This window comes from Moschus berezovskii, chromosome 23 (genome assembly GCF_049115385.1).
Source record: "Moschus berezovskii isolate FMDL1 chromosome 23, NW_MosBer_1.0, whole genome shotgun sequence".
Taxonomy (NCBI): domain Eukaryota; kingdom Metazoa; phylum Chordata; class Mammalia; order Artiodactyla; family Moschidae; genus Moschus; species Moschus berezovskii.
The window spans coordinates 16,041,651-16,330,008 of NC_142482.1; the positions used below are offsets into that span (position 1 = coordinate 16,041,651).

Here is a 288,358-nt window from a genome sequence, read left to right on the forward strand (position 1 = left end):
TAGTAGATATAATGGTCATCTGAGTTAAAGTCACCCATTCCAGTCCATTTTAGTTCACTGATTCCTAGAATGTCGAAGTTCACTCTTGTCATCTCCTGTTTGACCACTTCCAATTTGCCTTGATTCATGGACCTAACATTCCAGGTTCCGACCTGAATTCAGTAGGACTCACTTACTGAATGAGAGCATTTCATCCTGGGGAGAAATTAATTTGTACATTCATTCAGCCAAGATTCACTGAGCACTTATTGTATTTCAGATAGTGTTCTAGCTGCGGAGGATGAAGCTGGGAGCAAGAGGACAGGAGCCCTCCCTGTGTCTTAGGGCTCACCTTGAGATGAATGCAAGACACCTGAGCGTCTAACACGTGAAACTTCAGATCTACTGAAAATAAAGTAGGGTCAGGGGTCCTGGGTGGTTCTGTTTGGAGGGGTATGCACGAAGGACTCTCTGGAAGGGACCTTTGAGACCTGAATGAAGGCACCTGTGACAACATTCGGAACAGAGCTTTGGAGTTAAAAGAAGACTCGAGTGAGACTGGAGCACACCGGCGTGGATTTGTTTGGTGTTCAGACGCTCAGTCGTGTCTGATGCTTTGCGACCCCATGGACGGCAGCACACCAGGCTTCCTGTCCTTCACCATCTATCTCCCCGGGAGTTTGCTCAAATTCATGTCCATCGATCGAGCCTATGATTTCACCCAACCACCTCGTCCTCTGTCGTCCCTTCTCCCGTTCTTCTCCAATCTTTCCCAGTATCCCGCTCTTTGCTAACGAGTTGGCTCTTCGCATCAGGTGGTGCGGATAAGGAAGGGCACAAAGGTCTTGGGCGGAGGGGGCAGGATGAGAAGCCAGAAGAGTGACGGGTGAGAGTCAGCCAGGGCCAGAGCAGGTCTGAGCGTGCAGGTCTGAGAGCCCGTGATGCTTAAAGAACTTTCTGGCTGCCCCGCGAGGGACGGACTAAAGAGGGCAGAGCGCAGACCGTCCGTTTACCAGGCACCTTATTCCGGACTTTCCTTGCCACCCCTAAGTCCTCCAAGGTAGCTGCCTATTTATGTGAACGCGAACGTCCCTCAGGTGTTCCGGCAGCTTAGGTCAAAGGCAGGTCCACCACCAGGTGACTGATCCCGGCGCCCGGAAGCGGGCCTGGGGCTCCCCGACTCCGCGCCAGCGATGCGCTCGGGTCGCGCCTCGCTTCGCCCCGGCGCCTTCCACCTCCGAGCGGCCTTGCCCCGACCTGCTTCCCGGGAACGCCGGGCCCGCCTCTCCCAGTCCCAGCGGGACGTGAGCTGCTCCGGCTTCTAGCGGGGTCCCCCGGCAGCTCGCACTGGGGATTCGGATCCAAAACCCACCCTCTGGCCTCGGCTCGCGGAAAGGGGGCGGGTGGGGGCGCGAACCTTATCTCGGGCTCCGCCTCCGGGGCCGGGAGCGTCCCGCGCGCTCCGCACCGGCCGCGCGGGGCAGACGGGCTCCGGGTTCCGGGAGGGGAGGCGGCCGACCCGCTCCGGCCCAGGTGGTGGCAGGGCCGCGGCCGGTCACTTCCAGGACCCGCGGGCCGCCGCGGGGCGCGCTGCTGCCGCGACAGCACCCCTGAGCAGGGACGCGCGCCAGGTAAGGCGGCCCCTTCTCCTCCCCTGTCCGTGCCGTGACGGCAAACCGGGGCCCTCCGGCGGGAGCCCCCGCGTCTGCAGGGTGCAGCGGGCCGCCTGCAGGGTGCAGTTTCTTCCCGCGCGTGCGAAGGCAGCGGGTGAACCGGGAGGCAGAGTCGGCACCCAGGATGGAGGCTGGGACCCGGGATCTGTCCCGCAAACTTCCTGGGTGGTCGCATGATCTCCGGAGCCTCTCTGGACTCGGATTTCTGCTCGGGGCGTTCTGGCCTCTGAAATTGGATAGTGCGCGGTGATTTACTCCCCTAAGCTCATCTCTCTGGGCCGCGGTCTTTCTAGAAGGGGCTCTGGTGTCCGCACGTGCGGCGCCGGGAGCGGGGTGGCGGGCTGTGCGCGGTGCCCGGGAGATTCTCTGAGACTGCGGCTCCGGAAGCTGTCTCAGGGGAGCGTGAAAAATCCGGGGCCCGGACAGCACCCAGTCAGTTGTATCGGAATCTGTGGGAGTGGGCTACACACTTTCCAGGTGACTGCCAGGTGTGCTTTGGCAACCAGTGGGTGAGAGCCCTGCTTCTCCAACGAAGGGGAGTCTCTGGGCAGCAGCAGCAGCCTCCCCTGGGAACTTTCAGAAATGCAGACTCGCGGGCCCAGCTCGGGAGGCGCAGACCATCCGAACCTGAAACTGCGGGGTAGGGACCAACCCTCGGTGTGTTCCTGGACCCTGCAGGTCATGCTGGCGCTGGCTCACTGTAGAGGGCTCTGGGTCGGGTTTCAGCGGAGGGAAGGGCAGACGCCTTTGGATTTCCTTCCAGAGAAGGGAGCAAACAGACCCCTTTTCTGTAAATCTTACATATTTATCAGTAGGGTTCTATCCATATTAAAAAAAATGCCGTGGACTTTGGAGGATTCTGAAAAGGGCAGAGACTTAGCCATCACCTGGAGCGAGTTTTCCTGTAGTAAACATTTTCTATTTTTAAGAGTTGAAAGGAAGCCAAAGAAGACATGTACCTAAGAATCTCCTGGCTGCAATAACACCAACGTTTGGCCCCTCATGGGGCTGCTCCCTATCATCCCTGTCATCAGTACACGTTACAGGACTCATATGAGGTATGAGCAACTGGAGGTTTCAGGGATTCATGCCAGTTCTCCAGAGTGCAAGGAAATTCAGCCTTGCAGATCTCTGAATTCTCTCAGTGGCTCTTTTTTTTTTTTTTTAAATAGAGATCTGAGATTTCAAAATTTTGGCGAAAAAAAAAATTCCAGCTGTTCCTAAGTCATTAGTACAGAAATAGAATGACTTTGCAAATAGGCTTAAGTGGATCTGAAAATCTAATGTTGGGGGAAAAGCTAGAAGAGGCATGACTGTGGCCCTAGCACATGTGTGCTGGGGTGAACACTGCTCAGTGTATGTGAGACTTTCTGTGTGGAGAACAGTTGCTTTCCAAGCTGCTATTTTCAGAGCCAATTTGTTATGAAGTATAGAGACCTTTAAGGGACAGGTTCTAAGCTTGTGTTCAGAGAACTGGGGGAAATACGGGTTGATCTGAGGCCCAAGCTGTAGGTTCAAGATCTGTTCTTCTGATTCTCTGAGCTCTGGGGCAGGGGTATAACTCTGTGAGCCTCACCTTCCTCATCTGCAAAATGGGCACTGCCACGGTTCTCATGTTGTCAGAGTTAAAAGAAATAATGCTTCTAGCATAGTCAATGAAATATTTGCTAGTCCCACTCCAACTAAAAAGAAAATAAAGACCTAATCCCCAAACACTTCAAATGAAAACTATGTTGAGAACATGGTCAGATTTTTTATTTACATGCATTTATGTGTCAGCCTCACCCTTAGAATTTACAGTTTTTCCTTCTTATTAGAATCTGAATATATCCACGTCCTCTAATTATCTTACTGATTTTGCTGTGTTTTATATAATTTCTAGAAAAAAACTTTCTAGTAGATTATCTTCATGTCAGCAGCCTAGTTTTTTATCTACTCACTGTCTATGGTAAAGGATTTTACTATCTGGTGGAATTTATAATCTAGTCACATTCAAATTTAAATCGCCTTAAATCTGGCTCTCCAGAATATCATTCCTTATAAAAGAAAATTCAATTGGTAGGCCTGGCATGTTGTGGCTTCCAAGAACATCAGTTTAGAAGTCCTCCCTGGTGTTTCTTAGGTTCTTGAGAGAGAAAAATGAAACCTTATCCAATTACATCAAGGTTTGTTCAAGACAGTGTAAGAGAAAGCAAGTTAAGGACCCCGCAAGGACAAGCCTAAACTGGCAGAAAGGGTAGGTGAGGCCATTGAACTGTCCTTTTCTTTCTTAGCTGCAATAATTTCACAGTGCTTCAGAACCACATACAGAAGAAGCAACTCCTTTTACAATATTTGATTGGAACTGATCTGGGTGATCCTCTTAGAACCAAAGAGTTCTAGTAAAAAAAAAAAATATGGGGATTAATTCCCCAAAATATGCCACTTGATTCTGTACTTTGAAATGCTTCTCGATTCACCTTTAATTTCAGTGATAAATTGACTATTAGATTTCCAATTTAGGATGAAATTTTAGGACTCATCTTCCATCTTTAAATGTAAGAGATTGTACTCTTTCTGTTACAAGTCTTTTGTGACTTTTAGAGGACTAAACATAATACAAGTTTCAGCACATAAACATCTTGGTTACTCCATTCAGGAAATCGGGTCTTCATTAGGATACTTTGGAAGTTACAATGTAATGTTATTAAATTGAATATGGTTAGAATTTAATGTTATTAAATGTAATTGCAACTTAATGTAAGTAGGGTTTTCTTTTTGGCTTACTATATATGAGATGAGGAGTGGCTCTGGGCATGAAAAGTGATCAGAGGCACTTCTCTTGATGGGGAAAATGAAGGTGTGTGGAAGCAAATTAAAAGGCTCAATAATCAAATTATGTTTCCTGGATAATTTAAGTCAAGAGCTGAGTGTCTGTGATGTTGCAAGTCAGCGAGGAGATGAGGCAGCCCAGTGAGTGACCAGTTCAGAAAGATGCTAATGCCCCACGGTGATTTCATGATTCTCCGCTTGCAGGCACAAGGGCTGGAGCAGAGATAATCATAAAGAAATGAGCTTAATTGCCTTTATTTTTCATAACTTGGCTCACTTAGAAAGGTTCTGATTGTCTTCATTTCAGTTCATTTATTTTGATGGCCCACTTTGTTCCAAAGTTGACGATTTTACCATTAAGGCCAACCTGGAAAGTTGTGTGAGCAAAACACATCACAGGAAAGGGATATACGTTTTTATTTTGTATTTATTATTTTTGGATTGTATTTCTCAGTATGCAGTAGTAATTCTTTAGTTTGTTTCATTAGCATTCTTGTGGGAAACAAGTTGAAATATTTATTCCTGGCAAGCGATCCAGTCTCATGAAAAGAGAATTGGCTCTGGAGGCTGAGCCTTCTCCATCTCACAGTTATGGACACACAACGCCAAGCCTTGAGTCCTGACTGTCACTTACTGTTGTTTGAAGTTGGACCAGTTGTGTAACCTTTTTTTATTTCTGTTTCGTCCTTAGTAAAATTGGGGTGAATGCATACTAAGTTGCTTTAGCCGTGTCTGACTGTTTGTGACCTCATGGACTGTAACCTGCCAGGCTCCTCTGTTCATGGGATTTCCCAGGCAAGAATACCGGAGTGGGTTGCCATGCCCTCTCCAGGGGACCTTCCAGACCCAGGGATCAAACCTGTGTCTCTTAAGTCTCCTGCATTGGCAGGTGGGTTTTTTACCACTGGCACCACCTGGGAAGGCCTAAAATTGGGGAATAGTACCCACATCAGGGGGATTATCATGAGGAGAAAATGAGTCAACGAATGTAAACTTCTACTAACAGTAAATGGTTCATAATATTTCCTATCATTTCACCTTGGATGTTAATGGTTTAAGCTGATGCTCTCTTTTTCTCTTTTCACCTCTGAAAATTAAATCCTAAAAGTGAAGTGAAATGAAATGACTCAGTCGTGTCCGACTCTTTGCAACCCCATGGACTGTAGCCTACCAGGCTCCTCCATCCGTGGGATTCTCTAGGCAAGAGTACTGGAGTGGGTTGCCGTTTCCTTCTCCAGGACATCTTCCCAACCCAGGGTCGAACCCGAAATCCTAAAAAGGCAGTGCTAATTCAGATTATGTCATTTGATGCTTTTTCTGTTTTAGCTAGTAAGAGAATTTGTTTTTGAATAAATGAAGTCCTTCAACTTTCTTGGAAAATAATACAAACTTTTGAACAACGTTCTAACAGTTCCCAGATGCTGCTACTGTGGGCCTGAGACCACACTCGGAGAATGACTGCTGCACCCACCAGTTCCCAAACTGGACTAAACATTGGAATCACCTGAGATCAGAGCTGTAGCATGTTGATGCCCAAACTGAGTAAAAAGTTAATCAGTTGCATTAATTTATTGTGAAATGTCGTTTTCATGTGCTTTGAAAAAGAGAGGCTGTGTAACATTACACCTTACCTGTCTATATGGAATTCCCATGCACTCATAGCATTTTTAGGGATATTATAATTTGTCCAATCTAAATGGGGAAACAGTCTTGGGGACCTCATTCCTGGCTAAAAGCTCAGGAACAGTCAGTGGTGGCACCAGATATCAACAGGCTTCCTGTGTTCTACTCAGTACATTTTTCATTATTTTCTGCCTTGTCTTCTGAAAAATCAGATAATGTGGTAGAAGCACATAATCCCAGATAAAGTGCCCTAGGAATCCTATGGACCTGCCTGTCTCCCTTGACCCAGTTTGATTTTTGATTTCAGGGTTATTTATTGAAAAGCTTTTCTAAATGAAAATTCACTGACATGACCATAGCTAAGTGTACGAAAATAAACCTATAGCTATCCATTGTGAAAAGGATGAGTTTTTTCTAGCTAGGTTAAGGATCCAGTTGAGTTTTTCCTCTTTGCTGTTACTTTAGCAGTTTGGCTTTTACTAATGAAAAACTCAGAGGTATCTTTGAAAATTTCAGGAAACATGGACAGTTTTCTCAAGTCTAAGTTTGGTGACCTTCTGGGAATCCTGCCAGGTTCTTGTGTTTGATTCACTGTTTAATTTTTGTTTTGACTTGTCTTGTTTTCATATAGGTCAGTGTAGCCATGATTGCAGTGTTATGTTACCCATTAACTGTTTGTTTTTGCAGTTATTGGTGTCGAGAAGAAAAGATTAAGAACTGACACAATTTTCTTTTTAAATTAGAAGTAAAAACTTCTAGTGAAGTTTGAGCTTTATAGGACGTTCTTCTAAATATATTCTTTGGAAATCTAGCCTTTTACATTTTTATTATGTAACAGGGTAAATAAAAACATCCACTCAGAATATATGTTTTATATTTTTATGGTAACTTTCAAATCTATAAGTGATTCAGTGAGACAAAGTATTGAATGTTTTACAAATGCTAAACCTTGCTGTATTTCTCTACTGAATTAGGAAGAGAGAGTTTGATTCCACCTCAAGGGGTTGTCTAGGCACTCACCAGTACCCAGAATTAGATACAGTATTAAAGATAAGGAAAGAAGGAACATTCTTCTTAAGTGTTCAGCCAATAATCACACAAGGTGGTGAAGTGCCTGTCCAGCTTGACTGTCCCCTGGGATTCAGAGAAGTTACTTTGTTCAGTTTAGTAAGTCTATGAAGAGCCAATTGGCAGTTTTCTTTTTTCAAATGGAAAGCTTCTTTTAATTTATTATATAAAAATAGCACTTTGTACCTATTTTTAAGTGAAAAAAATGTATAAGGCAAAAATAGTTTTGATTTGAATTTATGAAAATCAACAAGTGTGGCATGATATGTTACTGTGTTTCTTTTCAAACCATTTTGATTCTTATTTAACATGATGTCTTGAATTAATCTTTAGAAAGGGCTGAATATGATTTTTTTAAAAAAATTATTGAAATATAGTTGATTTCCAATATTGTGTTAATTCCAGGTGTACAGCACAATATTCAGTTATGCATATGTGTAAAATATATATATGTGTATATATAGGTATATATGTTCTTTTATAGATCTTTTCCATTATAGGTTATTACAAGATATTGATTATAGTTCTGTGCTATACAGTAAGCCCTTATTTATCTGTTTTATATGTAGTACTGTATATCTGTTAATACCAAGCTCCTGATTTATCCCTCCCCCTTTTCCCCTTGGTTAATGGTTAGTATGGTTTTTTGTTTCTGTGGGCCTATTTCTGTTTTGTAAATAGGTTCAATTGTATGATGTTTTTTAGAGGTCACATATAAGCGATATCATATGGTATTTGTCTTTTTGACTTACTTCACTTAGTATGTGATCTCTAGGTCTATCCGTGTTGCTGCGTATGGCATTATTTGATTCTTTTTTATGGCTGAGTAATATTCCATTGTATATGTAGACTGTATCTTTATTCACTGACAGTTCATAACAGCACTATATACAATAGCCAAGACATGGAAGCAACCTGTGTCCATTAGGAGATGAATTTGACTTGAATTTATATTATGGCAAGAAGTGGAGAAGTTACCCCAGTGGGAGGCACTGTGGAGAAGAGAAGAACCCAAGGTCCTGAGAATGCAGATGACTCCTCCAATTCTCTGTAGAAGCTTCCCTTTTCCCTCTGGCAGTGCCTGTCCATCCTTTCATAGCTCCTTTTCTTTTCTTTCCCTGTTCAAATCACTTGTTAGCCAGCACTTCTGGACTAAGGTTTGAAATGAGAGAGAGTAAAAGATGCTTCGTGAGCAGAAGAGATGCCAAGGTACAGTCTTAGGTACAGTGGTCCATACATTTCCTACTTAGGTCCCTTCGGAATGAGGAGGGAGCAGGGATGAAAAGAAACGTGGGATTCAGAACTCTTGATGAGATCTAGAGGCACATGGAACCTTATTCAAACTCCTGTATAACTTAGTGGCGGCAAGTATGTCAATGTGGAATGTGAGCAGGTAGGTACCTACAATCTAAGTTATATGTTGTTTTCATTCTGCCATTTAAATAATAGTAACAGTATTTGTACACAAAGTACTAAATAAATAGACACACATTCTTATTTCCAAGAAGGCTATGGACCAGGAAATGGGAAACCTGGTTTCTTATCCCAGTCCACCACTAACTTACTAAATCGGTCGCTTATCAGAAAAGCCTGCAGTAAAACAGACTTGGTAGGTGTGATTATAAAGTCTTTTCCTTTTCTTTTTCTTGTTGAAAAGCACCATTTGAGACCATTATGGATCACGTGAAGAGTTGCAGCTTAGACCATCTGTGTTCAGAGATGAAGTCAGTTCAAGTAAACCCCTTTAGGAAGTTAGTCTCTGGAGAAATGTAACATTCACTCCAAAACTTCCTATAACAATATTCTTGAATGTTCACTGAAGATGGATGTTACTGTGCATGGGAAATAATGAGATAGCAGATCTTTTTATTTCAAGAAAATTGTATTTCCTTTTCATGATGCCTAAACAAAATTTTTGGCCTCCATGTGGGAATTATATAAAACATATGGTCTTTTCAACACTTGGAAAACAAATTCTTATTCTTAAGTATGGGTTTATAAGCAAAATCATGTTTATATGAGTAATCATATTATATTTTTGAGCTCAAAATTGTATGTTTCCCAAAATGTTAACAGCTGCATTTTGGAGGTAGTATGATAGATATTTTCTTTCCTGCTTTTCTTTGTTTCCTCTATTTTTTAATACACATGTATTACCTTTATAATGCAAAAATAAATACATAACTACATGCTTTTTAGAGGAAGCATATGAATTGGTAGTTTTGAATACTAATACAAATGAGAGATAATGATGTCACAATGTGATTTGTTTACGTTCCCGTAATTCACAAAGCACTTATTGTGTGAGATGTACTTTCAAATACCAGACACACTAATAAGAGATAGTAAAATCTGGCGAAAATGACAGGCGTGATTTTTATTAAAAGCAGAACATCACTTTCTTGCTCCTTGTGAGTGGCAAAAGAATATTATGTATTCTAATCCTATAAAGCCATTGAGGATTATAGCTGAGATTGGGGTTGGGGGTGGGTACGTAGTCGTGGCCCTGCCACTTAGCACCTGTGTGACCTTGTTCATGGTTCTTAACCTTTTAAAGCTTAATTTGCCCATCTGTCAAGAGAGGATCAAAGGACCTACTTCATGCTGTGGTCAAGAGTGTTCAGTGGAATAATGCACATAAACTCTTAAACACAGTGCCTGGCAGGGAAAAGTACTCAAATTAGTTATTACCACAAGTGTAATATTCTTCCTACTTCTGATCTTGTTCACATGTCTGATATCTACCTTGTGCAAAGCTCGCTGCTTCTTTAGATGAGGATATCCTCCAGGCAGCCTGGGTCGTGGTGGAGAGGTGAACCTAGACTTTCATCCTTCTCTGCGTTGTGCTGGGGATGCAAGGGAGCATGTCTCCCGAAGCTAGCAGTGCTCTAGGGGTGCCAACAGAGCCTTTGCAGAGCAACTCCTGTGACTCTAAGTACTCATTATGGAGTCTGGGAGGCCAGCATCCTTTGCCATATGGCGCAATCCCCAGTGGTTGTCGGGTGGAGTTGGAAGTGCCCTTAGGTCCGACTTGCAGCTGCAGGTGGTTTGTCATGAGCCCCTAGATTTTAGCAGTTGTAGAGGTCTCGTTGGTCAGGGTCCTGGATAGTCCATCTTATGCATGCGTGTGTGAAGTCACTAGAGTTGTGTCTGACTCTTTGCAGCCCTATGAACTACAACCTGCCAGGGTCCTTTGTCCATGGGATTCTGCAGACAAGAATACTGGAGTTGGGTTGCTATGCACTGCTCCAGGGGATCTTCCCAACCCAGGGATCAAACTTGCATCTCTTATGTCTCCTGCGTTGGTAGGTGGGATTTTTTTACAACTAGCACCACCTGGAAAGCTTGGCTCCCTCTTTTGGCTCTGTGAAAATTAGAAGATTGGGCAGACGTGGGAGACGCCCGGCTCCAGCGCAACCGACCACGTGCAGAATCGTGGCTGAGATGAGCTACCCCGCGCCCAGGGTTAGGGCGGTGGCCGAGAGGAGCTGTACCACGTTCATGAGGAGGTGGCTGCTTGGGCACCGGAGGGCCGAGAGGAGCTGATCTACATTCAGAGCAGGAGGTGCGGCCTTGAGGAGATACCCCTCCTCCAAGGTAAGGTACAGCGGCTGCGCCTTGCTGGAGCAGCTGGGAAGAGATACTCCACGACTAAGTGGAATATAAGAATCCAGTGTTCTGGGGAGGAAGGAACAAGATGGTGGAGGGATAAGATGGCAAGACCACTTTCTCCCCCACAAATTCATCAAAAGAACATTTGAACGCGGAGTAAAGTCCACAAAACAACTTCTGAATACTGGCAGAGGACATCAGGCTCCCAGAAAAGCAGCCCATTGTCTTCTAAAGGAGAGAGAAGAAATCCAGCTCCACCCACCAGAACACCGACACATGCTTCCCTAACCAGGGAACCCGGACAAGTCACCCGTCCAACCCCACACACAGCGAAGAAACTACGTAATAAAGAGAACTCCACAAACTGCAAGAAGAGGGAAAGGCCACCCCAAGCAAAGCAATATAAGCAAGATGAAGAGGCAGAGAAATACCCAGCAAGTAAAGGAACAAGATAATTGCCCACCAACACAAACAAAAGAAGAAGATATAGAATTTACCTGATAAAGAATTTCAAATTTTGATGGTGAAAATGATTCAAAATCTTGAAAGCAAAATGGAGTTACAGATAAATAACCTGGAGAAAAGGATTGAGAAGATGGAAGAAAGATTTAATAAGGACTTAGAAGAAATAAAAAAGAGTCAATATACAATGAATAATGCAATAGATGAGATCAGAAACACTCTGGAGGGAACAAACAGTAGAATAACAGAGGCAGAAGACAGGATAAGCGAACTAGAAGATAGAATTGTAGAAATAAATGAAACAGAGAGGAAAAAAGAAAAACGAATTAAAAGAAATGAGGACAATATTAGAGACCTCTGGGACAATGTTAAACGCTCCAACATTCGAATCATAGGAGTCCCAGAAGAAGAAGACAAAAAGAAAGACCATGAGAGAATACTTGAGGAGATAATAGTTGAAAACTTCCCTAAAATGGGGAAAGAAATAATCACCCAAGTCCAAGAAACCCAGAGAGTCCCCAACAGGATAAACCCAAGGCAAAATACTCCAAGACACATATTAATCAAATTAACAAAGATCAAACACAAAGAACAAATATTAAAAGCAGCAAGGGAAAAGCAGCAAATAACACATAAGGGGATTCCCATAAGGATAACAGCTGATCTTTCAACAGAAACTCTTCAGGCCAGAAGGGAGTGGCAAGACATACTTAAAGTGATGAAAGAAAATACCCTACAGCCCAGATTACTATACCCAGCAAGGATCTCATTCAAATATGAAGGAAAAATCAAAAGCTTACAGACAAGCAAAAGCTGAGGGAATTCAGCATCACCAAACCAGCTCTCCAACAAATGCTAAAGGATCTTCTCTAGACAGGAAACACAGAAAGAGTGTATAAACTTGAACCCAAAGCAATAAAGAAAATGGCTACGGGATCATACTTATCAATAATTACCTTAAACGTAAATGGGTTGAAATTTTCAAAAAGGCTAGGAAACAATTCTCATAGCCATCAATAGTTCAGTGTTGAGTTCATGAATAGTTTTTAAAGTTTGGGACAAACTGTAGTATTTGCTATTTGAAGTACTATTTGTAATTGGCATATTACGATGTAACATTGGTCTTCATTTCCAACTTAAAATGCCTAAAAATGCCTAACAGGTTTTTTAGATTTGTGAATTTTAGTTGAAATGTATTTTATGATGTTACTAAACCTGCAGAAATATTGAAATATTTCAGAGAACTTATTCACTGTACATTTAATTTATTTTATTTATAAAAGTTATGAACTGTAGAAAGTTTTACTTGTTGGGTCAAATGCTTGTTGCTTCAAATGCTTGTTGCATTTGAAGTGCTAGTTACAAGAAAATCAAATACCTTTAATGTATAAATGCTGTTAAGTTTTTAAAGGACTCTGGAGTATAAGTTTGTTTAAAGAAATTTAGTCTGTTCAACTTGAAAAAAAAAATAAATAAAATTGGAAAAAAAAAAAAAAAGAAAATTAGAAGATTGCTTTGTTTCCAGGCAGATGCAGCTCTGGGTTTCAGTATCCATTTGCCTCCTCAACTAGAGACCTTTGTGTGGCCATAGCCCAGAATTTTATGTATCTGTATATGATATGCGTTAATTCATCCACTAGGCAAATATTTTCCCAGCTCTTTCCATAGATTAATTCCAGATCCTAGAGATGCAGCAAAAATGAGACACGATCCCTGTCCTCAAGGACTCACAGTCTCTTTGCAAATTTCACTGTGTCTGCTTTGTCTATCAGGGTTGGTATCATATCACGGGATTCTTAACCCTAGTACATTGCTGCTCTCAGTAGAGTGCTTCAGAGAGGGTGTCATGGTTGATTTCATACATTAATTGCTCCCATACCTGCTAATCTGAAGGTTTATTATTGGGGGTCCTTGGTTGGGTCTATGCTCTTCTCAAAACTGTGATGAACTCTATATGTGTAATGTACATCAGCAAGTTTCTACAAAGTGTTTAGACTAGGCACATAGTTTACCAATCCTAAAACTAAACAAAAACCCATGATGAACTGAACTGAAGTGATCATGGCTTAAAATAGAAGGAAGTTATAGAGACGCTGGGAAAATCAGAATCAATTATTTTTAGACTACACATGTCAGAGCCCAGAAAAAAAATGTAAATATTTTTGAGCTCTGATTCATTCTCAATTAGTTAATTAAGTGAATGTCTGGCCAGTTACCAATATAGGATAGTGAGAGTCATTTGTACATCTGTATTTCCTTATCTATGCCTTGAGATATTTTTAATTTTTAGCTGGATAGTGTAATTTCACATTGGACATTTTTTGGCCAGACCTATTACATCATTAAATGCTAAGCTTGAGTAGTATAATGAGTTTGTGTGTTTTAAATGTTTCTATATCATCTTGGGTAAGGCTGCCAAGTTGAATTTCATATCTCCTATCTAGAAACCTGCCATATTTGAGCCTAAAACAGTTTAAGTGAGACTAGTGAAGCAATTGTAATTTCATATTTTCAAACTTGGTTTGAATACTAATGACTTTAAGAATAAATGTGTGCATGTTTCCCACTTCATTCCATCTTCAGCTTTTCCGCAAAACCAAGCATGTGTCATAAAGGTAGCTGCAAGAAGAGCCTCTTTCCCCTTCCTCTCTATAGCTGTTTTCATGTTGCTAATCCTTAAGCAAGGCCAATCTATTTCTCAAGACAATGTCCTCAAGGAATCTGCTATTACAGGGTTGCCATCTTCCCAAATGCAGGGAAGAAGAATCCTAGCCCTGCTTCTCCAGAGGGTAAGACTCTGCTACTTTTACTGTTCAGTTCAGTCACTCAGTTGTGTCCAACTCTTTGTGACCTCATGGACTGCAGCACACCAGGCTTCCCTGTCCAACACCAACTCCTGAAGCTTACTCAAATTCATTTCCATCAAGTCAGTGATGCCATCCAATCATCTCCTCCTCTGTCATCCCCTTTTCCTCCTGCCTTCAATCTTTCCCAGCATTAGGGTCTTTTCCAATGAGTCAGTTCTTTGTATCAGGTGGCCGAAGTGTTGGAGTTTCAGTTTCAGCATCAGTCCTTCCGATGAATATTTAGGACTGATTTCCTTTAGGATTGACTTGTTGGATTTCCTTGCAGTCCAAGGGACTCTCAAGGGTCTTCTCCAACACAGTTCAAAAGAGACAATTCTTCAGCGCTCAGCTTTCGTTATAGTCCAGCTCACATCCATACATCAGTTCAGTTCAGTCGCTCAGTTGTGTCCAACCCTTTGCAACCCCATGGACTGTAGCACACCAGGCCTCCCTGTCCATCACCAACTCCCGGAGTTTACTCAAACTCATGTTCATTGAGTCGGTGATGTCATCCAGCCATCTCATCCTCTGTCATCCCTTTCTCCTCCCACCTTCAGTCTTTCCCAGCACCAATGAGTCAGTTCTTCACATCAGGTGGCCAAAGTATTGGAGTTTCAGCTTCAGCATCAGTCCTTCCAATGAATATTCAGCACTGATTTCCTTTAGGATGGATTGGTTGGATCTCATTGCAGTCCAAGGGACTTGCAAAGGTCTTTTCCAACACCACAGTTCAAAGTATCAATTCTTTGGCACTCAGTTTTCTTTATAGTCCAACTTTCACATACATACATGACTACTGGAAAAATCATAGCTTTGACTAGATGGAACTTTGTTGGCAGAGTATTGCCTCTGCTTTTTAATATGCTGTCTAGGTTGGTCATAGCTTTTCTCCCAAGAAGCAAGTGTGTCTTAATTTCATGGCTGCAGTCACCATCTGCAGTGATTTTGGAGCCCTAAAAAAAAAGTCCGTCACTGTTTCCGTTGTTTCCCCATCTGTTTGCCATGAATTGATGGGAACAGATGCCATGATCTTAGTTTTCTGAATGTTGAGTTTTAAGCCAGCTTTTTCACTCTCCTCTTTCCCTTTCACCAATAGGTTCTTTAGTTCCTCTTCACTTTCTGCCATAAGGGTGGTGTCATTGACATATCTGAGGTTATTGATATTTCTCCCAGCAATCTTGATTACAGCTTGTGCTTCATCCAGCCTTGTATTTCTCATGATGTACTCTGCATATAAGTTAAATAAACAGGGTGACAATATACAGCCTTGACGAACTCCTTTTCCTATTTGGAACCAATCTGTGCTTCCATGTCCAGTTCTAACTGCTACTTCTTGACCTGCATGCAGATTTCTCAGGAGGCAGGTCAGGTGGTCTGGTATTCCCATCTCTTGAAGAATTTTCCAAAGTTTGTTGTGATCCACACAGTCAAAGGCTTTGGTGTAATCAAATCGTCTACTTTTACTGTAGACAATTTCAAATTTTGACTTTTTATTTTTAAAATTTTAATTGAAAAAAAATTTAATTGGAGGCTAATTACTTTACAATACTGTATTGGTTTTGCCATACATTGACATGAATCTGCCCTGGGTGTACATGTGTTCCCCATCTTGAACCCCCCTCCCACCTCCCTCCCCATCCCATCCCTCTGGGTCATCCCAGTGCACCAGCCCCGAGCACCCTGTATCATGCATCGAACCTGGACTGGCGATTTTCCTTTAAAATCTTTCTCCTGGGATTTGTTTTCTCAGAGCCATTTCTTCATGTGTGCTAACAGGGAAAGAAAGAAGGCATATTTTATTACCTGCAAAAGCTGCAGAGTGAGTTTCCGTTTCTGTGATCATTGTCCTCATTGGGGAGTTGCCTGTGTGCTCAGTTGCTCAGCCATTTTGTCTGACTCTTTGTGAGCCCACGGACTGTAGCCCACCAGACTCCTCTGTGCAAGGAATTTTCCAGGCAAGAATACTGGAGTGGGTTACCATTTCCCACTCCAGGGGATCTTCCTTATCCAGGGATCGAACCCTGTGTCTCTGGCATTGGCAAGCAGAATGATAACACTGTGCCATCTGGGAAGCCCCCATTAAGGAGCTGGGAAGTTTTAAATGCAAAACAAGGAATTTGAAAGGGCAGAGAGGAGACAAGTGTTCCCAAGAAAGCTGTTATTGTCTTTCTTCCCATTCACAAAAAGGAGCTACTGACAATTGTAAAAATGTTGATTTTGTGCTGTGGGTGGCGGGTGGGGGTGTGTGATGAGTCAGCAAGCTCCCTGGCTCCCTGGGTACCTAGTAGACTGAGGTTGCTTATGGTATGATTGGGAGATGAACTACTTCAAATATAAGTTTGGAAGCAAGGTGAGACTCCAAATGGTTTAATGCTGGAGGTCGGTGCCAGGGAAGATTTGGTCTGTGTCATACTTTGCTTCATGGAGGCGGTGTGGCATGAGCCTGCTTCTTGAAGCATAGTTCAGTTTAGACACATGCAATAGTCAACATAAATCATAGGGATGGAAATTACCTTACAAGTAGTTGTCATTTGTGATAGAAATGTTGTTTATATGAATGGTGCTTGATGCCTTAATCTCTCCCAATAGCATAACTAATGAGCACATGATCTGATGCCAGATACCGTTAAGGATGGGAAACTTTCAGCTTTAAACACCCTTATTTATTAAAAATGATTTTCTTAGGTTAAACTGAAAAATTCCTCCTGGGGTATCCATACACTGGTCCTAATTCTGTGCCCTAAGAGTAACAGGAACAAAAAAATCTCTTTCACTTCAAATCCAGTCTTGCCAGGATTAGAAGACAAGTGGAACATGGTATTCTAAAACTGCTTCTTTCTTTCTTTCTTTGTCTTTTGCATGGTTTACAGTTACATCTCCAGCCTGGTCAACCTTCCCTGGACGTGCTGAGTATTGATTCTTTCTGACCATTGGTTGCTAAATAGAAAGGGTGTAGCACTGCTCTTTTCTTACTGTGGCCCAAGAGCAAACTAATTTTTGGCAGCTAGCTCACACAAATGACTTCAGTTTGCCATTAGCTAAGGCCTTTTTGTCTGCTCAACTGTCCTGCTGTTAGGCCAACGGATTCCTTTTAAGCATTCCACAATCCAAATTTTGGATCCCAGGATTTTTGTGTATTTCTTTTGAATTTTGTCTTATTGTGATTGGCTCACTATTTATCCAGGTGAGATCTTATCCACAGGCTTCCATTCAATCAGTTAGAAATCTTTTTTAGCTTTTCTTTATCTAGAAACTTGATTTGCATGTCATCATTTTCCTCTCTCAAATTATGGATAACCAATGAACTTGGCAGGACACATGAGAGAATTCTAAAATATCTCACCAGGAACCTCTTGCCAGGTTGGCAACCGCTGTTACTCACCATGGGGGAGCCATTTGATTAGTTTTATATCCAGACTACATTTATCTACTCTCATTTTGAAGTATCATAAGTATAGCCTTCTCATGATATCAGCCTTGTGCGTGTGCATGCTAAGTCGGTTCATTCGTGTCTGACTCTTTGTGACCCTTTGCACCATAGTCCATAGGCTGTTCTGTCCATGGGATTCTCCAGACAAGAGTACTGGAATGGGTTGCCAAACCCTCCTGCAGGGGATCTTTCTGACCAGTGATTGAACCTGCGTCTCTTATGTCTCCTGGATTGGTAGGAGGATTCTTTACCACTAGTGCCACAGAGGAAGCCCAATCCTATCAAAAAAGTGCAGGTTGAACTGTACAGTACAGGGAACTCTACTCAATATTCTGTAATAAACTGTATGGGAAAAGCATCTGTTAAAGAAGGAATATGTGTATATGTATGATTGAATCACTATGCTGTACACCCAAAACTAACAACATTGTAAATCAACTATACATTAATACCACTTTTTAAAAAAGTGAAAAAATGCAGATCAGTTTAATGTGATTTATTCTTGGTACTTAAAAACATCGTGTAATGTTTAGGACATATTCCTTTTGTAAGTTTTGTAAGTGCATGCAAAAAGGGGTGACGTTTAGAATGATTAACAACCAGAAAAGCCAGGGCACCAGCCTTGCAGCTTGGGCACAGGGCAGTCAGAAGAGACGTCAGGGCAGCCAGCTGACAGCTGATTTAATCCCTCAGCCTTGCAGGTTTCCCAGAAGCCCAAATACTCTTGATCTTCAGTGCTATTTCTTTTCTCCTTTCTGTAGGTTTCTGCTGTTTATTATTACTTGGACTTTGAGCACTGGTCGATATTTCACAAATGAAGATATATTGTGAAACAGACTTAAAACTGGGAATGGGTGTGATTTGTTTAAGGGCTTGATGGGAAGGGAGGGTTTATTGAAGGGAGAGCTGGAAATATTTCCAAATACGGGACCTGGAGCCCTTCTGTAGAAATGGTCTCTGAAGGAGAGAGGGTGGTGGCGTTTCCGGCTGAGCACAAATCTATCAATCACAAGCTAACCAGAAAAAGTCTAGAAGATGAAGACCAATCAAGACAGATGCTATCTTTGGAGAAATAGTGAATAAATGTTGCCAAGGGCACTGTAAAAGGATTGATTATCTCAAGGAAGGACAGCTCTCATGGACGGTATGATCTTAAGCAGAGGAGATAAAGGAGCAGGGTATGGGCATGGGTGAGAGGAGGCATTTCTTTGGAACTTGAGGAGGGCATTGATACTGAGGTGAGCATTTCCATAATGGTGAGTATGTACATACAACTTCATTGAATTTTAGAGAAAATGAATGATGAACATTTGAAGCTGGCAGATGAATATAATAATTACTTGGGATGTATGGTCAATAGAGAACAGTAGGGAAAAACCTAGAGTGGGCAGATTTAAGCAGAGAAACGTAAACTTTTTGCCTTCCTGGTTAATATTGTTGTATTGTTCAGTGGCTAAGTTGTGTCCTTCTCTTCATGGCACCAGGGGTTTGCAGCACACCAGCTTTCCCCGTCCTTCACTATCTCCCAGAGCTTGCTCAAACTCCTGTCCATTGATGCCATCCAACCATCTCATCCCCTGTCACACTTTTCTTCTCCTGACCTCAATCTTTCCCAGCATCAGGATCTTTTCCACTAAGTCAGCTCTTTGTACCAGGTGGCCAAAGTATTAGTGCTTCAGATTTAGCATCAATCCCTCCAATGAATGTTCAGGGTTGATTTTCTTTAGGATTGACTGGTTTGATCTCCTTACTATTCAAGGGATGCTCAAGGGTTTTCTCCAGCACCACAGTTCAAAAGCATCAATTCTTTAGCCCTCAGCTTTCTTTACGGTCCAACTCTCACATCCGAATGTGACTACTGGATGGACTGTTGTTGACAAAGTGATGTCTCTGCTTTTTAATATGTTGTCTAGGTTTGTCATAGCTTTTCTTCTAAGGAGCAAGTGTCTTTTAATTTCATGGCAGCAGTCACCATCCTCAGTGATACTGGAGCCCAAGAAAAGAAAATCTGTCACTGTTTCCATTTTTCCCCATCTATTTGCCATGAATTGATGAGATTGCTTGCCATGATCTTGTTTTTTTGATTTTGAGTTTCACTCTTCTTTTCACCCTCATCAAGAAGCTCTGTTGTTCCTCTTTGCTTTCTGCCATTAGACTGGTATCATTGGCATATCTGAGGTTGCTGATATTTCTCCTGGCAATTTTGATTCCAGCTCATGAGTTATCCAGCCCTGCATTTTGCATGATGCACTCTGCATAGAGGAGAGGGAAATACCAATCCACTCTAGTATTCTTGCCTGGAAAAGCCCATGGACAGAGTAACCTGCAGGGGTGCATGGGGTGCAAACAATCGGACATGATTGAGCGCATGTGCACACACGCACACACACATGTACACAGTGTATAGAAGTTAAATAAGCAGGGTGACAATATACAGCCTTGACATACTCCTTTCCTAATTTTGAACCAGTCCGTTGTTCCATGTCTGGTTCTAACTGTTGCTTCTTAACCTGCATACAGGGTTCTCAGGAGACAGGTAAGGTGGTCTGGTATTCCTATGTCTTTAAGAATTTCCCCTTTTTTTGTGATCCACACAGTCAAAGGCTTTAGTGTAGTCTGTGAAGCAGAAATAATTTTTTTTTTCCTAGAATTCCTTTGCTTTTTCTCTGATCCAATATATGTCGGCAATTTTACCTCTGGTTTCTCTACCTTTTCTAAATCTAGCTTGTACATCTGGAATTTCTCAGTTCACATACTGCTGAAGCCTAACTTGAAGGATTTTGAGCATCACCTTGCTAGCATGTGAAATGAGCGTAATTATATATTAGTTTGAACATTCTTTGGAATTGCTCTTCTTTGGGATTGGAATGAAAACCGACCTTTTCCAGTCCTGTGGCCACTGCTGAGTTTTCCAGATTTGCTGACATTCAGTGTAGCTCTCGTTAATATTGCAGTTTCATTATTAAGAAATATTCCTTCATTACAGAGAATAATTAGTATATCAGTGTGAATGCACATTTCCGCCTTAACTCTTGTGCCATACCTTGCTTGGAAGACTCTTACAGCTCTGTTATTCCAGTGGTGATTTTTTTTGCGGACTATCCTGTAAGCAAAAGTATAAAGATTTGTGTCCCTCCGATTTTAGAAATATTCAGTACTGCTGGCCATTTCTGAATCTGTGAAGGGAAGGAATATTGATTAGAAGGAAGAGGGAGGGTAGGTGTGAGGATGCACTGCGGAAAGTTTTCTGTGGACCATTGTGAATTCCAAATATGACCTTCCAGAAGGTTGTAGGATATCATTTTACCTCACTTTAATTCTTAAATTGCAAAAGGGAAAGGGGGTGGGGAGAGAGATAACTTAGGAGGTTGGTTATAGATATAATATATAGAATATTATATCTATTCTATATATAATAGAATAGATAACCAACAAGAAGCTTTGTGTAGCACAGGGAACTATACTCAACATTTTGTAATACCTATAAAGGAAGAGAATCTAAAGTTATATATATAATACTGAGTGTCTGTGCTGTACACCTGAAACTAACATATCAACTATACTTTAATTAAAAATATGAAAAAAATACCTGAGTTAGGGAGCTCTTCTTCCCTAATGTTTACCTTGTGTTTATTTTACAGAGTTAGCATTCTTACTAAAAGAAATACTGAGAGGGAAGACAAAGGTTTGCAACACATTAATCAGGTTATTTTTGACTCATTCATAGAGATGCTTTAATAGGGGAGAGTCTGGTGTTAGCTGTGGATCGGTTGGTGTGCATGCTGTAGTTCTAAGATCCTTAGAAGTGTCTGTGTTGAGAGGGACAATATCAGCCAGTTCCCCTGTTACCAGTATCCACTTCCCTTTCTGTCTGATGGTCTGAAGGTCTGAGAGTCTGAGGTTCAGTTGGTTGGTGGATCTATCAGTTGGGTTATCAATTCATTGCCTCTTCTTCTTTCTTTCATTTTAGAAAAAGTGTCCCTAGAATGGTTTATTATTCTGTTATTTGTATAAGTAAGACATAGAAAATATCCTAAATGTTCAATATTAGAGACAAGATTGATATTTACATTGATTATGCAATGGCATTAAAAATGGTATTTAACAGTAAATGTGTCTTTAGATATAAGTAGAAAATAGTAAACAAATTTATATATATAAATGTTCATGTCAAAATATTCAAAGAAAAAAGGATACAGTTTTAGAACTTATTGCTTAGGAAATGAATATTTTATAAATATGGTATTCCATATTTATATGAAATTCCCTATAGTATTCCTTTCTTGTCCCTGTTTAATCATTTTTGCCTTCTATTTTGTGTGGTATGCCTATTTTGTTTTATTAGCATTTTCCTAGTGAATTATTTCTCTGACTGCTTATTTTCAACACTTGTTGTCACTGAATTTTAGGTGGATTTCTTATAAGAAGCATATAGGTGGACTTTAAAATATTTCTGAATTCTAAATAGTCAAATTTAACTTGTTAAATTTTATTATGATTGCTGATATGTTTGAATTCTTTCTTTGTGTCTTATTTTATCTTTCTCTGTCTGTCTTGTTTTCTTATTCTTTATTATAGTTGTTACTCTTGGTTTTTCCATCTTTGTTTGGAATTAATTAAGTTTGCTTCATTTTCTCCCCCTACCAATTATCTCTGGAAGTTATATTCTTCTTTGTGTAATAGTGATTACTATTACATTTCTATGTATCAGTTAAAACTTGCATTTTCTTACCATGGGATAGCCAGTTGAGATCTATCCCTCTCCCCAAATAACTTACTTATCCTATTTACATGACTTTTATCACCGTCACTGCCCTCCACCCCCCATTCCACAGCCAGTCCCCAGTTTGTGGGTTTGCGTTTTATTTCCAGAATGTTATTAATGCTTTTTCAGTAGCAACTTTATATTGAAGTTTTTTGTTTTGAAGGAATAGTTACTGGAGGGTGGCGTGTTCATGGATTTTTAAGAAAATTTCTATTAAACGACTAGCTCTTAGTTTTATCTTCTAGTGAGTTTTTTTGCAGAGATAGTAGACTTTTGAGTTCTTTAATCATCAAATGTTCAAAATATTAAAAAATGAAAGTAACTTTGGTCAAATCCAAAACTATTTTCATGCATAACTTTGAAGATTTGGATCCATTATCTTTTGGCTTCACTTTTGTGCTAAGAAGTCTGCAGAAATGTGAATTTTATTTCTTTTTATATATTTTTTCTATGCCCACCCCCCCCCACTCACCCTACCTTAGGATTTTTTGCTTTATCCTTTGAATTCTGATTTTTCACTAATGCTGGTCTAAAAGATCTTTTTCCGCCCTGTTCAAGCAATTTGGTACTTGTGAGACCCTCTAAATCTGAAGAGTCAAATCTTTATTTAGCTGTCAAAGCTTTTACTTTACCTTTTCTTACATTATTTCTACACATATATCATTGTATTTTTTCCTTCTGAAAACTTTTAAAATGTTTTGTAAGATCTGTGTGCTTTTGCCTTGTGGTCTGGTAGAATTCTTCAGCTTGATTTTCCAACGAGCTACTTTCCTCTTCAATTAGTTTCACATACATTTCTGAGTATGTTAATATCTGTATTCAAACATTCTTACACACATCTCTAAATATGAATGACATCTAAGCTAGTCTTTTTCAGACTGTTATTAACTCTGTTTCTATGGGTGTTAGTTACTACATCTGCTGAGTTTGTGGGCTTCCTCTATGGTGCTGTCTTTTTTATCATTCACATCTTTGTTTTTGCAGATTTATATTTACTACTGTATGGGTGTTTTTTCCATGTATTGCAGCTTACCCTCAGTGATTGTGGTTTGCACTGCATACTGGTGTCATGTCATCTGGACATGCCTATCCCCTGTTCCTCTTGGGTTTGTTCATGGTGAACCTGAGTCAAGCTCTGCCCATCCAGTCCAAGAACCCATAGCTTCGCAGGGATCCAAAGAAAGAGCTGCATAATGTCCAAGAGGCCATGGTTCTTCCTCATTCTGTCCACCTCTCTCAGAGTGGTTTTCCTCTTCCTGCTCTGAGAACCTTCCATCTTTGAGCAACCCTGCCTCCTCAGAAATATAGGCCATGAAATTCTGAAAAGGCCACATCCAGTGTTACTCTGACAGTGTTACTCTAAAGTACCTGTAATTGTGGAACAGAACAAAAGTCATTTTAGCACCTGCTTTATTACTTCTGCTCTGAAGTGAGCCTTCTGGAGCAAGCGAATATCTGGACAGCCATAATTGCCCCCTTGGGCTCTTGTGTGATATGGCTTTAAGGATATTGTTTGCAATTTCTTGTGAATAGCATTTGGATGTTATAGAAAAATTAGAACATCTCCTTTTGGATAATGTCTGACATATTGTAATTCTGAGTCTGCTCTTGGCACTTGCTAGAGAAACGTCGGTTTCCCAACATGAACAAAGTCCAGTGCAGCTGTTTCTGCTTTCACCATGGAATTTGAAAGTCTGTGTAAGAGATTGGATGTAACCAACCAGTTTGGGAGTGAACAATGGGAGGCATGAGAGTTTCCCACATCATGAATTTCTTGCATTGTAGATGTAAACTTGATAGTAATAATGCTGTCTTGAATTTGGGCATTATGATACCTTTGAGGGCTCATTTCTGTAATATTTTTAATGAATATTTAATAATTATAATTTTAATTATAAATGTAATAATTTATAATTTTATAAATATATAATAACTCAATCTCTTTATCACACTTATCTCACATAACAGGGATTTAAAGCTATCTTTTTAAACACTGTCCACTGATCTCATTTGCTAAGGTGTGGACCAAAATATTTACAAAGTGAATGATTTCTAGTTCTTGTGGACTGGTTTTTCCTCAGAAATATTCACTATTTACTCATTTTGAAGAATAGTGTTGTCACTTTTCAGAATATCAGGGATAGTTTTATTCAACTGTAAGAATGCAGCACATTTCAAAGCTCAAATGCACATCCCCACTGCCCTCTACCATTTAAGAATTCACTTTTCACTTTCACACATTGGAGAAGGAAATGGCAACCCACTCCATTGTTCTTGCCTGGAGAATCCCAGGGACGAGGGAGCCTAGTGGGCTTCCATCTATGGGGTCACACAGAGTCGGACACGACTGAAGTGACTTAGCAGCAGCAGCAGTTGGCAGAAGATCAAAATTCGACCGTGATATTTGTTGGTAATATTTGTGTGTATTTGTGATGAGGAGAACAATGTAAAATAGTTTAAGAAATCCCACATTTAAGGATCCAAAACCCTACTGCAAGCATTCAATTGGGTCTGTGTGTTTCTTATCATTTGTTTAGAAGGAGGACCATTTTCAAGGGTTTATGTTTTGGTCTCATAGTTTAGCAATAACAAAGAAATACTTTCATGAAAAGAGATCACAGTGATATTGTGCATATCTTTGAAGCTCTTTGAATGTAATAGAAATAGGTATGTTACTTTAGATTACAAAATATTTATAGAAAATTCAGAGTCTATTAGATCTAGTAGATCCAATTTGAAACAATGGAAAAAAACTGACCTTTTGGAGGAATTTGTTTTAAGAAACTACTTATTAGCCTTGTATTTAATGGAATAAATCATTCAATAAGTCATTTGAGAGAACAGAACCGTAGCCGATTTGAAATGGAAGTGCTCTCCAACTCACTCATCTCTTTCCCCTCCTTTGATAGAGTATAGGCTGAAGTCCAGCCAGCCTTGTTTCCTTGCCCAGATTCCAACAGTATCTTTGTGACCTTGCTGGGTCTGGGACACAGATGATCCAGCTGCCAGTGCAGTCTTTTTTTCCCCGCACCTGGCTGAATATGGCCAGGAAGGAACTGAATACTGTTGACTCATCACTTTAAAACAAGTTGCTGTTATTGAACTCAATATACTTCTTTAATTAACAAATGCAGGATGTTCATCATTTTCCATGTCAGAGTTTCCTTTTATATGGTAAAAAATTGCACACTAGTGTATTTTGGAAGATGGGCTTTTCATTTTCCATTCTTTTAACACAGTTAGTCACATTTTATTTGGTTCTCTTGAATGTCAGGATGGTAGATTGTTCACGTTGGCTCTTTCTTTCCTTAGGAAACATCTCTGGCATACCTAATGAGACAGTGGAGCCATCTGGGAGGTTAATGAAGATGTACTGCATGAAACATTTATCTTGTTATTCTTGGCTGTTTAGCAAGCATTTCCCCCATAGAAACAAAAGGCTGGCTTTTGGACTGACAGAGCTATGAAGGGTATATAGGAAAAAGGATGACAGTATATTTGGGGGAGGGGCAGGAAACACTGACATTGATTGAAACTCTTGCATTTAAATAAGCATTATATATATTACAACTGTTTCACATGGAAGCTAGAAAGTAAGAGTTAAGATGAATTCATTTTGGAAACAAATTTGAAGCTAAATTGATAAATACTGCATTTTCCCCATAAACAAACACATAGAATGTGCTTGTTTCCCATTTGTATATACTTAGTTGAAGATAAAAATAGACTATTGGAAATTGGGAATATTAAGTCTGTGACAAGGAGTGAGATGCAATAGGTATTTTGTAGTTTTGAAATATACATTCTGCCTTAAACATTGCAACATATGTGAACCTGATAAAAATCACTCATGACAATGTTTTATAAGTTAATAACAATACAAAGTAAAAATTTTTTTATTGCTGTCTATCTTGGTCAAGAGTGCCACTTAAATTTATATGAGAATTGTAAATATTCCTTACCAATAAAATGGCTTTGTAGAATTAAGGAAAATCTTTTGAAGCTTTGAATTTTTTATTTTAGGAGAAACAAAAAGTCATGGAATCCTTAAACCTTGGAAGGTGCTAAAAATATGTCACTTCATGGTATTTCTTTTTAAAAAAATGAAAATTGAAGTATAGTTGATTTACAACTTTGTGTTAATTTCAGCTGTATGGCCAAGTGAATCAGTTATACATATACAATATTCTTCTTCATATTCTTTTTCATTATGCTTTAATTGCAAGATACTGAATATAGTTTTCTGTTGTATATGGTAGGACTTTGTTGTTTATCCATTCTAGTTTGCATATGCTAATCCCAAACTCCTAATCCATCCGTTCCTTACTCCCCCTCCTCCTTGGCAACCACTCTATATCTGTGAGTCTGTTTCATTTTACTTAAAAGTTACAAGATAATTACAGTCATTTCTTTATGAAAATTAAGAACCTGAGAAGTAAATTCGTCTATTTAAAAGGCGAGGCCTAATTACAGATTCCAAGGCAACTTACAAGTGTTTCCTGTATTAATAAAATATGTCATATTCAGTGGTATACATATTCTTCATATGTGTGAGTTATGAAAATATGGCCAGTCTGATTTTTAAGATACAGAGTTTGAGTGCTAATTATAAAATATGTTAAATTCCATTATGGTTTATCATAGGATATTGAATATAGTTCTCTATAAGTAGGACCTTGTTGTTTATCCATTCTATATATGATACTTTATATCTGCTAAACACAAACTCCCAGTCCTTCCCTCCCACATTGTTCATGATATTTCTTAATTGATTTATTCTTGAGAGAGCTTTATATTAAAGAAAGAGTAAAACTTGGACTCAGTTCTTTGAGTTGATGCTATGAAGGAATACCATGTTTCCTTTAGTCTTCTGTGGTAGTCACAGAACTTTGGATTAGAAAAGCCCAGTTATTATGTTTTTGTTATGTTTCTATATACTGGCTTACTTGGAGCTTCCATAGAACAATGGCTTTAAAAGGTTTTTTTTACAGGACCCACAGGAAGATATTTTATATTGTGGCACTGCTGCTGCTGCTGCTGAGTCACTTCAGTCGTGTCCGACTCTGTGTGACCCCATAGACAGAAGCCCACCAGGCTCCCCTGTCCCTAAGATTCTCCAGGCAAGAACACTGGAGTGGGTTGCCATTTCCTTCTCCAATGTGTGAAAGTGAAAAGTGAAAGTGAAGTCGCTCAGTCGTGTCCGACCCTTAGCGATCCCACGGACTGTAGCCTACCAGGCTCCTCCATCCATGGGATTTTCTAGGCAAGAGTACTGGAGTGGCTTGCCATTGCCTTCTCCGATACTGTGGCACATCTGTCCTTATTTGATAGATGTATATTAAATATTGTCTCATGACAAATACCCACCTTTTCTATATGCATGATGTTCTGACATTTCCTCTTCTGTTCATTCTGTTAAAAAAAAAAAAAAAACAAACCACTGGTTATGACCCACCAAGTTGCAGTTTGAAGAACTGCTGTAAAGCCTCCTCCATATTTTTTGTGTGATCATCATTAACTTTGTTTGCCAAGTATATTTCAGGTCCATGATAAGTTGACATCTCCTGACCCCGCATTAGTTCTGGTCAAGGAGTTCAGTGGAAATTGACATATGTTTCTGGACTGCAATATTTGAGACCCTCGACAGAGGAGCCTGGTGGGCTGCAGTCCATGGGGTTGCTACTAGTCCGACATGACTGAGCTACTTCACTTTCACTTTTATGCATTGGAGAAGGAAATGGCAACCCACTCCAGTGTTCTTGCCTGGAGAATCCCAGGGACGGTGTATCCTGGTCGGCTGTCATCTATGGGGTTGCACAGAGTTGGACACGACTGAAGCGACTTAGCAGCAGCAGCAGCAGAGCTCTTTACTTCTATCATTGAAAATGGTCATGTTCCTAGAATGGGCCTGAAAATGAGTCACGTGTAGCAGAACCAGTAGCCAGCCCACAGTGTACATAGAATACGAGCAAAAAATAAAAATTGTTGTTAAAAGGCACTTCGGTTCTTGGATATATCTGCTCCTCAGTATAGCTTAACCTTTCCTGATGGGTAGAGGATAATTCAATTATGTATTCTGCTGGTAGGAACAAGCCTTCATTTGAAATATTAACTTTGCCTAAGAACACTACCCAGTTCCATATGTACGTACCTCATATGATGCTTATACCTACTTTCCGAAAAACTAAGAAGCACTTTATTTCTACTCGCCTATCACCCAGCAAACAATTTGGTTTTCCTTCTGAGCTCTTTCTCTTGGAAAGGACCAGAGGTGGGTCCTGCACCCAGAGATGGACTATCATTCTTGGCCTGTCTCAGCTCTCAAGTCTCTTTCCACTCCAGTGAAAGAGTGGAAAGAGACATTCTGCCTCAAGTCCTCCTGCTTCCTGGGGGCCTTCCTGTTTCCTTACGCCTGCACAGTGAACTTTATAAAATGTGACCCAGAGTATGTCTATTGGAAAATCCCTCTGAAGAATCCCAGGATGAGCTTTAATGACAAAATCCGTTGCTCTTCGCTTGATTTAAAGACCCTTCGTGGATTGTTTGCATCACTGTCATTTGTCACCCTCAGGGCCTGCTGTGGACTGTCCTGTGTCTCCTCCAAATTCATGTGTTTAAGCCCTCAACTGTATTTGGAGGTAGGGCCTCTCAGGAGAGAGGATTTAAGTTAAGTAGGGACATAAGGCAATGGCAAGCCACTCCAGTACTCTTGCCTAGAAAATCCCATGGATGGAGGAGCCTGGTAGGTTGCAGTCCATGGGGTCACTAAGGGTAGGACACGACTGAGCGACTTCACTTTCACTTTTCACTTTCACACATTGGAGAAGGAAATGGCAACCCACTCGGTGTTCTTGCCTGGAGAATCCCAGGGACAGGGGAGCCTGGTGGGCTTCTGTCTATGGGGTCACACAGAGTCGGACACGACTGAAGTGACGCAGCAGCAGGGACATAAGGGTGAGATTACAGGATTAGTGTTCTTATAGGAAGAGACACCACCCAATGCGCACAGCCAGCAAGATGGTGGCCCACCAACAGGGGACCTCACCAGAGCCTGCCAAGCCAGCACCTCACCTTGGACCGCCAGCTTCCACAGCTGTGAGAAAGTAAATGTCTGTGGTCAAACCCCCTGCTCTCTGGAATTTTATAATAGCAGTCAGAGCTCCTCAGCCCCCACAACTTTCTCTCCGGGAATCTCACTTCAGGAAAGCTATTTCACTGAACACATTCTGCCCTTTAATTGTGCTCTGGGTATGATTCGTTATTATCTTTCTCTCCTTTTAAGATTACCTGCAAATCCCTGGTTCTCCTTCAAGTCACAGGTCAGACTTTACGTCCTCCTGGAAAACTTTCTTGTCTCCTTTCCCAGGTGGAGTTAGATCTTCATTTCTCTGGGCTCCCCCGACACCCTGCCCACACCCCCATGAACATCTCTCCTCTTCTGTGGTAACTGTACATTTCATGTCTTTCCACTGAACTCTACACTTTAAATTTTTTTATTGAAGTATAGTAGATTAACAATGTTGCATTAATTTCTACTGTACAACAAAGTGACTCAGTTACACACAAACACACATATATATATAATTCTTTTGATATACTTTTCCATTATAGTTTATCATAGGATATCGAATATAGGTCCCTGTGCTGTACAGTAGACGGAGAAGGCAATGGCAAGCCACTCCAGTACTCTTGCCTAGAAAATCCCATGGATGGAGGAGCCTGGTAGGCTGCAGTCTGTGGGGTTGCTAAGGGTTGGACACAACTGAGCGACTTCACTTTCACACATTGGAGAAGGAAATGGCAACCCACTCCAGTGTTCTTGCCTGGAGAATCCCAGGGATGGGGGAGCCTGGTGGGCTTCCGTCTATGGGGTCACACAGAGTCGGACACGACTGAAGTGACTTAGCAGCAGCAGCAGCTGTACAGTAGGACCTTGTTGTTTACCCATCCTATATATAATAGTTTGTATCTGCTAATCCCAAAGTTCCAGTTGATCCCACCTCCATACCCCTTTCTCTTGACAACCACAGGTCTATCTGTCCTCTATGTCTGTTTCTGTTTTGTAGATATGTTCATTTGTGTTCTGTTTTAAATCTCACATATAGTGATATTGTATGATATTTCTCTTTTTCTTTCTGACTTAATTCACTTAGTATGTGAAGTAAGTGAAAATGGCATTTCCCATCCTTTATTATGGCCAAGTAATATTCCATTGTATATATGTACTCATGCTCAGTTACTTCGGTCGTGTCCGACTCTCTCAACCCCATGGACCATGGCCCACCAGGCTCCTCTGTCCAAGGGATTCTCCAGGCAAGAATACTGGGGTGGGTTGCCATTTCCTTCTCCAGTGATAAAGTATGAAGTGAGTGAAATGAGTGAAGTGAAGTTGCTCAGTCGTGTCCAACTCTTTGCGACCCCATGGACTATAGACTATCAGGCTCCTCCATCCATGGGATTTTCCAGGCAAGGGTACTGGAGTGGGTTGCCATCTCCTTCTCCATATATGTACTACATCTTCTTTGTCCATTCATCTGTGGATGGACATTTAGATTGTTTCCATGTCTTGGCTATTGTAAACAGTGCAGCTATTGGCATAGGGGTACATGTATCTTTTTCAATTATAGTTTTGTTGGATATATGCCCAAGAGTGGGATTGCTGGATCATATGAAAACTCTGTTTTTAGTTTTTTGAGGAACCTCCATACTGTTTTCCATAGTGGCTGCACCAATTTACATTCCCTCCAAAAGTGTAGGAAGTGAAACCTACTTTTTAAAAGGCCATTAACTATACTTTTCCATTTCTGTATCCCTAATGCCTAGGATGAATGCCCAGTTGTCTGAAATGGGGTGGTCATGAATTTTATTGATTGAATAGATGAATAATAGTCATAAAGGAGTTATTCATTTATTAACTTTTATCTCCTGAAGATTTTTTCTTCCTTCCTACAATCCAAACAACAAACCTTCATGTGTTTTCCTTATCAAAACCAGCTGTCAAGACAGGATTTAAAATCATTTACACTGAAGTATAAATAACTGATTAACAGTAATATCTCCCAAGAGAATTTCCACTTTAACAAGGATAGAATTCTTGATCTACAAAAACAAATCTTTCTTGGTAGAATTTCAGGCCTAACAAGCATATGGGGTTGGTTATAATTGGGGGTGAGAATGGAGCTTAAGAAATTTTCTCTGCTCCAAATGCATACCTTAAATGTGAGATCAGACCTGTCACCTGCTGGCTCATGGAGGAACGGGCATGTCAGATTATACTGCAAATTCACGTTTGTTTCTACTGCTCAGCATAGATCAGATGAACTGCACATCTGGTAAATGTTTGCACATGAAGTGTGCATCTGCCAAGCATTGTGGTTTCCTGGTACATCCCATCCCAGTGGCTCTGAGTCAAGGTCACAAAACCAGCATTGCAGAGATTTGGTGATCTGGAACTGCATTCTGCTTTTAGTTGTTGAGAAAGTTGCTCTCTTAATTCCTTTGAAGACCCTCCATGTCACCATTAAAAGCTTGGAAAAGGACTTGAGTGATTCAGAGTCCATTCAGTTGTTTGAAGCCATCCCGTAGGGATGAGAATCTTGACTATTAAGAAAAAAATCTCCCCAGAAAGTTCTTCCCAATTTTTCTCATTGACCCATTTTCATGTCTGGTTGTCTCATCGAAGGTTTCATTTGCTAAAAAAAGGTGGGTATATGTATAGGTATCACTGGTTCACTTTGTTGTGCATCTGAAACTAATGCAAATTGTAGATCAACTATACTTTAATAAAAATCATTTTTTAAAGTTTCATTCTAAATACTAACTTAAATCTTGCCTAACTTAGCTTTGACACCTTGCTCTTCATGGATGTGAAGAGCATCTGATTTTCATATAAACTGTAATACTAGAGATACCAAGCAGTACTTTGTTTCATAAAAGCAAAGCAAACCAAAGAATACAAAAGTCATCCCAAAATAATTCAAACTAAATTAAGTTAGGAAAATAGGATTTTCTGAATGCAATGTGACTCAAAGCAGACCTGCTAGTTAGCAAGTCTGCTGGTTAGACCGGAAGGCTGACATTTTGATGTTGTTTATATTCTCAACATCCCCAGGGAATTCTGTCCTAAAAAGCCAGGTAACATCAATATAATTGAGAAACTGGTTTATTTTCTATTGTTTTAATTCAGAAAGTCATTGAAGAATTTCATAGTACTTATCCTTTTCCCTCTAGGATTATGAAGGAGAAGGACAAATACTTATCTCTTGAAAATGGAATTTTTTGGTAGATAGATCCATATAAATTCAAAGATAAGGGAAATTTTCTACAAAGTTACCTGTGTCTAGTTTCTAGAAAGAAATAATATAATATTCCTATTATTCCAGGTGAGGGAATCAAAGTGACTGATCTTAGTATAAACTTCACTGAAGCTATGCAGATGGTATTCTGCTGTGCTTGATCATTTCGGTATTTTTCTACGGTGGATGAATTAACATTGGTAATGTTTTTGATGTTGAGCTTGAAAAGTAGTCAAGACATATGGATTTTTTAAATAATTCTGTTTAGTATTTGTATTATACAAACAATTCTGTTTAGTTTTTTTACTCTGTTGATTTTTGGGAAGAGTATTTAAAATATGGTGGAGAAAAGCACAAACTATTGAATAGCAGGCACAATACTGATACTAACTTCTATAAATAGATACATCTTTAAAGGTGTATCTATTTTTAAAACAATAAGATATTCTATTAAATTATTAATACATTTGACCATTACAAGCCATGAATATATTTAAAATTTTAGAAAACCCTAAAGACACCACCAGAAAATTACTGAGCTAATCAATGAATATAATAAAGTTGCAGGACATAAAATTAATACACACAAATCCCTTGCATTCCTATACACTAACAATGAAAAAACAGAGAGATTAAGGAAACAATACCATTCACCATTGTGATGAAAAGAATAAAATACTTAGGAATAAATCTACTGAAAGAAACAAAGATCTATATATATAGAAAACTATAAAACACTGATGAAAGAAATCAAAGATGACACAAACAGATGGAAAAATATACCATGTTCATGGATCAGAAGAATCAGAATAGTGAAAATGAGTACATTCCCCACAGCAATCTATAGATTTAATATAATCTCTATCAAGTAACCAATGGTATTTTTCACAGAACTAGAACAAATAATTTCACAATTTGTATGGAAATACAAAAAACCTTGAATAGTCAAGGCAATCTTGAGAAAGAAGAATGGAACTGGAGGAATCAATCTTGCTGACTTCTGACTATACTACAAAGCTACAGTCATCAAGACAGCATGCTACTGGCACAAAGACAGAAATATAAATCGATGGAACAAAATAGAAAGCCCAGAGATAAATCCATACACCTATGGACACTTTATCTTTGACAAAGGAGGCAAGAATATACAATGGAGGAAAGACAATCTCTTTAACAAGTGGTGCTGGGAAAACTGGTCAACCACCTGTAAAAGAATGAAACTAGAACACTTTCTAATACCATATACAAAATAAACTCAAAATGGATTAAAGATCTAAATGTAAGACCAGAAATTATAAAACTCCTAGAGGAAAACATAGGCAAAACACTCTCTGACATATATCACAGCAGGATCCTCTATGACCCAATTCCCAGAGTAATGGGAATAAAAGCAAAAATGAACAAATGAGACCTAATTAAACTTAAAAGTTTTGCACAATGAAGGAAACTATTAAGCAAGGTGAAAAGACAGCCTTCAGAATGGGGGAAAATAATAGCAAATGAAGCAACTGACAAAGAATTAACCTCAAAAATATACAAACAGCTCATGCAGCTCAATACCAGAAAAATAAATGACCCAATCAAAAAATGGGCCAAAGAACTAAACAGACATTTCTCCAAAGAAGACATAAAGATGGCTAACAAACACATGAAAAGATGCTCAACATCACTCATTATCAGAGAAATGCAAATCAAAACCACAATTAGGTACCATTTCACATTGGTCAGAATGGCTGCTATCCAAAAATCTACAAACAATAAATGCTGGAGAGGGTGTGGAGAAAAAGGAACCCTCTTACACTGGTGGTGGGATTGCAAACTAGTACTGACACTATGGAGAACAGTGTGGAGATTCCTTAAAAAACTGGAAATAGAACTGCCATATGACCCAGCAATCCCACTGCTGGGCATACACACAAAGTAGACCAGAATTGAAAGAGACACGTGTACCCCAATGTTCATCGCAGCACTGTTTATAATAGCGAGGACATGGAAGCAACCTGGATGTCCATCGGCAAACGAATGGATGAGAAAGCTGTGGTACAGACACACAATAGAATATTACTCAGCTATTAAAAAAGAATATATTTGAATCAGTTCTAATGAGGTGAATGAAACTGGAGCCTATTATACAGAATGAAGTAAGTCAGAAAGAAAAACACCAATACAGTATATTAACACATATATATGGAATTTAGAAAGATGGTAACAATGACCCTATATGCGAGACAGCAAAAGAGACACAGATGTAAAAAACAGACTTTTGAGCTCTGTGGGAGAAGGCAAGGGTGGGATGATTTGAGAGAATAGCATTGAAACATGTATATTGCCATATGTGAAATAGGTCACCAGTCCAAGTTTGATGCATGAAACAGGGCACTCAAGGTCGGTGCAATGGGATGACCCAGAGGGATGGGATGGGGAGGGAGATGGGAGGGGGAACACATGTACACCTGTGGCTGATTCATGTCAATGTATGGCAAAAGCCACCACAATATTATAAAGTAAATAGACTCCAATTAAAATTAATTAAATTAAAATTTTTTTTTCAAAATTTTGCCAGTGACCCATATTAGTGACACATTCTTACCATCTGAAGTCCTTTTGTTAAAAAATGACAATATTGTGCTAATTCTTGACCAAATTCTTTCATAATGTAGTTTATATTCTTTTCATTGAGTATCTGAAAACAGACTTCCTTTGGCCAGAGACAAGCAAAAAATTCAGCCAAGTGGAACCTAAAGGCAGCCACGTGCCAGGATGCTGTGGTCAGAGTAGGTTTTGGTCGCTCATTCACCAGTTACTGTCTATTCTCTGCACTTGAGCAGAGACTTCACTACTTAAAAGCTTTCCGGGTTCCTTACTTGACAAACCAGTAGCAACCACTACTGATAAAAGTAAAGCTCTGTAGAGGGTTTCAGAAACCTGGGGTCAGCGCCTCACTCAGCAGCAGGTGCTCTGAACCAACGATGCGCAGTTGATCTAGTGGTGACACAGTTTCTCATCAGGCCAGGGTTTCAAATGGATTTAAAGAAATGGCCGTTTGGTACAGAGGAAGTTGTTTGCTTGAATAGCAGCATTATCATAACTTGTATAATGCTAAAGGAAAATGGAACATTTTAAGGGTTTTGTGGGGGGGGAAATTTAAGTTGTGGCTTTGAAGGAGTCAGTGGTGTTTAAATGAAGTTAGTGGTTAGAATGATCATTTTTAGGATTTTGAGAAAAGAGAAATCTTTCTGATTTTTTTTTCCTGGAGGGTCAGAATTTTGTCTTTATGTCCCTGCTTATTGACTAGCAGTACTTTTGCTAAATGCATTTAGATAATGGAGTTACATAGAATGGGAGACTGTCCAACTATAACATTTCAGCATAGTTGTCAGAATGAAATCTAATATGTCATTATTTTTATCAAATGGCTCATCGTGATGTGTTTTTTTCCAGCTAAGGACTTATAAAATAGAGCAATGTCAGGGTAACAATTGCTTGTACATAGTGTCACTGTTTTTATCTTTTGGTTGGGTCAAATCTGTTGATTTTTAAAAATACAATCCAGCTTTCAAGTATTAAATATGATTTTATTGTTCATGCCTACCATGTTCCAAAGAGATTGAGGCTTGTTAAGTATCAGTTACTTATTGAAATAAGGTATGTAGATATTAGAAGTATTAAAATAATTAGATTTTTGTTTTAATTTGTCTAAAAGTATGGACTGTAATGTCTTTGCTAAAGAAAATTGTAAATCCACATAATAAATGATGGAGTTCAGTTAGAGACAGTGATTTGGCCTCTTTATTTAAGAAAAAATACTGTTTGTCTACTGTTTTTACATCAAATATTATGAAGAGTCTGAGATTTCAACCTACTTGCAGTCTAAGAAGTTACTCTGCCATTGTTTCAGATTGGCATACCGGAGACTCTTGGATCAGAGGCAGAGGACTTTATTACAGCACAGTGGACAGTATGAGCTTCATATTTGCTGTGGTTCATCTTGTTCCCCAAATCCCAGGAGAGTGATGTGGAGGGACCCAGGTAGATTCTGCTTACACAATGGTTTATGCCACAGCTGAGGATCTCTGAACTTAGGAAATCCCTTTTATAAAAAGGGTACTATAACACTTGTCCAACATTTGCACTGGAAGAAGTAGTCATCTTTACTAAGCCAGCCAGGAAACAAATCCCTCATCCCAGGAGGGAGATACTATTTATCACCACAGCTATTTGGGATATTCCCAGCATCCTTGGAAATAGTCTGGACAAAAGCTGATTCAAAGGCACAGAAACACCATGTAGAACTGTCTTCCAGTGCTTTACAGTTAAATTAAAATGGGAAATTTTAACATACATTACAGATCAATTAATTTAGTTCTTATAAGGTGGAAATGTTTTTGGTGATTATCCGGAGGAACCCTGGTGCATTTTGTTACTCTGGTAATTGCAAATGATAAAATATTCTTGAGTATCTTTGATTTAAAGGCAGTTTGCCATAAAAACATTATGCAAGCATAGTTTTACACTGATTAGCAATGCTATATAGTTTTTGAAATTAGAATTATTCCTTCAACTGTGAAAACCAAATCTGCTGAAATCATTTACTGGTGGCCTCCAAAAAACTTTAATGTACTTTGTTTGCCAACATATACAGAAAATGACATTTCAGTTCAGTTCAGTTCAGTTCAATCGCTCAGTCGTGTCCAACTCTTTGCGACCCCATGAACCACAGAACGCCAGGCCTCCCTGTCCATCACCAACTCTCAGAGTTCACTCAAACTCATGTCCATCGAGTCGGTAATGCCATTCAGCCATCTCATTCTCTGTCGTCCCCTTCTCCTCCTACCCCCAATCCCTCCCAGCATCAGACTCTTTTCCAGTGAGTCAACTCGTTGCATGAGGTGGCCAAAGTATTGGAGTTTCAGCTTTATCATCAGTCCTTCCAATGAACACCCAGGATTGATCTCCTTTAGAATGGACTGGTTGGATCTCCTTGCAGTCCAAGGGACTCTCAAGAGTCTTCTCCAGCACCACAGTTCAAAAGCAGCAATTCTTCGGTGATCAGCTTTCTTCACAGTCCAACTCTCACATCCATACATGACCACAGGAAAAACCATAGTCTTGACTAGACAGACCTTGGTTGGCAAAGTAATGTCTCTGCTTTTTAATATGCTATCTAGGCTGGTCATAACTTTCCTTCCAAGGAGTAAGCGTCTTTTAATTTCATGGCTGCAATCAGCATCTGCAGTGATTTTGGAGCCCAAAAAAATAAAGTGTGACACTGTTTCCACTGTTTCCCCATCTATTTCCCATGAAGTGATGGGACCAGATGCCATTTCTGAATACTGAGCTTCAAGCCAACCTTTTCACTCTCCTCTTTCACTTTCATCAAGAGGCCTTTGAGTTCCTCTTCACTTTCTGCCATAAGGGTGGTGTCATCTGCATATCTGAGGTTATTGATATTTCTCCCAGCAATCTTGATTCCAGCTTGTGCTTCTTCCAGCCCAGCGTTCCTCATGATGTACTCTGCATATAAGTTAAATAAGCAGGGTGACAATATACAACCTTGACGTACTCCTTTTCCTATTTGGAACCAGTCTGTTGTTCCATGTCCAGTTCTGACTGTTGCTTCCTGACCTGCATACAGGTTTCTCAAGAGGCAGGTCAGGTGGTCTGGGATTCCCATCTCTTTCAGAATGTTCCACAGTTTATTGTGATCCACACAGTCAAAGGCTTTGGCATAGTCAATGAAGCAGAAATAGATATTTTTCTGGAACTCTCTTGCTTTCTCCATGATCCAACGGATGTTGGCAATTTGATCTCTGGTTCCTCTGCCTTTTCTAACATTTAACTTGATATAATTTTATATTAAAATTTAGTGATTTAATTATTTGGAAAAGCAAATAACTGGTGCTTTGCACAAAGCATGTTGTAAATTGAAGAATATAGCCTATGGCATCCAAATAAGAACAAACAAAAATATAAAATAAGAAATTACAGGCCTTTTCCTTCATATTGTCTCCATAAAGGACACTTTTACTCTTCAGTGGAAAGAGAAAGATAAAATCAAGATGATAAAGAAGCAAAGAATATAGAAAAAGATGTGTTTTATCCTCCCTTCCACTGGTGTTATTGTCACTATCAACCTTTATTAAAATGAACACAACTAATAAGTGGATTGATTATCATGGAAATTATTATTGGTAGGACTACTGTTTATCCCAGAAGCGACTGGCCCCATCATGGCTCATCTAGGAGTTGCATTTTTTTTTTAAATTCTGAATAGACCAAGGATATGTCTTCCCTCAGTATGTACCTTCTCAGCATTTAATAAAAAATAAAAATATGAGCCACTCAAGTGAGATTTCTTTAGAATGAGAAGAAAAATGTAAAGAATGGAAAAAGGAAAGTACATGGAACTAGTTTAATTTGCCTACCATTGCCAAAGTCATCAACTAAACTTAGTTTTTTGAAATCTGGGAGTTCTAATCTGTGATCTACTTTGAAATTCCTCCAATACCTCCCCGGGAGTCCCTTTTTTTTCAAAAAAATTTGGGCTTAAACTGAATGAAAATTTATCCAATTGACAATCACACTGAAAGCCCTCTAGGCTCAAAGCCAGAGTATCTTTTTGTACATTATTTTTTTCTTAGCCTTAAATATAGCCAGATGAACTTAGTGCTATCCTGTCAACTGATTTAATGAATTATATGTCTTCTAATGGGAAATCTGCATTTCATCACAGAGATGGGTTACATACCTAAAACTTTACTCCCCAGAGAAGTAGAACCTGTTTCATATTATATTCTTTAAATGTACTAAAGACTCAGATTATATAACAGTTTCATTCTAGGCATGATATCTTAGAACTTTACAGATGTATAGATTGAAAAACATGAAAAATATAACCTTCACTATCATCCAAGTGAGTGAAATAGAATAAAAATTTTTGTAAGCAATATTATTATAATGTTTTACAATTAGTTGTTTGTGAAATCATAATAGATTAGAAGGAAAATACTTTCAATTAAAAAAATTTTTTTCTATTTTTTTATTGGAGACTACTTTACAATAATATATTGGTTGGTTTTGCCATACATTGACATGAATCCACCCCGGGGGTACATGTGTTCCCCTTCTTGAACCCCCCTCCCACCTCCCTCCTCTCCATATCCTCCCTCCAGTTCATCCCCATGCACCAGCCCCGAGCATCCTGTATCATACGTCGAACCTGGACTGGTGATTTGTTTCATATATGAGGGCTTCCCTGGTGGCTCAGAGGTTAAAGTGTCTGCCTCCAACGCGGGAGACCCGGGTTCGATCCCTGGGTCGGGAAGATCCCCTGGAGAAGGAAATGGTAACCCACTCCAGTATTCTTGCCTGGAGAATCCCATGGACGGAGAAGCCTGGTAGGCTACAGTCCACGGGGTCGCAAAGAGTCGGACACGACTGAGTGACTGAACAGAACAGATGATAATATACATGCTTCAATGCCATTCTCCCAAATCATGCCACCTTCACCCTCTCCCACAGAGTCCCAAAGACTGTTCTATACACCTATGTCTCTTTTGCTGTCTCATATACAGGATTAAGGTTACCATCTTTCTAAATTCCATATATATGCTTTAGTATATTGTATTGATGTTTTTCTTTCTGGCTTACTTCACTCTGTATTCCAATTTCATCCACCTCATTAGAATTGATTCAAATGCATTCTTTTGATGGCTGAATAATACTCCATTGTGTATATGTACCAAAGCTTTCTTATCCATTCGTCTGCAGATGGACATCTAGGTTGCTTCCATGTCCTGGCTATTATAAACAGTGCTGCAATGAACATTGGAGTACATGTGTTTCTTTCAATTTTGGTTTCCTCGGTGTGTATGCCCAGAAGTGCAATTGGTGGATCATATGGCAGTTCTATTTCCAGTTTTTTGAGGAATCTCCACACTGTTCTCCATAGTGGCTCTACTAGTTTGCATTCCCACCAACAGTGTAAGATACTTTCAATTTTAAAAGGACTTTCCTGTTCATGGCCCAAAATGAAAAGCAAACGCAAGCAATGAAATTGTGTGTGGTAGGTTTGTTTATTTCCTTTTAAGTTATTATTTTTTGAAATATCTAATCTACTCTTTTTAGAATGTTTTATTCTGAAATGAAAGCACAACCCAGAAACGCTGATAGTAAAAGTATAGCGCTTATGTTAAATCTGAAACAGAAGGCTAACCAACAATTTTTTGTTTTTACTTTATTGCTTTACTCTTTGGGCAAAGGATTATGAACATGGTGGTTGACTTCTAGGATAAAACCTAAGACTTAGAAAGTTCAAATGAAGTTTTATTCATCAAGGTCTTCTAAGTGCCAATCCTTGAGGCAAGGCTCTATTGAGTTGGTGGTTTTTTAATGTGGTTGATTTTGTCCCTCAGGGGTACGACTGGCATCCAATGGGTAATAGGCCAGAGATGCTACAAACATTTTAAATGCGTAGCACAGACCCCATGATAAATTCTCATCTGGTCTCAGATGTCAATAGTTGAGAAACCCTGTACTTAATAAACAGTAGTACATTTACTGCATAAAGAGGAACCACAGCATATTAATTAATAAGAGGCAGACTTTTGCCTTAAATGCAGCATTGATGAGTGTGGTGGAAAACCAGGGCCACATGACCTCAGACGGACTTGACTCAAACTTTTAGTTCTGTCATTGCGTGATCAGCTTTCAAAAATCTCTCTGAGCCACACTGTGCTGTTGTAAATAGAACCAATAGTTTAGTTTCTATGTCCAGGGCTTGTAGAATTAAGCGAAGTAACATATATAATTGTTTAGTCCATTGCCTGGTTCATAGGATCTCAATGAAGTCAGCTATTGTTCAAGAACTATTCAGGAATAATCTTGTAGCAATTAGAATTGTCTAAATATGGATGTTTAGGGTGCAGCAAGTTTCCTGTTCTTGAATAAGTTCAGGCTGAGGATGGACAACATCTTGTGTTTCTCCCATTTTTCTTAGTTATACAAGCTGCTGCTTCTGCTGCTGCTAAGTCACCTCAGTCGTGTCCAACTCTGTGTGACCCCATAGACGGAAGCCCACCAGGCTCCCCCTTCCCTGGGATTCTCCAGGCAAGAACACTGGAGTGGGTTGCCATTTCCTTCTCCAATGTGTGAAAGTGAAGTCGCTCAGTCGTGTCCAACCCTTAGTAACCCCACGGACTGCAGCCTACCAGTCTCCTCCATCCATGGGATTTTCTAGGCAAGAGTACTGGAGTGGCTTGCCATTGCCTTCTCCGAGTTATACAAGACTATTCCTAAATAAAACGTAAAATGATTGATGGCTTCCCTTGAGTCTTTAAGAAATTTTAGGCAAGGTTGACATAGAGTAAGCATAGAATTGATATCGTTACCAAATGCAAGTTCACATGCCTGATGCACAGTGAACCCTAACAATACTGCAATGTCAGAGTTTGAGGCAGAGAAAGGTTTACTGCAGGGCCAAGCAAGAAGGTAGATGGCTCATGCCCTGCAAAATCCCAAAGTCCCTGAAGGGCTTCAGCAAAGCACTTTTTTTTTTTTTTTTCCAGCACAGCACTTTTAAAGACCAGGTAAGAGAGGAGCATGGTTGATTGCTGCAAACTTCTTGGTGTCGGAATCCTTTGTTCTTGCAGCTGTCTACATAGGTCAGGTCACAATGTTCCTGCAAACCTCCACAAAAGATAAATGATATATAACACTCTTTCACAAAAGTTGCAGAGCCAACATGACTAAGCACAGGCAACAGAAGGGTTAAAGTAAAGGGAACAGATCTAATGTAGAATCAGATTTGTTCTTATTACAGTGTTACTCAGAGATATTGAACTTGCTTTGTATTTTGATTTTGAAGCAATGACTCTCATTCCTTGCACACGTTTCCTGAGTTCCCCCTGCTAACCAGTATTAGTTACTTGCTTGGATTTCCATAAGCTATTTTCTATGTTTCTATATCATCACAATTTTTTGTACATCTTTCGTATGCTCCTTATAGTGAAAAACAGGGAATTTTGGTGTGCTGCAGTCCATGAGGTTGCAAAGAATCAGACGCGACTTACAGCTGAACAATAACAATGCCTAGCACAGGTCATGGTTGGCTATCTGACTCACTGTTGAACATGACATTTATTGAACTCCCCTGCATCTAAGGTACCGTGTAATGCACTGTACATGGGCTATAGCATTTGGTCAGTGACAAATGTTTGTTGACTGAATGAATTAAATATATTAACAGTAAATATAATATTGTTTTTATTATATATTATAAAATATTATTAAAAATAAACAATACAAGATACATCTTCAGCCCATACCTTAAAAACTCTTAATGTTACAGGATAAACAGGGTGTATAAATAATAACTTCTTCTTTAGTGAAGAGCTTTGATGAAAACGGTGCTCATGTGATAGGAACTACAGAGTACTATCTATTGGGTGTTTTCTCCGTGATTGAAATGGATGAGGAATACAGTTTTTTCCCCATCTAAGAGGGAGATGTTGTCTTGTAGATCTATAGCAATGACAACCCATATGGTGATTTTTACTACACAGTTAAATTAAGGAAAAGCTTTTGAATTTGAGTTGTTGAGAAAGGTACTAAGAAGAAAATAATGATATGATGAACAACGTTCATGAATTTATTCTGATTTGTAGTTTTTTTTTAACAAAGAAACTATACCTTTTTAAACTTTTATACATGGAATTAATATTAGAGAGCAGTTAGGGGTATAAAGCTACTGATTATCAAATATCTCTATGAGACTTCCCTGGTCATTCAGAATTAGAGATTCCACCTGCCAATGCAGGAGACGTACGCTTGATCCCCGGGTTGGGAAGATCCCCGGGTTGGGAAGATCCCCTGGAGAAGGAAATGACAACTCATTCGAGTATTTTTGCCGAGGAAATCCCACAGACAGAGGAGGCTGGTGGGCTATAGTCCATGAAGTCTCAAAGAGTCGGACACGACTTAGTGACTGAACAACAACTTTATACTCTACACTTTAAAGGCATGGTACTGTAGAAAAATTTGGGTACCTTTCTAAGATTTTGTACCAAGATGATGTTCTATAAATACTTTTAATGCATTCTTCTTTAAAGAAAGGGCACTAAATTGTATTCAGATATAGTATAGATCAATGACTGGTATCTACTCATTTGGGGATGCAGAATTTTTAATACTTGAATAGCATATCACCATATGAGAAGTTATCATCTTTAGTCCTCATGTACTAGGGTTGGCCTCCCATCTCAGAATGCACACATTTGAAGAATATGATACCACTGGAGATGATATGTTTGATTAATACAGGAAATACTTGTGAGTTGTTTTGGAATATGTAATTAGGGCTCTCCTTCTAAATATACACATTTATTTTGTCATGTTCTTAATTTGCAGAAAGAAACGACTGTAATTAGCTTGTAATTTTTAAAGTAATATGAAACAGAAACAGACTCACAGATGTAGAGAATGAACTTGTGATTGCCAAGGGTGAGGGGAGGTGGAGGGAGGAAAGGACTGTGAGTTTGGGATGAGCAGATGCAAACTATCACATGTAGGATGGATAAACAGCAAGGTCCTACTGCATAGCACAGGGAACTATATTCAGTATACTGTGATAACCCATAATGGAAAAGTATATGAAAAGGAATATATATATATAACTGAATCACTTTGTTATGAAGCAGAAATTAACACAACATGGGAAATCAACAATTCTTCAATAAAAATTTAAAATATACAAATATGAACAATGTTGAGGCAAATGATCTCATAATTAAAACAATTTTTTGTTTACAAATGCAAACAGATGTGGAAAATGTATCTTAGCTCTCATGTGTTTTGACCTGGATAAAAAGACAATGTCAAGAAAATATAGCTCCAATTCTGCAGGTGGTTAGGGATGAGACTTGAACTGGAATCTTCCTTAGTCAGAAGCAGTAAATAATGCTGACCTAGCCCTAGCTACATCCAACTGTCCACCCTCACATCTGTGTGAGGTTGACCATAGTCAAGAGGCTCTGTGATTATTCCAGTGAGAGTTATTGGAATAACAGAGCCCAGAGTAGGAGGAGAGAGAATGGGATTCTCTGCATCTCTTTGAGTCATCCTAGTGTGAATTGGGTTTTAAAAGTCATCTTGGGCCAAAAAGGAAGTTTATGTGTATGTGAATAAGGAATGGATATCTTTTTGCTGTTTTTATATTTTGTTGTACTACCTTTTGATTCTACTTGGTTTACAGTTTCAAAGCTAAGATATAATTTTTCTAAAAATAGCCTCTTCTCCAAAAATAATGTTTGTTTTCTCTGTGGGATTGAATGGTATCTGGGGTGGCTTGGTTGATCGGTTGGAACATGACCACTGGTGTGGGAAAATGTCCCATGTGCCAGTTGACTTTGTAGTCCTCCACAATGACATTTTGTATACTTTGTCCTAGCCAATCATTACATAGATGTGTGAACTTAAAACAAGTCATCTTAGAAGGTGAAGATGGATTAGTATAAATCTATCACCACTGTGAAAACAAATAAAACTCAATATCAGTGGTGTATGAGCCATCAAAATATTTAACTGATGGCCTCTAACATGTAAAGCATAGTGTGGCTTAGGGAATTAGTGGTTTTAAACCTTGCCATCTGGGAATTTACATTACTGAATGCAAGTTCACGTGCCCGATGCATGGTGAGCCAAACAAACCAAAACATGAGAGTTTGGAGCTAAGAAAGGTTTACTCTATGGTCGTGCAAGGAGATGGGTGGATTGTGCCCCTAAACCCCAAACTCCTCAAAGAGTTTCAGCAAAGCACTTTTAAAGGCAAGGTGAGGGAGGGGTGTGATTGGTTGTTGCAAAGTTCTTGATATAGGAATCCTTTGTTCTTGCAACTGTCCATGTGGGTCAGGTCATGATACCCCTGTAAACTTCCAAATGTTATTTTCTGTTCTGAAAATTTTTATCTCTACATGAATGGACCCTTAAAGGTCAGAGCCCTGAGAATGGGTGATCCTGTATTTTTCAGGTTGTAGGCAACCTTCTTTCACAAGTGGTGCAGAGTAGCATGACTAAGCACAGGCAACAGAGCACAAGGGTTAGTGGAAAAGAAACAGATCTGACATGGAGTCACATGTGTTCTTCCTTATTACACTCAGAGTTATTCAGGCAACTGGACAACACACATATACACGAATGTATATTACTTACAGAAAAGTGATAGACATCTTAAAATTTACAGATAATGATTTATGAATATTCAGGGAAGGGGGATTATTTTCAAGTATAGCCATCATTGCTTTTTTTTCATTTTTCACTCATAGTTTTGCAAATCCTGGTGTTAAAAAATTTAAGGAAAGAAGGGAAGAAAAATACTATTTATTGAGTTATGACAATGAGCAAGAGATTTTACTAGATGTTTTTATGCCATCTTATTTAGCATTCCCAACAAGCCTTCAAGGTAGGAAGGGTACATTTATTTCTGATTTTAGAGAGAAGAAAAGTAAGCTTCAGAGAGATGAACAACCTTGTTTTAAGCCACCAGTAAGGGTAGATTAAGGACTTAAATCTAACAAAAAGCCTGTATTCTTACACCTATGCTATGGTTTCTAGCAATGCATGTAGGGAGATAAAGAAGTGCTTATATTTGGGAAAATCTCCTAAAATGCTTCCATTTTGATCTATAGGTAATTGTACTTCGGCATATAGATGGTGTGAATCAGGAGTGGACACCCAAAGACAGTACAGGTACAATAGAAGTAGTAGCATCAGTCTTGGAAATCTGGGATAAATGAGCTTGTGAGAAGACAGCCAGAGGTCACCCAAACTCTCAGAGTCCCCTAGGGCTGGACAAGTGTGTATGTCCAATACTTTCCTGGCAAAGAACATCTCTCCAATAACTGAGAGCTGGTAGGAAACAAGGCTGACTTTTAGCAATAAAAGTCTGTATGTATCTCCACCCAATACCCACTTTTTGAATTTCTAGTATGTGAAAGCACTATGAAACACACTGGGAAGTAGAGAGATTCAGATATATCTCTGTCCATAAGAAACTCATGAGCAAACTAGGGATCACAGTGGGGAGTAGGAAGATGGACAGGCATTTAGGTCTCCCATCCATCTGTACTTGCCTTTGGTATAGAGTTTAATAGTGGTACAATTTTATTCAACTTACTCTTCCCCATATGCTTACCTATTACAGCACATTTATCCAACAGTCCACCTCTTCACAACTTGTTTATAAACCTATTTCTCTGTTACAACAAGTTCCCAAACATAGATGGGTTTGTTTTTTGAATCTTTCGTCTGACCTGTTATTCTAGTCAAAACTTTTATTGATACTGAATCTTTATAATTACTGTAGTTTTAAATGAAACAATATCTGTTGTTGTTCATTCGCTAAGTCATGTCCGACTCTTTGTGACCCCATGGACTGCAGCACATCAGGCTTCCCTGTCCTTCACTATCTCCCATACTTTGCTCAAATTCATGTCCATTGAGTCAATGATGCTATGTAACCATTTCATTCTCTGCTGTTCCCTTCTCCTTTTACCTTCAATCTGTTAGTACAAATCTATTATCTATTTTTCTTCCTTAAAATTTTCTTGGCTGATTTTGGCCTGTTTTGCTTTCATTGAAATTTTTGATTAGACTTATCAAGTTCCACACCCACATTCAAACACAAAATATCTTGGTTTTGATGAGAATTTCATTGAATGTATAGATTCATTTGATGGAAAATTTGTCACCTTTATGATATCAAGTCTTGTCATATGAATGCATTAATTTTTTCATAAATTTAGAACATTTTGCCTTTCAATTATAATCTTGTTCTATGCACCCTAGACATACCATTATTTTTATTGCCACTGTAAATAATATCTTCAAAAACACATGCATACAATAAGAATTTGATTTTAAACAGCTTAGCTTTGTATGCAACAACTTTGCCAAAATCTGTTATTTTTAATTATTTTTATGAAATTTTTATTTGTGTAGTTTTTCTAATGATATTGATAATTTCATTTCTTTCTCAATTCTTATACCTTATTTTTATCTTATTTTCTGAGATGGAATGTCTATTAAGTGCTAAACAGAGATGATTGCAGGCATCTTTATATTCTTTCTGACTTCATTCAAAGAGAATTCTTCTAATATTTTACCATTAATTGTTATGTTTCCTATTGATTTTTTATTTTATCATATTAAAACACTTGTATTTTTATTTTAAAATAAGTAATGGCTGTTGTATATTTCAAAATAGTAAGTGTTGAAACTACCAAATGTTTCTTCTGCATCTATTTTGGTAATATGGATGGATATGAAAAGAAAAAGCCCCAAGCCTATGCCAGCAGGCTTGTGAATAGGAGACAGTAGTCAGTGAATGTAGAGAAGGTCGAGTTTCGGGGTTTTGTTGTTCATTGTGAGAGGATGAACAGAAAATAGCTGTTGGAAGACACTCATGGTTCTGATTTAGGATAGCTAGGTAAATGGTAGAGTCATTACTTGAATGCAGAGTAGAAAGACAATTGCCAGTTTTTAGAAATAGTTCTTGAACTCCAAGATTTGATGAAAATGAGATGCATGTCGGCTGTATAAACGTTGATATTCTCTAGACTTTTGGATATAATTATTTAAAAATGGACTCTTGAATGAAGGAGTGAAGGGTACTCTGGAGATAAACATTTGGGATTCAGTGTTATCAAAGTAGAAGTTAAAGTTGTAGGCGAGGATCAAGTTCTCCAGTGAGAGTCTGCGGATAAGAAAAGTAGAGACAGTGTGAAGGAAGTCAGAAAAAGAAAAACTAATATTGAATATTAGCCCGAAACTGGAATCCAGGAAAATGATGTGGATGAACTTATTGGCAAAGCGGAAATGGACACACAGATGTAGAGAGCAAAGGTGTGAGCCAAGGCAGGAGCGGGAGGGCGAGAGGCGCTGGGAGACCGGGGTTGCCATGGGTACACCGTAACGTGTGCGACGCATAACTAGGAAGAACTGACTGTATAGCCAGGGGCTTCCCTGGTGGCTCAGTCGGCAAAGAATCTGCCTGCAGTGCAGGAGACCTGGGTTCAATCTCTGGGTCAGGAAGATCTCCTGGAGAAGAAAATGGAAACCCACTCCAGTATTCTTGCCTGGAAAATCCTGTGGACAGAAGGGCGTGGAGGGCTACAGACCGTGGGTTTGCAAGAGTCAGACATGACTTAGCAACTAAACCACCACTCAACTCAGTGCTCTGGTGACCTAAATGGTAAGGAAATCCAGAAAAGAGAGGTATAGGTATACATATAGCTGATTCATTTTGCTATACAGCATAAACTAACTCAGCATTGTAAAGCCACTATATTCCAATAAAACAAACAAAAATAACAATGAAAAAAAGGTAAGTAGAGACTCTTTGCTAACCCCCAGGAACCTAAACGCACAGAGGATAGTAGGAGGAACTCCCAGAGGAGTCTGAAAATATGTCATTCCCAGGGTGAGTGGTGACAGGAAGCCTTAGTGTGAAAGTTCAAAAAAAAAAAAAAAAAGAAGCCATCTGTATGAGCCCAACACAAGGAAGTTAAGAGAGATGGCCAGAGACAGCTGGGTTACTTTGGCAATTAGGAAATCACTGGTGTGCTTGATGAGCAGCATCAGTAACATGCTGGAGTCAGACCTTGCGTTGCAGCTGGGGAGGCTTTAAAAGAACGTGGGGAAATGGGGGGAAACAGATGAGGACTTTGCCCATGCTCATGATCCTTGGCCATAGAGAGAAGGAGGGAGATAAAGGAGCGTGCATGCAAGAGAGTCAAGGGAAGAGTGATCCTTTGAGAGTTAACTGTAAGTTTCCCAGCTTGGAAACTGTTGATTGGGTAAAGCCTAGAAGGTTCAACTTTAGTTACATGGGATTGTGAGCTGGTTATTGGTTGTGGGGAAGAGCTGAGCCAGTTTGTATGATTGGACAGTTTTATTTATTTACTTACTTTAATTTTTTGTATTTTGACCTTTCACAATTTAAAAAATTATTTAAATATTTAAACTTTTAATTAAAAAAATACATATTTGCCTGGTCCTTGGCTCTTCTGACTTAGGTCTGAAATCATGGTGTCATGCAAAAAAAAAATACATAAGATGGTTTGGGAGAATGGCATTGAAACATGTATATTATCATATGTGAAATGAATCGCCAGTTCAGGGTCGATGCATGTTACAGGGTGCTCGGGGCTGGTATGTGGGGATGACCCAGAGGGAGGATAAGGGGAGGAGGGAGGTGGGAGGGGGTTTTGTGAGGGGGAACTCATGTACACCCGGGGCGGATTCATGTCAATGTATGGCAAAACCAACCAATATAATATTGTAAAATAATTAGCCTCCAATAAAAAAAAATAAGAAGCAAATTCAAAGACTAGAGCCAATCCCTGAATGATGATGAAGTCCTTGAGTAAGGGTATGCCTTTAATGAAAGTAAAACATAAGACGAAAATATGTTTATATAAAACATAAACATTTTGGCACCTTATTTGTGGCCTAATAGTCCAGTGATCAAATGGATCTCTAATTTGAAAACAATAATCTGAATGAAAAAGAAAGGTAGCCTTGCCGTTTGGGGTAGAATTGTGAGTGTGTTTGGTTATCGTGATTCAGTAAACGCTCTTAAACCCACAGAATCTGCTGGTCTGTAGTAGAGGAAGTCTTTGTCCTTGTTCTTGCTCCAGCATTAGAATAGAAGAGAACCATATTCTAGATTCTGTTTGTTCTGGCACATCTTAGTTCATTGGAGTTGTTTCCAATTTAAATCATATCTTTGCCAGGTGAAGTTGGTAATGATTAAAGAAGTTTAAAAATAGGTCTTAAATCCAGTGAGATGCTTTCCATGTATTTAGCTGTCATTTGAAAATTATATTCATGATAAAACGGGGTAAATCTTTTTAAGTTGCCATATTTATTTTTATAGTTGAAATTAGCCAAAATTGCCAGCTAAGTTGGGCTGTAACAAAAAAGTACAGAGTTTCTATGGAAACATGATTTCATCCCATCTATGAAAACCCATTTTGTTTTTTCTCCTTTATCATGGAACTTGAATCTCTGCAATGTTTTTCCTGTGAGTCCTACTCCAAGAAAAAGAAAACAGGTTTACAATTATACAGAAATTCACATTTTGCCCATAAGAGTTTAACTCCAAGGGACTTTCATCAAGGGAGATAAACAATGGCCATAGCCTAAAATCTTTCCTATTTGGGTATTAATATGCATTTTTGTTATTTTTGTCTAGTATTTTAAAATACTTTGGTCAACTTCTAGTTACAGTTGTTCCAAGTTATGTGAAAATTACTTCATGCTTCTAATATCCCTGTATGGTAGCTGGCCGATTTAGAAATCTCCAGTGAAAGAACTGTAACATTCATCTTCATTTTTACTTTCTTCCCATGCTGACCCCAAAGTGTAACACAAGTTTATTCTCAATAAATTCTTATTGAACCAATGATACAAAAAATATTTCAGTGTCTTCTGGGAACTTAGCATTGTCGAGGGCTCTGCAGGATTCAAAAGACAGATAAAATAATTTCTTGTTTGTAATTAGGAATCTAGGGAGAATGAACAGTGAAATGTAAAGTGCTTGCTATGCACTATTTAACCTCATGCGAGCCAGAGTTTTACTATCTCTTTTAATCGTTACAGTAGTCCTAAATTAGTTGTTTCATTTTTCAGATGAAGAAGCTGTGAAGTTTGAGAATGGGCCCAAGATAGCAATTGGTGGACCAGGGTTGAATGACCAGCCCTGTGCTGACTGGTATGCATACTAGTTGAAGAGACAATTCTTCTACACAGAAACCCATTAGTGAAGTAGGAAATGTTGTTGGTTGGGGGGAGCTCAGATGAGGAATGATGAAGTGGATGAGAGTAATCATGAATAATTGTAAATGAAAGCACTCTTCATTACATGGTGAACATTGCAAGTGCCTGAAGACAGACTACCTGAAGAACTATGGGTAGAGGTTCGTGACATTGTACAGGAGGCAGTGATAAGGACCATCCCCAGGAAAAAGAAATGCAAAAAGGCAAAATGGCTGTCTGAGGAGGCCTTACAAAAAGCTGTGAAAAGAAGAGAAGTGAAAGGCAAAGGAGAAAGAGAAAGATATACCCATTTGAACGTAGAGTTCCAAAGAATAGCAGGGAGAGATAAGAAAGCCTTCCTTAGTGATCTTTGTGAAGAAATGGAGGAAAACAGTAGAATGGGAAAGACTAGAGATCTCTTCCAGAAAATTAGAGGTACCAAGGGAATATTTCATGCAAAGATGGCCAAAATAAAGGACAGAAATGGTATGGGCCTAACAGAAGCAGGAGATATTAATAAGAGGTTTCAAGAATACACAGAAGAACTATATGAAAATGATCTTCATGACTCAGATAATCACGATGGTATGATCACTCACCTAGAGCCAGACATCCTGGAGTGCGAAGTTGAGTGGGCCTTAGGAAACATAACTATGAACAAAGCTAGAAGAGGTGATGGAATTCCAGCTGAGCTATTTCAAATCCTCAAAGATGATGCTGTGAAAGTGCTGCAATCAATATGTCAGCAAATTTGGAAAACTCACCAGTGTCCACAGGACTGGAAAAGGTCAGTTTTCATTCCAATCCCAAAGAAGGGCAATGCCAGACAATGTTCAAACTACTGCACTTTGCACACATCTCACACGCTAGCAAAGTAATGCTCAAAATTCTCCAAGCCAGGCTTCAACAGTACATGAACCATGAACTTCCAGATGTTCAATCTGGACTTAGCAAAGGCAGAGGAACAAGAGATCAAATTGCCAACATCCGTTGGATCATTGAAAGAGCAAGAGAATTCCAGAAAAACATCTACCTCTGCTTTATTTACTATGCCAAAGTCTGACTGTGTGGATCACAACAAACTGTGGAAAATTCTTCAAGAGATAGGAATACCAGACCACCCGACCTGCCTCTTTAGAAATCTGTATACAGGTCAGGAAACAACAGTTAAAACTGGACATAGAACAATAGACTGGTTCCAAATCGGGAAGGGAGTACGTCAAGGCTGTATATTGTCACCCTGCTTATTTAACTTATATGCAGAGTACATCATACAGAATGCCCAGCTGGATGAAGCAAAAGCGGGAGTCAAGATTGCTGTGAGGGATATCAATAACCTCAGATATGCAGATGACACCACCCTTATGGCAAAAAGCGAAGAAGAGCTAAAGAGCCTCTTGATGAAAATGAAAGAGGAGAGTGAAAAAGTTGGCTTAAAGCTCAACATTCAGAAAACTAAGATCATAGCATTTGGTCCCATCACTTCATGGTAAATCGATGGGGAAACAGTGGAAACAGTGTCAGACTTTATTCTCGGGGGGCAGGCTCCAAAATCACTGCAGATGCTGACTGCAGCCATGAAATTAAAAGAAGCTTGCTCCTTGGAAGAAAAGCTATGACCAACCTAGACAGCATATTAAAAAGCAGAGACCCAAAGCAATCTATAGATTCAATGCAATACCTCTCAAGCTACCAATGGTATTTTTCACAGAACTAGAACAAATAATTTCACAATTTGTATGGAAATACAAAAAACCTCGAATAGCCAAAGCAATCTTGAGAAAGATGAACTGGAGGAATCAACCTGCCTGACTTCAGGCTATATTACAAAGCTACAGTCATCAAGACAGTATGGTACTGGCACAAAGAAAGAAATGTAGATCAATGGAACAAAATAGAAAGCCCAGAGATAAATCCATGCACCTATGGACACCTTCGGAGAAGGCAATGGCAAGCCACTCCAGTACTCTTGCCTAGAAAATCCCATGGATGGAGGAGCCTGGTTGGCTGCAGTCTGTGGGGTCGCTAAGGGTCAGACACGACTGAGTGACTTCACTTTCACTTTTCACTTTCACATATTGGAGAAGGAAATGGCAACCCACTCCAGTGTTCTTGCCTGGAGAATCCCAGGGACGGGGGAGCCTGGTGGGGTGCCGTCTGTGGGGTCACACAGAGTCGGACATGACTAAAGTGACTTAGCAGCAGCAGCAGCATGGACACCTTATCTTTGACAAAGGAGGCAAGAATATACAATGGATAAAAGACAATCTCTTTAACTAGTGGTGCTGGGAAAACTGGTCAACCACCTGTAAAAGAATGAAACTAGAACACTTTCTAATACCATACACAAAAATAAACTCAAAATGGATAAAAGATCTAAACATAAGACCAAAAACTATAGAACTCCTAGAGGAAAATATAGGCAAAACACTCTCTGATATAAACCACAGCAGGATCCTCTATGATCCACCTCCCAGAGTAATGGAAATAAAAGAAAAATTAAACAAAAGGGACCTAATTAAACTTAATAACTTTTGCACAACAAAGGAAACTATAAGGAAGGTGAAAAGACAGCCTTCAGAATGGGAGAAAATAGTAGCAAATGAAGCAACTGACAAAGAATTAATCTCAAAAATATACAAGCAACTCCTGCAGCTCAATTCCAGAAAAATTGACGACCCAATCAAAAAATGGGCCAAAGAACTAAACAGACATTTCTCCAAAGAAGACATGCAGATGGCTAACAAACACATGAAAAGATGCTCAACATCACTCATAATCAGAGAAATGCAAATCAACCCACAATGAGGTACCATTTCACATCGGTCAGAATGGCTGCTATCCAAAAGTCTACATGCAATAAATGCTGGAGAGGGTGTGGAGAAAAAGGAACCCTCTTACACTGTTGGTAGGAATGCAAACTAGTACAGCCACTAAGGAGAACAGTGTGGAGATTCCTTAAAAAACTGGAAATAGAACTGCCATATGACCCAGCAATCGCACTCCTGGGCATACACACCGAGGAAACCAGAATTGAAAGAAACACGTGTACCCCAATGTTCATCGCAGCACTGTTTATAGTAGCCAGGACATGGAAGCAACCTAGATGTCCATTGGCAGACAAATGAATAAGAAAGCTGTGGTACATATACACTATAGAATATTACTCAGCCATTTAAAAGAATACATTTGAGTCAATTCTAGTGAGGTGGATGAAACTGGAGCCTATTACACAGAGTGAAGTAAGTCAGAAAGAAAAATACCAATACAGTATACTAATGCATATATATGGAATTTAGAAAGATGGTAACGATAACCCTATATGTGAGACAGCAAAATAGACACAGATATATAGAACAGTCTTTTGGACTCTGTGGGAGAGGGTGAGGGTGGGATGATTTGAGAGAATAGCATTGAAACATGTATATTATCATATGTGAAACGGATCACCACTCCAGGTTTGATGCATGAGACAGAGTGCTCAGGGCTGGTGCACTGGGATGACCCAGAGGGATGGGATGGGGAGGGAGGTGGGAGGGGGATTCAGGATGGGGAACACATGTACATACATGGCTGACTCATGTCAATGTATGGCAAAAACACTACAATATTGTAAAGTAAGTAGCCTCCAATTAAAATAAATAAATAAAAAAAGCAGAGACAGTACTTTGCCAACAAAGGTCCATCTAGTCAAAGCTATGGTTTTTCCAGTAGTTATGTATGGATGTGAGAGTTACACTATAAAGAAAACTTGAGTGCCAAAGAATTGATGCTTTTGAACTGTGATGTTGGAGAAGACCCTTGATAGTCCCTTGGACTGCGAGGAGATCCAACCAGTCCATCCTGAGGGAAATCAGTCCTGAATATTCATTGGAAGGATTGATGCTGAAGCTGAAAATCCAATACTTTGGCCACCTTATGTGAAGAACTGACTCATTTGAAAAGACCGTGATGCTGGGAAAGATTGAAGGCAGGAGGAGAAGGGGACAACAGAGGATGAGTTGGTTGGATGTGGCATCACCGACTCAATGGACATGAGTTTGAGTAAACTCTGGGAGTTGGTGATGGACAGGGAGGCCTGGTGTGCTGCAGTCCATGGGGTCACAAAGAGTCAGACATGACTGAGGGACTGAACTGAACGGAACTGAACATTGTATATCTAATCAACACTGCATATTGGTTTTTTATCCACTGAAATATAGTATCTTGGCTCTAATACTTGTTTCTTAAATATCTATAATTTTTTTTAAAGGCAGCAATGCAGTGATATATTACCTTGTTATTGTTGTTTGGTCACTATGTCACATTCTACTCTTTTGTGACCCCATGGACTGTATTCCTCCAGGCCCCTCTGTCCATGGAATTTCCCAGGCAGGAATACTGGAGTGGGTTGCCATTTCCTTCTCCAGGGGATCTTCCCAACCCAGGGATCGAACCCTCTTGTCTTGCATTGTCAGGCGGATTCTTTACCAGTGGGCCATAAGGGAAGGGCCCTGGTACAGTTATACTCTTCTTTTTAGAAAAGTCACAAAAGATACATGTAAATTGATTTTGCTGATTATCACAGATTCACAGAATTCCAAACTGGTCAATTCTTTTCTTTTATAGAAAAGAACTCAAGTCCCAGAGAGCAGTCCTGGCTGTTATTTTTTTTCTCTCTTGCTTAAATACTAATAATGGCAAAATCAGGCTAAATATTGTCTTCCAACACCTAGTCTAATATTTTTAAGCCACCTAATGCTTTCACGCATTGATTTGTAGCAGATAGATTGTTGTTACTGTTTAGTTGCTAAGTCGTGTCAGACTCCTTTGCGACCCCATGAATTGTAGGCCACCAGGCCCCTTTGTCCATGGAGTTTCCAAGGCAAGAATACTGGAGTGGGTTGCCATTTTCTCCTCCAGGGAATCTTCCTGTCTTTATCAATGTGTAATTTGTTTAACAAGCCTAGAATTTTTCCTGTAAACCAAAAATAGCTCAGGGTAGGATCAATTTTTGTATTTGTAGCAAAACTATAGTATAAAATCATTTATTAAGTGGTTCATATCCATTATATCATAGAAATCTTATTTTGTGAGGGGTGGTCTGTTTCTGACTAGCAATTATAATTAAATGTCAATGGTTAACTCTCAACAGCAGTCATAGATCCATGACAATTCAAAACCAGAAGAATCATGATCTAAACCTTTAAAAATGAACCTAAGTACACAGTGCATATGAATTATATGAGGCCCCAAGTTACCATAAAGTAGTTCCAAGAAACCCTCTAGTGTATCATAATTACAACTTGAGTATGAGGAATGTTAATAAAATGCTTTGCACTGATGCTTTTAGAATTAAGAATGATTTAGCAGTAATTATTCAGGTTCAACCAGGTCTCTTAAACTCTCCAGGAAATTTGAATTGTTGCCATCCTATTCTCCAGTGTTCATTTGACCATTTCACAATTTTTGAAACTCATCAAACTTGGTTAGAAAAATCAGAAAAAGAAATATTCATAAAACATCATGCTAAAAATTGTTGATGTGGGCATACATATTTACTGAGTTTTGATAAAAGTCTAGAGGTATTTTATTAATCAGGTGGCCTTAAATTTAAATTTATTTGAACGTAGAAGCTGTGAGGAAGGGCAACTTAAAGAAGAAAAATAAATTTGAATTTTCAGAGAATGACTCAGTGAAATAATGTTTGTTTTTTTAAAAAGGGGATCATTATACTAATAACAATGTATGTCACACATCCATTTAAGCTACAACCCTCAACCCAGTCCCATTTCCATGCCGCTGCTCCCAATTTAGTTAATTAGCTTAGAGCAGAAACACTGAAACCAGATGAGAGGCGTTTTGTTTTGTTTTGTTTTCTTGCTTCCCAGGTGGCGCTAGTGGTAAAGAACCCTCCAGCTGATGCAGGAGACGTAAGAGATTCAGTTCAATCCCTGGGTCGGGAAGATCCCGTGAGAGAGAGCATGGCAACCCCCTCCAGTATTCTTGCCTGGAGAATCCCATGGACAGAGGAGGCTGACAGGCTACAGTCCACAGGGCTGCAAAGAGTCTGACATGACTCAAGCGGCTTAGCATGCATGCATGCAAAAAATTCAATGCATTGTCTTCTTTCCCATGATGGCTGGGTGTTTACATTATTGTCACACGTGCTCTGTGAGTATCAGTCTGCTATTAGCCATACCCAGGAATTTTGTGACATATTTTTTAGTAACCTCTGGCCATTAAAAAGTTTTAAAGTAAGAAAAAGACAAAACAAATAGGGTTGGCTATTCATCTTAGAAAACATTTAGAATAGAAAATTTGTGTTTTGGATGCAATATTTTTTTGTCGTATCTGTTACAGATGTTTTCCTCTGCTGGGTGGCTTCTACTTTTATTTGTGTAATCAATATTTATATTTTTTCTTCAATTACTTAAGAAGCTGAAGCAAACAAACCACCATGCTTCTATTACACCCAATGAATTTTTTAAAATTGGTGTATGTCATCTAATACCCAGTCCATGTTCAGTTTTCTCTGTCTCAAAAATATGTACAGTTTGTTGTTTCAATCATGAATCCAACAAAGTCCCCAATTACATTTAATTTCTCTCTTGTTTTTATGGCACTTTTTTATTAATTGTACAAATTTTCGCTCTCACTGATTTCATCATCTTGGTGTCATTTAAGACAGGATGCAATTTCTTACAATTGGGTAAATACAGAGACTTGAGTAGTTTCAGGTGTTCTTTTTAATTGACCAAAAACAATTCACAGATGGCCATGTGCTCCTATTATGTCATGTCTGGAGCAGCATGCATCTTATTCACTTTAATGATGCTAAATAAAGTAGGTGAGTGGGTTCAGGTGCAGTCAAGTTTTGCATGTGTTCTGATTTCACCTCTACCCTTTCACCCAGTCATACTGGCAGCACTGGTGTTCTTTGCCATATTATATTTATGAATATAAAGAAGGCAGAGCACTGAAGAATTGGTGCTTTCAAACTGTGGTGCTGGAAAAGACTCTTGAGAGTCCCTTGGACTGCAAGGAAATCAAACCAGTCAATCCTAAAGGAAATCAACCCTGAACATTAATTGGAAAGACTGATGCTGAAGCTGAAGCTCCAATACTTTGGCCATGAGATGTGAAGAGTTGACTCACTGGAAAAGACCCTGATGCTGGGAAAGATTGAGGGCAGGAGGAGAAGGGGGCAATAGAGGCTAAGATGGTTGAATGGCATCATAGATTCAATGGGCATGAGTCTGAGCAAACTCCAGGAGGTAGTGAAGGACAGGGAAGCCTGGCGCCTTCCAGTCCATGGGGTTTCAGTGAGTTGGACATGACTGAACAACAACAATAGCTCATTCACCAGTAGTTGCAAAATATGATTTTTCCAATTCTATTATATTCTGGCATTTATTAACTGTTGCCTTGTTAACTGTATTATTACTCTGAATTATTATCCATGTAGGAAAAGTAGGATAAATATTTGATTCTTTTTCTTTATCTGTATGCTAGCAATCTCCAAATGTGACCAAAGTATGGTTTTTATTTTTACTTTTTTATTTATCATCATGAACTCATAGGTTTAGTAAACTGTTGTACATCAATCCATTGTAGTCATTATCATTTTCAGTGGTCAGATGATCTTATCTTTAGCTTTTGGGTCATTTTGATCTAATCCTAGTCACTGTTAGACTTTCCTTGTTTTTAGAATGACAAGATTCCTCTGTCTCCTGTCCCTCAGACCTGGAATCTGCTATTCTCCCTAAGGAACCTGATTTCTTTTAATGGGAAATGGTATGAGAAACCACACTGGGGGTGCTAGAGTTGCTTACTGATGATTTTCTTCATGTCAGTTGGGCATTAGTTGCTTTCTTCTAACCGTTTTCTTTTACCCTGGCTCCTCTTTTGTCTATGCCATTTATTTTCTCTTTATTATCCTGCATTGCTTTTTAGCTTTCCAAATGCTTACATTTTATTTTCTAAGTTGGCATACCAGGCACATCGAGGACCAGAACTCACATCGCATGCCTTGCTTTCCAGCACACTTTCTGGTGTATCATGGAAGAATTGGGAGATTAGGAAGTTGGAGTACAATTTGACCTGAATTAGAATTTCAAAATTTTATTAGCTTTCCCTTTGGAAATGGATGTCTTTGCTTTTCATATGCCTTACTGTAAAAATTAGAACCGAGTTAAGAAAAAAATAAAAATTAGGCTAATATATGTTAATAAAAGAAGAATTTGAGGATAGAAAAGGTGCTACATTTATATGCACAGCTTAAAATTACCAACAGAATCTCATGGCCTGATTTTAGTGGATTTGCTGGTATAGGCCAATAAAATACACTGTACTCCATGTTCCTTGAACATCTTTTACTGGCCTCATTTTAAATGGTTACTCAGACATGTACATTATTTCGTTGCTTGAATATTTAGAAGCTGCTATGGCCAGATGGGATTTTAAACCTCCCCACCAAACTACAGTAACTCCACCAAGTTACTGCCATTCACTTTTTGTTGTACAGCTCTAATGGATGCTGTGGGATATACTCTATAAACAGATCAAGAAAGCAGTCACCCACTCTGCAGCATGAGAGCAAATTCTGCAAAGTGTAAAATCATAACTTCTTGGAATCTGTTAGCCTCCTCTCTATGAAATGAGGATTTATAATTACCTGTCTCCTTACAATACTAGATTTTATTTAGAGAAATATGATAATAAATGTCAGTTGTTTAGTTAACCATGAACTGTTTTACACAATCAAGATGGCCTTGATTAATTACATATTTTGGGGAGCTTAACTTGACCTATGAAATTCCAGAAGATATAACTTGTTGGGTTGTTTTCATGATTATTCACACAAACCAAACTTTACATGTATCCATGAGCCCATTCTTAATTCTTTCACTGGTTTGCCAGCATTTTGCCATTTTCAGTTCTATCTGTCCCAGTTGATACTTCCTCCTCCTGCCTTGGTGGCTCAGACGGCAATGCAGGAGACCCGGGTTCGATTCCTAGGTTGGGAAGATGACCTGGAGAAGGGAATGGCAAACCACTCCAGTATTCTTTGCTAGAGAATTCCATGGACAAGGGAGCCTGGCCAGCTACAGTTCATGGGATCTCAAAGAGTCAGACATGACAGAGCGACTAACACTTTCCTACCATCTTAGGGCTTCCCAGGTGGTGCTAGTGGTAAAGAACCCACCTGCCACATGGGTTCAATCCCTAGAGGAGGGCATGGCAACCTACTCCAGTATTCTTGCTTGGAGAATCCCATGGACAGAGGAGGCTGATGGTCTATAGTCCATAGGATCACAAAGAGTCGGACATTACTGAAATGACTTAGCATGCATGCCTACCACCTTGATGCTAAAAATATAGATCACAATAGGGATGTGTGTGTGTGTGTGTGTGTGTGTGTGTGTGTGTGTGTAAAAACACAGAGTCCAGAATTTCAGTTTCCCCTCCTTTTCCTGCTTTACAATTTAGTTCAAAGAGCATAATATGTGCTTATAAATAAGCATGAGTATTAGTGTCTCAAGAGGGGACTATATTTAGTCTTCAAATTTATTTGATGGGTTTATAACCAAGTTTAGCAACCACATTTTGAGATGGCATTTTTCCTGATAGTCCTTTGTTTTCAAAGCTTTGTTGCATTCCTGGTGCTCCTCACGTGAATTCCTATGCCTTTCCGGCCACGGACCCAACGAGACCCATTCATTGCAAGGAGACAAGGAAGTTGCTCTCATTTGTTTCCACTGCTCTCAGAAGTTGACTTACAAGTATTTATTTTGATCTTAACAAAATATTAGTGACAGTGGCAGTGGAACATAATATAACACACACACACACACACATATATATTTTAATTGGAGTATAGTTGCTTTATAATATTGTGTAACTTTCTGCTGTACAGTGAAGTGCATTAACTATATGTCCACATATGTCCCTTCCCTCTGGAACCTCCCTTCCCACCCTTATCCCACCCCCTAGGTTGTCACAGGGCACCGAGTTGAGCTCCCTGTACTTTACAGCAGATTCCTGCCAGCTATCTGTTTTATACAAGGTAATGTGTGTTTGTCAATGCTGCTCTCTCAGTTCATCCTGCCCTCTCCTTCCCAGGTGTCCACAAGTCTGTTCCCTACATATGTCTCTCTTCCTGCCCAGCAAATAGGTTCTCTGTACCATTTTTATAAACTTAGTAAATGGAAGAGAGATGAAAAGTAAAAGAGGATAATCATCAATTGATCTCATTTCTCGAGAGTCACCTAATTCTTAACGTTTAGAGGTCTCTTTGATATTGAAAGGGGGATGCTCTACACAATGGGAAAACCTTGCCATGAAGCACAGGAGCTGCCTACCCTCCGTGGATTCACTGTGCATTCAGGGGAAAGGTTCTCAATGTAACACACCCTCTGTGGATTCACTGTGCATTCAGGGGGAACAGTTGGAAAGGAAACACACCAAGTGGGGTCCTGCTGCCTCAGTATAGCTCCTGCCCTTCCTCCCCTTCCTCCCTCACCTCTCCATCACTAAGTTTCCATCTGTCCCTAGAACAAACAAACTTGCTCCATCCACAGAAGGAAAGCTGGTCCTCAGTTTCAGGCAGGATGGCTCCTTCAATTCCTTCAAGAGTCAGCTCACAGGGCATCTTTTCAGGTGCCTTCTCTAAGGTCCATATTGAAAGCAGCCCTTGCTCTTCTCCTGGCCAAGTTACCTTATAGCATCTACCAGTGTCTGAAATGGTCTCACTCAATCATTTTTTAGTCTCTGGTATGTAGGTGCCACGAAAGCAGATTCCTTATCTAGTTTGGTCACTTCTGAATTTCCAGCGCCTGAAAGAGTATCTGTTACATAATAGGCACTTGAGAAATATTTGTTGTTGAATGAAGACTGGAAAGAATTCTGGAGTGAGAGAATCTGGCTGTAAGTTCTGAGTCTTTTGCTTATAGAGTATGCGCAGCAGGCCAGACACATTCCCTAAGTCGGCCTTATAATTTCCTCAACACTTCCCAAGGTTAAATGGCATAGAGTAGTCTCAAGCATTTGATATTGTAAGTTTTCCTGATCGCAATAATCCTATGAGGTTATAGTATACAGATCATCATCTCCATAGTTGAAAGGAAGATTACAAATCACCAGTTTCATTTCCTTTTTTGAGCATTAGAACACTGTAAGAAGGATATTGAATTATAGTGGGTTAGGGGCAGTGTTAAATCTATAATCTGGATTGCTTGGTGGATAGTTAGCCTAGTATATATTTTCCATTAGCAGGAGAGCCTAGTATATATTTTCCATTAGCAGGAGAGCTCAGTTTAAATTCCTAAATGCTATTAAAAGTAATTTCCCCCTTTATCCATGAAGAAGTTCTTTAAGTAACATTTTTCTAAAACAGACTTTTTCATGTTTAAGGACCACGTGTGTTCCTGTGTTCCTTAGAGGCCTTCATTCATACGAATAATCTTAGGTGGCAAACCAAACTTACTGAATCAGAGTCTGCCTTTTAATGAATCTCTTATTTGTGTGCATCTTAACATTTGAAGAATGCTAAGGTTGCCTGATTACTCTTTGAGTAGTTAATTTTGAATGTAGAAATTCTGAGTTATGCTTTCCTATTTAGGGTTGCTAACTTGCTTCTCTATAAGGGGAATGCATGCATTCATACTAAGTCTCTTCAGTACTGTCCGACTCTGCAACTCCATGGACTGTAGCTCACCAGGCTCCTCTGTCCATGGAGATTCTCCAGGCAAGAATACTGGAGTGGGTTGCCATGCTCTCCTCCCGGGGTTCTTCCTGACCCAGGGATCTAACTCACATCTGCAGCCCTTGCATTGCAGGCAGATTCTTCACTGCTGAACCACCAGGGAAGCCCCAGAGGGGAATAGGAAGTGTCTTTTTTTCTTATACCAGAATTTCTAGAACTTTGGTGGATATTAGCCTATGGGAAGCTTTTTATTTTAAGTATTTGGCCCCATGCCCTGCAATCTGAAGCCAGTGGGTAGGGTTAAGTCATCCATATGTTTAGCAAGCTCCCCAAAAGATAGAAGAAAATGATAAAAGTCAATATGCCTCAGTTTATATACTCCATGCATAAGAATCGGAGAAGGCAATGGCATCCTACTCCAGCATACGTGCATGCTAAGTCACTTCAGTCATGTCCAACTCTTTTCAACCCTGTAGCCCGCCAGGCTTCTCTGTCCATGGGACTCTCCAGGCAAAAATACTGGAGTGGGTTGCCATGCCCTCCTCCAGGATGCAAAAGCATATGTCCAATTAAATAACTGTAAAATGTATTTGTTAAATATATGAGTTATGTTTCTATGGTGAAATAACGTGGTGGTATTTAATTAATGCCCTTTTTATATTGTCAACATTGATGGTTGTCAACTAAAATATAAAGCAATTAGACAATTCACTTTAGGCCAAGGATTCTGAAGGAATTAAATACTATGTAGAAATAATGAGGATATTTTTGGTAGAGGAGCAGAATAACTTAATTTTGAGGGCTTGGGGAAGGAAATTAGTCAATATTGATCAGTACACATTGTTGCCATACAACAGTGCATCCTGGTGATGACTCACCAAAAATGCTTCCTTCTCAATGGCATTTTTTGACCTTTACAAGCTGTTTGTCGAGAGGGCCAGCCTAATTTAAAAAGTGATGGTGATGATTTTGGACTCATTGTTTTTCACTGAGATATAAATTGTGTCCAGCAAATTTTACAGCTTTTAAGCCTATTCCAATCTATGCACCCAAATATCATCACTGCAAATGTAGACTGTTTGTAACACCCAGTGAATTAATTTGAGCTACATTCCAGTCTACTTCTCCCATCAAAGGCAGGCTTTTCCTAACACTGCCGTTTTCTGCTTTGGGACTTCGTATACCTGGGATCACGCTCCGTGTATTCTTCTGTTTGTCTCCTTTCATTAAATAGAATATATTTACAATTATTCATGTTGTTGAATATAATAGAAGTTTATTTTTTATTGCTCTATTCCATTACTTGAATAACCAACAACTTGTTTATCCATTTTTCCTGTGAATGGCATTTGAGTTATTTTTAGTTTGGAACTATTATGAATAAAATTACTATAAACATTGTTAAAGTCTTTTTGTTGGCACATGTTTTCATTACTCTAGGTTACATACTTAGTGAAAGGATTGCTGGTCACAGTTTAATTTTGTAAGAAACTGAGCTTAACACTTCTCTGAAGTGGTTACATCATTTTACACTCTTACCATAAATGTCTGAGTTCCAATTTCTCCACATAGACTCATAAACATTTGATATTGTCAGTTTTTAATTTTAACCATTTTAGTGGGTGTGAAATGATATCTTATTGTGTTTTTAACATACACTTCTTTGGTAAGTAATGATGAGAACCAGGTACTATGCCTATTGGCTATTTCTATAGTTTGTTAATAATTTAAAAAGTTTGTTCAAGACTTTTGCTCTTTAAAAAATTGGATTGTTTTCTGTTGTTGATTTCTAGGAATTATATAAATTAGTCTGTGTATGAGTCATGTTTTGTAAGTATTTTACTCTAAATATTGACTTATTTTCTTAATGGTATCTTTTAATTTTGGTGAAATCCAATGTGAATCCACTTTTAAAACTGATAGTGGTTTCTATGTCCTAAGAAAATTCACCTAATCCAAAGATTATAAAGTTGTTCTCTTATGTTTTCTTCTAGAAAGCTTATAATTTTAGCTTTACCTTCAGTTTTATACTTCATCTAATTTTTGCATATGAAATAAGGTGGGGTCAAGATTTGATTGGGATTGTGTTGAATCTGTTGATCAATTTGAGGAGGATAAAGATGTAACCAGTTCTGAGTCTTTTAATCCAGAAATATAGATTTCTCCATTTATTTGATCTTTAATTTCTTTCAACAATGTATTGTATATTTTAGTGTAGAGATTGTTCGCAATTTTCAATAGCTTTATTTCTAGGTTTATGATGCTATAATAGTATTGAATAGTATTGAATGCTTTAATAGTATTGCATATATTATATCCCCCATTGTGTTGCCTATATGTATATCAGTTCAGTTCAGTTCAGTCGCTCAGTCGTGTCCGACTCTCCGTGACCCCATGAATCACAGCAGGCCAGGCCTCCCTGTCCATCACCAACTCCCGGAGTTCACTCAAACTCATGGCTATTGAATCAATGATGCCATCCAGCCATCTCATTCTCTGTCGTCCCCGTCTCCTCCCGCCCCCAATCCCTCCCGGCATCAGTCTTTTCCAGTGAGTCAACTCGTCGAATGAGGTGGCCAAAGTAGTGGAGTTTCAGTTTTAGCATCAGTCCTTCCAATGAACACCCAGGACTGATCTCCTCTAGAATGGACTGGTTGGATCTCCTTGAGAAGCTAATTACTTGTGAAGACCACTTGATACTGTCCCACAGAGTTCAGAAGCTCTGTTGCTTGCGTGACTCACTCATCTCCCCACACCTTTGAGTTTAATTTGGATCTTTTCTTTTGATATATGCAAACTCACTGCATTAGTTCTTTTTAAATATATATTTGCATTGCAAGCATCTCATTTGCATCTTTTTTTTAATAGCTTGTATCCCTGTTTTGAAATTTCACATTTTTGCATATTGTTGTCCACCTTACTCATTAGATCCTTTAACATGTTTGTCATCGTCATTTTATAAGCCCTGCATGGTGCTTCTGGTATTGAGATAATTTCCTGTTGTTGTTCAGTTGCTCAGTTGTACCTGACTCTTTGGGACTCCATGGACTGCAGCAGGCCAGGCTTTCCTGTTCTTCACTACCTCCCGGAGCTTGCTCAAACTCATGTCCATTGAGTTGATGATGCCATCCAACCATCTCATCCCCTGTCATCCCCTTCTCCTCCTGCCCTCAATCTTTCCCAGCATCATGGTCTTTTCCTATGAGTGCACATCAGGTGGTCAAAGTATTGGAGCTTCAGCCTCAGCATCAGTCTGTCCAATGAATATTCAGAATTGATTTCCTCTCGGATTGTTTGGTTTGATTTTTTGCAATCCTAGGTACTCTTAAGAATCTTCTCCAAAGCACAGTTCAAAAGCATCAGTTCTTTGGTGCTCAACCTTCTTTATCTCTGCATCTGCTTATATTGAGTGTTTTTCTCCTGATCAGAGTAAAATTTTCTTGTTTCTTCTCATATCTTGGAGGACACTTTTAAGATTTCTCTGTTTGTCAGTATAGTTTCCACTTTTTGTATTTGAATTATTTTCTCTCATCCTTTCTTTGCCTTTCTGCTTTTTGAGATGTGTCTCTCCACTGTCGTGAAGGCCCAGAGTGCCTTGAAAGGGCTTTTCTCAGTTCTGTTGCTTCTCCCCTAACCTTCAGCAAGATAAGGATTTGTATTTGAAGAATTCCCTGGGTACCTGAAGAAGGAGAGAGGGAAGGAATCTCTCTATGTTGTTTTATCCTGCTCTCAGTCTTCTCTGTATTACTTGTCTATTCCATGTACCCAGATAAGGCTCATGGGGAAAAGTGCTGACTGAGGGCATCCTTGTTCTGTGGCTGTGGCCTCTCAGAATTCTAGTCTGTCACACCAACTTTGGTTTCTTCTATACTGTGGCAAATTCTCCCTCCTCCTGGAATGAAAGGAGCCCTGAATCTTTTCTGTCCTATTAATAACTTTTGGAGTTCAGCTCATTTACTTTTCTATAAACCCTGTCTTTTCTGCTGGGTTTTAAAAGTCTATAGTTTATCTGGCATGTTCTCATTGTTGGGAGTAACAGTCTTTGGCAACAATACACACTTTAACCAGGAGTGAAGTCCTGGGACTAACTTAGAAAATATGTTAAAGTGACATAGCTGAGTGTTGATGAGTTAAATAAAATAGACCTTAATGTTTATAATTATTACAACCATTAAAAAATGAAATTCCATCATTCAGTTTTATCATATAGACTTTTTAAAAATCAGATACCCTTAGGGTATTTCTTAAACGCAAATCCATTTAAATCTTAAATGCCAATCTTAAATTTAAAAGAAGAATATGTGTTGCCCTTGAGAGTCCCTTGGACTGCAAGGAGATCCAACAAGTCCATCCTAAAGGAGATCAGTCCTGGGTGTTCATTGGAAGGACTGATGCTGAAGCTGAAGCTCCAATACTTTGGCCACCTCATGCAAAGAGTTGACTCATTGGAAAAGACCCTGATGCTGGGAGGGATTGAGGGCAGGAGGAGAAGGGGACAACAGAGGATGAGATGGTTGGATGGCATCACCGACTCGATGGACATGAGTTTGGGTGAACTCCGGGAGTTGGTGATGGACAGGGAGGCCTGGCATGCTGCGGTTCACAGGGTCACAAAGAGTCGGACATGACTGAGTGACTGAACTGAACTGAACTGACTGATGTGTTGCCCCTGAGATAATAGAAAGAACACGATAGGGCTCTACAGGCTATGTTAAAAGAGGGGATTCTAGTAAGTATTTTGAGCAAAGCTTAAAGTTTTAGAGAAGTTTTTGCTTTCCCAAGATGATTATGAATTAAAAAATTTATCATGTTCTTCCTCAGCTCTGATTCATTGTCTTTCATTAATATAGTTGAAATGTGGCTATTTGGACACATAATTCCAAGATTAGTAAAAATTAACTGGGCTTTAACTAATATTGTAATTTCCAAATTCAAACTTATAATTGTTAGGTATTTGTCTTGATTTTTCTAATATATTTAACTTTCTTTTTTTCCCTCTTTATTTCTTTTTAGGAGTCCTAAAGCAAAAACAGAAACATGGCTCACCATATTACATTTCTTTGGATAATTTTGGTCCTGCTTCTTCAGAATTCTGTATTAGCTGAAGATGGGGAAATAAGATCAAGTAAGAATTATCAGCATTGTCTTTTATTTTTTATCAATACATTGATTGGGGAAATGAAATAAAAGGAGCCCAAGTATTGGCTTTAAGGATCTTATTCTTACTGACTTTGATGCTTTAATTGCCTTAAATAAATGAATTGCTATGTTACACATTAACTAGGAGGAAAAGCTATCAAAAGTCATTTTAAGAAAATTCTGCAATGGCACCCCACTCCAGTACTCTTGCCTGGAAAACCCCGTGGATGGAAGAGCCTGGTAGGCTGCAATCCATGGGGTCGCAAAGAGTCAGACACGACTGAGAGACTTCACTTTCACTTTTCACTTTCATGCACTGGAGAAGGAAATGGCGACCAACTCCAGTGTTCTTTCCTGGAGAATCCCGGGGACAGGGGAGCCTGAAGCGACTTAGCAGCAGCAGCAGCAGCATAGTAATATTAACCCACCCTTGTTCAGTCAGTTACATAAGCTTCATGATATGGAGATAAAGTACCTACTCACAGGATTGATTATCAGGACCATGCTGTGAACATATCTCATAGAGATAACAAGATAATCTATGTAAGTAACATAGGCATATAAATGACTCAGCCTAGTGACAGCTCAGTGTGTTGACTCTTATTATGATTGCCTGTAGGAAAGCTTGCATGGGAGAAGGAAAGCTGGGTTTTGTTTGTTGACTGCACCTTGGGGCATGTGGGATCTTAGTTCTCTGACAAGAGACTGAATCTGCTCCCAGGCAGTGGGAGGTGGAGTCTTAACCACTGCACCACTAAAGTGAAGTGAAAGTGAAGTCGCTCAGTCGTGTCCGACTCTTTGTGACCCCGTGGACTGTAGCCTACCAGGCTTCTCCATCCATGGGATTCTCCAGGCAAGAATACTGGAGTGGGTTACCTTTTCCTTCTCCAGGGGATCTTCCCGACCCAGGGATTGAACCTGGGCCTCCCACATTGGAGGCAGACGCTTTAACCTCTGAGCCACCAGGGAAGCCCACTAGGGAAGTCCCAAAGGCTGCTAATTGTAGTTCTGCTATCCAGGTCATCTTTTATAGACATCCTAGCATACACACTGAGGAAACCAGAATCGAAAGAGACACATATACCCCAATGTTCATTGCAGCACTGTTTACAGTAACTAGGACATGGAAGCAACCTAGATGTCTGGTGGCAGATGAATGAATAAAGAAGTTGTGGTACATTGGAATATTACTCAGCTATACAAAAGAACCGATTTGAGTCCGTTCTGATGAAATGGATGAAACTGGAGCCTATTTTACAGAAAGAAGTCAGTCAGAAGAGAAACACCAATGCAGTATATTAACACATATATATGGAATTTAGAAAGACAGTGACAATGATGCTATATGCAAGGGAGCAAAAGAGACACAGATGTAAAGAACAGACTATTGGATTATCTGGGAGAAGGCGAGGGTGGGATGATATGAGAGAATAGCATTGAAACGTGTATCTTACCATATGTAAAACAGATGATTAGTGCAAGTTGGATGCCTGAAGCAGGGCACTCAAAGCCAGTGCTTTGGGACAACCCAGAGGGATGGGGTGTGGAGAGGGGTGGGAGGGAGTTCAGGTTGGCGGGGAGATGCATGTGCTCCCATAGGTGATTTGTGTCAATGTGTGGCAGGGGCCACCACAGTGTTGTGAAGTGATTGTCCTCCAATTAAGATAAATACATAAAAATTTTTAAAAAGTATGTTTATATTCATATTTTAAAACTCATAAATATAAACTCTCTATTATAAATGAATTAGTGTTCCTCTAACAGTAAAAAACAGGTTTGGCAACTTGATTCAACTTGACTTAAAATTTATTAAAACAATAATATTTAATGTTTGCAGAAGCATTCCATGAGGTAGACAGCCTTTGTTTTTTGAGTGGGAAAAGAAATTCATAAATGGCATGGGCTTTGCACAGTGTCATACCTCTGGTTGGAGCTGCAGCTCATATTTGAACCCTGCTTTTCATCTTCAGTGGGCTTCCCCAGAGGCTCAGACAGTAAAGAATCCGCCTGCTATGCAGGAAACCCGGGTTCAGTCCCTGGGTTGGGAAGGTCCCCTGGAGAAGGCAATGGCAACCCACTCCAGTACTCTTGCCTGGAGAATCCCGTGGACAGAGGAGCCTGGGGGGCTGCAGTCCCTGGGGCCGCAGAGTCAGACGTGGCTGAGCGAGGGACACGAACACTTTTGTCTTCACTGTATTCCTTTCCCGTGACTCTGGCGATCCACCTCTCTTACAAGGGGATCTCTCAGAGTGGTTTTTATAAATGGCAGTACTTGCTTTTGTGTCCGTCCTCTTAGCTAATCTTGCAGTTATGAAATATAGGCCCCATGGCTTATGACCTCTGAATTAAGTGGTACACAAACACTCACAGTTCCAGGCACAATGCACTTCAGAGCATCAAAGAAGGGCAACATCGAAGAGCCTGCAAACACAGCCTTCCTGTCTTGCCTCTTGCCTCTCCCTCTAAACACCAGTAAAAGTGTAACTCCGTTATCCTCATCCAGCCACCAAAGATAACAGGAGAGCTGAGTTCCCTTGGGTTGGACAATTTGTCTCTGGGCAGAATCCCATTTCTGCAGTTCCTGCCCTGATGTCTGGCGACGGTCCCCATGACAGAGGTTACTGAAACAGTGTCCTTCACACCCCTCTGCATGGCAACACCACCTCATCTGAGTAAAATCACACGACTTAATCATCCTCTCCAAGGGCACGGTATCCTTGTCCTGTGGGCCATAAGCAATAGTATTTTTGCCGCTTTAAGTGCAGAAGTTAGAGAAGCAGGCAGCAAGTGCGGCTCTTCCTCCCTGTGCTCTCTGCCAACCACAGAATCACCCGGACAAACCAGCGCGTCTACAGGGCTGCGTCTGTCTCTCAACTCCTGAACTTTGCACTTGCTTTCCTTCTGACAATGTCCTCCTCTTGACCTGGATAAAACTCTGCTTTCTGACCTCAGGTTGCCTACCTGCTTTCCCACAAAACCACCCCTGACTTTCCACAGTTAGGTTGCCACCTCCTCCTGCATGTTCTCACAATTCTTTTACTTTCTCTAACTAGCCCATTGTCTGTCTTATTACGCTTGGAGCTTTTAGAGATATCTCAGGTGTGTTTGAAGCCAGTCCCTAGACAGCAGGTATTCACTATAAACACACTGAAAGAATGAAATAGGCTTAAAAGCGTGTTCTGTACTGTGGAAAAGAAAGTTAAGAAAGTTTTTGTTTTTTATTCTTTTCACGTGTGTACATCTGGGTATAACTTGTGCCACAGATAGTCTTTTTTCTTGGTAGAACTCAAAGATGTGCTGATTTCACGTGATTCCTGGTATCTCAATACATCTTTATTTTTATGGAGAAAGGGATGGCTTTATCCCTTTGCACTAGATTCTCTTCACACGAGGCATGCTTTACTATGTAAGTGGCTGAAGATGAGTGATCAGACCCTTAAACATTCATTCTGTGTGTAGTACGCAAAAGACTGCTGTCATGATCTTGGTTCATATAAATTTTCTCAGCTACATCAAGAATGTGTGTGCCTTTGCTGGCTAGTTGAGTCCTGAAGTTGGCAGAAAGTTTGTTTTTAGTTTCTTTCCCCTATTCATTGGTTTATATGTATTTTTATAAATATTTCAGATTAGCATTTAACTAAACATATTTCATTGATAATGATGTTAGTGTATGGCTGAAAATGATGCATTTATTTATTAAAAAATTTTGTGGTTTGATTTATTCTCTGGAGAAATAGAATAAAATGTTGCTTTATAACAATACCTGCCCCTACAAAGAGATATCTAGATGTCGTATGCATATGCAGCATCCATTTTTTTGTTTTTTATTTATCATTTAAAAAGATTTTATTTATTTTAATCAGAGGATAATTGCTTTACAATGTTGTGTTGGTTTCTGCCATACATCCATATGAGTCAGTCATAGGTATGTATGTTACCCCGCCCTCTTGAAACCCCCTGCCAACTCCCATCCCATCCCACCCCTCTAGGTTGTCACAGGTCACCGGGTTTGAGCTCCCTGCATCATACAGCAAATTCCCACTGGTTATCTGTCTGACACATGGTAACTGTGAATGTACACAAGTTGTGAATGTACACAATTTCTAATCTGTTCTCTCAGCCTGTCCCACCCTTTCCTTCTCTACTGTGTCTACAAGTCTGTTCTCTATGTCTCTGTCTGCACTGGAAATGAAAGTGCAAGTCATTCAGTCATGTCCGACTCTGTGCGGCCCCATGGACTGGCCTGCCGCATTCCTCTGTCCATGGAATTCTCCAGGCAAGAATACTGGAGTGGGTAGCCTTTCCCTTCTCCAGGGGATCCTCCCAACCCAGGGATCAAACCCAGGACTCCAGCATTGAAGTCAGATTCTTTACTGTTTGAGCCACCGGGGGAGCCCTCCAAGTCTGTCTTCACTGCTGCCCTGCAAATTGGTTCATCAGTACCATCTTTCTAGATCCCATATAAATGCATTAATATATGATATTTGTTTTTATCTTTCTGACTTCACTGTGTATAATAGGCTCCAGGTTCATCCAAGTCATTAGAACTCACTCAAGTGTGTTCCTCAGTCCTTACATGACTGAGTAATACTCCATCGTGTATATGTACCACAACTTCTTTATCCATTCATCTGTTAATGGACATCTAGGTTGCTTCCATGCCCTGCTGCTAAGTTGTTTCAGTCATGTCCGACTCTGTGCGACCACATAGATGGCAGCCCACCAGGCTCCCCCATCCCTGGGATTCTCCAGGCAAGAACACTGGAGTGGGTTGCCATTTCCTAGCTATTGTAAATAGTGCTGCAATGAACATCGGGGTACATGTGTCTTTTTCAGTTACGGTTTTCTCAGAGTATATGCCCAATAGTGTGATTGTTGGGTTATATGTTAGTCTTATTCCTAGTTTTTTAAGGAATCTCCATACTATTCTCTGTAGTGGACTGTATCAATTTGCATTCCCAGCAACAATGCAAGCATCCATTTTCTGATCTCTGATTTTAAAGCAGATTCATTCATTAATCCTTAAAATAAGATAATTCAAAAATATCAACAAAAATAATAGCCCTCATTTATAAAGAATTTTCATGAGTTAAGCAGTGTGTCAAATTAATCTTCACAAAACTCTTATAAACTGCTTACTATATCTTTTACTTTAAACATTTTCAGTTTTATTGAGGTATTCAATATAATTGATATGTAAAATTGTATGATATTTAAGGTATACACTGTGGTGACTTTATATACATTTATATTGTGAAAGGATTCCCCAATCTGGTTAATTAGAAATTCATGCATTTGAAACCTTCCTCCTTTTGTTTTTTCTGTAACACCTGTACTGTGATGACTTTCTTTCTCACTTAGGTTGTCGTACTGCTCCGACAGATTTGGTTTTCATCTTGGATGGTTCTTACAGTGTTGGCCCAGAAAACTTTGAAATAGTGAAAAAGTGGCTTGTCAATATCACAAAGAACTTTGACATAGGACCGAAGTTTATTCAGGTTGGAGTGGTCCAGTACAGTGACTACCCTGTCCTGGAGATCCCCCTGGGGAGCCATGAATCAGGAGAGAACTTGATGGTAGCCATGGAGTCAATACATTACTTGGGAGGAAACACACGGACTGGAAAGGCCATCCAGTTCGCCCTTGATTACCTTTTTGCCAAGTCCTCACGATTTCTGACTAAGATCGCAGTAGTCCTTACCGATGGGAAATCCCAAGACGAGGTCAAGGATGCTGCAGAAGCAGCGAGAGACAGTAGAATAACGCTGTTTGCCATTGGTGTTGGGTCAGAAACAGAAGAGGCAGAACTTAGAGCTATTGCCAACAAACCTTCATCTACCTATGTGTTTTATGTGGAAGACTATATTGCAATATCCAAAATAAGGGAGGTGATGAAGCAGAAGCTTTGTGAAGGTAAGCCTTAATATAATGTGGAAACAAGTAAGAATGACAGTTTCTTACAGTTTTGTATAACCTGTTCGTTTACAGTGGGGGAGATGGTTATATTCAACATCAGATAAGTTAAATCAGATTTGAAGTGAGCACATGTTTCTGTGTTAGAGTTATTCTAGATAAATTTTGTTTGGGGGGAACAATTGCTTTCTTGTAAAATCTATAGTTGGAGGATATAATATTTTGTGTGTTTTCCTTTCAGATACAATGTGTTTATTGTGGAGGTCATAGAAAGTTAAGATACATAAAGAATAGAAATATATGTAAATCATATACTATTATATCATTCCTGTTAGCAAGATTTCTGCCTTTTCTATTCTAGTCTTTTTTGATTTCAGAGTGTTTGAGAGTTTATTCATGTGCCTAAATAAGGATGTGTGGTGTGTGTGTGTGTGTGTGTGCTTATTCAGTTGTGTCTGACTCTTTGCGACCCCATGGACTGTAGCCTGCCAAGCTCCCCTGTCCATGGGATTCTCCAGGCAAGAATATTAGAGTGGGTAGCCATTCCCTTCTTCAGGGAATCTTCCCAATCCAAGGATCAAACCTAAGTCTCCTGCGTTGCAAGTGAATTCTTTATTGTCTGAGCCACCTTTGAAGACTGCCTAGATAAGGCTCCATTCCGTTCCGTTCAGTCGCTCAGTCGTGTACGACTCTTTGCGACCCCATGGACTGTAGCCTACCAGGCTTCTCCGTCCATGGGATTCTCCAGGCAAGAATACTGAAGTGGGTTACCATTTCTTTCTCCAGGGGATCTTCCCGACCCAGGGATCGAACCTGGGTCTCCCGCATTGGAAGCAGACGCTTTAACCTCTGAGCCACCAGGGAAGCCCTGTAGATAAGGCTAATATTGTATAAATAATTTGATACTCTCTTTTCATATTATTTATACTATATTACTATATGTATTATTTTAATCTATTAATATTATAGCATATAATTTTTAAAGATTATTTAAATTTTCTTCATTTTTGTATAGTTTGTTTATTCATAAGTTTTTCTGATACAAATAACTGAATATCCCTGTACCTAACTGTGAATCGGAATTAAAGAAAACAAAACAAATATCAAATTACTAACATTTTTAAAACTTTTGAAGAGTCTTAAAAACTTCACTTGAGAAAAACAAACTCCCACCAGCAATGAGGAAACCTTTGAAAATATAGTGCTTGCTAGTCTATTAATTATGTTTATATCATTCCATAAAATACTGGAGTTAATTATGTTTACATCATCCCATAAAATATGGGAAAGTTCCAGTTTTTGGTAAACATTAAACCTGTTAGAGTACAGACATGCTTGTGTTCACGTTATTTGGGGGGAGAATAATTTATTCATATCATTTATTTTTAATATTATAGGCATTTAATGTGCTATCTACCTAAAATCATATTCATGCAAATGGAAATGTTTTTTCCCAGTTTACATACAAAAAATATAAAAATTGTTTGGTTCTCTTTTGATAGAAAAATTTCTACATGATTGTGACTTAGAAAACAACTTAATTTCTTTATTTTCTCTGTATTTGAGGGGACTGTGGTAGAGAAAAACACTTCAAAGTTTTTAAGATTATCTGCTAATATTTTAAGAAACCACTTCAAAACAAAGAGCATAGAAAATAAGTATTTTCTGTAATAAAACTTTAAAAAAGGTACTAATCAGTAAATACAAATGCTCAGTACAGTTATTCTTTTTATGATTCTCTAACAGTAAGACTGTGTTGACTTTTATTGTGTTGAACAGGTCAAAGGAATTTAGATTTTTAATGTGTTGTTGGATTAGTTAGAAATCTTTCACTTTGAAGTTAGGTATGCTTCAGTATTAAAATAGACTTTCCATGGTAAAATTACGCTTACCATTCATTTTAATCCTAAAATATAAATTTGATTAAATATGTCTGTTTAGTATTTGCCTCATAGACTTTTCCTGAAGATCTGTATTTTCATAGATGCATTTTCTGTATTTAATTTTTTATAAATACATATGAAAGAGTAGCTGTGTGTAAAGGGGTAAAGCTCCTTTCAGCTAAAATGTCTGATCTGTAAAAAAAATCAAATTTGAAATCTTGCCAAATGTTTCTTCATCCACACTCAGAAAAAGAATGTAAGTAATGTCTGTGTCTATTCAGTTCACATATTCACTGTACAATAGACAGCTTTTAAAATGTACATTTTGAAGTTGTACTTGTGGAAGATATGAGATTTTTTGCACTTGACATTTCATACTGTATTACACATTGTGATTAATGCACTGAGTTAATGCACTGCTGTATTGCAGCAACTTCAAATTATATATTTGTGTTAGATTATTTGACTAACTCACCTTTTTTTTGACAAATAGTTAACTTCTATTTTGAGGTGTTTAGCATATAGGGTTGTTCCCTTTTATATCCTACTGTTGTTGATCCAGGATGAACAAAATATTATCCACCTCTTTGTTCCTGCATAGATTATTTCATATTCATGAATCTACTGTTTCCTTGAAGATGTATTATTCAATATGTTCCTTATTTCAAGACCACCTAAAAGTGATGGAAAATGATTTCTTTATATATCGGGGAGTATTTCTTTCAACTTGGGCTTAGTTTGTCCTTTTTTAGTTCTTTTGACTTGTAAAGGGAGGCTGTTTATTTGAGATCTTTATTATTTTTATTGCTATGAATGTCCTTCTCAGTACGGCTTTTGCTGCATCCTGTATGTTTTGTTATGTAGTATTTTACGGTTTGTTTGTATCAAGATATCTTATGTCAAATAAGTCAAATCCTTATTTGACTTAAGGATTGTTCAAGAGTGTATTAATTTCCACATATTTGTGAATTTTCCAGTTTTACTGCTGGCATATTAATCAAAAATATTGATAAAATAAAATAATAAAATTATTTTACTATTATTCAGATGTGGTTGGAAAATATACCTGGTATGATTTCAATCTTCTTAAATTTGTTAAGGCTTATTTATTTATTTATTTATAATCTAACATGTTACCTATCCTGGAGACTGTTTCATCTGTGCTTGAGAAGAATGTGTATCCTGCTGCTGTGGCCATGATGGGGTAGGCAGTGTGTTCTATATATGCCTATTAGATTCATTTGGCCTAGAGTGTTGTTCAAGTTCTTCTGTTTTGTTGACCTTCTGTCTGAATATTCTATTCGTTATTAAAACTGGAACATTGAAATCCCTTGCTGATATTGGGTTGCTGTCTACCCTTTCAGTTTTGTCAATGTTTGCCTCATATATTTGGGTGCTGTAATGTTGATTGCATATATATTTATAATTCATATGTTTTGCTGGCAAATTAACCGTTTGTTATTATGCATGTATATATGTAATGACCTTCCTTGTCTCTTTTGACAGATTTTTGACTTAGAGTCTTTTTGTCGCCATTTTTGTTCTCTTTGGTGGACTTTTGTTTGGAGTATCTTTTTTCCATCCCTTTACCCCTTTACTTTTATCCTATGTGTGTCCTTAATTCTAAAGCAAATTTCTTATAGAGAGCATGAATATTATTTTTAAAAATCCATTTAGCTACTCTATGCCTTTTATTGGGGATTTTAATTAATTCACATCTGAAATAACTACTCATAGGGAATGATTTAATATTGTCATTTATTAATTTTTTCTGACTTTTTTTTAGTTCCTCTTTTCTCTCTTCCTATTTTCTTTTGTGTTTTATTGATTTTTATAGTGACATGCAAATTCCTTTTTAATTTACTTTTGTATATTTTCTATAGGTAGCTTGTTTGGGGTTACTGTGTAACACAGGCATGTCTGCGTTTCTGACTCTTTGCAACCCTATGGACTGTAGCACGCTAGTTTCCCCTGATACAGAAAACACCATATAGTTATATCAACCTATTTAATAACTTCAAAAACTCTCTTTTTTGTCTTTTTCTGTCCCCTTTATACTTTTTAATGATGCCACAAATTATATCATCTCATATTGTGTATCCATTAATATATTTTCACGGATTTCTATATCAGAGTTAAAAGTGATTTATTTTTAATTTTTTAAATTTATTTTATTGGAGGCAAATTACCTTACATTAATATATTGGTTGGTTTTCCATACATTGACACGAATCCGCCCCGGGTGTACATGTATTCCCTTTCTTGAACCCCCCTCCCACCTCCCTCTTCCCCATATCCTCCCTCCAGGTCATCCTCGTGCATCAGCCCCAAGCATCCTGTATCCTGCGTTGAACCTGGACTGGTGATTCATTTCACATATGATAATATACATTCTACAATGCCGTTCTCCCCAATCATCCCACCTTCACCCTCTCCCACAGAGTTCCAAAGACTGTTCTATATACCTATATCTCTTTTGCAGTCTCGTATACAGGGTTAAGGTTACCATCTTTCTAAATTCCATATATATGCGTTAGTATACTGTATTGATGTTTTTCTTTCTGGCTTACTTCACTCTGTATAATAGGCTCCAATTTCATCCACCTCATTAGAACTGATTCAAATGCATTCTTTTTGATGGCTGAAAAATACTCCATTATGTATATGTACCAAAGTTTTCTTATCCATTCATCTGCAGGTGGACATCTAGGTTGCTGCCATGTCCTGGCTATTATAAACAGTGCTGCAATGAACATTGGAGTACATGTGTCTCTTTCAATTCTGGTTTCCTCAGTGTGTATGCCCAGGAGTGCGATTGCTGGATCATATGGCAGTTCTATTTCCAGTTTTTTAAGGAATCTCCACACTGTTCTCCATAGTGGCTGTACTAGTTTGCCTTCCCACCAACAGTGTAAGAGGGTTCCCTTTTCTCCACACCTTCTCCAGCATTTACTGCATGTAGACTTTTGGATAGCAGCCATTCTGACTGGTGTGAAATGGTATCTCATTGTGGTTTTGATTTGCATTTCTCTGATTATGAGGGATGTTGAGCATTTTTTCATGTGTTTGTTAGCCATCTTTATGTCTTCTTTGGAGAAATGTCTGTTCAGTTCTTTGGCCTATTTTTTGATTCTGTCACTTATTTTTCCTAGAATTGAGCTGCAGGAACTGCTTGTATATTTTGGAGATTAATCCTTTATCAGTTGCTTCATTTGCTATTATTTTCTCCCATTCTGAAGACTGTCTTTTCACCTTGCTTATAGTTTCCTTTGCTGTGCAGAAGCTTTTTATTTTAATTAGGTCCCATTTGTTTATTTTTGCTTTTATTTCCAATATTCTGGGAGGTGGATCTTGGAGGATCCTGATTTATGTCGGAGAGTGTTTTGCCTACGTTCTCCTCTAGGAGTTTTATAGAATCTGGTCTTACATTTAGCTCTCTAATCCATTTTGAGTTTATTTTGGTGTATGGTGTTAGGAAGTGTTCTAGTTTCATTCTTTTACAAGTAGCTGACCAGTTTTCCCAGCACCACTTGTTAAAGAGACTGTCTTTTCTCCATTGTATATTCTTGCCTCCTTTGTCAAAGATAAGGTGTCCATAGGTGCAAGGATTTATCTCTGGGCTTTCTATTTTGTTCCATTGATCTATATTTCTGTCTTTATGCCAGTACCATACTGTCTTGATGACTGTGGCTTTGTAGTAGAGCCTGAAGTCCGGCAGGTTAATTTCTCCAGTTCCATTCTTCTTCAAGATTGCTTTGGCTATTCGAGGTTTTTTGTATTTCCATACAAATTGTGAGATTATTTGTTCTAGTTCTGTGAAAAATATCGTTGGTAGCTTGATAGGGATTGCATTGAATGTATAAATTACTTTGGGTAGTATACTCATTTTCACAATTTTATTCTTCCAATCCACGAACACGGTGTATTTCTCCATCTATTAGTGTCCTTTTTGATTACTTTCACTAGTGTTTTATAGTTTTCTATGTACAAGTCTTTTGTATCCTTAGGTAGATATATTCCTAAGTATTTAATTCTTTTCGTTGCAACAGTGAATGGAATAGTTTCCTTAATTCCTCTTTCTATTTTCTCATCATTAGTGTATAGGAATGCAAGGGATTTCTGTGTGTTGATTTTATATCCTGCAACGTTACTGTAATCATTGATTAGCTCTAGTAGTTTTCTGGTAGAGTCTTTAGGGTTTTCTGTGTAGAGGATCATGTCATCAGCGAACAGTGAAAGTTTTACTTCTTCTTTTCCAATTTGTATTCCTTTTATGTCTTTTTCTGCTCTGATTGCTGTGGCCAAAACTTCCAGAACTATGTTGAATAGTAGTGGTGAGAGTGGGCACCCTTGTCTTATTCCTGACTTTAGGGGAAATGCTTTCAGTTTTTCACCATTGAGGATAATGTTTGCTGTGGGTTTGTCATATATAGCTTTTATTATGTTGAGATATGTCCCTTCTATTCCCACTTTCTGGAGGGTTTTTATAATAAATGGATGTTGTATTTTGTTGAAGGCTTTCTCTGCATTTATTGGGATAATCATATGATTTTTATTTTTCAGTTTGTTAATGTGGTGTATTACGTTGATTAATTTGGGGATATTGAAGAATCCTTGCATTCCAAAGTAATTTATACATTCAGTGCAATCCCTATCGAGCTACCAATGATATTTTTCACAGAACTAGAACAAATAATCTCACAATTTGTATGGAAATACAAAAAAACCTTGAATAGCCAAAGCAATCTTGAGGAAGAAGAATGGAACTGGGGGAATTAACCTGCCGGACTTCAGGCTCTACTACAAAGCCACAGTCATCAAGACTGTATGGTACTGGCATAAAGACAGAAATATAGATCAATGGAACAAAATAGAAAGCCCAGAGATAAATCCTTGCACCTATGGACACCTTATCTTTGACAAAGGAGGCAAGAATATAAAATGAACAAAAGACAGTCTCTTTAACACATGGTGCTGGGTAAAATGGTCAGCCACTTGTAAAAAAATGAAACTAGAACACTTCCTAACACCATACACCAAAATAAACTCAAAATGGATTAGAGAGCTAAATGTAAGACCAGATTCTATAAAACTCCTAGAGGAGAATGTAGACAAAACACTCTCTGACATAAATCACAGCAGGATCCTCCAAGATCCACCTCCCAGAATATTGGAAATAAAAGCAAAAATAAACAAATGGGACCTAATTAAAATCAAAAGCTTCTGCACAGCAAAGGAAACTATAAGCAAGTTGAAAAGACAGTCTTCAGAATGGGAGAAAATAATAGCAAATGAAACAACTGACCAAGAATTAATCTCTTTGAACACTTTGAATATAGCATCCCATTCCTTTGTGGCCTGCAATATTTCTGCTCAGAAATCTGGTGATTGGATTATGGGGTACCCTGTACATAGTGAGTTACTTTTCTGTTAATGATTTCAAAGTTTTCTCTTTATCCTTGTTTTTGAAAATTTAATTATAATGTGTCTGGATGTGGATTTCTTTCAGTTCTTGAATCTGGATGTCTGCTTCCTTTCCTAGATTTGAGAAATTTTTGGCTATTATTTATTTAAATAAGCTCTGCTTCTTTATCTCTTCTTCTGCAACTCCTATAATATATATATTGGTCTACTAGATGGTGGGCATGAGTCATTTAGGCTTTCTTCAATTTTTGTCTTTCATTAAAATTTTTGATCCTCTACCTGGATAATTTCAAAGGACCTGTCTTCAAGTCTACTGATTCTTCTACTTGATCAAGGCTGACTTTTAACCCCCCCTAGTCGGTTTTCTGGTTCAATTATTGTTTTTCTGCTCCAGAATTTCTGTTTGGATCTCCTTTATTTTTGTATTTTTGTTGCTATTCTCATTTTGTTCGTGTGTCATGTGCTTGAGCCCAGGGAGCACATCACGATGGTTATTTTAAACTCTCAGGTAACATACTTCCCTTTCTTCAGGGTCAGTATCTGGAGAGTTAGTACGTTCGTTTGACTGAGTCATATATCTCATAGTTTTGTCTTGAGATTGACACATTTGAAAAAGCAATCACTTTTCCCAGTCTTTACCAACAGGCTTTGCCCAGTGGAAGTCCCTCAGCAATCAGCCTGGCTAGAGATTTTGAAACCATTTTTTGGGGGATGTGATTTCTTTGGGACCGTGTAAGCAATTTGTTAATTAGTGAGACAGGTTTCTTTTTCAGAAACTCGTAATCTTTCATTCCATTTGGTATCTTCCTGTAACACTTCAAGTCCTCTAGGTTTCCAAATTTCCCCCCTCTTCCTTGTTCTTAGCGGCCACCATGTGTCCAGGTGTGCTGGCTCCTTGTCAGCATCATTAGTCAGGTGAGACCAATATCATTCCCTCCGGCAGCCAAAAGCTGGGATGCTGGGTACATGCTCCACTCTTTTCTCTTCCTGAGGGAGAAGCTTCAAGTCGTGTGTCTTCTCCTGACCATGCAGAGCCATGTCACAACAAGCCACCCTCACACTCTTTATTTGTTCTCTGCAGTCCCCAGGCGTTCAATTGATCCTGATTCCATCAGTGCTGCAAATGAGTCAGAAGAGAAACCAGTCTCTCCATCTCTCCCGTCTCTCTGAAAGCTGGAGCACTAGGTGCATGCTCCATTTTTCTTTCTTCCTCCCTGGGGAGTCATTATAAGCAAGGGCATCTCTCTTGGGTCTTATTTGTTTCATCCTGGAGAGGGAACTGACGTGTCAGGGTGAAATCACTCTATTGTCAAGATGTTATTCTTATTTTTGTGCTCATCTGGGGAACTTCAACATCCTGACTGGAATATGGAATGTTCATAAAGGTATTTTGTCCCATATATCATTGTTAAATCAGCATTTCAGTTAGGGAATGATTGTCGTGACTTTCTAGTCTGCTATCTTGCTGATGTCATTCTTCTGTTGTTTTTATGAATCAGCCAAGCATGGCCTTGATGCATTAGAATTAGGAGGGAAAAGAAAGTGATTTCCCCTTGTGCTTTGGAAGGTACCATCCTTAAGTATCTACAAGGGCTTCCAATAGCTTATGGCTAGAAACACTTGGTTTCAGGATCCATATTTTGATTCAGGTGAGCTGAACTTGCCTGTGCACAGGAGAAGACAGTTAAAAGAGCAGGACCTAGAAACTGCCTGTGTATTCTTCAGTTCAGTTCAGTTCAGTTCAGTTTGGTCGCTCAGTCTTGTCTGACTCTTTTCGACCCCATGAATCACAGCACGCCAGGACTCCCTGTCCATCACCAACTCCTGGAGTTCGCTCACCATTCCTTTTTCCACCATCGTGATTTTTTGGATGAGGCAGGAAATGTATCTGTTTCTTAAAAGAATATATGGTGTGGACTCAAGAGGAACCAGAAGTTAGAAGGCAATTAGCTGTGCAAATGTAGCCATATGTTCTTAGAGAGATGAGAGGGGAGCAAGAAAGAGAGCTGGCTCCTCTAAGTGGAACTTTGGTGTCTTTCATCCCAAAAAGTACTCGGGCTTTTCTTCCTTCCAGTGCTTTCCACCATGGTGTACTTTAATTTGGAATAACGTTCGGGACTTCTGAATTTCTTTTCTTGTTGAAATTATTCATATTTTGGATGACTCTTTGCTTGCAGATTGCTGGATAATTTGATTATCTGATTCAAGGCATAATACTTACTAATAATGGCCTGGTATATTCCTCTCACCTTCTCTGTTTAACTTGCGTTTCAATGGAAGCCACAAAAGGTAAAGATACACATATCAGGAGCCATGGCCAGGACAACTGAGTTGCTTTCGGAGACAGTATTTCATGATTACATGATTTCATAACAAGCATGTGATTAATTTCTCTGCCCTCACATGGAACTCATTTCCTTCCCTCTGCTTCTCCAATATTGGTAAATTCCTAACCACAGAGATGGGGCACAGGAAAATGAGAGGTCAGAGGTGGGGTGAAGTTTGGCAGATGGGATTTGATGAGGGGTAATATTTCATAAAACCTCATTGAATATTCAGGGGAACCATTTTGTTTTCTATCTGTAGATTAAAAGAATTTAAATCTAATCTGAATTGGTGACAATCTACATTGTCAAGGGCTTGTAGTGTATGCAAAAATAGGGATTTTCCATTCATTTAATTAGACCAGAGCTATGTTTCTAATAAAGAAATATGATATGTTTATATTTCATGTGAAAACCAATGATGAGTATTAAATCTGAAAAAGTAAGATGAGTATGGTATGGTATGATTCAGAAAATATTCAAATTATAGCACATAGACCTTGATCTCAGGGTTTATGATTGGATCTAAATGCAACTGTGTACATTCAGTTCATTATTTCTAGCAAAGAAAGAAATAGAAAATATTCAGAATAATTTTCTTAGGAATGTTTAAAGCTTATATAAGTAGCTCACTTTCCCATTCTTTCTCTCTCTCTAAAATGTTATTTATATAATACATATCACTTAATGACATATTTTATTATTATAACATTCTTTTAAATGACTGTTGGCATGCTCATAGGAGTGAAAATTGTACAATCACTTTGGAAAAGTCTTTGACGTTATCTATTAGGGCAAAGCATACTGCTACCTTATGAAACAGCAGTTCTACTTCTAGATGTTAATATTTAGCTGTGAGAAATAAGTTCATATGTTCACCAAAAGACTATTCAAGAATGTTCATAGCAGCTTTATTTAAAGAAGCCCCAAACTGAAAACAATTCAAATTATTGCTCACAGGAAAATGGCTAAGTACATCATAGTATAATTCATAGAGTAGATCAAGGCATTTTACTGAATGTAGGTTGTATCTTAATAAAAAAGTTAAAAAAATTCAGTAAACACAATGCAATGTATATTAAAGTAAAGCAATTGATTGTTCTTTCTATAAACCTGAGGCCATGTGAATACATATGATGGTCTAGCCTTATCTCTGGAGTCGGAACCAGATCTGAATTTGGTTCTTGATTGGTCAATATCACCCTTTCTAAATATTATCTTAGGCTAATTGAGTGACTCCAGCTTGGGTAATAGAGGCCTTATTTTCGTTTCATTTCATTCATTTTACCTTGTATTTGGATTCAATAATAATAGCATTTATTATCTCATACAGTTTCTGTGGATCAGGAACGTGGGCAAAGCTGGGCGGAGTGATCCTGACTCAGGTTCTCTCAAGGAATGAGTCAAGATATCAGTTGGGGCGGCAGTCAGCTGAAGGCTTGACTGCGGCTGAAGGTCCGCTTCTAAGATGACTCACTCACAAGGATGGTGAGTCGTGCTGTTGTTGGCAGGAGGTCTCAGTTCCTGGGTAGGTAAACATCTCTAAGGAGCTGTTTGAGCATCCCTGCAACATGACTACTGGCTTCCCCCAGAGTGAGTCATCTGAGAACCAGGAGGACAGCAGTGTCTTTCCTGTTGGTCACAGAGGTCAGCCCAATCAGTGTGAGAGCAAAGAGACCACACTGTATGCACATTATTATCAGCATGCTAGAGGCTAGAGCAACAGAGAGGCATGTTAAGATGACTGGATGTCTGTTAAATAAACAATAGAGTTAGCATGTTAAAATGATGCATAACTAATATTTAACAAAAGTTCTTCTCATTTAAGTTAAAAATGAAAAAAAGAAGGAGTAAACAATGAGTTATAGGAATGAGTTACAGACTATTGTCTGGATTTGCCTAAAGGCAAGGAGATCCAACCAGTCCATTCTAAAGGAGATCAATCCTGGGTGTTCATTGGAAGGACTGATGCTAAAGCTGAAACTCCAGTACTTTGGCCACCTCGTGCGACGAGTTGACTCACTGGAAAAGACTCTAATGCTGGGAGGAATTGGGGGCGGGAGGAGAAGGGGACGACAGAGAAAGAGATGGCTGGATGGCATCACCGACTCGATGGACATGAGTTTGAGTGAATTCCGGGAGTTGGTGATGGACAGGGAGGCCTGGCGTGCTGAGATTCATGGGGTCGCGAAGAGTTGGACACGACTGAGCAACTGAACTGAACTGAACTGAAAATGCAATACCTTTCTCCATCTCTAGGATTCAATCAGAGAAAGGAATAGCTTAACATTTCATCACGTAATCAATGCTTTTAAAATGAAAACTGACAAAACCAGATGAGTTACTTTTGTAATTACCCTTTATTTTCTAAGCCGAGGATGGATTTCCATTCCTTATATTTTTCTTATTGTTGAAAAATAATACATTCTATGTTAGTGAGACTACTCACTGGTGAAAAAGGTTTTTAACTTTTTTGGGTTGTGCACAAGTTGTACTTAAGGCTAATTGGATTTTATTGGTTCCATTGACTCACCACTGAAAGGAGTCTTATAAAAATCTATGCTTACTAGGTCCCACTGTCTGTCAGTCATGTGTTTGGCAGACATCTTCCTCTGATGAAGTACTGCTGACTTTAAATCAATCTATATTTCAAGACAGTGGGATTGCTTGCTGGTTAAAAGGATGAGATCATTTAATCTGTGATGAGAAAAGAAATTTTGTGAATCTGGACTTTGGTAAATGGACTTCTGCTTGAATAATTTATTTAGGATTTGCTATTGCTATTTTGTGATTGCAGACATGAAATTAAAAGACGCTTACTCCTTGGAAGGAAAGTTATGACCAACCTAGATAACATATTAAAGAGCAGAGACATTACTTTGCCAACAAAGGTCCATCTAGTCAAGGCTATGGTTTTTCCAGTGGTCATGTATGGATGTGAGAGTTTATCGGGGTCCAGCCCCGATATGACCCAGGGTATCCTCGGGATGAACGGCGTCGGCGTCAGAGAGAGAGAGAGAAAGAGAGAGAGAGACAGGGGCTGATGATTCCTTGGTTTACGCTGGAAACCAATAAAACCCCAGCACGGGGCTTGCTCTGTTTACGTAGGCCGCAGGCGCCCTCTCGAATCACTTGAGGCACCCCACCAGGGCACCCCCTCGAGTGGGTCTTAGAAGCCCAGGCAGATAAGTAAACTCAGAGGGCCCAGTGCTCCAAGGATCTCAACCAGAAAAAGGAGAATAGAGAAAAGGATGGAAAAAGAGAAAGAACGACACGGGGAGACCAAGCTTCAGTGAGCAAGGCCCAAAACTTTATTTTCCAGTGCTGCTTTTATACCCTAAGTTATGCGCATAAGAAACAGAGAAAGGGAGGTATAGATTCACACCAAAATCACGTGGGGTCAGCAGTCTTGACCCTTATCAGGATCAGGGCTTATTTTTGTGTGATAAAAGTTTTAGGTGATTTACATCATCTTCTGGCCAGGGGGCCTGCTAACAGTTTTATGGCCCTCTCTCCTGACAATAGGTTAGTTAGCAAGTAAAAGACTTTTCTTTTAAGGTGACTTTCCTAAAGTCAGGTGCTATACACATGACAAGGTTACATTCCTATAAGGTACAGGTGTAGTGAGCTACAAGAAAGGAATTTATTAACTTAAGATCTGATGTGGTTAAATCAAAGGCTACTACTTATATTCTCTATATGTGATTAATATATTTCCAAGGATACAATAGAGGAAACTGCAGCAAGCATTGATTCAACAATGAAATCTTTTCTAGTACTATTCTAATGATTTTAACTTCTTCAACAGATTCCTGTATTTTAGAATATTAGGCTTTCTGTCCTTGCATGGCTGGGAGGCTATAAACAGTCACACTCATAGTTGTAAGAGCCCGGACAAACTTGTCATGCAAGTTAGAAAGCTATCAGAGGGGCTTGGATGGGAACACTCCTATTAAGCTGAGGAGAACTTTTAAACTACAGCTCTGAATTAATGTTTTCAGAGAAAGGTGGTTGGGGGGAAGCCCCTGTAAGTATTAGAGGACTTGGTAAGAGGCGTAAGATAGTAAAGCAGTCAGACTCCAGTTTTCTTTGGGGTAGATGCTCAGGTAAGTCCAGGGGGTTCCTCGAGCCCTGATTAGCCTTTGCCCGTCAGGCCTCTTCCCCAGTTGACCTTTGCCACGGGTAGGATTTCCCTCGCTGGCTCCCGGCAAGAGTTGGACTGTGAAAAAAGCTGAGCGCTGAAGAATTGATGCTTTTGAACTGTGGTGTTGGAGAAGACTCTTGAGAGTCCTTTGGACTAAAGGAGATCCAACCAGTCCATCCTAAAGGAGATCAGTCCTAGGTGTTCGTTGGATGGACTGATGTTGAAGCTGAAGCTCCAATACATTAGCCACCTCATGCGAAGAGTTGACTCACTGGAAAAGACCCTGATGCTGGGAGGGATTGGAGGCAGGAGGAGAAGGGGATGACAGAGGATGAGATGGCTGGATGGCATCACTGACTCAATGGACTTGAGTTTGAGTGAACTCCGGGAGTTGGTGATGGACAGGGAGGCTTGGTGTGCTGTGAATCATGGGGTCGCAAAGAGTCAGACACAACTGAGCGACTGAACTGAACTGATTGCTATTTTATTATATTTCCAATATGATGAGATGGAATCTAAGTTATTACAGTCTTAGTACTAAATTGAAACTGAAACCATGGTGGATGTGGCACCTTTTTTATGACTTGTACATTATATGATATTAAAGTCCCTGATGATATAAGACATTAAGAAAGGAAAATTATTAAATTGCCACTGAATGTCATTGAGGAGTGTGTGTCAGTGACAGCTATACTCACATTTGCCTTGCCATTAAGGCCAAGTTCAATTCAGGAAAGTTTAAAGGAGCTGGCTTGCATAGATCTGAGCTGTACACAGGGGCATCATAGACAACTATATTTTACTGGACTATTGGATCTGGATCAGTAAAATTGCTTTCAGTCTCTGACTGCAAATCTCCATATAAAATTTCCCAGTTATCAATAAAATATGTGACTTCTGCAGAGGGGTGTCTTACAAACACTCTAACAAGTAGAATTGGGTTGAATAGGCACTTATAAACTAGGCTAGGTGAGATTTGGAAAAATGTGTTCATTATTAATTAGTATGATAATCCCACGTCTTGTTAACATCTGGCTTCCCTGGTGGCTCAGTTCAGTTCAGTTCAATAACTAAGTCAGGTGATCTAGTATTCCCATCTCTTTAAGAATTTTCCACAGTTTGTTGCGATCCACACAGTCAAAGGCTTTGGCACAGTCAATAAAGCTGAAAGTGAAGTTGCTTAGTCGTGTCCGACTCTTTGCGACCCCATGGACTGTAGCCTACCAGGCTCCTCGGTCTGGGATTTTCCAGGCAAGAATACTGGAGTGAGCTGCCATTTCCTTGTTTTTTCTTGAACTCTCTTGCTTTTTTGATGATCCAACAGATGTTGGCAATTTGATCTCTGGTTCCTTTGCCTTGTCTAAATCCAGCTTGAACATCTGGAATTTCCTGGTTCATGTACTGTTAAAGCCTGGCTTGGAGAATTTTTGAGCATTACTTTGCTAGCGTGTGAGATGAGTGCCATTGTGTGGTAGTTTGAGCATCCTTTTGCATTGCTTTTCTTTGGGATTGGAATGAAAACGACCTTTTCCAGTCCTGTGGCTCAGCAGTAGAGAATATATCTGCCAATGCAGGAGACACTGGAGACACAGGTTTGATCCCTGGGTTAAGAAGATACCCTGAAGGAGGAAATGGCAACCCCTTCTGCTATTTTTCCAGGAAAATCAAATGGACAGAGGAGTCTGGCAGGCTGTAGTCCATGGGGTCACCAAGAGTCAGACACGTACACACAGAGAGGAGTAGCTGGATATATGTAATTGTCCTGGTCAGACTCAAAAGATATACAGTTTTTCTGTCCCTGATTATGGTAGGATTGTAAATAGAACACATTTTTATGACCCTGATAAAACTGAATTCTTATATTACTTAGCCCTTAGATTTAACAGAAAGCAAGTATTACTGCATCCTAGTGTTTAAAATAAGTTGGAGTGATCTATGCTTGTTCTAGAAAGCATTCCTTTCCTGAATACTCTATGAACATATTGGGGTAAAATTACAACTGTTTTGTTTCCTACACTTGCGAACTTAGATCTTGAATTCTTTTTCTTTTTTTTTTGTTCCTGCTCCTAAATATACTTCTTCAAACTAACTTGCTTTATCTGGTTTGTTCAACTTACTTGTTGTGGGTATTATCCTCTGACTGATTCTGTTAGCATTTGATTTTCTTGGTCCTTAAAATAACTTCCAAGTTCCAATTTTTATTTCCAATTTCCAATGGAAATTGGTTGTATGCTTATACATATATCTTTTTAGGACACTATAGAGAAGTTAGTTATTTACCTTTATTTCCCTGGAAGCTTTTGGAACAATTGTTGGTTGGCAATCAAAGTTGGTTTTTATGTATGGAAACTTTCTTTTACCTGTTTCCCATAGCCAGTGTATGCAAACTTACAAACTGTATTTGAGCATTTTAGTTACATTTTACTTTTCAGTTCCTGTGTATAAGGATATTTTATTGTTCTTGTAGGTGAGCAAATAGGGAAGAAAGATTATTCCTTCAAGAAAATATGAGGGTACCAGGGGGCTGAGAAGAGAGAAACGTGAGGAGTTATTGTCCAATGGGTACAAAGTTTCTATTTCTGAAAACTGAAGCTTTTCTGCTTTAGTGGTTTTTCCTTGTTTTCTTTTCTGGTTCCCTGGAATAGTGGTGGTGGTTATACAACATTTGAATATACTTAGTGGTAGTAACCAAAGTATTGGAGTTTCAGCTTTAGCATCAGTCCTTCCAATGAACACCCAGGATTGATCTCCTTTAGAATGGACTGGTTGGATCTCCTTGCAGTCCAAGGGACTCTCGAGAGTCTTCTCCAGCACCACAGTTCAAAAGCATCAATTCTTCAGCGATCAGCTTTTGCTGGATGGCATCACCGACTTGATGGACATGAGTTTGAATGAACTCCGGGAGTTGGTGATGGACAGGGAGGCCTGGCGTGCTGTGATTCATGGGGTTGCAAAGAGTCGGACACAACTTTGTGACTGAACTTAACTGAACTGAATGGTAGTGAATTTACACTTAAAAATAGTCAAAATGATAAATTTTGCATTTACTTTACAATTAAAAAATTGAAAGCTGAAAGAAAAATAAAATTTAATTATTTAAATACATTTCCCTTAATGAGAGGGCCTCTCTGATGGCTCAAGTGGTAAACAATCTGCCTGTAATGCAAGAGATGCGGGAGATGTGGGTTAGACCCCTGGGTCGGGAAGGTCCCCTGGAGGAGGGCATGGCCACCCACTGCAGTGATCTTGCTGGAAAGTCCCATGGACAGAGGAGCCTGGCGGGCTTCAGTCTGTCTGGTTGCAAAGAGCTGTACACGACTGAGCATGCATGGTCACTAATGACATGTGCTAGACATTAATGAAACCACGGTTATGTTGTGATGACTAATATACATTCTTCATTTCATGCACTGTGTCACACTCTTTCCTATACAATCCTGGGATTATTAATAAATAGTGCAAAAGATTTGATTATAGAAAAAGGGTGAACACAGTACTTGCTTTATTCCCCACACTTGCATGCTATTTTGAAGTTATGAAGCATTTCCACATACATCAACCCATCTGATCATCAGACAAGCCCTGTGAAGGAGAGCATTATTCTCACTTCACAGATGAGGGGCCAGAGGCTCATGAGAGGTTAAGAGGAAGGCTTTGGTCTAAACCTCAGATTCTGATCGTCAGTTGGAGCTCTTTGTCTGATATCTTATAACTTCTCTTTGATAAAACAAATCAAAAGAGCAATTCAAATCTGAATATTCTTATGATATAATGTTTAACACATTTTCTTTTCAAATAAACTTCTTTCTTTTGCAATTTTAAATCAAACGCATTTGAAATGAGACTTCATGTTGTTCTGTATTACCCTGCCCCCTGCCAGGAACAAATCTTGCATCATAATGACAGGAAGAATTTAATTTATTGATTTATGATTTCAGTTATGTAATACAGCATTATTACCACATTTATTCCCTGCTTCTTGTGTTTTCATGTGGAGGAGCTTCAGCTAAACTAGCTCTTCTTTTAATAAGTTGTCTTGATTTTACATTAAAATGAGTTTTTAAATGATAAGAAATCTCAGTTTTAAGTAGAGGTGAAAAGACAAATTAATTCAGTAATGTAGTAAAAGAATAACATTTGTCAGAACATGGATTATTTCAAAATATAAAGATGGTTTACTAGTGAAGTCTAATTTGTCACTTCTCTGCTCAGAGTTCACTTGGGTTGGCTTTTGTCTAGGTACAGGCAAAGTTTTTGGGGAGTTCTCATTCTTTCAAATTAAAAGCAACGCTGCAGTGAGTATACAGATTGACCTTGCTCCACCTTCTTTCACTCCTATCGCTGATGAGAAAATGCGTCTTCAGATAAGCGCATCTGAGAAAAGTAGACGGTCATGTTGGCAAAGTGCCTTTAGCTTTTTCTTTTTGGGTGGACAGGTCTGTGAAGCTGGAGCTCCGTTTTCTCTTTGGATTCTGTGTGAGTTTAGGGGCAAGTCCTGTTTCTCGGGTGGCTGGGGAATGAATCAGTCCTGCTGGGCTGCCAGGCAGGGGTGGTTAATTACACTTCACTGTCTCATCAGACTCACTGGATCACACCCCTAATCAGCACCTTCTGCTTGCACAGTTTCTATATCTTCTAATCAATTAGTGCTAAGCTTCCTAGAGGAAGAAGGAGGTGATTGATTAGGTCCTTCAAAACTCAGCAACCTCTGATCTGAGAGGAAAATACCCCTCCCTTCCCAGGAATACATCTAATTTTATTTATATCAAAACTTTTATTTCCAATATTTCCAATATTAATGATCCAAATGTCCATCAGCAAGCGTGTAGATAATTGTGATATATCCATACAATGGACACTAATCAGCATCCAAAAAGAATGAGCTACTGAAACAATAGCCAGAGTGGATCTAAAATAATCATGCTGGGTGAAGAAGCCAGACAAGAGGACATACAATACGCTTTCACTGCTGTCGAATTATATGAAATTCAAACTTATTTGTAGTGACAGAAGACATATCAGTGGTGCCTGAGAATGCGGATGGGATGGGACACTGAGTGGTGTCAGGAACAGATTGCAGGGAACATAAGGAAGCTTTTGGGCCTGATACACATGTTCATTGCTTTGTCAGTGGAGATGGTTTCACAGGTGTATACATGTGTCAAAACTAATCAGATTGTAAACTTTATGTTTGGTTTATTGTATATCAATTTACCTCAATAAAGCTATTTAAATAGCAAAAACCCATGACTTCCCTGGCTGTCTAGTTGTTAAGACACCAAGCTTCTGCTACACAGAGTGTTTAAGTTTGATCCTGGTCAGGAACTAAGATCCCGCATGCTGCACTGTGTGGCCAAAACAAATAAACAGACAACTGCAACCAAACAAAACAAAAACAAAATAAGAAACAAACAGTTCAGTTCAGTTCAGTCGCTCAGTCGTGTCCGACTCTCCGCGACCCCATGAATCACAGCACGCCAGGCCTCCCTGTCCATCACCAACTCCCGAAGTTCACTCAAACTCATGTCCACAGAGTCAGTGATGCCATCCAGCCATCTCATTCTCGGTCGTCCCCTTCTCCTCCCTCCCCCAACCTTTCCCAGCATCAGAGTCTTTTCCAGTGAGTCAACTCATTGCATGAGGTGGCCAGAGTATTGGAGTTTCAGCTTTAGCATCAGTCCTTCCAGTCACCCAGGATTGATCTCCTTTAGAATGGACTGGTTGGATCTCCTAGCAGTACTCTCAACAACCAACAAGCAAGCTAAAAAAACAACTCAGCATCCTCAGACCTGAAGATGCAAATATCCATATCTTCTCAGGAATACCTCTAATGTTATTTATAACAAAGCTTTAATTAATTTCAGTATTCTATGGCACACGTTATGACAGTATTATTGACCTAATAAAACCCATCTCATTACTTTTTATTGTAGGATAAATATGATACTGTTCCCCCTCTTTCATGTTTCTCAAGAGAATGATTATCTTAAAACACATTTTGTGGAGTTTCTTCTTTTTATATTCTGTTAGCTGCTCTATAAAATATAAGCAGTCAGGCTCAGTGTGTATATTGTATGATGGCCTTGGAAGAATCCGAAAATATTGCAACATTCCTACAGTATAACAGCTTAATAGCGTTTCAACTGTACAGAATTTTCCACATAATTTGAGACACTAGTTTCCCAGATAATTGAAAAGCACATCACATTTTTATAATTTATATAGATGACTGTACAATGCAAACCTTAATGACTCTTCTTAAGGAAAAAGTCTTTATTCATTTATGAATGTGATTAATAGAATATATAATCTGATTAATCATAGATGAGATAATAGGCCCATTTGAAGAGTTTCCATGAACAGAAAAGACCCACAGTTAAGTTTTTTCCAGAGTGAGAGAACCAACGACATTTGAACTGTAAGATTATAAACTGCTAGAACTGGAAAGAGTATAAGGAACAACACACATGTTTTTCTTACCTCTCAAATGCTGGGAAAGCAAGAAAGCAATCGGAGTTCATCTCCCGGATCCAAGAAGTTCAAGAGCATTATCCAAGGGTGTGTGACTGCCGGACAATCCTGGATGAGGAGCAGAAAGCCTGCTCCTGCCCTCCTTTACCACCAGCCAGGTGTTTCGTTGCCTCTTAGTCAAAATAGTGAAGCGTAAACTTCAGCACAGTGTTTCCCTTAAAACAGTTCATGAACAAATATTCATCTTACATTTCATCCCCTTTTAGAGAGAAAGAAGACGATTAAGACTCCATTGTCAAGTAACAAAAACACCCTGAAAACAAAACAAAAACGTTTTCTCAGAAATACATTTATATACATTTGTGTGCATATAGAGATTTTATAATTCTATGTTCTTTACTCCTCCCTTAATTTTCTTTTTTGTTGAAGTAACCCATGATTAATCAACTTTTATGCCTTTTCCTTCACAGAATCTGTCTGTCCAACACGAATTCCGGTGGCAGCACGTGATGAGAAGGGATTTGATATTCTTTTAGGCTTGGGTATAAAGAAAAAGGCTAAGAAGAGAATTCAGCTTTCACCAACAAAGATTAAAGGATATGAAATAACATCAAAAGTTGATTTATCAGAATTCACAAGGTAAATGTTATATGTATTTTTCTATTTTATTATTTTTGTGTCTGTTAGTTGCTCAGTTGTGTCCAATTCTTTGTGACCCCGTGAACTGCAGCCCACCAGTCTCCTCTGTCCATGGTATTCTTCAGGTAAGAATACTGGGGTGGATTGCCATTTTCTTCTCCAGGGCATCTTCCCTACCCAGGGATCGAACCCAGGTCTACCTCACTTCAGCAGATTCTTTACCGTCTGAATCACCAGGGAAGCATAATTGCCTTGCAGTGTGTTAGCTTCTGCTGTACAGTAAAGTGAATCAGCTACATGGATACAGATATCTCCTCCCTTTTGAACCTCTCTCCCATCCCCCCACAATGTTGTATGTTGACACAGTTTTATCTTGATAAATCCGTAGACAAGTTGAGAATTCTTTAAGCTGATACACAGTCTTCTTTTTCCAGCAATGTTTTCCCAGAAGGTCTTCCTCCATCATACGTATTTGTCTCCACTCAGAGATTTAAGGTCAAGAAAATGTGGGATTTATGGAGAATTTTAACCATTGATGGAAGGCCACAAATAGCAGTTACCTTAAATGGAGTGGATAAAACATTATTATTTACAACCACCAGCATCATTAATGGCTCACAAGTGGTCACCTTTGCTGACCCTCGAGTTAAGGTAAAGATGCCTGGGCATGATTGTGGTATTCACAGGGAATTACCATTAAGTTGGTGTGTTTTGGAAGAGGAGAGCCATAATTTAAGATGACTGAAAAGATATTGATTTCATAATGTACATTTTTTTACTGACTGAAAGCAGCAAAGGAAGAAAATTAGTATTTTTTTTATTATTGGAGTATAGTTGATTTGCAGTGCTGTGTTAATTTCTGGTGTACAGCAGAGTGATTCATTTATACGTATATGTTATTCTTGTTCATATTCTTGTCCATTATGGTTTCTCACAGGATACTGAATATAATGCTCTCTGCTGTACAGTGGGAAGGGCCCGGTCGTTTATCCATTGCATATGTAACAGTCTGCATCTACTAATCCCGGACTCATACTCCACCCCCCACGCCCTCCTTGCCAGCCACAGTTTTGTCCTCTATGTCTGTGAGTCTGTTTCTGCTTCTTAAATCAGTTCATCTGTGTCCCTACTTTAGATTCCAGATATCAGTGATATCACACTGTGTTTGCCTTTCTCTTTCTGGCTGGCTTCAGTTAGTATGATAATCTAACCCATGTTGCTGCAGATGGCATTACTTCATTCTTTCCATTATATATATAAAACATACATATACACATACAACATCTTCTTTGTGCGTTCATCTGTTGATGGACATTTAAGTTGTTTCTATGTCTTGGCTATTGTAAATCGTGCTGCTGTGAACATAAGGACGCATGTATCTTTTTGAAGTATGGTTTTGTCTGAAGTATAGTATATTGTCTGGATATATAACCAGGAGTGGATCATATGGTAACTCCATTTTAGTGAAAATCTGTCTTAATTCGTGTGAGATTATGGAGTGGGGAAAATCATTTTCAGTGCTTGCTTCTAAGTGCCAGGAATATTTAATTATAATTAACCACCCAAGGAAGGAGCTATTGCTCTCATTTTACAGAAAAAAAGTGTTCAAGGATATTAGTGAAGTAAAGTCACTCAGTTGTGTCCGACTCTTTGCGACCCCGTGGACTGTAGCCCACCAGGCTCCTCCATCCATGGAATTTTCTAAGCAAGAGTACTGGAGTGGGTTGCTGTTTCCTTCTCCAGGGGATCTTCCCGACCCAGGAATCGAACCTGGGTCTCCCACATTGTGGACAGATGCTTTACCGTCTGAGCCACCAGGGAATTTCTCTCTTAACTAGCATGGCTAGTTAAGTTGTGACATCAGGAATTTAATTTAGGTCTGGTCAGTTTCAAAGTCCATGTTGGTCTGCTTTATACTGCCATGTCCTACAGGATATTGAGGTAAAGTCACATTTGTCAGAACATTAAATACAGGTAGATAATGATATAGAATTCACATTTATTAGGGGGACAGTTTATATCCCCCGAAGAAACATATGTTTAATAAAATACATAAACTAAAAGTGAAAGTGTATTTTCCAAGTCAAATGTGTTCAGAATACAGATATCATGATAAAAGCAATTACAGTTTGATTATTAGTGTAACAGTCTAATCATATGAATATAATTTAGGAAATATACAAGGCTGTACGTGGAACTATGCATTTTTGCAATTTCTTCATTTGGTGAGAAGAATAAATTTAAAACGTTGTTGTCTGCCATTTTCATTGAAGGCAATATGCTGGTTTCTGTAAGAAGTGACAAGTGAATATGGCATGTTTCTCACCTAAACGAACTTATTTATAATGCGATATTCAGTGCTTCTGGTATCTCACAGAAGTGCAAAATGTTACTGGAGTGTGGAAGAAAAAGTGGATTCCAATACAAAATGTGGGCAAGTCTTCATAGATGAGTTGGTTTCTGGCATGGGCTTTGAAGGATGTATAGGGTTTTGATGGAGAAGAGGACACGGAAATCAGTGCTTCATTACTAAGGAGTCACGTGTAGTAAAGTGCAGGGTTTTTATTCCGAGCATAGAATGTGGCGCCCCCTGTGTTTCGAGTATAAGATACTCACACACACGGAAAGCTAGCCGGGTGTAAGTTCACACTTGTGTCTTACATGGAGATGTGGACCTGGGGACTGGATACGTGGTTTTGCATTTTGTTCAGTCAGTGATGGAATTCCATCAAAACGTCTTGATTACTGTCCTGTCAGGATCTAAGTAGCTCTCTCCTCTGCTCCTTTCCCTTCTTTCATAAAGAATACCTTTGACTCTTTCCTGGAATTGAGCTCGGTCCTACGAATACAGAAATTATTAAGACGGGGGCAGGGGTTGATTCTAGTAGAGGGAAGAAGGTTGGCTTGGAGAGGGAAGGGACAGGGATTGAGATGTGTTTAAAAATTATTCAAACAAAGCAAGATACCTGTGAGCCTAAATTATTACAATGAGAAGGGCAATGGAGAAGTGAATCTGAGTTGTGCTTAAACACATCCTTGCTGGAATTTTGCGTCTACCTGTTATGGCAACTGAGGTAAGGAGAAGGAGGTAAGGGTGCTTGCTGTGATTTGAAAACTGTGGATATTATTAATATCATTTCATGGAGATCAGCAGAGGAAGAAGGTTTGGCGGCGACTGTCATGACATGATCCATGGTTGCTATGAAGTACGTAGGATGAAGGGGAATGAAAGAAGCCACTTGAATTGGGGCATGAGGAACTTATCTGTGACCTTGAGGGAGTTGTGCCACAAATACTTTGGTCCAGCTACTTTGAAACGTGTGATGGAAACTCATGTAGGGATTAATAAAGTGATTGGTGGGTATTGGCCTTTGGGACCCAGCTCTGGTCAGGGTGAGTTACAATATGATACAGCCAATCTGCGTGGTATGGATTTATGGTTGATGACTAAAGAACAGAGACAAAGAAAATACAAGATTGTTAGGAATTCTCTTTATGACTCTCCTGTATTCCCTTCCTATAGACATTATTTGATGAAGACTGGCATCAGATTCGTCTCTTAGTAACAGAACAAGATGTAACTCTGTATATTGATGATCAGCAAATTGAAAACAAGCAGTTACACCCAGTGTTAGGGATCTTCATCAGTGGGCAAACCCAAATTGGAAAATACTCTGGGAAAGAAGAAACAGTTCAGGTGAGTAAAAATGATTTGCTTTTTGCATCCTATAAAATGGAGCTTTGGTGATAGTATTTATCACATTTAATTGTGTTTAACTTAATTCCTTTAAAGGACTTAATCAAAAAGTGGTCAGTTCATTAGTGAAATTGTATGTTTGCGTGTATGTATGAAAATGAAAAATCAGACTTAATATAATAATTCTTAGAAATATGTTCTCCTGAGGGCATGGTAGAATTCTGTTATTATGAAACATTAATTTCGTATTTCCCAGGAGAAGCATAGATTGTATCATGAATTTGGAAAAGGGAATATGATTAAAGTTGTGAGTGGCAGTTATAAAAATTTCTTTGCAGCTGTGAGGATAAAATTAGATTAATATACATCAATTTTCATAAGCAAAACTGTGACTGTTTTGGTATTCTTTAAACTAGCTTATCTATTATGGGTTGAGAGGTGTATATTTCAAGCTTTGTCTTGTAAAATCCGTTATTTGAAATGGTATGTTTTTCTCACCCTGTTTCTATTAAGAGAAGATGGTGTCATATTCCGATGTATGATTATGGTCTCTATGTATTAATGTCAAATTGTAGTAAATATTTAAATAGTAATAGGTGCTGGGTTTACTCATCACATAGCTCTCTGTGCCAACAACTAAATCTTGGAAACCAAAGATGGTTTCTTGAGCCTCCTCTGTGCAATCAGGGATGTGGAGAGATGTAGGGTGAACACAGAAAGCCTGGGAAAGCTTTTCAGTGGTCCAGGAAACGCTTTCTAGAGGAGCTCTTAATACAAGGATACTACATAAGTACCACTGGGTTCCCCAAGGAAGCCAGAGATTTGTGTTTGGTGCTAGGAAAGTTTTCCTTGGAAGTTACATTGCATCACATCTTTATACTATGTGTCAATAATTCAAATTTTGTATTTTTATTATTTATTGTATTTTGTTGTTATCAAAGATAAGTGCTTTGATCTGTGTCACATTATTGCTAACTACAGTGACTGCTTCTGTGTATCTGAGTTGCTTTTTATAAAGCAGTTTGTTTGGGCCTCAACTTTAACTTAACTGGTTTTGTGTTTCCAGTTTGATGTCCAAAAGCTACGAATCTACTGTGACCCAGAGCAGAACAACCGGGAGACAGCGTGTGAAATACCTGGATTTGTGAGTAGGATGGATTATTTTTTCTACCAGGTGTTGCTTCAGTACTTTCAAAGCAATAAATAGAATGCAGATAGCATGTGAGCTTGACTTTAACTTACAGAGTTAATCTGTTTCTTCATTTTCAGTGCAAATGAAGTGATATTGATTAAAACATATTTTGAGGTTCATAATTGAAATACTGTTATTATTATTAATGTACAAGTATAAATGGAAGTGCACAGGTAATATTTTTTCATCATCTTGGGGGTCATTGTTGTTCCACTTCTTGAATGAAGTAGGGTTGGACCTGCTCTAGAAAAACATAGAATTCATTGTCTGAATGTCCAGTGAGTAAAACACGTTTCTAAACTTCATTGATTGTGTGAGTGAAATACTTTATGTGCCTCGATTCTGAAGAGTAGAAAATGATTCATTTTCCTGTTCATTAGCACGTTTTCTCAAACCATAATGAATATAAAGTTTTCTTCTTATTGTTGTTAGTCAGCTAAGATTTTCTTACATTTCTATGATATAAGCAACTTTCTATTTATTTATTTTAATGCATTAGGAAGGAAAAGATTATAAACTAAAATGTTAGAGTCTGATCATATGCATGTGTGAGTGTGTGAAATTGATTTTTCTCTGGGCAAAAAATGGTATATTGTTGGTAATGCAGATATGGTGGAATGTAAAACTTTTTGACAATGTGAATTCTCAGTGACATTTGAGCCCTGCATGGTTCTTTTCCTTGTTATAGTCTTGTTGTCATCATCTTCCTTTTCCCTATTAAAGTGAGTAACTTATGGATCCACATCTTCTGAAAATTTGAAAGCACAGAGCAGTGCATTTAAGGGATCTATAATAAAAATCAACAATGGAAACTTCTAAAAATGATTTCTTCTGAGTTTTCTACTTTAATTGTTTAAACACTGTAACTTTTGTTTTATACATACTTATAACTTGGAATATAAATTTCTTTCATTTAAACACTATGATGTTTATTTTAGATACTTATAACTTGGAATATAAACTTCTCCTAAAAGCATTAAACAGTTATTGCATTTTGAGAGTCCATTGTGCATACTTGATTTATTGTATTTCTCCACTGACATTTGCCATGACCATGGCCACTCCACCCCGCACCTCCCATAATAGAAGCATAGCTTGAGACTGTAGGTTCTGAGTTCTCATATCCACCTTCTGTGTTTTAATGGCTCCTTTCTCACTCTCATGTGTGACTTCTTCAGGTTTGTTTATACCCTTTTTCATCTTTATTCCCATCTTCTCATTTTCTGATTGAATTTGTTATTGTTTGGAAAGACTACTAACCTATTTAAAATTGTGCATTATTCAGTAAGAAATAGATTGTTTAGCAAGAAACTTTCCTAAAGTAGATTGAATAAAATTGAATGCATGTCGTTTGTGACTTGCGTAGATGTGTTTTGTCTTTTTCTCTGGTTCTCACGTGATTTCCAGTGTGCTAAGTCACTTCAGTTGTGTCTGACTCTTCTCAATACTGTGGACTGTAGCCTGCCAGGCTCCTCTGTCCATGGGATTTTCCAGGCAAGAATCCTGGAGTGGGTTGCCATGCCCTCCTCCAGGGGATCTCTCTGACCCAGGGACTGAATCTGAGTCTCTTATGTCTCCCTGGAGAATTCCATGGACAGAAGAGCCTGGTGGATGACAGTCCATGGAGTTGCAAAGAATAGGACACAACTGAAGGGCTTTCATTTCACTAAGTGATTCCCAGAAAGTTCAAGAGAACATAAAAGACCCACCTTGAGGTATTTTTATTCCTGCGTGGCTGTTTTACCAAAGCACACTCTCATCGTTGCTAATTTCCTTCCTTCACCCTATTATAAATGTAAGAATAGCACATATGGTAATTTTTTAGGATAGTTGCTATCAAATGTTTTAGCTCTTGCTGGTTTTGATACTTCATTTATCTCTACTCTAGACAAAGAAATATCTGTAAATTAGAAAGATAATTTAGAAATTTAATTCAAAACATGTCTTAAAAACATGTTTGTTGTTGTTTTTCTTTACAGAATGGTGAGGTAGGCCTGGATACTCTTATACTCCTTATGGTAATATTTGCATGGTGGGACTGTTTAGCTTCCTTCCATCAATTGTAAGTATGTTAGAGAAATAGAATCCATTTCTACGGGGTTTGAGTGTGTCTGGTATTCGTAGCTTGTTTGTGTGATGCTGAACTCCTTATAGGATTGGGCTGGGTATCACTGGAGAGTAAATGTAAGTTGTCTTCACCACTGCACACACAGACACGCGTGTGTGCACACGTGTGTGCATCTTGCCTTGTGGTGTGTCTCCGTTCCTGTCTTTTAGTGCCTCAACGGCCCCAGTGATGTAGGCTCCACCGCAGCTCCCTGCATTTGTCCTCCAGGAAAACCAGGACTACAAGGGCCCAAAGTGAGTAACACCCAACTTGCTTTTTTTGTTAAAAACAGACAAACTAAAGCTGAGCAAGCACAAAATTCCTAATCAGCATTGAGCCTGTTGTGAACATTCTGCCTAATATCTTAGAAGAGTTTAAATGGTGAGTTTCAGTGATTTGTTTAAAAAGTGCATCCTAGTCTGTAATTGCCTTTGAACCTTAAATTGACCCCACAATAAAGTGGGGAGGATATTATTTTGTTTGCTTGCTCGTCTGTTTGTGTTTTTCCCCTTAATGCCGCTACTGTGTCCCAGGAATGATACTTCCTTACAACCAGGTAAAAAATGAAGAAAGAAAGATATGTTCTAAATTCTTAAACGTCTAAATGTCTTAAATGTCTAATCCGTCAAGGTGATTTTCAGATAGAAAAATGAAATAAAAACTTGAAAATTGGTTTGAGTGTTGTGTTTGATGTCCAGGTCTAAAAAGAGAGTCAAAGATGTGCATATGTACTCATTTATTTTTTTACTTATCATGCAATAATTGTTTTTAGAAAGTATATTCTTTTAGTCATTTTCATACATGCATATCTCCCAGTTGCATTTACGTATTTATTTGCATGTGTATCTGTATATATATTATTTGTATGCGTGTGTATTTTTTGTGTATATTTGTATAAACGTATTCGTGTACACATTTGTATATGATTGGAAGTATGTTGTGCATACTATTTTATAACTAGTTATTTTTCACATAATATTCTGAATCTGTTTCTATCTATTAAATACGAATGACTGAATTTTTTAAGTAAATTGATACTGATTGTGGCATCACTTAGATATCTAAGTGATGTCTAAGATACTGAGATGTTAAGTGGTTCGTCCACTGTAGATAAATCTTGTTTGTGCTGCTGTGCTATGCTTAGTTGCTCAGTCATGTCCAACTCTTTGCGACAGCGTGGACTGTAGCCTGCCAGGCTCCTCTGTCCATGGGATTCTACAGGCGAGAATACTGGAGTGGGTATCCTATCCCTTCTCCAGGGGATCTTCCCTACCTAGGAATTGAACCGGGGTCTCCTGCATTGCAGGCAAATTCTTTACTAACTGAGCTACCAAGGAAAACCAAACCTTGTTTACTTAATATTATTTAAAAATATAATCTAGATAAAAATGTCTAACTTGAAAGCAAGTATGACTTCTTAGCTAGAGAGAATGTTTTGAGTATTGATCATTTATTACCTGAAGTGACCATAATAAATTTTGCTAAATATGAATTATAATATTCATTTAGATGGAATTTTCTGATAAATTTTAATCATCACAACTAAAAAAATTCCAGATTTTAGACTGGTGATCTGAGAGAATTGAGTTCTGGTCTTTTGTGGATGTTTCCCCATCTATTTTCAGGTGATAGTTTATGACCCACTTCAAACCGAGCTTGAAATTAGGAAAGAAATGCAATTTAAGAAATAAGAGGGTAAATTCAAAGTAAACCTGTTTGGCTTGGAATTTGACTTCAGTTCTTTATATTCTATTATTGTGAACAATTTTTAGATTGCATTTAGGAAGATTAATTCAAGTGTTCTTCATGGGAAATAGATGGGAAAACAGTGGAAACAGTGTCAGACTTTATTTTTTGGGGCTCCAAAATCACTGCAGATGCTGATTGCAGCCATGAAATTAAAAGTCGCTTGCTCCTTGGAAGGAAAGTTATGACCAACCTTGATAGTATATTAAAAAGCAGAGACATTACTTTGCCAACAAAGGTCTGTCTAGTCAAGGCAATGGTTTTTCCTGTGGTCATGTATGGATGTGAGAGTTGGACTGTGAAGAAGGCTGATCACCGAAGAATCGATGCTTTTGAACTGTGGTGTTGGAGAAGACTCTTGAGAGTCCCTTATACTGCAAGGAGATCCAACCAGTCCATTTTAGAGGAGATCAATCCTGGATGTTCATTGGAGGGACTGATGCTAAAGCTGAAACTGCAATACTTTGGCCACCTCATGCGACAAGTTGACTCACTGGAAAAGACTCTGATGCTGGGAAAGGTTGGGGGCGGGAGGAGAAGGGGATGACGGAGAATGAGATGGCTGGATGGCATCACCGACTCTGCGGACATGAGTTTGAGTGAGCTCCGGGAGTTGGTGATGGACAGGGAGGCCTGGCGTGCTGTGATTCATGTGGTCGCGGAGAGTTGGACACGACTGAGCGACTGATCTGATCTGATCTGATCTGATAAAGTAGCCATGTTATTTAGAATGTTTTGACACAAAGGAAAAGTACCTGCAATATGCTTCTCAAATAATTTACCCTGCAAGGCAGCATGGTATGACCTACCTACCAGCAGACTATCTTTTGAAATATATTTATACAACTTTATTTAACTTGGAATATTTTACATTGAAATGATTTGATCTGCAAGAGATACCATGTGGAAATCAGAGTTCCATGACGTTGACCTCTCTAAGCCCGGAGGACCTTCCACCTGCTCAGGTTGCTCCCAGGGCCTCTAAGGGGCTGTCCACTCTGGGGGCAGACACCCAGGGCCTCCTGATGTATCCTGATCTTCATTAGTGGTACATTAGGCATCTTGAAGTGATACCAATTTTTATGCATGTATGTTCCTACAGCAAACTTTTAGCACACCCTTTGTCTTATCTGTTAAAAAGCCTCTGATTTTCAGTATTTTCAAGTTTCATGTGTTCCTCATTTTCATTCTCTCTTAGTCATCATCTCACCCCTTTGCCACCTACTACTTTAAGTGAAATTGCAGTTTTCCACTGATCTTCAAGTTGGCGAGCTTTCTTAATCTGCTTTCCATTTTCTTCAGAAAAGCTGGCAGGAAGACAGGAACACACACATGCTCTTCCATCCTTTCAGGGCTCTTTCCCCTGGAGGTGGCTCCTTACTCACATCAGGGACCTGTATGTGAAAAACAGAATCCATAGCAACACCCTGAGGTTTTCTTCCTTTGGAGAACTTCTGGCCTGGAAAATTGATAGGTTTTTAATTAGTCCAACAGAATCAGAACTAAAACAGATGAAGCGATTTTACTATACATCCAGCTGAGATGTATTGGTCGTTTTTGTTAGATGTTCTCTGGAACATTTTACAGATTTCCATCAGGCAGACTTACCTGTGCAGGAGAATCCAGTCTTCCCAGTAGCGAGAAACTGGGTTCTGGGAGCTGAGAGTTAAGTCGTGAAACTGAAAGAGGAGAAATTCACGTGTGGATGGGTGAGTAAGTGCTGATTTTAAGATTAAAGTCAGTCATCTGCTTCAAGTTTTCTGAACTTCCAACAAACATGACAACCCTTTTGTAAAAAGGGTTAACTTAACTGTGATAGTCCATACTTGGGCTTCCCTGGTAGCTCAGCTGGTGAAGAAATGTAGGAGACCTACGTTTGATTCCTGGTTTAGGAAGATCCTCTGGGGAAGGGATAGGCTATTCACTCCAGTATTCTCGGGCTTCCCTGGTGGCTCAGATGGTAAAGAATCTGCCTGCCATGTGGGAGACCTGGGTTCGACCCCTGGGGTGGGAGTATCCCCTTGAGGAGGGCATGGCAACCCACTCCAGTATTCTTGCCTGAAGAATCCCCATGGACAGAGGAGCCTGGCGGGCTACAGTCCATGGGGTCGCAAAGAGTCGGACACGACTGAGCAACCAAGCACAGCACAGCGCATACTTGGACTCTTCAGTAAGCTTAGAGAAGTGTATCTGTTACAGGGCTGTGAGCCCCTGAGCGAGGCTGGCTGATTCATTCTGTGTCCCTACTCTCAAAGGGAGTGACTAAATTGATGACACTCTGGGAATGATTTTTATATGGAAGTACTTCACAGTGAAGGTTAGTTCAGTTCTCCTTTGGAATTTCAGTGTCTAGAATAGTGCTTAATAGCAATATTTTTTATTTAATGAATTATGAAATGATTGAAAAAATAAGATTCACCTATCCCCCTGTTAACCCATGTGGAATGTCTTACAGGCAATCTCCGGTTTAAAAATAAATCCCTTCCAAAAGACCTGCCCATGCAACGGCAGCTTCTTTCTCCACTTCATAGCTAAAGGGACATCTGTGGGGACAAACTCCCCACATTTGATCTAATCTTCAGAATCTTCCTGCAGTGCAGGAGATGCAAGAGATGTGGATTCGATTCCTGGGTCAGGAAGATATCCTAGAGAATTAAGTGGCAACCCACTCCAGGATTCTTGCCTGGAAAGTTCCATGGACAGGGGAGCCTGGTGGGCTCCATTCTGTGGGTTCTCAAAGAGTTGGACACGACTGAGCACACACACACACACACAGAGTGAAAATGTGGAAAAAAAGCAATTTTTTTTCAACTTTTTTTAAGGAAGAAGCAATTTCTTAATAATTTATTTTCTCTGAAATACCGTTCTTTCTACAAGTTTATTGGCCCTTTGTTTCACCCTGATAATTCTACTGAGTAGCGATGCCTTTGGGTTATCAAAGTAACCTCTGGCTAAAATACAAAAGCCTTTGGGAAATTTCAGGAACCACTGGGAGTTCACATATTTATGCTAATTTCCCCAAATTAAGTGGATTCCTTCTAGCTGAAGAGAATTAGTATTTGAGTCTTGAGGGAGAGAAAAGGTTGGTTTTGGTGAAAACCAAAGGAATTGGTTTTAGGTCAGATACTTCTGTGGAGGCCAGTGGGTAGTCTCAAGGCACAGGGATTTTGAGAAGAGAACTTTAAAACACGGGATTCAGGCCTAAGCGACCTTTGTTTTAGATGAATAACTTAAAATAATTAACTTACTTTTGCAAGCGCAATTGTTTCTCACTTTGTTCATATTTGCACACTTGCAAGGCTGTGTGCAGGGATGTTTCAACTTAGTCCATGACGTTCCCATTCCTGGCAGCAACTCAGAAATTCTGTGGCACAAAATCAATTCATCATAAGTAAGAATTGCTTTTCAGCTGAATACTTATTTTTTAAAATTGCACATGTTTCAACTAAAGTACAAGAAAGTAGATTGAGAATTTAGTCACAGTTGTGTAATTATATGTCATATGTCTAATTTAATATATTTGGAAAATCGTTTCCATGTTAAGCTTGCTAGCCTTCCCTGGGTTGGTTTCTGATCAGAGTTTGCATTTTGATGTGGGCAGAGAGAGAGGCACTTAGGAGCATGGTGTCTAAAGTTGAATTAGCTGAGTTCCCATCTCCACTGCTACCTTGTGACCTTGGACAAGTTACCTAACCTTCTTGGGCCTTAGTTTTCTTATGTATACAGTGGGAACAGTAAAATTACCTGCTTCATGGGATTCTTATGAGGATTAAGAAATTGAATACAGGTAAATTTCATAGCATCAGGAGTTGGTGATGGACAGGGAAGCCTGGTGTGCTGTGATTCATGGGGTTGCAAAGAGTCAGACAGGACTGAGCGACTGAACTGAACTGAAATTTCACAGCAGGCTTCCTTGGTTGCTCAACGATAAAGAGCCTGTTTGCCAATGCAGAGGACCTATGTGATGCTGGTTCAATCCCTGGGTCTGAAAGATCCCCTGGAGAAGGAAATGGCAATCCACTCCAGTATTCTTGCCTGGAAAAATCCATGGACAGAGGAGACTGGTGGGCTACAGTCAATGGGGTCTCAAAGAGTCAGATATGACTTAGCAACTGAACAACAGCAAATCTTGTGGAGCAGTGCTTAGCATGTAGTAAGCAATCAGTAAAGGTTGGTGTCAGCTTTTACTACAGTAGTAAAATTGAATTTTTATTCTAATTGGCCTTCTCTTAAAAAATCAGTTAGGGTTTTACTTTATTTTTCCAGTTTTTTGAAGCAATAGCAAACCTACCTGAGGTTTTGCAAATAAACCAGAAGGGCAATAGTTCAAATAACCACTAAAACCTACCAGAAATATTAGAACCTGCAGAAGAGATTATTTTCCCTCTGGGGGCCATTGACCTGTGTTGCCTTAAGAAGTCACATTGGGTTTATCTTGTGGGTGAATTTTTCCCTTGGAAACTTAGTTTTGATTCATTAAAATATTATCGTTATGTTTTGTACTTTCATGCGGCTTAAAAATGCAACTCCTGTTTCTTCTCATGCCAAAGTTTTATTTCAGCCTCATCATCATAGAAGTTAAACCTTCTCAGACCCTTTTGATGTTGTGGATTTTTCTGATAATTAATACTGTACGAGTAAAGAGGTCATTAACAGATTTGATCTGATTGGAAATAATCAGTTCAGTTCAGTTCAGTTGCTCAGTCGTGTCCGACTCTTTGTGACCCCATGGATTGCAGCACACCAGGCCTCTCTGTCCTTCACCAACTCCTGGAGTTCACTCAAACTCATGTCCATTGAGTTGGTGATGCCATCCAACCATCTCATCCTCTGTCATCCCCTTCTCCCACCTTCAGTCTTTCCCAGCATCAGGGTCTTTTCCAATGAGTCAGTTCTTTGCATCAAGTGGCCAAAGTATTGGAGTTTCACCTTCAGCATCAGTCCTTCCAGTGAATATTCAGGACTGATTTCCTTTAGGATGGACTGGTTGGATCGCATTGCATTCCAAGGGACTCTCAAGAATCTTCTCCAACACTATAGTTCAAAAGCGTCAATCTTCAGTGCTCAGCTTTCTTTATAGTCCAACTCTCACATCTATACATGACTACTGGAAAAACCATAGTTTTGAATAGACAGACCTCTGTAGGCAAAGTAATGTCTCTGCTTTTTAATATGCTGTCTAAGTTGGTCATAATTTTCTTCCAAGGAGCAAGCATCCTTTAATTTCATGGCTGCAGTCACCATCAAAGTTATTGAAATTCTCCTTGATACTCAGCATTGTTCTAAAACAATGGAAAACATTAACCATGTTTTTAAGGGGCCTCAATCCACATGATGAATAAAGACCAATCAAGGGATAATTTTGAGAAAACTCTCGTTATAAATAAGTGATCAGTGCATGTCAAGGGAGCTGCTGTAGTATTTCAGTAGAAAAACCCATCAGGAGAAAGTGCAGTAACAAGGAGGGTACACTGATCGGAAACCTTGTTATACTGACTCAAATGCAAAAGGAAGAAAGTCTTCCCAGGAGAAAAAGAAAAAAAGAAAGATGGAATTTGTTGAGCAGTAGTGAGGCCAATCTGAACATGGTTAAAGAAAGATGTCAGAGAGGTCAGAAATCAGTGTGGATCTTCTCAAATTAGAAGAAAATACATCTAATACCCTAGAGAATGGAAACACTGCTCTCTAATGCCTGGCTGATACTGGCTATCTTTGGATTAGAATTACAAATTGTGTCTCTTCAGTAAGAAATTACATGTCCCTACATTACTTTTCTCCCTGAGTTTACAACTATTCCTTTTCTATCTCTTTTAAAAACGGCATGTCCCTTCTCCTCAGCCTTTCCATATGGTCAACCTCTTGGGCAAGCATAAGGTAAAGCCCATCCCTTCTCCACTGGCTCCTTGATAGAGTTCACATAGTTCTTTCCATTTTTCCTGTTATGTTTCAGGAACACACCTCCCTCGCCAGTAGCCTGAAGTCGAATTTCAGACCAGAGCACTTGGCTCTGTGCAATTTCCCTTAGCAGTGGCCTTCAGTTAACATATAATCACTGTGGTATGTGTGAGTGATTTCTTGCTGTAGATGTGCAGCCCTGCTGAATTGAAATCAGTTATCTCTCTGTCATGGTTCACCGATAAATGATGGCTGAGACGTGATCTTTTTCAGCAAGATGCCCCTCGTGGATTCTGTAATACACAAATATGATATCATTACTATTATTGTTTTTGGACACACCCTGTGTTTCGTGGGATCTTAGTTCCTCGACCAGGGATTGAACCTGCGCCTTCAATGGATGGAGTCCTAACCACTGGACCACAGGGAAATCCCTGATACTATTTTTTAAGGTAGTTCTTAGAATTAAATTATAAAACACACTCACCTCACAAAAAAATGTTGCTTTCATTGTTTTTCACAAATATTGGCCATCTGGCTGGTCAGTTCAGTTCAGTCACTCAGTTGCGTCTGACTCTTTGTGACCCCATGGACTTCAGCACGTCAGGCCTCCCTGTCCATCACCAGCTCCTTGAGCTTGCTCAAACTCATGTCCAATGAGTCGGTGATGCCATCCAACCATCTCATCCTCTGTCGTCTCTTTCTCTTCCTGCCTTCAATCTTTCCCAGCATCAGGATCTTTTCCAATCTAATTGGTCAGTATTGGTCATTGCGCTGCATGCTACAGTTTTTAGAATGTGCCTGGGCTTGTTGCCAGGCTATACAGAATAATGTTCCTTGAAGGTCTCTGGTGTGTGAGGACAGAGTTTGTATTTTAGGTGTGACATGTATTCAAGGACGTTGGGAGCTGGACAGGGTTGTTTGGCTTGGGCCTGGTTTTCATGAGGCTTCGTTTTCATGGGGCTTTGATTGTAGCTCAGCTGGTAAAGAATCTGCCAGCAAGGCAGGAGACCGGGTTCGATCCCTGGGTTGGGAAGATCCCCTGGAGAAGGGAATGGCTCCCCACGCCAGTATTCTGGCCTGGAGAATTCCATGGGGATGCAAAGAGTTGGATATGACTGAGCAAATTTCACTTTTTCTTTCACTTTTCCTTTTGATGAAAATATTCAAATTGTAGAAGTTTAATATTGTGTTAAAATGAAATTATAAATATAGGCAGAGACACACTGACTAGATTGAAAGGAATAATTGTTGTACAGCTTTAAACTTGACTCCCACATAGAAAATCACATAGCTTGTGGACTTTTTTTTTTTAAATACTTCTTTAAGGATATAAATTATTCCTATTTTTATTGAAGTATCATTGACTTACAATATTGTGTCAATTAGTTCTGTACAGCAAACATATTCAGTTAAGCATATATAAATAAATATATACACACACATATATATGTGCTTTTTCATAGTCTTTTCCATTATGGTTTATTGTAGGATATTGAATATATTAATAGTTCCCTGTGCTATGCAGTAGTACCTTGTTGTGCATCCGTCCTGTATATAATAGTTTGCCTCTGTTAACCCCAAATTCCCAATCTATTCGTCCCCCACGTCTCTATCCCCTTGGCAACCACGAGTCTATATCTGTCTTTGAGTCTGTTTCTATTTCATAGGTAAGTTCATCAGTGTCATATTTTAGATTCAACTTACAAGTGATATCATATTAAAAATAATTATAAATTGAATTGTTGTATCATAAGTCATGGATATCTGTAGTGTAATGTCTAGAATAGAATTAAAGTTGTAGATTGCTGAGTGAAATAGTTGTTGAAGCCATAATTGTTGTGACATTGCCCAGTTTGTTCAGAATTCTAAAAATGTTTCCTGCCATAAATACTGACATTTTGCATCAGTGAAAAGTACTTCCCTTGCTATACCTGTAATGTTCACAGAATTAAATCCCTGAAATATTTCATAATAAAAAGGCTTTACTTTTAAAAGTAACTATGATATCATTTTTCTAACCCTATTTTGGGATTTCTACTTTTACATTTGTTTGTTTGTTTTACAACAAGCTGCAAATGATGGAATTGGTTTTGAACCCTGGTGGGCTCTGACTGAATCAGTAGAGTTGGTTGTTTTGGACTGAGAATTTTTTTCCCCTCTCTAGGGTGACCCTGGACAGCCTGGGAATCCTGGCTACCCTGGACAGCCTGGTCAAGATGGTAAGCCTGTGAGTACAGAAAGCTTGGTCATCTCCAGTACTGGGAATCTAGGGTCAATGTAATGTCATTGCTCGGGGCCAAGATCAATAGGCAGGGGAGACTTTATTCAAGACAGTCGTCATAGAGGAGAGTCAACTCCACACAGCTGAACCAGAGGGAGGGGGGCTCCGGAGTGCTGGGTGAGCTGGGCGGAAAGTGCTGGAGGCCTTTGAGGGGAGGCTGATCCAGGGATGGAGCAACTGCAGTTGTTCCTGAGTCTGGTGCGTGTCCTCCGAGTGATTCGCCCCCCTGTGTTTGCTCATGTGCGCCTGTCCAAGTTGTCTCCTCTCCTCTGTTTCCTTAATGGTTCCATTGTTTAATTTCTTTTTAGTTTTATTTTTTAAATTAATTAATTTATTTTAATTGGAGGCTAATTACTTTACAATATTGTAGTGGTTTTTGCCATACACTGACATGGATCACATGTACACCCATGGCTGATTCTTATCAATGTTCCATTTCAAAGGGATGGCTCCTGGGTCCTGGGGAAAGACCTGGGCTGTCAAATGGGCAAGAAGCTTTTTAAAAGATGTACATCTCAAAGGACCAGAGAAAGAATTTAGATGATCAGTTTTCTAAAGTAAATGCTATAAGAAAGGAGATCAGGAGTGTAGAGCTGGGAAGAAAAAAACTGAAGTTTCTTCAAGCTGAGTGCACCATTAGGGCTAGCCTGATATATAGAACTAGTGTATTAGTCACCTGGCTATCTTCACAAGAGCACACATCCTCATTACTTTAAAAACTGCCCAGTGAGCTCCTAATAGCAATGATTAGATGGACTCAGAAATCCTACTTTTTTCCCTTCATATCTTAAAGTTTTCAAGTTAAAGATGATGTTATTTTCCTAAGAATATATGCACTATAGTATACTTATACTCTGATTTTAAAAAATATCCTGTAAAGTTCATAGAGAATTTTAGGGATATTTATGAATTCAGGAAACATAAAGTTTAGCCACTTTAATGCAACTGAGGCAAATGCTTACAGGTAAGTCATCTGTCAGGATGTTTATCACAGTAAGCAAACATGAGATATTAGCTCTTGAATGTTAAATAATTTTGCCAAAAGAGTATCTCCTGGGAGACTTTATTATGAGATATTAACTCTTGCCATGAAGGCTGGGAAGGTTTATGCTGTGAAGCAATAATTTTCAAGGCATGAAAGAAGCACAAGCCTCATGTTAAACCACCAGCACCCCAACCGTCAGGACTGAGGAGCTTGTTCAGTCCCTGACGGAGGTTTGCCAGCAAATTTCATATAAAAGATAAAGCCAGCTTTGGAAGAGGCAATGGTGCCTTTCACGTCTGTGTTGCATGGGAAAGGGGTTAACATACAGGGGAGCCCCTGTGAGAGGGACAACAAGCGAAGGCGTCTGCAGAGGTGAGGAGGCGGTGGTTAGCTTGGAGCCGAGGAGCTGTTGGCCCGGGGTTCGGTGCTGTGAACTGACCACCCGCCCCCGCCCAGGACTCACTCCGGGTGTGATGGAGATCGGTGGGGGCTGCAGAAAGGGAGTGACGTGGTCTGATTCACGATTCAGAAAGATAAAAAATGAACATTCTGTGGAGAGATCACATGAGTGTCAACTGAAAAAAAAAATCATAATCTAATCATTGAGCTAAGCTTTATTCAGGGGGCTTTCTGAGGACGTCAAGCCTGGGAGGTGTCCTCTCAGACAGCGTGAGGGACTGCTCTGAAGAGGAAAAGGGGTCAGAATATAGAGGGCTTATTGCAAAAACAGATCAGGTCGTCCAGACATCAAAAGGTTACCGGACATCTCAGCTCAGGAATTCAGTGGGTTTCTGTGTTTGGGAAGAGCCTGAGGCTGGGCTCCCTGAGATCGTTCTCTTGACCTGCACCTCAGCCCTCTGGAGCCAGTGTCCTGTGCCTCCTCAGGGAGCATCCCGGGGGCTGCCGTGGCTGCCGGCTTGATTGTGGGCGTGCCGTTTCCACCCGAGTCTCTCAGGGCTCACTGTCCAGGCAGCTGGCAAGCGGTGGCTGCAGCAACCTTTGATTCCTGGTACGGCAGGTGACGTTTTCCAGGCACATTCACAGTCTGTGCCTAGGCTGTCGAATCTGCTTTTCATAATTTTAACTGTGGCTGCGCTGGGTCTTCACTGCAGCGCGCGGGCTCTTGGCTGCGATGCCCGTGCTTGCTTGCGGGGTGCAGCACTGCCCCTCGCTGCGGCGCGTGGGCCCGGCGGTCCTGGCTCGGGGCGCGCTCCTGCGGCGCGTGCGCTCAGTTCCCCCGCAGCGTCGTTTTCAGTCACGGGAGTGGGAGTGGGAGACCATGGAGGAGGTTATTTCAGGATTGTGAGGGCAGCCTGGATTAAGGGCCATGTGGTGTTGGAGAAGACTCTTGAGAGTCCCTTCTACCGCAAGGAGATCCAACCAGTCCATTCTAAAGGAGATCAATCCTGGGTGTTCATTGGAGGGACTGATGCTAAAGCTGAAACTGCAATACTTTGGCCACCTCATGCGACGAGTTGACTCACTGGAAAAGACTCTGATGCTGGGAAAGGTTGGGGGCGGGAGGAGAAGGGGACGACAGAGAATGAGATGGCTGGATGGCATCACCGACTCTGTGGACATGAGTTTGAGTGAACTCCGGGAGTTGGTGATGGACAGGGAGGCCTGGCGTGCTGTGATTCATGGGGTCACGGAGAGTCGGACACGACTGAGCAACTGAACTGAACTGAACCGACGAGCGAGGGCATCGGAGGGTGAGATGACTGGATGGCATCTCCGACGCAGTGAACGTGAACTTGGGCAAACTTCGGGAGAGCTTGGAATGGTGAGGACAGGGAGGCCTGGCATGCTGCAGTGCCCGGGGGCGCAGAGTCAGACACGCCCGGAGACTGAACAACAGCACTGGAGAAGGTGGAAGGGGTCAGAGTCGGGAGTATTTTTTATGTGAAACTGAGCAGACTCATTGTCAAGTTAGATGTGAGGCACGAAAGAGCCCCGGAGGCTTCACAGGAGTTTAGTCTGAGCAGCGCGGTGAGTTTGGGGGCCCTTTTCTGGGCTGGCTGACAGAATCTCAGGACTGTCGAGTCAGAGAGCAGTTAGCACACAGGCTCTGTAGCATGCGGGTATCTCTGAACCCACCAGCGCTGATGAGATGATTCAGGGAATAAGCTCAGATAACTGGAGAAGAGAGCAGGGCAGGAGGCTGCGCTTAGGGCTCTGTTCCAGAGGAAAAGAGGAGGAGGATCCAGCCAAGGAAACTGGGACAAAATGGTCAGGGAAGCAGGATAGCATGGAGACGGTGTCCTCCCAGAAGTCAAGTGAAGACTGAGTCTGAAGAAGGAGCAGTCCGTTGTGTCATCCTGCCTTGAGGGTGATAAAAATGAAGTTTGTGCCTAGACTGCTGAATTTGCTTTTTAATTTTTGTTTATGTTGTGGCTGCGTTGGGTCTTCACTGCAGCGCGCAGGCCCTCAGCTGCGGTGTGCTTGCTTCTCTTGCTGTGGTGCAAGAACCTCTCTCGCTGTGGGGCAAGGCCTCAGTGGTTGTGGCACATGGACTCTCTAGGTGTGGCACGTGGGCTTAATTGCCCTGTTGCATGTGGGATCTTAGTTCCCTGACCAGGCCCCCGCTTTGAAAGGTGGATTCTTAACCACTGGCCTGCCGGGGAGGTCCCCTGGATTTGCTGGATAAATGTCATTGAGGACCTTGATAAATGAGGTTTCAGGGAGAAGCTGGGTAGGAAACTGGATTTGAGAGAGGTAAATCGGGGGTCAAATAGTAACAGGGATACAGATGCTCCTGAGGGGTGTAGAGGGAAGAGAGACCTGAAACGGCTGCACGTGGGAGATATGGGTTGAAGGGGTTTTAAACAATAGGAAATGTTAGAGCACGTTTCTATCATGATGAAAATGAGGTGGAAGGGGGGGAAAATGTGGTGATTTGGGAGATAAGGGATATTTGCAGGAAGAAAAGACTTGCATAGGTAAAGGCAGTGGTTCCACTGACAAGAGGGAGAATGTAGCCTGCTGGATAAAATTCTAGGCAGTTAAATATTTACATGGGGGCAGAGAGCCAAGCCACTCAGTATAGCAATAGCTGGGTGTGAGGATGAAATGTTTATCATCAGAGTGATTCTATTTGAGTTGAGTGAAATGAGTAGATTTCAATCCTAGCATCTCCCCCTTTCCCTTTATCCACTCTGTTAGGTACCTGTCAGTTCTCTTATAACCACCCCTTCCTCAGGATAACTGCATGTGTTGCATGACCGCAGTGCACTCCCTCACCCCCACTTGGAGGGGGAGTTCCACTCTGATCACACAGGGGGAGGTGGGCTTTATGAAGATGAGCCGTCTGCCGGGAGACCCCTTCCATGGGACACGCTCTTCCTTGCTGGCAGGTGCAGTGCTGTCCTGGCTCCAAAGCAGAGACATTTCACCTGCTGACCCTTCCCAGTGACGCGGAGTTCCCCAGACAGGACTGCCAAATTATTCAGGCTTTTGTCTTTTTAGTGGTTACAAAGTCCTGGGAAGTATTGAGAGGTGAGTGTGTTCCACAGGTTATCAGTTCTAGTTTGCTCTTTTTACCACTGGAAATTAGCTACAATTAGACTTCCTAGTTGGTAATAGTGGTAAAGAACCTCGTGCCAATGCAGGAGACCCAAGAGAGGCAGGTTCGATCCCTGGGTCAGGAAGATCCCCTGGACGAGGAAATGGCAACCCACTCCAGTATTCTTGCCTGGGAAATCCCATGGACAGAGGAGCCTGGTGGGCTACAGTCCATGGGGTCATAAAGAGTCAGGCATGACTGAAGTGACTTAACATGCACACAGCCTGATACAATAACTTTGGACGTTATACGTGTGACTCTCATTTAAACTATACATGGCAGCCCACTCCAGTGTTCTTACCTGGAGAACCCCAGGGACGGCGGAGCCTGGTGGGCTGCCGTCTGTGGGGTCGCACAGAGTCGGGCACGGCTGAGGCGACTCAGCAGCAGCAGCAGCAGCAGCAGCAGGCTTATTGTCTCATCTCATTCAGTACGTGGACATTTGTGTTGTGTGTGTGTGTGTAGCTGTACCTCTGTAGTGTCTGACATTAAATGTTAGACACTATCAGGTAATATCTGATATAAGAGAAAGAACAAACTTACTGTAACAGACAATAATGTCCACATCCTAAACTCCAAGCCCTGTGAATGTGGCAGCTTATGTGGCAAAAGAGACTTTGAGATGAAGACATTTTCTTGACCAATCTGAGTGGCCCAGTGTCATTACAGTAGTTCTTAGGAGAGGGAGGCAGGAGCGTCAGTCAGAGGAGGAGATGCTCTGGGTGATGGAAGCAGGGATCAGAGGGAAGCTGCCCTGAGCCAAGGGATGCAGGCAGCTTCTAGCAGCTGGGCAAGCGAAGGGACAGATTCTCCCCTGGTGCCTCTGGAAGGAATGCAGCCGCAGTGACACCAAGAATTTAGCTCCCTAAGACCCATTATGGATTTCTGACCTCCGGGACCAGGAGTGTGTGTGGGTAAAGGCACTCTGTTTGGGGGGATTTGTTTCAGCAGCCATGGGAACTGATACACTACCCCCAATGATGTTTACCCAAAGGGATACCTTTTTCTCTTAAATATCTTCCCTCCCCCATCTTTTCCCCTCTACAGGAGATAGGAGGTTGGGTGGCCAGGCAGTAGGAGAAAGTGAGCCTGGAGCCAGAGCAGCTGAGGGTCATTAGTGCGTGTCCAGGGCCAGCAGTGGAGTGGGGTGCGGTGGGTGGGGCTCTGGCTGGTGGCTGAAGCCATCTGGCCAAGGAAACTTGGATGGAACAAATCGAAGGGAATTCTGCTTTGTTTGGATTTGGTTCTGTGCAACCCCCCTCAATCAGCAATTTGAATCTTTTTCACATTATAACGAGGCCAAGTCAACTGAAGCTTTAAATAGGAAATTATTCCACTCTGGAGAAACACTAATTTTCATCAGGAAAATGCCTTCGACCCAAATTAAAGAGCTGCCTTCAAATCCTTCCACTGCTTTCTCATTTCTCTATCAGTTAAATGACTTCTCTCAGCACAGTGTCTGAAGGTATTACTATTTTACTGTTTCAACATTATCAAAAGAGAGGCAGAGGAAGTATTTATGTATCCTCTTAGGTTATTAAGAGTAGGACAACTATTAAAGGCTCTGCAATGCTATGAATATTGGAGTTTTTTAAAAGAAGGCCATTTGGGGGAAACATAATGGGGCAACTTTATGATCTTGTAGAAGTTTTTGTGTTTATGGTGTTTGTGTCTTTTCTGTCATCATTAATTCCTCTTCATTAAGGAAAGTACTTCCCTGAACCCAAAGCCCCGGCTGGTTGTTGGGAAGATCTGGGGCCATTTTGCTCTCTGCTTTTTAAAGTTGTTTTGCTTCCTTGGATCAGCTTTTCTGTCCGGAAAATAAGAAAATGGTGCCCAGTGAGGCCCAGTTTCTCTCCAATGCTGATTTTCTAAGATTTCATCAAAGTCATCACATTTGCTAAGAGAGAAAGGTGAGCTGGACCAAGCTTCAGGTTTCTGGATAAGATTCTCCATATTGGCCTTCAGAACTGAGGGCTTCCCTGGTGGCTCAGGTGGTAACGAATCTGCCTGCAATGTGGGAGACCTGGGTTTGATCCCTGGGTAAGGAAGATTCCCCTGGTGGAGGAAATGGCAGCCCATTCCAGTATTCTTGCCTGGAGAATTCTATGGATAGAGGAGCCTGATGGGCTGCAGTCCATGGGGTCGCAAAGAGTTGGACAAGTGAGCGACTAACCCTTTCTTTTCAGAACTGACCCAGGAAGATGACCATGCACTACGTCTGCTGGACAAGCATGCTTGGTCCAGAGTTGGCCGCGGGGTGCAGTGCGTCCCCCAGCCCTGCCCCTCTCAGCCTGTCCCCGAGTGGTCCACAGAGGCCAGAAGCAGGGTGGCTTTCTCCAGGGGTTAGACCATGCAGGAGTGGCAGTTATCACAGACGGGGAATTCCAAACTACAGGACCTTCTCCAGCCACACAGAGTGGGGTGGGGCAGGTCCTCCAGATGAAGGGGAAAGGTCGTTGGGAGGAAGGAGGGGTCTCTAGAGCCTGCAGGCCCTTGTGACCACTTGACTTTGGTTTCAGTCAGAATGAGCTCAAGAGCCATGGGAGGGACTGGAATAAAGGAGTGATGTGATATCGCTTATTTGTAAAGGAAATGACTGACTTCCAGGTTGAAACTGGAAATTGGACTTTAGGGTGATAAGGGCAAAAGCAGGGAAATGAGACAGGAGATAATCCAGGAATGAAACAAGGGTGGCTGGCATCAGGTTGGTAGGAGTGAGGGGAAGGGAACTGCTTATCTTCTGGGGATATTTTGAAGTTAGAGCCCCCAGGATTTACTGATGCATCAGACATGAGTTTGTGGAAAAGCAGCCAAGGGTGAATCTAGGGAGATGTAGAAGGATAGGGCAGAGAAGACTGGGGAAGGGGAGTCCGGACTTTGCTTTTGGATAGATCGGATTTTTACATTAGATGTTCAAGCAGAAATTGTAAGTGAATGACTGAACATAAAAGTCTGGCATTCAGAGGGAGTTCTCTTTTTTATGAACTGTCCTTTCTTGTATTTTGGATCCCAATTAATGCAATTCTTGTACATTAAGATAATGAATTCTTTGCTATAGATGTTGTCAATAGTTCTCTTTATTTGGTTTACAAAAGAGTAAAATTTCCCCACTATTAAGTATTTTGCTGTTTCTTCCAGGGTTTTTTTTTTTTTTTTTAGCATTTGATACTCTGTGTTCACTGACTTAATATGATTTTCAAGAATTTTTGATTCTTGATTTCATTTTGGGAATTTATTTTGGCATTTGGGTTGACATGAAGATCCAAATAGCTTTGGCAAATTTGGAGGATGGCTATTCTAACAGACTGAAATTCAAACGGAATATTTGTCTGGGACATGGCATTTAAATTTAACCTTGTCAAAAGAGGAATTAACATATGTAATGTGTGACTTAAAAGGATAATGTGACTTTTGGCATTATTGGTAATATATGATGTGAATATTAAGAAAGACTGCAGTCCTGCTTTTGGAGTTCTGGATTTGGTTAGAGGTACGAAGGAACTGGAATTCACTCAGAAGGGAGTCAACTCAGAAGACAACCTTGGATGGGGCGAGGGGATTACTGAGCTTCAGGTGTAATCTCAGCGAGGATGCTCTTCTCGATTCCACGATCCTCCAGAGTGGCGGTAGAGAATAGGAGGAAAGGAACACTGCTGCTGCTGCTGCTGCTAAGTCACTTCAGTCGTGTCCGACTCTGTGTGACCCCATAGACAGAAGCCCACCAGGCTCCCCCATCCCTGGGATTCTCCAGGCAAGAACACTGGAGTGGGTTGCCATTTCCTTCTCCAATGTGTGAAAGTGAAAAGTGAAATTGAAGTCGCTCAGTCGTGTCCGACCCTTAGCGACCCCATGGACTGCAGCCTACCAGGCTCCTCCATCCATGGGATCTTCCAGGCAAGAGTACTGGAGTGGCTTGCCATTGCCTTCTCCAGAAAGGAACACTAGGAAATAAAAAATAAGATAAACAGGAACACTAGGCTTGCAGAGTAAGCTTGGCAGGGGCTGGGGGGTAATTAGTAATAGGACCCAGGAGGCAAGCTTTTTATGCTTTTTTCTTTTCAGACTCTGAACTGAATATGGTACCAATTGTGTACTCAGTCCTTTAAGAGCTGTGGGGAGCTGGAGGCTGGTGCCGTGGAGATGGGGGGTCTGGAAAATGGGAGATGTTAGGGTACAAGTCAAAGGAATGGCTGTGATGCAGCTTGGGAAAGAGAATGACAAGAAGTGGACTCGTTATGAAGTGTTGGGGACATTCTAGACAGAACAGTTTCTACCTGAACTCTCCCTTCCCCCCAGCCTGTGTTCCTCGCCAAACCCGCTCACGGTTGCACTGTCTTCTGCTGCCACTAAACACTCACACACACACATCCTCAGGAGTCTCACTGATAAACTCAAATATGGACCATTTGCCTCAAATGAAATATCCATCGCCTGGGCAGTTTATCTTCCTTTTTCTAATAAAATGGTACATAAAACTCACCTCTTCTATAAAGCTTTCCTAGACAGTGCTTAGTGGATTAGCTACTTCATTTTTTTAAACACACCCTTTATGTAAATCTCACATATGAATCTTTACATGTTTATCTCATGCATCTCTTAGATTACAATATATTTTATAAATTATTCGTAATATGTACAATAATAATAATTGTGCATAATCATATATGTGAAAGTTATTTGTATATTTAATTAAATTAAGGAATTATTTGGTGACATATCTAGCACTTGTGTTTTTTTTTTTAGCACTTGTGATTTTAAAGGCCAATTCATGCCTACATTGTGTCTTCTTTTGATTATAATCTGTCTGAATGCAGAGCTGTTTCCACTATTATTTTTAGAGCCCTAGGTAGTGGTGACTAGTTGGACACAATGTTTATATGTTTGTTTGTTTATTTGTTTTTTCATTCTTCCACTCACATACTAGGTATTTCATTGAGTGTTCTAGGGTAAGGGAATATAGCAATGAACAAGACAGAAAAAATACCCTGCTGTTTTGGACCTCACATACCAGTGGGGAGAGACAGATAATAAATTCACAGTTATGAAATAATAAATAAGTAAGCAATATTAGATGGTGGGAAGTACTATGAAAAAAAGTTAGCAGCAGAGCAAGAAATGGAGTGAGGAACTATTGGTCATAAAGCATAACTACAGAGATTATAATAGTGACTAAAATGGTCCCAGTTACCTTAAAAGTTGTGCATTCTCCTTTCGAAATAAGCTTAGTATAACTTTAAGTGTAACCTCATTCAGGGAATGAAGTTTAATTGAATCTGTGAATCTGAGAACAGAAGAGAGCTATATCTGCAGAGATTATTTGTCAAAGGAAGGCGGTGGTTAGCTCAAGGCAAATTGTAATGGGAAAGTGGATGGTGTTTTATGATTATCATTCATCCCTTTATCTAAGGCAGGGAGAACTAGATTCAGATTAAGTTTCACTTGCAGATGTTGCTGCCCACTCCCCACCTTTGGAAGTTTTCATGATTTTTCAACTTTTTAAAAAGGTGGGACAAAAGCGCTATGCATTCAAGAGAAATTATACTTCAAATTTTGATCTTTTCCTGGACTAGTGATATGCAGTACAATGGTTTTGCCCAACTGTAGGCTAACAGAAGTCTTCTGAGCATGGTTAAGTCTTCTGGGAAACCCATGATGTTGAGTAGGTTAGGTGTATTCAGTGCATTTTCAGTTTATGGTATTTTCCATTTAAGATGGGTTTTTCTGGATGTAATCCCATTGTAAGTCAAAGAAGATCTGTATAGTAAATGTAACTTGCTTTCATTTGAATTAGAATTCTGTTTTTTATTCCTCAAAAGCATATAAATTCTTTTTTTATAAATCAGTTTTATAGAGATATAGATTATTTACAATAAAATACAAAATACACTCATTTCAAGTCTTAACAAATGTATACACCTGTCTAATCACCACTCTAATCAAGACTGTAGGTTTCCATTCCTCTAAACTGTTCTCTCTTGCCTCTGTGTAATCATTTTTCCGTTTCTGCCCTGTATTAAATAGTTCCATTGATTCTATGCCCTTCAATTTTAGCCACCAACCTACTAAAAATACTTCTGGAAGTAGGTGGATTATAAAAAAACAAGTCTTCATAAATGAAATAGCCTTTTCAAGCTCTAGGCTTTCTTCCTGTGACTGTCATTCAATTTATTTTTAGTCCATAAAAATATTTTTTTCTGATGTTTGTGCTACTTAATAGTTGATTACCAATTAAACTGTATTTCCCCCAGAAGCCATCAGTCAATGGCAGGATCAGCCATCTCTCTGCAGGAGCCAGAAACATGGGCTTCATTCCACAAATTCCAAACCCCTCACCCCTGTTCCCCCCCTTAACGCCCCTGAGTAGGCTCGGGGTCTACCTCTCCTCCTCTCCCCTGCAGGAAGCTTCCACTTTGTCTTCATGCACTTCCTGCCCCCCTCATCTGTCCTCCAGGTAAGCTTTGCAGAGTCTGACTGTGTGACCCCTTGGCTGAGCGCCTTGGGTAGGGATTGAAGACCCACAGTGCTGTGCACTTGGCCTTCGTCTGCCCACGCCGGTCCTGTTTCACAGCCTACTTCCTCGTGCTCTCTCATCTTTCTTCTCATGGATGTGGCTCATCCTGTCCACTGCAGGGCAGGCTGAAGGGCTCCCTCTGATGCACTGTGCTTCCTTGACTATTCCATTGAGCCTGTCTCTTCAGAAAGCTTCCCTGGATTGCCTACCCTTCATCCCTCATAGTATCATGGTTCTTTCTTAGAGCTCAGTGTGTGTGTAATTTTATAGATATCCGTGTGATTTATTTATCAAATCATTTTAGCAATCAGTTAAAGCCTTGGCTTTAGTGACTAATTTCTATAGTAGATAGACAATTTTACGAATATTGTTAGAATGTAGCTGTGTAGAAATTTTAGTTGTGTGTAGAACTGAGTTGCCCAGAAGAATCCACAGCACACATTAAAAGTATATACTTGATTTTGGTTGCCTAGTTACCCTGGCTGGGTATCTAAGAGACTCTATTGGAAATCTGGGAAACACTGAAGAAAGTTATGTAATAGCGTAAAATTTAAATCACATTCTTTTTTACATTTAAAAATGGGAGTGACATCCAAAGAGATTTCTCTAGATTTCATTCTCAAGTTTAGAGTATTTAAAGGAAACCAATGACTATCCTCATTACTGAAACAAAATTACACATGTAGATTGGCAGAATATTTTATGCTATGATTAGAACTGGGCGCAAAAGAAATTGTGACCCTTGCACAATGATTTTATTTTCTTTATTTTCTTTGCAAAGCTATACATCTTTCCTGGAGCATCAGAACTCTGAATCATGGAAGAAAGTAAATTGATTCTGTATTCTTCAACCCTGCAATTTGGCAGCAAGAATATTTTTTCCTAAAAAAATGACTCATTTACAAAGAGACTTTGTGTGAGCGTGGAAAAGACTTTCATACTCTCAGAAATCTTGCAGTTGGGGGAAGGGTGGGTATTTGGACCTGCTAAAATTGCAAAAGGGCAAAATTAATGTTGAGCAGTATTAATTGGTCTATGATAATGTGAAAGTTGCAGTTCTATAAGAAAATACAGAAATACCTATGTTCATAAAAGAGAGACTCAGTAACCTATATGAAAAGCTTATCATTTGTCCTGTTTCAGGGCTTTTTTCTTTTTTGGTTTTATTGTGCCCTGCTATGAGTCAAGCAACGTTTTAGTTCTTGCTCCTCTTGGAAAGTGTTCTGTGTTGTAATATTCCTCCTCGTTAACCTTTATTTTCCTGATTTTTAGTCCAAAGTTTGTTTTACTGAATTTCATCCAACTTCTCCTGGTGATTTGCCCTGGGATCCCCCAGCTCGGATGTGGTTTTGGTTTTTCTTCCTTTTGTTGCTAATCACGTTTCCTCTAGCGCTAAAATAATCCTTGAGCTTCTTGATACAATTAAGTTTTCAAGAATGCATCTTGTATGTTACGAAAACAGCAGTAAGCTGGTTCTTATATAGTGGGAAGCACTGATTATTCCTGTGCTGCAGTTTTTCCAAAGACAAAGCGAACAGGCCCCTGGAAACACAGGAGCCGGTTACATGTTCAGCGTTGGGTCTGTACATGTGCTGAGAGCTTGAGGCGTGACGTCATGCCCCGGCTCTGACGGTGGCCGTGAAGGCCAGAAAACGAGGCTCTGCAGGAGCGATCTGTGGCTTCGTACAGTCCCCGAGTCTGAAAAGAAAGCAGCTCACCTTCGTTGAGATTCTAACACCCGCCAGACATTTTCACCTGTGAGTCCGTTGATTTATTATTATTCCGGTTTATGGTCAGAAGCTGAGGCTTAGCTCCGTAGAATGGCTTAGCTGGAGTCCCGCAGAAAGTCAGGGAAGAGCAGAAATTCAGCCCCAGGCATTTTCCAGTTTTAAAATTCACCGTCTTTCCACTTCACTGTGTTGCCTCCCAGGACTTGGGGATGTGATGAGTGTGCCTGAGGTCACATTATGAGTCAGAGGTGAGCTGGGAACACTGTCTGGGGTATCTCCACATCGTCTTAATCCATTAAAATGTAACACATTCATTTACTCCTTCCTCAGAGGGGAGAGATGCCATGGCAGCTTTTGATGTACTAAAGATTAACTTTCTGAAAAAAGTAATAAAGCACATATGACATTTGGCTTAACTTTTGAAAAAAAATGTGAAAGCAAACATTCATTAAATGAGAACCATTGCTGATGACCAATCATTTTGATACATAGTCAGTTTCCATGCTGACTTTCTTTTGAGGAATTTTATTAACATTTCTTTCCTCTGGGTCCTCAGAATTCTAAGCAATTTAAAACAAATCTGGGGACTTCCCTGATGATCCAATGGTTAAGACTCTGTGCTTCTACTGCAGGGGACAAGTGCTCAATCCCTGGATGAGGAACTAGGATCTCTCATGCTGTGCAGCCAATGATTATAATAATAATAATAATAATAATATCAGCACATACTAGGCATGCAATAAATGTTAGCTATTAAAAATAAAGCAGTAAAAATATGATCAAGCTAGTTTGGCACATGGAGTTCTTGAATCTGATTAATTGCTCTAGAATCCTAGGACTGGATGTGCCACCAAGCATTTTCTGATGAGAGGTTATTTCTACCCCCTTGGTCTAGTTCTAAGCTATGCAATTTTTGGCAATTTCTCAGTTTCCTTATTTGCAAATGGGGATAATGTAGAACTGACCTTAAAAGGTGGCTGTGAGGATGAAGTGGATTAACATATATGGAGTATATAGTTGGGAGCATGGTTACTTCTGTATAAATCATTGGTTCTATTGTTGTTTTCCAATAATAGTAGCATGTTGTAAGTCATGCCACCCTCTCCAGATGGTACACACAGGGTTTGGAAGGATGTAAAGAGTGTCCTGAGTGGTGGTGTTTTTAATGGATCTGGTTCTGTGTAGGCACGTGCTAGCAGTGGCAGCTGAAAAGCAATTCCAGGCCCATCTGATTCCAAGGGTAGAGAGAAGGAAATTCAGTGACTAGAGTGGCAGAGATTCCAGGCTGAACAAGCTGTGTCCATGGCTTTTCTTTCTCCTCCCTGATCTTGAGAGCATGAACCATGTGGTATTACTACAGTTTCAATTCCAGAAGCCGCGCAAGCAAACATAGTTCCTTGGGGAAAGAGATTTTTTACACTTGCATTCTGTGTGGATGACTTGGAGGTGAATTTTTCCAACGTTTGACAAAATATGTAGCGCTCTGTTCAATGATATATAGAAATAAATGATTATTTTTCTTTCATCTCAAGGGGGCAAAATCCAGTGACACAGAGACAGTGCCATCCTAGAGAGCAGATGGTGGGTTTGGAAATTGCAGGTTCCTTTGTATAGAGTTTGAAGAGGTTCGTTTTGAGATTTGTTCATGGGGTGGAGTAAAATGTTTAAGGAGGAGGCCAGTGGACTCAAGAAAAGTATGTGAGTTTAAGGAATACTGGAGAAAACATAATGATACATTCTGTGAACAAGCAAATGGGGAAAGACTGATGGTTGGTGATAGAAATTATAGTCACACCCATTCTGGGAGTAGCTGAGAGCATTTTACAAAATGAGAAATGCAAGTGTATATAAAAGTAGAAAGATAATAATCTGAGACTGATCTTTCTGAGGCACTGTTATTATTGCTATTATTGTTATTAGAGTTAGCAAAGGATAGTAAAGGCATATTTGAAAATTGGATCGGAAAAGCAGGGAATTCTGATGTCTCTAAAATTGCGGCTGAAAATGTACTGACTGAGTGGATACAAAGATCCATGCAAACACTCATGAATAGCCACATGGGAATGAAGCTTTTGGGTTTAAGAATGAGGGTGTTATTGGAGACATTAATGAGATCTGTGTTAATAATCATTGGTAATAGAGAACTGTACCTGAACAGTAAGGTCTGAGAAAGATGGGATGTGAATAAGAGAGGGAAATGTTTGCAGGTGCCAGGTAGTCCAAGTCAACCTGACACTGATCCTGGGAAACTTGGACAAGTGTTGAGGGTCTGAAGTTTGTTTTGGAGTTTAGTGGCCATGCAGGGAGTGAAGACTGAATAGTCTGCGTCTGTCGGAGAAAGTTGTGTTTTAGCAAGTTTCCAAATTCTGGAAGGGTTTGTAGGACACAGTGGATTTGAAAGTGACCTTAGCAGACAGCTCAGCCTTGGGAGCTGGGGGACACATCATAGCCATGTTTGTGGGGTGCACTTTCTAAACAGGCAACCCAAAGTCTGTTATAAACTTATCCTGAAGAATAGCGTTCATCCAGGTATAATTTATTGCAGATGACCATAATCTGGTTTTTCCAGTGGTCATGTGTGGATGTGAGAGTTGGATTATAAAGAAAGCTGAGCACTGAAGAATTGATGCTTTTGAATTCTGGTGCTGGAGAAGACAATCTTGAGAGTCCCTTGGACTGCAAGGAGATCCAGTCAGCCCATCCTAAAGGAGACCAGTCCTGGGTGTTCATTGGTTGTACTATTATTAAAGGTGAAACTCCAATACTTTGGCCACCTGATGCAAAAAGCTGACTCATTGGAAAGACCCTGATGCTGGGAAAGATTGAAAGCAGGAGGAGAAGGGGACGACAGAGGATGAAATGGCTGGATGGCATCACCGACTCAATGGACATGGGTTTGGGTGGACTCTGGGAGTTGGTGATGGACAGGGAGGCCTGGTATACTGTGGTTCATGGGGTCGCAAAGAATTGGACATGACTGAGCGATGGAACTGAACTGATAATCAGGTAGTTTTAAAATATGTCACATTTGTTTACTCCTCCGATCCTAGATGCTTTTCTTTTGAATACATTGTGTTTCTAATGTGCATAACATTTCTCCAGGAATGCTGAACATTGACTCTGAATTTCCCTCTCAAAGCCTTCTTTTGCAGTGAAGCGTTTCTCGATAATTTTATTGAGCTAGAGATATTTAATACCGTTTTCCTAAAGACTGGACGATGTGCATTCCTTATTAAGCATTTGCCCCTTTGTAGTTGTGGTTTCTTAAACTTATTGCTGCTGCTGCTGCTGCTAAGTCACATCAGTCGTGTCTGACTCTGTGCGACCCCATAGACGGGCAGCCCACCAGGCTCCCCCGTCCCTGGGACTCTCCAGGCAAGAAACAGTCATTAAGTGAAGTTGTAGGTGTGAGAAATGTGAGAAAGAATGAATTTTGAAATGGAAGGCTGGGAATTCCCTGGCAGTCCAGTGGTTAAGATTCTGCGCTTCTACTGTAAGGAACACGGGTTTGAGCCCTGGTCGAGGAACTAAGATTCGCATGCTGCATGGCGAAACCAAAAAGAAAATTGAATTGGAAGGCTGCCCTTTGTGAATATGATCAAATAATTATTTCTTGTTTCCTTCTTTTCAGGGATATCAGGGAATAGCAGGATCACCAGGTGTTCCAGGATCCCCAGGAATACAAGTACGTGGTCTGTGTATTCATATTTTAGAAGTACTGTTTCTAGTGAACCAAAGAACATCACTAACAGATTTTTATTTTGTGTTTAATTTAGGGAGCACAAGGACTGCCAGGTTACAAAGGGGAACCTGGGAGAGATGGAGAAAAGGTAAATGCACACGAACAAAGGTGTATCTGGGTGTTTCAGTCACTCAAAGACAAAGGCTGTTACCTGTGATGACCCCCATTCAGTGGTGTTCATCTTGGTGAATTCCAAGATTTTGGCTCAGAAACGTCAGGGACCATTGGCTAATCAAGCACACGGGAGGCTTTTATCACCAGAACAAAGTGGTTGTCCCTAGATGACCACTGGCAGATGGCACAGGTATTTGCCTTGCCCTGGTACCGTGTTCTCTGTCTGTGGCTAAGCTCCACAGGGAGCTGCCATCTTAGAGAGAAGAGAATTATATTAGTGGAGTATGTTCCCTTGTTAGTCACCTATAGCCATTTATCCATTTCCACAATAGAAACCCATTTTAGTCTTACTGGGTGGACTTCTTTCTCCCGTAGGGATTCTGTGGGTGCAGACATTTGTCTGACTTTCCTTTTCTACAGCTCTGAGATTTGCCATGTTTATTTATCTATTTTTTGTTGAGAGTGTTTTTTTCTTTTTTTTAAATTTTAGGTGCTTGGGGGTATTTATTTATTCATTCTTTTTTTTTAAATTGGAAGAACCATGTTCTTTAAATTTGTTCAATATTTTAGTACCTCCCCAAGGATCCAGTCCTGGATCCAGGAAGCTGGTCCACATCCAAGATGGCCATTTGGATTTGCTCAGATCCCCAAGATGTTTTGTTGGCTTAATTCCTAAAGCACAATCTTATTTCTGCATTCTTTGAAGGCTCTTCTGCTGTTTACACCTGATGAAAACTTGTGCTTAATTTTCTAGCTAGAATGCTTGCAAAATGATTGCCTTTTAAAAACAGAGCGCATGGCATTCACACCTGAGAAACACTGATCTGGACTCCATCCATTTTATATTTTTGTGGTTGTTCATACTGGTTATAGGAAATTGTAGCTGCTCAAGTACTATCTCTGGATGGACCCCCTGGCAGATCTCATGGTGGGGGTGCTGCTTGCAAGCTGTTTGATCTTGGCATGTGATCTGATATCTTTGAATCTTATTTTGTTTGTTGAATCAATGGGGATTTCTTTATAGGTTTATATCAAAAAATAAGTGTGATAACATATGAAAAATACTTAGTATGGTTCCTGGTACAGGATTTTCCTTAAATAAATGTTTGTTGTTTTATTGTTCCAGTCTGTTTACCAGGGAATGAGGTTGTGCTTGGGATGTTGTGTGGGGGTGGCTGGCATGTGTCCTAGGCAGAAAATGTTAGGGCAAACAGGACAGTTGGTGATAGGAAAAGATACAGAAAAGGTGGAATCAGTCAGGGCAGCTCTGTAATGTTGGAGGGAGCCGGGGAAGACAGAGCAACAACAGCAGTTGATAGAATTCTGAAAGAAATGGTACAAAATCTTCCTGCCTCTCGAGGGACCTGGGCCTCTGTGAATGTTTTTAGCCACTGGCCATCTCTGCCTATTTTAAATGATGGAGGTGCTTCTTACGAGGTGATGGAGAGCAGGCCAGGCCCACAGGTATGGAGATGTTTTGTATGCTGTGGGCTATCATGAGAGACCCCAGCTCCTCTATGAGAATGAGGGATCCCATTGCAGATATTTGTTCCGAGACCACATGCCGGGCACCTCACTCTATTCTAGTGTGCAGGATCATTGCTGTTTCTTTAATGTGTTCACAAGTAGGCTGATTCAGGCATGGGGTGAATATATAAGAGTATGCACGCGTGAATAAATGTATTAGGGAATGGATAAATGAATATATTTATTTAAATATTTTTGTGTTGACTTGGGTTTAAATGGTGGATTTTTATTCATTTGCCATAAAAGAATTGGAGTAAAACACCTTATTTAAAAATAAAGAACAGTAATCTACAAAGCAAACAGAGTCACAGACACAGGGAACAGATGTGTGGTTGTCAAGGGGGAGAAAGAATGGGGGGTGAGAGTGGGAGGCTGGGGTTAGCAAATACAAACTCTTATAAAAAGAGGCATAAATAACAAGGTCCTACTGTACAGCTCAGGGAGCTATGTTTAATATCTGCTGATAAGCCATAATGGGAAAATATGAAAGATATAAATATACGTGTATACTCACACATGCATATACATACACCAGAAACTAACACAACATTGTAAACCAACTACAATAAAATAAAAATTAGGGGAAAAAAGAACAATAATTCTATTAGTTGCCTCTTAAACTGCCTGCTCTATCATTTTGAGTCATTGTATTATCTTTAAAATAGAAATGAATGACTCTCACAAAGCCATATATTCTAATGAAGAAGACAAAATGAATAAGATGTATATTTATATAAATTTCTCTGTTTTCAGACTAGTAGTGATTTTATTCAGTATTGTTTTCTGAAGTTCATTGTTTGGGCACCAACTCTGGTGGACAAAACCAGGGGCCTAAAATCCCAATGTGTTGCCTCTAACTTCCCTTCTGACATTTCATGTGGCTCTGAGAATTTCTTTACTTGAGAGCTACAATAATGTAGTGAGTTAAAGGCTTTTCCTTGGTTCTTTCTCCAGAATGTTCACCAAAGAGAAGGTTGAAAATATACCCTGGGGATGGCCTTGACTTGTGGTTGATCAGGGCATTTTTTCCAGGCATCACCCATGGCCTTCAGGGGATTGTTCCACATGTACTGTTCTCTACTGGGATATTTTCCCAGAATAATTTCCATTTTGTGGATTTCCACTGAAAACTCCCATGGGAGTTTCCACTTAAGATAATTAAAAGTATATGCACTTTCTTGCTGACTATAACATTTGTTCCTCACATATCAGGCAAGAGAATGTATATAGATTTTGTATGGTTTCTTTTCCCCTGAATTTACAAAATAAAGAGGACATCTTATCCACCAAATGGTCTTCAGTTGATGACTTTCCATCCAAAGCTATTCTTTGGACTCTAAGAAATACTTAAACAACTTCAAAGCACTTCTGTAACCTTAAGGAAGCCTAATATATTTAAATCATGTGGAGAAATATATTTTGTTAAAAAGCATTAGGCTGGGTTGATTAATTGATGTATAGAAGCGAAAGAGGAGAGTGAAAAGTTTGGCTTGAAGCTCAACATGCAGAAAACGAAGATCATGGCATCTGGTCCCATCACTTCATGGGAAATAGATGGGGAAACAGTGGAAACAATGTCAGACTTTATTTTTTTGGGCTCCAAAATCACTGCAGATGCTGATTGCAGCCAGGAAATTAAAAGACGCTTACGCCTTGGAAGGAAAGTTATGACCAACCTAGACAGCATATTAAAAAGCAGAGACATTACTTTGCCAACCAAGGTCCGTCTAGTCAAGGCTATGGTTTTTCCCGTGGTCATGTATGGATGTGAGAGTTGGACTGTGAAGAAAGCTGATCGCCGAAGAATTGATGCTTTTGAACTGTGGTGCTGGAGAAGACTGTTGAGAGTCCCTTGGACTGCAAGGAGGTCAAACTAGTCCATTCTAGAGGAGATCAATCCTGGATGTTCATTGGAAGGACTGATGCTGAAGCTGAAACTCCAATACTTTGGCCACCTCATGCAACGAGTTGACTCACCGGAAAAGAATCTGATGCTGGGAGGGATTGGGGGTTGCAGGAGACGGGGACGACAGAGAATGAGATGGCTGGATGGCATCACCGACTCGATGGACATGAGTTTGAGTGAGCTCTGGGAGTTGGTGATGGACAGGGAGGCCTGGTGTGCTGTGATTCATGGGGTCACAAAGAGTCGGACACGACTGAGCGACTGAACTGAACTGAACTGTGGGTTTTCTAATTGACTATGAAACTTTGCATGGCAAATGCAATTCTGGAGACACAGGAACCATTAATAATTTTTTTAAACTAGCCAGACTTTGTTCAAATTCATTATTTGGTTTTTCCGGGTTTAAGAAAAAATATATTTTAATTCTAACTAAGGTTATCTTTCGGAGAAGGCAATGGCAAGCCACTCCAGTACTGTTGCCTAGAAAATCCCATGGATGGAGGAGCCTGGTAGGCTGCAGTCCGTGGGGTCGCTAAGGGTCGGACACGACTGAGCGACTTCACTTTCACTTTTCACTTTCACACATTGGAGAAGGAAATGGCAACCCACTCCAGTGTTCTTGCCTGGAGAATCCCAGGGACGGGGGAGCCTGGTGGGCTTCCGTCTATGGGGTCACACAGAGTCGGACACGACTGAAGTGACTTAGCAGCAGCAGCAGCAAGGTTATCTTTATGGTACCAATTATATACATTTTGTTTAGTATCTTCATTACAGCATCAAACACTTGAATTGTCCTTTCAGGATCTCTCTGTCCACTTGCTCTCAGCGTCATATCAGGGCATCATGTGATGAGCAAGCCTTACTTAGATGCATAAGCCTCATTATCTGAGCTTTGAAAGGCAAAAGCTGAAGTGATGTTACAGTGATACCTGTTACACAATCAAGAAACTCCAATATATATATATATATGTTGAGAATAGTAATTAAGGACCAAGCTGAAAGGGTTGTTAGGGAATAATATTTTAAAATTCAGCATTCCAGTGGCTTTACTTCTTCACCTCTCACCTCTAGCAGTGTTCCTGAAGATAAAAAAAAAAATTTTTTTTATAAAGTTGAAACAAAGCCAGTAGTGACATAGGAGGAAGAAATAGAACTGGCTTAGGAAGGGGCCACTTTTTACTTCTTTCTTCTTTTTCCTTCTTTCTTAACTAGGGAGAGTAGTCTGCCCATGTAGATTTCTAATAGCCCCGTGGCCCAAACGTGGGTGTGTTCCCTTGTGTGTTGCAAGGTAGGGGAACACTTAATGCAGTGACAAATTTCAGGCTGTACCCTGATTTCAGACTGCGTCACCTTCCTAGTCATGCTTCTTAATCTCTTTAAATCTGTTTTCCCCAATCTAGAAAATTGGGCTATAAGTATTTCTTCATAGCCTTGTTGTGAAGACTAACAAAGGCCATGCATATGCTTGACCAGAATTAAACACTGTAAATTAGGGATGATGACCATGATCATCATGGTGATTTGTAAACTGCCAAAACAATTGTAAACTAGTTTATCCATTCTTGTTTCCCTACGTGTTAAATTGCACCTTCAGGAATACCGTAACCCTTGCTTCGCTCCCTTTACCCTCGTTGATGTGTGTGTGCCTCTATTCTGCCCTCTCTTCTGTTGATGGATGAGCTGTCCTTGTGTAATGCCCAGCCCTCCTGCATGCTCTCGGACTCGCCCTTCTCCATCACTGTGTTATTCATTAGTCCTGCTCTTCTGTGTCACAAGCGTTTTCTTTTTTAAAAAATTTATTGAAATAAAGTTGATTTACACTGTTGTGCTGATTTCTTCTGTACAGCAGAATGACTCAGAACGACTGAGCAGAATGACTCAGTTGTGTGTATGTGTGTGTATATATACATATATGTTCTATGGGCTTCCTGGGTGGTGCTAGTGGTAAAGAACCAGCCTGCCAATACAGGAGACATAAGAGAAGTGGGTTCGATCCCTGGGTCTGGAAGATCCCCTGTAGGAGGGCACTGCAACCCATTCCAGTATTCTTGCCTGGAGAATCCCCATGGACAGAGGAGCCTGGTGGTCTGTAATTCACAGGGTCACAAAGAGTCAGGCATGACTGAAGCAACCTGGCATGAACGCATATGTTTCACATGATGTGATATATATAAGCATTCTTTTTCATATTCCTGTCCATTGTGGTTTATCTGCAGGATATTCAGTACAGTTGCCTGTGCTATACAGTAGGGCCTTGTTTATGCATGCTATAAATACCAATTTGCATCTGCTAATCCCAGACTCCCACTCTATGCCTCTCCCAGCCCTTCCCCTTTGGCAGCCCCTAGTCTGTTCTCTATGTCTGTGAGTTTGTTTCTGTTTCATAGACAAGTTCATTTGTGTCACGGTTTGCATTCCACATATAAGTGATATTGTATGGTATATGTCTTTCTCTTTCAGGCTTACTTCACTTAATGTGATAATCTCTAAGTTCATCCATGTTGCTGGACATGGCATTATTTCATCCTTTTTTATTGCTGTGTACTATTCCATTGTAGATAGAGAGACAGGCAGATAGATAGACCCCATATCTTCTTTATCCATCCATCTATTGATGGATGCTTAGGCTGTTTTCATGTCTTGGTTATTGTACATGGCACTGCTGTGAACGCAGGGGTGCGGACACCTATTCAGATTATAGTTTTGTCAGGTTACATGCCCAGGGGCAGGGTTCCTGGATCATATGGCTAGTTTGTTCTTTCTTTATTAAATTTTTCCAATCACCCAAGGAGTGACCCATCAAGAAACGTACCAAGGTAAACCCACTACAAATCTTCCTTCATCTGCCCCCTATTTCTCTGTTTCCCATCACAGTGTAAATAATCAAAAAACCTCTTGAACCCCCTCCAGTAGGTCGTCCATCCCAACCTTATGTTGCAAGGTTAGATCATCAGTTTCCCCTCTCTTTGAAAGCCAGGAGTCATTGTTTTCAGGTATCTCTGTTTATCTGTGTCTCAGCAGCATTCGACACAACTATTGCCTTCCTTTTGAAACTATTCTTCTCCTGGCTTCTGGGACCACATGTTCCTAGGTTTTCTCTTGCCTTCACTGGTTCCCTTTTCATGATTTTATTGTTGTCTTCTCTCTCTGTTCTCTAGATATTGGGGAATCCCAGTTTCAACCCTGTGCCCTTCCTCTCCTCCAATAATAGAGTTTATTATTCTATTATTATTAAATATAAATGAATATGAATATCAATTTATGTGTCAAATATATCACATCAGTGATAAGCATATATTGGTATCATTGTATGTTGGGGCTTCCCAGGTGGCGCTAGTGATTAAGAACCCCCTTGCCAATACAGGTTGATGTAAGAGATGTCGGTCTGATCCCTGGATCGGGAAGATCCCTTGGAGGAGGGCATGGCAACCCGCTCCAGTATTCTTGCCGGGAGAATCCCATGGACAGATGGAACCTGGTGGGCTACAGTCCATAGGGTTGCAAAGAGTTAGACATGACTGAAGTGACTTAGCATGTATGCATGCATAAGTATATGTTATAAATCATAGAATAAATAATAAAATAGTATTAAATAAATATCTACACACTTTTTTCTTAATGAAATATTTTGTTTCATCTGAATCTGGAGAAATCATGAAGTTGTTATAAGCAAGGATTTTTTAGAAAAACTTTCCTTTGTATAGAAGAAGTGGTACCACGTTTTCCTTCCTCCTACCTCCTTTCCTTAGAAGCTTTTCTTCCAAGGCAGCAGGGCCCTCCAGAAATCTTCTCTGGAGTCAGGCTTGGCTGAACTTCCCTTGCTTCTGTCCATGTGGTGCTGACCTGCGTGTTTTGTTTTTCCCTGCGTCTGCAGATGCTTTTGCAGTCTCCATTGTTTCCTGATCCTTCACCCTCTTTCCCTGGAGGGCACTGAAGTGGCCTCAGCCTCTCGGTTCATGATGAGGAGCCGGTCATTCCAGGTCCGGCCTCATTTCTCAGCTGTTCTGCCACTTCTCGTCCTGTCTCCTTTTTCTCTGCTGCCGTCATTGGGAAGCTTAAACCTTTTGTTGAGTTTTACAGGACGTTTCATCTTTTCTTGATTTCAGACTCTTATTTCCTGTCTTCACTTGAGTGTGCTCTGTGTTATGGCCACTGATAAACCGTGGCAGGGATGCTCTGGAAGGCGTAGTCCTATGGTGACTCCCAAGCCCAACGGAATGCCCCTGTTAGAGAGGGAACATACTAGTAGATTTAAACAGCTACCAGTAAATCATTATGGCCTGAGCCCATGTGACACTTAGTGTCTGCTTTTATCTAAGAGGATAAGAAGCAAAGAAGAGGTATAAGACTTGTACTATCTTGGATGCCTGAAAGTGTTACTGTTGTGTGTACGTTTTTCTGTTTTATTTTTAGACATATTTGCATGGATGTTATCCACACGCATTCTCTATCACATGCCTCTTACAAAAAGTTTTATAAGGTTAGTAGCATAAGTCACGGAGAAGGCAATGGCAAGCCACTCCAGTACTTTTGCCTAGAAAATCCCATGGATGGAGGAGCCTGGTAGGCTGCAGTCCGTGGGGTCGCTATGAGTCAGACATGACTGAGCGACTTCACTTTCACTTTTCACTTTCACACATTGGAGAAGGAAATGGCAACCCACTCCAGTGTTCTTGCCTGGAGAATCCTAGGGACGGGGGAGCCTGGTGGGCTGCCGTCTATGGGGTCACACAGAGTCAGACACGACTGAAGTGACTTAGCAGCAGCAGCAGCATAAGTCATGCTTTGACCATTTTACAGTAATTGTGAGCTAGATGATCCCTGTTTTACAGGTTTGAAACTGAGAAATGAGAAACTTGTCATCTGCCTGAATTTACTCAAGAATTGGGGTTTGAAATAAAATGTCATCTCAGTGTGGCTTTATTTTCACCCTATTTTTTTTTTTTTGCTTTGACCAGAATCTTTTTCAGCAGTGTGATTATTCCTTTTTCGCTCTATTAGCTGTGGTGTGGAAAGGCTTGATGCCTGTGAGCATCTGAGGAGAAAGGGAGGGGAGAGGGGGGAGGGGATGAGAAAGGGGCGGGGAGGAGGAGGAGGCTGGAGGGATGAGTGATGGTTTGCATTGATTGTGCCATGCGAGTGGATGCATAATCTTACTTTTTCATGTGTACCTGTAAGATGTTTCTGCCAAATCTCAGAAATAAAGGCTTTAAGAAAGAAAAAAAAAAATCACTTTTGAGAAGGAAGGGGTAGTTCACTTTAGATCTTAGTTCATCAGACTTTTAAACTGCAAAATCTTTGCAATGAAAAACTTTTGGGCATGTAGTCCCATATATATGTATGAATTATACATTGCGCTACTGAACAAAGGATTATATACATTAAAAACACAGACACATGGGAATTTTAAAATGAGAGTTTTAAAATGTTAGTTTTCAAATTCTCTCACTACTCAAAGAAGTCATCTCAGCCTAACTTTGGGGACTGTTGCTCTCAATCAACCTATCAGACTGACAGTCTCATCAAAGGCATGTTCATCAGTCATAAAAGGGTTGGCGGCAACCTGGAGAAAATGGAACTATTTTACTGCAAATCTTGGATTCTCTTTGATTCTGATCTCTTGTAAACTAAGTGGAAACCAGGAGTGTGACTCCTCAAAATAATTATTTTAATGGAATTTTCTTGGAGGACTCGAGTATTTATTTTAGAAAATGGAAGTATTTTATATATTCAGTAAATTGTCACGATTCATCATTAAGTCATCAGCTAGGACAGAGTAGGTTATGCTACAATGACAGACAAATCCCAAATGCTGATGCCTTAAAACAAAAGATTTATTGTTCATTAAATTAAGTTCTTAGCAGACTCAGGCTAACAGAAGTTTCACTCTCTAGATTATAACCAATGATGCTACCAGGTCCCTGGAGAATCAAACAGCTATTCTTAAACCACTTCCATTCATCGTTATTAAGCCAGAGTAAATTTTGTAAACCACCCCAACTTCAAGTGTCAGACAAGTAGGATTCCCCCATAAGCTTAGAAGTAGAGAGATACAAATATTGATAAATAATGATCATATCTACTAAGACAGAATAGGAGTGCATTGAGAATGTATGTTTTCCTCAAGGAAATTGGGGTCTAATAAAGCACATGACCAAGAACTATTTTAAGAGAAATTATTGGCACTATGTGCCAAAGATGAGAGTTGAATAAAACTCAAGGAGTTCAGTGGAAAGTTGAAAATTCAAAAAGGCTTTGTCGGTGAAACAGTAAACCGAAGGTTAATCACAGCTGCAGACTTATAGGGACTGTTCTTTTCCAACTTAAGAAGCCTCTAACTTAGGGGTGCTGTGGTTCCTTAGTGTGGGTATATTATTAACAAGACTGTACTGAACGTCTTTGTATGTATTTCTCAGTAAATTTTTCTGAGTATACCCATAGGAAAGTTTCTCAGAGGTGGAATTGATTAGAGAATCAAAGGGTTAAATTCACAACTAAATTTTAATGCAAATTGTTTACCTTTCAGAAAGTGTGTACTCCATCAATAAGTATGTGGAAAATATCTTTTCCCCCACTTTTTGCAGCACTGATACTCAATAAAATTTCTGATTTTAATTACTATAAATTCAAAATGATACTGGTTTGATTTGTAACTCTTTTTTAGTGAGTAAGGTAAAGAACTCTGTCATGTGATTTTGGAAATAGTATCCAGTTTAGTTCAGCCACTCAGTCGTGTCCGACTCCTTGCGACCCCATGGACTGCAGCACGCCAGGCCTCCCTGTCCATCACCAACTCCCAGAGCTGACTCAAACCCATGTCCATCGAGTTGATGTTGCCATCTAACCATCTCATCCTCTGTTGTCCCCTTCTCTTCCTGCCTTCAGTCTTTCCCAGCATCAGGGTCTTTTCAAATGAGTCAATTCTTCGCATCAAGTGGCCAAAGTATTGGAGTTTCACCGTCAGTCCTTGCAATGAATATTCAGGGCTGATTTCCTTTAGGATTGACTGGTTTGATCTCTTTGCTCCCCAAGGGACTCTGAAGAGTCTTCTCCAACACCACAGTTCAAAAGCATCAATTCTTTGGCGCTCAGCTTTCTTTATGGTCCACCTCTCACATCCATACATGACTACTGGGAAAACCATGGCTTTGACTGGATGAACCTTTGCTGGCAAAGTAATGTCTCTGCTTTTTAATATGCTGTCTAGGTTGGTCATAACTTTTCTTCCAAGGAGCAAGTGTCTTTTACTTCCATGGCTGCAGTCGCCATCTGTAGTGATTTTGGAGCCCACCAAAATAAAGTCTGTCACTGTTTCCATTGTTTCCCCATCTATTTGCTAGGAAGAGATGGGACAAGATGCCATGAACTTACTTTTCTGAATGTTGAGTTTTAAGCCAACTTTTTCACTCTCCTTTTTCACATTCATCAAGAGACTCTTTAGTTATTCTTCGCTTTCTGCTATAAGGGTGGTGTCATCTGCCTATCTTAGGTTATTGATATTTCTCCCAACAATCTTGATTCCAGCTTGTGCTTCATCTAGCCCAGCATTTTGCATGATGTACTCTACATATAAGTTAAATAAGAGGGTGACAATATACAGCCTTGAAGTATTCCTTTCCTGATTTGGAACCAGTCTTGTTCCATGTCCAGTTCTAACTGCTGCTTCTTGACATGCATACAGATTTCTCAGGAGGCACGTCAGGTGGTCTGGTATTCCCATCTCTTGAAGAATTTTCCACAGCCAAAGGCTTTGGCATAGTTAATAAAGCAGAAGTAGATGTTTTTCTGGAACTCTCTTGCTTTTTCGTTTGATCCAGTGGATACTGGCAATTTGATCTCTGGTTCCTCTGCCTTTTCTAAAACCAGCTTGAACATCTGGAATTTCACAGTTCACGTACTGTTGAAGCCTGGCTTGGAGAATTTTGAGCATTACTTTGCTAGCGTGTGAGATGAGTGCAATTGTGCAGTAGTTTGAGCAGTCTTTGGCATTGCCTTTCTTTGGGATTGGAATGAGAACTGACTTTTCCAGTCCTGTGGCCACTGCTGAGTTTTCCAAATTTGCTGGCATATGGAGTGTAGCACTTACAGCATCATCTTTTAGGATTTGAAATAGCTCAACTGGAATTCCATCACCTCCACTAGCTTTGTTCGTAGTGATGTTTCCTAAGGCCCACTTGACTTCACAGTCCAGGATGTCTGGCTCTAGGTGAGTGATCACGCCATCGTGATTATCTGGGTCATGAAGATGTTTTTTGTACAGTTCTTCTGTGTATTCTTGCCACCTCTTCTTAATATCTTCTGCTTCTGTTGGGTCAGTACCATATCTGTCCTTTATTGAGCCCATCTTTGCATGAAATGTTCCCTTGGTATCTCTAATTTTCTTGAAGAGATCTCTAGTCTTTCCCATTTTATTGTTTTCCTCTATTTCTTTGCATTGATCACTGAGGAAGGCTTTCTTATCTCTCTTTGCTATTCTTTGGAACTCTTCATTCAAATGGGTAGATCTTTCCTTTTCTCCTTTGTCTTTTTCTTCTCTTCTCTTCTCAGCTATTTGTAAGGCCTCCTCAGACCACCATTTGGCCTTTTCGAATTTTTTTCTTGGGGATGATCTTGATCCCTGCCTCCTATACAATGGCACGAACCTCCACCCATAGTTCTTCAAGCACTAATCCCTTGAATCTATTTGTCACTTCCACTGTATAATCGTGGAAATAATGTTCAGTTCGGGTCAGTTCAGTCGCTCAGTCGTGTCCGACTCTCCGCGACCCCATGAATCACAGCACGCCAGGCCTCCCTGTCCATCACCAACTCCCGGAGTTCACTCAAACTCATGTCCACAGAGTCGGTGATGCCATCCAGCCATCTCATTCTCTGTCGTCCCCTTCTCCTCCCGCCCCCAACCTTTCCCAGCATCAGAGTCTTTTCCAGTGAGTCAACTCGTCGCATGAGGTGGCCAAAGTATTGCAGTTTCAGCTTTAGCATCAGTCCTTCCAATGAACACCCAGGATTGATCTCCTTTAGAATGAACTGGTTGGATCTCCTTGGAAATAATGTTACTTCTCTGCAATTTGATTTTTATTCATATGCATTTTTTTCCTTCTGGGCTGTTCATCTTTTTTAAGAATGATTTTTATATGCATGTCATAAATTCTGTGAAAATAATCTTCCTGAATTATATTATGTGTTTTGTTTTTTTAGAATTTTAGTCATACAGAAATTTAAAATATGTATATATATAATATATGTATATGTAAATATATATAAAGTTTTACTTCTTTTCTCCTATATTTGTATCTGTATAGAAAGATTCAGCATTCTAACATTTTGAATATAGTTACTCATGATTTAATTTTTTAAATTTCTATTATTTTATATTTTAATCTTAAAATTTTTGGTATTTGGAGTAAAGTTAGATGAGTATTCATATTTTTACCTTTCTTTTTCTAAAAGAATAGCCAATTGCTGAAACAGTATTTATGAAATTTCACTTTTTTCTCCACTTATTTTAAAAACCATCATTCCTAAATTTCCATTTTCATTTGGGTCCAGTATTTTTGGCTTTCCACTCTGTTCCACTTATCTGTCTACATCTTCTCCACAGCCAAATTGTTTAATTATTGTCACTTCATAATGTGATTTAATATTGGCAGGCCTAGTACTTCTTCATTACTCTTTATGATCAAAATTTTCCTGGCTATTCTTACATGCTTATTTTTCCAGATAAAGTCCTGTATCTTTTTTTCAAATTTTTAAGAGGTTTCTATTTCTATTTTAATGAGGATTCATTTGAATTTATGGATTAATTTTAGAGGCACTAACATCACTTCAATATTGAGTTTTCCTATTCAGGATTGTGATTTACCTTTCTTTTCATTTCAGTCTTAAAACCCAATGGAATAATATTATAATTTTATTTTGTATTGGTTCTCAACATTACCCAAGTTTATATGTAGGAATTTTTGTCTCTTTCGGCCCTATTATAAGTGGAACATTTTCTTTAATATATTTTTATATTGGTTATTACTTATACATGTAAAAACTTTTGTATGTTAATTTTTAAACAGCAATTAACTGATTTCTCTTATCAGTTATTTCAAGGTAATAGGTATACTGGCAAATAGAGATATAATCATAAATAAATAAATTTTGTACTCTTCTTTCCAGGTTTTACCTCTTTTGTTTTTATATTTTGTCCTAATTCACGGGCTAGTAAAAACTGGCAGAAGAACATTAAAGGCAGGGGTGATACAGGGCGACTTTGTCTTAAAGTTTCGCGCAGTCATAGTCTCTTTCAGTCCAGATCTGTGGTTCTTTCGGTAGAACAGTTCTCTCAGCAGCAAATATTTGTTTGTAATTTTGTATTGTTGACTTGTGATTCCAGCCTGTAGCATCATCCACAATTTAATTTTAGTCATGGCCCTTTCTGCATTCATTGATTATTTACTAATAAGTAGCAGTTTCTTTTTATTAAACCATCATGTCCAGTTTGAAAGAATGTTTTGAAGCAACTTCTAGTAATTTAGAGAATTTGAGAATAGTTTTTCATGTTCATGTGATTCTCAAGGCAAGAATACTGAACTGGTTTGGCATTCTCTTCTCCAGTTCAGTTCATTTCACTTCAGTCGCTCAGTCGTGTCCGACTCTTTGTGACCCCATGAATCACAGCACGCCAGGCCTCCCTGTCCATCACCAACTCCCGGAGTTCACTCAAACTCATGTCCATCGAGTCGGTGATGCCATCCAGCCATCTCATTCTCTGTCGTTCCCATCTCCTCCCACCCTCAATCCGTCTCAGCATCAGAGTCTTTTCCAGTGAGTCAACTCTTCGCATGAGGTGGCCAAAGTATTGGAGTTTCAGCTTTAGCATCAGTCCTTCCAATGAACACCCAGGATTGATCTCCTCTAGAATGGACTGGTTGGATCTCCTTGCAGTCCAAGGGACTCTCAAGAGTCTTCTCCAACACCACAGTTCAAAAGCATCAATTCTTCGGTGATCAGCCTTCTTCACAGTCCAACTCTCACATCCATACATGACCACGGGAAAAACCATAGCCTTGACTAGATGGACCTTGGTTGGCAAAGTAATGTCTCTGCTTTTTAATATGCTATCTAGGTTGGTCATAACTTTCCTTCCAAGGAGTAAGCATTTTTTAATTTCATGGCTGCAATCAGCATCTGCAGTGATTTTGGAACCCCCAAAAATAAAGTCTAACACTGCTTCCACTGTTTCCCCATCTATTTCCCATGAAGTGATGGGACCAGATGCCATGATCTTTGTTTTCTGAATGTTGAGCTTCAGGCCAACATTTTCATTCTCCTCTTTCACTTTCATCAAGAGGCTTTTGAGTTCCTCTTCACTTTCTGCCATAAGGGTGGTATCATCTGCATATCTGAGGTTATTGATATTTCTCCCGGCAATCTTGATTCCAGCTTGTGCTTCTTCCAGCCAAGCGTTCCTCATGATGTACTCTGCATATAAGTTAAATAAGCAGGGTGACAATATATAACCTTTACGCACTCCTTTTCCTATTTGGAACCAGTCTGTTGTTCCATGTCCAGTTCTAACTGCTGCTTCCTGACCTGCATACAGGTTTCTCAAGAGGCAGGTCAGGTGGTCTGGTATTCCCATCTCTTTCAGAATGTTCCACAGTTCATTGTGATCCACACAGTCAAAAACTTTGCACCACATTTTGTCAGAACTCTCCACCATGACCTGTCTGTCTTGGGTGACCCTATACTGCATGGTTCGTAGTTTCACTGAGTTAGACAAGGCTGTGTTCCATGTGATCAGATTGGTTAGTTTCCTGTGATTGTGGTTTTCAGTTTGTCTGCCCTCTGATGGAGGAGGATAAAAGGCTTATGGAAGCTTCCTGATGGGAGAGAGACTGAGGGGAAAATTGGGTCTTGCTCTGATGGGCAGGGCCATTTTCAGTAAATCTTTAAACCATTTTCTGTTGATGGGTGGAGCTGAGTTCCCTCCCTGTTATTTACCTGGGCCAGACTATGGTAGAGGTAATGAAGATAATGGTGACCTCCTTCAAAAGGTCCCCTGCATGATGCATTGCTACACTCAGTGCCCCCAGCCCTGCAGCAGGCCACTGCTGACCACGCCTCTGCCGGAGACCCCTGGACACTCATGGGCAAGTCTGGGTCAGTCTCCAGTGGGACCGCTGCTCATTTCTCCTGGGTCCTGGTGTGCACAAAGCTGGGCAAAGGCTAATAGAGTTTTGCCAAGAGAATGCACTGGTCATAGCAAACACCCTCTTCCAACAACAGAAGAAAAGACTCTACACATGAACATCACCAGAGGTCAATACCAAAATCAGATTGATTATATCCTTTGCAGCCAACAATGAAGAGGCTCTATACAGTCAGTAAAAACAGACTGGGAGCTGACTGTGGCACAGACCATGAACTCTTTATTGCCAAATTCAGACTTAAATTGGAGAAAGTAGGGAAAACCACTAGACCATTCAAAGTGAAAGTGAAGTCGCTCAGTCGTGTCCGACCCTTAGCGACCCCACGGACTGCAGCCTACCAGGCTCCTCCATCCATGGGATTTTCTAGGCAAGAGTACTGGAGTGGCTTGCCATTGCCTTCTCCGTCAGCTGCTACTCCGTTCCGTTCCGTTCTGTCACTCAGTCGTGTCCGACTCTTTGTGACCCTGTGGACTGTAGCCTACCAGGCTTCTCCGTCCATGGGATTCTCCAGGCAAGAATACTGGAGTGGGTTACCGTTTCCTTCTCCAGGGGATCTTCCCGACCCAGGGATCGAACCCGGGTCTCCCGCATTGGAGGCAGACGCTTTAACCTCTGAGCCACCAGGGAAGCCCACTAGACCATTCAGGTATGACCTAAATCAAATCACTTAATGATTATACAGTGCAAGTGACAAATAGATTCAAGGGATTAGATTTGACAGAGTGCCTGAAGAACTATAGACAGGATTATGACATTGTACAGGAGGGAGGGATCATTATCATCCCTAAGAAAAAGAAAAGGAAACAGGCAAAATGGCTGTCTGAGGATGTGTTACAAATAGCTGTGAATAGAAGAGAAGCTAAAGACAAAGGAGAAAAGGAAAGATCTACCCATTTGAATGAAGAGTTCCAAAGAATAGCAAGGAGAGATAAGAAAGCCTTCCTCAGTGATCAATGCAAAGAAATAGAGGAAAACAATGGGAAAGACTAGAGATCTCTTCAAGAAAATTAGAGATACCAAGGGAACATTTCATGCAAAGATGGGCTCAATAAAGGACAGATATGGTACTGACCCAACAGAAGCAGAAGATATTAAGAAGAGGTGGCAAGAATACACAGAAGAACTGTACAAAAAACATCTTCATGACCCAGATAATCACGATGGCGTGATCACTCACCTAGAGCCAGACATCCTGGACTGTGAAGTCAAGTGGGCCTTAGGAAACATCACTACGAACAAAGCTAGTGGAGGTGATGGAATTCCAGTTGAGCTATTTCAAATCCTAAAAGATGATGCTGTAAGTGCTACACTCCATATGCCAGCAAATTTGGAAAACTCAGCAGTGGCCACAGGACTGGAAAAGTCAGTTCTCATTCCAATCCCAAAGAAAGGCAATGCCAAAGACTGCTCAAACTACTGCACAATTGCACTCATCTCACACGCTAGCAAAGTAATGCTCAAAATTCTCCAAGCCAGGCTTCAACAGTACGTGAACTGTGAAATTCCAGATGTTCAAGCTGGTTTTAGAAAAGGCAGAGGAACCAGAGATCAAATTGCCAGTATCCACTGGATCAAACGAAAAAGCAAGAGAGTTCCAGAAAAACATCTACTTCTGCTTTATTAACTATGCCAAAGCCTTTGGCTGTGGAAAATTCTTCAAGAGATGGGAATACCAGACCACCTGACGTGCCTCCTGAGAAATCTGTATGCATGTCAAGAAGCAGCAGTTAGAACTGGACATGGAACAAGACTGGTTCCAAATCAGGAAAGGAATACTTCAAGGCTGTATATTGTCACCCTCTTATTTAACTTATATGCAGAGTACATTATGAGAAATGCTGGGCTGGATGAAGAACAAGCTGGAGTCAAGATTGCTGTGAGGAATATCAATAACCTCAGATATGGAGATGACACCACCCTTATGGCAGAAAGCAAATAAAACTAAAGAACCTCTTGATGAAAATGAAAGAGGAGAGTGAAAAAGTTGGCTTAAAGCTCAACAGTCAGAAAACGAAGTTCATTGCATCTGATCCCATCGCTTCATGGCAAATACAAGGGGAAACAGTGGAAACAGTGACAGACTTTATATTTTTGAGCTCCCAAAGCACTGCAGATGGTGATTGCAGTCATAAAATTAAAAGATGCTTGCTCCTTAGAAGGAAAGTTATGACCAATATAGACAGCATATTAAAAAGCAGAGACATTACTTTGCCAACAAAGGTCCATCTAGTCAAAGCTACGGGTTTTCCAGTGGTCATGTATGGATGTGAGTTGGACTGTAAAGAAATTTGAGCACTGAAGAATTGATGGTTTTGAACTGTGGTGTTGGACAAGACTCCTGAGAGTCCCTTGGACTGCAAGGAGATCCAACCAGTCTATCCTAAAGGAAAGCAGTCCTGAATATTCATTGGAAGGACTGATGCTGAAGCTGAAACTCCCAATACTTTGGCCACCTAATGCAAAGAACTGACTCATTTGAAAATCCCTCAGGCTGGGAAACATTGAAGGCAGGATGAGAAGGGGATGACAGAGGATGAGATGGTTGGATGGCATCACCGACTCAATGGATATGAGTTTGATTAAACTCTGGGAGTTGGCAGTGGACGGGGAGGCCTGGTGTGCTGTAGTCCATGGGGTCGCAGAGTCGGACACAACTGAGCAACTGAACTGAACTGAACTGACTGAACTGAGAATGGTTTTTAGAGCCACGCGCTTGAGTTGTTCCTTCCCAGAGGCTGTGTTTTGACTGAACTTCTTTTAAAGGCCTTCTCCAATTTCATTATTTGCCTATTAGAGATTGGTGTTAAAAGGTGTATTCTCCCCATCCCAGTAGTTTTAGGCTTGGTCTATTCTTTTAATGGCAACTTGAAAACTGGCTGATTCTTTTCTGAACTGATCTCTTTTATAGTTACCTTTTCAAATGTAGCCAATACCAATTGATTCATGATACTGTCATTCTGTTTTCACGGTTCTGTAGCTAAGTTCATTGGATGCATTCTTTCCCTTTTCAGTTTATTACAAGCAAAGTGTTCACCAAATATTCGCTGCATTACATGGATCACTGTATTTCCAACCTCCAAAAATTAATTTTCAGTGTCCACTACCTAGCCTCAGAGCCACTGCCATATTTATTTTTTTTAATATTATTATTTGGCAGGCTCTTTTGCTAGTAGATACATTTTTATATTAATCAACTTAGGCTAACCTGTCCTGCAGTAACTGATAACTCTACTGCTCAATGGCAAACACGGCAGTGTTTATTCGTGTTTCACATTACAGAACCATTGTAGGTAGACCCTGGCTTACTTTTACAACTTCTTTGCTACCTATTGCTTTAAACTGTGGACACTGCTTGGCAGAGTAAGTTGGGTTTGAGCTGCACTTTCTCGTGCTTTGTATTTTGTAGGTATTGCCTTAGTAGTCTCCAGGCATTTTACTGTTTCTCTGCCCCTACCCTCTGCATTGCTGGGTATTAATATGGATGTTGTGCCTTTTAATTTTACTTAAAAATCTTGCTTATGCACATGAGGGTAGTTTTGTCCAGATTTTATGTTTTCTTGGTTCCAGTGTGGGTTAATTTTCCTGGTCGTCTCTCTTCATCTGAGGTTGGTTTATCTTATCTCCAGGAAAATATCACCAGTTTGAAGATGGTGTCTTCTATAAGTAGTCAGAGAATGGAATTCTTAGGCGGGACTAGGTTCATCCTTAAAGGGAGTTCAGCTTACCCTTCTTTTTGTACTTTTATTAAGTACTGATTACTCAGCTAAATTCCATCTTATCAAGAGTGTATCTTTGTCTACCTGACCTTCAACTCTTGTCTCAATTCAGACAGGTAGTTCTCTCACCTTTAACTTTATGATGGAAACTGAAAAATGGGGTAGTAAGGTAACCATGTGATTTGGTGACTTGGAACTTAAGGGTGGAAAAAGTTGCTTTCAAAAGTTCTATGCCTTGAATAACTGTCAACTCTTTAAAATGTGTGAATAAACAACCTTCATTAAAATTGAGATTTTTAAGAATTACATCTATTATAGATAACTGGTCACATCCTCTTCTCTCTCTACCAGACAGCTAAGGAAATCATAGATTTTTTGTATGCAGTGTCTTAATTTGCCTAAATAAATGTGAATTAACCTAAATCTTGCTGAGTGAGATGTTGGGCTTCTCTTGAAACTGTGTCTTGACAATTGAGATTTTTGAAGCTAGGACAACAGCACTAAGTCCCACAGAAATAAGCATCAAAATTATATCCACCAAATATCAAGCTCTTGTGATTTTCTCCATCTTTCCTCTTCTGGAGATCACGTAGATCCTTCCCTCTTCACAGACACATATGAATAGACACCTACTACGGACAGTTTACTGAGATCAGCAATAGGAGAAAAATCCTCCGTGGAATCCTAGACTTTCATCCGAGGTCTATCCGCACTGAGCTGGGACCTCAGAGGATGGCTCTCTCAGGAGAGTGTTAGCCCTCGGCCATTTCCATTAACTCCTAGGTCTTGCCACGTAGAGCCTAAGTGTTTTTATAATGGATGACTGCGTTCTAAGGGCAGGGTAAGGACTATTGATGAGATTCCCCTGGTCTCTCATATTCTCCTTCTCTGATCATAAATGAAACTCTGCTAAAAGAGGATTAGTCTTTTATAGAGACAGGGTTTTAGTGTAGATGTATATTTAACTGTTTGCAGATTTGTTTCCAATAGATTTTGTCAAGAATGAAGTGGAAGAGTATATGTTGATATTTTTAGGCTGAAAATGAGTTTTCTTTAATTAATTTGTTTCATTTTCAGGGTGACCGTGGACTTCCTGGTTTTCCTGGGCTTCATGGAATACCAGGATCAAAGGTTGAAGAAATCTGTTCTTTATAAAATTAAGCAATGTGGCATTTTACTTCAAATTGAAAGCATTCTATGTTATAAATGTGCTATCAATAATGCTCATATATTAAATGACTAGGTTAAGATTAGTATATAGTTTACATAAAGCTTTTTACAAATTTCCTTTAAAATTTTCAGCCATAAATCTTATAGTATTTAAAAATTGATGAGTAACTTTGATTATACAGAATTCTCTTAACCTTTATCATATAAAGCCCTGTTAGAGTAACAAATGCCCTCACTTTTCCTTGCTTTTGCTTTATAAAGCCTGGGATCTAAGACTTTTGTAAGTAAACTTTAAATAATTTTATTTCTATTTTATTTTGGTGTTAGCATATTAAACTCCATTGTGTATAATTGGTGTTTTTCTTTATAAGAGAAATACTATATACTTCTCTAAAATTCAGGATTTAATTTTGTCTTTTAGGGTGAAATGGGCCCCAAAGGAGATAAAGGATCACCTGGATTTTATGGCAAAAAGGGAAGTTTAGATCCCAAAACAGAGTATCATATTAAACTTTCAATATAATGGAAATAGAAAATTGGAATTTCAGTCCCAGTCCACTGTTCTGGCAATTAACTTTTTTCACCTTTCTCTGTGGGGTTTATTCAGAATAACGAAATAATAGAAAACTGACTATTGACTGTTATGCTTGATTTTCTATAAGAATATTTTGTGTTATTGACCCTTCTGAACTTTCAAAATATTTATATAGAAAGATTACTTAAAAGTAGTAGCTGTTTAACAGTGTGTCCTTTGAGAATCTTATTTTTTCTCATCGAAGGGAAATTATGTTCTCGCTATATATAAGATACACATTTCTTTTTAATTCTTCCTAGATGTGGTTTCTGTGTTTAGATGCTTTTAATAATTCTGCATCCATCTTATTCTCAATATCATGTTGTGTCTTGGTAAAATAATGCTTTGCCGAAAGCTGCAGGGCCAACACAAGCTGTGATTCCATGAATTCTACCAGTCCATGAGGAAATTATCTTTCTTTCCTGTTTAAGTTTGACTTGGAATTTAAAAACCTCCTTGTAAGGACTGTTTTTGTTTGTTTTTAAAACAGGGCGCAAAAGGTGAAAAGGGGAATGCTGGCTTTCCTGGCCTTCCTGGACGTGCTGTGAGTTTGACAGAAAATTTTCTTAAGTATTTTACATTAAAGAAAATTTATCCTGTACTGTCTTCTTTTAAAAAAAGAAACATTAGTGCAAAAATATATTAAAACACTTGTATTTATTTTTCAGGGAGAACCAGGAAGACATGGAAAGGATGGATTAATGGGTAGCCCTGGTTACAAGGTATTTACCAAAGAAAAGATTTCTGTAACTAGTGAGTGAATATAAGAAAAATGTACAGATACTAGACTTTTGTTTACATATGACATTGGTATAAAATGAATGAACTAAAAGTTGTAATTTAAAGATCAAAATCAACTTATTTTGAATGCATCATGTATTCTTATGTGTTGGAAATAAAATCCCAGGATATTACAAGCCTCTTCAATGAGCCATTCAGATAGGTTTGTTTAATGGATCTGAGCCACAGGTACTTAACTGTGTCTCCCAAGGGATTTGACTTTTTTTTCCGAGAGTAGGGGAATGAATCCTCAACCCTAACAATTTTAACCTTAACCCTGATAATTTGTGTGATATGAATATGGGAGAATTAGAGTAAGAAGAATGTGGAAGTACCAATCACGCATCAATCCTGAAAAAACTCAAAGGCACATGATCCTATGATGGTGGGTGAACACCATCTTATTCTTACATAAAGAAGTTTTTCTGGGTCAATTATCAAACAGAAACAGTCTTTCTATAGTGTGACCTATTAAAGAAAAGGACATCAGGGATGTATACGTATTCAAGTCAGTATATCTGGAATAAGCCAACAGTCCACATCATTATCCTGCTGTGTGTTTGTTTGTTTGTTTTGGTCCCTAGGAGAGAATTTGTGTAAATCCATCAGCCAGCAAGACCACTTGGTCAAGCACTGGAATAGAGATGTCATTTTGTTTCCTAATGGTCACAACTTGGATGGCCACACTTGCTCAAAAATACAGTTCAGATTTCCTTGATCTATAGGTGTTTTCTTTTCCTTTGGAGACATTGTCCATTTTTTTCACTTAAAAGTTATGGAAGTTCTCCAAATGTCAAGTGATTCCTTAAAGATTACAGATAGTACTTCCTGAATGTACAGTATGGAGCCCTGTTTTCAAGAGTTCAATCATGTATTATTAATTATATTTGACTAATTTTGTGTTTTATTTCTTTCCTATTTGTTTGTTGATTAAGCAAGTTAACTATTTATACTTTGTAGGTACTAGACATACAGAAGGGAACAAAACTCTCATGGGTTTTATAATCTAATCTTTTGATGTTTTTAGAGAACACAGATTCTTATGTATATACAACTTGGAGAGTTTGCGCATAAATATATACAGTGTACCATCACCACAATTGATGGTATAAACATATCTGTCCCCTCCAAAAATTTCCTTCCTTCCGCTTTATTATTATTATTTTTTGTAGCATGAGCACAATGTAAGATCTACCCTCATAGCAAATTTTGAAGTTTACAAAGCAGTATTGTTATCTGTAGGCCCTAAACTGTATTGTACAGTAGATTTCGAGGACTTATTCATTTTGCATAATTGAATCTTTGTATCCTTTGACCAATACTTCCCTGTTTCCCTTCTCCCAGCCCCTGACAAAAACCATTCTATTCTCTGGGCTTCTATGAATTTGACCATTTTAGGTTCCTCATGAAAGTGGGACTGTATAATGGCTATCATTTTACATATGGCTTATTTCAGTAGCATATGTCCTCCAGGTTCATCCATGTTGTTGAAAATGGAAAGGTTTATTTCTTTTTTGAAGTTGAAAAATATTCCTCTGTGTGTGTGTGTGTTTATCTATCTCACATTTTTAAAGTCATTCATCTGTCGATGGACATTAAGTTTCTTCCATGTCTTGGCTATAGTGAATAATGCTGCAATCAATCCAGTAGTTTGGATATCTCTTCAAGGTTTTCATTCTTTTTGTTATATATGCAGAAGTGATATTGCTGGATAATATACAGTTTTATTAATTTTTTGAGGAACCTCCAGATTGTTTTCTATAGTGGATGTATCAGTTTACATCCTTATAATAGTGTACAAGGGTTCCAGTTTTTCCAAGTTCTTGCCAACACTTTTGTGTGTGTGTGTATTTATAATAATGCCAATTGATAAGAGGTGATATCTCATTGTAGTTTTGATTTGCATTTTCTTGATAATTAGTGATGCTGAGTACCTTTTCATTTACTTGTTGGTCATTTGTGTATCTTCTTGGAGAAGCAGTTCCTTTGCCTATTTGTAAATGGATTATGATTTTTTTTCTATTGAGTTATAGGAGTTCCTTATATATTTTTTATATTAACTCTTTATCAGAGATATCACTTGCAAATATTTTCTTCCATTCCATAGTATGCCTTTTCTTTTCATCTTGTTGATGATTTCCTTTGTTTTGCAGAAGCTTTTCAGTCTGATAAAATCCCAGTTCTCTACTTTTGCTTTTGTCATCTGTGCTTTTGGTTATATGAATACTGGGATTGTTTTTGCTATTTATATAGAAAAATGCCATTAGGGTTCTGGTAGGGATTGCATTGAATGTATAGATCATTGGGGTTAAAATAAACATTTTAACAATATAAAGTATTCCAATCCATGAGCTAGAAATGTCTTTTCATTTATTAACTAATGTCTTTAATTTCTTTCATCACTATTTTATAGTTTTCAGCGTTCAAGTCTTTCACCTCCTTGGCTTAGTTTATTCCTAAGCATTTTACAATTTTTGATGCAATTTTAGGATTATTTTACTAATTTCCTTTATAGATGGTTCACTGTTATTGTATAACATGCAGCTGATTTCTGTATGTTGATTTTGTACTCTGCAACTTCACTGCATTTGTTAGCTTTGGCAGTATTTTATGTAGTCTTTAGTATTTTCCCAATGCAAGATCATATTGTCTACAAACAGAGTTTTCCTTTTTCCTCTCTAGTTTAGATATTTTAAATTTCCTTTTCTTGCATTACTGCTCTGACTGTAGTCTCAGTACTATGTTGAATAGAAGTGGCTGATGTGGGTGCCCTTGCCTTGTTCTTGATCTGAGGGAAACTGCACCTCTTTACCATTGAATATGATATTCAGTTCAGTCGCTCAGTCGTGTCCGACTCTCTGCGACCCCATGAATCACAGCACGCCAGGCCTCCCTGTCCATCACCAACTCCCGGAGTTCACTCAAACTCATGTCCACAGAGTCAGTGATGCCATCCAGCCATCTCATGCTCTGTCGTCCCCTTCTCCTCCCGCCCCCAACCTTTCCCAGCATCAGAGTCTTTTCCAGTGAGTCAACTCGTCGCATGAGGTGGCCAAAGTATTGGAGTTTCAGCTTTAGCATCAGTCCTTCCAATGAACACCCAGGATTGATCTCCTTTAGAATGGACTGGTTGGATCTCCTTGCAGTCCAAGGGACTCTCAAGAGTCTTCTGCAACACCACAGTTCAAAAGCATCAATTCTTCAGTGGTCAGCTTTCTTCACAGTCCAACTCTCACATCCATACATGACCACGGGAAAAACCATAGCCTTGACTAGACGGACCTTTGTTGACAAAGTAATGTCTCTGCTTTTTAATATGCTGTCAAGGTTGGTCATAACTTTCCTTCCAAGGAGTAAGCATCTTTTAATTTCCTGGCTGCAATCAGCATCTGCAGTGATTTTGGAGCCCAAAAAAATAAAGTCTGACACTGTTTCCACTGTTTCCCCATCTATTTCCCATGAAGTGATGGGACCAGATGCCATGATCTTTGTTTTCTGAATGTTGAGCTTCAAGCCAACCTTTTCACTCTCCTCTTTCACTTTCATCAAGAGGCTTTTGAGTTCCTCTTCACTTTCTGCCATAAGGGTGGTGTCATCTGCATATCTGAGGTCATTGATATTTCTCCCAGCAATCTTGATTCCAGCTTTTGCTTCTTCCAGCCCAGCGTTCCTCATGATGTACTCTGCATATAAGTTAAATAAGCAGGGTGACAATATACAGCCTTGACGCACTCCTTTTCCTATTTGGAACCAGTCTGTTGTTCCATGTCCAGTTCTGACTGTTGCTTCCTGACCTGCATACAGGTTTCTCAAGGGGCAGGTCAGGTGATCTGGGATTCCCATCTCTTTCAGAATGATATTAGCTGTGGGCTTTTCATACATCTATGGTCTTCATTGTGTTGAGGTAAGTTTCTTGTAATTTGCTGAGAATTTTTGTCATGAAATGGTGTTGAACTTCAGCAAATGCTTTTTCTGCATTTATTGAGATGATTGTGTGATTTTTAACTTCATTCTATCAATGTGGTGTATCCATACTGAACCGTCTTTGCATTCCAGGGATAAATCCCACTTAATCATGATGTATGATCCTTCTGATGCACTGTTGAATTCAGTTTCCTAATATTTGTTGAGACTTTTTGTATGCATGATCATGAAGGATATTGGCCTTTAGTTTTCTTTTCTTGTAGTGTTTTCTTGGGCTTTATTTGATACTGGCCTAATAAAGTAAGTTTGGAAGTGTTCTGTCTTCTTTTTCTTGGAAGACTGTAGGGTGGATTGGTATTAATTCTTCTTTAAGTATTTTGTAGAATTTACCTGTGAAGTCATCTGGTCCTGGTACTTTCTTTATTGGAAGGCTTTTGATTACTTATATAGTCTTCTTTATTTGTTATTGGTATATTCAGGCTGTTTATTCAGTCTTGGTAGATTGTAGGAATTTGTCTTTTTTCCTAGTTTGTCCATAAATTATTCATAAGAGTTTGACCCTTTAAAAAATTTCTTTTGAGTCAATTGTAACTTTTCCCTTTTTATTTCGGATTTTGAGTCTTGGCTATTATTATTTGTTTCTTAATTAGTCTCATAAGGATTTACTCTTTTTTCGAAATATCCCAACTCTAGCTTTGTCTTTTTTTTTTTTTATTACTATTGTTTTCCTATTCTCTGCCTCATTTATTTTTCTTTTAGTTAATTATTTCCTTCCTTCTGCTAGGCTTCCCTGATAGCTCAGTTGGTAAAGAATCCGCCTGCAATGCAGGAGACCCTGGTTCAATTCCTGGGTTGGGAAGATCCCCTGGAGAAGGGAACAGATACCACTCCAGTGTTCTGGCCTGGAGAATTCCATGGACTGTATAGTCCACGGGATCACAAAGAGTCAGACACAACTGAGTAACTTTCACTTTTACTTTCCTTCTGCTAACTTGGGCTACGTTTGTTCTTCTTTTTCTACTTCCTTGCCCTTTCTGATATTAATCTAGGTGATACATTCACATGTATATACCCACAATTGTAAACCTCAGTTCACTCTTTTTAAAAGCTTATTGATAAATAAGTCACATATCATACATTTACTCATTTGATGTATAAAATTTCATGGTTTCTTGTATATCTACAAAGTTACTCAATCAACACTACAGTTTAATTTTAGAACATTTTCATCACCTCAAAAAGAAACCCACTGGCAATCACTCGGACTCTACACATGGACATCATCGTCTGGTTGTGTACTGACATCACCATAGGTGGTACTGAAATCAGAGTGATTATATTCTTTGCAGTTGAAGATGGAGAAGCTCTATACAGTCAGCAAAAATAAGGCCTGGTTCTGACTGTGGCTCAGATAGTCAACTCCCAATTGCAAAATTCAGGCTCAAATTGAAGAAAGTAGGGAAAACCACTAAGCCACTCAGGTATGACCTAAATCAAATCCCTTATGATTATACAGTGGAAGTAACAAATAGATTCAAGGGACTAGATCTGTTAGACAGAGTGCCTGAGGAACTATGGATGGAGGTTCATAATATTGTACAGAAGGTGGTGACCAAAATCATCTCTAAGAAAAAGAAATGCAAGAAGGCACAGTGATTGTCTGAGAAGGCTTTACAAATAGCTGAGAAAAGAAGAGAAGTGAAAGGCAAAGGAGAAAGGGAAAGATATACTTAACTGAATGCAGAGTTCCAGAGAATAGCAAGTTTTAGTAGAGGTGAGAAAGCCTTCTCAAGGGAACAATGCAATGAAAGAAGGAAAAAATAGAATGGGAAAGACTAGAGATCTTTTTAAGAAACTTCGAGATACCAAGGGAACATTTCATGCAAAGATGGGCACAATAAAGGACAGAAATGGTATGGACCTAACAGAAGCAGAAGATATTAAGAATAGGTGGCACGAATACACAGAAGAACTATACAAAAAAGATCTTAGTGACTCAGATAACTATGATGGTGTGGTCACTCACCTAGAGCCAGATATCCTAGACTGTGCAGGCAAGTAGGCCTTAGGAAGCATTACTACAAACAAAGCTAATAGAGGTGATGGAATTCTAATTGAGCTATTTAAAATCCTAAAAGATGATGCTATTAATGTGCTGCTTTCATTATGCCAGAAAATTTGGAAAACTCAGCAGTGGCCACCCTGCTCCAGTATTTTTGTCTGGGAAATCCCATGGACAGAGAAGCCTGGTGGCCTACAGGACCTAGGGTCACAAAGAGTCAGACATTACTGAGCGGCTAACACTTTAACAGCAGTGGCCACTGGACTGGAAAAGGTCGGTTTTCATTCCAATCCCAAATAAAGGCAATGCCAAACAATGTTCAAATTACTGTACAGTGGCACTCATCTCACATGCCAGCAAGATTATGCTCAAAATCCTTCAAGCCAGGCTTTAACATTACGAGAATGGAGAACTTACAGATGTACAAGCTGGATGTAGAAAAGGCAGAGGAAACAGATATCAAATTGCCAACATATACTAGATCATAGAAAAAACAAGGGAATTCCAGAAAAACATCTACTTCTGTTTCATTGACTACACTAAAGACTTTGTGTGGATCACAACAAACTGTGGGATATTCTTAATGAGCTGGGAATACCAGAGCATATTACCTGCCTCCTTAGAGAAACCTGTGTGTAGGACAAGAAGCAACAGTTAGAACCTGAAATGGATCTATGGTTCAAAATTAGGAAAGGAGTACATCAAGGCTGTATATTGTCACCCTGCTTAATTAACTTATATGCAGAGTACATCATGAGAAATGCTGACTGGATGAATCACAAGCTGGAATCAAGATTTCTAGTAGAAATATCAATAACCTCAAATAAGCAGATGATACCACTTTAATGGCAGAAAGTGAAGAGGAACTAAAGAGCCTCTTGATGAAGGTGGAAGAGGAGAGTGGAAAAGCTGGCTTAAAACTCAACATTCAGAAAACTAAGATCATGGCCTCCAGTCCTAACACTTCATGGCAAGTAGATGGGGAAAATGTGGAAACAGTGTCAGATTTCATTTTCTTGGGCTTCAAAATCAATGTGGATGCTGACTGCAGCCACAAAATTAAAAGATGTGTGCTCCTTGGAAACAAAGCTTTGACAGACCTAGACAGTGTATTAAAAAGCAGAGACATTACTTTACCAACTAAGTTCCTAGAGTCAAAGCTATAGTTTTTCCAGTAGTCATGTAAGGATGTGAGAGTTGGATCATAAAGAAGGCTGGACATGGAATAATTGATGCTTTTGAACTGTGATGCTGGAGAAGACTCTTGAGAGTCCCTTAGACACAAGAAGAACAAACCAGTCAATTCTAAAGGAAATCAACCCCGAATATTCATTGGAAGGACTGATGCTGAAGCTGAAGCTCCAATACTTTGGCCACCTGATATGAAGAGCCAAATCATTGGAAGAGATCCTGATGCTGGCAGTGATTGAGGGCAAGAGGAGAAGAGGGTGACAGAGGATGAGCTGGTTGGATGGCATCACTGACTCAATGGGTATGAGTTTGAGCAAACTCCAGGAGATGGTGAAGGACAGGGAAGCCTGTTGTGCTGCAGTTTATGGGGTCGCAAAAAGTCAGACATGACCTAGTGACTGAGCAACAGCAGTATACTCAACCACTTAACCTACTTCCTTTCTACATGAATTTGCCCATTATGAATTTTGCCCATTTCATATAAATTGAATCATATGAATCACGTGGTCTTGTGGTTCATCTCTTGGCCTATCCTAACATTTGTGAGGTTCTTTGATGTTTTGCCCTGTATTAGTACTTTATTCCTTTTCATTGCTGATAATATTTCATTGTTGAAAATATGGACATTATTCATTTGTCAGTTCATAGACATTTGAGTTGTTTGTAATTTTGGGCTCTTATAAATAGCGCTTTATGAACATTTGTGTACAGGTTTTTGCATGGACATGTGTTTCCATTTCCCTACATTTCTGATAGTGAAATATCTGGAGAATATAATTATGTTTAACATTTTTAAGTTAGCTCACTCTTGATATTTACTTTCTTGCTAGGTCCACGCTACCCTTCATATTTAACTTTGGTTATGTCCTGAATTTTCTAATTCATGTGGATCTTCTAATATAGTTAGGTTAATTTCTTCTTGTCTGTTTGCAGTTTTTTACTGGAGTCATTCACAAGTTTTTAAAAGTCTATTCACTTAAAAAGATAGACTTCATTTCTTAGAGAAGTTTTAGGCTCAGAGCAAGACTGATCAGAAAGTACTAAATGTTTCCATATACCTCCTGTCCCCTCCTCCTATAGATTTCCCCAGAACTGATTTCTCATACATTTTTTTTAACAATTGATGAACTTACATTTATACATCCTATCACTCAAAGTCCATAGTTTGCATTGGTGTTTTGATTGATATTGTACATTCTATGGGTGTGATCAAATGTATAATGACATATCCACCACTACAGCCTTATACAGAATAACTTTTCTGCCCTAAAAATTTTGTTCTCTACTTATTTATCTTTCCCTTCCCCTAGCCTCTGACAACCACTAATCTTTTTACTGTCCCCAAAGATTTTCCTTTCCAGAATGTCATAGAGTTGGAATTATATTGTGTGTAGTCTTCTCAGATTGGCTTCTTTTACTTAATAATATGTGTTTAAGATTCCTCTCTGTCTTTTCATGACTTGATAGTTCATTTGTTTTTAGTGCTTAATAATATTCTTTTGTCTGAATAGTCTGCAGTTTATATTTCCTTTTTGGAATGTTTGAATAATGAATCATACCTAATTTTTTCTGACCTTATTAAAATCTGTTTTCTTCCTCCCACCCAGCTTTTTGTTTTGGAATTTTTCAGTCATACAGAAAATTGAACCACATAAATATATGAGTATCTATTTCTCTCTCTCTATTTTTTTGGTGTTGAGCCACTAGAAAGTAAATTAGACTCCATGCATTTCTCTCCTAAACACTTCAACTTGTATCTCCTAAGTGAAAGTCGCTCAGTTGTGTCAGACTCTTTGCGACCCCATGGACTGTAGCCTGCCAGGCTTCTCTGTCCATGGAATTCTCCAGGCCAGAATACTGGAGTGGGTAACCATTCCCTTCTCCAGGGGATCTTCCCAACCCAGGGACTGAACCCAGGTCTCCCACATTGCAGGTAGATTCTTTACCATCTGAACCACCAAGGAAGCCTATATCTCCTAAGAATACTTTAATTCCATCATGATGCCCAAGAGATTTAATGTCAATACAATAATATTTTCTAATATTCAGTTTTTTCTAATTGTTTAAAAACAGTGTCCTAAATAGCTATTTTTACACTTGATACAATCAATATCTGTGCATTGCATTTGGTTGTGTATTGGTCAGGGTTGCTCTAAAGAAACAATATCAGTAGGGTATGTGTATGTGTGTTTATATTGTTTTAATATATGTGTCAATATATAAATGTATATTCATATATAAAAATACATATATATGTTTTCATGTATTTGCATATATATATTTTATATAGAGGGGGTAAAGAGGTGTTGGTGAGGGAAAGGATAAGGGAGAGGGAGGGATGGATTGAATAACTGATTGATTCATTCATTCAAAGAAATTGCCACATGCATTCGTGTGGACTATGCTTTCTGTCACTATAGTTTTGCTTTTTACAATGTCAATTAAATATAATCAGATAATATTTAAGGCTTCCCAGGTGGTGCAGTGATAATGAATGTGCCCGCCAGTGCAGGAGATGCAGGAGACGGGAGTTCAATCCCTGGATTGGGAAGACCCCTGGAGGAGGAAATGGCTCCACTCCAGTATTTCTTGCCTGGAAAAATTCCATGGACAGAGGAGCCTGGTGGGCTGTAGTCCATGGGGTCACAAACAATTGAATCTGACTGAACGACAGAACACACGCACACACACCATATTTAGTGGTATGGATATATGACGGTTGGTTTTGTCATTTATCAGCTGATGAACATTTGAATTGTTTCCTATATTTGGCATTTATGAATAATGTTGATATGAATATGCTTATACACATCTAGATTGGACATGGTTTCATTTCTCTTGGGTTGATACCTACTAGAATTGCTGTATTGTATAGTGAGTGTATATTTAACTTCCTAAGAAGTTAAATATATTTTCCAAAGTGATTGTATTATTCTCTATTACCATCAGCAATTCAAGAGAATTCTATTTTTACCACATCCTGCCAACACTTATTATTTGGTATTTTAGTTCTTTTATTTGGTAACATAATAGTATCTCATATGGTTTTAGTTTGCATTTTTCTGATGACTGATAGGGTTGGCATCTTTTTATGGGCTTCTTGGCCATTTGTATATCTTCTTTTGTAAAGTGTCTATTCAAAACATTTGACCATTTTTTAAAAAAACCTTTGGGTTGTTTTCTTGTTAATGAGTTACAAGAGTTCTTTGTGTAATATGTATTTTATCAGACATGTATTTGTGAATGTTATCTACTGACTTTCAGATGGTCTTTCATTTTCTTAATAGTGTTATTCAATGGGAAGAAGTTTTTAATCAGGATGAAGTCTAGCTTCTTAAAATTTCTTTTTGCTTATGTCTTTGTGTTGTATTTAATAATTGTCACCTAACTTAGGGACAGAAATTTTCTCTTCTAAAATAAAATATTTTCAAATGTTCTAAGTGCATATATAGAATATCACAGTTTCTAAGATTGTCCCACCATAGCTTACAAATAGTGTGATCACTCACTTAGAGCAAGGCACCCTGGAATGCAAAGTCAAGTGGGGCTTAGGAAGCATCACTATGAACAAAGCACGTGGAGGTGATGGAATTCGAGTTGAGCTATTTCAAATCCTAAAAGATGATCCTGTGAAAGTGCTACATTCAATATGCCAGCAAATTTGGAAAACTCAGCAGTGGCCCCAGGACTGGGAAAGGTCAGTTTTCATTCTAATCCCAAAGAAGGGCAATGCCAAAGAATGTTCAAACTACCGCACAATTCCACTCATCTCACATGAACCGTGAACTTCCAGATGTTCAAGCTGGATTTAGAAAAGCAGAGACCAGAGATCAAATTGCCAACATCTGCTGGATCATTGAAAAATCAAGAGAGTTCCAGAAAAACATCTACTTCTGCTTTATTGATTAGGTCAAAGCCTTTGACTGTGTGGATCACAATAAACTGTGGAAAATTTTTAAAGAGATGGGAATACCAGACCACCTTACCTGCCTCCTGAGAAATCTGTATGCAGGTCAAGAAGCAACAGTTAGAACTGGACATGGAACAACAGACTGGTTCCAAATCGGGAAAGGAGTACTTCAAGGCTGTATATTGTCACCCCATATGCAGATTACATCATGAGAAACGCTGAGCTGGATGAAGACAAGCTGGAATCAAGATTGCCGGGAGAAATATCAGTAACCTCAGATATGCAGATGACACCACCCTTATGGCAGAAAGCGAAGAGGAACTAAAGAGCTTCTTGATGAAAGTGAAAGAAAAGAGTGAAAAAGTTGGCTTAAAACTCAACATTCAGAAAACTAAGATCTTGGCATCCGTCCCCATCGCTTCCTGGCAAATAGATGGGGAAACAATGGAAACAGTAAGAGACTTTATTTTCTTGAGCTCCAAAATCACTGAAGATGGTGATTGCACCCATGAAATGAAAAGACACTTGCTCCTTGGAAGAAAATCTGTGACCAACCTAGAGAGCATATTAGAAAGCAGAGACATTACTTTACCAACAAATGTCTGTCTAGTCGAAGCAATGGTTTTTCCAGTAGTCATGTATGGATGTGAGAGTTGGACTCTAAGGAAAGCTGAGCACAGAAGAATTGATACTTTGAACTGTGGTGTTGGAGAAGACTTTTGAGAGTCACTTGGACTGCAAGGAGGTCCAGCCAGTCAGTCCTAAAGGAAGTCAGTCCTGAATATTCATTGGAAGGATTGATGCTGAAACTCCAATACTTTGGCCACCTGATGTGAAGAGCTGACTCCCTGGAAAAGACCCTGATTCTGGGAAAGATTGAAGGCAGGAGAAGAAGATGACAGTGGATGAGATGGTTGGATGGCATCACCGACTCTATGGACATGAATTTAAGTAAGCTCTGGGAGCTGGTGATGGACAGGGAAGTCTGGCATGCTGCAGTCCCTGGGGTCGCAGAGTCAGACACAACTGAGCTATTGAACTGAACTTAGTTTACAAATTTAGTTCTATGATCCATTTTGATGATTTTAATTCCTGTGTGATATAAAAGTTATTTTCTTCCCTGTTCTCCCTGGAGATCTGGTCATTCCAGCACCATTTATTGCAAAGTTTTCATTTTCCATTGAATTACATGAGCATTTTTGCCAAGAATCAGTTGATAATATATGTGTTAACTGATTTTTGAACTCTTGATTCTGTTTTACACTTCAGTGGTGTCTGACTCTTTGTGACCCCAAGGACTGTAGCCTGCCAGGCTCTTCTGTCCATGGGGTTTCTCCAGGCGAGAATACTGGAGTGGGTTGCCATGCCCTTCCCTACGGAATCTTCCCAACCCAGGGATCAAACCCGTCTCCTGTATTGCAGGCGGATTCTTTACGGTCTGAGCCACCAGGGAAGCCCAGAATAAGTCTTGGAATTATGTAGTTTAAGTCTCTAAATTTGTTTTCCTTTTAAAAATTGTAATAAATAATTGAGGTTCATATAAACTTCACATAAGTTTTAGTACCAGCATGAAATTTTCTAACAACAACAAAAACTTCTGGTGCTTGTTAAAGAAATGTTTTAGTTTGGAGTACTTTTGTATTTACAGAAAAGTTATATATAGATAAATAGTTCAGTGAGCTTTCCTTATACACCTTACCAAGTTTCTCATGATGTTACTATGATGCATGTGTCAAAACTAAGAAATTAGTATTGTCAAATTCCTGTAAATTAATCTGAACTCCATACTTTATTTGGATTTCATTAGTTTCCCATGAAGGTCCTTTTTCTGTTCCAGGATCCAATCCAGAATACACCTCATTCCTTCTTTTTTTAATACCATGTCTCCTTAGTCTCCTCTTATCTGTGATGATTTATTAGTCTTTTCTTACTTTTTATAACAGTTTTGCAGAGCATTGGTTAGGGTTTCTGTTAGAACGTCCGTTCACATTTGTCTGATTAGACTGGAATTATTTCAGGGGTGGTGGAGAAGGATAACACAGAGGTGAGTGTCCTTCTCATTATATCAGAGTAAATATCATCCACATGTCTGATCATTGGTATGTTAACCTTGGTCCCTTGATTATGGTGTTATAGTTGACCCTTGAACAGCACTGGGGTTACAGGCATAACCTTTCCCACAGTTGAAAATCCAAGTATAATTTATAATCTACCCTTTGTGTTTGTGGTTCCTCTGTATCCATGAATGTGAATCCATGGATGAGTCAACCAACCAGGAATCATGTGGTGCTATATATATAGTATAGTAAATATATATAACATGTACTTACTGTTGAAAAATCCACATATCAGTGGGCTCTTGCAGGTCAAATCCGTGTTGTTCAAGACTCAAAAGTATTTGTCAGGATTCTCCACTGTGAAGTTACTGCTTTTTCTTTTCACATCCTCTTTGGAAGGAAGTCCACAAAACCAACCCATACTCAAGATAGGGAAGTGTACAACATGGCCTCAGTTCAGTTCAGTTCAGTCGGTCAGTCATGTCCGACTCTTCGCCACCCCATGAACCACAGCCCACCAGGCCTCCCTGTCCATCACCAACTCCTGGAGTCTACTCAAACTCATCTCTGTTGAGTTGGTGATGCCATCCAACCATCTCCTCTGTTGTTCCCTTCTCCTCCCGCCTTCAATCTTTCTCAGCATCAGGGTCTTTTCAAATGAATCAGCTCTTCGCATCAGATGGCCAAAGTATTGGAGTTTCAGCTTCAACATCAGTCCTTCCAATGAACACCCAAGACTGATCTCCTTTATGAAGGACTGGTTGGATCTCCTTGCAGCCCAAGGGACTCTCAAGAGTCTTCTACAACACCACAGTTCAAAAGCATCAGTTCTTCGGTGCTCAGCTTTCTTTATAGTCCAACTCTCACATCCATACATGGTTACTGGAAAAAACCATAGTCTTGACGAGACAGACCTTTGTTGGTAATGTCTCTGCTTTTTAATATGTTGTATATAGGTTGGTCATAACTTTCCTTCCAAGGAGTAAGCGTCTTTTAATTTCATGGGTGCAGTCACCACCTGCAGTGATTTTGGAGCCCAATAAAATAGAAATCTGTCACTGCTTCCACTTCTTCCTCTTCTATTTGCCATGTAGTGATGGGACCAGATGCCATGATCTTAGTTTTTTGAATGCTGAGTTTTAAGCCAGGTTTTTCACTTTTCTCTTTCATCCTCATCAAGAGGCTCTTTTTTAGTTCCTCTTCACTTTCTGCCTTTAGAGTAGTATCATCTACATATCTGAGGTTGCTGATATTTTTCCCTGCAATCTTGATTCCAGCTTGTGATTCATCCAGCATGATGTATCGTGTGATGTACTCTGCATATAAGTTAAACAACAAGGTAATAATATACAGCCTTGTCATACTTCTTTCCCAATTTTGAATCAGTCAGTTGTTCCAAGTCTAGTTCTAACTGTTGCTTCTTCACTGACATACAGGTCTCTTGGGAGAGAGGTAAAGTGGTCTGGTACTCCCATCACTTTAAGAATTTTCCACAGTTTGTTGTGATCCATACAGTCAAAGGCTTTAGTGTAATCAATGAAGCAGACATAGATATTTTTCTGGAGTTTCCTTGCTTTCTCGATGATCCAACGAATGTTAGCAATTTGATCTCTGGTTCCTCTGCCTCTTCGAAAGCCAACTCTTAAATCTAGAATTGCTTGGTTCACGTATTGTTGAAGCTGAACTTGAAGGATTTTGAGGATAACTTTGCTAGCGTGTGAAATGTATGCTAGTCAGAACATTCTTTGGCATCGCCCTTCTTTGTGATTGGAATGAAAACTGACTTTTCTCAGTCCTATGACCAGTGCTGAGTTTTCCAAATTTGCTAGCATGTTGAGTGCAACACTTCAACAGCATCATCTTTTAGGATTTGAAATAGCTCAGCTGGAATTCCTTTACCTCCTCTAGCTTTGTTTGAAGTGATTGTTCCTAAGGCCCACTTGACTTTGCACTCCAGGATGTCTGGCTCTAGGTGAGTGATCACACCATCGTGATTATCTGGGTCATTAAGATCTTTTTGGTACAGTTTTTCTGTGTATTCTTGCCGCCTCTTCTTAATATCTTCTGCTTCTGTTAGGTCCATACCATTTCTGTCCTTCATTGTGTTCATCTTTGCATGAAATGTTCCCTTGGTATCTCTAATTTTCTTGAACAGATCTCTAACCTTTCCCATTCTATTTTTTCCCCTGTTTTTCTTTGGGTTGTTTACCTAAGAAGGACTTCTCATCTCTCCTTGCCCTTCCTTGAAACTCTGAATTCAGTTGGGCGTATCTTTCCCTTTCTCTCTTGCCTTTCAGTTCTCTTCTTTCCTGAGCTATTTGTGAAGCCTTCTCACACAACCATTTTGCCTTCTTGCGTTTCATTTTCTTGGGGATGATTTTGGTCACTGCCTGCTGTACAGTGTTACAAACCTCCATTCATAGTTCCCCAGGCTTCTGTCTACCAGATCTAATCCCTCGAATCTATTCATCACCTCCACTGTCTAATCACAAGTTATTTGACTTATAATATTGTAAATCAATTATATGTCAATAAATATAAATATATAGATGAGGGGAAAAGACATGAATATATAATTTTCAAAGCCAAAAAAAGGTATAAAGTGTCCCTTAAATGTACAGAGATGTTCAACTTCACTCATAATAAGAGAACTACAAATTGAAGCTATACTAAGGTACAATTACCTACCCATTAGATTGACAAAAGTTCAAAAGCTTGAGTTAAAAATCCTATCTTCTTGTCAAGGCTGTGAGTAAACAGACAGTTTCATATGTTATTGGTATCGAGGCAGACAGTACAACCCTTACAGGAATATGTGACAATAATTGGGGCAGGAAGACTGGAAAGTGACCCCCACCTGCTCACGTCTTTTTTAATTCCCTACTTTTGAGTGTGTCTGGGACCTATGACTTGCTTCTAACCAACAGGTGTCACTCCTGTAATGATGTTACATTATGAGAGGCTCCATTTAGAGCCTACTTGCTCAATTCTGCCAACTAAGTGAGTTAATGTGGATGTAGATACTTTTGCAGTCAGGCCTCCAGATGAGAACATAACCCAACAGACCTCCTGGTTACCGCTTTGTAAGACCCGCTTTGTAAGACCCACCCTGGGCTTCCCAGGTGGCATTAGTGGTAAAGAACCCACCTGTCAATTCAGGAGACATAAAATGTGTGGGTTCAATCCCTGGGTTGGGAAGATCTCTGGAGGAGGGCATGGCAACCCCCTCCAGTGTTCTTGCCTGGATACTCCCATGGACAGAGGAGCCTGATGGGCAATAGTCCAAAGTGTTGCACAGAGTTGAACACAACTGTGGGGACTTAGCATCCATGCACGCACACAGGTAACTCAGTAAAGCTATGCCCAGACTTCTGGCCCCTAGAAACAATGAAATAATCAGTGTGTGTGTTTTTTTTTTCAAGCACTTAAAAAGTAATTCATTTTTCCTAAATTATAATGCCAAACCATAATAGTCAAATAGAAAAATAACATATTCTTTGAAAATAGAGTAGCCTGAAACAGATCATAACAGTTAAAGAACTGTTAAAATTCCAAACTCTTTGATGGCAGTAGAGTAGCTCACTTTCTTGGATCTTCCCTTCTGTTTCTAGAGATGTTCAAGGCTCTAGAACTTTCACAAAGACTCTTATTTTATTTTCCTAAGAAAGAATCTATGAAGTTGAGACTATCAATGGCATTCTGAAATTAAAATCAAATTAAGAGCAAATAAAGAATTTACCCCAAAGTGCACAGTCCTTTACATGGCACAGCCTGAATTTCAGGCCTAGTTTATGTGATCGCTTTATGCGTGATGCCTTCCAAATTCCTTCTCTGTTTATTTGGTTAGCCAGGAGGAACTTACCCAGTCTTACATCTTTAATGTATTCTCTGGCATACTAGAGTTTTGTTTACATACTAAGAATAAACCACGGAATAAGATCAAAGGCAAATTATAGTGTTTAATAACAAAGTAAGGATCTTCTTCAAAATTAAATTATATTTTCATCGTCACACACCTTCCACCAGATTTTGAGGGTTGCAATGGCCACACACTAAATTACACCTCATGCTTTCATTTTTGTGGGTAAGTACCAAAGACCACCACATGAAAGGAAATACACATGCAATGCAAGTTTCACATCTCTGTTTTTAGTTAAATTTGCTTTTTAAAAATAACTGGTTTGCTGTAGAATAAATCATCTTTGACATTAGCTACAGAGACTGGATTAAGGAATAATGTTTATTTTATTTATTTATTTATTTTTGATGTGTATCTTCAACTTTATTTATTATTTTTTTTTGCAGGGAAGTGAACATTGTTTTATTTTTTTAATTTTTATTTTTTATTTATTTTTTATTGGAGGCTAATTATTTACAATATTATATTGGTTGGTTTAGCATGACATTTTCTATTTATATCAGGAAGGAATTAATAATAGAATAGCAAAATGATAAATTAGAGGTAGAGACATGCTACATGCCTTTTTTCCTACCAGCCAAACATATTGATGTATGCCAGGAGCTCCAGGTCATGAAAGGAATCAAGTGGTGAACTTAAGTTCTGGATACAATACTGAATTTCATATACTAGTTGTGTATAGCATTGGAAAATTTTGTGGACGATCACTAAGCAGAAATCATCCTTTCGTTTCCCAATGAAACATTATTAAAACAGTGAAGAGATCATTCCTAGGTCAAGATTACTGGCCATCATCTTGTCATAATTACCCTGCATAATCCTCTGACAGCATTTGTAATAGTTCTGTCCAAAAATGCTCTATCCCATTTCCTTTTGCAAATAGCTCTATCCCATTTCATTTGCAAATAGTTCTGTCCACAAATAGCTCTATCCCATTTCCTTTACCTTCCCAAAATTGAGCATTTGACAATAAATCATCCATTTTGCTTACCTTGATGTGCTCCAGAAGTTGTACGTATAGTCTTATATTATGTTCAGCATAATTCTAAGCATTCTGGGTGGTTAAAAAAGCTCCTATAGGATGTGTTTCTATCCTTTAAAGAATGTGAAAGCCAGAAAACCAGTGCCTACATAAATGAGACACTTGCTGAACAATCTGACCATTATAAAACTCAGTACTGAGTTCAGAGCCAGACAAAGCCATTGTGGTTCCCTAGGGATGGGTGGGTGAGTACAGAAAGGGTGTAGAGTCTCTCCCTTGAGATCCGGGTGAGAACCAGTGTGGTTCTCAAAGTGCGGTTGCAAGACCAGTGGTATCAGCACCAGTTGAGTTAGAAACGCTGGAGTGGGGTCCACCATCTGCAGTTTATCTAACGCTCCAGATGGTTCTGATGCAGCTAGAGTTGGAGAATCTCTGCTATACATTATAAAGAGTAGATGTTGTTTTATTCCTATGATTCTGTATCCTTCTGATTATTACTCTTAACAAGAAGTACAAAGAATAAGAAGAAATTAAATTTTCAAATAATTGTGGAACTTCATTACTGATATATGTTGCTAATGGTGACTTTTTTTTTTTTTAAATACCTCTTAAAGTAACATATTAAAATGGAGTTAATGATCAAAGTAATAAAAGGGGATGTCTTTACAAACCAAAGTGGTCATGTAATCCCAAATTAGTTGTTCTCACTGTTGGACAAAGCTGTATGCAAGACAAGAAGCAACAGTTAGAACCTGACATGAAACAATGGACTGGTTCAAAATTGGGAAAGGAGTACGTTAAGGCTATATATTGTCACCCTGCTTATTTAACTTATTTGCAGAGTACATCATGCCAAATGCTAGGCTAGATGAATCATAAGCTGGAATCAAGGTTGCTGAGAGAAATATCAATAAGCAGATATTGATATGCAGGTGATACCACTGTTACGGCAGAAAGTGAAGAAGAACTAAAGAGCCTCTTGATGAAGGTGAAAGAGGAGAGTGAAAAGCTGTATTAAAACTCAGCATTCAAAAAACTAAGATCATGGCATCTGATTCCATCACTTCATGGCAAATAGATGGCGAAAAAGTGTAAACAGTGACAGATTTTATTTTCTTGGGCTCCAAAATCACTAAGGATGGTAACTGCAGCCAGGAAATTAAAAGATGCTTGCTCCTTGGAAGAAAAGTGCTAAAAAGGAGAGATATTACTTTGCCAATGATGGTCCATCTAGTCAAATCTATGGTTTTTCCAGCAGTCATGTAAGGATGCAAGAGTTGGACCATAAAGATGGCTGAGCACTGAGGAATTCATGCTTTTGAACTGTGGTGCTGGAGAAGACTCTTGAGTGTCTCTTGGACTGCGAGGAGGTCAAACCAGTCAATCCTAAAGGAAATCAACCCTGAATATTCATTAGAAGGACTGATGCTGAAGCTGAAGCTCCAGTACTTTGGCCGCCTGATGGGAAGAGCTGGCTCTTTGGAAAGGACCCTGGTGCTGGGAGGGGTTGAGGGCAGGAGGAGAGGGGACGACAAGGACGAGGTGGCTGGGCGGCATCACGACTCAGTGAATGGGTTGTCGTTGTTCACTCAGCCATCTCTGCTCTCTGCGACCCCACGGACGGCAGCACGCCAGGCCTGCCTGTCCTTCACCATCTCCCGGAACTTGCTCAGACTCGTGTCCACTGAGTCAGTGAAGCCATCCAGCCATCTCATCCTCTGTCGTCCCCTTCTCCTCCTGCCTTCAGTTTTTCCCTGCATCAGGGTCTTTTCCATTGAGTCGACTCTTCCTATCAGGTGGCCAAAGTATGCGAGTTTCAGCTTCTCTGAGAGATGGTGAAGTACAGGGGAATCTAAGAGTCCGACATGACTGAGCAACTGAACAACAGCTGTTGGACAACTCTCCCACCCCCTTTAATTTATATACAGATTATTTAAACTACGGATTTGCCTCAGTATGACAATCACATATGATAATACCTGGGGGTGGTGGAAGTTAAGTTACCTAATGACTCACAAGTCTGCCATGGTTCTCAAATCATCAGAATTAGCTGTTCACATAAATTGCTGGGCCTCACCATCCAGAATTTCTGACTCAGTGGGTTTGTAGCAGGGCCCAAAATTTTGCATTTTGGAGAAGTTCCCAAGTGAGGTGAAGCTGATCTGGCTTGAGTAGGGACCATCCTTGAGAACCACTGACATGGGTGGTTCCTTCTGACATGATCAAGTTGGGTCCTGCTGCTCAACATTTACAAAATCAGTACTCACAAATGTTGGTGGAGAGGAAAGTCGCCTTTAATCAGAATGCCAGCTGTCTAGGGAGAAGGTGAACTTGTGTCTCCCAAAAACATCTCTGAAGATTCTGCTCAGTGATGAAAGCTTTCAAAAGAAGCAGGAAGTAATATCAGTTAATCATTGGGATGGGGGTCAGAGTCCTTGCCATCCCCCCTGCATGCCAGCTTGAGTGCAGGCTTGTTGACTCCTCATAATCTTTCTTTAGATCTTGTCCGGTTCCCACAGTTTGTTTGGAAGGTTACTGAACCAGAAGGTGGGGAAGGTATCTGATCGTCTGTCAAATGCTTATTCTTTACTTCTATTATACTTCTTTCATCTCCGAAAAGAATCAAAAAGTTAGGCAAAATATTGTGTGATCCAGAGATCTGAAAAGTATGTCAGGACTGGAGATAAGTAGAGCACAGGGTTCCTGGTTTAAGGTTAGTGTCAAGACAAAGGGCATCTTGCTGAGAGCTCTTTCCTGCAAAGAGCTTTTTCCTGCCCAAAGCTGCAGTACTGATTCTCCAGTGTCAGAACTTGACATACTTCTTTTCTCTAATTTTTCCGGCTTTTGAACTTGTAGCTTTTGTGAATCTGACAGCCATTTTTGTTTCTCTTTGGTATTTTTATAAACTTTTTTGTAGAAATGTTGGGTTGGTAGGACCTCCCTGACCTCTAGTTTGGTTAATTTACAGGAAAACATTATCTTTTGACCCCTTCTGTTCTCAACTGTCATCTAGTGTTTGTAAATAAAACTGGAACAGATGAAATATTTGGCTTTAGTTGGTATTTCACTGTGCTAATGAAATGCAAGAATTCATAAAAGTGGGAGAAGCAGTGTTTACATAATGTGATATGGTTGGATTTTTTTCTAAGGGTGATTGTGTTAGCCAAGTGTTATTGGTTCTTCCCTCTGTGGTTCATGGTTTACAGTTTGGGGAGTTCATTAGGATATGAAACTGTGGAAAATGGTGTTGACACGTGTTTTAATACATGTATTCTGAGACTTCCCCCCCACCTTTTAAACTTACCTGGACTGAGATATGTGAGTTATTTACAAGAAACATATTTTCATTTTGGTCCAATGAAATGTACTCTCTGGTACAATTCACATGTGGCATACTTGTTTGCAGAGAACTTTGCTTGTTAAGACATAATACTTTGCCAAACAGACATACAACCTCATGGTTCTTTATGACTGATAGGTTTTAAGAAGCCTAAAACATCTATTTCAAGGGACTTTTCCCAACTACCCTGCATTTTTGTCCAAACAGTTTAATGGCCATATTGATCTTTGGATATATATATATATATATATATATATTTGGATATATATATATATATACCTTTTAAGATTAAATTCAGCTAATACTTATTTTTTAGTAAGCATAATGTCATGATATGTTTTTACATGCTAGCAATGGATTCATTTGGGAAAAACTTATAGCATGCATAAAGTGGATGTAAAATAAGGTGCATAAATAATTTGAGCAGAATAATTTAAAGATATATAACTGAAAACTGTTATAATTTTAACAGCTACCTAAAATACACATTTTATATGTTTATTTTAAACTAATACCAGATTAAAGTGCTGAATAATTTCACATAATAACCTATAGTAACTACATTCTTAATGAAAGCTTTGTTTTTATTTTAAAATGCAACTCCTGAGAGGTGAGATCACATATCCAACAGGGTGATCAATTTTAAAGTAAAAGTAAAACTATGAAAAGGACTGATGTAAATATAAGTCACATTTAAGACAGAATCATCCTATTCTCATAAGAATGTGTATATACATATCCCAGTTATAACTACTCAGTTATCTTCTGCCATGTATTGGTTTGGTTGTTTATACAGTCACCTTATGGATTTCAGAATCAGTTATTTGATGTAAGGAAAGTTGACATCAATAATCCGGACAACAAGGACCTATTGTATAGCACAAGGAACTATATTCAATATCTTGTAATAAACTATAATGGAAAAAACATCAAAACTATATATATATATATACACACACATACATATATGTATATATATGCGTGAATATGTATGTGTGACTGAATCACTTTGCTGTACACCTGAAACTAACATAGCATTGTAAATTAACTATACTTGAAATTTTTTTTAAATGAGGAAAGAAATCTAGAGGTAATTAAAATTTTTTGTATCTAATGTGCTTTAGTATATATGTGCTGTGTGCTTAGTCTGTCAGTCATGTCCAACTCTTGGCGACCCCGTGGACTGTAGCCTGCCAGTCTACTGTGTCCATGGGGATTCTCCAGGCCAGAATACTAGAGTGGGTTGTCATGCCCTCTTCCAGAGGATCTTCCCAACCCAGGGTTCGAACCCAGGTCTCCCATATTGCAGGTGGATTCTTTTACCGACTGAGCCCCTGGGGTCGCCGGCAATGTTGCATATATGTAATGTTGCACATTACTATTTTAGTGAGCATACCTGCAAATGGCATTCTCTGTTTCTTTTTATCATTAAAAGGGAGAAGCAGGACCTCCAGGTGCTCCGGGGCAGGATGGATCTCAAGGAGAACCTGTGAGTACCTTCTGGATTCAGTTCTAAAGGATGATGTTCTTCATGTGTCATGAAATCCTTTGACTATTTAAGTTCTCCTCTTCTCCTCCCAGATGTGTAGGAACTGTGGAATGCTGTAAAGTATTAAAATATTCAACCTTCTTTTACAAACTGGGTAAGGTTTTGCTAACAGGAAATTTATGTACTGAATGAATCTATATCACAAAAATGACAAGCAAGCGCTTGACATGACAACGAATAATGACAGTGGATAGTGAAGGTATTTAGGTTTAACCTTTCCTCCTAAACCAGCAGATAGAAAGCTGCGAGTTACAGAGTGGGACTTCATCCCCTCCTCTGCCCTGTGCCATCAGTTCAGAGAAGGCAAGGAAAGATCACTTAATCCTTTTTCTCTGACTCCTTTGTCCTTCCTGCTGACTGGTGGGAAGGAAGCAAGGTTTGCTGCACCAGGAGATGTACTCTGTTGGGAAAGCAATTAGAAGATTAAATATCTAAAGTTTGCCCATGTTATCTGGATATAATTCTTCTGGTCTGTATTCTCTTCCAATTAATAATGTGTATCATTATGTTTTTCTGTTATTTTGCCAGTCACTGAAACTTTGGTTTCTAGAAATATATCCCATGAAGATCGATCTTTACCAAAGATCAGATATTTTTTCCTGTGTGTGAAAAAGCTTTGAAAAACAGGAAAATAAATTCTATTAGATTTTGTGATGCAAAGAAATGAAGACTCTTCTGTTGTGTGTGATGCTGGTTTTAAGTATTTGTGATGAAGATTTTGGAAAAGGAATGTGTTCACTTTATTTGTTCTATAAATGTGGCAGCCAAGAAAATTAGTGTTATTTAGGTAAGAAGGACAGAGAGCTTATATAAATGCTTTAAAGCTAATTAAACACAGCTTGTAAAAGCAGGATGGTGATTCATCCCTGCAAACGGATTGATAAATGTGAACACTAACTCTTGGAATTAAAATTGAGGATAAAGGATGTATTTTACTGGGAAATGATGATATTGCTTTAAAGTACAGCTGCATGCACAGGCCTGTTCTTTGAAACTTCAAGGCTGGTATTGATCAATCCTAAGAGTACTTTAGTCCTAAGGGTAATTTACTTTCTGAGTGGCAAATGAGTCTCAGCTAACTTCAATCCAGGTAACAAACTCAGTTCTACCACTTGCTGGATTTATTACCATTTGTTTCAACCGTATATCACTGTGTTTAATAATTAAAATCTTTTAGTCATTCATTCAATAAGCATCTACTGTCTGCTTTGTGCCAGATATCATATTGATTGAGGAGAAAATGAAGATGAATTTGTCATGGTCGTGCCCTCAAGGAGTTAGATATACCAATAGACAAAAACACTGTATAAAATGTTCTGGAGTGAGACACGAGGTGGGGATGGAGGAGGCTTGCAAAGTTGGCAGAGATGTATATGATGCTAAATAGGACATCATTGAAAAGGATGCATTCTTATTTTAATAATCATTTATTGAGATATGATTCACGTACTACTGTATAAAATTTATCTATTTAAAGAGTAAACAAGATGCTCTCTTGGCCAAATTCTGGAGGAGGAATAAGAATTGACTGGCCATTTGGCCTCCTAAGGCAGCAACCTGTAACATGTTCCAAAACGTGAGAGAACTGACATTGGTTGACTGCTTAGAACAGCTGGAGGGGATGGGATAGAAATAAGAAATGAGGTTGCAGGGGTAGGTAGAGGCCAAATCAAAACATGTCTTGTATGTCTGTGCTATTTGGACTTGAATCTGAGAGTTGTCAGGGTCATTCAAGTGTTCTAAGTAGGGAAGCAGGGTGTTCAGTGATGTGTTAGGAATGTCACTCCGACAGCAGAATGAGAACGGGAAGTGGGCTGGGGTGGCGGGCAAAGCCTGGCAGGAGGCCAGCTGAGCCCCACAGCCCCACCTCCCACTGAAGCAGGGACATTCAGACTTGGGAGGGGGAGAGGGCGTCTAGTTTGAAATGAACTAAAAAAGCAACAACAATGCCCAGGGGTCAATTGGAGGTGAGCAATATGAAAAAGGATGGCTCTCACAGTCTTACCCCACAGATGGAGGCACGGGAATACCAAACAGTGAACAGGAAGTAGAGTCAAGAAGGATTTATTTCAGCTGGGGAGGTAATCCTATGATACTTTCAAATGGGACAGTAGCAAAGCCATTTAAAGAAGAGGCCCATTATTTGCATAATTAGCATAGACATTGAAAATGGGGACTAATGTAGTTCCAAAAAAAAGTAGGTCAAATTCAAGACAGTTTTAGAAGAATTCTATGAATCTACTAGGTAGATTTCTAGAATTTCTAAAACTCTACTAGGTATAGTAGATTGAAAAGTGTTCCCCACCAGGGTATCAGATCTTAATAACTAAAACATGTAAATGTTACTGTATCTGAAAACAGGGTCTTTGCAGGTGTGGTTAAATTAAGGATCTTTGATGTGGGTTATCCTGTCTTGTCTGAAGGGAAGCGGATCTAGTCAGTCAAGAGCAGAACTGAAGTTTCTCAAGGGAGACAGTGTTTTTTTGTTTTTCAAACATATTAAGTTTGTCAGGTTGTATTTCCATTTTTGTGCCAAGGAATGACACAAAATCAGATTGCTTCAAGGAATTCTCAGTTGTTGGAAATGTGTTTTCTTAACTTCTTGCTAAATCACTCTGATTTTACCTTGTGCAGTTAGGTGGATGGGGAGACAGGGCAGTATGGGAACAGCCTCATGACAAATTTACCTGTAGTGGACACAATAACTGTGCACATTCATTTTTGACCAAATTGGCTTTTAGATCAAATTATCATGTCAGTCAGCTACTTGGCTTTTGCTGGGGGTTGGTGACCAAGTTACCTGAACTGTCGTCATTTCCCCCACTGTTCATCATAGCTGTTCTGTGCTGGCTGGAGCCCAGGAATGTCTTGTGTTTATCGTAGCTTTTCTTCTCAAGTGTCTGATCCATCACATCCTTAGTTCTCTGATCATCAGCCCACCCACTGTGCATAGAGTGCAATGGCTCTTGGTGAGGACTTGCAGGCAGGACTTGGGTTCCACTGTTTGAAGGATGAGAGAGAGGATGCCACACTTCCTGGATCTATGGAGGTGAGCACATCTTTCTTCGTTCAGGATGCCTTAAGTCATTTTATTCTGCACACACTTGCTGTATCATTTTTCCAGAGATGAAGATGTGGGGATCCCTGTGTTGTATTTGAGGACATTGACTCATAGAGGCTTTTGTTTCATTTCCTCGTGCCTTTTGAATTCTTGCTAAACCACATCTTATGCTTCTCTTTACAGTGTGTGTTAACTGCTGAGGGGGTCCGAGTTATCATTTACTTAAGAGACAAGTAGGGTTTTGTTTCATCACCTTTTCTGTGGTACGATTATTTGACATGCCATTTTATGCACAGAGGTCAGGGGCAGAAAATCCTTGAGGGAAGTTAATGTTGAGTTGCTCTGGTTGTTTCCCACATGGAATAATCTACTTTATTGTATACTAGCAATGTGGACGTGTCTTTATTTACTCATTTGGCTTTATTTTTTACTTAAGGGAGAAAGGTAAGAGGAAACAAAAGTCCCACTAGCTTTGATGTTGCTCTTATTTGATTTGTAGTTGTATGGCAAGCTTTTTAAAGTCGGCACATATCTGTAAAATTTTTTTTTCCCCACTCCTCTTTCAGGAACCAGGAGTGGCACTTCCTTGGTATGTGTTGAGTGAAACAACCTTTTAAACCTGATATCTGCTGTTAAGAATTTCACAAGGCACTTAGGGTGAAGGCAACTCACATTTAACAACTGAGAACATTTTGAAAATTCAATCGTCTTTATTATTGTAATAGTGCTAGTTCCAGGATTATGTTTTTAAACCTGATTGAAAATAACTCTTAGAGTGCATTTTGAATTAAAACACATAAATATCCCATTGGTCTACAGGTGTTACTACATTTGTAACCAGTATATGCAACTTTTTGGTCCCCCAAAGAATGTTTGGTCATGACTGCAAAAATGTCCTTTAATCTTAACAGCAAACGTTGGCCTGTTATCTACAAATTAGTTCATCAAGTCCCACTAGGTTTACCTATGAATATGTTTCTTTCCTATCACAAATAATTCCACTGATACAGTAAAATCTGACCACCATCGAAGAACTTTATAAAACAACACCGTGGATTTTAAATTTAGAAGCTCTGTGCATTATGGTACTGATTATATTTCTTGCTGATGTTTTGAAGAAATCTTTTAAAATCATTGTTAGACTGTTAGTAAGATTTAAGGATGCTTTATTTGAATCTTCTTCACTCATTTCTTTAATTTGAAAGAGGCTTTATTGAATCCTGAAATGACAAGATGAATAAATTCAGTTGAACGTATGAAAGGATGCATGATTTATTCTCAGAATAGGTGACAAATGCTTTGAGTTGAGAGAATGTCTTTGTTGCTTCCAGGGCTCTGTGTTTCTGCTGCTGTGGGGACTGATGACACCCATCTCTGTTTTGAAGAGACTGGTTGAAAGGAAACTGACACTACAATTGGTATAGGATATTGGGTCTAGATTTCAAGGCTTTTAAGATTTTGGCTTTAAAATTATCTTCTGCAGTCATAATGGGACCAAGGGAGGTTTGTATACTTTCATTAAAAGCTTTTGCTATAAGGTCCTTATATGATATCCTTGAATTTGTCCAAATAAGTTCTGTTTTCAAGGCATGAAAATACATAATTAAGAAAACAGTGTTGTTCAAGACAAAGGCATATTTTATTGTAATACACAGTTATGATCTCTCTAGATGGCTATTAACATTTCATCCAGATGAAATAAGGAAATATCACATTCTATTTTCATGAGTGTGGTAGCTATATTTTTTTGTATGAGCTGATGAACACATCCTTTGGTAACTAGATCATTTCATTTTAAAGATCTCTTTCTTAGTTTCTGTTTTTTTAAAAAAATTTCAAAATGCTTCAGTGTGTATCACACTGAATACTGAATCAAATGTTTTGATGCTTTGAGAGTTGACACCAGAATATCATTGATGTTCTAGGTATGTTTAAGGGAGGTGAAAACACAGATGGGGAATTTCTGAAAAAGTACTTGACAATTTTTGCTTATATCAAAATACATTTTTATTTTTGAGAATCAGGTAAGAAGCTAATAATTAGTTAACTTATTGCTAATAGTTCTAGGTGCTTAGTTTATAAAATTATTTTTGTAACTTTTAATAGTGAACTAAAGTGTTCCATTGTTTAAAATAGAAGTAGTTTAGTTATAGTTAGGGGTGTTTCTCGGTCTTCATTTTATAAACTAGCTAAGTACCTAGAATTGTTGGTAATCACTTAACTATTAGCTTCTTACCTAATTTTGATCTTGCTTCATTAAAAGATTATGGCTTTGAAATGCTTTTGGCAAAGATTCACACACTTTGGAAGTTATAGGAAAAAGGGTATATTTTAACAAAAGATTAATCATGAGTAGACTAGTATTTCGGAGAAGGCAATGGCAAACCACTCCAGTACTCTTGCCTAGAAAATCCCATGGATGGAGTAGCCTGGTAGGCTGCCGTCCGTGGGGTCACTAAGGGTCGGACACGACTGAGCGACTTCACTTTCACTTTTCACTTTCACACATTGGAGAAGGAAATGGCAACCCACTCCAGTGTTCTTGCCTGGAGAATCCCAGGGACGGGGCAGCCTGGTGGGCTTCCGTCTATGGGGTCACACAGAGTCGGACGCACGACTGAAGTGACTTAGCAGCAGCAGCAGCAGACTAGTATTTATTAATACATTCCAGAAGTCCTGTACTACTCTAATGATTCACAATTAATCTAATCAAATGAAAATTATCAACGCGAGATATTAGAATATGCATTTATTTTAGTGATTTAATTATAACATAAGTTCTGAGACTTTTTCAATAAAAATATTTCTTGAAAATAAAGTATAAAGAGTAATTTATAAAGTAAAATTAAAATTAGAGTAAAGGAATTGCATAATGATTTATTTGTTCTAAAAACTATGAATAATTTTTGTTGTGATACAGTATTCTTTGTTTCTGCTATCTATGGATAAAGAAGATGCTTTATTGATGGATTTAGCTGAAATATGAAGAACTTCTGAACAATATATATAAAAACTGGATTAAAACCACTAGTAGAGAGCTTTAGGGGCTTCCTACCCTGCTTATTTATATAACTTGATCACTGACCTAGAGCCAGACATCTTGGAATGTGAAGTCAAGTGGGCCTTAGAAAGCATCACTACGAACAAAGCTAGTGGAGGTGATGGAATTCCAGTTGAGCTATTTCAAATCTTGAAAGATGATGCTGTGAAAGTGATGCACTCAATATGCCAGCAAATTTGGAAAACTCAGCAGTGGCCACAGGACTGGAAAAGGTCAGTCTTCATTCAATCCCAAAGAAAAGCAATGCCAAAGAATGGTCAAACTACCGCACAATTGCACTCATCTCACACGCAAGTAAGTCATGCTCAAAATTCTCCAAGCCAGGCTTCAGCAATATGTGAACCGTGAACTCCCAGATGTTCAAGCAGGTTTTAGAAAAGGCAGAGGCACCAGAGATCAAATTGCCAACATCCGCTGGATCATGGAGAAAGCAAGAGAGTTCCAGAAAAACATCTATTTCTGCTTCATTGACTGCCAAAGCCTTTGACTGTGTGGATCACAATAAACTGTGGAAATATCTGAAAGAGATGGGAAAACCAGACCACCTGACCTGCCTCTTGAGAAACCTGTATGCAGGTCAGGAAGCAATAGTCAGAACTGTACATGGAACAACAGACTGGTTCCAAATAGGAAAAGGAGTACGTCAAGGCTGTATATTGTCACCTTGCTTATTTAACTTCTATGCAGAGTACATCATGAGGAACACTGGGTTGGAAGAAGCACAAGCTGGAATCAAGATTGCTGGGAGAAATATCAATAACCTCAGATATGCAGATGACACCACCCTTATGGCAATAAGTGAAGAGCAACTAAAAAGCCTCTTGATGATAGTGAAAGAGGCGAGTGAAAAAGTTGGCTTGAAGCTCAACATTCAGAAAACAAAGATCATGGCATCTGGTCCATCACTTCATGGGAAATAGATGGGGAAACAGTGGAAACAGTGTCAGAGTTTATTTTTTTGGGCTCCAAAATCACTGCTGATGCTGATTGCAGCCATGAAATTAAAAGACGCTTACTCCTTGGAAGGAAAGTTATGACCAACCTAGATAGCATATTAAAAAGCAGAGACATTACTTTGCCAACCAAGATCCATCTAGTCAAGGCTATGTTTTTTCCCGTGGTCATGTATGGATGTGAGAGTTGGACTGTGAAGAAAGCTGATCGCCGAAGAATTGATGCTTTTGAACTGTGGTGTTGGAGAAGACTCTTGAGAGTCCCTTGGACTGCAAGGAGATCCAACCAGTCCATTGTAAAGGAGATCAATCCTGGGTGTTCATTGGAAGGAATGATGCTAAAGCTGAAGCTCCAATACTTTGGCCACCTCATGCGAAGAGTTGACTCACTGGAAAAGACTCTGATACTGGGAGGGATTGGGGGTGGGAGGAGAAGGGGACGACAGAGAATGAGATGGCTGGATGGCATCACCAACTCGATGGACATGAGTTTGAGTGAACTCTGGGAGTTGGTGATGGACAGGGAGGCCTGGCGTGCTGTGATTCGTGGGTTGCAAAGAGTTGGACACAACTGAGCGACTCAACTGAACTGAACTAAACTGAGGTCACACAGTGATAAAGAATCCACCTGCCGATGCAGGAGATGTGGGTTTGATCCCTGGGTCTGGAAGATCCCCTGGAGGAGGAGATGGCAACCCAGTACAGTATTCTTGCCTGATAAATCCCATGGACAGAGGAGACAGGGAGGATACAGTCCATATGGTGGCAAAAGTTTGACAAGACCGAGCGACTGAACACTCATACACAGAGAGCTTTAGAATTGTTGACAGCTCTTATTAAGATGAGTAGTCAGGTGCAAATATTTGCTGAGCAATTATGGAAAGTACAACACTGTACCAAGTGGTTTTAGTTGGAACATTTATTCTTTACTTAGGAAAACAGAAAATTCACTCAAGAAACATATGTTGTACGGAAAAGTGTATCAAAATCCTGGAATAAGATAAACAGTGGATTAAGACTGTTCAGTTCACATCAGTTCAGTTGCTCAGTCATGTCCAACTCTTTGTGACCCCATGAACTGCAGCACGCCAGGACCCCTGACCATCATCAACTCTCGGAGTCCACCCAAACTCATGTCCATTGAGTTGGTGATGCCATTCAACCATCTCATCCTCTGTCGCCCCTTCTCCTCCTGCCCTCAATCTTTCCCAGCATCAGGATCTTTTCCAGTGAGTCAGCTCTTCGCATCAGGTAGCCAAAGACTGTTAAAAGCCATTAAAGGCAAGTGAAGTTAATCACGAAAGGCAGAGTATGAAGTTTTTTTTTTATTGAAAGGTTAAAGATTGGTGAGAGAATGATCTACAGTAGTTTTTAATCAGAGAGGCATATGAAAATTCAGTTGGTAGAAATCCATAAATCAAAAATACTCCAACACAAATGATTTTCAGGAGAGCTGTTTCTTAATTTCATGGCTGCAGTCAGTGTCCACAGTGATTTTGGGACCCAAGGAAATAAAGTCTGTCACGGTTTCCATTTTTTCCCCATCTATTTGCCATGAAGTGATGGGCCAGATGCCATGATCTTAGTTTTTTTAATGTTGAGTCTTAAGTCAGCTTTTTCACTCTCCTCTTTCAACTTCAAGAGGCTCTTTAGTTCCTCTTCACTTTCTGCCATTAGAATGATGTCATCTCCATATCTGATGTTATTGATATTTCTCCTTGCAATCTTAATTCCAGCTTGATCTTCATTCAGCCTGACATTTCACATGATATACTCTATAAATAAGTTAAATAAGCAGGGTGACAATATACAGCCTTGATATACTCCTTGTCCAATTTGGAACCAGTCCATTGTTTCATGTCTTGTTCTAACAGTTGTTTCTTGACTGACGTACAAGTTTCTCAGGAGGCAGGTAAGATGGTCTGATATTCCCATCCCTTGAAGAATTTTCCACACAGTCAAAGGCTTTAACATAATCAACGAAGCAGATGTTTTTCTGGAATTTTCTTGCTTTGTCTATGATGTTGGCAATTTGATCTCTGGTTCCTGTCTTTACTAAGTTTAGCTTATACATCTGGAAGTTCTCAGTTCATGTACTATTGAAGCCTAGCTTGAGGGATTTTGAGCATTACCTTGCTATCATGAAATGAGTGCAATTGTGTGGTAGTTTGAACATTCTTTGGCATTGTTCTTCTTTGGGATTGAAATGAAAATTGACCTTTTTCAGGTCTGTGGCCACTGCTCAGTTTTCCAAGTTTGCTGACATATTGAGTGCAGCAGTATAAGAACATCATCTTTTAGGATTTGAAATAGCTCAGCTGGAATTCCATCACCTCCACTAGCTTTGTTCATTGGGAGGATTCCTAAGGCCCACTTGACCTCACACTCCAGGACATCTGGCTCTAGGTGAGGTATCACATTATTGTGGTTATCCAGGTCAGTAAGACCTTTTTTGTACAATTCTTCTGTGTATTCTTGTGTATTTTTCCTTCCAGTTCAGTTCAGTTCATTTGTTCAGTCATGTCTGACTCTTTGTAACCCCATGGACTGCAGCATGCCAGGCTTCCCTGTCCATCACCAACTCTTGGAGTTTACTCAAACTCATGTTCATTGAATTGGTGATGCCATCCAACCATCTCATCCTCTGTCGTCCCCTTCTCCTCCTGCCCTCAATCTTTCCCAGCATCAGGGTCTTTTCCAGTGAGTCAGTTCTTCGCATCAAGTGGCCAAAGTATTGGAGTTTCAGCTTCAGCATCAGTCCTTCCAATGAATATTCAGGACTGATTTCCTTTAGGATAGATTGTTTGGACCTCCTTGCTGTACTCCAGATCAACTGTACTCCAAGAAAAAAAATTTTTTTTAATGTGTGAGAACACTGAAAAAAAAAGGAAAATAACAATAAACACGTGAAAACACATTCAACATCATTAGTCATTAGGGAAATACCTAATCAAAGTCAAAAATCAAAATCACAATGAGATATTACTTCACATCCACTAAGATGCATGGTTTTAATAAGAAAGACAATAATAAGCATTGATGAAGATTTGGAGAAATAGGAGTCAATATATTGCTGGTATAGCATGAAATATATATATGAATAATATATTTATATATAAAATGGTACAGCCATTGAGAAATCAGATTGGCAGTTCCTTAAATGGTTAAACATAGAGTTATTATATGAGCTAGCAATTCCATGCCTAGGTGTATACTCAAGATACATGGGTATACTGAAAGCATGCATCCACACAAAACTTGTGTTGAAGTGTTCACAGTAGCATTATTCATAATAACCAAAAAGTGGAAACAACCCAAATGCCTGTCAACTAATGAAATGATAAGCAAAATGTAGTATTTCCGTACAATGGAATATTATTGGGTCATGTTATCAACTAAATATTTTGTTTCCTGCCCACCCAAATTCATGTGTGAAGCTCTTACGCCAGTGTGATGATTTTTCCATTAGTGACTGTTAATTAATCTATCATCTCATTGTGTTTCAATAGGAAAAATGGAGATATGCATAGTGTGCACTGGTTAAATGTAATAGTATACACAATATCTAAAAATATGATTATAATTAAAACACATTAGTGACAGTTGCTCAGTCGTGTCTGAGTGTAGCCCACCAGGCTCCTCTATCCATGAAATTCTCCAAGCAAGAATACTGGAATGTGTTTCCTTTTCCTTCCCAACCCAAGGGTTGAACCTAAGTCTCCCGCATTGCAGGCGGACTCTTTATCATCTGAGCCACCAGTGAAGTCCATAAGATACATAGAAGATAGCAAATTTAATACAATTTTCAAATAAGTGGGTTTTTTTAACCATATAAATTAACATTCATGTTTTGTTCATCTTGATTTGGTGTTTTAAAATATTTTTTTGTTTGGTGACTTCTAGAATATGTGAAATTGCAAAAAAAGCAAAAGGAAAAAAGAAATATAATTTTCAGATTTTTCTGAAAAAAAAAAAGACGTACAATTTTTACTTAGCCACTGAGTCAGCTAAAAAGGTCTTGGAAAAATTAATTTCTTATTTTCTCTTTAATGAGAAATTTGCCACAATTTGACTTCCATGGAACCAAAAGTGTAGCCCGCACTTTATAGGTTTTTCAGAGAGTCTGAGCTCACTTTAGAGCAACTCTGGTATGATTTAGGAACTTTATCTTTCAAGTGGAATTGTTTTCAGTTTTACATACATTTACAGGTATCTATTCCTTTTACTTGGTACTGTACTTCAGATGCATGCTCACTTTTGACTCATGTCGAAGGATAGGTTACTTTCCCAGATTTGGTTCAGGAAAGTTACATGACTTTCCTGTGATATGGCAGTACAGTTTCTGCCCCTGGGTCTCTCAGTCCTCTTCCTTTCATCCTCTGGGTTATCAGGCGTATTATTTCAATTTGATAAGCATTTTTCTTTTTTTTCTTGTCATGAAAAACAGTACTTTAACAACAACAAAATTTGTTAGAATATCTTCTTGGATTAAAAACATAGAATATTGGGATTGACATATATACACTGCTATATAAAACACGGATAACTGACAAGGACCTACTGTATAACAGAGCTGTACTCAATACTCTGTAATAACCTGTATGGGAAAATAATCTGAAACAGAATGGATACATGTATATGTATAACTAAAGAGTCTGAAACAGAATGGACGTTACATGTATAACTTACAAATAGCTAAGGAAAGAAGAGAAGTGAAACGCAAAGGAGAAAAGGAAAGATACACACTTGGAATTCAGAATTCCAGTGAAAGCAAGCGGAGATAAGAAAGACTGCCTAAGTGATCAGTACAAAGAAATGGAGGAAAACAATAGAATGGGAAAGCCTAGAGATCTTTTCAAAAGAATTAGAGATATTCATGCAAAGATGGGCACAATAAAGGACAGAATCAGTATGGCCCTAACAGAAGCAAAAGATAAGAAGAAGAGGTAGCAAGAATACACAGAAAAACTATACAGAAAAGATCTTAATGACCCAGATAACCACCATGGTGTGATCACTCACCTACAGTCAGATATCCTGAAATGTGAAGTCAAGTGGGCCTTAGGATGCATCACTACAAACAAAACTAGTGGAGGTGACGGAATTCCTGCTGAGCTATTTCAAATCCTGAAAGATGATGCTGTGAAAGTGCTGCACTCAATATGCCAGCAAATTTGGAAAACTCAGCAGTGACAACAGGACTGGAAAAGGTGAGTTTCATTCCAATCCCAAAGAAAGGCAATGCCAAAGAATGTTCAAATTGTCACACAATTACACTCATCTCACATGCTAGCAAAGAATGCTCAAAATTCTCCAAGCCAGGTTTCAACATACATGAACTGAGAACTTCTAGATCTTCAAGCTGGATTTAGAAAAGGCAGAGGAAGCAGAGACCAGATAGCCAACATCTGTTGGATCATTGAAAAAGCAAGAGAATTCCAGATAAACGTCTACTTCTGATTCATTGACCCTAGAGCCATTGACTGTGTGGATCACAAAAAACTGTGGAAAATTTTTCAAGAGATGGGAATACCAGACCACCTTACCGACCTCCTGAGAAACCTGTATGCAGGTCAAGAAGCAACAGTTTGAACCGGATGTGGAGCAGCAGACTGGTTCCAAATTGGGAAAGGAGTACAGCAGGGCTGTATATTGTCACCATGCTTATTTAACTTATATGAAGAGTACATCATGTGAAATTCTGGGCTGGATGAATCACAGACTGGAATCAAGATTGCTGGGAGAAAAATCAGTAACCTCATATATGCAAGTAACACCACCCTATGGCAGAAAATGAAGAGGAATTAAAGAGCGTCTTGATGAAAGTGAAAGAAGAAAGTGAAAAAGCTGACTTAAAACTCAACATTCAGAAATTCAGAAAACTAAGATCATGGTATCTGGTCCCATCACTTCATGGCAAATAGAAGGGTAAACGATGGAAACAGTGAGAGACTAATTTTTTGGGTTCCAAAATTACTGCAGATGATGACTGCAGCCATGAAATTAAAAGACTCTTGTTCCTTGGAAGAAAAGCTATGAACATCCTAGACAGCATATTAAAAAGCAGAGACATTACTTTGCCAACAAAGGTCCATCTAGCCAAGCTATGGTTTTTACGGTAGTCATAGGATGTGACAGTTGGACCATAATGAAGGCTGAGCACTGAAGAATTGATGCTTTTGAAGTGTGGTGTTGGATAAGACTCTTGAGAGTTCCTTGGCCTGCTGCTGCTGCTGCTAAGTCACTTCAGTCGTGTCCGACTCTGTGTGACCCCATAGACGGAAGCCCACCAGGCTCCCCCGTCCCTGGGATTCTCCAGGCAAGAACACTGGAGTGGGTTTCCATTTCCTTCTCTAATGTGTGAAAGTGAAAAGTGAAAGTGAAGTCGCTCAGTCGGGTCTGACCCTTAGCGACCCCACAGACTGCAACCTACCAGGCTCCTCCATCCATGGGATTTTCTAGGCAATAGTACTGGAGTGGCTTGCCATTGCCTTCTCCAGTCCTTGGCCTGCAAGGAGATCAAACCAGTCCATTCTAAAAAAACCAACCCTGAATGTTAATTGGAAGGACTGATGTTGAAGCTGAAACTCCAGTACTTTGGCCACATGATCCGAAGAGCTCACTCATTAGAAAAGACACTGATGCTGGGAAAGATTGAGGGCAAGAGGAGAAGGGAACAACGGAGGATGAGATGGTTGGATGGCATCACAAACTGAGTGGACTTGAGTTTGAGCAGGCTCCGGGAGATGCTGGACAGGGATGCCTGGCGTGCTGCAGTCCACGGGGCCAGAGTCAGACACGACTGAGCGACTGAACACCACCACCAAATAACTGAATCACCAGCTGTACACTTGAAACTAATGCAACGTTGTAAATCAACTATATGTCAATAAAAATTTTAAAAGAAAAGAGAAAATATAGAGATGACTTTAGGTGCGAAAGAAAAATGCAAGTAACATGAAGCAACTTTCCATGGGTTCTCCCAGAGTCTTCCTATGATAGTCCTGGTTTCATTCTGTAGCTTATTATGTCAAACTGGTGGTATTTTCTGTTATATATAAACAAAGTAGATCAAAATTATTTGCAAGGCATTTTCTGTTGAAATTATCTTTGGCTATTTTGAGTACAGCTCCAAGTAAGTCCTAGTTTGTAGACTAGGGAGAATAAATTCAACCTTTGTTTCTTAGATTACTTTTTGTCCCCTTAAAGATGAAAGGGAATAGTAAAACTGTTTTAAAGGGTGTCATAAAACTGATCCTTACAAGGATTTATTGCAAGTACTTGTATTAAGGTTTCTTTTAGGTCTGGCAGCTATGATTGTGAGTTACTTCTCTTCAGAATTATTTCACTGCAAAATAAACTTTTGTACATCATTTGTAATGGTCTGTCAGTGTGAAATTTAAAAAAATTGGAAAACATTGCAGAGTTCCACTGCAAACATATTTAAAGCTTTTAGCCATATTTCTTTCTCAAAAATAGTAATGAGACATACTTGAAATATTTAAAAAGTGAAAGTCATTATAGTATTTTCCCTTTCTAAAAATTAAGTATAATTTAAATAGAATATTACAGTATTTTCAGGTGTACAATGTCACTATACTACATTATAATTAGACATTTCTGTTATGAATTGATAACCTCAGTAAGTCTAGTAACCATGTCACCATGCCAAATTAGTATAATATTATATACCATATTCCCTGTACTGTACAATACATCTCCACATCCCTGTGGCTTATTTGTCTTATAACTGAAAGTTTATGTGTGTTAATTCCTTTACCTGTTTTGCCCAGCACCCCACCCATCCCCTCTGAGGACTACCACTTTGTTCATGGTATCTATGAGTCTTTATCTATTTTGTTTAGTTTATTTGTTTGCTTTGTTTTTAAAATTCTGCATATAAGTGAAATCATATGATATTTACCTTTCTGTGACTTATTTTGCTGTAGCATAAAATGAAATATATAATATACACTCTCTCTCTCTATATATATATACACACCCTATATATATTTATATACACACACATACACCACAGCTTCTTTATTCACTCATCTACAGATGAGAACTTAGGTTTCTTCTGCATCTTGACTGTGGTCAATAATGCAACTGTGAACTCAGGCTGCATACATCTTATCAAGTTAGGGTTTTCACTTTGAATAAATACCCAGAAATAGAATTGTGGAATTGTTGGACCATGGCAGTTCTGTTCTTAATTTTTTGATGGGCCTCCATACTATTTTCCGTAGTGGCTGTAACAGTTCACACTCCCACCAGCAGTGAACAAGGATTCCCTTTTCTCTGCATCCTTACCAATACTTGCTACTTTTTGTCTATTTGTTAATAGCCATACTTACAGGTGTGAAGTGATAACTCATTGTGATTTTAATTTGCATTTCCCTGATGATTAGCAATGTTGAGCATCTTTTCATGTATATTTCTCCATCTGTACGCTTTTCTTGGAGAAATGACTATTCAGGTCCACTTCCCATTTTTTAATTGGATTAATTATTTTTTGATGTTGACTTATATGAATTCTTTGTATATTTTGGATATTAACCCTCTGCTGCTGCTAAGTCGCTTCATTAGTGTCCGACTCTGTGCGACCCCATACACGGCAGCCCACCAGGCTCCCCTGTCCCTGGGATTCTCTAGGCAAGAACACTGGAGTGGGTTGCCATTTCCTTCTCCAATGTGTGAAAGTGAAAAGTGAAATCGTTCAGTCGTGTCCAACTCTTAGCGACCCCACGGACTGCAGCCTACCAGGCTCCTCCATCCATGGGATTTTCCAGGCAAGAGTACCAAATACATTATTTGCAAATATCTTCTCCCATCCAGTAGGTTTACCTTTTCGTTTTGTTTATGGTTTCCTTCAGTATGAAAGCTTTTTCGTTTGATATAGTCCCATTTGTTTATTTTTGGTTTTGTTGCTCTTGCTTGAGGAGGCAGATCCAAAAAATTTCTCCTAGGAGTTTTATGCTTTCAGCTTACTTTTTAAGTCTTTAATCCATTTTGAGTTTATGGTGTAAGACAGTGCTCCAGTTTGATTATTTTGCATGTAACTGTGCAGTTTTTCCATCTCAGTTACTGAAGAGACTTTTCTCCCCCACTATATTCTTGGTTTTTTATTTGTAAATTAATTGATCATGTAAGTGTGGGTTTATTTCTGGGCTGTCTGTTCTGTTCCATTGATCTATTTTTGTGCCAATACCAAACCAGTCTATCCTAAAGGAAATCAGGCCTGACTATTAATTGGAAGGACTGATGCTGAAGCTGAAACTCCAATACTTTGGCCACCTGATGTGAAGAACTGACTCATTGGAAAAGACCCTGATGCTGGGAAAGATTGAGGGCAGGAGGAGAAGGGGACGACAGAGGATGAGATGCTTGGATGGCATCACCAACTTGATGAATATGAGTTTGAGCAAGCTCCAGGAGTTGGTGATGGACAGGGAAGCCTGGTGTGCTGCAGTCCATGGGGTTGCAAAGAGTTGGACATGACTGAGTGACTGAACTGAACTGCAATGTTTAGGATATTATAGCTTTCTAGTTTGAAATCAGGAAGCAGGATATCTCCAGCTTTCTTTTTTCTCCTTAAGATTGCTTTGACTACTCAGGGTCTTTTGTGGTTCCATATAAATTTTAGGATTATGTATTCCAGTTCTATGAAAAATACCTTTTGGAATTTTCTTAGAGATTGCATTGTTTCTATAGATTTATTTGGGTGGTATGGACATTTTTAGCATTAACTCTTTCAATCCATGATCATGGTGCATCTTTCCGTTTATTTGTGTCATCTTCAATCTCTTCCCTGATATCTTACAGTTTTTGGAGTACAGGTCTTTCACTGCTTGTTTAAAATTATTCCTAGGCATTTTTTATTTTTGATGTAATATTGTAAATGGGATTGTTTTCTTAATTTCTGTTTCTATTATTATTAGTGTAAAGAAATGCAACATATTTGTGTACAGTTGATCCTTAAATATTTAGGAGATTAGGAGCACTGACACTCCATGCAGTCAGAAATCTGCATGTGGCTTTTAGTCAGCCCTCCATGTATTGGGTTCCTTTGTGTCTCTATCTGAATTCCACATCCTTGGATTCAGCCAACTGCAGATCTTATACTGTTGACTTTTGAAAAAATCTTCATTTAAGTGAACTTGTGCAGTTCAAGCCTGTATTCCTCAAGGGTAACAGCGTAGTAGTTTTATATCCTGCAACTTTATTGAATTCTCTGATGAGTCCTAACTGTTTTCCAGTGGAGACTTTAGTTTTCTAGATATAGTATATCATTTGCAAATAGTGACGGTTTTTCTTCTCCCTTTGCAGTTTGGATGCCTTTTATCTCTTTCTCTTATCTAATTGGACTTTCAGTTCTATATTGAAAAAAAGTGGAGAGAATGGCTGTCCTTGTCTTAATCCTAACCTTGCAGGAATACTTTCCACTGTTGAGTCTGATGTTAGCTGTGGGTTTGTCACATATGGCCTTTCTTATGTGAAGGTAGGCTCCCTTTGTCCGCTCTGTAGACACTTTTTATCATTAATGAATGTTGGATTTTGTCAAATGCTTTTTTTGCATCTATTGAGATGATCACATGATCCTTATCATCTGTTTTGTTAATGTGTTGTATCACATTGATTGATTTGCAGAAATTGAAACATCCTTGCATCCCAGGGATAAACCATACTTGATCATGGTGTGTGATCCTTTTAATGTATTATTGAATTCAGTCTATTATAATAATATTTTGCTGAGGATTTTTGCATCAGTGTTCATCTGGAATATTGGCCTATAATTTTCTTTTCTTAAATGTTTTTATCTGGTTTTGGTATCATGGTAATGCTGTCTTCCTAGAATGAGTTTGGAAGTATTCATTTTTCTTCAGTATTTTGGGAGTAGTTTCTGAATGATAGGTATTAACTCTTCTTCAAATGTTGGTAGAATTCACCTGTGAAGATTTCTTGTCCTGAAGTCTTGTTTATTGAGGGTTTTGGGATTACTGATTCAGTATCATTGCTAGTGGGTGGTCTGTTCACTATGTTTTGATTTCATCTTTAATTTCTTTGTTAAACCATTGGTTGTTTACTAGCATTTTATTTTGCCTCCATTTGTTGCTGTTCAGTAGCTCAATTGTATCTGACTCTTTGTGACCCTGTGGACTGCAGCATGACAGACCTCTCTGTCTTTCACTATCTCCCGGAGCTTGATCAAACTCATGTCTATTGAGTTGGTGATGCCATCCACCCATCTCATCCTCTTTCGTCCTGTTCTCCTCCTGCCCTCAATCTTTCCCAGCATCAGGGTCTTTTCCAATGAGTCAGCTCTTCACATCAGGTGGCCAAAGTACTGGAGCTTCAGCTTCAGCCTCAGTCCTCCCAGTGAACCTTCAGGGTTGATTTCCTTTAGGATGGACTAGTTTGATCTCCTTGCAGTCCAAGGGATTCTCAAGAGTCTTAGCCTCCATGTATTTGTGTTCTTCCCAGTTTTCTTCTTGTAATTGATTTTTAGTTTCATACTATTGTGGTTGGAAGATTGTTTTCTTAAATTTATTGACACATGTGGCCTAACATGTCGTCTATCCTGGAGATTGTTCTTTGTTGACTTGAAAAGACTGGGTATTCTGTTGTTTTGAAGTGGAATATCCTATATGTGTATATATGAACTTTATATATATATAAAGTTCATTAGGCCTAATGTGTCTTTTAAGTGCAAAGATTTTCTATCTGGATGGGGTATTAAAGTTTGCTGCTGGTATTGTTTTACTGTCAGTATCTCCCTTTATGTCTATTAATTTTTGCTTTATGTGATTGGTCGCTCCTAATTTGAGTGTAAGATGTTGCAAGTGTTATATTCTCTTATATGATCAATCCTCTGTCCATTATATAATGCCCTGCCCTGTCTTTTTAACAGATTTCTGTCTTAACTATTGGTACCCTGGCTTTCTTTGTTTCTATTTGCATGGAGATTTTTTCCCCATCCTTCACTTTCAGTCTCTTGTGTGTCTTTAGGTCTAAAGTGAGTTTCTTGGTGGTAGACCCACCCAGATAGATGGGTCTTTTTTCAAATCCATTCAGTCACCTTAGACACATTTAGTTAATTTACATTTAAAGTAATTATTGATAGGTATACTTATTGCCATTTGGTTAATTGTTTCTGGTTGTTTCTTTAGTTCTTTTCTGTTTTTATTTTCTTCTCTTGTCTCTTCATTTTTGATTTGATAGTTTTCTCTAGTATTGTATTCAAATTTCTCCTTATTTTTTTATCTCTTATAGATTTTTGGTTCGTACATACCATGAGGTTCATATATAACAACCTTTGTATATAGCAGTCTATTTTTAAATTGATGTTTGCTTAAGTTGAAGCACACTCAAAAAGCACTATATTTTAATTCCCCCAACCGTGTTTTATGTTTCTGGAATCATATTTTACATCTTTTAATATTATGTATCACTTAACTGTTTTAGATATTCTGATTTCCCTGCTTTTGTATTTAAATGTCATACTCGGAGTTTAGTTGGTTGATCCACTACCTTTATTATATGCTTGCCTTTAACAGTGATATTTTTTTCTTTCATAATTTTCTTATTTCTAGTGATGACCCTTTTTTTAAAACTATTTTAAAAAGTCCCTTTAGCATTTCTTATAAGATTGGTTTAGTGGTGAAGGACTCTTTTAGCTTTCGTTTGTCTGGAAACTATCTCTCCTTCATTTCTGAATGATAATCTCTCAGGGTAGAGTATTTTGATAGTAATTATTTTTCCTTTCAGTACTTTGAATATACTGCATCAGTCCCTTCTGACCTATAAAGTTCCTGTTGTAAAATCAGCTGGTAGTCTTGTCTTATGGAAGTCCCTTTGTATATAACTATTTGCTTTTCTCTTGCTGCTTTTAATATGCTCTTTTTAGTTTTTGACATTTTAATTATAATGTCAACTGGATTCCTCTTGATTGTGATTCTTTGTTTCCTGAACTTGGATGTTTATTTTCTTCACTAGGTTGGGGGAATTTTCAGGCAGTATTTTTTTAAAAAAATATATTCTCTATCGGTTTTTCCTCTGTCTTCTCCTTCTAGAACCCCTATAATGTAAATGGTGGTATGCTTGTTGTTGTCCCAGACATCCCTTAAACTATCCTAATTTTTTTCTTTTTTTGGTTTCTTTTTCCTTTTTTCTACTCCTATTGGGTGATTTCCACTACTGTGTCCTCCAGATCACTAATCCATTTTTCTGCATTCTCTAATCTGTTGTCGATTCCTTCCAGTCTGCATTTCATTTCATATTCAGTATTCAGTTCCTGTTGCTTTTTTTTTTTTTTAATATTGTCTATCTCTTTATGGATGTTCTCACTGAGTTAGGCCATTTGTCTCCAGAGTTCAGTGAGCATCTCTGAGACTATTACTTTGAACTCTTTATCTGGAAAATTTCTTATCTCCATTTCATTTAGTTCTTTCTCTGAGGTTTTGTCTTTTTCTTTCATGCAGAAGGGCAGAAGGTATTCTTTCATCTCTTCACTTTGCCTAAATCTATATGTCTCTTTCTATGTACTAGGTATAACAGCTACATCTCCCAGATTTGAAAGGACAGTCTTATGTACAAGATGTGCCGTGGAGCTGAGTAGTACAGTCCCCTCTGGTCACCAGAGTCAGATGCTTTCTGGGGTATCTCTTGTGTGGGTCACGTGTGTCCTCCTATTGTGATTGGGCTGTGATGGCTGCAGGCTCCAGGGTTGATTCCCTGGATCAGGAGCTGCTTTGGTGGGGTGCTGGGGAAGCCTGCTGTGTAGGATGGGGAGGGAGGTGCTTTACAGTAGGCAGCGAGGGCAGGTCCTCTGGGGAATGCTGGGGAAGGGATGCATGGTATTAGCTAGGTTGATAGAGAATGCCAGAAGTACCAGGTCAGCTAGGTAGAAGGAGAGTGAAAAAGAGTGATGCCTGCCAGCACTTCTGACCCCAGAGAAGCTCCACCAGATCCCTGTCCCCCAGCACGTGCCATAAATTATTCAAAGGATCTCCTTCTCCTATGACCCAGGAGCTTTTCAAGCTGCTGCATCTGTCCTGGGACTTGGAGCAAGTGTAACCCCACTGGTTTTCAAAGCCAAATGTTATGGAGCTCATCTTCCCAGTGTAGGGCCTCAGGCTGGGAATCTTGACATGGGGCTCACACCCCTCACTCCTCAGGGGGCACCTCTCCAGCTGTGATACCCCTCCCACTGGTGGGTCTTCACACTGGGGATGAGAATTATAACCAGGTTGCTTCTCTGCCCCTCTGTAGCCTTTTCCTTTTGTCCTGAATTGTAGAAAATCTGTCTTGCTAGTTTTCAGGTTGTTCTCAGAGATGGTTGTTCCCTATGCAGTTGTGATTTGATGTGTCCATGAGAGGGGATGAGCTCAGGATCCTTCTAATTTTCCATCTTGATCTGGAACCTCATTATAGTATTTTTCTGCAGTCACAATCAGCCAAACATGAAAAGGCAAGGTTAGTGAATGAGAGGCATTGCTAACCTGTTGGTGCCCCCTAGTGGTAAGCGTTAGATTGCCAGCGTCATCTCGAACACTGAACTTTGGGGAATGAGGTAGAGGAAGGCAAGGTGGAAAGATGATAAAAAAGAAGAAAGAGAAAAATAAAATCCTCAAAATGAAGGAAAACAAAAATTGAGTCTTGGAAAAGAACTGACTTCGTTTATTTTGCGACTTTCAGGAATGAGCTCTGAAAAGTCATGAGAATGTGTTTATTTCAGTCCAAGCTCTGAGCTGTGTGCTTAGTTGCTCAGTGAGTCTGACTCTTTGCGACCCCATGGACTGTAGCCCGCCAGGCTCCTCTGTTCATGGGGGTTCTCCAGGCAAGAGTACCGCAGTGGGTTGCCATTTCCTCCTCCGAGGGATCTTCCTGACCCAAGGATCAAACCCAGGTCTCCCACATTGCAGGCAGACTCTTTACCGTCTGAGCCACCCAGGAAGCTCGAGCTGAGTGTTCGTGAGAACTCACTGACACAATACACCAACCACAGAGCTACGTTCCGTTATTTTCCATCATGTATAAGATGAGGACACAGATTCTAATTTAAATATCTGGCCTGGAGTCAGTCAGTACGAGATGAAGGGCTGACTGACTCCAGAATCCAAACTTTCAACTGCTTCTTTTAATAATGATTTATAATGTCTGTAGCTAATAAGAACGATACTGTCAGTATATGTGTACTGTATTCATTGCATCTTTAGGAATGAGCAAATCACTTCTTGATATAATAGAAGAAAACTATATACTTCTAATATTTTGACAATTGTATGATAATAACTATCTGTAAAACTCTGTAGAGAGGTTGAAATTTTTTATTTAAAAATTCCACTATTTGATTAGATTTGTTTTTGTACATTGAAATAATTGCATTACTTAACAGCAGATTTGATCCAAGAGTCAACAACCATACCATCCGAAATGCACCCAGTCTAGTCAGAGTTGACCCAAGATGCTCTGATTTCAGGAGTTTAATATTCCATTGCATGTGGAAAAGTATAAAGTGATATCTTGTCTTTTCTAAATAATGCATCATGGACATATTTCCTTCATTATGAAGTGGTATCTAGGAAATGGGCGCCAAACCCTTTATTCTAAATCATGCATTTCTATTTTTAATGACTTTTTTGTTATACAATAATGGTTTAATGGTTACAGAGAAGCTTCTAGAACATTTTTTCATGTCAGCATTCTTTCACCACAGCATTACACAGGATTTTCCATTTGATTTTCTGCTCTTCTTCAAGCCCAAACTGAAATCGTAGAAACTGGAGGAAACATGGTCCTTTATTCTCACCAAATAAAATTCTTACTTCTGTCTTTACTTATACATATTCACGGTAGCCTGAACCCAAAACCACACAGGCTGAATATGAAATATAAAATAGTTTGCTTGGAAAAACATTTACCCTATGAAGTAATTGTTACTAAATACTTTTGAATCAACAAACTGGTAACACTCAAATGGTTTTGAATAATATTTCTACTAATGTAAAATTGGCAAAGTTTAGTCAATTTCAGTAAACGTATTGGGACACCCAGGAAAATATTGTCTAGGAGAATTTTATTAACTAATATAACTCTGAGTGATTTCAGTTCTCATGAACCTCTGTCTCAACAGTTTTTTATTCTATGCATGCTTGTGGTATTATATTAGTTTTGCCAAGAATTGCTTTTATAAATTGTTTGCATTTTATTTTGAATATTATATAGTATTATGTGTTTTGCTTGGTATTTATGAAGTAAGTATTTAATAATTTTCAATACAGTTGAACTAGAAGATATTATGACTTCTTTTCATATCTTTGACTGATTGTATTCATGTCTGACTAATTTATGAAGACAGGCAATAGGAAAAGGAACTTATTTTTCTTAATCTGAAATTCCCCCAAATACTCTCAATATTAGATATTGGATTTGTTGAAATAATGTAAGGTTTGTGGGTATGTCCTAATGCTGACCATGTTTAGTATTATAATTATTCAGATCAAAGGTATTAAATCAAATCCAGGGACTGATCTGGGTGGAATGGGGGCTCTTAAGAATTTCTAGGAGGCGAGGCCTGTGTGCTGCTCAGGGATGTTTGGTATAGTTTTGTTTTTCCTTCAGAAATGTAGCCTTGCTGACAGTGGGGTTGGCTGCAGAGAAGAGTAACTAATAACTACTATTATAGATTGTGTAAGAGCATAGAGATTTGAATAGGGATGAAACCTTAAGTAACAAAGTTTCTATGCAGCACAGAATTCAGCGTCTCAGGTCTGAGGGTATCAGGGCAATTACAGGATCTCTTTAGGAATTCTTGGGGCCAAGCAACACAGCACTGACTGCAGAGCCATGTAAGTCCACCTTGCATCTGATAAGAGTTTACGGACAGATTTTATTTGAATTTTATTTAAATTCAGACCTTCATCATTTTACTGAATTTGTGTGAGTGTGTATTTGAATGGGATTTGTTTCTGGATGGTTTCATGCTGAAACATGGTCTGTTGAAGTGAACTTTGACTGACTGCTTTGAGAGCATACATTTTCTGCCTTAGAAGCACACAGTTCACATCAGTCTATTTTATTTATACTCATCACTCAATTATTTATTTTGATTTCGCTTTAAAGTGCTAATGGGCATACAGTGCTCATGTATTATAATGTTACTTTAAATTTTTATATTGTTTTATTTATTCTCTAGTTAGTATGTTTATAAAGACTTGTGTTTTCAACTAGTGTGTGAGCCCCTTGTTGATGGTCATTGCTCTCATACAACTTTTGTTCTCTGCAAAGGGTGAACTGAATTGAGCCAAATAAGATCAAATTGAATTCCACTTTATGGAATTTAAGTTTGGGTTTTAAAACTAGAGCTCTGTGCTATATCTTGCACCATAGTTGTGGCTACCACATGGACAAGTGTTAATAGTCAAGATGTGAACATCAAAGCAATGGCAGACTCTCCCTGCAGCAGAAAATACTTGATTTCATTGCCCTCATTTATGGAGGGCCACTGCTGTTCTTTGAAAGCCTTGAGGGTGCAGAGGGCTTTCAGAGAAATACTGATGGTGCTCAATTTCCCTATCTTCCGAATTCCTTTTTTGGCCAGAGTCAATACATATACATAAAAACAAATGTTATTCATTTGTTCAATTGAAGTGTCATCAAGAAAGGAGCTAGGAAAACAGAAAGGGGCTAGGAAGAAATAAATATTGGTTGGTACTATCTCTGTTCGATAAATATGTGTGATAAATGATCGTTTTGGTAAATGCATCAAATGATAATAGAACTACTTTCCTAGACAATTAGCATTAATTTTCTCCAAATCTTGCTAGAGAACTTGTGCATTTGGATTGAACGAGGTGAATAAATTATCTTTCTTTGTGTCTCTCCACAAACTGGTCTGCTTATGCTCCACAATTTTCTCGGCAAGGAAATCATCAGGAGACTGATAGCTTTATCTTACATAAGGAGTTAAGTTCCTGGGTGTTTCAAGGCTCAGTTTGAAGGAAATTATTTAGTTTCATTAGTTTTTAGTTATGGTTGAGAAACTGTGAGGCCTTTGGACCTGTTTTGTTGAATTTGAGCTCCTATGATTTGACAGTCTTTTTGCATTAATCATTATAAGTAAGAAAGTGTTCAAATGAAATATCCTTCTTATTTTATCACTTAAGTTGCTCTGAAAGAAGAGCCAAAGTTAATATCCTCATAGTTTCTTTTCTTAAGTCTATATTTAAAACTATAAATATAAACATGTTCATATAATATTCATATATTCATATAATATATATTCATATAATATTAAATCCCATAAATTTTTTCTTTTCCAAAATTTAATTCCTATAAATAGCAGTTTCATGCTGTCAAGAGCTATGCTTGATGATTTGCATCATTTGCAAGTTAAAACTCCTTTTGGCCTATTTTTCTTTAATGATACTGTCTAAATTTCTTAAATTAAAAATCTACTTTATTTCTTTTTAGGGAATCCCAGGATTTCCTGGAAACCAAGGATTAATGGGACAAAAAGTAAGTATGACTGAAAATTGAAAGATTTGGTTCTGGGATCTGTTTATGAAAAGGGCAAAGTGGTGATGTCTTTTCATGTAGAATATATTTTGTCACATTTATGGCAATCATTAATGGTTCAAATATGATATAATTTTGGAAGCTATTATTTTGACCTTGCAATTTGTTTTTGTTGTTTTATACAGGTAGTATAAATTTGAATTTACACACACGCTTTCTATTTTACTTGGTTGCTTTCTATCTCGTTCTCTTAGACCATCCTTCCAGGTCAAGTTTTCTATTTCCTGAACTATATCTTTAGAAATTCCTTTAGTACAAATATCTTGATTGTAAATGTTCAGTTTTTATTTAATTACTAATATCTTTGTTTTACTCTTGTGTTTGAGAAAGGATTTTTGTAGAGTATACAATTCAAGGTTGATGATTATTTCCTCTTGATATATTGAAGTTTTTCTACTATCATTTTCTGGCTTCCATGGTTAACTATGAAAAATCTGCTCTTGTTCTAATCATTCTTTTGCAAGTGATCTGTCCCTTCTTTTGGCATTCTTTAAGGTATTTTATTTGTTTTTAGTGTTCTTAAAACTCCGTGCGGTGTATCTTGATAGGGGTTTATCTGTATTCATCTTGGTGGGAATTCAGTTTCCTTCCTGGCTCTGCGTAGGTGTTTCTATGAACTTTGAGAGATGTGGGCTGTTAATCTCCATGTTACTTCTTTTCATTCTCCACTTTTCCCTCTTTCTAGAAATCTAGCTAGACATATCTCATTCCTTCTAATTTTGCCCTTTCCATCTCTAAATTGCTTACTTTCATATCCTTGATCCTTAAATTCTGGTTAATTTTTTGGTTATGTTTTCCAGTTTATTTTCTATTTATTCTTCCTTTACTGTGTCTAACCTGCTGTTTAAACCATCAGTTGATACAAAAATATAAGCAATCATATTTTTCATTTCTAGAATTTCAGATTTTAATGATATCTTTTTATTCTTTTTTCTTGAAGTACAGCTGATTTACAGTGTTGTTTCAGGTATACAGCAAAGCCATTCAGTTTTATTTATATATACATATACATACATATATATAAAACTGAATGACTTTTTGGATTCTTTTTCCTTATGTGACGTGAAAGTTGCTCAGTCGTGTCCAGCTCTTTGCGACCCCATGGACAACACAGTCCTTGGAATTCTCCCACTCCAGAACACTGGAGTGGGTAGCAGTTCCCTTCTCCAGGGGATCTTCCCAACCCAGGAATCAAACCCAGGTCTCCCACATTGCAGACAGATTCTTTACCAGCTGAGCCACTAGGGAAATATTGAATGTAGTTCTCTGTGCTAATAGCATCTTTTTATTCTTGATAGCCTCTTGTTCTGTTTTCAGTTCTAATAGTCTTTGATGATTCTGTTCTTTCATTTGTAAAGGTTTCAGCTAATAGCTCTGAATTCAGTTTCTAGCCATTCTAACACCTGCAGTTCATTGTTATTACTCCTGGTTCTCAGTCTTGTGGTTTTCTGCTTCCCTTGTCTTGATTGTTGATTCTGAGCTCATTGCTTCATCCTAGCTGGCAGGCTAGCTGAGGCTTGGGGAGCCTATCTGCCTCCTGCTGGCAGGACTGTGTACCCCTTCAGCCCCCTTTGAGAGTCTTAAGCCTTTGTAGGTGTTAAAGACTCCTGCCCTCTCCCCATGGCTGCCCAGTGTTCAGTTTCCTAAAAGTTGAGCATGTACCCCAATACCCCCAGCCCTCTGGTTTCCTGCATCTCTATCTCTGATGAGGTTTCTGCAGAGTTCCAAATCTTGATGATTATAGTTGTAATCCAGAGTATATTTTATTAAAATAAAGGATCTTTGAAGACTTCCCCTACTTCTCATAAGACCAGCGCTCTCTCAGAGGATGCGGTCTTTTGTTCTTGATTCAGAGAAACTCCTGGAGTATAAGGTCAACACACAATCCCCAAAGTTGAAATCTAAATGCTATGATATGCTCAGTCATGTCCAACTCTATAGCCTGTCAGGCTCCTTTGCCCATGGATTTTCCAGGCAAGAATACTGGAGTAGGTTCCCATTTCCTTCTCCAGAATGCTTTGGAAATTCCTAATGATGAATTGATAATTTGCAATTTTAACCTTTATCTGTATTTGATTTTTAGGGAGACGTTGGACCTCCAGGACCGCTAGGGAAGAAAGGAGCTCCAGGAATACCTGTACGTTAGTGTCATTCTTTGGGGTAATAAAATAGTGTTGCTATGTACCAAGAGTTCTAATTCTGAACCTTACACAATGCAGGTGTTCATCAGTGAGACACAGAGGCTCCACAACTGCCATCCATTTGTATGAAAAAGATTTTGTCCATTTTTATAGAGGAGAATAGATTTCTTCAGCTTCTCAAAAAGTTGGCTATCTAAGAAAAGATTAAGAACTCTTACTGTAGCTAAACCAGAAAACAAATACTCCAGCTTTTTATTTAAAAAAACAAAAACAAAATGAGCACCACGAAAAGGTCAAAAAATAAATGTTCTTTTTTATTTTTTAGATAATTTACAAATTTATTTATACAAATGAGGAAGAATGCATTCAGAACAGGTAGTATAGGAAGATCCTAAATTAATGAGAAAATAATTCTGGAAGTTTTGGGAGTAAAGGGACATATGAGTTTGCTACTAAAAGGTATGAAAATTCTATGGTATATAAGACTCCATAAAAAATTTCTGAAAGTTATTACTAAAACTGATATGGATTTTAACCTATGAATCAAATTGCCTGTAACAGCTTTTTCTTTGAGTAAAAAATATCTGATAGTTTCTGATTTTTCATTTAATTATTTAAGTTTAAAAATCGGGTATTTACCTTGTGAAAAGATTTGATAAAATTTTGGTGAAAGATTTGAATGGAATATTCTTCCTCTACCTCCATCATCATGACCACATTACTTTTTCATTGAAATATTAAACTTAATTATTTACCAGTATATAAGTTAGCCTCCAAAAAATGAAAGTATTGAATAGAACTTCATTGAACTTCAAAAATAAGTATATTTAATATTTCTAATATTTGAAACACTATACTATGAGTAGTATATTTTACATTTTATAGTTGTGATAACAGCCTAAATTGATAGCAAAGCATAGTAGCGATGACATGGTATTTTCAGTGTGACTATATTGAGATTCCGTTTTCTGATAATGCTAACTGAATATTTTTGCTTATCACATTTCCCTTGCTATGATAAAGAGAAAGCAAATGTTTTTAATATATATATAAATATATATAACATATATATAAAAATGTTTTAAATTTATATAATAGTATTTAAATTGAATCTAAATTAAATTAGTTCCTTGTTACTAGAGTAATTATTCTATTTCTTTGAATAATTTTGAATCATATGATTTTGTGTTTTATTTTGAATCATATGATTAGTAAAAATATGGCCATATGTAACTTACAGCTATTATATTCAGAGAATTTATTAGATTTTAACACTTTAAAAACATTATTCAAGAAAATAAAAAATGTAAGTAAAATTGACCAAAATAATATCTAGGAAGAAATTTAAATGTTGGTCATCATGAGGAAAGGAAGAAAGTGAGAGTGTTGGAAAAATAAACTTTTCTTTAAGTTGCTTTTTACTAGCTTTCCAGTCATTTTTGCTATTGGTAGGTGATTTAAGCAACCAGTTATAAGGGCTTTGCTGGCCTTCATGTTATCTTGCATAACTTGATTCTTTATTCTCCTTTATTTGGTTGTGTGAAGGGAAGTTTCCCATATATTGCATTACACGTTAGTGGATTAATTATTATGGGACTGTATAACTTGAAAATTGATTGACTGCTTTTTAATATTCTTTTCTAAATTGCTCTTGCAATTCCCACTTAAAATGTAGGGTTTGATGGGAAGCGATGGCTCACCAGGTCAGCCTGGAGCCCCAGGATCTAAGGTAAAGAAAATGAAATTAATGAGACTGAGGACTCTGTGCAAAATGACCATTGATGTACTTCAGTCAGAGTTTTCACTACACTGATATTATTTTGAACGTGGTGTGAGTCTATAAACAGGCACTTGGAGGAATGAAGTCTTAGGTGAAAACCAAGCATATAAAGCACAGTAATATAAAGCAGGCCTAGTTTAAGCTGGAAAGAGTCCAGGATCCTCGTGACAGCCCTCTAGCCTCACTGGTCGCTCCAGTGCACTGAGAACACCCAGAATGCTAAGGAACCAGTACTCAAGCCGCTATCTCGAGCATCCGTAGTGGTGAGGGAGGTAACTTTACCAACTTTCAAGCCCTTTTTTGGATTTCATTTTGTGAAATATATGTGGAAATTTTATTTGTAAGATGTCTTATAATGAGTTTTATTAGACATTTGCTCCCTCAAGACTGGGTGTAAATTGGCATATTCTCTTCCACATTTAAAAAAAGTAAGACAAACTTGACAAATATATTGAGATTTCAGGTGATGCTGTTTTGAAGTTAGAACTGAAATTCTTCGAATTCCATTGTTCAACCGTTTTCTAGGTGTACAAAGTCAGGTGCTAAGAGAATTTATTTTTCACTTGGCTTATTAAAGGATCAGCTTGGGTAGATTCTGGCTTGACTTAAGAAACTATCTTGACTATTTAATGAGTAGATTCTAGGATAGCTTTCTGAAAGAAAGTGATGGAATCTGCTCTTTTGAAAGCATTCATCCTTGAACTAGACCAGGGAAATATATCCTGGCATATAACATGAGTAGATGGCCTAATCTATTCTACTTTTAATTTCTAAAGTACCTAGAGAAAGAGACAGGATAAAATGTCATGGGAGCCCAGTGAGTCAGGAAAAGTAGCTGCCCTGTTACCAGGGGTGAACTCCAAGGGTCCTTGGAACATTGTGGGTCCCAGCAGTAGTGAATGTGCAGCTGCCAAATGGGCCTTCTCCATCATTTCTCAAGGTCGTTTTGGAAGAGAAGTAGAGTATTTGTATGCTCCTTAAATAACTGGGGTACAATGGACTCTCCCGTGATTCTGGATGCTCTAATTCTTAAGAATTGCCCCCTAAGATTTTATCAGCTTTTTAAAATTAGCCACTTCCCATTGTTGGCTCACACTGAGCTGGAGGTCAGTTAAATCTGTTGGACTTTCCATAAAAGATTTTAGAGCAAGGTATTTGTGGCATCCACCTCTTGGGCAGGCCTGCTGATACAGCTGGCGAGTCAAGTGATTCTATCCTAGTTTGTTTTTACATAAATTACTATGAAGTTTGATTTCCCTCATCTGGTACAATTTTAAAAATAGATTCAAGATGTTAAAACAGATTTTTAGCATCTATTTTTGAACCTATTTTGTTTCAAATAGACTCAAGATGTTAAAATTATACCTCTAAAATGGAATCTTTTCGGTGAAATGTTTGACCTTCTTTTCATGCAGTGTATTAGCTCACGTCTTAGAATGTTTTTCTGTCAAGGACCAGGCAGGACATGTTTTGGTTTTTGAGGGCCATACAGCTTCTGATGCAGTCACTCAGCTCTGCTCTTAGAATGTAGAAGCAGCCGCTGTGTGGGTGTACCCATGTTCCTGCACAACTTCATAAAAACAGGCGTTGGGCTGACTTAGCCCACAGGTCATAGCTTACCTGCCTCTGTGTCAGGAGTCCCCAACCCCTGGGCCTTGGTACCATCCTGTTAGGAACTGGGCCACATAGCAGGAGGTGAGGGGTGGGGTAGCAATGAAGCTTCAGCTGCTGCTCCCCTTCGCTCCCCATCACTTGTGTTACCACCTGGACCATCCCCTGCCCAGTCTGTGGAAACCTTCCACGAAACCAGTCCCTGATGCCAAGAACTTTGGGGACTGCTGCTCTATATTCCCGTATCCCTCTGGTTGTGTCAACTAATGTATTTGGGAACAGTGCCTGCAATATCAACTGATACAAGGTCAAGAGTAGGACAGTGAAGCTGTTGCAAGCAAGGCAGCTGTGATGCTGAGGCTCTGTGCAGATCTTTAGAGAACTTCCAATTTCCACTATAATACTCGTTTCTAGAATAGGTGTTGAACCACATGTAAGCCTTTTTTACCATACCAGATTCCAGTTTTGTAAAATATTACCTAAATCACATCAAAGTACATTAACATAATCAAGTCATATAGCTTTCAGCCAGTCCTGTCACCCCTGTGAGTTTCAGCTTAACCATTTGTAAAATCAGAAATTTTAAGGAACCATGATGCTACAGTATAATCATGCTGTTAATGTGACAAATGCTTTAATTGAGTGCAGATATTATGTTCGTGTGGTTCTCAACATGAGCTGAGAGTGAAGGTGGTTCCCTTTGCTGATCACTAAACCTGCCCTGACTCTGGGTGGTCTTCAACCCCCTCCCCTAGGTGTCACGCCGACCTCTCTAATAACAGGGTTTTGCCAGACATGGGCCGGGTTATGATTTCAGGTGTCAGAGCGTATTTGAAAGCCAGAACCTCCTCTGACAATCTCTCCTGATGAACCAGGAGGCGGGTTGTCTCTTTTTATAACCAGTCCTGTTTTCCTATCTTCCATGCTTTGCTCTAACAACTTGGTCTTGCTTTCCAAGTGTCTGTTAGCAAGGACTGGACTGGAATTCTGAAAAAGCATGCAAACTGAATGTTATCTGATCCATGCTTCTTCCAAAAGCCACTCAAGAGTGCATTTGAGGCTAGCGTTCTTTCCTTCAGTTACATACTGAAAATGAGAAAGTGAAACAGGGAAGGATGATTTCCAGCCTAGAGGATGCTATTATGATACATGGGTCTGGCCTCTGCAACACAGACCTACTGATTAGGGCTGGTCCCTAAAGATTTTTTTACTTCAAACAGGCTCATTGAAGACTTTATAAATACGCAGACTCACTTCCTTGCTTAAAATAGTTTTTCTTAATAAGAAGACCTAACATATAGATTCTATTTTTCAAACAATTGGAAAATTGAAACTGAAAAACTTGTTTAAAATATGTTCCTTTAAATGTCTGATGACTAAATATATATATGGTGACTAAATTCAAAATTTAAAATGATTTTGATGCATTGACAGGGAACTAAAGGTGAACCTGGACTTCAGGGGCTGCCTGGGGCTTCTGGGCTCAAGGTAATTCACTGTGTTTTCATGCATTTGGAAATGTTTTCAAAGTATGCGGTCCTCTCATTTTTTGGTGAGATTAACAGTTGTATTAAGAAAAGATATATGAAATGAAGGATGACCTATTAGCATAAAATTAAGGTACCTGAAAGCCAGTGGTGAATGTGGGCCAATTTCATTTCTTTGTCTTGGATATTTTATCATAGTTTGGGTAATAAAGGCATGACATATACCTTGGTTTTCCAGACTTGGTAAAAGTTGGTTGCTAATGGGAATATCCTCTCTTCTGCAGCTGAGCATGAGAGTATGTGTGTGTATCTCCCAGGGTGGTGCTGTTCCTTGGTTGATGATTGATGGGACTTTATTTTCAGTTTGGGAGTCACAAATGCCTTACCAGTTTCCTCCAAACCAAATAGTTGGTATCAGTCATTTTAAATTCTTTTCTAGCCTTTAAAAATCTAGAGTCATATTCAACAACTCACAGTGAGCAAAGAGAACAGAACTTAGTTTTCACAAGAGAGTCATTTTTAGTTAATGTGACAAGAGTTTAGGACAAACAGTAAAACAAACAAAGCAAACCCAAAACACCCATGAAGCATGTTCAGGATCTCTTACAAGTTTAACCTAAATGTTGTTGAGACATCATCATCATATACTTTCACGTTGTAAGTCTTTCTTATTTAAGGCATTTAAAAGAAAGGAAATAATACCTATGACATGATAGGGAGTAGAAAGCTCAGTTAAGATAACTCCCGGAATATTCTTTGCTCTGAAAAGAGCTCAAGAATTTTTATGTTTAAGAAAATAATATTCCAGATATATAAAGTAAAAATCGTAAATGTGTATATTTAATGATAACAATGTTCACCCCAATATTGTTTATAAAAATGGGGAAAATGAGTGTTTGGCAGTAGGAATTTTATTAAATATGGTAAATCAATACAACTGAATGACCTATAATTTAAAAAAATTTAAAATATATAATGGTATATTAAAAATTTCAATATTAATGTATTTTGAAGTAAATAATTTATTATAAAATTATGCATACAGAGCACATTTTAGTAACTAAGTTGCCTATATGTTTATGAGAGGTAGAGGGAAATCATATAACCAAATAAAAATATTGGGTAATGAAATTTTTGATAATTTTATTGCTTTTTTTATTACCAATTTTGTAACAAATTTTTTAAAAGAGGATTTATGAGAAAAAGCAATTTCAAGGATGAAGAGAAAATATTAGTAAATGCAAAGAGTGATACCCATGTTTATTATTTTCACTGCTTAATTTTTTATTGTTGAAGTTATAAATATAAGAAAAATACCAACTATTTATGAAGCTTTCAAATATCACATGCTCTCAGAATTTCTTAACTAGAAAAGATAGGAAGAAACAAAAAATTTTATTAGGACATCCGTGGACTTTTCACTCTTTACTAGTTCTGTAATAATATCTCTGAATGTTCATAAAGTTTTTAACTATCAGTTTTAAATCTGAGATGTATGTAGAGATACAAGCAGTGGGGCTATTCACAAGCAGTGGGTCTGTGATTTTCATGTGATTTCTGTGTCATTTAGGGAGAGCCAGGAGCGGTGGGTCCCCCAGGAGAACCAGGATACCTGGGTTTACCTGGAATTCAAGGGAAAAAGGTATGATTTTTAGGATACATAATTCAGTGTTAATCAGCTGTGAACATGTAGGTTTTCCTTTTGGGCGAGTAGCACAGGAGGACCGATGATGCATTCAGCGGTGAGGTGACCTCCGTACTTGGTGCATATATAATGTGTTCAACCCCATGCCAAGAGCTGTGGCATCTTTCGTGTCCCTGCATGGGTACTGTCTCCTGTGTGAGGACCTTGGAAGAGATAGGTCAGAAAACATACAGTTAAGTAACATCCTATAAATTCATATTGTTCAGTAGTCGACCCAGGCGAGTCAAGAATTTTTTAGGGAAAGTGTGACCGAGTCCAAGCTCGCTCTGCTCTCCACACAACAAGTCAGTGAATCCGAGAGACGAGGTTTGAGGCAAGAAAGAGGCTTTAATTGGGGAACCAGCTGACCAGGAAGATGCAGGCTAGTGCCCCCAAAGAACCTTCTTGTCAGGTTTTTGTATGGAACAAAGGAAAAAGACTATTCAGTCCTTGCAAGTATCCTATAGAATCTCAAGGCTCAGGCAAGGGGATGTGTTAGTTGCACTTCCCGACAGTCCTTCACAGGTGGCTCAGGTTATCTCCCTCAGGCAGGCCACTGTGTATGCTAACAATAACAAAAAAGGGTTAAAGTCACAGAAGCAGATGCAGTGTAAATTTAAAACTAACCCTTCCAGGTTACTCAAATATTAACTTGAGCCACTCTTAACCAAAGTATGAATATCTCTCCCAAACTGGAGCAAAAGTCTGAAATGATAAAAATTACAACCAGAATGCTTGACCATGACATTCTTGTCTCTGAAACAATTATATTACATAACAGTTCATCTAAAATTAATTTGAGTTTAAAATATAAGGTTTATATATTCACATAAAATATTTTGGTGAGATAAGATAGCATTCCCTTGGGTTCTTTCTCTATCCCGTTAAATAAAAGAGCTCTGAGTAATATCTGTATAAATGTTATTGTTGGCTTGAAGGCTTTGAGCAAGAACTTAACTGGCTATCTGTCAGAGAAGTCCACATCCCTGAGTCATCTAAACATTCAGGTTAAAAGTGAGTGTACCAGTTTTGTTCTGTAAAGGGTACAAATTCTTATGTCTCCATCTTTGTATCCCTTGCTGTTTCAGTTTTGTATCATTTCATTTTTTCTATCCCTCATGTGTTAGCTGCTCGGGCCCTAGGTTATTGTACTCAGAGTGATCCTTTTTGCTTTGATGAGTGGCAGGCAGCACTTGCTGACGCAGGGATGGTCCACACAGCAGTGATTAAGTGTTGGACTCTTGCTGCTGCTGCTGCTGCTGCTAAGTCACTTCAGTCGTGTCCGACTCTGTGCGACCCCATGGACGGCAGCCCACCAGGCTCCGCCATCCCTGGGATTCTCCAGGCAAGAATACTGGAGTGGGTTGCCATTTCCTTCTCCAACGTGTGAAAGTGAAAAGTGAAAGTGAAGTTGCTCAGTCTTGTCCAACTAGTAGCGACCCCATGGACTGTAGCCCACCAGGCTCCTCTGTCCATGGGATTTTCTAGGCAAGAGTACTGGAGTGGCTTGCCATTGCCTTCTCCGGTTGGACTCTTAGTGGATAGTATTTACTCAATACTATCGACTATAGTATTTACTTACTAAATCTATGTAAATGTATGTTTGGATTTAGAGAATTTCCTTGTTCAGAAACTTGCCAGTTAAAAGAAAACCTGTGTTTTATTTGCTGTAAGCACAAACTCTACGTTCGGCTAGCATAGTCCAAGTTCAACTTTGGGCAAATGCTTACCTTTCCAGATCTGTGTGTTCATTAAAAGAGCAAAGACATTGAACTAGTTGGCTTCAAACATCTCTCCTGGCTGAAAAACTCCAGGAAACAATATTATGGTATATGACTTTTCCCCCAAAAGTTAATTTTTGAAGCATATATTTTCTAAAATACCATTTCAACATTGTTTGATTTCATTGTTTCTTATAAATCTGTGGCTCAGTTCAGTTCAGTTCAGTCGCTCAGTCGTGTCCGACTCTCCGCGACCCCATGAATCACAGCACGCCAGGCCTCCCTGTCCATCACCAACTCCCGAAGTTCACTCAAACTCATGTCCACAGAGTCGGTGATGCCATCCAGCCATCTCATTCTCCGTCGTCCCCTTCTCCTCCCGCCCCCAACCTTTCCCAGCATCAGAGTCTTTTCCAGTGAGTCAACTCGTCGCATGAGGTGGCCAAAGTATTGCAGTTTCAGCTTTACTGTTAGCTAAATAGTAAGAAGACTTTTCAGTTTGATTTCATAAAACAAGATTTGTCAAGTCTTCTCTTTGTTTAACCTCAGATTGTCATCAATGTGGAAAAGTTTTCTTCTTCCTTATAACAAAGAAATTGTAGTAAAGTTTCTTTTGAGTATAAGAGCACAAGAAAGTATTCATTTGGAACATCACTTTGACATAATGTGGTTTTACTCTCTTCCCAAATATTATGTTAGCTTCTGTATATAAGGCACTTGTGGAATTTGCATGAGACCATGTATTTTTCTTTGCTGAAGAAAAACATGTTTATTTGAAAGGATACAGAATATATTATATTATGCTACATGTAAAACTGCCTTTTTGCAGGGGGACAAAGGAAATCAAGGTGAAAGGGGAATTCAGGTACGTTACTGGCTATTTTTTTGGCTTGCAATAAATTCAGGACTTTATGCTTGATTCTTGTAATATCTGTTCATTTATATACTTTATGGTGAGTTGGTTTCCCTAGATGATTTGACATGACTTATAGCACTAATGAATTTGATAAGACACTATTCACTCTACATATAAAGCATATTCAAACTAATAAAAAGAAGGAGAATTATACCAGAAAATTAGATCAGGCTGAAGAAATCTAGGGTGATTTAGAAGAACATTTGGTTTTGGGTGTCTTAGTGAAAAAGGTGAAGAGAAGAAATGTGCTGCAGCTTTGAGAGGGGAGGACAGTTGCCCCTCAGTCCAAGAGGCTCTAGAGGGGATTTTTCCTTAACTGATCGCTGGTCCACGAACAGGACGCTGCTGTCTGAATCAGTGACACACTAATCAGGAATAAACTGTATCTGTCAGCCTTTCAGTCTTTCACATTCTAGAAATATATAAGATTTTTCCTACCAAAACTGTAAATCCGGACAGACAGTATTTCAGCAGTGTTTTTAAAATTACAAAGCTTAGTGATAGCGGCTGAGTTTTGCTACATAAAATAAGCTTCACATAAAAACAAAAACACTGCAAAATTTCCCAGAATTTTCAAAACTCTGGAATATCTGGAGGCATAAAAGAAAATTTCAGAATAAAAACCTGCTCGGGTCACAGTCTCAATGTGTTTCAGACAATGAAAGTTGAATTAAGCCCCTTCTCTGAAATCCACCACCCTGGTCATTTCTCGTCATGGGTCCTGGGTGACTGAAGAATCATTCCAACTGGTCTATTTGAGTCCAGTCACCCTTTCCCCCAACCACAAGAAATGTGTAAGTTGTGTAAGTTGAGGGTATAAAAGGTGTTGGTTTGATCCATTTATATACTGCAATATGATTACTACTGTTCAGTTCAGTTCAGTCGCTCAGTCATGCCCGACTCTTTGCGACCCCATGAATCACAGCACACCAGGCCTCCCTGTCCATCACCAACTCCCGGAGTTCACTCAAACTCATGTCCATCGAGTCGGTGATGCCATCCAGCCATCTCATCCTTTGTCGTCCCCTTTTCCTCCTGCCCCCAGTTACTACTGTAGGGTCAGCTAATTCCTTTATCATGTCACGTTAGTTGTTTTTGTTTTGAAAACAGTTAAGATTTAGTATCTTAGCCACTTTGAAGTTTGGAATTTACCTGCATATTTAAGATATTAATTTGCTTAGCTTCTGAACCACGCGGTAAGCAACTTGATGGCATCATAAGGATGCTGTTACAGGGCCCTGCAGCAAGCAGGTCCCTGGGAATGCATGGATGTAAGTAAATGAAAAAAAACCCTGCTATTCAGGAGTTGGCTTAAAATTTCAATCACTAGATCTGTAATTAATTGTATATCTAGGTGTATGTTTTACTAGACTATATTAATTACCTTTTCAACATAGGGATGGAATAGTGATATTTCAGAGTCTGACCCAACGTCTTATACAAGATGAATGTCTTATACAAAATATTAATTGAATGGACAAATATGTTTGTATCTTTAAGTTTTATTTTTCCCAATTTAAAGATCTTCATTCAAAATATTTTCACAGTGTAAATGTAAAAATGTCTTTTAAATTTAAAATGTCTTTAAAGTGGTCTTCTAGACCACACATGTGCATAATCCATGCCAAACATAATGCCACTGAAGTTAAGAAAATGACCACAGTCACTGGATTCTTAAACAGTTTTCATGTCATGAACATGGACTCCGCAGAATACCCTCAATTGTCTAACATGTTTTGTTTACATGTTCCCCAAGTCAGTAGTTTGTTCCTTTTCTCCGTCAGTTTTAACTCTAAGGTTAGGCTGACTTTCCTCTCACTTCCTTTTTTTCTCTTCTCTTGCATCGTTTTGCATATTTGCATCACTGCTCTTGTGACCTTTGTTCTAGGTAGCAGCAAAGTACGTAGTATGCATTGTATGTGTGAATGCATCATGTATGTGTAAACTAATAAATAACATTTATTCAATTTTAAAGGGTCAAAAGGGAGAAAATGGAAGACCAGGGATTCCAGGATCACAGGTATTTTTTTTTAATGGAAAATGAATTAACAAATCACGTACTGAACAAGACTGAGAGAGTTACTTGCAAATAAAAACGAGTGAGGGGAAGGGGAGGTGTAGTGTGCATTCTAATTGCACAGCGATGAGAATCGTCGTGGTGACGGTGATCAGGGCTTGCTTTAATTGTTTGATTTATATTTTCATTTTCCCATGCTGATACTCTCTGAGGCTGTGAAACTTGATTTTCAGTACTTATGTCTGACCAAGTAAATGACTAAAGGTCGGGACTTCCCTGGCAGTCCTGTGGTTAGGACTTTGCTTTCTAGTGCAGGAGGTACAGTTTCAATCCCTTGTCGGGGAGCTGAGATCTCACATGCCTCTCAGCCAAAAATCCAAAATGTAAAAAGAGAAGCAATGTTGTAATAAATTCAATGAAGACTTTAAAAATGGTCCACATTTTAAAAAATGACTGAAGGTAGACAATTCTACCTGTTTCTGGGAGTAGTAATGGCCCAAGGCAGCCACCCATAGCAGCATCTCTGTACCTGTCATTGAGTTTTTATTTTCTTCTTAAAATGTGAGCAGTTGAGGCCCTGTGTAGTGAAAGAATCGACTTGTTTCCCTCTAGTTTGTTCAAAGACACAATTCGCTACCCTACAGATGTGTTAATCCCATCTCAGGGAACTGTCATGGAGTAGATACATAATACATACTTTTCTTCTTTTTTAAGGAAAATTTTAATGGGAGTATAATTGCTTTACAACGTTGTGTCGGTTTCTGCTGTATGACAATGGGAACCAGCCATAAGCACACATGTATCCCCTCCCTCTTGAGCCTGCCTCCCAGCCCCATCCCAGCGCTCCAGGCTGAGCTCCACAGCAACTTCCCACCAGCTATCTGTCTGACACAGTGCAACCTGTCTGCTTCAGTGCTAACTTTCTTCTTCTTTGACTAAACTCCTCCTGAAGTCATGTTTCTGTGAGATTGTTACGTGGCGTGTAGGTGCAGTCAGAGCCAAACTGGACCAAAAAAATCATCCAACTGACAGGGAGTGTGGGCGTAAGGCAGACTCCCTAGTGGCACTGGCCCTGGTGGCGGGGGGATGAAACTAACTGTGAGGTGGTGCCTCCAAGGGCGGGGAGTCTGGGCCCCTCACTTGGAGCAATGGGAGAGGCCCTGGCGGGTGGGAAGGCATGTGTTTGGAAGCACATGGCCCCGGGCATGTCCTAGATAAAAGGTGACGGCTGGTTGTTGGGAAATCGAGAACCTAGAAGCTGAACTTCAGAGCAGGCGTCCCTGAGAGCGCACAGGACCGAGTCCGCCCATGTGCAGTGATGGTCAGGGAGAAAGGTCTCCTCAGTTTGGGCCATTTCACCCCATGGTAAACCACTGCATGACAGGCAGCTCTGTCCCTGCTCCTGGCCGCCCTGCTCTGTTTGCCCGTGTTAACAACACAGCATCGTACACGGCTCTTCTCAAGGAGAGCCTCACCTCTTCATGTGTCAGCTTCTATGACCCCGGCCGTTGCTCCCACGCTTTTACTCACAGAAACTCCAATAGGAGTCTACTTCCTTTGGATTCTGAGTGCACAATTTGGCTAGCTCACTGGTTGACAGATGACACTCTTGGCAAGGCTCCCTTAACATCTTCTTTTTTTTTTTCTAGCCTGCTCCCCCAAGGCAGGATTTGGGTTTCCTGGAAAGCTCTGTCCTGGGTGTGCTGGAAGCTGCGTTTCCACCACCATGACCTGAGTCTGCAGAGGGTCAGGGCAGCTGTGGCCTCTCGGCTGCTGAGTGGTTGCCCCACCCCTCTAAGTAAACAAAGCCCTAAGTTACCTGTCATCCTACCAAGTGCTGCACGTGTTCGATTTGATTTTTTTGGCCTTCCTTTTGTGAGTGGGGGCCAAGCGAATGCTTTCTCTCACAAGATCATATAAGTGGATTCTCAGTTGACAGCTGTTTTCAGTTTCAGATCTAATTTGGTTCTAGTCCTAGAAGCTTTGATCTTTTTATCTTTTATCTTTCCCCTTCAGTTCAGTTCAGTTCAGTCGCTCAGTCGTGACCGACTCTGCGACCCCATGAATCATAGCACTCCAGGCCTCCCTGTCCATCACCAACTCTTGGAGTTCACTCAAACTCATGTCCATTGAGTCGGTGATGCCATCCAGCCATCTCATTCTCTGTCGTCCCCGTCTCCTCCCACCCCCAATCCCTCCCAGCATCAGACTCTTTTCCAGTGAGCCAACTCTTCGCATGAGGTGGCCAAAGTATTGGAGTTTCAGCTTTATCATGAGTCCTTCCAGTGAACACCCAGGATCAATCTTTCCCCTTACCTGGATCCAACTGGAAGATTCTATCTTGTAGGGGACATCTCTGCATTTCTTCAGGAACCTCTATATTTAAAGAATGGCTTGACAAAGAGTGTTTTACTCACTGATGGATTTTTATATGAAAACTAAAATTTAGTGTCTTTATGTTCAAGTTTTGAGACTCTCCCTTACTCTGTGCCAAACACTGATTTTCCCTAATTTTTTCTTCTGTCTCCTTTGGATCTTCATGTTGAAGGAACCTAGAAATTCATGGAATTCTCTATTGAAATGTTTGTTATGCACTGAATTTCATATTGAAATGTTATACACTGAATTTTATACTGAATTGCAGAACATGAATTTTTAACTTTAAAGTTGATTAATGATCAACTATATTTCAATAAAAAATAATAAAGTTGTTTAATGAAATCCTTCCTGTGTATTGTGAAAGCTATACCCTTTGTTCTAAACTAATATTGGGTGATTTTGGAGCCTGAGTGTACAATGAATTTCAAAAACAAAAAAGTCTAGTGTATTTCCTGAAGGTTCTTATCATCTTTCAAAAATGTCAATGTAATGACTGTGTTCTTCTGTGTATTCTTGCCACCTCTTCTTAATATGTTCTGCTTCTGTTAGGTCCATACCATTTCTGTCCTTTATCAAGCCCATCTTTGCATGAAATGTTCCCTTGGTATCTCTAATTTTCTTGAAGAGATCATCTTGTCTTTCCTATTCTGTTGTTTTCCTCTCTTTGCATTGATTGCTGAGGAAGGCTTTCTTATCTCTCCTTGCTATTCTTTGGAACTCTGCATTCTAATGGGTATAGCTTTCCGTTTCTCCTTTGCTTTTCGCTTCTCTTGTTTTCACAGCTATTTGTAAGGCCTCCTCAGACAGCCATTTTGCTTTTTTGCATTTCTTTTCCATGGGGATGGTCTTGGTCCCTGTCTACAGTACAATGTCACGTACCTCCGTCCATAGATCATCAGGCACTCTATCTATCAGATCTATTCCTTTAAATCTATTTCTCACTTCCATTGTATAATCATAAGGGATTTGATTTAGGTCATACCTGAATGGTCTAGTGGTTTTCCCTACTTTCTTCAATTTAAGTCTGAATTTGGCAATAAGGAGTTCATGATTTGACCCACAGTCAGCTCCTGATCTTGTTTTTGCTAACTGTACAGAGCTTCTCCATCTTTGGCTGCAAAGAATATAATCAATCTGATTTCGGTGTTGACCATCTGGTGATGTCCATGTGTAGAGTCTTCTCTTGTGTTGTTGGAAGAGGGTGTTTGCTATGACCAGTGCATTCTTTTGGCAAAACTCTTTCCTCTTTTGAGGAAACTCTGGGGTATAGTTAAGGACAGGGAAGCCTGATAAGCTGCAATCCATGGGGTTGCAAAGAGTCAGACACGACTTAGCAACTGAACAACACAAATTGTGTACAATGGGTTTCTCAAGTGTCACTAGTGCTAAAGAACCCACCTGCCAATGCAGGAGACCCAAGAGATGCAGGTTTGATCCCTGGGTTGGGAAGATCCCCTGGAGGAGGCATGGCAACCCACTCCAGTATTCTTGCCTGGAGAATCCCTTGGAGAGAGGAGCCATAGGAGAGTGAGACATGACCAATGCAACCTAGCATGCATATGTGCATGTTGACCAATATGGCAGCTTTTTCTTCCCATGATATAAACTAGGGACCTTTACCTGAAGCTCTCTCACAATCATAATCATGGGATATGATTCCTTTAAAGTTTTTCCTCTTATCTTTTAAACAGTCATTCAGTTCAGTTCAGTTCAGCCGCTTAGTCGTGTCCGACTCTTTGTGACCCCATGAATCACAGCACGCCAGGCCTCACTGTCTATCACCAATTCCCGGAATTCACTCAAACTCATGCCCATTGAGTCGGTGATGCCATCCAGCCATCTCATTCTCTGTTGCCCCCTTCTCCTCCTGCCCCCAATCCCTCCCAGCATCAGAGTCTTTTCCAGTGAGTCAACTCTTCGCATGAGGTGGCCAAAGTATTGGAGTTTCAGCTTTAGCATCAGTCCTTCCAATGAACACCCAGGATTAATCTCCTTTAGAATGGACTGGTTGGATCTCCTTGCAGTCCAAGGGACTCTCAAGAGTCTTCTCCAGCACCACAGTTCAAAAGCAACAATTCTTTGGCGATCAGCTTTCTTCACAGTCCAACTCTCACATCCATACATGACCACTGGAAAAACCATAGCCTTGACTAGACGGACTTTGGTTGGCAAAGTAGCGTCTCTGCTTTTTAATATACTGTCTAGGTTGGTCATAACTTTCCTTCCAAGGAGTAAGCGTCTTTTAATTTCATGGCTGCAATCAGCATCTGCAGTGATTTTGGAGCCCAAAAATATAAAGTCTGACACTGTTTCCACTGTTTCCCCATCTATTTCCCATGAAATGATGGAACCAGATGCCATGATCTTAGTTTTCTGAATGTTGAGCTTCAGGCTAACTTTTTCACTCTCCTCTTTCACTTTCATCAAGAGCCTTTTGAGTTCCTCTTCACTTTCTGCCATAAGTGTGGTGTCATCTGCATATCTGAGGTTATTGATATTTCTCCTGGCAATCTTGATTCCAGCTTGTGCTTCTTCCAGCCCAGCGATCCTCATGATGTACTCTGCATATGAGTTATTATTAAACATTGGGTATATTCCCTGACTTGAGTTTTAATTTTTCTTAAATTAGTAATATATTTTAAAATAAGAGTAGAGTTTTAAAAGAATTCAGATAGAATGACATTCTAACCTACATATTTGACCTGCATCCTATGAAAATATTCGTATAGACGAATGGAAGTTATGTAAATTAACCCTTTTATATTATTCATTTAGCTTATTTCCTAGTCATTAGTCTCCTTTAAAAAGGTCTCTTGTATATATAATTTTGTCACTATTTATATTGCTGTCTTCCAAACCAAAAATTAAAGTTTGATTAAATATGTCTAAAGGGTACATGCCACATTGCTGGTACTGTAACTTGCACATTTTTTTTCCTATTAATTTTTGAAGGGAATTCAAGGCCATCACGGTGCAAAAGGAGAGGTATGTTTCTTCTTGAATTATGCTGTCCAGTCCTCACAGCTTAATTTTTAGTACTGTATAAATAAATCTAGCTGTTGACATTCCAAACAGAAAATATCTTTCATGTTCTTTGATAGTTCCTAAATAGAGATTTTCAGAATATGTAGGTTCACTGAATTAGGTATGAAATGGTATGCATTTGTCAATGATATTGATTCCAATTCTGAATTGGGAACTGTTTTTCTGCATATTTTCCAATGAGGAATATTGTGCATTTCTATGCCTACCACTAGAATTTAAACTTCTTGGGAACAAGACTGTCACATTCACTGATGTATCCCTGGTACTATGCATATTGCCTAATCACTATATGTACTAAGTAACGGTTATTTGTAGGGTTGGCTGGGTGGTTGATTGGATGGATAAATTGCTTTTTAATATAGTATGAAATTTCCTTCCTGATCAATTATGGTGTTTCCCAGCAGTTACCTGTATAATTTAGATATGTATTTGTATTTATTCATATCTGTATTCTTGAGGACTTTTATGGTGCAATTATACCTCCTGAAATATTTAAATAGAAGTGAGGATTTCTCTTGTTTTTAGAGAGGTGAAAAGGGAGAGCCTGGTGCCAGAGGTGCCACTGGAGCCAAAGGAGAGTCTGGGGTAGACGGTCTGATGGGCCCCCCAGGCCCCCAGGGGCCACCCGGGCAAACAGGTCCTCCGGGCCCCCCAGGACTGGATGGGAAACCCGTATGTATTCTGCTTCTTTCACAGTTTTTATGTTTTCATTCTTTGTATTTGGCATGTCCATGTTATAACCCCTAATAATTTGATGCAGGGGAGAGAGTTTTCAGAACAGTTTATTCGACAAGTTTGCTCTGATGTATTAAGAGGTAAGTCTCAAACATACAGATTTTAATAACTTTCAAATTTTAGAAGTAATATAAATATTTTTATAGAAATTATAAAAGTATAAGTAAGATAAAGAAGAAAATAAAGGACATTTATCCATCTTCGTCTTTCCTAGATAAGTATTTTTACATGTAACTTTTGTAATCTTTTTCATAAAATAATTTATCATTATTTCACCATTGATTAAATTTTCTTTTCTGATGTAATTCTAGTAATTTTATTCCCCAATATGACACTTATAATTTAACAGTTTCTTTTAGGGAGATACTTTTCCCTCTTATTTGAAGCAATTTCCACAATAAAATTATTGTAAACAGCAATGGATATTTCCTAGTTAAATTTCTAGAAATGAAGTTATTGGCCAAGAGTTAAGCATCTGTAAATTTTTTGTTAAATTATAAGTGCTATTATTAATGTCCATTCACCATTTAAACATAAGGGTGGGGGTTTCTTTGCTTTCAAGCCCAGTTACCTGTCTTACTTCAAAGTGGAAGAATCCAAAGCTGTGATCATTGCCAGTCCCAGCATGGCTCCCCTGGCATTCCAGGACCACCCGGTCCCATGGGCCCAGAAGGTCCCCGAGGATTCCCTGGTTTGCCAGGAAGAGATGGTGTTCCTGGATTAATGGGGGCTCCAGGACGCCCAGGTGCCAAAGGATTAAAAGGTACTTAATTTGTATGTGTAAGCAAATGAACAACAGAAAAGATATTTTTTGTTTTCACCTCTTAAAGTGATTTAATAGGCAAGAGTTCATGTTTGTCTTCTTGAAGACAAAAAATTTTTCTATCCCTACATCTTTAAATAATTTGCCAACTGAGTTAAAGAATAATTATTGTATTTTTTGAAAGCATATCCTAAAGTCAAGGGAGAAAGGTCAAAGTTATGAAGCATGTGAACTTGTAAATCAGAAAATGTTGACAATGAACTTAGGACAGGGAGGCCTGGTGTGCTGTGATTCATGGGGTCGCAAAGAGTCAGACACGACTGAGCAACTGAACTGAACTGAACTGAATAATGTCTTTAAATAGAACATCACAGACACCATTTCCTTTATTTTGACTTTGGTAACGTCTGTTGTATTCAACATTGTTTTCTATTATAAGAAAAATTAGAGATTTTGCTGGTGGTCCAGTGGTTGAGGCTTAGCCTTCCAATACAGGGGGCATAGGTTTGATCCCTGGTCAATGAACTGTGATCCCTCATGACTTGGGGCCAAAAAACTAAAGTATTAAAAAAAAATAGTGGAGGCACTATTGTGTCAAATGCAATAAAGACATTAAAAATGGTCCACATTAAAAAAAAAAATCTCAAAAAAAAAGAAAAATTCGGTTTTGCAACCGAACTTTCTAATAGTAGGCCACAACTTACTGCTCTTTGCCTTTGAATGTTTATGTGAAATGTTGGTTGATAATTCTTTCCATTTAATTTAATATAATTTGAACAATTTAGATGTTTCATCAAAGGAACAGCTATGATTAACAGAGAGGGCTAAATAATTTCAAAATTAATTCCAATAATTTTCCTTTCTTAATATTTAATCTCATTATGTTTATAGACCACTAATCATTTTAAAAATTGTGGCTTAAAAAATTCTCTTTCCCATTAGTAATAATAAATAGGTAGTAAGTAATAATAAGTAGGTGAAACTGTTTTTTAAAGATTTATTTTTCTTTAATGTATATATTAACAGCTTTGGAAGAAACAATCTAGGAGGAAGTGATTTTATGGGAAAAGTAAGCTTATTCACCTCTCTGACACTCTGTAGGCCTCCCTGGACGGAACGGGCCAAAAGGGAGCCAAGGACTTGGGTACCCTGGAGCACAAGGTCCTCCTGGTCCCCCAGGTAAGAACTGGTGATGGTCACAAGTGTTCCTGCACATTTTGCTTTGGGAAAACCACCATAGATCTATGTCCACAGATTGAAATCAAGACTTTTCTTTCCTTTTTTGAGTGATTCACATTTAGCGCATTGAGATCTAACTACTAGAAGTTTTATCCTATGTTACATTCATGAATCATTCAAGATTCTCTCTCACTTATCATTTAGATTCTTTAGAATACCACTCCTTAGACTAGCTCTCATATGGTTTCAGTCGTTCATGCCTGTCTAATGTGTATCACTGTCTATATCACTGTCTTATCTTTATGATTCTCAGGGATGCAAAATAATGCTGAAATGGACTCAGAAGCCAGACTCTGCTAGCTGTGTTAACTTTGCTTTGCCTCAGTTTTCTGATTTGTAAAACAGTAATGAAATGTTATTTCAGTTCAGTTCAGTTCATTTGCTCAGTTGTGTCTGACTCTTTGCAACCCCATGAACTGCAGTACACCAGGCTTCTCTGTCCATCACCAACTTCTGGAGTTTACTCAAACTCATGTCCATTGAGTCGGTGATGCCATCCGACCATCTCATCCTCTGTTATCCCCTTCTCCTCCTGCCTTCAATCATTCCCAGCATCAAAATCTTTTCAAATGAGTCAGTTCTTAGCATCAGGTGGCCAAAGTATTGGAGTTTCAGCTTCATCATCAGTCCTTCCAATGAATAGTCAGGACTGATTTCCTTTAGGATGGACTGGTTGGATCTCCTTGCAGTCCAAGGGACTCTCAGGAGTCTTCTCCAACACCACAGTTCAAAAGCATCAATTCTTCAGCGCTCAGCTTTCTTTGTATCATGACACTGTTGGATGATTAAATGAGTTAATATATGTTGTGCTTTCAGACAGTGCATGACAACCAAAGCTGTGTTTTCAATAAATGTGTATCATCATTATTATTTTAGATGTTACTACTTTTTGAGGCTTTTAGGTGGAGCAGATGATTCAATAATTTGTACCCAAAGCATTTTGAGCAATACTTAAGTGTCAAATAAACATTTATTAGTAGTAATAGCAAGAATTATTAATGATAGAGAGTGCTTCCAAACCACACTGCTCCATCCCCAAACCTAAATATTTCGGTCACCAACTTTAAAAGGCCAGAGTCTTGATTTAATTTTCCTTTCTTTGAACATGCTAGTTGAATTAAATTATGGTTTACAAATTGTGTATGGATTATTATGATATTATGCTATTACTTTGCCAACCAAGGTCTGTCTAGTCAAGGCAATGGTTTTTCCCGTGGTCATGTATGGATGTGAGAGTTGGACTGTGAAGAAGGCTGATCGTCGAAGAATCGATGCTTTTGAACTGTGGTGTTGGAGAAGACTCTTGAGAGTCCCTTATACTGCAAGAAGATCCAACCAGTCCATTCTAAAGGAGATCAATCCTGGATGTTCATTGGAGGGACTGATGCTAAAGCTGAAGCTGCAATACTTTGGCCACCTCATGCGACGAGTTGACTCACTGGAAAAGACTCTGATGCTGGGAAAGATTGGGGGCGGGACGACAAGGGGACGACGGAGAATGAGATGGCTGGATGGCATCACCGACTCTGTGGACATGAGTTTGAGTGTACTCCGGGAGTTGGTGATGGACAGGGAGGCCTGGCGTGCTGTGGTTCATGGGGTCGCGGAGAGTTGGACACGACTGAGCGACTGAACTGAACTGAACTGAACTGATGCTAATGACAGTGTAGTTCAATGTAGAAACTATATACCTATACTGAATTATTATATTCATTATGATATTTGTGTATGGATTATTATGATATTATGCTAATGACAGTGTAGTTCAATGTAGAAACTATATACCTATAATGAAAATAGTCATTTTGACTGCAAATATGGCAGAAAATTGACTTCATTAAAGTTTTCGCTTACTGATATATTACTGGTAAATTTAAAATAATATTGGCAAAAATAAGCTGAAAGGAAGAAATAGTTTAGCCACAAATTGAAATCTTAAAATTGAAATTTTTTTAAATTGTGAAAATGTGAAATTCACAAATTGAAATCTTAAAATTGAAATTTTTTTAAATTGTGAAAATGTGAAATTCACAAATTGAAATCTTAAAATTGAAATTTTTTAAATTGTGAAAATGTGATATCCACAAATTGAAATCTTAAAATGTTAGCTCTGTGTCTTCATTAGCTGCATGATTTCTGTAATAACACAGCTTGGCTTAGTTTTGAAAAATTATTTTTGGATAGTTCTTTTCCAAATGCAAGGCATATAGAATTATCAAGAGGATTCCTTCTCTTTCCATTTTGAGTGAAAATATGTAAAATGTTGAAGAGAGTCTTTTTTCCAGTTTACATGTTTTACAGATTCAGCTGTGTCAGCCCCAGAAACAAACTCCTGTGTTCATATGTTGCTAATGTTCCATCATAGGTCCAGAGGGCCCCCCTGGAATAAGCAAAGAAGGTCCTCCTGGAGACCCAGGCCTCCCCGGCAAAGATGGAGACCACGGAAAACCAGGAATCCAAGGACAGCCAGGACCCCCGGGCATCTGTGACCCATCACTGTGTTTTAGTGTCATTGTTGGAAGAGACCCCTTTAGAAAAGGACCAAACTATTAGTTTCTGGTGCCTCGTCCAGCAGCCTCGGCATGGTGCTCTTCTTTTGTGGTCTTTGCATCTCAGGAAGATAACAACAGTAATCCCTTGAAGAGAAACTCAAGTACCTCGGTGTTTTTATTATTGTTTTTTCCTTAAGGAAAAATATAGAAAAGGTCACGTATACTGATTTTAAAGGCTCCTCAGTTCTTCGGAGCCTTTAGATTGGTAGCGTTAACTAAATCTCAAGGGTTTCTTGTAAGTCCATTGGTTTTCATCAAAGTTGAATAAAAAAAAAACCCATCATTGCCTGTCAGCCAGTCAGTTTCAGTCACTGTGAAAAGTTTCACATTCATCCTCTGTGCAGCAGAGTATTTGAGTTCAATTTCTTGTCTGTGTGAATTTCATGTTTCATAGCTCATGCTTCTATTCTACATTAGCTGAAACGTGCATCTGGCCGTGGGAAATGCGATCAGGGCTGACACTCAGCTTGGGAACAGACTGTATCACCGCATGAGTGTCTGTGCTTATCAGACGGGGTGATAGACTGTTAGTCGTTCCACGTTTTGAATATCACCTGTGAAAGAGATTAATGTGTTTCTTACTCCATTTGCAAATTCTCAAATGAGTCAATGAATGATGATGCTAAAAAAGAGTAATGATTACATTGGGGATGGTCTAAATATGAACCATGAAAAACATTCTGGAGAAAAAGGTTCATTAGACCTGGTAAGTACGTTCAAAGGAATCATAAGTGCAGAAACACTAAAAATACTTTCTTCTTCATACCTGCTTAGTAATTGGAATGTTTGTTGCATGCCTTCATTTTCCATTTCATTTATTATATGTGTATGTTCATATATGTTAACTTGTATTGTAGCAAAGCTAATGGGAATCAGTGCTCTAGTTGACAGGAAAGGTAACTCCACAGATCCTAGGATGTCTTGATAATTTTTTAGCAGACTTTAAAATATTTTAAACAATCTTTGTGTACTGTACTTAATGCTTTTGTAAGGAATGTAACTTGAGATATTCCATCCTTATCATGCTCTAAATTTGTTACGTGCTTGTTATTCAAAGTATAATAAAATTTTGTAAAAGCTTGAATGCAGCATTTTTTATACTTACTTATAACTGATTTTGAGTTTATTATGCATCACAATGATCATTTATTCAGTGGGTATAATTTATTATTTACCCTATTTTTAAATGACTGATTCACATAAGAACATAGACACTGGGTTGTGTGCCACTGGCCTGGGCAAGAACAGCCCCTGCTTTCTGGCCCAGGAATGGCTGGTGACCAGAGTTTAGCTTCATTGATGTCATGTCCTTCTGTGACTTTGATGAGGACCTTGGAGGGGACTGAAGCCCATGCATTCAGCAGCTGAATCAGCTTAAGGCTTGTTTTGGTGTTCTGTCTGCAGCAAAGCCCCAGGTGTCTGTTAGTCCTGACCAAGCTACTCCCCCTGCTAATTATACCATTTTCTGGAAGACCTGGTGAAGGGGCAAAATGGGAACTTCCTTTTGCCCCTTGTTCCTTCAACCAGCTTGGAGCACATGTGATGCTGAAAACTCAGCCTGTTTTCCAGCTGAATTGAATCTCAAAGACAGAGTTTGGGGTAAAATAGAAAAGAATCAGTTCAGTTCAGTCGCTCAGTCGTGTCCGACTCTTTGTGACCCCATGAATCATAGCATGCCAGGACTCCCTGTCCATCACCAACTCCTGGAGTTCACTCAAACTCATGTCCATCGAGTCGGTGATGCCATCCAGCCATCTCATTCTCTGTCGTCCCTGTCTCCTCCCACCCCCAATCCTTCTTAGCATCAGACTCTTTTCCAGTGAGTCAACTCATCGCATGAGGTGGCCAAAGTATTGAAGTTTCAGTTTTAGCATCAGTCCTTCCAATGAACACCCAGGATTGATCTCCTCTAGAATGGACTGGTTGGATCTCCTTGCAGTCCAAGGGACTCTCAAGAGTCTTCTCCAGCACCACAATTCAAAAACATCAATTCTTCGGCAATCAGCTTTCTTCACAGTCCAACTCTCACAGCCATACATGACCACGGGAAAAACCATAGCCTTGACTAGACGGACCTTGGTTGGCAAAGTAATGTCTCTGCTTTTTAATATGCTATCTAGGTTGGTCATAACTTTCCTTCCAAGGAGTAAGCGTCTTTTAATTTCATGGCTGCAATCAGCATCTGCAGTGATTTTGGAACCCAAAAAAATAAAGTCTGACACTGTTTCCATTATTTCCCCATCTATTTCCCATGAAGTGATGGGACCAGATGCCATGATCTTAGTTTTCTGAATGTTGAGCTTCAAGCCAACCTTTTCACTCTCCTCTTTCACTTTCATCAAGAGGCTTTTTAGTTCCTCTTCACTTTCTGCCATAAGGGTGGTGTCATCTGCATATCTGAGGTTATTGATATTTCTCCCAGCAATCTTGATTCCAGCTGGTGATTCTTCCAGCCCAGCGTTCCTCATGATGTACTCTGCATATAAGTTAAATAAGCAGGGTGACAATATACAACCTTGACGTACTCCTTTTCCTATTTGGAACCAGTCTGTTGTTCCATGTACAGTTCTGACTGTTGCTTCCTGACCTGCATACAGGTTTCTCAAGAGGCAGGTCAGGTGGTCTGGTATTCCCATGTCTTTCAGAATGTTCCACAGTTTATTGTGATCCACAGAGTCAAAGGCTTTGGCATAGTCAATGAAGCAGAAATAGATGTTTTTCTGGAACTCTCTTGCTTTCTCCATGATCCAGAGTATGTTGGCAATTTGATCTCTGGTGCCTCTGCCTTTTCTAAAACCTGCTTGAACGTCTGGAAGTTCACAGTTCACATATTGCTGAAGCCTGGCTTGGAGAATTTTGAGCATGACTTTACTAGCGTGTGAGATGAATGCAATTGTGCGGTAGTTTGAGCATTCTTTTGCATTCCCTTTCTTTGGGATTGGAATGAAGACTGATCTTTTCCAGTCCTATGGCCATTGCTGAGTTTTCCAAATTTGCTGGCATATTGAGTGCAGCACATTCACAGCATCATCTTTCAGGATTTGAAATAGCTCAACTGGAATTCCATCACCTCCACTAGCTTTGTTTGTAGTAATGCTCTCTAAGGCCCACTTGACTTCACATTCCAAGATGTCTGGCTCCAGGTGAGTGATCACGCCATTGTGATTATCTTCATCGTGAAGATCTTTTTTGTACAGTTCTTCTGTGTATTCTTGCCACCTCTTCTTAATATCTTCTGCTTCTGTTAGGTCCATACCATTTCTGTCCTTTATCGAGCTCGTCTTTGCATGAAGTGTTCCCTTGATATCTTTAATTTTCTTGAAAAGATCTCTTATTTTTCTTATTCTGTTGTTTTCCTCTATTTCCTTGCATTGATCACTGAGGAAGGCTTTCTTATCTCTCCTTGATATTCTTTGGAACTCTGCATTCAGATGCTTATATCTTTCCTTTTCTCCTTTGCTTTTCACTTCTCTTGTTTTCACAGCTATTTGTAAGGTCTCCTCAGACAGCCATTTTGGTTTTTTGCATTTCTTTTCCATGGGGATGGTCTTGGTCCCTGTCTCCTGTACAATGTCACGAACTTTCATCCAGAGTTCATCAGGCACTCTATCAGATCTAGAACCTTAAATCTATTTCTTACTTCCACTGTATAATCATAAGGGATTTGATTTAGGTCATATCTGAAAGGTCTAGTGGTTTTCCCTACTTTCTTCAATTTAAGTCTGAATTTGGCAATAAGGAGTTCATGATCTGAGCCACAGTCAGCTCCTGGTCTTGTTTTTGCTGACTGTATAGAGCTTCTCCATCTTTGGCTGCAAAGAATATAATCAGTCTGATTTCGGTGTTGACCATCTGGTGATGTCCATGTGTAGAGTCTTCTCTTGTGTTGTTGAAAGAGGGTGTTTGCTATGACCAATGCGTTCTCTTGGCAAAACTCTATTAGCCTTTGCCCTGCTTCATTCCGTGCTCCAAGGCCAAATTTGCCTGTTACTCCAGGTGTTTCTTGACTTCCTACTTTTGCATTCCAGTCCACTGTAATGAAAAGGACATCTTTTTTGGATGTTAGTTCTAAAAGGTCTTGTAGGTCTTCATAGAACCGTTCAACTTTGGCTTCTTCAGCATTACTGGTTGGGGCATAGACTTGGATTACTGCAATACTGAATGGTTTGCCTTGGAAACGAACAGAGATCATTCTGTCATTTTTGAGATTGCATCCAAGTACTGCATTTCGGACTCTTTTGTTGACCATGATGGCTACTCCAATTCTTCTAAAGGATTCCTGCCCACAGTAGTAGATATAATGGTCATCTGAGTTAATTTCACCCATTCCAGTCCATTTTAGTTCACTGATTCCTAGAATGTCGACGTTCACTCTTGTCATCTCCTGTTTGACCACTTCCTATTTGCCTTGATTCATGGACCTAACATTTCCGGTTCCTATGCAATATTGCTCTTTACAGCATCGGACCTTACTTCTATCACCAGTCACATCCACAACTGGGTATTTGTTTCACTTTGGCTCCATCCCTTCCTTCTTTCTGGAGTTATTTCTCCACTGATCTCCAGCAGCATACTGGGCGCCTACCGACCTGGGGAATTCCTCATTCAGTATCCTATCATTTTGCCTTTTGATACTGTTCATGGGGTTCTCAAGGCAAGTATACTGAAGTGGTTTGCCATTCCCTTCTCCAGTGGACCACATTCTGTCAGACCTCTCCACCATGACCCATCCGTCCTGGGTGGCCCCACACAGCGTGGCTTAGTTTCATTGAGCTAGACAGGGCTGTGGTCCATATGATCAGATCGACTAGTTTTATGGGATTATGATTTCAGTGTGTCTGCCCTCTGATGCCTCCTCGCGAAACCTACCGTCTTACTTGGGTTTCTCTTACCTTGGTCGTAAGCTGTCTCTTCACAGCTGCTCCAGCAAAGTGCAGCCGCTGTACCTTACCTTGGACGAGGGGTATCTCCTCAAGGCCGCCCCTCCTGCCCTTGAACGTGGAGTAGCTCCTCTCGGCCCTCCTGTGCCCGCGCAGCCACCGCCTCTTGGATGTGGGACAGCTCCTCTCGGCCACCGCCCTGACCATGGCGTGGAGTAGCTCCTCTCGGCCACACTTCAGCGCGTGGTCGGTTGCACGGAGCCGGGGCCGGCGTCTCCTGCGTCTGCGCCGCCGGGGCCGGTTATTGCTTTGCCAGGCAGAAGGGGACATAGTGGACTCTTGTCCTCGGAAGCTGTGTGTCCCAACCTGGGAGGATTTGGTGAGGGGTTTTTACTGCGATGATTCAAGGCCACGTTGCTGACTGTGCGGTGTGTGCAGGGTCTGCATTCCTCTCATCCGGTCTCAGGTGACCTCTTGATGAGCTTCTCTGGTTCCTTTCATCTGGCCCCAGTGGTCTTCTCTGGAATGAAGAATGCTGACATCTGCCATTTATTGAGGGCGTTAGTACCTGGGGGACCAGGACCCTGCCCCAGGGCTGTGCTGGTGTTTCGTGACTGCTCCTCCGTTGTCTCTGCATCCCTTCCCTTCCCTGATTAGCGACTGTTTGAACTTGCCGTTTGGACTCAGGGAAGGTCATGGAGGTTGGAGTCTGTCCCCTACAAACAAGAAACAGGGGACAGAAAAGCTTCCATGTTCAGGGGCCCCACAAAGTCCTGCTCAGTTTCATATGGCCATGAAGTGCACAGAACTGGCCAGGGACACAATGGTGACGTAGTCCTGTGATCTGGCGTGAGGACACTCATGTCAAAAAAAAAAAAACCAAACAGGTAGAGCAACAGGAGATTGCTATATAATCATTCTAAAATAGGAGAAACTGCTATAGAAATGTGTGCGTGCTAAGCCCCTTCTGTTGTCCAACTCTTGTGACCCCACGGACGGCAGTCAGCCAGGTTCCTCTGTCCATGGGATTCTCCAGGCAAGAATACTGGAGTGGGTTGCCATGCCCTCCTCTGGGGTATCTTCCTGGCCCAGGGATCGAACCCACGTCTCTTGTGTCTCCTGCATTGGCAGGTGAGTTCTTTACCACTAAGGCCACATGGGAAACCCATATAAATGTATAGGATGATGCTATGGACTAAATTGTGTTGCTTCCAAATTCATATGTTGAAACTCTCCCTATGGGACCCTGTTTGGAGATTAAGGTTTTAGGCTGTGATTATGGTTAGATAAGTTCGTAAGAATGTGTACTAATCTTGTACAATTGGTGACCTCTTCTCATATGCCTGCATATGAGAAAAGGCCATGTAAGCACTCAGTGAGAAGACAGTGATTTTTGAGCCAGGAAACTATCATACTAACTGAATAAGCCAGACAGAAAATGATGAAAACAATACCGATGAACTATTTTCAGAACAGAAATATATTCACAGACACAGAAAACAACCTTATGGTTACCAAAGGGGAAAGGAGGGAGGAGGGACGAATTAGGAGTTTGGGGCTAAGAGACACACACTGCTATATATAAAGCAGATCAACAACAAGGACCTTCTGGATAGCACATATTCAGTATCTTGTAGTAACCTTCAATGGAAGAGATTATAAAATAGAATATGTATATGCATATATATGTATACTTCAATCATCTTATTTTGGGTTTCTCTTACCTCCTTGGAAGGAAAGTTATGACCAACCTAAATAGTATATTAAAAAGCAGAGACATTACTTTGCCAACAAAGGTCCGTCTATCAAGGCTATGGCTTTTCCTGTGGTCATGTATGGATGTGAGAGTTGGACTGTGAAGAAAGCTGATCGCTGAAGAATTGATGCTTTTGAACTGTGGTGCTGGAGAAGACTCTTGAGAGTCCCTTGGACTGCAAGGAGATCCAACCAGTCCATTCTAAAGGAGATCAATCCTGGGTGTTCATTGGAAGGACTGATGCTAAAGCTGAAACTCCAATACTTTGGCCACCTCATGCGACGAGTTGACTCACTGGAAAAGAGTCTGATGCTGGGAGGGATTGGGGGTGGGAGGAGACGGGGACGACAGAAAATGAGATGGCTGGATGGCATCACCGACTCGATGGACATGAGTTTGAGTGAACTCCGGGAGTTGGTGATGGACAGGGAGTCCTGGCGTGCTGTGATTCATGGGGTCGCAAAGAGTTGGTCACAACTGAGCGACTGAACTGAACTGAACTGATACTTGAATCACTTTGCTGTGTACTTGAAATTAGCACAATAATTGTAAATCAACTATATTTCAATGTTAAAAAAGTTGCATTAAAAAAAAGTCAAGGACTTCCCTGCTGGTCCAGTGGCTAAGACACCTCACTCCCAATGCAGGGGGCCCAGATTCATTTGCTGCTCAGGGAACTAAATCCCACTTGCCACAGCCAGGATTTCCTGTGCCACAACAGCAAGATCCCACAGCCGCAAGGAAAACCAAAGGTCCCTGTGCTACAGCTAAGACCTGGCACGGACAAACACACAAGTAGTAAATACTTTAAAAGAAACCAGGAGGGTCACCAGCATTGATCTTGCACTTCCAGTCTCTAGGACTAAGAGCAAATCCATCTCTACTGTGTAAGCCATCCGGTGTGGTGTTATATATGGGAGCTCAAGCTGTGAAACAGATGAGGGTGGGGAAAACTCCTTAAAGCCATGATTTTAAACTGAGATTGGAAGGCTGGGAGACATTAGCAAGCCAAGTCATGTAAAGAGAATGAAAATGAACAAAATCTGGAGAACTGAGAACAAAACCTAGGGAATAAAAATCGTATTTACTTTCAGTATCTGCTTTCAAAGTTGCTATCTAAAAGTGAAATATTTCTGTGATTTATCATGGTATAGGGTATATTCTTGCCTAACAAATTAGTTAGTACTAATTTGAGACTAACTCATAAAATACAGATGTTTGAAGTAAGTGGATGAGTTTGTTCTACAAGTACATTTGACCACAGTGGTGCACCCGCATCTCGCATGCCTCTTAGTGTAGTTACAAGGGCATGGCTTCTGTAGTGAGGTTGCCTGGGTTCAAATTTCCACTTTCTTTTTCTAGTAAGAGTCTTCAGGAAATGTCTTTATCTATTTGTGCCTAAATTTATTCACAAATTAAAAGAGGAATTTTAGTAGTATTTATTGTTCAGTCACTAAGTCGTGTCCAACTTTTTGTGACCCCACGAACTGTAGCATGTCAGGCTTCCCTGTCCTCCACGACCTCCTGGAGTTTGCCCAAATTCATGTCCACTGAGTCAGTGATGCTATTAACCACCTCACCCCCTTCACCTTTTGCCTTCAGTCTTTCCCAGCATCAACTTTTTCAGTGAGTTGGCTCTTTGCACCAGGTGGCTGAAGTATTGGAGCTTCAGCTTTAGCGTCAGTCCTTCCAATGGATATTCAGGGTTGATTTCCTTTAGGATTGATTGGTTTGAGCTCCTTGCAGTCCAAGGAACTTTAAAGAGGCTTCTCCAGCACCACAACAAAAGCATCAATTCTTTGGTGCTCAGTCTTCTTTATGGTCCAGCTCTTACATCCATACATACGTGAATGTGGGAAAAACCATAGCTTTGACTCTATAGACCTTTGTCAGCAAAGTGTCATCTTTGTTTTTAATTCACTGTCTAGGTTTGTCACTGCTTTCCTTCCAAGAGCAAGCATTTTTTAATTTTGTGGCTACAGTCACTGTGTACAATGATTTTGAAGCCCAAGAAAATAAAATCTGAAACTGCTCCATTTAACTCCCTTCTATTTGCCATGAAGTGATGGGACCAGCACCACAGAGTCCCTTGGACTGCAAGGAGATCCAACCAGTCCATTCTAAAGGAGATCAATCCTGGGTGCTCATTGGAAGGACTGATGCTAAAGCTGAAACTCCAATACTTTGGCCACCTCATGTGACAAGTTGACTCACTGGAAAATACTCTGATGCTGGGAAAGGTTGGGGGCGGGAAGAGATGGGGACGACAGAGAATGAGATGGCTGGATGGCATCACCGACTCTCTGGACATAAGTTTGAGTGAACTCCAGGAGTTGGTGATGGACAGGGAGGCCTGGCGTGCTGTGATTCATGGGGTCGCAGAGAGTTGGACACAACTGAGCGACTGAACTGAACTGAACTGATGGGACCAGATGCCATGATCTTAGTTTTTTATAATATTGAGTTTCAAGTTGGTTGTTTCACTTTAATCTTTCTCCTTCATCAAGAGGCTCCTTAGTTTCTCTTCACTTTCTGCCATTAGAGTGGAACCATCTGCATATCTGATGTTGTTGATATTTCTCCCAGAAATATTGATTCCAGCTTTTGATTCTCCCAAGGTATTTGGCATGATGCACTCTGCCTTGAAGTTAAATAAGCAGGGTGACAATATACAGCCTTGACACACTCCCTTCCCAATTTTGAACAAGTCAGTTGTTCCAAGTCCAATTCTAACTGTTGCTTCCTGACCCACACAGATTTCTCACCACACAGGTAAGGTGGTCTATATTCCCATCTCTTTAAGAATTTTCCACACTTTGTTTTTGACCCACAAAGTCAAAGAATTTCGTGTACTAAATGAAGCAGAAATAAATGTTTTTCTGGGATTCCCTTGCTTTTTGTCTCTGATCAAAGGAATGTTGGCAATTTTGAAGTTAAAAGACACTTGCTTCTTGGAAGGAAAGCTATGACAAACCTAGATAGGTTATTAAAAAGCAGAGATATCATTTTGCCGACAAAGGTCCCCATAGTCAAAGCTATGATTTTTCCGGTAGTCGTGTATGGGTGTGAGATTTGGACCACAAAGAAGGCTGAGCACTGAAGAATTGATGCTTTTGACTTGTGGTGCTGGGGAAGACTCTAAGGTCCCTTGGACTGCAAAGGGATCAAAGCAGTCAATCCTAAAGGAAATTAACCTTGAATATTCATTGGAAGGACTAATGCTGAAGCTCCAATACTTTGACCACCTCATGGAAAGAGCTGACTCACTGGAAAAGACCCTGGTGCTGGAAACCATTGAAGGCAAAAGGAGAAGGGGACGTCAGAAGATAGATGGTTAGATCACTGATTCAAGGGACAGGAATTCGAGCAAACTCCAGGAGGTCGTGGAGGACAGAAGAGCCTGGTGTGCTGTTGTCCGTGGGGTCACAAACATTGGATAAGACAGCCGCTGAACAGCAAGAACAAGCAACAAAACCTTGGGGCTAATCATTTTCAGGCATCTTATCTGTATTTTATTTCATTAGTTGCATTTATATCAATTGTATTTTCATCCTGATTCTTAGAGCTTTACCAGATAATTATTTCATTTCCATCATAAAGAGAATTTCAGTTGAGATGGAGCTGTCTATAATTTCTTTTTCCTTTTTTTTGGTTGAGGTTTTGTCGCTTTACAAAGCTGTGTTGCCGATCATTCCTTCTATTCCCAGTAGAGGGCAGCAAAATACACATGCACAAACACCTCCCCCACACACAAACAAGCTATGAAAACTTACTACATTAATCATATCAACTATTGTTGTGTATAGTTAGTCTGAACATTGTTTCAGTTTTGTAAGTACAGTTAGATTTACATCCTTAAAACAGAACTGTTCCAAAGGAGAAAAGAATCAGGAAGCTTTTATAAATTGAAAACCTAAGCCAGAGTGAATGAAGCCACTTACACTTTGATGTCTTGCTGGTCTGCTTTATCTTGGTGTGATTTAGTTTATTGAATTAGAGTGCTCTGGCTAGGACCTTTGCTGATATCTTCAGAGTGATAACTATCTTCAGGGAGAGGTTGAAGCTCACTTTTTGGAGTCATCAATTACAGATCTGTCTCTTTGACTGCTGTCTTAGCTATGTTGTGTCTGAGGAAGGCAGAAAACCGTCCTTGTCATTATGTAGTGATTCCAGTGAAGAGTCAAACATCACACCCCCTAATCTGGGACAGCACGTGGTATAAATTGTTAACACGACAGATGATCAGCTCTGTGGCTAAAACATTAACAACCTAATTGTTGATGGTTATGAGGCATGATGGGGAAACAGAAAGAAACTCAAAGGCTGTTTGCAGTTTAAAATCAAAAGACCAGAAACAAACCCAGACTTTAGTTAAATTTGAGCTGTAAAGGTTATAACAAAACATTTTCTTAAAAGCTACATAGAAAATTTTCATTTGCTCCAAATAGCACATTTGAAATAAGTACATTATGTTTCCTACACACTAAGGTATTTCTGAGCCCCACCTTACCTTCCACTAAAGTAAGTTTTCATGTAAAAATTTTGAGTAAATTTCAAAAGGACAACTTGAAGTAGCTGACAGAGTGTCATTCTGAATAAGAGAGAGTGACAGGCAATGACAAGATGTTTTCCCCATCTTGAAGGAGGAAACAGAATAGGCTCCATCTTGAAAGCAGGACTCCATCTTGGGCTGGACTGTGGACTTTGAGCTATGCGCCCATTATCTATGGAAATGACATATCAACTGGAAAACCAGACCCCTCCCCACCCCCCCATGGAAGAGCCCCAGGGCTCGTATCTAGACGCTCCGTCACCTAAATCTAAGTCACTTCAGTCGTGTCCGACTCTGTGCGACCCCATAGACGGAAGCCCACCAGGATCCCCCATCCCTGGGATTCTCCCGGCAAGAACACTGGAGTGGGTTGCCATTTCCTTCTCCAATGTGTGAAAGTGAAAAGTCACCTAAAAGAATACCGTAATTATCTGTGTAACTGAATAGAATCATAAATTCTATTATGCTTATTGGGGTATGACCACAGGCCTATTGATAATCGTCCACTGTTAACTACCTAGGCTTAAGGCATATGAATCACGGGTTAACTTTGATTGTATCTTTCTTTTCCTTTGTTCAGACTAGTTTCAGAAAATTTGGTGAGGTGAGTTTGGGCACGTACACTTAGGGTATATAAGGTTTTCTCAGAAACTGTTCGGGGTCCTTGGCTAAGAGGAGACTCTGCCTTGGGCCCACTGGTGTAACAAACTGCAGTCCACTATCTGCATTGTCCTTCTGAGTGAGCTTGTTTCCCGGAATGCTTGGCTACAACAATCTCAGTGTCCAGTTGAAAATAACATTACATCAAATTGGAAACATGTCTATAGATCTTACAGAGTGAATTTCAAAGGGAAATTTTGAAATAAGTAATTTTTACCCCAAAATAATAATAATAATGATAATAATGTTACAGAGAGTCCTGTGATATGAGACCCTGGATGAATCTGATAACTTCCCTGAATTCTTTTTTTTAAAATCTCTAAAACAAAGGGTTTAAGTGACCATGTTTCGCAACTCTGGCTGCATTAGAATCACCTGCTGCTGCTGCTACTGCTAAGTCACTTCAATCGTGTCCGACTCTGTGCGACCCCACAGACAGCAGCCACCAGGCTCCGCTGTCCCTGGGATTCTCCAGGCAAGAACACTGGAGTGGGTTGCCATTTCCTTCTCCAATGCATGAAAGCGAAAAGTGAAAGTGAAGTCGCTCAGTCGTATCCGACTCTTAGCAACTCCATGGACTGCAGCCTACCAGGCTCCTCTGTCCATGGGATTTTCCAGGCAAGAGTACTGGAGTGAGGTGCCATTGCCTTCTCCGTAGAATCACCTAGGGAGCTTCAAAAATATTCTCTTGCCAGAGTTCCACCAAACATTCTGGGGTCACTTTCACTGCTTTGCCTTTGAGGCCTCTGGCCAGAGAACAGAGCCCTGTGAGAGTGACAGTCAATTTTAGGCTTTGGGAAGCTTGTGTTGAGGGTGGCAAAAGATAAGAGCAGAGATGTAGGGAATGGGAACAGGGCTGGAGAGAAAGAAGGCAGACACCAAAAAATCTTGCAGGATTGCAGGGAGGAAATAGCAGGAGGAGGTGTGCATTGCACATAAATCACTGACTACAGTGAGAAGACAGGTTATCAGTGGTCTGGTGTTCCCATCTCCACAGTTGTTGTGATCCACACAGTCAAAGGCTTTGGCGTCATCAATAAAGCAGAAGTAGATGGTTTTTTGGCACTCTCTTGCTTTTTTGATGATCTGACGGACATTGGTAATTTGATCTCTGGTTCCTCTGCTTTTTCTGAATCCAGCTTGAACATCTGAAGTTCACGGTTCACATACTGTTGAAGCCTGACTTGGAGAATGTTGAGCAATACTTTGCTAGCTTGTGAGATGAGTGCAATTGTGTGGTAGTTTGAGCATTCTTTGGAAATTGCCTTTCTTTGGGATTGGAGTAAAAACTTATCTTTTCCAGTCCTGTGGCCACTGCTGAGTTTTCCAAATTGGCTGGCATATTGAGTGCAACACTTTCACAGCATCATTTTTTAGGATTTGAAATAACTGGAATTCCATCACCTCCACTAGCTTTGTTCATAGTGATGCTAAAACCCTCTTGACTTCACATTCCAGGATGTCTGACTCTAGCTGAGTGATCACACCATCATAGTTTTCTGGGTCATGAAGATCCTTTTTGTATAGTTCTTCTGTGTATTCTTGCCACCTCTTCTTAATATCTTCTGCTTCTGTTAGGTTCATACCATTTCTGGACTTTATTGAGCCCATCTTTGCATGAAAAGTTCCCTTTGTATCTCTAATTTTCTTGAAGAGATCTCTTGTTTTTCCCATTCTATTGTTTTCCTCTATTTCTTTGCATTTATCACTGAGGAGGCTTTCTTATCTCTCCTTGCTTTTCTTTGGAACTCTGTATTCAGATAGGTATATCTTTCCTTTTCTCCTTTGCCTTTCTCTTCTTTTCTTTTCACAGCCTCCTCAGACAAACATTTTGCCTTTTTGCATTTCTTTTTCTTGATCCCTGTCTCCTGTACAATGTCACGAACCTCCGTCCATAGTTCTTCAGGCACTCTGTCTATCAGATCTAGTCCCTTAAATCTATTTCTCACTTCCACTGTATAATCATAAGGGATTTGATTTAGGTCATACCTGAATGGTCTAGTGGTTTTCCCTACTTCAATTTAAGTCTGAATTTGGCAATAAGGAGTTCATGATCTGAGCAACAGTCAGCCCCCGGTCTTGTTTTTGCTGACTGCATAGAGCTTCTCCATCTTTGGCTGCAAAGAATATAATAAATCTGATTTAAATATTGACCATCTGGTGATGTCCATGTGTTGAGTCTTCTTTTGTGTTGTTGGAAGAGGTTGTGTGCTCTGACCAGTGTGTTCTCTTGGCAAAACTCTATTAGCCTTTGCCTTGCTTCATTCTGTACTACAAGGCCAAATTGCCTGTTACTCCAGGAATCTCTTGCCTTCCTACTTTTGCATTCCAGTCCCCTATAATGAAAATGCCATCTGTTTTCGGTGTTAATTCTAGAAGCTCTTGTAGGTCTTCATAGAACTGTTCAACTTCAGCTTCTTCAGCATTACTGCTCCAAGCATAGACTTGGATTACTGTGATATTGAATGGTTTGCCTTGGAAACAAACATAGATCATTCTGTTGTTTTTGAGATTTCACCCAAGTGTTGCATTTTGGACTCTTGTTGACTATTAAGTAGTTAACATCTTCCATGTGTTGGGGGTTTTAGTTCCCTTAAAAGCTCAAAGATATTGTCGTGTGTATCCCTTGAATAGGAACCAAGGCCCTGCCACAAAACTGCACTCTTGTTTCTTGGCTGCTCCTCCTTAGTTTCTTCAACCCTCCCTTCCCTGATTAGCAACTATTTGACCCTTCCCCTTGAAACTCCAGGAAGGTCATGGAGGCTGTCTCTGTTAGTCACTCAGTTGTGTCCAACTCTTTGCAACCACAAGGACTGTAGCCCACCAGGCTCCTCTATCCATGAAATTCTTCAGGTAAGAATACTAGAATGAGTTGTCATTCCCTTCTCCAGATTCTTTGCAGGTATTAGGGTAGAATGATTGCAGGTAGATTCTTTACCATCTGAGCCATCAGAGAAGCCCCATGAAGGCTCAGTTCATACAAACAAAAAACAGGGGACATAGATAAGTCTTCCAAGCCCAGGAGCCCCACAGAGTCCTGCTCAGTTTCAGTATTAGTCCTACTAAAATCAAGGATAACACCCAGAATCTAGCCACCATGACCTCAGGGACCCAGGGGGGTGAGGTCTTATGAGATAGGCTTCCTAGGAATGGCCTTCCATCACGTAGCTGTGAGTGAAGCAGAATTCCTGGTTTTTACCCTTGCCACTTTCATGCCAGCAAGACCATTCACTGGTAGCACCTCTGTTACCTTAGCCAACTCTCTTTATATACTAACTGAACAGGTTACCTGCAGTCCAGAGTGTGGCTTCTGTGGTCCTTGTCAGCAGTGCCAACAGGCAATGCTGTACAGTTCCTGGAAGAGGTGATAACATTTGTTCCTGAATAAATCCCTCTGAGTTGACAAAGACTGTTTAATCAAACCTCTTTGTTGCTGGTAAGTGCCACGATTCCTCCTATATCATCTATTTATTCATTCAATTCATTCATTAAATAACTCCTTGGAAGTAAATTAGTGAACTTTCTTCTGTGCTTCTAGTGAGACTGGTTTTTATTATTTGAGTGAAACTTGCTACAGCTAGCTAACGAAAATGAAGTTTTTTTCATTTTCTATCTTGTGAAAAACAAAAAGTGCTATGATGTCTTTGTTACCATCCCCAAAATGCCATATTATTTTAGAGGCAATAGAAAAACAAGACTTTGAAGACTTGTAAGTACTCAGGCTAATTAAATGCCTTGAAAACATTGGACACTAGATAGAGAATTAGTCAGCTTGGAGAAACAGTGGGGGAGTGGATAGTAGGAAAAAATAGGCATGCTATTAAGGAAAATCACAATTCCCAATTTCACTTTTTGTGATGTGTGATTTAATATTGGTGCTTTCTAAGGGCCTGACCACATTATCTAATTATCAGTGGAATAAAGTGGTTTTCTGGTGCCAGATGCTACATTCCATAAGACTAACTGCTGATGAGATTAGAAAAGCTTATTGACTGTTAGAGATTCTGGTCTTTTGGCTTGGAAATAAAAGCAACTACATAACTTTTTAGGCCTACTATTATCTAATTTCTACACAGGAAATTGGCAAAGAAATGTTGTTTCCCAAATGTATGTATTTATGTGAAAATCTGCATTAATGCTTATTAAATGAAATTGGTACATAATACATAATATTACTCAGAGGAAAGAAAATTCTAAGAGCAAAAACAATTGAAATTGCTTTGTATTTCTCATTACACAAAAAGTCCTTCAAATAAAAATAAACAAATCAAATAACTATTCTCCTCATTTCACAATTTAAAAACTTCCTGAAATCGATCTGTATGGTCATTTTTTAATCTCCTGCCTTTCTCTATTCTCTCCCTTTCTTCCTGAAAGTCCAAAATATAAACTAAACTTGATATTGTTTACTGTGTATATTTAGCAAATATAATAGGTTAACTTTAAAAATAACTTCATGAGGTATAATTTACGTAGAATTGAAATACATCTGTTTTTAAGTATACATTTTGATCAGTCAGTTCAGTCACTCAGTTGTGTTCGGCTCTTTGTGACCCCATGGACTGCAGCATGCCAGGCCTCCCTGTCCATCGTCAACTCCTGGAGCTCACTCAAACTCATGTCCATTGAGTCAGTGATGCCATCCCACCATCTCATCTTCTGTCATCCTCTGCTCTTCCTGCCTTCAATCTTTCCCAGCATAATGGTCTTGTCCAATGAGTTGGTTCTTCACATCAGGTGGCCAAAGTATTGGACATTTTGATAGGTTTTGACAAATATACGTGCCCTGTGAAACCATCACAATTAAGCTACAGAACATTTGTATCAGCCTCAAAGTGTTTTCTTGAGGCTTTCCCCAGATAATTTACCTCTCTTCCAGCTGCACTTATGCCCAAGCTGCTTTCTGTCACTATCAATGGACAGTTTTCTTTTCTAGAGCTCTGTATACATGGAATCATGCACCATGCACTCTTTCGTTTCTGGCTTCTTTCATTCAGCATAATGTTTTTAAGATCCATCCATGATGCTGGAGCTACCTTTTTTAAAAATGTTTAATATTTATTTGGCTTCACCAGATCTTAGTTGCAGCATGCAAGATCTTTAGTTGTGCCAGGCAAACTCCTAGTTGTGGCATGTTGGATCTAGTTCCCAGACCAAGGATTGAACCTGGGACCTCTGCATGGGGAGGGCAAACTCTTAGCCACTGCTCCACCAGGGAAGTCCCTTGAATAGTATCCTTTTGAATGGCTATATTTCATTTTGATTATTCATTCACCTGTTCATAGACAGTTGGGTTATTACTAGTGTGGGACTATTCTGAGTAAGTCTTCTATGAATGTTCATTTACAAGTCTGGATGGTGATGCTTTCATTTTTCTTACATATTAGCAGAAGGGAGAAACTTGACTCTAAAAGAAAGAAGGGAGAGAGAAGCACTTGTTTGGAAATAGTGGGTTGGCCAAAAAGTTTGCTCAGATTTTCCCATAAGGTGCAGAAAACCTGAGTGAACTTTGTGGTCAGTTGAATACATTCAAAAATTAAGTGAAGTACCATCCCGTTTGTGATTTCAGGAAAAAGTAGGAGAGTTGGCTGACCTTTGGAATGAGGACACTGGGTGTTTCTGAAGTGGATTTGACCTTCACAACATTGTATTTCAATCTGTGTGTGGGAGGAGTGGTGAAATTCACTTGGATGTGGCCATGGCTGGAAAGAATGACCTTCGTCCAGTGTGGAAGGCCACGGTTCCCTCAGTGTTTATAGCCACCAAATGCATCATGACCTGAAAACTCAACCTAATGAGCTTTTCTTTTCAGCTCAAAACTAAATGTTCATGTCTATAGTTTTTGCAAAGGAAAGAGTAGGTTAGAAAGCACTTGTGTTTATTGAAGACAGGTTGTCTAAAACACAGTATGTTTGGGAGGAAAATGTTATTGCTATCTTTAGAGAAGTCTTACTTTACAGAGAAAGCTTGTACCCTATGAACAAAATAAAGTAAGCATTTTAAACTCATTTTAGAGAAGGAAGCTGAAGTAAATAATTCTTGACTTTGTGAATATCAGGTATCTGGTTAAAAGCAGAGAAAAATTCAACACTTTGATCTCTTAATCTCTTTTTTTAAATTTATTTATTTTAATTGAAGGCTAATTACAATATTGTATTGGTTTTGCCATACATTGACATTAATCTGCCCCAGTGTACATCTGTTCCCCATCTTGAGCCCCCCTCCCACCTCCCTCCCCATCCCATCCCTCTGGTTCATCCCAGTGCACCAGCCACGAGCATCCTGTATCATGCATTGAACCTGGACTGGCGATTCATTTCACATATGATAATATACATGTTTCAATGCCATTCTCCAAAATCATCCCACCCTCGGCCTCTCCCACAGAGTCTGAAAGACTGTTCTATACATCTGTGTCTCTTTTGCTGTCTCATATACAGGGTTACGGAGAAGGCAATGGCAAACCACTCCAGTACTCTTGCCTAGAAAATCCCATGGATGGAGGAGCCTGGTAGGCTGCAGTCCGTGGGGTCGCTAAGAGTCTGACACGACTGAGCGACTTGACTTTCACTTTCACACATTGGAGAAGGAAATGGCAACCCACTCCAGTGTTCTTGCCTGGAGAATCCCAGGGACGGGGGAGCCTGGTGGGCTGCCGTCTATGGGGTCACACAGAGTCGGACACGACTGAAGTGACTTAGCAGCAGCAGCAGCAGCAGCATACAGGGTTATCGTTACCATCTTTCTAAATTCCATATATATGCATTATATCAATGCATACTGTATTGGTATTTTTCTTTCTGGCTTACTTCACTCTGTATAATAGGCTCCAGTTTCATCCACCTCATTAGAACCGATTCTAATGTATTCTTTTTAATGGCTGAGTAATACTCCATTGTGTAAATGTACCACAGCTTTCTTATCCATTCGTCTGCAGATGGACATCTAGGTTGCTTCCATGTCCTGGCTATTATAAACAGTGCTGCAATGAACATTGGAGTACATGTGTCTCTTTCAATTCTGGTTTCCTCGGTGTGTGTGCCCAGTAGTGGGATTGCTGGGTCATATGGCAGTTCTATTTCCAGTTTTTTAAGGAATCTCCACCTGTTCTCCATAGTGGCTGTACTAGTTTTCATTCCCACCAGCAGTGTAAGAGGGTTCCCTTCTCTCCACACCCTCTCCAGCATTTATTGCGTGTAGGCTTTTGGATCGCAGCCGTTCTGACTGGTGTGACGTGGCACCTCACTGTGGCTTTGCTTTGCGTTTCTCTGACTGTAATTCTCAGCGCAATCAATGTATTTCCTTCCTTCTTATCTGCTGCCTCACTCTGTGCCCATGTGAAAATAATCTTTAAAAATCCCGCATAAAGGTATAGGTAAGGCAGAAGGAAATGGCAACCCACTCCAGTGTTCTTGCCTGGAGAATCCCAGGGGTAGGGGAGCCTGGTGGGCTTCCGTCTGTGGGGTCACACAGAGTCGGACACGACTGAAGTGACTTAGCAGCAGCAGCAAGGCAGTCTAAGGCAATATCAACAAATATTTTAGTTTTAATAGTCTTTGAATAGCTGCACATTCCATAGACCTTGAATTTGAACAATAAGAATTTAACACTTATACTGCATTCAAATTACTTTCTTGAAATAGTCTTATTTCCATTGTGACTTTCATTGTATTGTTCTTTCTTAACATGAGGATTAGAGCATATCTGATCATTTTTGTTGACAAATTTTTGACTTTGTATCAGACTTGTTTGAACTTTGAAGCTATCCACTCTGGGGATTACAACTATTTTTTTTTTCACTTAGATTTTCAAGAATTGAGAGTCTTGGCTTATCTTCTGTAGCTCTGCATTCCAATAAATACTCTGGATAATCATGATAGTGAAGGAAGATCATATTTGGAAGTAATTTTTACTTTGGCTTTTGCTTTTCCAGAACATGTACTCACAATTCCTCTGAAATGCTTATAATCCCTCAGGTTTTTGAAATGAAACTAAAAGATAGTATGAATAGAGCTTGAAAGCTCTATTAAATGGACCTTCAATTAATGAACTTTCAAAGACGTAAGCATGTCCTTGTATGCTAGCTGTTGTACTGTACTACTGTACTTTTCAAGGTACTGTATTGTAAGATTAAACACATTTTATTTATTTTTCACATTTGTTCTTTATATATAATTTGTGTGAAAAGTATTATAAACCTTTTATAACACTGTACTATACAGTTGATTGTGTTAGTTGGTTCAGTTCAGTTCAGTTCAGTCACTCAGTCGTGTCCGACTCTCCATAACCCCATGAATCACAGCACACCAGGCCTCCCTGTCTATCACCAATGCCCTGAGTTCACTCAAACTCATATCCATCGAGTCGGTGATGCCATCCAGCCATCTCATTCTCTGTCGACCCCTTCTCCTCCTGCCCCCAATCCTTCCCAGCATCAGAGTCTTTTCCAGTGAGTCAACTCTTCACATGAGGTGGCCAAAGTATTGCAGTTTCAGCTTTAGCATCAGTCCTTCCAATGAACACCCAGAATCGATCTCCTTCAGAATGGACTGGTTGGATCTCCTTGCAGTCCAAGGGACTCTCAAGAGTCTTCTCCAGCACCACAGTTCAAAAGCATCAATTCTTTGGCGATCAGCTTTCTTCATAGTCCAACTCTCACATCCATACATGACCACTGGAAAAACCATAGCCTTGACTAGATGGACACCTAGACTAACTTTGTTGGATTTATGAATGTGCTCTCGGAATGGAACTTGTTTGTATGCTGGGGAGTTACTGTACTATTAATTAAAGAAAACCAGATATGTCAATTAAGAAATTTTGTACTTTTCTATGTATGGGAAGATGCAAGACCCAGTACAGCCAAAAACAAACAAGCAAATACATTTTTTAAAAAGAGAAAAGAGGGAGAAGGGGTGAGAGGGCTCACTGAAGTCATTCCTTTAATACTCACCTAAGCTGTCTGGGGCCAGTATCCTGTGTTCTTGCATCCTAAGTTTCCTCAGGGCTCACCGTGGGGAGTGGCTGCAGTCTAATGCCTGCTAAATGGCAGGTGGTCTTTCCTTCCTGAGTTCTCTCAGTGCTCATCAGCTTGCCATAGACTGCAGCTGCAATAGCTGATGACCGTGACCTCCTTGTTTAGCAATAATGCAGGTAATATTCCATTCCTCAACATATAATATGAAGATTCAGCAGCCCATGGAGCCCAACGAGATGACTGGGGAGAAGGCTGAGGCTGCCAGGGCAGCTAGGACAGTAGTTGTTCATGCCTTTCGCTGACCCAAGAAGATCTCTTGCAGTATAAGATAGGTGTGGAAACTACTTGGATGGCTTCCCAACCAGGTTCAGTTTGAGTGTGTGCATTGCCATGGTCTTCAAAAGCATTGCCTCCAAAATAACCAAGACTTGAAGATTTTTAAGGCTGGGACGAGCTTCTTGAGAGGCCAGAGGAGGGGCCAGCTGGGCCCAGCTGCTCTTGGGTCCTTCAACTCACACCAGGGCCAGGAGGCAGAGACTAACCATGTGTGTGTTCCTGGGGCAGCCCACCGCCACTGCTTCCTCTCACCCTTTCTCCCTCTTTTCTCTTTTTTAAAAATGTATTTGTTTGTTTGTTTTTGGCTGCGCTGGGTATTCATTTCTGTGCACAGGCTTCCTCTAGTTGCAGTGCACAGGCTTCTCACTTCAGTGGCTTCTCATGGTGCTGAGTATGGGCTCTAGGTGCTCAAGCTTCAGTAGCTGGTGGCACTTGGTCTTAGCTGCCCTGTGGCATGTGGCATGGCATCTTCCTAGATCAGGGGTTGAACCAGTGTCCCCTGCACTGCAAGGCAGATTCCCAACCACTGGACCCCCAGGGAAGCCCTGCCTCTTCTCTTTTATGTTTGTACTAGGGCAGAGTTAGGGGAGAGATGGTACTTCCAGACAAAATGATTTATCTAGTCATTGAAAGAGGAAAGGGGCTCCTATTTTCTTTAAAGAAAGGAGGCAGTGGGGGTAAGAAACATCTCAAGAATGTCACAGCATCTCAGCTTCAGCTACTTCATGCTTTGCCCACACAACTGCTCTCCGCTGAAAAGTTTTTGGTGTGGAACAGTGGGATGAAGATCATGTCAGTCCTCTGAGGAGGAATTCTGTTCTTAAAATGTAAAACCACAATACACAAGACTTTTTGTGTAGCCATCTGTGTATCTGAAGATTTCCAGCATGCTTTGCTGGTGACAAAATCATTCTATTTTTCCCCCTCTTAAAAACAATTTTGGATCTTGTGTCAGAGACCACAAAATCTCCTCAGTCTATTTCTTCCTCTTTCACTAGAGGCCAGTGAACTCAGAGGAACCAAGGGGCATGAGATGTTCCATGCTTGTGTGTTCAGATCAAGCCCTTCACGGCCCTGGTTGAATTTCTAACCCTGCTCACCACTTTTGATAACTGCTACTTGAGGGGAAAGTGTTGCAAAAGAAGGAATTGCTCCCATGAAGTGGAATGATGAGTAGCTACAGCAGGAGAAATTTAGTCTTTGCTTCTGGAATCATGAAACTCAGATTGGGACCTGTACCCACATTCTTTTAACTGAGGTAACACACCTAGTCTCAGGACTTAATGAAGCTTAGGTTCTTAATGCCTCATCACAGAAAGAATTCAGTGAGGGACAAAGTCATAGATAAGAAATGGATTTATTTAGAGAGAAACACACTCCACAGAGAGAGTGTGGGCCATCTCAGACAATGAGAGTGGCCCCAAAATATGGCATGGTTAGTTTTTATGGGATAATTTCATAGACTAATGAGTGGAAGGACTAGGGGGAAGGATTTCCAAGAATTGGGCCACCATCCCCTTTTTGACCTTTAATGGTTTACCTCAGAACTGTCATGGCACGGGTGGGTGTGTCATTTAGATGCTAATGTATTACAGCGAGTGTATACTGAGGCTCACGGTCCACTGGAAGTCAAATCTTCTGCCATCTTGTTGGCTAGGACCTTGTCAGCTCTACACAATTTTTGTCATATCTCAGGCCATGTTATTCTTTTGAAGGGTGTGCCCTGCTCCCCCTCCCTCCTGTTTCACATCTGCCTTGAGAGGTAAGGGTCACTCAAGTACACTCAGATGTCAGAGCTTCCTTCCCTGGAAGGGAATTTATCCCAGCTTGCTAGTCCTCTTTGCCATTTCTTTCTCTCTTCTATTTTTAAAGTGGAGAATGTGGGACTTCCATGGTGCTCCAGTGGCTAAGACCCTGTGTTCCCACTGCAGGTAGCCTGGGTTCTATTCCTGGTCAGGGAACTAGATCCCATATGCTACAACTTGAGGAGTCTCTATGCTGCAACTAAAGATCCTGCATGCTACAATGAAGATCAAAGATCCCATGTGTCACAGCTAAGACCAGGTACAGCCACATCAAAAGAAAAAAAGTGGAGAATGGAGCCACTGGGAAGTGAAACTGCTTTCTATATCTAGAGGCATCTGAGATGATAGAACTCTGTCACCATAAAGATTTGCTTCTGAACGTGTTTGCAACATCAGCCTCCCTATTCAGAACCATGAGCTTTCTAGTTCTCTTCTACCAAGCTTTCCAGGGTGAGTTTTGACCCCTGATGTTTGGCTAAAGTTCTGTCCTTATGAAAGGTGCAAGCTAAGTAAACTGCTGTTGCTTAAGGCTTTTTTTTTTTTTAAGATATTTAAAATCCACCATCACTTTTATAAACTCTCATTTTGTCCCATTTTGACTCCTAAGCTGTGCCATGCTCACCACAGATGACTTTTTGGACCATTGTTCTTTCCGTACCATAATGCTAATAAGTTGTCTGTTGTTGCTGTTAAATGTCTCACTAACCAACGATGGAAAGAGCTGCTTAATGGAAGTTTGCTTTGCACCAAGAAGGGATTTATTTGAGGTCAAAGTTCCCAGCAAGGAGTTTGTCAATGGGTCTTGTGTGAGAGAGAAAGTCCCAGACAGAGCTAAAAATGCACAATTGCCTTTTCATGATTATTTAGTTGGCAGCATCCAGTCAACACCTGGTCCTGAAATTTAGAGATGCTCATTCCTTGTGTGAAATTAATTGCAAAAATCTTTAGGTTGAATATAATTTATAGATCAAGGGGCCTTCCATTTTTATTCTTCTTCTCAGTGGAAGGTCTAAAAGCATCTAAAATTATGTTTTGCCTCAACCATCTAATTTCATTTTGGGTTTCCTGGCAACATGGTAACTTCAGACAAACCAGTTGTAATATGGACCTTCCTTGGGAAGATTAAATGAAAAGAAACAAAACTCCTCATCAAGGGCTTAGTATAGTAACTAGGTGCTTCATAAAAGCAGGTCTTAGTGTAGACTGTATTCTGCACTCGATCACCCTCCCGTGGTTCTGTGTGGCCATGTGACCAAGCGCTGTCCCCTGGGATATGCTCAGAAGTGACCAGGGCTATTTGCAGGTTGTGCTCACATGGGAGAACTTGCTTTCTTGGATCCCTTCCTCTATCCCATTGCTTGGAAGGTGGAAATGGTAGCAAGTCCTCAAACTATGTAGAACAGACCAATCTGCTAGGGATAGCAGACCCACAGAGGACTAGGCGAAACAGATCCTTCAAACTTGCTTTGGACTGTTCATGGCCAGACAGAAAAATAAACTTTTAGCTTAATTTAGAAATCTCTTGTGTATGACCTAATGTATATTCTAATAAATGTTAAATTAACTACAAAAATATTTGGTTTGTCAACATACAAGTAATACTAATTGTTCTTTTATATGAACCATACTTTTTTTTACATAAAGTACAATAATACATGTGTATACTTTAAAAACAAGTCATTATTTTATTCATTTTGCATATGACACAACACATTTCCATGTCCACTGTCATAACCATTGCTTGTTATTCATATATTAACACACACATACACAGATACCATAGTATTACATATATGTGCACCCAAAATTTAAATAGATTAGAATCTTACATTTCTATATTTGATACTATACAACCCTCATTTGAGCAGGTTTGATCCCTGGATGGGGATGATCTCTTGGAGAAGGATGTGGCAACCCACTCCAGTATACTTGTCTGGAAAATTCCATGGACAGAGGAACCTGGTGGGCATGGGGTTGCAAAGAGTCAGACATGACTGAGCGACTGCACACACATATAATCCTCACTTTAGATAAAGTTCATTTAAATTACTACAAATTGTAAGCATTTTTAAAGTATTGTTTGAACACTTTATTGAATTAGAGATTTGTTTTAGCCAAGTTTATATTATGTCACTTTCCAATAGTCTCACTCCATTTAGCCACACAATGTAGGCTTGGCACCTTACCAATTTCCCAACCCATCATTAGTTCATAATCTCAGGGCTTCTATAATGAGTAAAGATCAGCCATCCTTGAGAAAGTACACTGTGACACCATCAGAGAGAGTCAGAGCATACAGAGGAGTTGGTCAGCCATCTCTGGCCTTGAAGATAGAGGGTGTCATGAGCCAAAGAGTGAAGGTGGCCTCTATAGGCTGGGAATGACCCCTGCGTGAAAATCAATAAGGACAAGGGGACTTCAGTTCAGCAAGAGTGTGGGAGTTAACTCTGCCAACAACTGAATACAGCCTGCAAGTGACATTTTGATTTTAACCTGCTGAGACTACTGTCAGAATTCCACCCTACTCAACTAAGAGATTATAAAATTGGTATTGCTTTAAGCATCTAAATATGTACTCATTTATTATATCAACAAAAGAAAACTGATCCCAGAACAGTCTTCTGGTTCCCCAGTCATGACAAGAACAGAGATTAGATTATCAATGAAATTTTGGCTCAGGACCATATCACACTGGGCCAGTCAGATGTGAAAATGCAGCTTTATATTATTCACTATGTTTCCTAAGTATATTATTGGATTAGATATACTGAGTAGATTTGCAAAATGGCTTGAAGATTGTTACAGAGTCAAGTGGTAGATACTGTAATACTAGTTCCCTACCAAATACAAGCTAAAGAAATACTGCATTCCTGCATGGAGATATATGTGCTATTGAAAACTAGGAAAATGTTTTTGTGGTTATCCTTGTCACAGGCTCCCTCCTGTTGTAGTTGGGCCTTGGAGAAGAAAGGCTTGAATACAAGCTTTATCAAGCAGGACTGCATTGAAGATGTAGTTGTTTTACCAGGGTAAATTGACACAGCCCCTGGTTCTTGATATGGAGCTATTGATCTGGAAAATACACCTTCCTCCCCCACATTCCAGTAATTAAACTAGAAAGACTTGGCTTTATCCTGTAGAGATGGCTGTACCACTTTAGGGCAACAGGAATAGGATATGATACCATGATTCAGTTTAGTTCAGTTCAGTCAGTCATGACCCCATGAATCACAGCATGCCAGGCCTCCCTGTCCATCACCAACTCCCGAAGTTCTCTCAAACTCATGTCCATTGAGTTGGTGATGCCATCCAGCCATCTCATTCTCTGTGGTCCCTGTCTCCTCCTGCCCCCAATCCTTCCCAGCATCAGAGTCTTTTCCAGTGAGTCAACTCTTCACATAAGGTGGCCAAAGTATTGGAGTTTCAGCTTTAGCATCAGTCCTTCCAATGAACACCCAGGATCGATCTCCTTCAGGATGGACTGGTTGGATCTCCTTGCAGTCCAAGGGACTCTCAAGAGTCTTCTCCAGCACCACAGTTCAAAAGCATCAATTCTTTGGCGATCAGCTTTCTTCACAGTCCAACTCTCACATCCATACATGACCACTGGAAAAACCATAGCCTTATACCCAGATGTAATCATTGCTTCTTGATAATAATCATGGTTTCTTAACTCTTGTTTTAGGAAAAAACCAGGGAACCTAAAGGTGATCAATGAAAAGGGTGACAATAAACCCTCTGACTGAACTCTGCTCTGTTCCGTGATCATGTTTTATACTGTGCAGCAAATACACTAATGAAGTCTGGACCCGGTCTCTGGTACATTTCCAGACTAGCTTATGTGAAGAGCTTTTCCAGTTTTAAATATATGACATTGGTATAAAGGGAAGTATTTGAGCTTTCAGGAAGTTTGACACAGCTTTCAATCATATATATATTTTTTACCTGCAGTTATTAGTATTCCCTTTTCTAGGAGATCTTAGGAATTTACCCCAAAATCTGTTGAAAGTTACTGATTACTTGGCAATATTCTGATGGCTCTGAGTTTTTTCTTACTCCATAGAAAATTGAGTAAACTTTACTAAATAGTGAAAGTCATGTCGAGTTCGGAGAAGGCAATGGCAAGCCACTCCAGTACTATTGCCTAGAAAAATCCCATGGATGGAGGAGCCTGGTTGGCTGTAGTCTGTGGGGTCGCTAAGGGTCAGACCCGACTGAGCGACTTCACTTTCACTTTTCACTTTCACACATTGGAGAAGGAAATGGCAACCCACTCCAGTGTTCTTGCCTGGAGAATCCCAGGGATGGGGGAGCCTGGTGGGCTTCCGTCTATGGGGTCACACAGAGTTGGACACGACTGAAGTGACTTAGCAGCAGCATGTCGAGTTGCTCAGTCGTGTCCAACTCTTTGTGACTGTATAGTCCATGGAATTCTCCAAGCCAGAATACTGGAGTGGGTAGCCTTTCCCTTCTCCAGGTGATCTTCCTAACCCAGGGATCAAACCCAGGTCTCCTGCATTGCAGGTGGATTCTTTACCAGCTGAGCTATCAGGGAATCCTTTGTATACATATGGCTGATTCATGTTGAGGTTTGACAGAAAACAGCAAAATTCTGTAAAGTAATTATCCTTCGATAAAATGTAAATTAATTTAAAAAAGAGAAGCCCTTACTAGATAAGTAAACCTTATTTTATTTTCCTATGTCCTGTCTTTGTATGCTGTCATTATCCATTTGAAATTACTATTAATATTTGCTAGCATGGTGGTTTCATCACTCAATGCAGATATTCCTCCATGAAATCTGGCCAGGGTACTGGCACTGCTCAGCGCCTAGGTTTCCAGCGATAGCAGCCAATCCTGATGTCACTGCCCCTTCTTCTCCCATCCCTGTTGCCTCCACCCTGCCTATGCATACCATGAGTGCTGGCCACCAACTGATTGCAGGCTGAGTTTCATGATACCTTCTATCAGGGACAGGAAAACACTTTGTCCTTTGTGGAATACACACTTGAAATAAGGTAAGCCTTTCTTGACCACCATACTTCTGAAAGTTTCCTCCCATCAGACAGGTCCATATGGACCTTGGATTCAGAAGTGAGCAGCATGAGCAGGTGCTCTGGTGTGGGACTGTGCAGTGCCCAGATCTCGCCTTTGAAGACTCAGACTCTCATCTCCAATGGAACAGGGAAGGACAAATCTAGCTCCATATTGGATTCTTTGCTTTTGCCTCTGTATTCTATTGCTTTTTCTACAAGTTAATCACTAAAGGGATACTGTCTATAGCTTGAAGTATACATAATGGCCCAACTCAGGGAAGCCTGTCTCCCAGGTAATGAGCCTTAAGGTAAAATACCTTTATTTAGCTCACAGGAAACACCCTGACCAGACCACCTGTGAATGGCTGCAGGTAAGAAGAAATTAATACATCCCCTCTGGAGTCTGCCCAGAAACAGGAAATATTTGCAATAACTTATCATTTTTTTTAGTCTCCCTCCTCACCTCCCTCTCTTTATTCTATAAAAGAAACTAGCATCCAAGAAATCCCATCTGGACAAGATGGATCTTTGGGACACTAGTCCATCATCTTAGTCTGCTGGCTTCCCAAATAAAGTTGCTATTCTTTGCCCCAACAATTCATCTAATTTATTGGCCAGTCCTGTGGCGGGCAGTGCAAGTTTGGAGTTGATAACACAAGTGGCCAGGGTGTTGCTGCTGATAGCCCTCAGCTGAGTTTGTAACCTTCTGGAATTACCCACGAAGTGCAGCCTAATCCCCCTCCCAAGAGACAGCTTACATGCATTAACTGGGGACTTTATTTGGGACCCAGCTGACCAAGCAGTTGGCAGGCTAATGTTTCAAAAGAACCATCTTGTCTGGTCCTGGGTGCCCGAATATAAGTGAGGTTCTTTTATGGATCAGAAGTGGGTGGGAAACAAAGTAAAAAGACTATTCAATCCTTGCAAATGTCTCAGCAAGCCTCAGGCAGGGGGCTGTGTTAGGTTCACTTCCTTACAGTCATTTCAGGGGTGGCTTGAAATGGAATATCTCCTGTTATATCAACAAAGATGCCACATCCAGCTGTGATTCTGGCCTCCCCAAACGTGTGTTTCTGGGCTAAACTGGTAAGCAGCAGATGAGGGGCACCTGCCATTTGCACAGAGAATTTAGGAAAGTCACAGTCCTTCACAGGTGGGCATGATCAGCTTCTCCCGAGGTAGGCCATGATGTATACCTGTAGTAACAAAAGCAAAAGCAGCAAGATAAGGGTTAAAGTCACAGAGCAGACCCAGTGTGAATTCAAAATTAACCCTTCCCACTTACACACACGCACTCTCTCTCTCATGGGTGCTGATCTCAAGTGTTCAGTTCAGTTCAGTTTAAGGAAAGTTATGACCAACTTAGATAGCATATTAAAAAGCAGAGACATTACTTTGCCAACAAAGGTCCATCTAGTCAAGGCTATGGTTTTTCCCATGGTCATGCATCATTGTGAGAGTTGGACTGTGAAGAAAGCTGATAGCCGAAGAATTGATGCTTTTGAACTGTGGTGTTGGAGAAGACTCTTGAGAGTCCCTTGGACTGCAAGGAGATCCAACCAGTCCATTCTGAAGGAGATCGATCCTGGGTGTTCATTGGAAGGACTAAAGCTGAAACTCCAATACTTTGGCCACCTCATGCGAAGAGTTGACTAACTGGAAAAGACTCTGATGCTAGGAAGGATTGGGGGTGGGAGGAGACGGGGACGACAGAGAATGAGATGGCTGGATGGCATCACCGACTCTGTGGACATGAGTTTGAGTGAACTCCGGGAGTTGGTGATGGACAGGGAGGCCTGGCGTGCTGTGATTCATGGGGTCGCAAAGAGTCGGAACTTCCTGCCCCAAAGTCTCAAACCAAGGGATTTCCCCAAAAACCTGACCTATGGCATCAGGTTAGCACAACAGCTGCATACAGTGTTTTGGGGGAAGTCGTGTTGGAATGTACAGCATCTAGTCTGAGGCATTTGTTGTGATTTTAATATTCCATTTTTATTTGTCCTGAAGGTGTACATGAGGTATTTTTGATCAGAGACAGATTTCACATTTATTACCTTACCATGAATACAAGTGTAATTCTCTTTCACTTCAGCACGTACCCCCGAGAGGAAGTGATGAGAGCCAGATGGAAGTTTCTTCTTCGTAAGTAGCTGGACACTCCATCGGTGAGCAGAGTGGACTTTGTACTTACACATGGGACAGTTGCCTTCCCTTTCCTCTCCTAAATGGAGTGAGAGACACCTCTGCTCTGTGCAGATGGGATGGGGAGGACCCTGGGTTCTTACTGTAACCTTCTGGAATGCATAGACATGTCTCCAGAGGCTGCATGAACTTTGGGTATCTCTCTGACTTTTTATGACCTACAGATGTCGCCAAGATCCTGGGCCTCATTTTCTCTTGAAATGCAAACACATACCTTCAGGATTAGGTCAGTCTTCCTGGAATTCTCTCATCATCATGTGCCAGGATCCCCAATTTTCAGCAAAATGTATTTAGGAATCCCAAACCTTGCAGAAACACAGAAAATATTTTCTCTATATTCCACAGAGATCACAGATGCTCTTTAGAAGCATCGATGTTTTCATTAAAGATTTTGGTTTTCATTAAAGATTTTGTGTGTGATTGGATTGTGTAGTTTCACATTCTGCCTTTTTGAGAGCTGTGGAGATTTTATTTAATATGAACTACTTAATATTCAACATAAATTCCTTTCTGCTTAAACTAACCAAAATAGATTCTTTTGCATTTGCAACTGAGATTCTTGGTTTTTGAAGATACTATTTATATTGCATTATAAAATGCAAGTAAGTCTATACATTGTTTAAGGAAACAGACATGTTTAGAAAAACTGTAAAAACACATTGAGGAATAATTAACATCAAATTTAGGATTACTTGATAGTTACTTCAGAGGTTGAGTAAAGGAAATTTTTTGACTGGTAAAGATCACATAGAACTGTAACCATACTGATAATGTTTTATTGATTATAAGAGTAAAGGGTCTAGAAGTCGTCTCTGCTTTATCATATATATGATATTGCACAATACATATACAAATACCTGCAGAAAATCTTATAATGCAAAATTTCAGTTGCTATAACAAAGAGCCTCTCAAATGCCATAGTTTAAAGAAAAATTAATGTATTCCTTTCTCACATGAGAATTCTTACAGAAACAATCCAGGTTGTCGGGGAATCTCTGCTCCACAGAGCCATTTGGGGCCTTATTCCTCCAGGGTCGTGTCCTCACTGGCACAGTGCACACTGGGTCACAGCTGTGCACTGAGAAAAGACCATGAACTTCACAGGCTAACACGGCCCACACCAGAAAGGACAGATGCCCACGGCCAGGACAGGCTGCACAAGCACCTGGGAACTCTTTCCAGCCCAGTGACGATCCCAGCTACAGCTTTCTTACAGTAGAGGAAAGAAGGAATACATTTTGATGAAAATAAGCCATCTTTCCCAAAGGGACTTTTTGAAAACTGTGTACAAAGAATGGTTTAATAAGTCATCAATACCTATGCACAATTTTTTTCCTTGCTCAAGAATCTACAAATACTATAGATTACCATTTAATCTTCCTTGAGAAGAGAAATTTTGCATTTTAGAATCAGATAAGCTCCAGAGAATATGCCTTTTCTGGCTCTTAGTGGACTCAAGGACTTTACATGGCAAGCAACCTATGTAAGACTCAAGAGGAAAATAGTTAAGAGCGTTTATAATCCTCCTCACTGGATCTCTTGCCATCGTTAACCAATGCTCTTTGTGAGGAAACTTGTGGTCTGCCACATGTCTTTTTCTGGTTGGTGTGCTTTAAGTTCACCTTTCAATTGCATGTTCTCATGTCTTCTCAAGACAAAGAAGATTGTCTCCTTGCTCTGCGTTTGAACTTGTGAAGGTCTTCCCCAAACGAGGAAAAGTTACCTTGGCAACGCTGTGTCTAAATTATTCTCTCCAACTAACTAATCGTGATTCCTATCTATGCTTAAAGAAAAGCAGTCTTTTGCTGGAACAGAATTACAGCCATTTTACAACTCATTTTGTGTATTCAGCACAAATTTTCTCTTTTAATATTTTTGGTTTTCTTTTTTTAAAATTAATTAATTTATTTTCATTGAAGGCTAATTACTTTACAATATTGTCGTGGTTTTTGCCATACACTGACATGAAGCAGCCATGGTGTACATGCGTTCCCCATCCTCCGCCCCCCTCCTACCTCCCTCCCCATTCCATCCCTCAGGGTCATCCTAGTGCACCAGCCCTGAGCACCCTGTCTCATGCATCAAACCTGGACTGGCGATCTGTTTCACATATGATAATATGCATGTTTCAATGCTATTCTCTCAAATCTTCCCACCCTCGCCTTATCCAAAAGAGTCCAAAGTCTGTTCTTTACATCTGTGTCTCTTTTGCTGTCTCACATATAGGTTCATCGTTGCCATCTTTCTAAATTCCATATATATGCATTAGTATATTGTATTGGTATTTTTCTTTCTGACTTACTTCACTCTGTATAATAGGCTCCAGTTTCATCCACCTCATCAGAACTGATTCAGATGCATTCTTTTTCAGTTCAGTTCAGTTCAGTCACTCAGTCGTGTCCGACTCTCCGCGACCCCATGAATCACAGCACGCCAGGCCTCCCTGTCCATCACCAACTCCCGGAGTTCACTCAGACTCACGTCCATTGAGTTGGTGATGCCATCCAGCCATCTTATTCTCTGTGGTCCCCGTCTCCTCCCGCCCCCAACCTTTCCTAGCATCAGAGTCTTTTCCAGTGAGTCAACTTGTCGCATGAGGTGGCCAAAGTATTGCAGTTTCAGCTTTAGCATCAGTCCTTCCAATGAACACCCAGGATTGATCTCCTTTAGAATGGACTGGTTGGATCTCCTTGCAGTCCAAGGGACTCTCAAGAGTCTTCTCCAACACCACAGTTCAAAAGCATCAATTCTTTGGTGCTCAGCTTTCTTCACAGTCCAACTCTCACATTCTTTTTAATGGCTGAGTAATACTCCATTGTGTATATGTACCACAGTTTTCTTATCCATTTGTCTGCCAATGGACATCTAGGTTGCTTCCATGTCCTAGCTATTGTGAACAGTTCAATGATGAACATTAGGGTACACATGTCTCTTTCAATTCTGGTTTCCTCAGTGTGTATGCCCAGCAGTGGGATTGCTGGGTTGTATGGCAGTTCTATTTCCAGTTTTTTAAGGAATCTCCACCTGTTCTCCATAGTGGCTGTGCTAGTTTGCATTCCCACCAACAGTGTAAGAGGGTTCCCTTTTCTCCACACCCTCTCCAGCATTTATTGCTTGTAGACTTTTGGATAGCAGCCATTCTGACCTGTGTGAAATGGTGCCTCATTGTGGTTTTGATTTGCATTTCTCCGATAATAAGTGACATTGAGCATCTTTTCATGTGTTTGTTAGCCATCTGTATGTCTTCTTTGGAGAAGTGTCTGTTTAGTTCTTTGGCCCATTTTTTTATTGGGTCACTTATTTTTCTGGAATTGAGCTACAGGAGCTGCTTGTATATTTTTGAGATTAATTCTTTGTCAGTTGCTGCATTTTTTATTATTTTCTCCCATTCTGAAGGCTGTCTTTTCACCTTGCTTATAGTTTCCTTCATTGTGCAAAAGCTTTTAAGTTTAATTAGGTCCAATTTGTTTATTTTTGCTTTTATTTCCATTACTCTGGGGGGTGAGTCATAGAGGATCCTGCTGTGATTTATGTCAGAGAGTGTTTTGCCTATGTTTTCCTCTAGGAGTTTTATAATTTCTGGTCTAATATTTAGATCTTTAATCCATTTTGAGTTTATTTTTGTGTGTGGTGTTATAAAGTGTTCTAGTTTCATTCTTTCACAAGTGGTTGACCAGTTTTCCCAGCACCACTTGCTAAAAAGATTGTTTTTTCTCCATTGAATATTCTTGCCTCCTTTGTCAAAGATAAGGTGTTCATAGGTGCGTGGATTTATATCTGGTCTTTCTATTTTGTTCCATTGAGCTATATTTCTGTCTTTGTGCCAGTACTATACTGTCTTGAAGACTGTAGCTTTGTAGTACAAACTGAAGTCAGGCAGGTTGATTATTCCAGTTGCATTCTTTCTCAAGGTTGCTTTGGCTATTAGAGGTTTTTTTTTGTATTTCCATACAAATTGTGAAGTTATTTGTTCTAGTTCTCTGAAAAATACCATTGGTAGCTTGATAGGGATTGTATTGAATCTATAGATTGCTTTGAGTAGTATACTCATTTTCACTATATTGATTCTTCTGATCCATGAACATGGTATATTTCTCCATCTATTTGTGTCCTCTTTGATTTCTTTCATCAGTGTTTTATAGTTTTCTATATATAGGTCTTTTATTTCTTTAAATAGATTTATTCCTAAGTATTTTATTCCTTTCATTGCAATGGTGAATGGAATTGTTTCCCTAACTTCTCTTTCTGTTTTCTCATTGTTAGTGTATAGGAATGCAAGGGATTTCTGTGTGTTGATTTTATATCCTGCAACTTTACTATATTCATTGATTAGCTCTAGTAAAATTTTATTTCTCAATATTAGAACCATTTAAAAATTAATAATTAAACTTATTTTTTGTCTGCATCAAGTCTCAGTTGCAGCACCTGGGCTCTTCATTGTGGTGCATAGATTTAGTAGTTGCAGTGCATCAGCCTAGCTGTCTGGGAGCATGTGGGATTTGAGCTTCCAAACCAAGCATCTAACCTGTATCCCTTGCATTGGAAGGAAGATTCCTAATCACTGGACCACCAGGCAAGTCCTCTAGAATGGTTTTTTTAATAAAACAGTTTCTAGGTAGAAAAAATATGCATATTTCCATTTACTTTATCCCTTTCAGCTATAAAACAACCAGAAAAAAGAAGGTGGAAGTATAGAGGTTCTGCCCCATCACCTCCACTTTACCAATAAGTTTTCAGTAGTTTGAGACTTAAGTTGGAGCATATTTTAAAGTTTGTGTCAAACTTTATCTACAGATCAGTAGATGCTTAGGGTTCAAGTTTGATTTAAAACACTTCATATTAAGACATCTTTTCATAATCACGACAACCTTTCTTTCCTTTCATATCTTGACTACATTTTTTCTACTTTTAAAGTGGAACATGAACAAAATATTGATGGATCTGTACCTGTGATTAATAAGGTCTTCCAAATATGTTACATGTGGTATATAATCCTTAATAGCTAGGGAAGTACTTAGACAGGCAGATCTCTAAACTGTGCTCAATGTTTCATGTTAAGTCAGGAGGCTTCTTTTTGGAATTATTCTTGCTACTGCTGTGAAAATAATAAACAATATTTTCTTCTTGAAATACTTTGGCATTTTGTTTTCATACCTCCATGTAAGAAGGATGATTGTAATGTTACCCACTGAGCAAAAGCCTTAATAGTCTTTTCCATCAGATTTTACAACAATCCTGTATTGTATCTTCTAACTCATTTATTTTAAGAAAAAAAACAAGAATTTGGGTTGTATATTTACAATGTTTTCATGTTCTCAATACTCTTAAGTGTTTATTTCCTAAAATGCTTGTGTATACTTTGCACAGATTTAACAGATTCAATATATATATATATATATATATATATATATTTGCTTACTTACTGAAGCTGTGCTGGGTCTTAGCTGAGGCATGTGAACCCTCAATTGCAGCATGTGGGTCTAGTTCCCACCAGGATGGAACCCCTGCCCCCTGCATTGGGAGAATGGAGTCCTAGTCACTGGACCACCAAGGAAGTCCCCTTTGCACAAATTTAAAATGATAAAACTGAAAATAATCTTAGATATAAAATCATTCAACACTGTTGTTTTACAACTACTGAAGATGAAAAAAAGACATGGGGAAAATCACAGAGCTGACCACCTGTGGGGAACATTGCTTAGGACAGAGACACTACACATGAAAGACTCCCACTTTCCACCCCTCAACATGCTCCTTTCCAAACCCATCTATGGTAAAACTTGGTAATCAGTATTGAAACCAAGCAGGACTCTGTGGGGCTGCAGGACACAAAAGCCTTTCCATGTACCCTGTTTCTTGTCTGCAGGCAATAAGCCTCATTTGGGCCACCCAGGTGGCACAGCAGTAAAGAATCCACCTGCCAATGCAGGAGACGCAAGAGACATAGGTTTGATTTCTGGATTGGGAAGATCCCCTGCAAAAGGAAATGGCAACCCACTCCAGTATTCTTGCCTGGAAAATTTCATGGACAGAGGAGCCGGGCAGTCTATGTCCAAGGAATTGCAAAGAGTCAGACACAGCTGACTGACTGAGCAGGTGCAGGTACAGGTACACAAGCTTCATTCAGCCTCCATAAACTTCCCTGAGTTCCAAAGGGCAGATTCAAATAATTGCTAATCAGAGAAGGGAGCAGATTCAGAGACAAGGGAAAAACAGTCAAGAAACAATAGTGCAGCCTTGGGACAGGGTCCTGGTTCCCCCTCAAGGGATACACATAAAAATAGTTTTGCACTGTTTTTCAGATACTGAAACTTCCACCCAGTTGTAAAAGTTAACTGTAGTCTGCCCACAAGCACATAGGCCCCAAAATGATTAGAACCAGAAGGTTGATGGTACTGACTCCCATTTACTTTACCACCAACCAATCAGAAAAACGTCCACAAGCTAATCATGCCCTCTTTGGACACTGACCATAAAACTCCTCACTACCCTCTCCAGGCTGGGACACAGTTTTGAGGGCATTAGCCTGCTCTAGCTCCCTTTGCCTGGCAAAGCAATAAAGCGATTCTTTGCAACTTCACCCACAACTCAGTCTCTGAGATTTAATTTGGTGTCAGTGTACAAAGGCTAGATTCCTAGTGAATGCAGCTGTGGTCCATAACTCATTTTCCACAAAATGTCTCAGATGGTTTCTGTTATTTGGAATTAATACTTGAGCTGAAGCCAGAGCTTGTCTAATTCCTTGTCTTTTCTACTGTAGTCTAATATGTTTGTATTTGCTACACTGTAGCTTTCACTGTCATTTGTTTCAGGCTCTATGAATGTTTTCTATAAATCAAACTACTTTTGTTGTGTTATACTATCAGTTCAGTTCAGTCGCTCAGTTGTGTCCGACTCTTTCCGACCCCATGAACTGCAGCACACCAGGCCTCCCTGTCCATCACCAACTCCTGGGGTCTATCCAAACTCAAATCCATTGAGTTGGTGATGCCATCCAACCATCTCATCTTCTGTCGTTCCCCTCTACTCCCGCCCTCAATGTTTCCCAGCATCAGGTTCTTTCAAATGAGTCAGATCTTCACATCAGGTGGCCAAAATATTGGAGTTTCAGCTTCAACATCAGTCCTTCCAATGAATACCCAGGACTGATCTCCCTTAGGATGGACTGGTTGGATCTCCTTGCAGTCCAAGGGACTCTCAAGAGTCTTCTCCATCACCACAGTTCAAAAGCATCATTTCTTCAGAGCTCAGCTTTCTTTATAGTCCAACTCTCACATTCATACATGACCACTGGAAAAACCATTGCCTTGACTAGATGGATCTTTGTTGACAAAGTAATGTCTCTGCTTTTTAATATGCTATCTAGGTTGGTCATAACTTTCCTTCCAAGGAGTAAGTGTCTTTTAATTTCATGTCTGCAATAATCATCTGCAGTGATTTTGGAGCCCCCCAAAATAAAGTCAGCCACTGTTTCTACTGTTTCCCCATCTATTTGCCATGAAGTGATGGGACCAGATGCCATGATCTTAGTTTTCTGAATGTTGAGCTTCAAGCTAACTTTTCCACTCTCCTCTTTCACTTTCATCAAGAGACTCTTTAGTTCTTCTTTGCTTTCTTTCATAAAGGTGGTGTCATCTGCGAATCTGAGGTTATTGATATTTCTCTGGACAATCTTGATTCCAGCTGGTGCTTCTTCCAGCCCAGTGTTCCTCATGATGTACTCTGCATAGAAGTTAAATAAGCAGGGTGACAATATACAGCCTTGACGTACCCCTTTCTTGATTTGGAACCAGTCTGTTGTTCCATGTCCAGTTCTAACTGTTGCTTCCTGACTTGCATACAGGTTCCTCAAGAGGCAGGTGAGGTGGTCTGGTATTCCCATCTCTTTCAGCATTTTCCAGTTTATTGTGATCCACACAGTCCCATCCCCCAAGCATAGTTATTTCATTGATAAAAATGTTATTTTTTTCCCTTAAAGTTCAAGATTCTGCCTCGCAGTTTCTACACCTGAATTATATGACACTTGAATACCATAAGTGCCCTATATATGAACAAGTTCCATTCTATGAGTGCATTTGTAAGTTCAATTCAATTTTAAGTCCAACAAAGTTAGCCTAGGTACCCAGATAACACAATTGGCTATATAGTACTGAACTGTAATAGGTTTGTAATACTTTTCACACAAATAATACATAAAAAACAAACACAAAAAATAAAGAAAACATTTTTAATTTTACAGTACAGTACCTTGAAAAGTGCAGCGTAGTATAACAACTGGCTTATGGGACCTGGCATTGAGTGAACAGTCAAGAAGAGTTACTGGCCAGGAGGAAGGAGAGGAGACAGAGAAATGGTAGAGCTGAGAGACTGTCAGAAATGGGAGAGGGAGGGGAAGCTGCAGTTTCACTCACCTGACACTGATGGCACAGGTTCTGTTCCTCGCTGGATTCAGTCCGATCTGCCCTCCTGAGAAACTGATCCAGTGATGTCTGGTCAGTAGGTCTTTCTTTCTCGTCTTGCCAATGCTGGCTCTATCACTGTTGCTTTTGTGCTTGCTTCTGGACATCTCGGGCTTGAAATAAGACACTGTACTTCAGTACTGTGTACAGTACTGTACACAAAAGTACAAGGACTTTTAAAGGATGCATGCATGCGTGTGACAATGTACACCAGAAACATGAACTAACTTACATGATCGGATGTGTGAATGTACACTCACATCTTTGAAAGTTTGCAATTTGGAGGTTCATTTGTAGGGGACTTATTTTTCTTGCTCTTGAAATAAGTTTGCTTGAAATAACTTTGCTTTTGAAATAAGTTGCTCTTCTGGAGTTATTTTAACAACAGATGCCTTAAATAACTGGGTACCCTACAACTTTTAGGCTTCCCTGGTGGTGCAGATGATAAAGAGTCTGCCTGGAATGTAGGAGTTGTTTTTCAGTCACTAAGCTGTGTCCAACTCTTTGCAACCCCATGGACTGCAGCATGACAGGCTTCCCTATCCTTCATTATCTCCCTGAGTTTGCTCAAACACAAGTCCATTGAGTCAGTAATGCTATCCAACCATCTCATCTTCTGTCACCACTCCACCCCCTTCTTCTCCTTTTGCCCTCAATCTTTCCCAGCATCAGAGTCTTTTCCAATGAGTTGACGCTTTGCATCACATGGCCAAAGTATTGGAGCTTCAGCTTCAGCATCAGTCCTTCCACTGAATATTTAGGGTTGATTTCCTTTAGGATTGACCAGTTGATCTCCCTGCTTGCTGACCAAAGGACTCTCAGGAGTCTTCTATAGCACCACAGTTTGAAAGCATCAATTCTTCAGTGCTCAGTCTTCTTTATGGTCCAACTCTCACATCTATACATGACTACTGGAAAAACCTCAGCTTTGGCTATAAGGACCTTCATTGCCAAAGTGATGTCTCTGCTTTATAATACACTGTCTAGGTTTGTCATAACTTTTCTTTGAAGGAGCAAGTGTCTTTTATTTTCATGGCTACAGTCATCATCCACAGTGATTTTGGAGCCCAAGAAATAAAATTTGTCACTATTTCTATTTTTTCTCCATCTGCTTGTCATGAAGTGATGGGACCAGATGCCATGATCATAGCTCTTTGATTGTTGAGTTTTAAGCCAGTTTTTTTCACTCTCCTCTTCCACCTTCATCAAGAGGCTCTTTAGTTCCTATTCACTTTCTGTCATCAAAGTGGTACCAATGCATATTTGAGGTTGTTGATATTTCTCCCAGCAATCTTGATTCCAGCTTGTGATTCATCCAGCAATTCAGGAGACTCAATTTTAGTGTGAGAGACCTGGGTTCAATCTCTGGATTGGGAAGATCCTCTGGAAATGGGAAGACCTACCCGCTCCAGTATGCCTGCCTTGAGAATTCCAAGGACAGAGGAATTTGTGTTCATGGGGTCGCAAAGAGTTGGACATGACTTAGTGGCTGAACAACAACAAAATGTATTTGCATAAATATTATCTAGTGATGATTAAAGTATATACATGTCCACACACTATAGAAAAATATCCCTGAATGGAAAAATTCTTAATGTCTCCTATTTTCAAAATGTGTTTTATAATCCTAGGTTGTTTTTTTTCTCCCAGAATATACTAATATTTGTTGTTCAGTCACTAAGTCATGTCCAACTCTTTGCAACCCCATGGACTGCAACATGCCAGGATTCCCTGTTGAACCAGAAAAAATGTGACAAACAAACAAAACTGGACCTGCTAAGACAAGATATTGGGTCAAATTCTACCATAAATCCACACATGAGACTTTTTGTAAGGCATCCTTTCCACAATTAAGGGTATAATTTAGATTTTGGTGGTTACTTCTGTGTACAGCCTGAGGGGTGAAAAAAGAAGAGGTTGAAATAATTCAGAGATCACCATTGTTCTTGCTATGTTTTTGGTAGACTTTGCAAAGAGTTTGAATTAGATGCCAAGAAGAAAGACCACACAGAAAAACAATCTTGCATCTTATTTCAACTTCACAAGTCAGTTTCTCCATCTCTTGTGATAATACATACACATTTAAGACAAGGAAAGTGGCTATTCAAATTTCCATGCTCTCATCAGCAAGCCAGGAATGTCATGCTAATCAGATTCCAGCCTCTAGAATTGGAGTGAGTGCTGCCTCCTGGTGCCTTGAATTAACATTGATGTTTTGAGTATCATTTTATGCCTCACTGTGAGCCCAGAAAGCTGCTTCTTTTAGAAAGGAAACTGAAGTTAACTTTAGGCCTCATTAGATTATTGGTGATTTTCCTGTAGTATTAGTAATTGTGCTGATGGATGATCTGGGACTGCTTATAATAAATAATAATTCAAGCTGTACCTTTGAATTTTGCCAACAAATAGCTTTCTAAATGTTTTATCTGAGTGTTTCTTGTACCCAAATGTCTTTCTTTAAACGTGGTTCATTTATGATATTCAGTGAGAAGGCTTGCTGTCTTCAGTCCTGCTCCTTAGTGCTGTCCTCTTTTGGAGGAGGATGGAGTGGCAGCAGCATAGATAAATGAGTGTCCTCGCTTTCAGTTTTTCAGTTTCGTTTTGTTGTTTTTCTTCTTTGTAGGGCCCTAAACAGTTTTGTCTTCAAAGGAGGCTGGGAGGTTATGAATATATCCTTTCCAGTCATTTTATTTTACAAATAGAAAAGCAGATTTTTATCACACTTTATTCTTCCTTTAGTTTCTATTTCCTGAAAGAAAGAAGAAATCTGTGTATTTTCTATACATTCTTTCAAAATTACAAGTAATTTTAATCTTTGTTCACTTCCAGCTGATACACTGATCACTGATCACTTTCTTTAACCACTATCTCATGATTACGGATGATGTCCTGTATTCTCCAGTTTCCACAATGCAAATTCTTGAACAAATTTATATATATATATATATTCTACAAATTTAACTCAATTCTCTTCATATAAAATGAAGGGCTATGTTTATGGGACTAAGAAATTTGGAAATTATTTTTTTTCACACCTGAATTATAATTTAAAAATTTGTATGGATGAAATCTAGCTTTTTGGCTAAATCTGTAGGAGATTCTTTGAAATTCATCCATTTTGTTATTGCCATTGACAGAGATACAATTATTGACTTGTACCCTCACCAGTCAAAGTATGTCATTTCAATCTTTTTTCTAGAGTGGCAGTGGCAATGTGCCATTATCTCTCTTTTCCAACTGTTGATTTCTTGGGAGACATTCTGAGTGGCCCGGTTGAGGTCAGGAGATGACCCATGGATTGGTTAATATTGTGTCCAAAGTAAGTGGTGTCTTAGCCCAAATATGGCCTGTGAACACCCACATCTGCAGGGAAAAGACATCCTCAGAGTACAATAAGGACCAGTGGACTGAGTACCCCCTCCTTGTAATACCAAGTATCTGCTGTCCTATAATAAACTGTTACAAATACAGTGACTTCAAACAACACACATGCTCTCCTGAACAGTTTCTGTGCGTCTCAGGAGTCTGGGTGTGGCTTCACTGGGTTCTCTGCTTCAGGGTTTCACACGAGGCTGTAGTCAAGACGCCAGTCAGTTGGGAGTCTCGTCCAAAGGCTTGACTGAGAAAGAAGAAACTGACTTATCATGTGGATAAGTCACGATTCCTCACTAAGTGGATCTCTCCAATACAGCATCTTGTCTACCACAGTATACAAGTCGGGAAAGCTACCTAGTCTGCTAGCAAGATGGAAGTTATCATCTTATCCAACCTAAGCATGGAAATGAGTTTCCATCACATTTGGTGAATTTTGTTGGTTAGAAACAAGTCACAGGCTCTGTCTATGCTCAAATGACTAGGGTTTCATGGGGTGTGAGCCCCAGGAGCAGAGACCATGTCTACTGGGTGGTGTCCACCACCTGCCCTCATGAGCGCTATCGATCAACCACTAAGTTATTCAGTTAGTTCAGCAAGTTTCCTATATCAGGCGCTACCTTAGTAGACTGAGGGTGGAAAAAGAAAAAAGATGAATCCCTGCCACCACTGCCCTTAAAAAATTTGTAGTTTAGCACATGAGCCATAGACTGAAAACAATATAAACATAATGGTTCAGGCCTCAGTTTAAGCTTTTTAGTTGTTTCATGTTGCTCTGAGGATAGAATATGATTTCTTAACTTAGCTCAGCAGAGCCTGTGTTAGCTAATTCTTTCCTGCTTTGATATTCTCATTGTATTTCTTCCATTTTTCACTAGGTTCTACCCATTTTAGCATCTGATAAGTCCTAAGACATGGACATGTTAGAAAACATTTTTAAAAATAGAGCTAAAATATTATGTCATTAAATTCCCACCATTAAAACCTCAATCATCCAATGAATGTCTAGCTTTAAACCTTTAAATTTCATATTATGACCACTAAGTAAACCATGGGTCGCAAAGAGTTGGACATGACTGAGTGACTGACTGAACTGAACTGAAGTAAACTAGTTGTCAAAATGTAACTTTTGATAATGAATTGTACTGAGTTGCTTTGTAGGACTGATAGCTGTATGTTGGCTGATAATTGAAAGCAGCCTTGAAAAGATGAATGTTTTAATTTAAAGAAGCAACCTCCTAGATTTCAGAGTTCTTGGAACACTCTGGAAGAGTTGGAAGATTCTTATAGATTACATCTACCAATATCTTCAAGTTATTGTTTGTTGTTTTTTTTTTTCCTCTGCATCACACAATATCGTCTTACTGAGCAACCACAGAAGAAATTATCTCCTTTTCAAGAGAAGCTTCTTTTCATAATTGTTTTTAGTTCATCTATGAACACTTGATTGTATAACTGATTAGAATACTGTTTTTCTTTGCCAGAGACACATTTTGAGTCATAGCCACAACTGAAACCTACATAGTGATCTTTCTTTACATGGAGGTCACATCCTGTCATGGTAAAGGGGCTTGCATAACTCAATTAAATGTTTTTGAATTGTTATGCTGGAGAAGACTCTTATAGAGTCCCTTGGACTCCACGGGGATCAAACTAGTTAGTCCTAAAGGAAATCAACTCTGAATGCTCATTGGAAGGACTGATGCTGAAGCTGAAGCTCCAATACTTTGGCCACCTGATGGGAAGAGTTGACTCATTGAAAACTACCCTGGTGCTAGAAAAGATTGAAGGCAAAAGGAGAAGAGGGAGACCGAGGATGAGATTATTAGATAGCATCATCGCCTCAATAAGCATGAGTCTGAGCAAACTCCAGGAGATAGTGAACGATGGGGAAGACTGGTGTGCTGCAAAGCTCACACACAACTTAGCAACTGGACAGCAACAACACATCTTTTTATGTAAATTGCTTTGTCTTCATCTTAACAGTTCACCTAAGTCAATATGATATTCCTGCACTATAAAAGCCCCTTTTCCTTTCTAGTCCTTTTCCTCACTAGTTTAAAGTTCCTCAAAGTATCATCTACTTAAGGTTCTGAAAGATTTGGGGTGACACACATTGTCTCTCTTACAGATTTACTTCATTTTTTTTGTTTTGTTTTTATTACTTTGATGTGACCCTCCTTCTCTGGTGATCAGATTGTAGAGAATCTGCCCACAATGCAGGGAAACCCAGATTCAATCCCTGGGTGGGAAGATCCCCTGGAGAAGGAAATGGCAACCCACTCCAGTATTCTTACCTGGAGAATCCCATGGACAGAGGGCCCTGGTGGGATATAGTTCTTGGGTTCGCAAAGAGTTGGACACGACTGAGCGACTAGCACTTTCACTTTTGATGTGAAGAGTTTGACTCAACAGTTAAATGGATAAGTAGAGGTCTCTCTCTCCCCTCTTCCTTCCATCCCTCCCTCTGTTCTCTTCAATTTCCTCCTCCACCATATATTAGATAGGTAATATTTTTGTAATACCTACTCTCCAGTTAGAATGCATAAACTTTGAACAAAATCCCCTCAGGTTCTATTAGAAAGTCTATAAGAAAGCTGGTAAATTGTACATTTACTTGTTGCTTTCTTCTTTCTCTGTGTAATTGCCTGTGTCACTTGGGGTGCTTTACTGTTTTACAGATGTCTCCTAGTATAATAGGGAAAAATATATCTGACCCTCTGTTGGATCTGTTTCTTTTACTTTCACCTTTGTGCTTTGCTGTTTGTCATGCTGGCTGTGCACCTTTTGTAAAAGAATGGTGCCTATAGCCTGAAATATACGGGATAGACTGTCCTCAAGGCTCTGATCTTTAAAGGCATAACACCTTCCCATTCATACGGAGACAAAACATTGCAGAACAAAGAATGTTGTTGCTGTTGTTCAGTCACTAAGTTGTGTCCAACTCTTTGAGACACCATGGACTGCAGCACAACAGGCTTCCCTGTCCATCACCATCTCCCAGAGTTTGCTCAAACTCATGTCTATTGAGTTGGTGATGCCATCCAACCATCTCATCTTCTGTCGTCCCCGTCTCCTCTTGTCCTTAATCATTCCCAGCATCAGGGTCTTTTCTAATGAGTTGGCTCTTTTGCATTGGGTGACCACAATATTGCAGTCTCAGCTTCAGCATCAGTCCTTCCAATGAATATTCAGGACTGATCTTTAGGATTGACTGGTTTGATCTTCTTGCTGTTTAAAGGCCTCTCAAGAATCTTCTCCAGTAACTCAGTTCAAAACTATCAATTCTTTGGTGCTCAGCCTTCTTTATGATCCAATTCTCACATCCATACATGACCACTAGAAAAACCATAACTTTGACTAGACAAACCTTTCAGTTCAGTTCAGTTCAGTTCAGTAGCTCAGTTGTGTCTGACTCTTTGTGACCCCATGAATCACAGCACACCAGGCCTCCCTGTCCATCACTAACTCCCGGAGTTCACTCAAACTCATGTCCATAGAGTCAGTGATGCCATCCAGCCATCTCATTCTCTGTCATCCCCATCTCCTCCCACCCCTAATCCCTCCCAGTATAAGAGTCTTTTCCAGTGAGTCAACTCGTCGCATGAGGTGGCCAAAGTATTGGAGTTTCAGCTTTAGCATCAGTCATTAAAGTAATGTCTCTTTTTAATATATTGTCTAGGTTGGTCATAGCTTTTCTTCCAAGGAGCAAGTGTCTTTTATTTTCATGGCTTCAGTCATCATCCACAGTGATTTTGGAGCCTAAGAAATAAAATTTGTCACAATTTCCATGTTTCCCCCATCTATTTGCCATGAAGTGATGAAACCAGGTGCCATGATCATAGTTGTTTGAATGTTGAGTTTTAAGAATAACATTTGTCTTTTTGAGGTTTACTGGAACCTCATGACCTGACCTATAGGGACAACTCAAGAATAAAAGATTCTGGCAATAAGAAGTTAACAAACAGTCACACCCCTTCCTGTTTTAGTATAAAATAAGCTGGAATTCTTACTCAGGGAAGATGGTTCTCTTAGACATTAGTCTACCATTTTCTACATCTGCTGATTTTCTTTATAAATTTCCTATTCCTTCCCCCAACAGCTGATCTCCCAGTTGGTCTGGCTTTATATTTGTCTGTTATGAGGTGAGCAGAATGACTTTAAACTTGGTAATACGGGTATGGGGATTCCCTGGTGGTTCATATGGTAAAGAATCTGCCTGCATTATGGGATACCCAGGTTCAATCCCTGGCTTAGAAAGATCCCCTGGAGAAAAGGGAATGGTTACCCACTCCCTCACTGGTGTAGGAGAAGGGAGGAGGAACAGAGAAGGACAGAAAAATGGCTTCATAATTAGTCCGAGGAAATAGCCTTTCTGACACAGGGAGCACCATATCCAGTCAAGTGAGAACTGATTTGGAAATGGATTTAGCTACTTGTCTTTAACGGACTTGGATTTTCCTTCTGCTATTTACAGAGGATCAGTCTCTGGGTGAGCCAAGCTGAGCCCAAAAGAACACAGCTCCCCTGGCTCTTCTGAAAGTTCTGAGATTTATTTCTCTGGGGTGGCCCCTGTGAGTCGTGCTTCATTCCAACAAATCTTACTGTTTTCAGTTAAAGATGAATATGTTACTATATAACATCCAAAGAAAACTGGAGGAATTTGTGATGATATATTTGAGAGCCATCTCACCATAAAATAAATTGGAAACATAGGGCCTGTTGTATGTTTAGATATACAGAGAATTGTATGGGATTGCCTAAAGGAATGATTTTGAAACCAAGGCCAGAGTGTCACAGAATTAAAATATCTCAGTTTCACCTAAGTTTACGGGAAAACACCAGAGGAATTCCATTTAGGACGAGCAAGCTGTCATACAGATTTCCACTTTGACTGTTGGCATTTATTTATTGCTTCCCACTTAAACATGATTTGCTCACTTATTCAGTCAATTAATTTAATAAATATTTATCATGTGCTAAGTGTGTGATGTTGCTTAGGATAGAAAGATTTATAAGATGTGACACTTGCCTCGAGGAGTATGTAGATGTTTGAAACTACTCATCTCTAAGGAAGCCAATTCCCCTCCTTACCCACCTTCATGGGAGAAGTAGAGATAATGATGAAACAAGATTTAATGCTATAGTAGTCCACTCATATGATCATATTGTTTCATTTTCTCAAGACCGTTCATTTCTGTACTTACCTACTTTACTGCAGTTTCCTCCTGGTCTCTCCTTGAGACCGTCTCTTATCATCAATGATTTCCTTGACGTCTCACTTCTTCTAGCTGGGTCACAGGGAGGCACAGCGAGGTCAGCTCTGACCCTTTCCTCCTTGGGGAAACATCTTGAGATGATGGTGACTTTCCACAGAAGGTCATTTCCCTTCCTCAGCCAGGTTTTCCTAGAAGATTCTGGTCCTGTGTCCTCTAACCACTGAATCTGAGCTTTTCTTCTTTTCTTTTTCTTTTTTTGAGGAGGTAAACGCTAATTCCATAATGTTCCTGTTCTTCCTTTATACTCTGCCTACTCTATTGAAAATAGTTTCTTTTTAAATCAAATCTTCTCAGTCAGTTCAGTTTCAGTTGCTCAGTCGTGTCTGACTCTTTGTGACCCCGAGGACTGCAGCACGCCAGGCCTCCCTGTCCAGCAACAACTCCCAGAACTTACTCAAACTCATGTCCTTCGGTGATGCCATCCAATCATCTCATCCTCTGTCGTTCCCATCTCCTCTCGCCTTCAATCTTTCCCAGCATCAGGATCTTTTCAAATCAGTCAGTTCTTCACATCAGGTGGCCAAAGTATTGGAGTTTCAGCTTTAGCATCAGTCCTTACAATGAATATTCAGGACTGATTTCCTTTAGGATGGACTTGTTGGATCTCCTTGCAGTCCAAGGGACTCTCAAGGGTCTTCTCCAACCCCATAGTTCAAAAGCATCAATTCCTCAGAACTCAGCTTTCTTTTTTTAAAAATTTATTTATTTTAATTGGAGGCTAATTACTTTACATTATTGTATTGGTTTTGCCATACATTGATATGAATCTGCCCCAGGTGTACATATATTACCCATCTTGAACACCCCCCCCCCACCTCCCTCCCCATCCCATCCCTCTGGGTCATCCCAGTACACCAGCCCCGAGCATCTTGTATCATGCATTGAACTTGAACTGGCGATTCATTTCACATATGATAATATACATGTTTCAATGCCATTCTCCCAAATCATCCCACCCTTGTCCTCTCACAGAGTCCAAAAGACTGTTCTATACACATCTGTGTCTCTTTTGCTGTCTCATATACAGGGTTATCGTTATCATCTTTCTAAATTCCATATATATGCGTTAATATACTGTATTGGTGTTTTTCTTTCTGGCTTACTTCACTCTGTATAATAGGCTCCAGTTTCATCCACCTCATTAGAACTGATTCAAATGTATTCTTTCTAATTGCTGAGTAATACTCCATTGTGTAAATGTACCACAGCTTTCTTATCTATTCATCTGCAGATGGACATCTAGGTTGCTTCCATGTTCTGGCTATTATAAACAGTGCTGCGATGAACATTGGAGTACATGTGTCTCTTTCAATTCTGGTTTCCTCGGTGTGTATGCCCAGGAGTGTGATTGCTGGATCATATGGCAGTTCTTTTTCCAGTTTTTAAAGGAATCTCCACACTGTTCTCCATAGTGGCTTTACTAGTTTGCCTTCCCACCAACAGTGTAAGAGGGTTCCCTTTTCTCCACACCCTCTCCAGCATTTATTGCTTGTAGACGTTTGGATAGCAGCCATTCTGACTGGCGTGAAATGGTACCTCATTGTGGTTTTGATTTGCATTTCTCTGATTATGAGTGATGTTGAGCATCTTTTCATGTGTTTGTTAGCCATCTGTATGTCTTCTTTGGAGAAATGTCTGTTTAGTTCTTTGGCCCATTTTTTGAAACTAGAACACTCCCTAACACCATACACAAAAATAAACTCAAAATGGATTAAAGATCTAAATGTAAGACCAGAAACTATAAAACTCCTAGAGGAGAACATAGGCAAAACACTCTCTGACATAAATCACAGCAGGATCCTCCATGACCCACCTCCCAGAATATTGGAAATAAAAGCAAAAATAAACAAATGGGACCTAATTAAAATTAAAAGCTTCTGCACAGCAAAGAAAACTATAAGCAAGGTGAAAAGACAGCCTTCAGAATGGGAGAAAATAATAGCAAATGAAGCAACTGACAAAGGATTAATCTCAAAAATATACAAGCAACTCCTGCAGCTCAATTCCAGAAAAATAAATGACCCAATCAAAAAATGGGCCAAAGAACTCAGCTTTCTTTATAGTCCAGCTCTCACATCCATATATGACTACTGGAAAACCCATTGCTTTGACTAGATGGACCTTTGTCGGTAAAGTAATATCTCTGCTTTTTAATATGCTGTCTAGGTTGGTCATAGCTTTTCTTCCAAAAAGCAAGCATCTTTTAATTTCATGGCTTTAGTCACCATCTGCAGTGTTTTTAGAGCCCCCCAAAATAGTCTGTCACTATTTCCATTTTTTCCCCATCTATTTGCCATGAAGTGATGGGACCAGATGCCATGATCTTGGTTTTCTGAATGTTGAGTTTAAACCAACTTTTTCACTCTCCTCTTTCACTTTCATCAAGGGGCTCTTTTTGCCATAAGGGTGGTGTCCTCTGCATATCTGAGGTTATTGATATTTCTCCCAGAAGCCTGGATTCCAGCTTGTGCTTCATTCAGCCTGACATTTCTCATGATGTACTCTGCATATGAGTTAAATAAGCAGGGTGACAATATACAACCTTGATGTAATCCTTTCCCAATTTGGAACCAGTCTGTTCTTCCATGTCCAGTTCTAAATGTTGCTTCTTGTCCTGCATACAGACTTCTCAGGAGACTGGTCAGGTGGTCTGGTATTCCCATCTCTTTAAGACTTTTCCAAGTTTGCTGTGATCCACAAGGTCAAAGCCTTTGGTGTAGTCAATAAAGCAAAAGTAGATGTTTTGCTGGAACTCTCTTGGTTTTTCGATGATCCAGTGGATGTTGGATCAAATCTCCTAGAATTTTTTCATTTTGAATGATGGATTGATTATGACAGTAGTCTTTCATCTTCTTATTGTGTCTTATTCCAGTCTTGCATTGTTCTAAAAAACAAAAGAAAATCTATTTGTATATATTTTATTATTTTTAAGTACAAAATTATAATTTTTAAACAAACTGAATCTAACTAAATATTGCAGACATAAAAATGATGTTCTTTCCTTTAACTAAAGCATTTTCTCAGCCATTTTCATGTACATTATCAAGACTATCAGTATAAATAACAAAAATACACATCTCACATACAAAATGAGATGGATAAAATTGTGTCTTAAACAGAAATAATTTACTCTTTGGGTTTTCTTGGTGTTTCTTGTTCTTGGTTTATTCTGCTTTCCCGTCTTCAAAACTGAAATGAAAAAATACTTCTTTGATTTCTTATTTCATATTATAATAGTCTTCTCTGACTTTTAATGGAGCATGTGCAGGCTTCAGTTCAGTTCAGATCAGTTCAGTCGCTTAGTCGTGTCCGACTCTCCGCGACCCCATGAATCACAGCACGCCAGGCCTCCCTGTCCATCACCAACTCCCAGAGTTCACTCAAACTCATGTCCACAGAGTCGGTGATGCCATCCAGCCATCTCATTCTCTGTCGTCTCCTTCTCCTCCCGCCCCCAACCTTTCCCAGCATCAGAGTCTTTTCCAGTGAGTCAACTCATCGCATAGAGGTGGCCAAAGTATTACAGTCTGACAAATCTGGGCAGATCTCTTAAAAGAAACAGAAATAACACTGCTTGACCAACAGGTGTTTTGTTATTCTCACAGGCTGGATCAAATGACTGAGTTAGTTCAGATAAAGTTTAGTAGACTGGCTTCAGGGTAATGAACAGTTTATTTAAAATGGGTCAACTAAGATTTCTGAAAGTGGAGTATAAATCATGGCAGATTCAAAGACTTTGTAATTTTCATGATTTACAAATGTTTAATATATTCATTTATATTCTATGACATATCTTCATATATTTACAAACATTAGGGTTTATAGTCAGCAGAATCACAGTACATTCTGGTTTTCTCAAAATATGACCTTCCAATTCTATAAAATTTACAGAAACCTAAGATTTCTTCTGGCCCCAGAGCTATAGACATCAAAGGTATATAGTCAGGGGCTCTTAACCTACAGTCTCTGGCCTCTGGTCTTGGGGACACTTACAGGGGTTTCACAAGGCCTAGAATATTATATGAAAAATATTCATGTTTGTTACATATTTGTATTTTTCTAGGAAGATATCACCAGAATTCAAAGTAGATTAAGAACCCCTAGTTTAATTTTTATTGAGCATGAGACATTTTATGATTATTGAAAATATTCAGGAAATGTACATATATGGACCCTCCCTTACAGGAACCTATATCCAGATGAGAATAGATATGGGACTAGTTTTGATCAATAAAATATAAATAAACATCATGTGAGTCATATCTGAGAAGAAGTTGTACAACCTTTTGCAATGTCAGCACCTTCAGATTTACCTCTGCCATTAGACTAGCTAAGCCCCAAATAGAGGGTACTTTGTCAGCCTGGGTCCTAACAAAGAGAAGTAAGTGGACTTTGAAGATTTTCTTTGTTTTTGCTGTAAAGATGCCTGATAAGTAAGATGATCAATTTTCCCAACATTTCTAGAGTAGAGCAGAATAAATCCATTTTCCTGATTAGACAGTAAATCAGGTAAATTTTATTCATTGTTTTTCATGCTATTCCACAAAGCCTGGTGTGTCAGCATCTACGATGATTTCAACTCAGGATTTCCTTCTGCCACAAATGTTTCATGAATGCTCCTTTGTTAAAAACAGTTCAGTCACTCTGCTTCCAGCCTAGAAGGACTAATAGGGACCATATTTACCCTCCTCTTCCCCACCCCATTCTGAAAAACACAATAAGAAAAATATAGACAAAATGTATGACACAAAAGTTTTCAAGATACTGGACACCAGGCAACAAAAGACAGTTGTCCCTAGAGATGGGGAATTAAGGAGATGAGTCCTACCTGACAAAAATCCTTCAAGTGATCATTGAGCTAATGATATTTGATGTTGCAAGTTAGTTTAGTCCATAGAATCGTATAAATCCAGAAACACTTATTTCTTTCATATTGAAGGTATTTTCATTGCTTGGCTGGCCTTATCAACAGAATCTCAAAAGTGATTTAAACATATGTTGATTTAATACTAAAATAGCTGAAGTCATTTATTCTGCAGCCAAGCAATTTGCAGTTTATTGAACTCTAGGAAAATTACATTCAGATGACAATTAAACAGCTTCTGAGTGTGAGTGAGCTTTGAGGATTCTAACTTGCAACTTTCATCAAAAAGAACTTCCACAAGAGTTGGCTTACAAAATCCAGCTTGTTTCTTGTTATTATGATTATTTGGAAACTCACATTTTATCCTAATAATACCATACTTTTGCTATAAAAAAAGTAAGAACAATTGGAAGCTTCTTCACTAAACTTAAAAAATTTATGGCTCTGGGATTTTATTAGAAAATGAGAATTAGCATTTTCTACAAGAATATATTTAAGGAAATTCTTTTTCTCAGAAAAAAAGTTTTTTAAATTTGACTGTACTGGGTCTTCGTTGTGGCATGTGGGATTTAGATCCCTGACTGGAGATCGAACCCAAGCTCCCCTGCACTGGGAGTGAGGAGTCTTAGCCACTGGGCCACCAGGGAAGTCCCTAAGGGAATTCTTATTTTCATTTAGAAAATCACAAAAGTAGAATGTGTACAAGACATTTTGACTCTAGACTAAAGTTGCTCTCAAGCATGAAAATTATGTACATATGTTTCAAACAGCAGAAAGAAAAAATATTTTTAAATTTTTGAGATTTATTTCAAAATAGGAAGATCTTTATAATGAGACGTAAAGCTGGAGAGAGATGGAGGAGCAAGAATTAGTCTGTTTTCAGATTTGCTGCCAGCTTCTCTGAAGTTGTGAGCAAAACAGTTAATTTAGCGGTGCTTTGTTTCTGTATTCATTTATTTATTTCACTGAAGCATAGTTGATTTACAATGCTGTGTTAGTTTCAGGTGTACAGCAACATGATTCAGCTATATATATATGAGCCTATTCTTTTCCAAATTCTTTTCCACTGTAGGCTGTTATCAGGTACTGGTATATTCCTCTGTTGATGTATGTTACGCATAGCAGTTCCCTCCCCTTCTTTCCCCTTTGCTTCTGTATTCTTGACATTCCCTCCCAGTTAGAAATTCCTCTCACATTATAAAACAATCTAAGAAAGCTCTGCAAAGGGATGAAATGCAATTGCCAGCAACGTCAAAATGAGACCTCACTTTCCCACAGCCGTCATGGCTTTGTGGTTCGTGAGAACAACTAAATGAAGCCTGTGTAACAGTTTGTGTTTGGGATTCAAACTCCTTCTTATCCATAAATAGATTTTTCTGAGCTAATTAATTCTAGTTATCATAACATGTGAACATATTATGAAGGATGATTTCAACTTATGCGTGTGAACATGTTATGAAGGATCAATTCTGCTTTCAAAGAAGGGAACCCCACTCACTTACAGCACCTACCTGAGTTTTAGACGGGCCAAGAAGTGTGGCTGTGGAGATGCCTGTCTGTATTTCCTAGATGCCTTTCTGTCTTTTCATGAACATTTCGGAGGTTGCTATTGCTTAAACAAAGTACAACTACCAGAAATATAATCATCAACATTTGGATGTCTTGCTCAGTCGCTTCAATCATGTCCGACTCTGTGCGACCCCAGCAGCCCACCAGGCTCCTCTGTCCAAGGGATTCTCCAGGCAAGAATACTGGAGTGGGTTGCCATTTCCTTCTTCCTTGGATGTCTTACTTGAAATAAACAATCAGGCAATTGAAACTTACACCTAAACTTACAAATAAGAATCTACAAATGCATTTTTCAGTTTAATCATGAACATAATAGTGACTCTAATAAAGTCACTGTTTTGACTTTACCAAATATTTGAGCATTTCAGCTGAAACCTATGTTTCAGATTAACTGTGATGGTAATATTTCATCTGGATAATAAATGTCAGTAACTTACCCTACCCTCCAAACTCAGTTGCTTAGCACAATAAAAGTTCATTCTTTGCCGACATCCAGTTTCATGACAGTGATGCAGCATTTTTGAGGAGTTCGCCACTAACTCAGGGGGTCAGCTTTTTTCTGTTGGGAAGCACCAGCATCCACCAGAGGAGGCTGCGTGTGGAGTACAGAGCTGGAGGTTTGCACGGCAGACCCGAGAGTGTGGTTCTTTCCCTTCCACACCCCACTGGCTGAAAACTGCACAGATGGTTGGTCTCAGCCTGAACTCAAGGATGGCCAGGAAGTGTCACCTTGGTGGCCACTGGCGAAGAGCAGGCAGCATCAGAGAATATCGCTTTAGCCTCTGCCACAAGGAATACAATGTTAGTATTTCAAAACAGATACTTTTCAATTCTTCTCTCCCCAAATTCTCGTTCTTCCTCAGCTGTTCTACCCTTCCTCAGGGAAAGGAGAAAAGCAAACGTCTCTGTTGGGAAAGGGGGGGAGGTGACATGCGGGTGCCCTGACCACGTAGGGAGAGGTGAGTATCACGTCTCATGCAGGGGCTCCCATGGAAGGCAGGGAGATGAGCAGGGGGGTTCTCAGAAGCGTGTGAGTAGAAAGCCGGAAGTCCTCCCGGGAGGACACCCAGAAATGCCAGGAATGGCAGCTTTTTCATGAGGCTAGAGGAGCTCAAAAGAAAGTTAGGGAAATATCTAGGAGTCAGAAACAAAAGCAGAACCAAATGCTGGAGCTTTGAGAGTCTACAAGTGATGCTCTGGGCTCAAGTCTTGGTCTCAATACTTTGGGAGCTTGAGTATCGTATCCTGAGTGGGGACAGGAGACTGGGTCCATGGAAACAATGGAGCTGAAACTGAAATCTCAAGATAAAGCAAATCCCTTGGAAGACTAGAAGAACTTCACCCACTTGAGGAAGGGAGACAGTAAAGGAATTTTTCCATGTCAGCTTGGGCTCTGGGTGATGTGATTTGTTAAATTAAAGCCTCCTTTTCATCATCAGAATACTTTCTACTGATTTTGTCACTTATCTTTATTAGTTTTGTTTCTTGTTCCAGATGGCAAAGGTGCTAGGGTGGGGGTAAGGGGTGGGGGTGACAAGGAAAGAGAAGGTTAATACTAGTGAAGAAAGGAGTTGTGTCCAGGTTCAGTTCCATTTTGTACTAGTCACACACTCCCAAGCAAGGCAAGGTACCCAGTTTCCTCTTCTGTATAATGGGGCAATAATATATCCATTCGAAAGGAAGTCAACCCTGAATATTCACTGGAAGGACTGATGCTCCAACACTTTGGCCACCTAATGTGAAGAGCCAGTTCACTGGAAAAGACCCTGATGCTGGGAAAGATTGAAGGCAGGAGGAGAAGTAGGGGGTGGTGGGGTGGTGACAGGAGATGAGATGTTGAATGACATCATCAACTCAATGGACATGAGTTTAAGCAAACTTCTGGAAATAGCAAAGGACAAGGAAGCCTGGGGTGCTTCAGTCCATGGAGTTGCAAAGAGTCAGACATGATTGAGAGACTGAACAGCAAATATGTCTCATAGATTTTCTTTGAAAATTAGTCTTCATGTGTAAAGGGCCTGGAACACTGTCTGGAATAATATATGTGTTAGCTAGAAATATTAGCATACTATGTGCTTTATAAATATATAAAGTAAGAAAACATTAAAAAATGTACTGATATCAAAAACATTTTCTGGCATCTTCTCAGCTGAGTTTTATCTTATTCTGCATGTGTGGTTTTAAGTATCTTGCTGTAGAAATGTCTTCTTATTGGCACTAGTCAGTTTTCTAGGACATAACCTTTAGGACAAGGATGTAAACTTATATTTTAATGTTACTCTTGCACAGTAAAAATAATTTACAATAGCTTCTTGGCAACTACCATGAGATAAGCATTATTTTACCTTTTAGTGAGGCTGGCTATACATTCATACTAGTAATTCTAAGCTTTCCTTTTTCTTTTGGTCTTGAGTTTGTGTGTTATTAAGATTTTATGTTTTGAAAATTTTTGAGGGAATATTTTATAACCACATGCCATATAATTAGATTAGATTATGCATGAATTGATATGAAATATGCTCATAGGATTATAGAAAGAGGAATCATTTTGTTTCTCCTTTATCATCCAGGTATTTCTGGTGCCAGATGCCATAGGGCATTTTTTTGGTGTCTTTCACCCTTGTGCCTTGATGTTGGGTGAGGTGGTTAACTCATACATACATAACCATCTCATATACTGAGGTGGTTAACAAGTATTTAACTATACTTGAGAGTGACTGCAAATCATATGAATATATCTCACCAAACCAAAACTAGAGGGATGTTCAGCTGTACATCCTCTCAGTCAGGTTCTCAGAATGCCCCTCCAGCATGACCCTGTGTAAGAGTTGTGATGGAAAGGAGGTCTCCATGGAGAGAGACAGGGGTCTCAGCTGGCTGCAGCTCATTTATCAAAAAAACATATCACTGTGTCCAGATATGGCTGGAGAGCCTTCAAGAGACTTGAAAAAGGCCTTTACACATGAAAAATACCCAAGTTTGGGGGTTTTCTTTTCACTGCAGGGCATGCAGGATCTTAGTTCTCCAACCAGGGATTGAACCCTTGTCCCCTGCAGTGGAAGGGCAGAGTCTTAACCACTAGATTGACAGGGAAGTCCTGAAAGATGCTGATGTTTTAGTTTACTAGTGTTGCAGTAAATATGTTTTGGGCTCTCTGTTCATGGAATTCTCCAGGCAAGACTACTGGAGTGGGTAGCCATTCCCTTCTCCAGGAGATCTTCCTGACTGAGGGATCAAATTCTGGTCTCCCACATTGCAGGCAGATTTTTTTCCCCATCTGAGCCACCAGGGAAGCCCTTTATAAACAAATAACAGGATTCGCTAATTCCAGGCTCAAATTCCAGTTTAACTTGAACTGTCTCAAAGTATAAATTCCTAAAGATTAAGGCAAGGGTAGGACCAGCACTCACCCTAATGGATCCCTAGTAGTCAGTTTACTTGATGACTAGTTTATTATTCTATTTTGTGATCTTAAACATTTTATTTTTATAAAGCCAAACGTTTGTATATTTTGTTACCAAGTAGCATGTCATGTTATGGCTATGATGGAGAATTTGTGATTTTGGCAGCCAGGGTGAACCTTTTTTCAGTTACAGTGCCCATTTGTGCACTGTGATTGGTGCTTTAGAAGAGCTTCATGATGTTCTACTTGGTGAATTTCTTGGCACTGAGCCTTGAGTGTCAACATTATATACCTGTGTTTACCTATCAGATTAAATGGTTGAACACTTGATAGGATGTTTTCCAGGATAATTTAAAAACTATATTGAAAACTTACTATTGGCATTGTTCTATGAACCTTGATTTTGGAAGGTGTTTTAGAGACTTTAAAACATTTTTAAAAATTTACATTAATTCTCCAAATCTTATTTGAGATTATGACTGAATAAAAATTTCAAAATTTGAGGAAGTCATAAAATGTATCAAGTATAAAACTTAAAAGTATTAATCTGATTAGTAATTTTAACATGTTTATTCCTGACATTTATAGTTACTTCCTTTTTTGTAGAAAACACCTGTAGTCAAGCATTGGACCATCATTGACCTCTGCCACGTAATAGTCCTTTGCTCCAAAAGGAATTAAATCTCTCACAGGGAGACTGGGCTGCCTTGACTCCTTGAAAATGAAAGCAGCACCTCTCTGGAACTTATACATCTAGTCCATAGACTTGGAATGATTATGGATCTTTTACACAGTGAGATATGTTATTACCAAGATCTGCAAAGCCATTTTGAAATGAGAGGCCTCTGACACTTTTATAACTTAACTGCATGCACTATTCATGAAGATTACTGGCACTTAAAACTTAATTCTGATGAATTAAGATTATTTAAATGGTATCCCCCAAACAGTGAAAGGACAGATGTCAAAGATCTAGTGGCCAACTGTTTTTGCTTCTTTCTGGCATAAATCTTAGGCTAGTTGTTCTTGTTATTGTAACATGTGGGACTTAGTTCCCTGACCAGGAATCTAACTTGGGCCCCCTGCACTGGGAAGCACAGAATCTTAGCCACTGGACCATCAGGGAAGTCCCCGGGCCAGTTTTAAGACATCTTTAAGAATTTCCTTAAAGAATTTTAGAGATTTTTGTTAAACATTTAAGTGAGTACTAACTTAATATGACACTCCTGGGAATCAATTTGAAATGACTCATCCCTCACTCAACAATTCCAAGGGATCTTTATACTATTGTTTGACCATTAGGTCAATCCTAAAAGACCAAAGTTGATCACATTCACTTGAATGCATCATGTGTATTGTTTATGAGGTATGCATTGATCAAATTACATTTTTAATGACAGACTATGTAAATTTTATCAAATACAATTATTAACACTTCATAGCACTAGACAATAAGAATGTTAAAATGTTTATTTCATATTTGTACTTTAACTCTTTTGCTTATCAGAACCTTGAGCCTGTGGTTTTATTAAGAAATAAAAAAGAAATGATAAAAAAAAAGAATTCATGCTTCAGAACACTTACCTTTAGCCCATATATGGCAAGAAGATTGTTACTACTAATGGTGTGGGCCTGAGGAGTTAAAACAGAAAAGCTGGCTGTTAGAGTGGAATTTTATTTTTTCACATCACCCACAGTCAGATGCTTTGTTTTCTCATGGGAAAATTACTCTAAAAACATCTCTACCCTGGGAATGGCTTTGGCATTCACACACCAAGGTTAACACAGAATGTCTTAGACAATGTTAGAGTTATTTTTAACACAAGACAGAAGTCATGCTGTGGGAATTCTGAAATGTGAGAGTCATTCTCTCTGCTATCATATCTTAGATAATACGAATAGGTGATGTTCATTCTTTGCATCCAATCCTGGCTTTATACAAATCCAAAACTGGCAAGTATATCTTGGGAAATATCAATTCATCACCGCATTTATAAAACCCAATGAGATTTAGTGCAAGAAATGTTTGATTTGAACAAATTAGATGGAATTAGATCTCAGTGTGGAATGTAAGCTCAACGTCCCCTTTTCTGTTTCCTCTTTCACCACCCAACTACTAGCTTGGTAAGTGTGGAGAGAAAGGCTCAAACATTTCACGGTGTTCTGTGCATGCCAACATATCAACAGAACTCCATATCCACTCTTTCAAAAAGATAACAAATTTGTTACTTATTTACTGGCTGTAAAAGGAAACATATGTTTATGGTAGACACTTTTGAAAATAGAATAAAATACCAGAAAGAAATTTTAAAAGTCCCCTTCAAACCACTGACCAGAAAAACAAACGAAACCAAACTACTGCTAACATGTTGAGGTACAGCTTTATAGGTATTTGTGTCTGCAGATATATGACAATGTTGGTTCATTTGCAGATATTTGTGTGTGTGTACATTGGCAAATGTTGGTTTTTAAAGATTTGACATAAATTTGTCTTATAGTATTATTTTAAAATTTAATTGCAGGAGATCAGGCTCTTTGTTTTGTTTATTGGTGTATCCCTACACCTGGCACATAGTAGTGAAAAAGTGAAAGTGTTAGTCGCTCAGTCATGTCTGAGTCTTTGTGAGCCCATGGACTGTAGCCCAACCAGGCTCCTCTGTGCTTAGAATTCTCCAGACAAGAATACTGGAGTGGGTATCCATTCCCTTCTCCAGGGAATCTTTCCAACCCAGGGACTGAACTCCCGTCTCTTGCATGCAGGCAGATGCTTTACTGTCTGAGCCACCAGGGAAGCCCAGCACATGGTAAGCTATCAATAAATATTTGTTGAACTTACCAGTACAGAATGACTTTTATTCACTATCAGTACATACCCTTCAGTTCAATTCAGTTCAGTTCAGTCGCTCAGTCGTGTCCGACTCTTTGTGACCCCATGAATCACAGCACGCCAGGCCTCCCTGTCCATCACCAATCCCCGGAGTTCACTCAAACTCATGTCCATCGAGTCGGTGATGCCATCCAGCCATCTCATTCTCTGTCGTCCCCGTCTCCTCCCGCCCCCAATCCCTCCCAGCATCAGACTCTTTTCCAGTGAGTCAACTCGTCGCATGAGGTGGCCAAAGTATTGGAGTTTCAGTTTTAGCATCAGTCCTTCCAATGAACACCCAGGATTGATCTCCTCCAGAATGGACTGGTTGGATCTCCTTGCAGTCCAAGGGACTCCCAAGAGTCTTCTCCAGCACCACAGTTCAAAAACATAAGTATCATATTTAATGGTTGCCTGGTAGTCCATGAAGTAGTGAATTGTAACTTGTGTAACAAGCATACTATTGCTGGGAATTTAGATTATTTCACGTTTTTTTCTAGGATAAAATTACCGGAATATCTCTTGTCCATGATTCCTTTTATTTTTGTACAACTTTGACTACTTGAAATAAAAAGTTGGGTTTGTTTGAAATTCCTTATTTTAAAAAAGCTTCTATAAAAATTCAGTTAATGGATACACTTCCTTCATGGGACTGTGTTGCCCATTTCCTCTGATGGGCCAGCCCTCTGACAGTCTCCTCCAGAGAGTGTGGGAGAGATTGGTTCCCTCTGTGCAGCCACCCTCTGGCCAGAGTAAACATTCGTGGATGGACCGTCACTGAGGTGAGAAATATTTACTTTCCCAGGACGATTGGGAAAATCATTCTCTTGGCTCCTTGATGGAAAGGAAGAATAACAGAGCTGTGGAAATGGCTGGAAGTGTTGAGGTACATGAGGTATCAACTTCGGGTCAAGTGGACATCACAGGAAGCTGAGAAGAGAGGCGGAAAGAAGGTGAATTTCTGTTCACTGGGGCCGGGCCTCCCTTAAAGTTTGACCTAACCTTGAGTTTTCCCAACACCTGAACCAAAGTGTCCCCTCCATTCCCAGTTGAGATGAATTTCCTATTAGCTGCAATAAAAAGAAAACGATTCAATGAACATCCCTCACAGTACATACAGGTTCATTTCCCCCAAATCTGCTCAATATCGGTTATTCTTATACTGGCTGATTTCAAAGGAAATACATTCTGTCTTGTGTTGATTTGCATTTCTTCAGTTGTTGGTGATGGTAAAAATTTTGTGTGTGACTATCACTGTTTAATTCTTCTTTTATGGTTCCAGTTCCTTGGGAGGCATTTCAACTACTTAAGTTCCATGAAACAAATCAGTATCCTTTTTTTTTTTTTGCTTATTTTTATATAACTTATCATTTGGAATAATCTCAGATTTACACAAAAGTCGCAAAGGCATTTCAGCAAGCCCTTGTATGTCTTTTACTCTCCTTTGCTGACACCCTACACAACCGTGGTGCATTCACCAGAATGAAGAAAAACCTTGGTACGATGCTAGTAAATAAACTACAGGCTTTATTTGGGTTTCAACAGTTCTTCCATTAATGTCCTTTTTCTGTTCCAAGACCCAATCAAAGTTATATTTATACCAGCTCCCCTTGATAGCAAATTTCCCCATGAGGAGAATTCACAAATTCTTGCAACCCAATTCCACTTGGCTGAATCAACATGAACTTACAAAGTACTAAGTGACTTTTAACATTAGGCAAGTGAGAGGAATATTTCCATTTGATCATCCTTTCATTATTGTTTCTTTTATCATCTACAATACTGCTCCACAAGAATCCAGGTTGGTATAGAGAGGGCTGACTCAGTCTTTGCCAAATGAGTAGGCTAATTTAATATTGCGGTTACAAGACGAAAGAGATCATTTCTGAAGCCCCCTTCAAATATGCACTCCCTTTGGGAGAAGTACTGAACTTTATACACAGTAAGTCCCCTACATACGAATGTTTCCTTCTGAGATTGCACTCATAAGTCCACTTTGTTCATAAGTCAAAGGAAGCTAGCTCAGGTGCCCAAATAACATGATTGGCTATATAGTACTATAATGTAGTGGTTTATAATACTTTTCACAGAAATAATACATAAAAGAACAAACACACACACACACACACGTTTTAAACTTACAGTATAGTACCTCGAAAAATACAGTAAGTAGCACAATGTAACAGCTGGCATCCAGGGGCTGGCATCGAGTGAACAGTCAAGACGAGTTACAGATGGAGGAGGGAGAGGAGCTGGGAGACGGTGGAGCTGAAGGAGATGGAGGAGAGGCTGTGATTTCACTCATGCCTGATGCTGATGGCACAGGCTCTGGTTTCCTGCTGGATTCAGTTCTATCTGCCTTCTTGATAAAATGATGCAGCGATGTCTGGGGACATTCTGGGCTTGAAATATACTGTACAGTAGTACTCTAGCACTGGACAGTAGAGCACACAAAAGCACAACCACCTACAGAGGATGCACATGTGACATAGTATTCCAGGCATGTAAGCTAACTTATGTAACTTAACATGCAAACAACACGCTCACATCTTTGAAAGTATGCAACTTGAAGGTTTGTATGTAGGGGACTTACTGAACTGGAAAATGTACCAGCTGTGTGTGACCCTGGGAGAGTTACCTAAAAATTGCCCTTGCTTGTAGATAATCACCTTATTAGGCTTTCCACATTTAACATCAGGACTAGGAACACTTGATTCCATCTCTCTTTCTCCTTGTACTCCAAATTGTCCAACCCCTCCCCTTTGTAAGGTCTTCCCTGGTGATGCAGACAGTAAAGAATCTGCTTGCAAAAGAGACACGGATGTAAAGAACAACTTTAGACTCTGTGGGAGAAGGCAAGGGTGGGATGGTTTGGGAGAATGGCATTGAAACATGTATATTATCACATGTGAAACAGATCGCCAGTCCAGGTTCGATGCATGAGACAGGGCACTCAGGGCTGGTGCACTGGGATGACCCAGAGGGATGGGATGGGGAGGGAGGTAGGAGGGGGGTTCAGGATGGGGACACATGTACACCCATGGCTGATTCATGTTAATGTACGACAAAAGCCACCACAACATTGTAATCAGCCTCCAATTAAAATAAATAAACAAATTTAAAAAAAAAGAATCTGCTTGCACTGTGAGAAACCAGGTTCAATTCTTGGGTCAGGAAGATCCCCTGGAGGAGAAAATGGCACCCCACTCCAGTATTCTTGCCTGGAAAATTCCATGGACAGAGGAGCCTGGTGGGCTCCAGTCCATGGGGTCACAAACAGTCGGACACAGTTGAGTGGCCAACACATACATGCCTTTAGTAAACTGTATCCTCTTCCATTCCACTGGAAGCCCAGCCCAGAACAGAGGTGTCATCCCTCAACTGACACTGCTGCAATCTTAAGAATCCCAGATGGTGGCTGTGTCAAGTCAAAGGACTGATCTGGCAGCTTCAATGGTCTTCCTATCTCTATTCCTCCCTCCAGGCATCAGGGATGGAGAAAGGGTCCACCAGTCCTACAAGGCACTGACAACAATGAATGAAGAAAATAGACATGTTTTCTGTCCTCCCCCATGTATTGATATCCTACGGATAAAGGAGGGAGTAGGCATTGATCACAGAACTGCATGAGCACCTGATTGCAATTGGAGACAGACAGTCTGAGGGACGGCTCAAGCTGCACCAAGGATCAAAGCATCTGGCTTTCTGAGAGCCAGGCTCTGGCAGGGGTGGCAGGCAGTCTTCTCAAGAGAGCTGACATTTGCTGGGGATCAGAAATCTGGAAGGGAGGTATATATAGGTGAATGGGGTTGGATGGCCACCAGGGGTTCTGGGATGTGTTCTGAGACATCTCCAGGCGGAGAATGGCAGGAGTGACCGCTCTGGGGTCCAGGATCCAAAGGAGAGCCGGTGAGCCTGGATGGACAGGGAGAGAGGGAGGCAGAGGAAGCGGCCCTCAGAGAGGAGCTGGAGAGGCACGGGGCGGGGACAGCTTTGGTGCAGGGGCTGCAAAGGGCGAGGAGCATGAGGATGCAGAGGATAGAGTGAGGATGAGGCCAGGCAGTGAGATAACGGGCACTACACTCCCTCTCCAGCTTCAGAAAGGCCACCTTGCCCTTCCCTCCATGAGATGTTGTATTGGAAAATTTATGTCTCCTCCTAAAGCCCACAACTTCACTCGCGCCATGACAGACAAACCCAAACTGAGGGACAGGCTACAAAGCAGCTGACAAGTGCTTCTCACAGCTGTCATCACATAGGGACAGTCTAAGAAACTGTCAGAACCATGAGGAGCCTGAGGGGACATATACAGACCATGGGGGATCCCGGATGGTATCCTAGGACAGAAAAAGAACATGTGGTAACAACTAGAGAAACAAAGGAAAGGTATAAATGTTCACTAATATAACAGTGCATCAATAGAACCCTGTTAATTACAGCAATTATGCTATACTGCTGCTGCTGCTGCTAAGTTGCTTCAGTCATGTCCAACTCTGTGCGACCCCATAGACGGCAGCCCACCAGGCTCCCCTGTCCCTGGGATTCTCCAGGCAAGAACACTGGAGTGGGTTGCCATTTCAGTACAAATAAAGAAAACCGGAGTGGGCAATATGGAATCTCTGGGTACTGATTACTTATTTTTTCTGTAAATCTAAAACTATTTGAAAATGAAAAGTTATTTAAAATATCCTTTTATCTCAGAAAACTTACTATGAGAATTTCTGAGTTTTAGCAATCCAAATCCCCAAATTTTACTTGTAAAATTTCTGGACTTCTCAGACCAGATACAATCATTCTGTTCACAGATTCGACCTCTGACTTTCCCCCTTAAACAGATTAATATTGGTTACACATTCCAAGTTTATTTAAGGAAAATTGCTCACCTGAAGTTTGGTTTTCCAGTGATAGGAAGCCATTTTCAGTTTGTTCACTGTGCCTTTATAATCTTATCAGCTTATCCCCCCACCAGAACCAAAATAACTCTGACTCCTCCTTCTAGGACTTATGCCACTTGTGGAAAGTAGGGAAAAACACTAGCTATTCAGGTATAAATGGCTGTCTGTGGAGGCCTTACAAATAGCTGAGAAAAGAAGAGAAGCTAAAGGCAAATGAGAAAATGAAAGATATACCTATTTGAATGCAGACTTCCAAAGAATAGCAAGGAGAGATAAGAAAGCCTTCCTTAGTGATCAGTGGAAAGAAATTGAGGAAAACAATAGAATTGGAAACACTAGATATCTCTT

At 39.6% G+C, this 288,358-nt stretch overlaps 1 protein-coding gene across 2 annotated transcripts; it reads left to right on the forward strand.

Annotated features, from left to right (window-relative positions):
* Positions 1 to 1,323: 1,323 nt before the first annotated feature.
* On the forward strand, positions 1,324 to 224,172 carry COL21A1 (collagen type XXI alpha 1 chain). Of its 2 annotated transcripts, XM_088831150.1 has the most exons (30): positions 1,324 to 1,610; positions 68,077 to 68,188; positions 73,564 to 74,115; positions 94,832 to 95,000; positions 95,435 to 95,651; positions 98,524 to 98,697; positions 99,764 to 99,841; positions 101,869 to 101,877; positions 102,167 to 102,250; positions 111,805 to 111,867; positions 128,344 to 128,397; positions 128,489 to 128,542; positions 148,995 to 149,048; positions 149,509 to 149,560; positions 150,150 to 150,205; positions 150,330 to 150,383; positions 173,262 to 173,315; positions 198,925 to 198,969; positions 201,113 to 201,166; positions 202,846 to 202,899; positions 205,996 to 206,049; positions 207,619 to 207,690; positions 210,283 to 210,318; positions 212,345 to 212,389; positions 217,718 to 217,750; positions 218,336 to 218,482; positions 218,571 to 218,625; positions 219,108 to 219,308; positions 220,410 to 220,487; positions 222,913 to 224,172. In XM_088831150.1, the coding sequence occupies exons 2-30, from the start codon at positions 68,101 to 68,103 to the stop codon at positions 223,098 to 223,100; spliced, it is 2,874 nt and encodes a 957-aa protein (XP_088687276.1). In that variant the 5' UTR covers positions 1,324 to 1,610; positions 68,077 to 68,100; the 3' UTR covers positions 223,101 to 224,172. The 2 variants fall into 2 exon arrangements, with proteins under 2 accessions (XP_088687276.1, XP_088687277.1); XM_088831151.1 differs by lacking the exons at positions 1,324 to 1,610; positions 68,077 to 68,188; positions 73,564 to 74,115; ... (11 more) ...; positions 150,150 to 150,205; positions 150,330 to 150,383 and having other exon boundaries at positions 173,281 to 173,315; positions 218,338 to 218,482.
* Positions 224,173 to 288,358: the final 64,186 nt, after the last annotated feature.

Excerpts from the sequence above, each read along its gene's own strand:
- COL21A1 (XM_088831150.1), top strand. The coding sequence starts at position 68,101 with ATGGCTCACCATATTACATTTCTTTGGATAATTTTGGTCCTGCTTCTT. Across the intron at positions 149,049-149,508 it reads ATGGAATACCAGGATCAAAG|GGTGAAATGGGCCCCAAAGG; the intron begins GTTGAAGAAATC and ends TTTGTCTTTTAG. Across the intron at positions 150,206-150,329 it reads CTGGCCTTCCTGGACGTGCT|GGAGAACCAGGAAGACATGG; the intron begins GTGAGTTTGACA and ends TTTATTTTTCAG.